Genomic DNA, 240451 nt, shown 5'->3' on the forward strand with positions numbered 1-240451 from the left:
TGGAATCTATTCTGTAGGTACTGGTGGTTCTTCAAACGTGACTACGATACAGTGTTTTTAAGTTAAAAAAAATATATATTTATTTTTCTTTTATTATTTCAAAAATTTTTAATGTTTATTCATTTTTGAGAGACAGACTGCAAGCAGGGGAGGGACAGAGAGAGAGGTACACACAGAATCTGAAACCAGCTCCAGGCTCTGAGCTGTCAGCACGGAGCCCAACATGGGGTTGGAATTCACCAACCATGAGATTGTGACCTGTGCTGAGGTTGGATACTTAACCGACTGAGCCACCCAGGTGCCTCTAAAATTTTTATTTATTTTGGGGGGGAAGGCGCAGAGAGAAAGGGAGAGAGAGAATCCCAAGCAGTTTCCACACTCATTGCAGAGAGGCATACAGGGCTCCATCTCACCACTGTGAGATCATGACCTGAGCCAAAATCAAAAGTCGATGCTTAACAGACTAAGCCACCCAGGTGCCCCTATAAACAGTGTTTTTAAAGGCTGATCTGGCAGTGAAGTCAAGAGCACTGAACTACATGGTCGGTTGTGCAAATTTTGAGAAGGCCTGGTCTGGCCATTTGTGAAGGTAGATTCAACATGGTCTGGAGCTTCAGTGGCTTTTCAAAGCTGCTGCTTACGTTTGAACCTCCCTGACTGGGAGAATTGTATATAGTTTCACCACTCTTGATCTGAGGAAGGAAATGTTTTGAGGTAGTTTGGCTCTGGATCTAGAATCCAACTTCCTGATCAAAGTTGGAATCTTCTGCACATATCCATCAGGTACTTTTGCTTAAACAGATAAACAGCACGTATTATTATCAAGTCAAAAGGAAAATGTCTGCAGCTCATGGGACAAGGAATGGATTTGGGCCACCACCGCAAAACCAAGCCAAAGGGAGACAATGTGCTCGCTTATCTAATTTTAAAAATTTTCCAGTCTTAAATTTAGGCTTAAAATATTTTTATACTCTTTTCACTCTACAAACGTTTATCCATTTTTTCTTAAACGGCAAAACAATTTCTGAATTTCCTTTAGTACTTTCTAATAATTTGGGTAGTGAGAGTCTTATAATAGGGTGGAGAACATTTAGTTCCCTTCACATACTTCTCATACAAATCAATTCACTTATTTTTATTAAGCATCATGATACGCAAAGCACACACACACAAAACTTAACTTTAATAAGTTTAAACTTTAGTCGTTAATCTCCAAGGAAGAGAGCACAATGAATGTAAATGGCAAGCTCCCAAATCCAGAAGCCACTGATGAGCGAATTTGTACTCATTCTGTTGGAAAAACTGAAGGCCTCTGGCTGAAGAAGGGGTGAAAATTAGTGGGATACTAACTTGGGCATGAGAAACCTCTTCTTGGACGGTGTGAATATAGAGAACTCTTTGAAGCTGGAGATGCTAGACTGCCCACACTAGGCGCGAGAACAGTTCTCGGAACCACGGTGCCTGAACCACTCAAGAGCTACAAATCTATTCCGCAACTACCAATTATGCGGTTTGGGGCCAGTGGAGGCTCCAAGGCCCGCCCAGGGTTCCTGTGCCTAACTCAGACTGGACCGGCTCACTTCCTCGCCCGCCCGGGGCCCTTCGCCTGTCAATCCCCTGCCCTTTTCCCCCACCCGACTTCTGCTCCGCCCACTTGAGTGATGTAACTCCTGGCGTTCTTTCCCGCCGCAGATCTCAAACTCTCCACCAGTCGCTTCAGCTCCTCATTGGCCAGCAGAGAGGACAGGGAAGGGAAGGGACCTACCACATTGCTCTCTAAACTACCCACTCTAGTTTTCTGGTCTTCTGATAGGCCGTCAGGAGAGCAAGTAGAGCCTAGGCTTGTCGCGCAGGCGCGCAAAGTCCCTCGCTGGTGGCGGGGCACCTCTCCTCCACCACAAGAATTCATCGCGCTGTTGTGACGTAAGCGGCGCACGGCTTGCCGTCTTCACTTACGATTGGTTGTAGCAGAAGTCCGTCACACAACCACGCCCCATTTCTCTGCCTAACCTCTCAGCTTAACGAGAGAGGAGGGAGGCCACGCCTCACTCCGTTCCTGCCGCTTAGCCCTGCGATTGGCTGAGGGAACTGGCATGTTTTCCCACCCCCTACTCCCTCCCGAACGTCCGAGAGGCTGGTGGGACCCTGCGGAAGTTGTCAATCTCCTCCTTCCCCACCCCCCGCAAGGCCCCTCCTCCGGGCCGCGCGCCCTAGCGCGCGCGCACACGCACACACATTCCCCCCCCGCAACCCCTGCGTGCACCCTCCACCTTCTCAAGTTGTAGCGGTCGCTCGCTGGGGTTCTCCGTGGGCGGCGGAAGGGCGCGTGGGGGAGGGGGCTTGGACAGCTCCGAGCCTTGAGAAGCGAGTGTGTGCGCGCCCAGAGCCGGGGCGGCGGGTCACCGCCCCGGGAGATGAGGGTCCGGCGCTGACAGGGAAGAGCGGGCGCAGCGGAGGCGGCTCGGAGGGGACCCGCGATGGCAGCGCCTCGGGAGGAGGCTCCAGGCAGGGCTGGCTGCGCTGGCAGCGGCCACTGAGGGGCCAGCCGGCCGGCTGGCGAACTGGGCTGAAGAGCAGAGAGGCGCGCTCGGCGTCCGCACCCCCGCGCCCTCGCCTCAGTTGTCCAAACTTCAGGCTCTCTTCCACCCGCCCTCCGCGCCCGAAGTCAACAACTTCTTCACCCCCCTCCGCCCCCGCCCTTGCCTCCGTCAGCCCCGGGAGGTGGCCGCGCGGCGGGGACCAGGAACCCCCGGCACTGAGATGTGGCCGTGAGGCGGCAGCGGCGGGGAGAAGCTCGGCGGCGCCCCGGAGCGGGAGGGCGGCGCGGCCGGGGGGGACGGGGCGGAGGGGCGCGAGCTCTCCGCGCCTCTCCCCCGCCTCCTCCTCCTGCCGCTGCCCGTTCCGTGCTTGCAGCAGCCGGAGCTGCCAAGCGCCAGGGCCGCGGCGATGTCGTCGTCGTCGCCGCCGGCGGGGGCTGCCAACGCCGCCGCCATCTCGGCCTCGGAGAAAGTGGACGGCTTCACCCGGAAATCGGTGCGCAAGGCGCAGAGGCAGAAGCGCTCCCAGGGCTCGTCGCAGTTCCGCAGCCAGGGCAGCCAGGCGGAGCTGCACCCCTTGCCCCAGCTCAAAGGTAACCTCGGAGGGTGCAGCCCCGGGAGGGAGCGCAGGGGCTCGCCCCCGCGCCGTTAGAGCCATTTCCTCCTGGGGTTTCCTTCTGCGCCGGTGGGGCTCGTAGTGTGAGCGGTGTTTCCACTGTTGCCTCCCCCGAACCCCGCTCGATTCAAACAGGTTTGGTGTTCAGAGTCTTGCTTCTTCTCCCTGATTCACCTGAACTCTTCCCTTCCCTAGAGGCTGCCAACCCTCCTCCCCACCTGCGCGCTCGCTCACCTGCCCTTGCGATTGCAACTCTCCTGCGTCTCTCGAGGTAGTTTCTTCACTCTTCCTCCGGGCTTGTCCTTCCCCTCGTGGCTTCAACAGCCTGCCCTGCCTTCCGACCTGTAGTCTCTCGGAGACCCTCCTCCGCTTTTCAGACACTTTCAACTTCTTCTTTACTTTTCCAGTTACCAAGTTTCTGCTCCCACCCTCTCCTCACCTCCCCTTCCCATTGATCTTTCCTAAGAGTCACGCTGACCGGGATCTCTAGGCAATCGTAATGCAAACAGCGGTCAGGAGTTAGCTGGTCTTCAGATGTATTTATAAGAACAAGCCTAAAAATCAGACTAGTGTCTTATTTACTGGGTCGTTAGGTTTAGATGGTATCGTTAACTCAAAGTATAGAAAGACTTAAAATACTTTATTGCCTAAGAAGATACACGCGGTAAATTTGGAGAAGTATAAAAGAGTAAATGTTGCTTTGCAATGGAATGGGAACTTAGTTCGCGAAGCAGGGATTCCAGGGAGGAATCTACAGTAGGTTTGTAGGTTTGTACAGTAGTTCAAATTCGTATCCGTGCCTAATGCTTTACAGGAGAACTTAGCACTTCTTTTGGCTCACTTTTACTACTAGATTTAAAGGATATTTAATAAAGTGTTTCCTGGTGGTCTAGTTTATTGTTTGTGCGTTACTCTTTTAATTTTATAATTTTAATGTCTTCACTTTTTACGAGCTAGAAATTGTCTGGGAATAAGATGATAATGCTCCTAGACATTTAAAACAATTCTTATAAAAAGAAACCTGATACAAATCTAGATAATCTGCTTTGCAAGATCTGGAAGATAAAGATTCATACTAAAATAGATAAATGTTCAGATTTTTCAATCCATTTCATCTCCTTCAAGGATAATCTGGTTCTGCTTTGTCTTCGGACCTATGAATCCAGCCTTAGTTTGGCTGAGAGTCTAAAGAAAACCCCAGATCAAATCACAGTTGACCTACAGTAGATCTGGAACTCCATTCAGACCCTATACTGCCCCGTCTCTAAGGTTCTTCTAAATCAAGAACATTCCACAACCAGAATCAAACTGGCTTTTGAAAGAAGGTTTCATTTATGATATGTGTAGCTTGTGTTGCTGCATTTATCATTTGTTCTTTAGCATGAAAAAATTGTTAAAATTTACACATCATAGTCAATGGTAAACCACAATGGTAGGCATTACCAACATTTTAATTCTTGAGTGATGTCATAGCTATAAAAGAATATCATCTTACCTCTTAGGACATTGTATTGCTGTTCATGGATTTTAAAGTGTAAAAAATAAAGCAGTGATATAAAAATCAAAGCTGTGAAAGTTAAAACATTTTTTATTGTTGATTTTTTTCCATTAAATTGTCAAGTTATTTTTTATAGGTTGAAGGTTTACTGCTAGCATTATTCATACTTAATAAATTTGGTTTTTAGTAAGGTATTGTGGATCCTTAGGGTTATCTTTATTAATATAATACTTCTATGTAATAAAAATAATGGCATATTTAACATAGTAGATCAAGCTAGGAAGTGCAGTTTTAATACACTTTTAATACAGTTTTTAAAAGCTTGGCAAAAATATGCAGAGTCAGTAATCCTCTATGTTATATGTACATAGTTCAACAAGTTGAAGGTGCCATTGAATGTTTTATTTATAGTATTTTGTCACTAGCAGAGAAAAAATAAAATTAGAACTTTAGATAACAACTGTATATTTAACATGAAAATATAGTGTTCTTTAAAAGGAAAGTTAGGTATTCAAGATAAATTTATGCACATTTAATTGTGAAATAAGACCCTTTCTTGGATTACCCACTAATAATAGCTACTTTTACTCCAGATGCCAGAATGCGTGAAAAGTGCTTTTTTAAAAAATTCAGTTGCTTCACATGGTACTTTGGCAGTGTACTTGATACTACAGAGTTGTGTGCTTTTTCTGTAGTAATTTTTTCCATTTGTGGTCTTAACAACAACCAATGGAAAGCCCTTTAGTATGTGTTTGAAAGAGAATTTTTCTTTCTGCTCTGAAATACAATCTTCCTGTGGAGAGATTCAGATATTTGTGGACAACCGAGATCTTTCAAGTGTTTATACTAACCTGCTTATGTTACACTTTGTCCACATGGATCTAAACTGGAAAGGTGCCAGCTATTTTCCTCAAAGCATACTATGGGTAAGGATTAGCAAAATAACCCAACTTTTTCATCCATAAGAAGTTTATTTGTGCAAAATCATTTAGTAAGTAGGTTGCAGGATTTTAAGGGGGAAAATGTTAAGAGAAAACTCTGTTTTGTTATAGGACATGTTTAATAAAAAAGCCTTGTTAAAAGGATTTTTTAAAAAAGAGACACTGGCTCAGTCGGTTAAGCGTCCGACTTCAGCTCCTGTCATGATATCACGGTGGGTTCAAGCCCTGCATCTGGCTCTATGCTGACAGCTCGGAGCCTGGAGCCTGCTTCTGATTCTGTGTCTCCCTCTCTCTCTGCCCCTCCCCTGCTCACACTCTGTCTCACTCTGTCTCTCAAAAATAAATAAATGTAAAAAAAAAAAAATTTTTTTTTTTTAAAGAGAAACTGTTACGTGGGTTTTGAAAATTAAACTGCCTTACTGTATAGCTTAAAAACATTTTTTTTTCAAAACACTTTTGAATTTTCTTATGTTAATTGTGTAAGTTCCCCCTGAGAACTAGGTACTAGAAATAAAAGTAGCATTTCATGAATCAATTTTTTTGTTTTTAAATTTAAGTTCGTATAGGACTTAATTTTTCTACCTTAGACTTTTCCTTTAGTAACCAAGTTAGGAAACTTCTAACCTTGAAAGAATATGTTACTCACAATAGGAAGTTTTTCAGCTTATTTTAACCTGTTTCGTCTCTGGAAGAATTTGTTTACTGGTAAAGTAGTAGTTGCCTGACATTTATATAACCCTTAGCATTTACAAATTGTTTCATACTTTGCTTTATTTCTGTAATTATAAAAACAGTATTGTGTATAATTAGTGAAACAGTCCAAAGATGTATAACTCCTAATCCCTGACATCCCTTGCTTTTTCACACTTACTAAGGAAATGCTGTTGTGTGACAAGCCATAGCTCAGTGTATTTTTACAAACATATTTCATCAGGTCATCTCAGCAGCTCTGTGCAAAACCAGTATTATTCACATTTTATTGACAAGAAAAGTTGAGGCTTATGCAGCTAATTTCAGGCCTGTGATTATTTATCTGGTGTAACAACTGATACCGGTACTCAGGTCAAAGGATTTCAGTATTTATGCTGTTAACCTGTTTCATAAAAATTTGAACTAGTATGATAGAGGTGGGTCATTGGGGCAGTCCAGGGTCAAAGGTAAATTTTTAATCTTTCTGAGTTATTTTCCTTATCTGTAAAATGGGGATAATACCTTCTCTCTCCCCAGGATTGTAGGGAATAAGTGAAATAATGTAATTAAAATGTCTAAAAATAGGCAAAGAATGTTAACTCCCATTGTCTTTGATATTTGAAAATCCAGATTAAAAATATGTTTTATTTTTTTACTTTGTTAAAAAAAATTTTTTTTAGCGTTTATTAATTTTTGAGAGACAGAGCGTGAGCAGGGGAAGGGCAGAGAGAGAGGGAGACACAAATCTGAAGCAGGCTCCAGGCTCTGAGCTGTCAGCACAGAGCCCAATGCGGGGCTCGAACTCACAAACTGCAAGATCATGACCTCTGAGCCTAAGTCAACCGCTTACCCAACTGAGCCACCCAGGCGCCCCTAAAAATATTTTTTAAATGAAAGATTCACATAAATAGTAAACTTTTCTGGGGACTTAAAGTTTGATTTTATTTATAATCAGTTTGCAGATATGATTTATGTGAAGTAAGATGAAGCTATATCATTTTTCAGCATTGGTGTAGAAGTGGAAATAGGGTAGAATTAAACTGTTTAAAATATTAAAAGCGTAGCTACAAGATTTTTACCAGGCAAAGACATTGAATTAATTAACCAGTAGAATTGTATAGATGTGCATTTCTCCTACAGGAAGCAGTAAATAGCAAAGAACAGAATGAAACTGGCTTTGAGATTTAAGTGAAGAACTTCCTAAGTTATCACTCAGATTCTTGGTTGGTATATTCTTAGAAACTGGGTCCCACTGGAGGTATCCAGGCCAGTAACAGTGATGCTGATTTGAAGTGCCTTGCTTACCTTTAGGGAAAGATATTTTTTCCCCTTGAGGTATGTGGTCTTTTAGGGTAACTGGAACAAGAACACTGACATGATCTGAAGTTTTATAACTACCTTAACTTTCTTGTGGGGGAGACATTATTAACTCTTTTTAATGTTTAAAGGTCTTCTCAAAGTTAATATAATTTTCTCTAAACCCAAAACCCCTTTTTATAGTTGGGTTGGCCCTAAAGGAGAGTTGAAATTCATCTGAATGTATCAAGAGAAGTGTTTGTTTGCAAAGGCATATGACATTTTTGTCATTTTAGGACTGTTTTCTGAAAATAATGCTGTATCTTCTGGAAGACTTATTTTTTAATTAAAAAAGTTTTTAAGGATATACTTAGAGAAATTGATAATCTGGTATCCATTGCTGTCTTTCATGTGAAATTATACAGACTTAATTCTCCAATTAAGTCTAATTTAACATCTTCAGAATTCCTATTTAGGGTCAAATTCCTTTTCCCCCCAAATTTATTACCTATTCTGATTCTTAATTGAATTTTGGGTTATTTTATGAAGTGTCTAATTGAATAAAGTGATAATCCAGTAAAATGTATTTAGTTAAAATAATGTGATCATTGGGATAGCGCACTATCCTGTAAATAGTAGACTAGTTGTCTTTCTGCATCATTGATGACTCACAGTTGCTTTGGGCTAGTTGTTTAACCCCTTGGAACTTCAGTTTAATCATTTTTATTTGTAAGAATAACATTTTCCCTTGATAAAATCACGGAGATGAATTAGTCCCTCTTTGGATGACAGAGACAAATTATAAACAATGATACATTTGGGAAATAGATTTTTGTGCTTTATTTTTGAAATTTAACTTTTTAAATTACAAAAAGCTGGTAATGAGACTAGCTTGTTTTTATTTTTATATTTAGCACTCTGGATCTCAACCCTGGCTGTAAACTTACAGAGCTTTAAAAAAATATCAATGCCTAGGCCCACCCTCTAAGAGATTCTAAATTAATTGGCCTAAGGTAGGACCCAGGCATTTGTATTTTTAAAAGCTCCCAGGGTGATTCTAATGTGCAGCCAGGGTTGAGATCACTAATTTAGCTTTATCTGTCTATTGATTTAATTCATTAATTGAGACTTTGTCCTTTTCTCTCTGATACTCATGGCTCATTACCCAGCCTATTTACATTTCCTGCCCTCACTTCACCTCCTGCTATTTACTTTTCACTCTCTTAACTTTGCTGCCCCCTGTGGCTGATCAGCTGCTTTCCTGAAGAGATGTTAGATTCTGGAGTTTTAGGTATGAGATGATTCTATAGGATTTTTCTGTGGTTACCATAATTAAAAATTAACTATTACATTCTATATTAGGTGGTCTGTTTTTCTTTTCTCTGTGATTTTGGAGCTGTGGCTGAATAAAATGAAAGTGAGAAATATCTTAGAGGTTTCCCTAGTTTTAATCCCATCGTTCAGGGTAACATGATGATTCCAACCGCTCTGGCATGTAAAACTGATATTTGCCATACACTAAAAGCATTGTTCTGCTTCTTTAAGATTTAAAACTAAGATTCTAGTGTATATGTTGAATAGTAGGTAGTAAACAAGCGAGCTATTTTTTAACTTGAACTATTTTGGGTTATGTCTTGTATGTATTCAGCAACAAGAAATTTTTTTTTGCACAGTATTTTTACTTCTTGTCCTCTTGATCTAAACTACAGCTTTTTATTGAAGGTAGAACAGCAAGGACCTGGTACCACTTTATTTCATATCCCTATTTTGTCTTTGACCTTTCTGCTATTCAATTTGAGTAAGACTTGTATTTGTTGTTTTGAGTCAGTGTTCAGTTGTTATGGAATGATATTCTGTCTCCAGAATGGTAAAATGCTTTTGAAAGCAGAAGTCGTTTGTGTTTTCATATCCTGTTGTGGTACCAAATACAGTATTGTGTGTATAGTAATTGTAGTTATGTAGTTATAATGAATGTTTTGTCAAAGAAATTACCTGTTGGTTGTCTGTTGACTCTCCTCCCTTAACGCTCCTCCCCCGACCCAGTTATTGACTGCTTCTTTCAGTGTTGTTTGTTCACTGATGTTTGATGCTATCAGTAGATTGGTTCTCTTCTGTTTTGCTTTTTATTTTAATATGTTTGTGTCTAAATCTGGTTCCAAGTTTTTAAGCAAAAAATTCTGGGCTTTTGATACCATGATAGTAAATGTAAGTTTAAAACAAAAGATTGTTTGTTTTTGTATTTTGTGCTTTGCAAATGACTGGTATAAGGGGCATGAAACATTATTGATAGATTTCTTGCTAGGAAAGATGTTATGGAAGGTTTATGTGGAACAGTAGTACTGGGTTGACTCTCAGATGTGAACATGTGTATGCAAACATTGTATAAATTCAAATAATTAGTTTGCAGTAATTTCTAAATTTGAGTTGCAGTCTTTCTAAGGATGTCCTTGAAGGAGATGAAAGGAACAGATTTTAAATATATAATTACTTTTAATGCATTATTGTGTAATGAGGAATGTAAATGCTTTGCTGAAAGAGTTTTACATGACAGAATAGGTTTATGCAAAATAAACTCTACTTGTCTGGGCAGGATATTGACTAATAAGCAGGTTCAAACCTACTTTTTAAGTATATCTTTTGAACTCTTCCCTGAAGGAATTTGTTTATGTGGGCTTTTTGAGTGAGTGCTGGTGAATTTTAGAAATCTTGCAGTTTTGATCAGAAATCCTAAAGAAGTATATTATGATTTTGTGGAGGAGTAATTTGCTGAATATGATAGGCTCACATGATGAAATTCAGAGAACCTGTTTGTAACTTGGACACCGACGGCAAGGGATTTCTTGGGAACACACTCCTCCTACTGGAATGGTGATGCTAATTGCATCTACTATAACCTGACCATGATGTTATATCTAGTTGAGCCTTCTGGTTCTGAATGGCACCTCAGAAGTCATTGTAGTTTAGCCTCCACTGGGAATCAATTTTGCTTTTTTTCAAAATAAATAGCTATCTTGTCATTTCCTTAGAGAAGCTTTCTTTAATGTAGGGAGGAAACATGGGGTTTTTAAGCTCCTAGAGGCTTTCTCGATTTTGTTTAGTTAATGAATACACTGTATGGACATACCTAAAAAGAGGATAAATGTCTGAAACAGGAATTTTTTAATGACTGGACTTACTTTGTAATTCAGGAGTATCAAATCTTAAATATGGCTTCAAAATTTTCTCAACATTTTCTCTTTTAATTAGTTTTGCCTGTTTCACACTCAATTGGTAAAAGAAATCTAGAATTATAGCTATTATCAGAAGTTAAAGATTATTTGAACATATTGTTAATCCTATGCCTTTAAATCAATAAAGTGAAAAAGACGGAACAGTTTTTGTTGTAAACTCTGAATTTTGATTAGCAAAACCGAGTGTTTCAACCAGACTTTTATAATAACACCTGCTGAAGCCATAAGTAAAATAAGATATGATTTCTGTAGGAATATGTATCTGCTTTAAAAGAAAAAAACTTACAGTACCATTCTTTTAATTGGCCAGAGGAAAAAGATCTCGTTTACCTGCTGTTAAAACTAGATACATACTTTACTTTTTTTTTTTTTAAATTAAATGTCTTTAGGAAATTGTAGTTTGGTTGGGAATATAGACATGTAAGCAGGCAGCTTCAACTACTATCATAAGTTTTGAAGTAAGAGTAAGCAGTAAGTGGCTAGGGTAGTGGTATAAGGGGGACCCAGTCCAGTTTTGGTATGTAAGGAGAGAGATCAGGGAAAGTTTCCTAGAGAAAGTGACAGGTACACTGAGACCTAAATGATCTTCTTGTTCAGCCAAGAGAGATGGGGTCCAAGAGTTCCACCTAAAGGCCAATATGTGCAGCCTCAGGGGTGAATGAGCATAGCCTATTTGGGGAACTGCCAGCAGTCTATGTGGCTGTGATGAAGAGTGTTGTAATAGGGAACTGATTAGAGAAGACACTGGAGCAACAGTTAGGGTCTAGATCATAGTCTAAATGCCATGTATTGCATTTACTCCTCTGAAAGAAGCATGAAGAGTAATGGGTGTAAGAGAGATGGGTGTAAGGAACACTAGTGAGGATGCTGGCACAGTAATCCAGACAATAGATGAAGGTGGCCACGTCTAAGGCTAGATTTGGTGAGAGGGAAGAACCAATGATGATACATTTCTAATTTGGGTAGCTAGAGGCACGATAGCAATTTACTGAAAGGGAGAAAGAGGAAGATCAGATTTGGGAGAGGGCAATGGTTTTTTTGTTGGACAGGTTGAAATGCCTGTGGGAAATCAAATTGAAGCTGTCTAGTAGGAAGTTAGATATTTGGTTCCAGAGCTAAATAGACCTATGCTAGAGATAACAATTTGGGAGTCTTTAGATTAAGATTTTTTTTTAAGTTTATTTATTTATTTTGAGAGAGAGACAGCATGAGTGGGGGAGAGGCAGAGAGAGAGGGAGAGAGAGAATCCCAAGCAGGCACTGCACAGTCAGTGCAGAGCCCAGCGCAGGACTCAAAACTCAAGAAACCGTGAGATCATGGACCTGAGGCGAAGCCAAGAGTCTAAGGCTAAGCCACCTAGGTGCCCTGGGAGTCTTTAGGTTAAAGGTGGCATTTGAAATGATTTAAGTAGAAGCAACCACTGAAAATGTGTAGAAAGAGAAGAGGTCAAGGAATACCATTATTTAGATGATGATCAAAGGAAAGGGGGTAATCTCAAGGCAAGAGACATAGCTTAAGTGGAGGCAAAGGAAGACAGGTAAGGGTAGAAACAAGTCATTCAAGTGATGAGAATCTTTAAAAATGGGGGTGGGGAACTAGTAACATTGAAAAGAGCTATTGACAAGTCAAGTAAGAGCTGAAAAGTTTCCATGGGTTTAGTAATCTGAGTAACATTGGTGACTTGAGAGGCGTTTCAGAGGTTGATAAGACTTGAAATTTCTGTAAAGTGAGGAATTAATGGAAATTGTTAAAGTCAAGTCAGTAAGTAGGACTTCTCTTTCAGGAAGCCTGACAGTTAGAAAAAATATATCACTAGCTTTTGGGTGCAGAATGGATATTGTATCAGAACAAGATTTTTATAAGGAGGACTAGTTAGGAGGTTATTTTACTGGGCAAGGGGAGACATGGCGTGGCTTGGGCTAGGGGTGGTAGCAGCTGAAATGGAGAGAAAGAGGTGTATTTAAGATGTATCTTAGATAGATGGGATAATCTAGATGGAAAACCTAGAGCTGTATTTTGAAATTTGACATTTTGAGATATTCTTTTGGAAGTGTGAATCACGGAGTGCTCATTTGGTAATTTCTATGACTTCTAAACATTAATTACAAGATTTTCAAGTTTGCCTTTTAGAAAATGGTTATAGTTTGAAATGTTGGCTACTTGGTCTTCTGGCCAAATAAGGATTATCTACTCACTTTTCAGTGGAATGTCTGTGTACGCCAGATGGTGTATGTGTGAGGGAGATCACAAAATATGTCGGGACAAGTGCATGAGTGAGGTTAGAATTACTTACTGCCTGTTTTCTACCTTTAGACTGTAAGTAAAGTGCTCCAAGACCTGAGATACGTATCTTCTTCCCCAGCAATTAGGTAGTCAGTTCTTGATTTTATTATTTATTGAATGAAATAATGAAGCAAAAACTATTAAATTGACTTAAAGAAAAACACCATTTTGTGTCATGCAGTGATTGACAGTTTTATAATGATTGATAACCAAGTCCCATAGTGTTTACATATAGCACTAAATTTAGCATTTTGTTGATGAAGAAAACAAAACAGGTAGGCTATATTTTTGTGCAAGTCATTTATAGCTCAGTATCTTTTCAGTTGGTTATTGATTCTTCCTCTATAATATTAAACTGAAAATGTGTATTGCCTGCACTAAAGCAAAATTAACACCTTATTTTCTAACAGTGCAAAGGAAAAATAATAGTAATTGAGCCTTGTGAAGACTGATTTCTTTTAGGTCCTGGGCAGGTAGACCAGTAGTGAACATAGTTTTTTCTAAGAATCTTCAAAGCAGAGGATTTTTATTTCTTAAATTCTTCTGATATAGAAATACTTCATTGATATTCTTTGGAGTCTCCCTTTTAGCACCATTCCTCCCTTTTTAAAGTAATGTAAAAATTTTTATTGGAGAACATTTGTTTTATGAATGTGTGCTGAGAAATAAGATGAAGGAACTTTTAATCACTCAGCACTTTTGTCTGAGCTAGATTTATAATATGAAGTTAAGGTTAAAACCTATAATTAGCAGCTTTGAGGAGTTATTTTGAAATATCAAGAACCAATCAGCCTGTCTACTTATTTTTGCCTCTCTTTTGGAAATGCTATGTATATTTCACTCTCCCTTTAAGCTATGTAGACACAGTTTTGAAAACTTGTATTTGCAGCCACATTAACATAATCTTTCTGATCATTATTTCCCAATTTGAGAGAGGAAATAAATTGAGCAAAACCGCTAAGTCTTGGATATAAAAATCAGTTGGGCTAATTCATCTGTCACTTTACTGATTTTATTCTCCTGTAAATGCTCCAGGAAAACAAATTAGACGATGTCATCTCTTTTGTCCACATACGTTTGTCCCAGTGTATGAACAGCCTAAATTTGAATCCAGAGTGGAAATAAAGTAGTAAATGTATCAATGAAATGCTTTTAAGGTGCATTTAGTCGTTTTCTTTCATAGGAAATTTCTGTCATTCATGTAGGAAACTTAAAAATAACCCTGCTTTTACCTAGCTACCAGGTAACCAGGCACTGATTTTGGTATTTCATATATTTTGATATCCTGTTTTTAATTTGGACTACATGGATGACCTTACACATAACATATTTTGATATTTTGAGAACTGCTTTTTTTTTCTTTTTTTCTTTCTTTCTTTTTTTTTAAGTCTGGATAAGTAGCTTCTCCCATGGAATAGGAATGACTATTTTAGGATACAATACTTGCTGTGAGTCATGAGTGAGTTTCAGTTTTCATGGTTTTCTAAAATAAACTCACTTAAGGACTGTGCAGTAAGAAATGTCATATTCTTAACTACTCTGTGTCTTTATGATTTTTATAAAAACTGATAGACTGTTAAATTTAAGTCAAAAAAGGATCTTACAAAGGTAGAAAATAAAAATCCCCAGAGGAAACATCTCTTAAAATTTTGAGAATCATTCTCATATTTTCCCATTAAGTGGTATCACATAATGTATGCTATTCTGTAACCCATTTTTACTTTAATTGGATATTATAAATAGCATACTTCTGAAAGGAAAACAGTAAAATTAATTTTTCATTTTTATTATTATTTTTCAGTAGGCTTAATCCCCAGCATGGAGCTCAGTATGGGGCTTGAACTCACCCACCCTGAGATCAAGACCTGAGCTGAGGTCAGAAATTGGATGCTTCACCTACTGAGCCATCCAGGCGCCTCTAAAATTAATTTAGATTTGTTTCTGAATAAAGTTTTTTATTTCTGGAAATACTAGATCAAATCACTTTAGACCTAGAAAAATTCCTTGTATAAAAAGGAGAGGAAATAATTTCTAAGACCACTGGTATTTAATTTTAGGGAGGTTATACATGGATCTCTTTGAAAACCTGATTAAAGAAATGCATCATCTTCTCAGAAAATATCATATACGATATTGTATGTATAATTTTAGGGTTCTTGGATTCACCACCACCACCACCACCACAACCCTGAAGCCCATCTATGGCCTGGTGGTGGGGTGTTTGTAGACCTTAGGGCCTGTTTTCGAGATTTGAACAGCCTCGTTAAGTCAGTAATCCTTTTCCTTAACACGGGTAGCAGGTGTTTCTTAGGAGTTACAGGGAGGAGTAGCTGCCAGATGGAACCTCATCACAGCCATGAAAACTGAAAATAACTATAGAGGCATTGATCTATGAAGATCTGTTTAATACTTCTCGTCCCCCCAAAATTCCAAATGAAAAACAAAATGCTTCTAAAAACCTGTTTTATTTAATGAATAACAGGTTTTATATTCAAATTGAATTAAGCAAAAACAATGTTTCAAAATTTATCACAGAAAAAAACAACAACCAAAAAACAAATTGAATTAAGCCCATGACACGGATATTCCATTTATAGGCATATTTCAAATTGCAGGTTTCATATTCATATTGCATATTCATATTGCAGGTTTGCAGGTTTGGTTCCACCACAATAAAGTAAATATTACAATAAAGTGAGTGAAATGAATTTTTTTATTTCCCAGCACATATAAAAGTTGTATTAACACTGTACTGTATTCTTTTAAGTGTGCAATTGCATTATGGCTAGAAAGTATGTACCTTAATTTAAAAATACTTTATTGCTAAAAAAAATGCTAATCATCAGCTTTCAGTGAGTCATAATCACTGATTATAACTCACCATAACATAAAATAATGAAAAAGTTTGAAATATTCTAAGAATTACCAAAACGTGACACAGAGATACAAAATGAGCAAATGCGGTTAGAAAAATGGTGCCGATAGACTTGCTCAATGCAGGGTTGCCACAGACCTTCAGTTTGTAAAAACTGCAATATCTGGGAAGCGCAATGAAATGAGGTATATTCACATACTCTCTCAGGAGTCTGCTTTTCAGTATTCAGCTTGCTAAAATTCCAGATTTCTGTATTCTAAGAAATGCCCCATATTGGCTCATCTTCATTTCTTGTTCTTTTCTACTTTATCAGAAGTTGTTTTTGAAGACAAAAGATAACAAAGTTAATTTTTTTGAGATAAAAATCAAACAGTGTATTTTTATCCTTCTATAATGCAATGATTGTGGATATATTCACCTTTGAATAGTAACGAGTAAATCATAGAAATATTTATGTTCTTTAAAGTTTTAGTAGTCCAGTGGTTTTAATAAAGTAATATTTGTATATTAGGATTCATTTTCAAATTGGTAGGGTTCATGTATTCAAATTTGCTAAAAGGTGATGCCTCCATTTTTTTCCGGCCATTTTCAATTTTAGTGAAATCCTAGGTCCTAAACTAAGTCCTATTTGCAATGCTGTGAATCATTTGTTAATAAATGTTTCTATTGTTCCTTTATAATAGTTTGATCCTCTAAAGTTTCAAATAAAAGCTGAATTTAGAGTCTCAGTTATTAATGTTCTAGGAGTATTGCCAAAAAAAGCTACATGTCCTATATTCTGTGCCAGTTTCTTAAATTAGAATCTTGGATTGCATCCTCAGCGTGTCACTGTAGTGGTATTGCTGGGTTGCTATGATACAGTGCTTGTTCTATAATTTGTAGCATGAATCCTATATGAGATCCTACTTTAGATTTCTAAAATGTGAGCAGCACTAATTGGAAATATGATCCATTTTTCCTTTAAGGAAAATTATACCTATAAAACTTCTGTTACAGATTACGATACTTGATACTCAAAACTGTTTGTTCTTAAAGGTAAAATAGATTAACAATCAACAACTTGAAATAATTTGGTTGTCCCTAAGAAATTTAGTTTATTACATTTTTTATGAAAATGGGCAAGAAAAGGAAGGTTTTATGATAATGAATATTGAAATTTCACCATTCTACTTGATATTTGAGGTCTTAAGAGAAATAAATATAAACTATATTTTCTGGTAACATGAATTTGAGACAGTGATCAAATCTACATTACACAGGAAAGCTCCACAAATTATCTTACCCTATGGAATTTATTTTTTTTATTCAGTGAACTGTTCTTAAAACCAACCTATGTAGTTCTGTTGATAAAATATTATTCTTATTTTATGATGTGGTTTTTGTGTTTTCATTTACATGTTCTGTATAAATAAGTATAGATGGCATAAAGACCAAACAACGGTATTCTAGGCATGTGTTGTATATACATTTGGGGTAGAATGAAATTTTTATGATTATTGGTTAGTGGCATTTGATCTTTAAACCACAGCTGATCTTTAAACTTTCACTGTCTTTCAGTAATGTTTTGCATATTTAGCATGAAAATATTTTAGAGATCAGGACTGAACTAAAAATTTTAACAGCTTTATTGAGATATAATTCATATACCGTGCAATTCACACATGGCTTTTAGTATATGTACAGATATTTACAACCATCACTACAGTCAATTTTAGAACATTTTCATAATGTCAGAAAGAAATGCCATAGCATTTAACTATTACTCCTCGCCTCACTCATCCCCTACTCTAAGCAGCTACTGATCTACTTTCTGTCTCTATACTCTTTCTGTCTTCTCTCTACTTGCTGTTCCTGTTCTGGACATTTTATATGAATGGGATCATATATAGTCTTTTGTAAGTCTTTTATATCACTGGCTTCTTTTCACCTAACATAATATTTTCAATCATGTGGTAGCATGTATCAGTATTTCATTCCTCTTATGGCTGAGTAATAATCCATTGTATGGCTTTAGTACCATATTTTATTTGTCCATTCATCAGTTGATGGACATTTGGATTTCCACCTTTTGGTTATTATGAATAATGTTGCTGTAAACATTTGTGTACAAGTTTTTGTGTGAGCATATGTTTTAATTTCTCTTGGGTGTATACCTAGAAGTAGAATTTTTGGGTCACATGTAATTTTGTGTTTAATTGCTTGAGGAACTGCCACACTTGTTTTCCACCATGGTCATGCTATTTTACATTCCTACCCACCAGTTTATGATCTCTGCATACCCTCACCAACACTTATTACTCTGACGTTTTTAATACAGCCATCCTAACAGGTACGGAGTGTGAAATTTTTGTGGTTATGATTTGCATTTCTCTAATGACTAAAGATGTCAAGCATCTTTTAATGTGCTTTTTGGCCATTTGGTGTATCCTCCTTGTAGAAATGACTCTTCAGACCCTTTGCCCATTTTTTAATTGAGTTGTCTTTTTATCAAGTCGTAATGTTCCTTTGTCTTTTCACTTCCTTTTTTAAAATTTTTTTTTCAACGTTTTTTATTTATTTTTGGGACAGAGAGAGACAGAGCATGAACAGGGGAGGGGCAGAGAGAGAGGGAGACACAGAATCGGAAACAGACTCCAGGCTCTGAGCCATCAGCCCAGAGCCTGACGCGGGGCTCGAACTCACGGACCGCGAGATCGTGACCTGGCTGAAGTCGGACACTTAACCGACTGCGCCACCCAGGCGCCCCTGTCTTTGCACTTTCTTAATGGTATCCTTTGAAGTGCAGATGGTTTTAATTTTGATAAAATCCTAAATTATCTTTTTTTCTTGTTCCTCATGCTTTTGGTGTCTTAAAAATCTTTCCCAAATCTGATGTCATTAGGTTTACCTTTATGTTTTCTTCTAAGAATGTTATATGTTAGCCTTTACATTTTTAGGTCTTTGATGTATTTTGAGTTCAAGTTTTGTATGGAATGTGATATAACAGTTCAGATTTATTCTTTTGCATGTAGCTATTCAGACGTCCTAGCACCATTTGTTGAAAATACATTTTCCCCATTAGATAAGGAAACTTGTTGAAAACTTGTTTAACTTGTTCAAAATCAGTTGGCACATGGTTTTATTTTTGGGATTTCAGTTCTATTCCACTGATCTGTATTCTATTGTTTTATCAGTACCACACTGTCTTGATTACTTTTGGTTTGTGTAGTACATTTTGAAATGGAAAAGTCTGAGTCTTCCTACTTTGTTCTTTTTCAAGATTGTTTTGGCTATTCTGGCACACTTGAAATTGAAAGAATTAGGTTACTGATCTGAGATTTTTATTTGTTTTTCTATAGGTATTTACAGGTATAAATTCCCTTCTAAATACTTTTTAGCTACATCCCAGATGTGTTAGTATGTTATGTCTTCATTTTCATTTGTCTCAAAATATTTTCTGATTTTTCCTTTGGTATCTTCTTTGATACATTAGTTATTTAGGAGTGTGTATGGTTTAATTTCTGCATATTTGTGATTTTCCCAATTTGTTTTCTGTTACTGATTTATAATTTCATTCTACCATGGTCGAGGACATACTTTGTCATATTTCTGTTTTTACTTTTTTTGAGGTAGTTTTATAACTTGGCATATGGCTTGTCCTGGAGACTGTTCCATGTGCACTTGAGAGTATGTATTCTGCTGTTGTTGGCTGGAGAATTCTATAGTAAATATAAATTCCTTAGTGTTCTATAGAAGTCTGTTAGATCTGGTTAATTTATAGTGTAAGCCTTGTATTTCCTTGATCTTGTGTCTAGTTGTTCTATCCATTATTAAAAATGAGATATTATGGGGCGCCTGAGTGGCACATTGCGTTAGGCATCTGACTCTTGATTTCAGCTTAGGTCATGATATCATGGTTTCATGAATTCGAGCCCTGTGTAGGACTCTGTACTGACAGTGTGGAGCCTGCTTGGGACTCTCTCTCCCCTCTCTCTCTCTGCCCTTTTCCCACTCGTGCGCACTCTCTAAATAAATGAACATTAAAAAAAAAATTTTTTTTTTTAATGAGATCTTGAAGTCTCTCTTGTTGAATTGTCCATTTCTTTCTTCACTTCTTTTAGTTTTGCTTTATATATTTTGGAACTGTTAGTAAGTGCACATATTTTGTAATTGTTGCATCTTAGTCATGAATTGACCCTTTCATCATAAAATGGATCTCTATCTCTAATACAATTTTTTTTGTTTGTTTTAAAATCTGTTTATCTGATATCAGTATACCACTCTAGCTTTCTTGTGTTTGCATGATATATCACTTTCCATCCTTTTCAGTCTATTTGTGTCTTTGAATCTGTAACTTGTTATGGGGAGAAGAGCATATAATTAGGTCTTTTTTAATTCAGTTTGAAATCACTGCCTTTTGACTGGATTGTTTAATCCATTTGTATTTAATGTTATTTGTTGATATAGTTGGATTTATGTCTGCCATTTTACTTTTTGTTTTCTGTGTCTCGTGCCTTTTTTGTTCTACATTCTTCCTTTACTGTTTTCTTTAGTATTAGGTGAATATTTTTCACAGCAGCATTTGTTTGTTTAATGATTTTTGATCACATCATTTTGAGTTTATTTTTAGTGGATGCCCTTGGGCTTATCATGTATATATTTATTGGAATCAACTTCAGATTTATATTAGCTTATTTCCAGTGAGATATGGAAACATTACTTCTGTATTCGTGTATTTCCTTTTCCTCCTTTTTATGGTGTTGTTATTCAGTTACATTTATTGTTACAAACCCAATAGTGTTTTTTTTTTAATTTTTTTTTCAACGTTTATTTATTTTTGGGACAGAGAGACAGAGCATGAACGGGGGAGGAGCAGAGAGAGAGGGAGACACAGAATCAGAAACAGGCTCCAGGCTCTGAGCCATCAGCCCAGAGCCTGACGCGGGGCTCGAACTCACGGACCGCGAGATCGTGACCTGGCTGAAGTCGGACGCTTAACCGACTGCGCCACCCAGGCGCCCCAACCAGTAGTGTTTTATTGTACTTAATGCTTTATCATCATTCATTCATTAGCCCAGTACATGTTTGCTTCCACCCATCTCCTTTGTGCTGTTATTGGCAAATATGTTATATTTCTATATATGGTAATAACCTAATTATATATTTATAATATATATATTATATATATGTGTATTTATATTACTTTATACATTGGGGTTTTTTTGAATCAGCTAAGAGAAAAAAGAAAATATATGCATTTATACTTCCTTTTATAATTACATAATTTACTGGAGTTCTTTGTGGTTTCTTTGTGGATTGGAATTACTTTCTGTGGTTATTTGCTTTCAGCCTGATGGAATTTCTTTAATGTTTCTTGTAAGGCAGTCTGGGTAGCCTCTGAGTTTTTGTTTATTTGGGAATATCTTTATTTTGCCTTTTTTTTTTTTTTTAAGTTTTCTTTAATGTCTATTTTTGAGAGGGAGAGTGCATGAGCAGGGGAAGGGCAGAGAGAGAGAAAGACACAATTCAAAGCAGTCTCCAGGCTCTGAGATGTCAGCACAGAACCTGATGTGGGGCTCGAACTCATGAACCTATGAGATCATCATGACAATTAACTCAGTGGGCCACCCAGGTGCCCCTGCCTTCATTTTTGAATGATAGCTTTGCTGGATATAGGATTTGGGGGTGACAGGTTATTTTGTTTGTTCTTTTTGAGCAGTTTGAATATGTTACTGTGCTGTTTTCTAGCCTCTACTATTTCTACTGAGAAATTAACCATTAATGTTAGCCCTTGTAAGTGACTAGTTGTTTTTCTTTTGCAGCTTTCAAGATTTTTCTCCTTGTCTTTGACTTTCAGCACTTTTATGGTATATCTGTGAATCTCCCTTGTATTTTTCCTTCTTAGAGTTGTTGAGCTTTCTGGATATGCAGCTTAATGTTATTCAGTAAATTTGGGAAGTTTCAGTCATGATTTCTTCAAATATTTTTTTCTGCTTCTTTCTTTTTTCTCCTTTTATGTGCATGTGGTACACGGTGTCCCACAGATTGAAGTTCTGTTCATTTTTTTAAATGTTTTTAAAATTTATTTTGAGAGAGAAAGAGCATTCATGAGTAGGGGAGGGGCAGAGAGAGGGAGAGACAGACAGAGGAGAGAGAGTCCCAAGCAGGCTCTGTACTGTCAGTGCAGAGCACAATGTGGGGCTCATTCTCACAAACTATAGGATCATGACCTGAGTCGAAATCAAGAGTCAGACACCTAACTGAGCCACCCAGGTGTTCCTGAAGTTCTGTTCATTTTTATTCACCTCTTTTTCTGTATTCAGATTTCATAGTCTGTATCAATTTATCTTCAAACTTCCCTAGTTCTTTCCTCTGCCAATTCACATCAGTTGAGTCCTTCTAGTGAGTTTTTCATTTTGTTATTGTACTTGGCAATGCAGAATCTTCTTGTTTCTCTCTTTTTCTTTTTTTGCAAAGTCTGTTTCTATTGACATCCTTTATTTGATGTGACATTGTCATATCTTCTTTACTTCAGTGATGGTTACCTTCAGTTCTTTGAATATATTTATAATGGCTGCTTTGAAGTCATTTTCTCTTAAATCCAACATTTGGTTGCTCTTATAGGCAGTTTCTATTGCCTTCTCTTTTTTCCCCTTGGTATATGGGACATACTTTCCTGTTTCTTTGTGTATCTTGTAAATTTTTTGTTGTTGTTAACTGAACACTTTAGATAATGTACTTAATATATTATAGCAGTACAATACTGGGTACTTGTCCCACCCCTCAGAGCTTATTGTTGTCACTTACTTGTTTAGTGACTGGGTCTAATATTGTTCCTTAGAGGATGCAGCTTTAGGTATGCCAGTAGTCACCCTGAGATGAAGGTGCTTTTGACAGGGCTCTCTTTATGTTTTCCTAACAACACCCCCAGCTTTAAATTCCAGTGACTTTCAGCTTGTTTAATTGTTCTTAACAATGCTCTGGGGCATAAATTGTTCTAATTTTTTTCTGACTAATCTAGTCAAATTCAGGCTTTTTGGAAGGAATAGTTCCTGAGGTCAGTGTCTGATATTTGTTCTAACACCAGAGTGCTCCTCCAAGCTGTTTCTTTCCCTGGTATTCTGCATACTAGCTGACTAAAGCCTATTTTCTCAGTGAATTTACAAATCTTCCCATTGCCATTCACTATAACCCCCACTGTTTTTGAGAACACCCCTAACCTTGAACTTTTCTAAGCTGTGTTGCAAAAGAAGTCATTTCCTTTGGGAAGAGACATAACAGCTGTTTTATGTCTTGCTCCCCCCCCTCCCCCGCCCCCCAGGCAAATTTTTTGAGTTAGGACTCTGGAGCTGGGGATAGGGACAATGGCATGCTTCTCTCTGAATGACACCCTACTTCAGGAGCTGAGCAGAAGGTGGAGAAGGAGCATTAGCCTAAGATCTTTTTGGCTTGCCTCTTCCAGCATGGAAGCACCTACAGGCTAGGACTGAGATAATGATAGCCCCAGTATTCTCAGTGGTGCTGCACCAGGGGTAGAGCCTCTGTCCGTGAGTGGAAGTTGGGCAAAAGAAGGGAGCCCTTCTTCTCAATTGCACTGGCCCAGAACTTAAACTCAGTAATAGGTAGTTGTGGGCAGGGTGAGAAATGCCAACATCATGCTCCTCACCTAAGGAAAGCTGCCTGACCAAGATCTGGTAGTAAAGGGGTCCTTGTGTTCTTGGCTGCCTCCCTCCAGAGTGGAGTTTCTGCTTAGCTAAGCCGAGAGGAGAGAGGCACTTTGTTCAGATACCACACATTCTTGCCGTTCTTAATAAATTTTCATAAGTATTCTTGGATAGATGTTTCCTCATTTGCTGCTTACCTTAGAGCCATTTCCAGAAGCTTTCAAGGTTTAAAAATTATTTTCATCTGTTTCACTGGAGTACAGGTCTGTGGAGCTTTTACCTTGTCTTGCTAGAAGTTGAACTTCCTGTAGACTAAAATTTTAGCTTCTTTTGTAGTAATAATTAGTACCTTTCTTTTATCTAGGAATTTATAGCTTTCAAATATATAATCATGCCAATACGTTTGAAAACTTAAAGGAATTGGGAAAATCCCTTGAAATAAACAGCTTTCTGAAACTGACACAAGAAGAAACAAAAATCTAAACAAGTCTTATACCTACTTAATTGAATCGTAATTAAGAACTGTGACAAATGGGGTAAATGAGTGATGGTCATTAAGGAGGGCACTGTTGGGATGAGCACTGGGTGTTATATGTATGTGATGAATCACTAGATTCTACTCCTGAAGCCAAGACTACACTGTATGTTATCTAACTTGAGAACTAAAAAAAAGAAAAAAGAAAAAAGAAAAAAGAACCTTGACAAGGACATTACAACAACAACAAAATGCAAAGATGCAAAAATGTTATACAGAATATTTACAAATTGAATTTAGCAACATACAAATAGGATGATACATCATGATCATGTGGGATTCATGCCAGAATCCAGGATAGCTTTTACATTCAACAATGACTTGCTATGTAAGCAAAAGAAACAAGTTGTATCATCACTTCAATGTAAGTAGAATAATAGAAATTCCTTCTCTGTATAGTTCCTTTCTCTCTAGTACTTTAACCTGTAGATTCCAGCCACTTCATTAGCCCTGATTTCCACTTTGTATTTAGCTCAGCAAGCCTGTTTGCTATTTTGAGTCTTCTCCCTATGGTGCAGTCTGGAAAGTGCTAACAGAGAGCTTATGTGATTGTGGGCTCACTCTGTTTCCCTTCTCTTAAGGATCACAGTCCCATATTGCGTGTTTTCCAGCATCTGAAAACAGTTATTTCACATATTTTCTCCAGTTTTTAGTATGTTACAGTGGAAAGTCGAGCCTGCTGGAAGCAGCAGTGTTGCCCACACTTTTTGTTATTTTTGAATCCAATGGGTATGGAGTGATGTATTTCACACGTAAATTCATATGTATGGTTTATACATATTAACATTTTTCTGCTTTCCAGTGTGGTTGAATGTCATTTCATATGTTTATTGATCATTTATGTTTCATGTGCTCTTTTCTATAGATTTGTCTTTTTCTTATTGATTTATAGATGTTCTTTTGTGAATTCTGGATGCCAGTCCAGAGTTGGTTATAAAATTAAATGTTTCACACTTTACCTAGTCACGTTTAGTGTTTTAGTTCTCTAAAAGAATTAATTTTTATAAATGGTGTGAAGGAGGGATCTAATTTTTTTTCCATATGAATAACCAATGGTCCTACCATAATTTATTAAGTTAAAAAATTCATTACTGACATTAAAAAAACCCAACTCTATTATATATTAATCTTCTGTATATGTACCCTAGCATATTCCTAGGTACCTTATTTTTTTCTTTTCCAGTGGTCTTTTTGTCTATTCCTGTCTCAAGTCGTGTAGTTTTAATCACTATATGTAGTAAGGTTAGTCTTCCCTTCTTCATCTTAAATATCAGCTTGGCTATTCTTGGCTCTTCATTTTTCCTGATGAATTTTAAGAGCAACTCTTCAGGTTCCAACAAGACACTCTGTCAATTGAGTGCAGCATCATGTTACAATCCAAAATGCTTTGTCTGTATAGATTGAGGAAGATGTCTTCTCATCCATGAATAATTCTATATCTCTGTTATTTATTTCTTTTATATATTTCATAAAAGTTTTGTAATTGTCTTCATAAAAGTCTTTCTTGTCTTTTGTTAGATCTCTCAAATTACTTGCCCCGGGAACCCAGTCAACATATTGTGAGGAAGGTTAGGCCACATGGAGAGGTCACATGTGGTGTTTCTGGCACTAGCCCCTGCTAGACCTTCATTCAAAAGCCTGAATTAACTATCAACACATATATGAGTGATTTAGCCTTCACAGATTTCTCCCTCTAAGTTTTCTAGTTTTCTAGCTGAGGCCTTAGACTTCATGGAACAGAGATAAGTTGTCCCTGCTATGTTCTGTCTGAATCTCTGACTTAAAAAAACTGTGATAGATAATTATTGTTTCAAGCCACTAAATTTGGAATGATTTGTTACTAAGCAATAGAAAATTAAAACACCAGACATCATTCTGATAATGATCTGGCTTCTCCTGTAGGTTTGCCTAAGGAACACATAACTGGAATATTCTAATATGGTACATGGAGGAATAATTTCCCATCACAAATTAATAAATTGGCATTTATTACTAAGTCATGAACTTGGCTAATTTACATTTGTACTGTGTATGATTTAGTGGTACAGTTTTCCTAAATAAGTTTTACAAACTGACACTAAAGAGTATAGTTAAAACTTTCTCACCACATTTTCTTAAAGATTCTAATTTAATCTTCAAAAAATTTTTACAAAGTTTGCTAATATCAGACGAATTAGTGTAATCAACCAGAGTATATACCCAACTACATAGGCATTATTTTTCTCAAATAGGTTATTCTATGAAACATGAGACCTCTTGTGACTCTGATTCTTTTTAGAAAGAACCAGTCATAGAAGTCACATAGTCTCACTTTTATGGCCTTTAGTTGGAAGTCACGTAGCTTCACTTCTGCAGTACTGAGACTGTTCCCTAGAAGCAAGTGACTAAGTCTAGCCCACATTTCATAGGAGAAATTAACACGTTTTGAAGAGAGGGGTGTTAGATAATTTGTGGACAAAAAAATTTTTTTTTAATTTTTTTCAATGTTTTTATTTATTTTTGAGACAGGGAGAGACAGAGCATGAACAGGGGAGGGTCAGAGAGAGGGAGACACAGAATCCGAAGCAGGCTCCAGGCTCTGAGCTGTCAGCACAGAGCCTGACGCAGGGCTCGAACTCACGGACCGTGAGATCATGACCTGAGCCAAAGTCGGACGCTCAACCGACTGAGCCACCCAGGCGCCCCTGTGGACAAAATTTAAAACTACTACACTTGCTAAGCATGAAATTAGAACAAAGGAAATTTTATAAATAATGGTATTAGGCAAAAATATCTTAGTTCTCTCATAGCAGGGGAGATAGTCGTGTTTGATGGTTCCAGTAGACTTGAAATCCTTTGGCTAAAGTTTTTTCTCATTGGTTAGTGTTTAGGTAAGCACTGACTTTATTTGCTTCTGAAGAGGATGAAGAATGAGAATGGTAGAGTCCATTCCAACCAGTGCACGTAAAACAGGAAACTTCAGGTATCATTATAAATGGAACATGGGATATAAAAGCAGGCATAATGGGAAATGAAGTTGGAAAGGTGGTGCCACTCACTTTCTCCTCCTCTTCTTTCACCCTCAACCGTAGTCATCTTTACATTATTACATTTTTAAGGTTGGTAACATTTTCTGTACCACAGTTAAGATTTTTGTAAATTGTAATTCTTAAAGTTGAAAGTGAGTGAAGGCTTATGTTGTTGACTATATAGGCTTCAGAGCCACATAATGTAATTACATTTCCTTATATAGTTTTTTTTAAGTATTTAGAAACTGGAGTTTCTAATTGTGTCTCTTTTTCTTTCCTTGTACTTTTAACATACTCTTAAGTTTTTCTTCAGTTTTCCATGCAATATGATATCCTGTTGATCTTCCTGTAGGCATAACTCTCATAGGGCTTTATTCCTCCTGTTCTGAATGGCTCAGTTGCTCTCTAGGACTTAATTGCTTTTCTGGATTGTTTTCCCCTATTCCTGGACTCCATTTTTTCTCTTTTTCCTTTATTGCTGCATCATGTCCTCAGGTAATTTCTTAAGAAAGGTTGTGAGGGTGCTAAGTTTTCCAAGTGTTTTTATATCTGAAAATGCCTTTATTGAATCCTTATACTTTATTGATTGTTGGCTAGTTAACACAGTTCTAGATTGGCATTAGAATTTGAATGATATAGCCCCATTATCTTCTTGCATCATCTTGGATATCTGTCTCTGGTTCTTTTGTGAGTTAATTAAAAAAATTTTTTTTAATTTATTTTTGAGAGAGAAAGAGAGACAGTGTAAGCAAGGGAGGGGCTGAGAGAGGGAAACAGAACAGGCTCCAGGCTCCCAGCTGTCAGCAGAGCCCATCGTGGGGCTGGAACTCACAAACCTGGAGATCTTGACCTGAACCAAAGTCAGGTGCTCAACCAACTGACCCACCCAGGCACCCCAACTTTTTTTTTTTTTTTTTTTTTTTAAATTTGAAAGCGTTCAGTCTTTTCTCCTGGGCATTTGAAATTTCAAAGTGATATGCTAAATTAACCCATTGTTTGGCCTCTTTTTTTGTTTATTTAGTTTTCTTTCATGTTTCAAGGCTTTACTTGAATGTCTGGTGATCCTTTATTTTCTATTAAAATTAGTGAATTTTAAAAAATCACTTTAGAAGTTGGATGGAGGTTCACTCACTGCCTGCTTTTGTTTAGAGTAATTGGTCAGGGAACTAACTAGTAAAAGCTAGAATTTTTCTCTGGGACAATTGAGTTGCTTTGCCCACCCTTTTTTCTTTTTTTTTTGGCCTGGAGCATGAATGCTTGACTGACTTTTGGATTGAGATGGTAGACTGTTCAGTACATGCAGATTTATATAATCTCCTATTTTCAGCTCATGTCTTAATCCCATCCTCTATTCCACCAGGTATTTCTAATCCAGAGTTCTGTGGGAACCTTATCTGTAATTCCCTGTTTATTTTAGAATGTGGCTTCCTGCTTTTTGGTTTTGTCAGTTACCACTTCTTCATGTACTTTGAGTTTTCCAGAAATTTGTTGAAGTCTTTTGCCTAAAGGCCCATTCTTTCTCTTTGTTATTGTGGGTTTACACACACACACACACACACACACACACACACACACACACACACACAGCTATATTCTTTTGTGGGTTTTTTTTAGTTGTATTTAAACAATTTTTTAAAATGTTCATTTATTTTTGAGAGAGAGCGAGCAAGTGTGAGCAGGGGAAGGGCAGAGAGAGAGGGAGACACAGAATCCAAAGCAGACTCCAAGCTCTGAGCTGTCAGCCCAGAGCCTGATACGCGGCCAAACTCTTAAGCCCTGAGATCATGACCTGAGCGGAAGTCAGAGGCTAAACCCACTGAGCCACCCAGGTGCCCCAGTCTTATTTTAGAATGAAAGGGAAGAGATAAACAAATTTGCCATCTTTAACTAATATACATTGTGAATCTGTAAGTGGGTAAGGATTTAGAATATAGCTATTAGAGGAACAGTTGATAGATATTTCAAAGACTGTGGTCTTATATGTACTTTTTCTTGCATTCTAGGTGATTTGAATCCTGTTTGCATTACAGATTTATTTTGTGATCTTGGACATGCTTTGTAGTGTGCCCTCTTAGAGTACATGTTGTAAAGCAGTCGTTTTCAAACCTTTTTTGACTGCAAACTATAATAAGAGACACATTTTACAGGGCGCACCTGGGTGGCTCAGTCAGTTAAGTGTCTGACTCTTGGTTTCAGCTCAGGTCATGATCTCATGGTTTGTGGGATTGAGCCCTGTGTCAGACTCCATGCTGGCAACATGGAGCCTGCTTGGGCTTTTCTCTTTCTGCCCCTCTCCCGCTTGTGCTATCTCTGTCTCTCTCAAAATAAATCAACTTTAAAAAAAAACACATTTTACTTTACTACTCAGTACTCATACTGAGACACATTGATATTTTATATATATTTTAAAATTCTAGTCATGACCCACTAAAATGATCTTACTACCCAGCAGTAGATTGCCATTCACACCTTGATAAACAGTTCTCTAGAGCAGTATTTCTTTTTTTTTCCGATTTTTTATTTTAAGTTTATTTATTTACTTATTTTGAGAAAAAGAGAGAGCAGGGGAGGGGCAGAGAAAGAGGGAAAGAGAATCCCAAGGAGGCTCTGAGCTGTCAGCACAGAGCCGAATGCTTAACTGTTGGAGCCACCCAGGTGCCCCTAGAGCAACATTTCTTAAAGTGTGAGTCAGATACATCTTCATGTTGGGTGTTGAAAAAAAACTTAAGCATTTAGAGATAAATAGGGAAACCTGATAGGGCTTTTGTGAGTTTTCAAAGTTGTATTAATAATTCTTCAAAGATTAAATGCCTCCCTTCCCTAGAGTTGTGTTGATTCTCCTTCTGCCTAAGACTTCTACAGTACTGAAAATTTTTTGGTGGGATCAAATTTCAGTCATAACAAAATGAAGAGAGTTAAGATGCATTTGAAAAACTCATCTTCCAGGCAAGTTTAAACCAATTATGTATTTTTCAAGGCAAAAAGCACATCTGTTTTTAAATAATTCTTTGATTCGTGCAGTTTTTCTTATATCTTCCATAATTCTTTTTTTTTTTTTTAATTTTTTTTTAACGTTTTATTTATTTTTGAGACAGAGAGAGACAGAGCATGAACGGGGGAGGGGCAGAGAGAGAGGGAGACACAGAATCGGAAACAGGCTCCAGGCTCCGAGCCATCAGCCCAGAGCCTGACGCGGGGCTCGAACTCATGATCCGCGAGATCGTGACCTGAGCTGAAGTCGGACGCTCAACCGAGCCACCCAGGCACCCCAGATCTTCCATAATTTTCATGCAGAGCTTGTTTTATTGGGGACTTAGTAAAGAGCACTTTTAGGAAATCCTTAGTTCTCTGATATTTTTGAAGAGATAAATGTAGGTCATAATATTTTTTTAGGTCATAATATTTTTAAATTGTAATCAAATTTCTTTGACAATTTAAAGACTTAAAGCATTTAAAACTGTTGAACGCGATACACTATGATAATAATTACTGGTAATAATTGCTAGTCTGAATTGCTCCCAAGTAAATACTTAGGGAGACCAAAATATATGAAAAGATTTATGAATAGGACTGGTTTTTCTCTTCATTTAAATGGCAGTCACCAGGATCTTAAATACTCATCCTTTATTTGTTCCTGATTTATTTACAAATTTTAGAAGAAATTAATAATCCACTTGAAATAGATACATGTCAGGGGCACTTCTCTTGACTTTGGCTCAGGTCATGATCTCACCATTTGTGATATTGAGCCCCCCATTGGGCTCTGCACTGACAGTGTGGAGCCTGCTTGGGATTCTCTCTCCTGTCTCTGTCCCTCCCCTGGTTGTGTGTGCTCGCTGCGCTTTCTCTCTCTCTCTAAATGAAATTAAAGAAAAAAATGGATACATGTTATTATTTCAAGAAGACCTGCTTTAAACTGCTGGAGCAAAAATTTGGGGTCTCTTGTGTAATTAATTTCAAGTTGACTAAGCAAATACTGTGTTGTACTCAGGAAGATGTGTAACAGTTAACAGTGTGTGCATCTACCATTCCAGTTGCTGTATGGCATAGTACTCTAAGGTGTTCTGAATTTTTCCTGTGAACTTGTATGTTTCTGCAGGTGTTTTTATTTTTAAACCACTAAGTGAAATTCTCATAGAAGACATCAGTGAATATTGCAGATAGAGAATCCTAAGGAAAAAAGCTATCACCATTGGAATCGGAATGGACATTATCCACATTGAAAATGGCGAATGGATAATTAACATTAGCACAGTAAAAATAACTAAGTTCGAACAATACATGACATTACTGCCTAAATGTTAAGACATTGCCAAACTGAAATATCATTGAGTATAACAGACTTCATTTGGAAGCATTCTTATAAATGGTGAAGTTAAAGTATAAAGTCACCAATATAGATTTTGTCAGCACTTTTTACATTAGCAAAGAGAATTATTACACGTTCTTTTTCTCACAAGTTGTCATTCATATTTATGAAGTATAGCCAGAATACAGTCTGATCTTTTTTCAACTTATTGAAATATATTTTCTGCTTTTCTTTTTTTTCTTACGAGAAAATTCAGTGTAAATTGTGTTTTGTAGAGACACCTGAGTTGGGACATAATAAACATCAACAAGTACAATATATTTCATAGCTTCTTTTTTTTTTTTTAATTTTTTTTTTTTAACGTTTATTTATTTTTGAGACAGACAGAGCATGAACGGGGAAAGGTCAGAGAGAGGGAGACACAGAATCTGAAACAGGCTCCAGGCCCTGAGCTGTCAGCACAGAGCCCGACGCGGGGCTCGAACTCGCAAACCGCGAGATCATGACCTGAGCCGAAGTCAGCCGCTTAACCAACTGAGCCACCCAAGCGCCCCTATTTCATAGCTTCTTGATGAAAACCATAATCATCTTTTCTTACTAGGATAACCATTATAAAAATGTTTTTAATCTACGTAAAGATGTTGCATGTCATGTACCTAGCAGTTTGTAATCCCTTGAAGACAGGAAGTCATCTCTAACTTTCAGAACTAAGTTAGAAGTTTTTATTATTTAAAAAAATCTTTTTTACATGTTTGTTTATTTTTGAAGGAGAGAGAGAGAGAAACAGAGCATGAGTGGGGGAGGGGCAGAGAGAGAGAGGGAGACACAGAATCTAAAGCAGGCTCCAGACTCCGAGCTGTCAGCACAGAGTCAGATGTGGGGCTCGAACCCACGAACCGTGATATCATGACCTGAGCCGAAGTTGGACCCTTAACCAACTGAGCCACCCAGGTGCCCCAGAACTAAGGACTGTTTTGAAAGTTAAGTTAGGGTTAGGTGGGAAAGGATTTTTCTTTTCTCTAATACCTAAAAAAAATTGAGGACTGGAAATGTCTATTTTAACTCAGAGCCAAAGGAGTTGAAATGTTAACTTTTCTAAATATTTCTAATGTTTGGGAAGATCCAGATGTGACCTATCCCGTCTAAGCATTAGGTAATGCTGAGATAAAATACTGGAGAAGAAAAAATAAATTCAAATAAATCTTTAAGTTAAGAAATGGATTACTGAATGGAGAAGCTATGAAAAACACCAATTTTTCTGTAGAGAAGACTCTTATGAGGTGCCCAGAAAGTGAAACTTCTTTTTGTAACATATTCCTGAATCTACTACTATTTACCAGTCCTAAAAATCATTTGTGTCTTCTAACATGTTAGCCAGAGGCTTCTCCTTTTTTATTCCAACTTTGAAATATATTCACTCAACTTCATGATCATTATCTCGTTTAATCCATTTAAATCACCATCAAGGTAGGTTGTTGATAAAAATGGTCATTACTATAAATTCTTAAGCATAGACATGATGTAGTAATTTATTGATACCACTTTTGATATCCAGCAGAAATTTTGAACTTAATTCTGTAGCCTGTTTTTCAGTGCATAGTCTTTATTCCGCAAATTTAAGAGTTTTTTTCAAGCATCAAATATATGTTTGTTGACTTCTTATATACCCTACACTATGATATAAAAGAAATAAAAAGAAAACTTGTTCAGTGAATGATCCTTGCCTTTATGGAATCTGAAATCTTTTGGTGGGTGATAAAAGAAATACTCATTAAATACAGACTTAAACATAATGCATACTCAACTCTATGATTGAGACTGAGTACTGTAGATGTTCAGAGAAGGGAGGGATCACTGTGTTCTGACCTACTTACTACCTAAGGGAAATTTTGTGGAGAATGTGAGATTTAATTTTATTCTTGGAGGGTGAGTGAAACATAGGGGAGGAAATCTGGTAAGGTATATCAGGTAGGGAAGAGTTTGAGCAGACACATGGCCTTTGAGGAACAAGAAAGGCAGTGATTTCCTGTTGAGTTGGTAGTGGGAGGAAAAGGAGAATTAGTTAGGGCTGGACCACATAGTGAAATGGGATATTGTATGAGTTTTTGTATTAAAAGGAAAAAATAGCTTAAAAATATTTTAAAAACTCTGTCAGAACTGAGTTAGCTTGTAAAGGTACGACACCTATTTCCCTATATTCCCCATCAGTATAATGGGGAATCTTTATGTATAATCTTTATGTATAATTACACATAAAGATCTAATATATGTTATAATAAAGATATAAAGTGGGGCACCTGGGTGGCTCAGTCGGTTGAGCATCCGACTTCAGCTCAGGTCATGATCTCATAGTTCGTGAGTTTGGGCTCCACGTCAGGCTCTGTGCTGGCATCTCAGAGCCTGGAGCCTGCTTCGGATTCTGTGTCTCCCTCTCTCTCTGCCCTCCCCCAGTTGCGCTCTGTCTCTCTCTGCCTCTCAAAAATAAATAAAAATAATTAAAAAAAATTAAAAACAGATAGAAAGTTATACAATGAGGATATAGATATCTTTACAAATAGATAAAGGTATTACTGAGAAACTGAAAAAACGTATGGGGATTTCCTGTACAGTATGAGTTGAGAAGGATTCTTCCAGCTCAAATAATCACCCCTTCTCTAGTGTGTAACACATACCCAATCTAACAAGTTTAGCGTAATTGGGAAGCTTACAAAAAGCAGAGGTATTATTCATCTTCTACTTTTTCAAATTAAGTATATTAAGTAGGTGCATATGAGGTTTTTTTTAAAATTTAATCCCCCTAATTAAGAAACTTAAATAATTGAGCTAATTGAAGGTCCTTGTTTACAGATGTGAAAGTTCAGAATTGAAATGTTGTTGTTTTTTGAATGTTGGAAACAAAAGGATTTAATACATATGTTAGACTCAAATCAATATAATGTGTCCATAGTTTTGTAAATAAGTAGAAAATAAAACAAGAAACATTTACTGAATGCCTATTGTGTGCCAGATACTGTTCTAGATATAAGAGGTGGTGGGGTGTGGGGAGAGGGACAGACAGAGATAGAGATAAAAATAACACTTGTTTCCCTCTTTGGGGGCCTTGCAGTCTAGGAATGTTGTACATGTAAAACATAATTGCCACATAGAACAAAAAATGTTACAGTAGGTAACTTAGGTACAAACCTAAGATACATTTGGGTAAAAGGGGATTAACCAGTTTAGCTTTAGTGTCCTAGAGTTTCTGAGGGGAATAGGTTTCTGCTGAAACTTAATAAATGGGGAGGGTTCCCAGGGTGGGAATGTGGGAAAAGAACATTCCAGGCAAAGGAAATTGTAAAATCTCACAAGTCGAGGGAATATGGTTTAACCAAAGGGTTACATGCTGCAAAGTGTTGAGAGTTGATTGTTGACAACAGGCAGCTGAATTTTGTACACAAGTTTGAGTTTCAATTTGTAATTTTTGGAGAATCATTGAAAAGTATTGAGTGTGATCAGATTGATTTTCTGTTTAGCACAATTTTTAGCTTTTGAGGTAGTTTAGAAGGTAAATCAGGAGTTGTAGTAGTTATGGGACCAGGCAAGAGGAGTAGTTAGGATATCATTGCTGTAATTTAGATGATGGAAGGTGAGGATAATTAAAATGGCAATAAGAATGACCAAAAAAAGGGTAGATTCCAGATATGTTAAACAGAATCAATAACATATAATGGTTGATTATGGGTAGTAAGAGAGGAAGAAAAGTCCATTGTGGATCCTGGTTTCTGGCATGAATGATGAGATTAGATGGGTGAATTTCTCATGATTTTTTTTTTTCTTCACTAGATTCTTGAGAGAAGTTTTTTTATTTTATGTGTGTGAATAGCATCTATAAAATTAATAAGCTTATTAAAGGTAATTTCTGAGTAGGTTATTTCTAAGTTTTTCTTTATTTTTATTTATAGATGCCACTTCCAATGAACAACAAGAGCTTTTCTGTCAGAAGTTGCAGCAGTGTTGTATACTGTTTGATTTCATGGACTCTGTTTCAGACTTGAAGAGCAAAGAAATTAAAAGGGCAACACTGAATGAACTGGTTGAGTATGTTTCAACTAATCGTGGTGTAATTGTTGAATCAGCGTATTCTGATATAGTAAAAATGGTAAGCCTTCTAGACTTAAGTTCCTCAGATTTCTATAAATTCAAGTAAGATCTGAGGTGTAATTTTGAATTACTGAGACTGATTTTTAATAAATATACAATAATCAGTGTACTCAATGTTTTTTAACTAGTCCATTTGAAAGATTATCCATTCATTCCACTGATGCTGTCTTATAATAGTTCAATGGCTGGTGGCTGTCATATTGCATAGTGCAGATCCAGAGCTTAGGAGAAACATGTAGGCTTAAGATTATACAGATTGATAGGTGAGTGTCATAGAGCTGAATTGTCACTAAGGGAGAATGTCTAAAGTGCAGAGAGAGAAGACCAATGAAAAACTATTGGACTCCACATTTCAGCAGGGTAGGTAAAGGAGTCAGGTCTTAAAAAATGTATTTATTTAGACTATTTTAATATATTTATAGATTCAATAGCACTTGAATTTTAATAAAAACTCAGGACCTTTAAAAAGGTAAATAACATAAGTTTATGAAGTCTCTGAAAAATAGATTACTGCCAGCTTTATTAAGGTAAGGTTGTTTAGGATACTAATAATTCAACCTTATTCTCCATCAAACAGTAAAGTTTGTTTAGGATTTGCGATTTTTGTATTTTGGTGCATAGTACCAAAATACAAAAAATGTAGTCGGAGTAATTAGAGAGTCACTGAATACATAATTGAAGCTTAGATGTTACCAGAGTATAGAAGGTTATAACAAGTATAATTTGTAGTTGTCTTCATTTCCTTCCCCTTGGCTAATATATGTTCTGGGGGAAGAACAAATTGTGTAGGAAAGTTTAATTTGGCCCCGTTATACTAGTTGAGTTTTTTTTTCATCGCATTTGCACCAGAAAATTTGGGATGATTTTTTTTTTTTTTTCAAAAATGAAAAGCCTTAAAGAAGTTTTTTTTTGTTTTTTTAATGTTATTTTTATTTTTTTATTTTATTTTAAAAATATAATTTATTGTCAAATTGGCTTACATCCAACACCCAGTGCTCCTTAAAGAAGTTTTAAAAGATTAGCTATACAAGGAACATTAATCAAAATGCAGATTGCTTCCTAGACTCTCAGTAGACTGTAAAAATTAAGTGACAGTTTGAAAACAGAAGTATTAAATACTGATAAACTCATTTTGTTTTGTGTTTTGTGTTTATCATTTAAAATATGTTCAGGGGAAAAAACAGTATTTCCATTTTACTGATTGGTAAATCAGATGGTTTGTATTCAGGAATTTTAAAAATCCTGGAAAAAGGTACTTTATTTTAATCTCTGTAAAGTTACTGACTTGGGTGCCTGCTAGGTCAGTTGGTAGAGCATGCAACTTTTGATCTTGGGGTTGTGAGTTGGAGCCCCATGTTGGGTATAAAGATTACCTAAAGTTATTGACTTGAATATTGAAGGTATTCAAATATTTAGATATCAGAAGTACTCAAATGTTTGAGTCAGTTTATTCTATACTGATAAATTCTGGGATTTAATTTCTTTCTCCAAGAAAGAAAGGTGTGTGTGTTTTTCTTTCTTTCTTTTTTTGTTTTTTGTTTTTTAACTTCTGGGTACTTAATTTCTAGACAAGCATGACGCCAACTCATGCTGTTGGCCCTATAAAGCTCTTATGTATATTTGTTATATATAGTTAATTTTATTGGTGGCACAACAAAGTTAACTTTTTCTTTTACTGCCAATAATAAGTATGATCTCAAAGGCAAATTATGCCCTCTGAATGGGATATATTTCCTTTTCATGTTTTATCTGTGACTTTATGCCATTCTTTGTGAAATTGATATCTGTCAAACTATTCTGCCCTCATGTACTGGCTTTGAGTTCTAGCAGATCAAATTCTAGGTTATTACTTTCTAAGTCTTACGGTTATAGTAATTGACTGGAAGCAGTTATTTGGCTGACCATAGATGCCACTTCATAAGAATAGTTGGAAATTTGCACCACCTATGACCTCTTGTCTCATCCTTTATTCCCCAGATAGTTTATTTCAGGTGACCAACTTCTTAATAGTATGGCCTTAAGTGTTTGCTAAATAAACCATGTGGTTTCTCAGTTGTTCATCATTCTTCAAAGATTAGCACCACAGTCTAACCTTTGCTAAAGAGCAAAGATGTGTTAGTTTACCTTGGTGCTAAGACAGTGTGAATGATGAAATTTTAAATATTGTATTTCATTGAATCTGAAATGAAGAGTCAGCATCCTGATTTTAGAGAGATTAATATGTTTAAAAAAAAAAAAAAAAGGCTCAGGGGCACCTGGGTGGCTAAGTTGGTTAAGTGTACAACTTCAGCTCAGGTCATGATCTCATGGTTTGTGAGTTCGAGCCCCGCATAATGCTCTCTACTGACAGTGCAGCGCCTGCTTGGGATTCTCTGTCGCTCTCTTTCTGCCCCTCCCCAGCTTGTGCTCTCTCTCTCTCTCTCTCTCAAAAATAAATAAACATTAAAAAATAAATAAAAATTAAAAAGGCTCAGAATAGATGAAATACATTAAATCACCAGTGGGATGTTATAAACTATGTCCGTAATAGCACTGAGGGTATTCTGCCCTCCTACCCCTCTTCCTTAGTGTTGTGTGTATGTATAAGAATGGAGATCTTTTATCAAACTCTTTTGGATTGTAAGGTAAGTAAATGGCTGGATTAGAATATAGAGGGAATTGTAGAAAGATGAAAAGGATCAAGTTAGGGATAGGTAGACTTAGGAACTTCATGGTTTTCTCCCCAGAATTCCCTTCCTCCCCCCTTTTTTTTTTTTTTTTTTAATTTTCCGTTTAAGCAAAACTTGGGAAAGAACAACTTGTAATTTAAGGAAGAGGAATCCAGAGGTAATCTGTAATCTTTAGCAGGTTGGCATTTGAAGAAGTCATAGTTATGGGATAGAAAAAAGAGAAACAAATACCTGACTTCTTCATATCTTGATGAGGTTTACAGGTTTTGAACTAGGCTTATAGTCACAACTTTTTTCTTAAAGTTATCTTTAAAATATTTCATTTTACATTGTTTAGTTGTACAACAAAGAGTATAAATCTAAATTCGTTTTCTTTACAGATCAGTGCTAACATCTTCCGTACTCTTCCTCCAAGTGATAATCCAGATTTTGATCCAGAAGAGGATGAACCCACGCTTGAGGCCTCTTGGCCTCACATACAAGTATGAAACATAATTATATATTGACAGTTTTTACATTTATGATATTCTGCTGAAATCATGGTTGTTCTCTTTTAGATCTGAGTGTCTATGGAAAACATTTGACTTTTAGTATGTTTGCTCATCATTTTCTTTTCCCCAAAATATTGTATTTCACTTTTTTTGAGGTAAAATACACTTAACATTTATCATTTAAACCATTTTAAAGTGTACTACTCGTGGCATTAACTACATTCATAATGCTGTGCAGCCATTACCACTGTCTAGTTCTAGAACTTTTTTATCACCCCAAATGGAAGCCCCATTCACATTAGCAGTCACTTCCCATTCCCGTATTCTCACAGTTCCTGACAACTCCTAATCTACCTTCTGTCTTTATGGCATTACCTGTTCTGAATATTTAATATAAATGAAATCGTATCATATATGGCCTTCTGTGTCTGGATTCTTTTATTTAACATAGTATTTTTAAAGTTCATCGGTGTTGTTGCCTATGTCCATACCTCATTCTTTTTAATGACTGAATGATATTTCCTTTTCTGGATATACCATATTTTGTTTATCCATTAATCAATCGATGGGTGTTTTGGCTTATTGTAATGAGAACTGTTATGAACATTCACGTACAAGTTTTTGTTTTAACATGTTTCCCATAAATTTTGATAAGTTGTGTTTTTGTTTTCATTCACCTCAAAATAAATTCTAATTTTCCTGTGATTTCTTCTGTATTACTAAGGAATGTGTTTACTTGTTACATATTTGTGATTGCCACATTTCTTTCTGTTACTGATTTCTAATTATTTCATGGTAGTTGGAGAATATACTTTGAATGTTTTTAATGCTTTTAAGTTTATTGAAGCTTGTATTAGAGCCTCACATACAGTATATTCTGGAGAATGTTTCATGTGTGCTTGAGAAGAATGTATTCTGTTGTTGGGTAGAGCATACTGTAGAAATCTGTTAGGTCTAATTGGTTTATAATGTGATTCAAGTCCTCTTTTTCTTTTTTAATCTTTTATTCTACTCATTATTGAAAGTAAGATACAAAGTTTCTAACTTATTGTTGAATTTTATATTTCTCTCTTTAGTTCTGTCAGGTTTTGCTTCATGTATTTCAGGGCCCTATTATTAGCTGCTTATGTTTATAATTGTTATATCTTTTGTATGTATTGTTCTTATTATAACTCTAGATGGTTTCTTAAATTTATTTTGTCTGTTATTAGTGTAGGCACTCCAGCTCTCTTTTGGTTACTGTTTGCATGATATATCTTCTCCAGTCCTTTTCCTTTTAATCAGTTCCTTTGAATATACATTTTGTCTTGATAAAGTTGGATCATGTTTTTGTAATCAGTTTTGACAGTCTTTGCCTTTTGACTGGAGTGTTTAATCCATTTACAGTTAATATAATTGCAGATAAGGTAGGATTTACATCTGCCATTTTGCTATTTCTATATGTTGTATGCCTTTTTGTTTCTCTACTCTCCATTACTGCCTTTTATATTAAATAGGTATTTGCTAGGGTACCATTTTAATTCCCTTGTTTTTTTAACTGTATTTTTTATTTTCTTAGTAGTTACCCTGAGGATTACAATTAGCATCTTAAAACAGTCTGTTTTGGTTGAATACCACTAATTTCAGTAGTATATAAAATTTTGGTCCAATATACCTCCATTCCCTCCCCCACCTCCTTTGTGGTATTATTTGTGGTATTGTCATACAAGTTAGATCTTTACACATGCCCACCAATACAATTTTGTAATTATTGCTTTATGTGATTGTCTTGTAGAGCAGTAGAATAAATGAGTTATAAATAAAATTCATTTATGCTTTTATGTTATGTATAGTTGACCCTTGAACATCATGAGTTTAAACTGCATGAGTCTGCTTATGTGCAGATTTTTTTGATACCGTACAGTACTGTAAATGTATTATCTCTTCTTTACAATATTAAAAAAAAAAATTTAATTCCAGTATACTTAACCTACAGTGTTATATTAGTTTTTGGTATACAGTATAGTGATTCAACAATTCTGTGCCTTACACAGTGCTCACTGTGATAAGTTTACTCTTAATCCCCTTCACCTGTTTCACCCATCCACCCCATCCACCTCCCCTCTGGCAACCATCAGCTTGTTCTCAATAGTTAAGATCTGTCTTTTGGTTTGTCTCTTATTTTCTTTGTTCTGTTGTTTTGTTTCTTAAATTTCACATGTGAATGAAATTTTATGGTATTTGTCTTTCTCTAATTACTTCATTTAGCATTATACTCTCTAGATCCATTCATGTTGTTGCAAATGGCAAGATTTCATTCTTTTTTATATATTTTGTATATTCCATCGTGTATATATACCACATCTTCTTCATCCATATTCTGTATTCATTTATCAGTGGACACTTGGGCTGCTTCCATAATTTGGCTATTCTAAATAATGCTGCGATAAACATAGGAGTGCCTATATCTTTTCAAATTAGTGTCTTCCTATTCTTTGGGTAAAAATACCCAGTAGTACAATTACCAGATTGTAGGGTAGTTCTATTTTTATTTTTTTGAGGAACTTCCATACTGTTTTCCATAGTGACTGCACCAGTTTGCACTCTCCCTTATGATATTCTTAACATTTTTTCTCCAGCTTACATAAGTTTTAAGAATATGGTATATAATATTTATAACATACAAAATACATGTTAATCAGTTCTGTTACCACTAAGGCTTGCTGTCAGCAGTAGGCTATTAGTAGCTAAATTTAGGGGGAGTCCAGAGTTACATGTGGATTTTTGACTGAGTCGGGGTGGGGAGGGTCAGTGCCCTTAACCCCTGCATTACTCAGGGTTCACCTGTACTTACCTTTACCTGTGCTCTTTATTTCTTCTTGTGGGTATCCTTTCATTTCTTCCTGAGGGGTTCCCTTTAGTATTTCTTGTAGAGCGGGTCTGTTAGTGAATTCTCTCAGTGTTTGTTTATCTGGGAATGTTTTAATTTCCCCTTCATTTTTGAAGGAGAGTTTTGCTGGATATAGAATTCTTGGCTTAACTACCCTTTTCCTTCAACACTTAGATGATGTCATCCCACGGGTCTTCTGGTGTCCCTTGTTTTCTGATGACAAGTCAGTTGTTATTTAGGACTTCATATGTGTGATGTTTTTTTCTTGATGCTTTGAATATTTTCTGTTTTTAATTTCTGTCACTTTTGATTATGATTTGTGTAGATGTGGATCTCTTTGGCTCTATTCTACTTGGAGTTCATTGAGCTCCAGTAAGAGTTTTTGTGTAATTAATATTTTTCATCAAGTTTGAGTTGGTTTTAGCTATTACCTCTTCAGATATTTTTTCTTCCTCTTTCTCCTCTCTGAGACTCCCAATATGTGTGTGTATGTTGGTATGACTGAAGGTGTCCCTCAGATCTCTGAAGCTCTGTTCCTTTTTTGTTCATTCTTTTTTTCTTTCTGCCCCTCAAACTGAATAATCTCTACTGATCTACCTTCACATTCACTTATTCTTATGCAGCTCAAATTGTTTTGGGTTGTTTTTATGGGTCAGCAAGTTCACCAAGTTCACTTTGACATTTCAGAAGTCTCTCTCTGGAGCATGTCTTTCTAGTTGAGACTGAGAAAGGGATAGTCTTCTTGACCTAAATGCCATTGTGTGACAGTTCACTCCTCAGAGTCATTGGAAAATTGGTAGTAAAAACTTCTTATGTAGGCAGGATCAGTTCTTCCATTAAACCTTCCCTGTTTCTGTCTAGCTCTAACTACTTCATTTAAACATCCCCCCCCTCAAATATGTGGCTTTAATATAATGTCATCTAGAGTTCACTCAGTAAAATCACATTGACACTACCTCAGTTGATACTTTAGTACTAGAACTCTTTAGAATAGGATTCAGGGTAGATTATCTTACAATACTTACAAACTGTTAACAAAGATTCCATTATAGCCATAAACTATACTCATATGTGTTTAGTGTTTCTTTTGCACATGTTTTTATATATCTAGTCTTTATGATCATTTATTTTTGTTCCCCCAAATGTCTCATTAAAATATTCTGAGAATATTCAGATGCACTTTCTTACTTTTTAAAATAAGCAAGGCTCTGAGGGAGAAAGTAAAAGTTCAAAGGATTCTTGCCTAATACCTCAGATAATGTTTATATTTTAAAAATAATATTAATGACCTGAAATCTGCAGGCAAACACAGTGATGGGTTTTTCTAGAGAATTTAATGTATGTGTCTACATATGATCAATGGTACTCATTTATAAGACTGTTGATCATGATTAGCTAATTAGAGCAATACAAATGACCACTGAGCACTTACCATGTTTCAGAGATAGTGGCAACTGCTTTATATACCCATCTTATCTAATCCTTTTGGTAACACCATAATATTGTTCATTTTATAGATAAGCTTAGATGAAGCTAGAAGAGATTAAGAATCCTGCCCAAGTTTATAAAAATAGTAAGTGGCAGAATTAGGTTTATAACTCAAGTATTACTCCAAAGTACTTGCTCTTAATTTTTAAAAGCTTTACTGCCTCTCCTAAATATAGTCTATGGCCCTAAAATAAATACATACCAACTTTTAAAGAGGTTTAATTCATACCTTTTTAGCTTCATTATAACACCAGTAAAACAGATCTTCCAAATAATTCAACTGGCCATTCTTTTTCTTTTTTAGCCCTCATAAGTGAGTTTTTAAAAGTGTAATTATACAGGTACAGATATGCCTTGGTTAAAGGTAACAAAAGTTTATATATACAAATTCTAACAAGTAAGAGAATTACTATCATTACAAAGCATGGTAAATCGAAATGATTCTGGTGACAGACCTCTACTTAAATCATAGTTTTGATACTTTTCTACCTATATGACCTTAGTTAGGCTGCTTAACTCTTTTGCCTCCTCCTTTATGAAACTGGGATAAATAAGGATTCTTTAAGGATTGAATGGGATAATGTTTGCACAGAACCTAGCACAGTTTTTTAAACTGTATGTTTTTCTTTTCTCTCCCCTTGTTTTCTTAAAAGATAATTACTTTTGGTATGTGGGAAGAAGTATATTTTTGCTCTTATTGTTGCCTTTATGCTGATAACCTTTATATGATACCCTGGGTTCTTTCTCTTGTAGCTAGTTTATTGCTTTCCTAGAATTAACAATACTGAAATGATTAAGTAGTCTCTTCCCTAACTTCCATTCTTCTCTAGCATATAACATAAAGTAATATTCTTTTACTTTCACAGTAAATACTTGCATAACAATTGAAAGCTTCTACTTTCCATACACTCTTCTCCATCCTCTCCCCCAACTTTATATTTTTATTATTGTATAATACCTATGTGGTTAGAACATGTAACTAATTGTACATTACTATTCTGTCACCTTTATGCCCATTGTTTGTTCTTAGCTCTACAGGTAAAATATTTAATCTTACCATCGATCCTTATGTCAAAGTTCCTCCGATCATTTCTTGATAATTTGGAGCTTGTTGTTTTTTTTGTTTTTTTTTTTTTTTTAAGTAATCTCTACATCCACCATGGGGCTCAAACTCATGACCTCAAGATCAAGAGTCACATGCTCTTCTGACTGAGCCAACCAGGCGCCTCTGGAACTCATTCTTTAGTAGAGGAACTCATGGGAATATTATTCCTTGAGTTTTTGTATGTACAATAGCAGTTTGTAGATTTTCTTTTTAAAGACCAATGTGATTTAAAATCCTTGATTCATCTTCTTTCCCTAGGTACCTTAAATATGTTATTCCATTATCTTCTGATTTTCTTTGCCTTTATAAAGACGTGGTTTTTGGCCTGGATGTCTGTAAAGGATGTTGTCCCTTTAATGGCCAAGTGCTTTACTGGTTACACATAAGTGTTTATTTTTCTAGATAAAGTTTCTCATTTGAATAGTATTCTTTCACCATAAAAGCCCACTTTTATTTCTGAAGTTTCTTCAGTAATGGTTTTTAGTATTTCTTTTGTTGTACTGCTTTTTTTTTTTTTCTTCTCTGGGGATGCCAGCTTTTCATGTGTTGGTTCTTCTTATCTTTCTGTGTCTCTTACTTTCTCTTAAAATATTGGATTTTTAAAATCTCATTTTTTTATTCTGTTGGATTGTTTTTCATCTTTCTTATTACCATTCTCTTTTTCCTTTACTCTAGTTGAAAGGTGGATGGACAGTGAATATTTAGTTTTGCCAGCTTCAGTATTAGAGACAGACAAGAGGAAGGGAATGGATATTATATTAGCCAACCAACAATGCTTGCTATAGGCTAGAACCATTGGAGTGAAGAGTGTCTTAAGTAAAAGGAAAAAGGATATATATTTAATGACAATAGGATGGATAATCAGCAACATTAGCTATTTTCTGTATAGTTCTTAGAAGGTAGAGAGGAATCTTGCTTTTATATATGGGTGCTAGCTTTTCCGATTACATTGCTTATTTTTATTTTGCCAGGACTTATATTTTTTAGTGGTCATTCCATTTTATTTATTTTTATTTTGTTTGTTTATTTATTTATTTTCTAATGTTTGTTTATTTTTGAAAGAGACAGAGACAGAGCACAAGCAGGGGAGGGGCAGAGAGAGAGGGAGACAGTATCTGCAGCAGACTCCAGGCTCCGAGCTGTCAGCACAGAGCCTGATGCGGGGCTCTAACTCACAAACTGCGAGATCATGACCTGAGCCAAAGTCAGATGCTCACCTGACTGAGCCACTCAGGTGCCCCCATTTTATTTTTATTTAAAAAAAAAAGAGAAAAAAATTATATTCTACATGATTTGTGACATTTTAAGCAATAGTCTGCTTCATTTATTTATTTTGTCTAGCACACATATATCTAAATAAAATGGAAGAGGAATCCTAGGATTAGCAAACGTTGATTAAAAATTTTAAGATTTATAAGTCAGATGCCCAACCAACTGAGCCAACTAGGTGCCCCTTTAATCATCTTTTTTTAGGGTGGAATATTAAAGCTTCTCTGATAAATGACATTGTAAAAAGTTGTAGCACTGAGGAAATTTGCTCATTTGAAAGTTTTTTGTTCATAACATACGTTGAATCAACTCACCAGGAATTTTTTGTTTTATACTAGAAGTTTACATTTTATTTATTATTTTTATTTAGTCAGTTTTTGAGAGAGAGGGAGGGAGCGCAGGCAGAGGGGGAGGGAGAAGATCTCAGCAGGCTCCATGCCCAGACATGGGGCTTGGTTTCACACTGTAAGATCATGCATGACCTGAGCCAAAAATCAAGACTCGGATGCTTAACTGACCGAGCCACCCAGGTGCCCCAGAAGTTTACATCTTACATTTAGCTTATCAGATACTTGATTTCATAAATCAATTTGATAGGATGTAAAATAAGCATTATATTTAGTTAATGAGAAGGAATAATCACAAGTAATTTCAACACCTTTCAAGTTTTTATTTCCCCAACCCGTTCATGAATTTCCTAAAAATGTGCTAATTTATCATTTTTGTCTTTCTACTCTTTTTCCATACTGTAATGGAAATACTAATGAGCATTGGAATAATGGAATAAATTAAATAAAGAAGAAAGGAAAAAAAGAACTGTTTCACTATTGGGGAATTGATCATATCTTTTAATTTATAAAATGTATTATATGGCAACTATTCATTAACAGTTATAAATTATTTTTATTTTCTTTCCTAAGTATTTTGTTTTTATTGAGGACCAACAAGATTATAATTTTCTGTGTGCTGACTTCTAGGTAATTAGGGATGCTTCGCTGCTGTACTAGCCTGGAATACAGGCAGATCATGCAGTATTTTAATTTTCTTGTATCAGTTATTTTCTTTAGTGGCACAGATACTTAAGATGTAATTATTGGGGTACTGACTATAACATAGACCTTTTTAGGGATAACCTGTATTTTAGGGACCAGAAGCTCTTCTTTGTGATCTTTATAATTAGAAATTTAAATTAGAAACCTATACATTTTACAGTCTACACCTTCACATCCAAATAGCTCTTGGTCACATTCACTGTTCAGTCACTTAATACAAAATATCTCATTTAGTTCAGTATATGTTGAGTCTTACATGAATTCTTTCATATATTAAATCCACTTTACAACCCATTTAAATTAGTTTCCTCTTAAAAGAGTTTGGAAAACGTTGGGCCATATTCCTTGAAGACAGTCTTTTGTGTATTTACAGTTTGTGAAAGTCTCTTCTCAGTCTTTTGCCTCTCTGGGCCAAACATTTCCAGTCCTCTTAGCTTTGTGTATAGATCTCATTTTCAGATACTTGAATCATCTCTGCTGTTTTTGCTGTGCCTTTTTCTAAAATCTTTTATTGATGAAGATCAGAATTTTATATATTTTAACTAAACCTTAGTAAAGATACGGTCATTATGGAGTAGAATGGTAAGATTACCCTTTTTAGTTAACTGTTTACATTTTTTACTTACTTTTTAGGGTATTTTTTGGATCATAGAAGTAGGAACGTATGTGAAGTTTGCCATTTTACTAGAAAAATTAATGCATTGCTCAAGTGTCTATTGTTCTTTGCAGCACTATTTGTTAGATTCTTGGAGCAAATTATTTTTTCATATATAAGAACATAGAAAAACTCCAGTATTTATACAAAAATATATTGTCTCTGAACAACTGTGATTTTTATTCATTCAGGAAATAGTATGTTCCAGGCATTGCTCTACATATTGGGGGTAATGTATTGAGCCAGTAAGCAAAATCCTTTATAGTCTAGTGGAAAAGATTAAATAATAATACTATGTCAAGGTGTAATAAATAGAAGAAAAAAGTAATGCAGGATAAAGGGTTTAGAAAGAGTGACAGTGGGGACAGTGTACAATTTTATAGAAGCATAGTCTTAATGGCCATCTTGAAGATTGTCAGCTCTGTAGATCACTAGCAATTCTTTTACTTCGGTTTCACATTACTCAACATGTGTTTAGATAACCTTTTGTTATCGGCTCTTTGCTGTTGCTAAGTTGGCTGCATAATAGCAGTTTGCTGCTATCTTAACTGGTCCCTTAATATTCACTGTGTCAGGTAAATGGCGGAGATGAAAACTCTGTAAGAAATGCTAATGTGTATCTGTGATAGGCACAGGTTTCAAATGAATGTGTGATTTAGAGGATTCAGCTGGATGTCATGCAAATCTCCCAAAAGATACATAATTACTCCTAATAGTATTAAGCCTTAAGCCCTATATATCTGATGTAGATCTTAAGAGGTAGAGTATATAGGCTAATGCATGCTGTACTTGACTCCTGTTTAACCTGGTCTCCCCTCACCACAAATCTTAACTTACACTTAACTAGGGATTTTCATAAAGGTTCTGAGTCTCTGATTCCATACCCATCAACCCATACCCTATATCTCGTGCTCAAGACATGTCCTACCTTTCTATAAAAGCCCTTCTTTTTCTTTTTGGCTTATCCAAAGTCAGATCAAATGTAGGGCCCAAGTTGTATTTTCCTCCTGCTGATTTTATTTTTCCTGCTGACTTTATTCCACAGTGCTATTGCCCTTTTCTAAATGTCTGCTCCACTCATAGTCTGTGCCATATAATTGTTGCATATATACCATTTTATATGTTTAATTTTGTCTCACCTCCCTAACAAGTGAATAAGCTTTTTGGGGCTGTACAGTGCCTAATAACATTCCCACTGTATGTAGCTAAAAGGAAAACTTGTTTCCTCTACCCATAACACTTTTGACACCAAATGTGTGGATTTTCTGCACCAAGAAATTCTCCACTTCTCTGTGGATACCAACTGGGTGTCCTATAATTTATTCATTTCTGACACTGACGACCCAGAGTTACCACAGATACCACAGGTTAAGGGCTCAGTCCCATGGGGCCACACCCCATTTCACATGGCAGTCAGAGGAGTCTGGGCCTCTTGTACTTCTGACCAGCTGGCTTCAAGTCTGGGGTTCGTTCCCACAATCCACTCTTCAGGTTTGATAATTTGCCATAACTGCCCACAGAACACAGGAAGCACTTCATTTACTGTTACTGGCTTATTATAAAGGATGCAAGTCAGGAACAGCCAAATGAAAGAGATGCATAGATCACAGTATGGAGAAGGGGCTCCATGGTACTACCCTCCCAGTACCTTGATGTGTTCACCAACCCAGGAGTTCAGGAGTTCTCCAAACCCCTTTGTTGAGGATTTTGATGGTGGTTCCATGAGGTGAACGTGATCCATTAAATCACTGGCCATCAGTGATTGACCTCAGTCTCCAGTCTCTCTCCCCTCCCTGGAGGATGGGGTTTGGGACTGAAAGTTTCAACCCTCTTATCATAGGGTTGGTTGCTGTGATAAGCAGGCTTCATCCTTCTACAGTCATCTCATTAGCCTAAACTCAGGCATGATTGAAAGGGGCTTCTTATAACAAAAGATGCACCTCTTACCCTTATCACTCAGGAAATTCCAAGGGTTTTAGGAGCTCTATGCCAATAACCAGAAGTAGGAACTTACCACAGCAGGCCAGTATTGGACATGAAAATGGGCACTGGACAGTTGTGCCAGTGAACCTGTGTAGCAGTCCATGAGACTGTATTGCTCTTCAGAGGACTCTGATAATTTTTGTAGATTTTTTTTTTGCATGTGTGTACTCCAAAGCAAAATTATCTACATAGTTAGTTGATTAGAAGATTATTTACAAATAAAACTGATACCAATTTGTTTTCTTGTTACCATATCATACTTAACATGAAAATTAAAAGATAATAATTAGACCAGATAAGCATCATTCCTTTTGCACAGCTGGGCAAAAAAGATGCATCAAACACAAATAATATTTGTTCCTAAAACTGTTGTATAATATTATTGAATAAAATAATTGAATAAAATAATAAAAAATTGTTATTGTGTGGTGAGTGATAAAGCCCCAGATCTGGTAATGCTTTTTTGTGTGTGTTGTAAAGTCTGTAAATTTACTATAGCAACCTTTTTTTTTTAATGTTTATTTATTTTTGAGAATGAGAGAGAGAGAGAGAGAGTCTGGGGGAGGGGCAGAGAGAGAGGAGGACAGAAGTTCTGAAGCAGAGAGCCTGATGTGGGGCTCAAACTCACAAACTGTGAGATCATGATCTGAGCCGAAGTTGGATGGTGAACCAACTGAGCCATTCAGGTGCCCCTTTTTTCTCCCTTCTATATGTGGCCCAACTATACCTGTTTATTGAATGACTGTTTTTGCTTTAGGATATAATCTTCCTTTTTTATGTTTAGGATGCTTGATTAATATGTTTTTCAGTAGCTAATAAAGTAAGGCAAATTCCTTACTTTAAATTCCAGGGGCTATACTCCTGTCTTTTATGAGCTGTTAGGTTACAATAAAAGAACTTTAGTGTATTTTCCTCTTCTTGAAAGACAGATGTAGGTATGATGGAAGCAAGTTGAACTAAACCTTACTTTATTTAATTCTGATTTGTGGTAGCAAGTGAACATTTTTTGCTACTTTTAAAATGCTTGGCCCTTTTTTTTTTTTTTAAATTTTTTTTTTCAACGTTTTTTATTTATTTTTGGGACAGAGAGAGACAGAGCATGAACGGGGGAGGGGCAGAGAGAGAGGGAGACACAGAATCGGAAACAGGCTCCAGGCTCTGAGCCATCAGCCCAGAGCCTGACGCGGGGCTCGAACTCACGGACCGCGAGATCGTGACCTGGCTGAAGTCGGACGCTTAACCGACTGCGCCACCCAGGCGCCCCATAAAAATGCTTGGCCCTTTTTAAGTAGAAGTCCTGCTGTGACTTCCTAGTTTATTCACCTTGGTAAACAGACATTCCTTCCTGAACCCTGAATTTACATAATTTGGTTCATTACTTCCCAAGTGTAGATAAGGTATGCTGGTTTTGATTTAATTGTTTGCCCCACTATAGTTTTATAGAAAGACGTAAAGGTTTTCTTTTTATTGTTATTGATACACCAGCCCTTGCAATCTAGTTTATTCTTACCTGTAAGTTTCTGATCTATATTTAAAGAACTCTAGAAATTAAATTGAAGTGGGTTAGGAGTCCACTGGAAAATGAACATGTTCCCAGTGAGTATGGACTACAAAACAGTCTTTCTTAGTTAAATATTTTGTTAGGCAAAATATTTATTTTCTAGTTCCTGTAATTACAGTTTCAGCAAGTGATGTGAAGCAATTAACCCCCAAATTTACCAGCTTAGGAGACCAAATTGTGAACATATATTTAGTTTTTTAAAAAATGTTACCAACTCATCACATTTTCTAATGAGCTCTGAAATCTCCCTCCTAGGTTGGTAGGGGAGGTATGTTTGGTATGAAGTGATTAATAGGGTAAAATTTTATAGGCATCATCTTAGTTTTTATTTGACTTTTTCTCATAGTTGGTGTATGAATTCTTCTTAAGATTTTTGGAGAGCCCTGATTTCCAGCCTAGCATTGCAAAGCGATACATTGACCAGAAATTTGTACAGCAGGTAAGGAATTCTTATGTCTTAAATTTCCTTGGGTTCATCTTAGCAATGATTCATTAATTTGTGATTGAAATAGTCTGTCAAAACTTAAATGGTTTATTTTACTTTAACATCGTTTAATACTCTTGCCAGACAATTAAGGTAAAAGTGAAGGAGCTATGAGAATACGAGAGTATTTTAAACAAGAGTGAGCTTCTAATGACATCAGTGGAATTACATCCAATCCTGAATTCTTACAGTTATTTTATAAAGACCAGAAAAGCAAGCCTTTCTGGACAATCTGAGAAAATTTGGTATGACCATTCAATCAAAGGACAAGAAGCTTTCTTTTAAATTTTTAAGTCTTTGAACTTGAACTTTGGGGTATGTTTTAAGCATTGTAACTTTGAAATGACAGAGGAAAAACAGAAATGGAATCACCATTAGGAGTTTGGGCTTCGGCTCCTTTCCTGTTATCGGTTACAATTACCAATGACCTTTCCTTTTTCCTTCCCCTTCGCACCTTGGGCATTCTAGCCTCCCAGTTCCTAAACCGCAGATAAATGGGATATTTAAGAAGAAAAGGAGATAAAGTGAATGAAACATAATGGGATACCTTCTTTTGTTTTATAAATTAGTTATAAGCTATTATTTTTTGGAAACTACATACTGAAAATTAATTTTTCAGAATGTGTTCATTTTTATTTTAATCTTCAAAGTCTTTTCAACAATGTAAAAGCCTCTCTTTAACTGAGGGGAACTGGCTGGCCCTAGACAGGATTGTGGTGAAGTAGACCAAATCTTTGCAGGTTTATTTTCTCTTTGGAAATACTTATCAGTATGTAAGGTCTCATTAGGAATTTGATGCTCTTCTCTTCTAGAGTTATTTGCACTTTCAAGAAAGGTAGGAGATGAGTCAAAAGGTAGCAATGAACCCAGTGCGGAGGCGAGGACTAAAATCATTACGAGGACCTTTCCTACCCTCTTACCACTGTTGTATAATAAAGATTCTACAAACATGAGTTCCGCATATTTATTTAGAGTTCAGTTTTCATCATTTATAGCGACACCTGACCTCACATAAAGTATTCTGACTAATTGCTGTTAGTGTATTGATCAATGAAGATATATTGTCAGGAATATGTCCTTCAGCCATTCAAGCAACTCTTCATAAATTACAAAGAAATATTGGGTGTGTGCTAACAGTAAAATTTACATTTCATTCACAAGTAAAAATCAGATTAAATAGAACTTTGTGATTTTGGTAATTGCAGATGAATGCATATTTATTTCCTTCGGTAGCTCTTGTGTGCTACAGAAGGAATAGAGTATATTAAGGAACTCTAGTAATACCAGATTAAATTGTGTTTAACATAAAAGCAGGTTGAGGGGGACAGTTGCCTTAGTGCTTCTTCAGTCTAGAGCTTGAGGTATTTCTGCTGCTGGCTTATTCCATGGGTTTGAAGAGAAACAAGAAGAAAACTTCTACTTTATACTCTAAATACCTGAATTATCCGAGAAACCAAAGCCCAGTAATTTGTTCCTAGCAGTTTATATGGCTGTGCTTTCATAGATCACTTCTGTGATGTATTCATATTATTCTTTATGAATAGTATATGAGAGAATCCTTAGCTTTTGTATTTTGAAATTATTTGATTAGGTGGTAATTTTAAGACTTAAAAGTACAGGAAAAAATTAAGTATAAATTTGGACATTCATATTTCAAGAGAAAAAAATACTTGGATAATTCCAAGTTATGTTCAAATCATAGGATTTCAGAAGAAAGAAAGAAGCTAAGAATTACCGAGTGCTTTTTATGTGCCTGGCATTGTCCTTATATGCTTTTATATAAAGCATGTGTGTCTAATTTTACACAGCTAGTAGATGGCACAATCAGGATTCAAACTAGACTCTCTCTGACCATAATGTTCCCTACACTTAGAAGACACAAGATTAGTTTCGGCCTTCTTCATTTTATCAGTGACGAACAAGCTCAGAGGTTATGAATTACCCTTAAAAGCAAAGTTAGAGATAAGTATCACAGCCAGAATAAGAAACAATTTCCTGATGACTAGTTTTATGTACGTTTTATTATATGAATTTATATTTATATTTATAAATAGATTATTTAGATTACAGTATTTCAAAATAGGTTTCTTTAAATAGATTTAACAGTTGGCGAACAGGTATTCTCTAGTTTATATTTTTCTCCTGAGGATCAACTCGTACTAGATTCATTTATTCTTGAATTAAACATGTCAACCTTAACAAGTAAGGGCCCCTTTTATTAATTTGCAAGCTTATCTTCTAAGTAAACCCAACATCAGAAACTTGAATATGAGTGTCTCAAGTGAGTAGGTTAGCCATTTTTAATTAGAATAATTTGAACTGAATTTATTAGGTATATTAACACAAATTCTTATACTCTGGATATTTTTGTTTGGAGCCTCATTCAGGACTTTAATAACCTAGTGAACAAAGAATGCAGACTATAAACAAGACATTTGTTTAAGGGTATGTAAATATGACTAAAGTCATCACAACCCTCAAAAGACATTCACTCTAATAGAAGAGATGCATATGTAAATAATCACATACAATTCAAGACAGAATGGGAAAAGAACTTGGAGGAGTCCAGAGCCTGCCATCTTGACTGTAATTATCAATATCAAAGTACAGAATGTAAAATTCCTTGATGACTTCATATAGGTAATTATATTCTATATAGAGAAATTACTTTAAAATTTTTCCTAAGAAAATCCAATGTTTTATTTAAAATACAGTAATACCATTTTTTGACAGCAGAAATTCAGTTTCTTTGCCATTTTAAAAATGGGAATTTGAGCTTTGACTTTAAATTTTTCAAAGATCTCTTTATTCTGCCTTTGCTTTAGAGTTGTGTAGAGGTATAGGAGGAAAATGGTGAATTAGCCAGTTTGAACTGGTTTAAACTTTTGCAGCCAGTTGCTAAAGTGACTTTAAGTAAAAATCTGTAGTCTCATCTCTATTTCATTATTTCCTGAATGACTTTTACTCTATTAGCATGTATCTGCCAGTACTTTCTCCTACTAATTAAATATTAATTTCTGAGCTGTTGGCATGGTGACTTGATTTTTAGTGTAAAATCACAAAACAATTTTAGTTTGTATAAATCTAGTAAACAGGAAATACTCATTTGCACATGTGTATTTTCAAACTTCATTTATTTAACGACTTGCAGTTTGCAAGCTTAAGATTTTTCTATGTAGTTTTGAATTACTATCAAAAAGCATTAAAAATCTCTCAGATTTCAAAACTCTAAAATTATGAGGCATGGTTAGTAGTCAAGAAGAGGATAGAATTTTTAAATGAGTGGCAAAGCAAAAAAAATACAAAACAAAACTATACACTTTTTGAAGTATTTATATTTTTATGTGTTGTTTTTTGAAATGAAGTGAAAAGAAATACTCCTTAAACTTTTCTTTAGCTTCATTATTTAGCAAGAATAAGATTAACCTGATAAGGTAGAATCATTAAAATTTTTTTAAAAAATTTCATGGGTTATCTTGAAATCAAATTAGAATAAAGTGAAATTTTAGCTCAATTATTTTTAAAAAGTAATTTCTCAGATTTTTTTTAAAGCTCCTGGAGCTTTTTGATAGTGAAGATCCCAGAGAACGTGACTTCCTGAAGACTGTTCTGCACCGAATTTATGGGAAATTTCTTGGATTAAGAGCATTCATCAGAAAACAAATTAACAACATTTTCCTCAGGTAAACTGGTCATATATTCATATATAGCACTTTTCCCCTTCCATGTTTTCTTTTTATTCCAGTTCCTTTAATTTTTATAACTGAACTGTTGATAAGTATTTGAGTCATTTTTAGCCTGTTTTGTGGGTGTCATGATTGCATGTAACTTTTTCGAAACTTGCAACTTTACTTCTCATCTAAGTGGACAATAGTTATGAAGACTGTTTAGAATAGGTAATACCAATGTTCATGTTTAAGGTTTATTGAGGAGAATTTATGTCTAGTTACCTACTTCTTTGAGCCTTTTGTTTAAAAAATTGTGTGTAAATATTTAAATCAATAGCTCTTAAAAGTAGTTTTGATTTTCTGGCAAAACTAAATTTATATGGAGTATATATTTTGACTATAAGTGATAATCTGTTAAGTAATTGCTTCTAATTAGGAGATTTTGCTTTAATGTAACCACATTTCAGGCTTGGTTTATTTGGAAATGTGGCAGAATTAGGCTAGCATTCGTATGATGTAACAATTCGAGATCAGTAATGGCTGCCTCCTTGAGAGACCACATCTTCCTGAGGTCTCTGTCCTCCTAAGTCTACTCTAGTCATGATACTTCCCTGTCCTGTAGTCATTTGAGTTCATGACTTCTGCTTTAACAGCAAGCCTAATCTTGGAAAGCTAGACAGCCTGTGTAGTTTAGGTTTAGAGAAACTATGAATAAAAGTGGCTTGATTCCATATGGGTCCTTACCTCGTAGATTTTCCTGTGGGTGGAGGTTTCCTATTTTGAAAAGTATTTCTTTGAGAAAGCCCATCTTTCTTATACATTTTTAAGTAAAATAAAATCTTCCAGGTGAAATAATATTCTGTTATCTCTGCAGCTAGATTATAGCAAAAGTGTATGTGACTTAATAGGAATTAGGCCTTATTTTATAAGATTGCTTAGAGGTAGCTAGTTTGGGGCAAGATAGCTTACAAAGAATTCCTGAAGCACACTTGTAGGTTTCTTATAGTTGCCCTTAGGATTGATTTCTCTACTTTCCTGCCTCTTAATTTAGTTTTCTAATATTTGAGTTTTCATTACACCTGTCTTTATTTTAAATTCAGGTTTATATATGAAACAGAACATTTCAATGGTGTTGCTGAACTCCTTGAAATATTAGGAAGGTAGGTCATTGTTTTTTAAGAGTTAAATAACTTTGAACGTTTTATGTATTAGAATCTTACTGGGGTTGGAGAAATTATTTTATATTTTAGAGTTTAAATATAGAGCACAAGACATAGCTTCTCAACTGAATTCTTTTTATAGCTTTTTAAGCGGTCAGCATATTAAAGTACTTGCCATGCAAGACATCTGTTTTAGAATAGGCTTCTTCCTGCTTTTGAAGCTGTGGCATGTTTTATGCCTGATCTTGCCAGACTGCCTCAGAAATTATAGGATCTGATTGGGAAGAAATGAAATAAACTATAGTGAATCTTTGATGAAGTTATAAGAATTCTTGCTGAGATATTGATAGGCCCTTCCTAATCCGTCTGTTCTTTTTAGAAGAATCTATAGCCTTTTAGTTTATGTGAACATTTTGCTTTCTGTATTCATCACATAGCAATATTAACTTGAGAAGATTAGGCCCCCTCTATTTATAGTTAGAGAGTGATTATGGAGAAAACTACTTCTTAATTTCAGATCTTTTAGCAAAGTAAGAGAAACTTCAGAATGTACTTCAGAAAATACTTCTGCTTCAGAAAATTTTGAAAGTTCTAACAACATTGTGATACTCTCCTGTGGCTTTAGGTAGGAAAATAAAGGCAATGATGCATAAAGTGATAGGCTTTCTAGAAAATGAAGATAGAAATTACTTCCTGGGACTTTAATTGGCAGTCCCAGTTTTCTTTTTGGCATCATTGAATGACTTAGAAGAACAGAATTCATAAAGTAGTTTGAAGATGACTAAGTCATTCAACACCAGGACTGAAGCAGAGCAGTGTTCCTTAGGTACTTACTCATGGATATAACTTTTGGAAATAAAGTAGTAACTACTTAACCCTTCCCCCTGCCTTTTTTTCCCTCCAGTATTATCAATGGCTTTGCATTGCCACTGAAAGCAGAACATAAACAATTTCTAATGAAGGTTCTTATTCCTATGCATACTGCAAAAGGATTAGCTTTGTTTCATGCTCAGGTAAGTTTCAGACAACTTTCAAATGAAATGAACATTGTTTCAAAGGCTGATATAAAGGCAGAGAAACTGAGAAATATTAAGGCAGCAATTTTAGGTATAATTAAGCAATTTGCTTTGTAAATTAAAGCAAACTTCCATTATAATTTAAACATATTACAATATTTAGCTTTATTAAATAAACTCAATGCACTTTTAATGTAGATATAGGAGAGATAATATCCAGTTTTCTTGTTTTCTAGTCTAGGCCCTGACTTTGGAAGGCAGCTGTGCTCACCACTATACCACCAACGCCTAGGCCTTGGCTTTGAATGAGTCCCACATATCTGCAGAATGTTCCATCTAGCCCTGATAGTGTAGTTGGACAATGATTTTAGTCTCTAGGAGTATGTAAATAATATCCTATCAGCATAGGTATACATGCAGAAACTTGCTGAAAAACTAAAATGTTAGCTGTAGTCCTTACATTCAGAAGTTACTACTGAAAAAAGAACATTTTTTGACCTGTAAGTTACTTTTCAAGCTTAACAAGTGACACAGTTGTGAATATATTCATGGTTACGTATTGGATTAGAGTAAAATTTGTTAAAATGACGTAATCATTTGTGTTAACTAAATATAAAAATCATGCATCACTGTTATTTCTTTCAGTAATATTTATAAACTGTCCCTTGCATTTTAGCTAGCCTACTGTGTCGTACAGTTCCTGGAGAAAGATACCACACTAACAGAACCAGTAAGTGTCCTATTTATTTTTGTCTTTAATCTACATTGTAGCATTTCATTGTGGCTTTTTCTTTATATACCTGTGTAGAGCTATCAAACAGTAGTAATATACTTTAAAGTCATTTAGAAGGAATGTTAGGTTAATCTGCATTCAGAGAACAGGGTTGGGAGGGGAAGTTCTTATGAGCTATAGGATGTCTCTTGAATAGCTTAAATATAGATTAATACTAAAATATAGCAGAGATGTGTGATGATAGGATCTAGTGACTGCATGTGAAATTTTACATACATATTGTCTTTACTGACAACATTTTTAATCTTCATTCACCTTTTAAAATTAAAACGTACTGTGAGGGTCCCAAAACTATTCCCTGGAGTTTTGTTTTGTTTTTAGAACTAGGATTTTCTCTCTTATTAATAATAAACTACATGATAGGGATTGAAAACATGTCCTTGCCTTTGGTGATACAGATGTATTCTTGGAGTAAAGGTTGTTTATGAATCAGCATAGCAATTCAGTCTGAATTCTGTTGACTGTTGCCCACAGATTCAGGAGAGAATAAAAATGTTACTATGAAAATTGAACATTTAAGAAAAACAAAAGGTAAGGAGAAATAGAAACGTATGAAAGCAGAGAAAACAACCTTTTTACATTGATGAGTATTTGACAGAATGTTTTCTAGGTATCCTTAACGTAAATATCTAAGAGTTCTTGAAGAAAAGCAAAGCATTTAAAGGATTTAAATGAGATTTTCTTTATTATGAAGTTACTGAGGCTATCCCTAGGGATGCCTGAAGATTATAAACTTAGTAGTCTTTCTCTGATTGAACTTTGTGTAAATGAACAAAAGATATTTTTCCACTCCTAATACTTTTGAGTTTTTGAACTTTTACACTTGCAAATCTTTCTGGAAACAGCTAAAAAATAGTTTTTTCAAGACTAATCAGGAGAATTAGGAGCCTAGTATTACATGAAACCACATAAACCTCTAAAGTAGATTAAAACATAATATAAATCCATGGTACCTCTCATCAGACTTCAGACAAAATCCGTACCATAGTAAGTCATGGTTCATAGTTGAATTGTAGACAGATATAATTTAAACAAATTAATATGGGATGGATAGAGAAGAAAGGTTATTTGTTTTTAAAGAGTAGATTAGGGAGGATGATGGCCAGAGATCTTTCTTAGGGGAGCTGAGTTAATGGAAATAGGAACAGGATGAAAAGGTAGAAAGGTAAATGTCCAGGTTGACAAAGGAAAATATTTTTCAGTTCATAATGATCTGTACAGGTATATAGATCTTTCCATTTCTCCCATAGTCCATTCCAGCACCAAAATTATGGCCATGTTACTTGGGTTTGAGCCTTCATATTTATTCTCTAGAAACCTGGTATTCATATCTAAGCTTATTGCAAACTATAAGTAAGTCAGAACTTTGGCTAGTTTATTACATTATTTAGGTACCCAGATCTTCAATTGAAATTATTTTCTAAAATGGAAATGACTTTAATGTTTTCTCTTTGTGAAAGTAATGTGTGTTAATTTGGTTCACACAATACAAAATCGTAAAGCACAATGTGGACGAAGTTCCTTAAAATCTTGTCACCTAAAATTTGAGAACCATTTAAGTTGATGAATATATTTTCTAGAAATTTTTTCTATATGTGTGTGTGTGTGTGTGTGTGTGTGTGTGTGTGTGTGTGTGTAGGTTCAGTTGTAGGACAGTGTTGATCAGGTGTTTTTACTTCTCAGTATAATGTGGCTATCTTTCCATATTAATCTGTTTTATTGCTTTCACTGGTAGCATTGAATTCCACTATATGGATTATCATAACATATTTAATCAGTCTTGAATTTATGGACACATGAGTAGTTGAAACATGTTGCTGGGTGAGGGGATGTTTAGGGTGTTAGAATTGTTCTGTGTCCTGTCTGTGGTGTTGGCAACAAAAAATCTATGTGTATATAAAAATCCTGAGAACAAACAGTACACACCTACACACACACACACGAATTTTACTATATAAATTTTTTTTAAGTAAAAATTTTTTTTTTAAAAGCAATCTCTACGGGGCGCCTGGGTGGCGCAGTCAGTTAAGCGTCCGACTTCAGCCAGGTCACGATCTCGCGGTCCGTGAGTTCGAGCCCCGCGTCGGGCTCTGGGCTGATGGCTCAGAGCCTGGAGCCTGTTTCTGATTCTGTGTCTCCCTCTCTCTCTGCCCCTCCCCCGTTCATGCTCTGTCTCTCTCTGTCCCAAAAAAATAAATAAACGTTAAAAAAAAAAAAAAAATTAAAAGCAATCTCTACACCCAATGTGGGGCTTGAACTCATGACCCCAAGATCGAGAACCGCATTCATGCTGTACTGAGTCAACCAGGCACCCCATGTATATAAATGTTTAAAAATCATTAAAATTAAAACCATGTTGCTGAGTCAAAGAGTACTTGGAAATTTTAACATATTCCAAGCTGCCTTCCAAAAAGTCTGAACAATTTAATACAGTCAAGAGTGTGAAGATGCATTTTCCTTCACCATGGCCAATGCTGAATGTTAAGCTTTAAAATATTTGCTAGTCAAAGAGGTAAGAAATCTTACTTTAATAGGTTTTTATTACTACAAGGATTAAGCCATCCTTTTATGTGGTTATTGATCATTTACATTTCTGTGTTCTTTGCCTGCTTTTAATCATTTTCCTGATATATTTTGCAAATAGTTTTTATGCATTTGGAGTTTTTAAATTTGAATATAGTTTTGTGTTTAAAGTTTATTTTGAGAGAACGAAAGAGAGTGCAAGCCGTAGAGGGGCAGAGAGAGGGAGAGACAGAACCCCAAGCAGGCCCCGCAAGCTGTCAGCATGGAGCCCGACATGGGGCTCGAACCCATGAACCATGAGATCATGACATGAGCCGAAATCAAGAGTCAGACACTTAACCAACTGAGCCACCCAGCGGTCCCTGAATATAGTTTTCAATCTTTCCTTAAAGAACTGAAGAAAAATGTTATGTAGTGGAATCTATTCATCATTATGGTTTCTGGCTTTGATGTCGTACTAAGAAAAATCCTTCTACCCTTTAAGATTATAAAAATATTCTCCAGTATCCTATTCTAGTTATTTTATGGATTTCGTCTTTACCTATAAAATGTTTATTCCATCAGTAATAGTTTCCTAGGGCTGCTATGAATTACCACAAACTTGGTAGCTTAAAATAACAAAGTTATTCTCCCAGAGTTCTGAAGGTCAGAAGTCCAAAATCAAGTTGTCAGCAGGGGTACACTCCCTCCAGTTGCTCTAGGGGAGATTCCATTCCTTGCCTCTTCCAGTTTCCCGTGTCTCCAGGCGCTCCTTGGCTTGTGGCATTGCTCCACACTCACACTGCTGCCTCTTCTGTCTGTCCTCTGTGTCTCTTACAAGGACACATCACTGGATTTAGGGCCCATGCAGATAATGATGATCTAACCTTGAGATCCTTAACTAATTTTATTTGTAAAGACCCATTAAGTCACATTCATAGATTCTAGACATTAGGACACAGATTTTTTGAAGGGCCATCATTTAACCTGCTACACCATTTGAAATTGAAATCTGTGTGTGACAAGGGTGAAGAACTGGTCTTCTTTTTTGTTGCTTTTTATTAGTTTTCTGTTGCTATGTAACAAGTTATCACAAAATTTAGTAGCTTAAAAAAATCATTTATTAGCTCATAGTTTCTTTGAGACAAGAATCCAGGCATTACTTACCTGGGTCTTCTGCTTCAGGGTCTCCAACTAGGCTGCAGTCGACGTATTGGCCCTGGCTGGGCTCTCACAGAAAGGATCACATGAGGAAGGATCTGCTTCTGAGTTCATGTGGTTGTTGGCAGAATTCAGTTCCTCAAGTGCTGTTGGACTGAGGGCCTCAAGTTCCTAGCTGGCTCTTGGCTAGAGACTACCCTCAGTGCCTAGTCAGTTCCTGACTAGGAACTGCTCCAACAGAGCAGCTTGCTTGATCAAAGCTTGCAAGATGAGAAGGCTCTAGACCATCTCCTAGTAAGATGGAAGTCACAATCTTCTATAACCTACTCATGGAGGGGATATTCTGTCCCTTTCGCCACATTCTGTTGGTTAGAAGCAAGTCACTAGGCCAGCCCAATTGGAGGGGATGGGATTATCCAAGTATGTGAATTCAGGAAGTAAGGATCATGGAAGATCATTTTAGGAGTCTGGCTACCAACACAGCTACGTTTTTTTCTTTCTAAACGGGAAGACAGCAGTCCAAGTACCACCACTTAATTGGCTAATTCATCTATTTTCCATGGAACTGAAATGCCACCTTTGTCATACATATATACATATATGTACATGACTGTAGATAGTCTTGTTTCCTATCCCTGCCTGCTTCTTTAAATAAACTCTACACCCTACACCCAACATGGAGCTTGAACTCATGACTCCCGAGATCAAGAGTTGCGTGTTCTACTGACTGAGCTAGCTACACGTCCCTATTTCATATCTTTTTGCCCGTTTCTGTGCTGATATCATCTCATTTTAGTTGCTAATATCAGTAATATGGGTTCCATTCCGTTAATTCTCCCCCTCCCACCCAGAAAAGTTCTTGGTTATTTGCTTACACTTACAGATTATAGAATAAATGTTTCTAGTTTCAGAAAGTAATTCAGTTGGTATTTGATTGAAATTACATTAAATATAGGAAAAATGTATGATATTGAATCATCTCATCTATTTGTAGTCTCTCACGATCAGTAAACATTTCTTGCAAATTTTATTCTTTATGTACATTAGTTTTTGTTAGGAAATGCACCTTTTTTTATTATTACTGATACTATGTTTCACAAAGGTATTGATTTTTATATATTTATCTGGCCACATTGAATTTGGCTACTCATTTTAGAAATTTTGTTTTTTAATTTTTTTAATGTTTATGTATTTCTGAGAGAGCGTGCACGTGTTAGCAGGGGAGGGGCAGAGAAAGAGGGGAACACAGAATCCAAAGCAGACTCCAGGCTCTGAGCTGTCAGCACAGAGCCTGACGTGGGGCTTGAACTCACAGAACTGCAAGATCATGACCTGAGCTGAAGTCAGATGCTTAACTAACTGAGCCACTCAGGCGCCCCAGTAATTTTTGTTTTTTAAATTAGGGAGTATATAATTATTATATACTTAGACAAATAAGTATAATTTTGGTATTCCTGTCCAAGAATATTCATTGGATCCTTTTTATCTTATTGGACTGTCTCCTGAACAGTGTTCTTCCTAATTTGAATAAGTGTTTATTACAGGACCAGGCTATTGAATATAACTGTAACTGGATTATAACTATAAAATAACCTAAAAGGCTGTCAGATACATTTCCACGAAAGTACCAGGCCCTGATGGTTTTACCGCCTGTCTCCAAGAAATCACTATATAAGATGATTGCTGATGGTTTCTAATAAATTCTCTTCATTCTAGCTTACTAAACTAAATTCTTATCAGAATATATAGGCAGTCAGACATTTTGAACAACTGTTCAAAATCTTGAGATGATCATATAGTTTTTTTCCTTTTTAACTTAGAACTGTTAATGAGTTGAACTATCCTGGAATTTCTGGAATAAGGCATAATGGGGCAAATATTGTCCTGTTAATGTTCAGTTTAGTACAGATCTTTGCAATTATGTTCACTTAAATTCACGATCCGTTCCATGTATCTTGGTGATCAAGATGGTGCTAGCTATCAAATAAATTGGGAAGCTTCCTGGCTTTCTTGGTGCTTCAAATGGTTTTAAGTAATAGAAATTCTTTGTTCCTTATTTTCTCCCTAAATTAACTTTCCTCACTCATGCCACCAAGTCATTATCATACTTTCCTTTATTTTCTTCCTAGTAAGTAGCACTTAACTATTAAAATTACTTACATGTTTCATGAATAACTTCCATTGGTCTCCCTGCTTTTTGAAAATCCGGGTCACCAGTCACCTGTCTTGTTCATCACTGTCTTCCTAGCATCGAGAACAGTATCTGGTACAGACACACTCAGCAAATACTTATTCATGGAAGTGTAAAGCCGAGCAGAAAGTCTGGGGATACACTTAAATATTGATCTACTTCAGAATGAATGTTATGTAATCACAATTACTAAAAATTTCCTGGGATTGACCAACTTCATGGCTTAATTTGTGCTAAACTTCTTTTTTGCAGGTGATCAGAGGACTGCTGAAATTTTGGCCAAAAACATGCAGTCAGAAAGAAGTAGGTTTTGTTAAACAAAAATAGTACAATCTCACTAAAACTTCTTAATCTTAGGGCTTCAGTATATAAACCACGCAGCTTTGGGCTTGGCTGTATTGTTACTGCTACCTAGCAGGAGCTGGTTTTCTGGGGATTGAAGAGACCTGGTGGGATAGCTGAGCATTATAGTAAATTGCGTATACTATCAAGACCTTTTTTGTCCCTGTGTAATTTGTAGATTAGCCTTCTCATTTGTAGTTTTGTATGTTATCTTCATAAAATTTGTCATATTTATTAAAAGAAAAATTTTTTTAACCTAGGTGATGTTTTTAGGAGAAATTGAAGAAATCTTAGATGTCATTGAACCCACACAGTTCAAAAAAATTGAAGAGCCCCTTTTTAAGCAAATATCCAAGTGTGTCTCCAGTTCTCATTTTCAGGTATGATGTTTTCAGCGAAGCCATTTTTTATACTAGCCTTTCCTTTATCTTTTAGTTTTGACGTTTCTAAATGTTTTTTTTAGGTTGCAGAAAGGGCATTGTACTTCTGGAATAATGAATATATTCTTAGTTTGATTGAGGAGAATATTGATAAAATTCTGCCAATTATGTTTGGCAGTTTATACAAAATCTCCAAAGAACACTGGAATCCGTAAGTGTCTTTTATGTTGATCGTGGTATTCTGATATTTGTGCTTTTTGTCTTTGAATCTCCTAACTCCTACATGAAACCTATACAGATTTGGAACTTATTCTAAGGTTAACATCAGTTTCATTCCATTGTGCACTCGATATACATATAGTTTCACAGAGCTGTAAATACATGTATGTTGTTAATTTCAGTTTAAAATTGCAAACCCCCCTGAAGGTAGGACGACCTGGTGTGACATTCTGCACCAGTGTGTGGTCAAACCCAGTGGGGGAGACCGACCGAACATCCGCCAAGGATGCACAGACCTCGAAGGTCGGTGCTATCCCAGGGAGAAGCGGAGGTGCTTAAGGTGTAGATGTTTAGACTGCATATATTCCAACTTCTGTAACACCCTTATCCTCCTTTGTGGGTTTTTTGTTTTGTTTACAAGTTATGGTAGGTGATTTTTTTCATCTTTTAATACTGTTAGCTTGAGACTGGAGAGCAGCCATGAAGATAACCATAACGCTTTAAGAGTTTAAGCATGATAAGAAAGACGTGAAATTTTGGAATCAGACCATCTCTATCACCCCTGGCTGTGTGACCTTGAGCAAATTCCTAAACCTCTTGCACCTTTGTCTGTCATCTCTAAAATGGATTAAGTGAATCAGCCACTATTTAGAGATGATAGTCATGTTGTATTTCCTATAACCCAGCACTGCTTACTTTCATTTTAGGACCATTGTAGCACTGGTATACAACGTGCTGAAAACCCTAATGGAAATGAATGGCAAGCTTTTTGACGACCTTACTAGCTCCTACAAAGCTGAAAGACAAAGGTATTTGGTATTTTTAATTGCCAAGTTATCCATACACTTTAGGTTGGTTGAAGGTGATTTCAGTTCAGTAAGGTATCTTGCCTAAGTTAAAATTAGTATTTAAGTCCGTCACATTAGAGAATTTCAAACTATATGCTTAAAACTCTTTTAAGTCATTTCCAGATAAAAAACTTCCCCTACTGGTTAGATTATGATTTTAATGTGGATTATAAATCCTCTCTTTATCTCACTCTGAGGCTTAGACTTTATCAGTCTAGCAGCATCTGCATTGTGAAATACACTCTCTGCCAAATTTATAAAATTTGATTTCTTATGTATCTATGAAAATCGTCTTTGTCTGCTTTACTCTGCAGCTGCTCCTTGCACAAGTTTGGTAGTTTTAAGCCGCACATTTTAACGAAGTGGTATCTAAAAGTTGGTGTTTTGGGTTTTTTGTTTTTCAGTCAGAGGGAGCTCACATAGGTCTCTGGCTCAGTACTATTAATATTTTGTTCCTTGCAACAATATATAGGGATGATAGCACATACCAGCATTTACACACCTGCCTTAGTGATCACCTCTTTTCAAGAACTTCATATACAAAATGATCTTGTAAAAATCACTTCTCATTCATTTCAGAAATCAGGTGGGTAGTAACCAGTCAGTATACCTGCACCCACGCATCATTTGAGAATAGCTACCATTTACTTTTAAGAAGTTTATTACCTATTGTTTGTTTGGAAAAGCTGATCTCTTTTGACTGAAAAGTTCCTAATTGGGGTTTTCCTGTGGCAAGTAGAACAAGAATGGCTCCTCTTCAAGGGCATCCTAAAAAACCACGCCTTTCAGGCAGAAATTAAACATTGGGCAGCAGTGGGAAGAAAAAGATGATTTTTATAACAAAAAGATAACTTGTATATTTCATACGCCTAATCGTTATCTGCAAAATGATAATGGCATATAACTGTGGAACTGTAAGTCCATGGGGTGTTTTGTTTTTTTAGAGAAAGAGAATCTTAAAAAGGCTCCATGCTCAGCGCAAAGCCTGATGCTGGGCTTGATCTCACGACCCCGGGATCATGACCTGAGCTGGTATCGAGAGTCCGACGGGACACTCAACCAACTCGGCCACCCAGGCGCCCAGCCTATGGTTTTTTCACATGTTCATATAGTCCTTCAGAACAGTTTGGTCTCAGTTATTCACAGTTGTTTCCCTTAGAACTGAAATCAAATAGTTGAAACATATAAAATATTTTGAGTTTTGTTTTTCCAGAGATGATTCAGACTTTAAAGTTCTCATGACACGTAAGAGGTGACAGAGTAAGAGACTGGTTAGTGGCTAGAGAGGTGATTCTACCTGGAAGTGGCTCCAGCCTGAGAGCCAGCCCTTCTGTCTCTGTAAAAGGGTGACTGTGCCAACCAGGGTGACTGCAAGAGGTTTAGGTGAGAAAGGGAACATAATAAAGCATGAACGACAAAGTGGTCATGGAAGTGAGAACATGGAGCAGAGAGAAAGCAAGGAGTCACTCTGCGTTGGTACAGGAGAGTGACAAGAGTAATCAGGTGTCCAAGTAATTGGAGCTCAGATGCTTTTAGGAGAGGGAGTTAAATGAAATGGGGGTGAACAATGCGTTCTCCAGCAGACTGCCAAACAGCAACTTTCTTCAGGCCCTAAATTAAAGGTTTCTGACTACAAAAATTTTGGTTTCTCTACAGAGAGAAAAAGAAGGAATTGGAACGTGAAGAGTTATGGAAAAAATTAGAGGAGCTAAAGCTAAAGAAAGCTTTGGAAAAGCAGAACAGTGCTTACAACATGCACAGTATTCTCAGCAATACAAGTGACGAATAAAAAAAGCCACCACCTGTTGGATAGGCAGTTTTGTACACTTTTTTGAAATATGTAAAAATTATGAGACAAACCTCTCAGTATAATATAATTAAAAGGCCAACTTTTTTTCTGGCAACTGTAAATGAAAAATATGGACTAAACATAGCCCTGTGCTGTATCATGGCCACAGTATATTGTAACCTTGTCTAATCATGGATTTATTGTGTCACTTCTACAGTTTCACAGAAATGAATGAACTTCATCATCTATGATATGAGTGAGCTAATTATGGGAGTGGTAAGAATTATGACTTGAATTCTTTTTTTGATTGTGTTGCACATAGATACAGTAGTCTGCTCTGTATATTTTTCCCTTTTATAATGTGCTTTTCACATTGCTGCAGACCTTAGTTACATCCTAGGAAAAAGAACTATGATGGGGGGGGGGGGGGGAGTTACCTGCCCTAAGCCTTCCTTCACTAGAGTTGCTGCACTCTGGAATTTGAGCAGAAACTTAAATCTCCAGGCTTTTTAAAGCACAAAATATAAATAAAAGCTGGGAAAGTAAACCAAATTCTTTAGATTGTTCCTCAAGAATATCCCTCTTCATCTGCAACTCCCCACAGTAATGAGCCCAGATTTGTGGAGGCAGCACAGGTAAACGCTGAGCCTGCCTCTCAGTTCATTCCTCCTCTTCCTCCCAAAGGCTGAAGGCAGGGCCTTTCCAGTCCTCAGAACCTGCCCTTCCTTCCAGCCCCTGCTGACCCAGGGAAGGAGGCTTTGAGTCCCCCAGTGTGGTGACACAGAGCACTCACGGTCACTGGCTGGCTTTATTTAAAGGAAACGCACTAGGCTGCCCCTGTAGAGTTCTGAGCAAGCTGACTAGAGAGAGGTCTTGTATGTTTTCACTTGGTCAAGTATTTCTCACCTCTTTTGTTATGAGTACCATTCCAATCTCTTTACTTGCAGTTGTGTGGAAAACTGTTTTGTAACGAAAGATCTTCATTGGGGGATTGAGCAGCATTTAATAAAGTCTATGTTTGTATTTTGCCGATGTGGTCTTTGCTTTTTCCAGCTCTGAGACATCCAGAAGCAGTCTGCTGCCTCTTTATACAATGTCTGCCTAAAATTCTAAGTTCTAGGCTAGCCTTTCATCTTCATGTCCTTCTATGTTCAGAGAACAGGCTCAAATTACCTTAAATGTCGGTTTTAATTAAAAATCTCTAAGTTTATAATAAATGCTACTTCTTTGGGTGAGGAGTGGTTTAGGGAAACGGTGGCAGAGTCAGACATCAGACAGTACAAACTCTCCACTCCTTTGCATTCATGAAGAAGTCTAGCGTTTTGCGTGCTATTCCTAGGTCACTGTACAAGCATCCCTTTTCACTCGCTGTGGCCCCAGGAGAAACTCTTCCTTTGGGTGCATGGCTCACAGTTTATGATCTCCAGTAGCCACCTTCCCCCAGCCATCCAGGTCCAGGGGCTCTGGCCGAATTGGCCACACTAACCCGAGGCCAGCCAGTGTTACGGCTGGGGGCAGCCCTGGAAGACCAGGGTGAGCCTACTACAGGACACAGAGTCAACGGCAAGCCCCTGCCTTTTCCAGAAAGTGAAGGCTAGGTCTAAATGTCTGCGCAGTGGAAGACTTACACGTTTCTTTCACCGAAGAGCAGCCACAGTGGATTCTGACAGGCTGCAGCTGTAGTTAGGAAAGTTTTTTTCTTTGGCAAGCTAAAAATACTTCCTAATTATCTACTTATCCTAAAGCGCATTTAAGAGGTCTCTCAACTTTCCACAATACAGGAAATGCAGTTTTAGTGTGTTTATTTGAGCTAATTTTATTAGATATTGAAGTATTACTAAAGTGGTGTCATCTTTAGAGACAGAACACACACACACGTTTTCCAACGTTGTTAACGTAAGCTTCTCTGCCTGGCTTCGCATTTGCCTCACAAAAAGACTGCACAGAGACGAGATCTAGGCTAGCATGAATGTGCATGCTTCTCTGGCATCGCAAAGTACCAGGGAATATTTCTTGGCACAAGTTTACCTTTAATAATTCCTCTTTAAACTACCTAAAGCCAGGTTACGAAATCCAGTGTTATCAAGTCCTCTTTGGAGCAAAGGGGCATGTAAGTAATTTGAAACTCTGCAGACAATTCTCAAAACCTTAAATCGGCTGATGTGAAAAACATTTCAGTACTCATCTTTGTCAAAAGCTAAGCTGAAGGCTTTGGGGGGGTCACACTGAGTACCCCTTTCTCAGCTGCTTTTATAGGACAGGAAGAGAACCCCACTTACGCGGCTGGCTCTGCCACTCTTCCTGCCATCCATCGCCACACCCCACCCCGACCCTTCCTTGGACGCATTCATGACCTACCTCGGGAGTCCAGATCCCTCCATCTTGGGAGTCCGAGCTCATGCTGCCATTTGGTCACAGAATGAAAGTGTACCGGTGCCTACTGATTTAGCAGGTATTCATACTGGCACACTGACTCCTTTTGCATTAACCTAACTTTTATTTACCTGTTAATAAAATCATCAAGATACATTGAGTAGGCACCTCCTATGTACATATGGCCCAGGGCTTTTGCATGTTAATGACTCTACACTCTTACACCTCCATCAACAAATATTCTAGCCAGACAGGTAGGTGGCTAGTCAGTCCACAAGAAATCTTATTCCTGGTTTCTAGTAGCTTTACAAAAAAGTCCCATTTCTTATTTAACAAATGAGAAAGCGTGCCAAGAGATACGGCAGATGACGTCAGAGACGACAGGGTTCTTGCCTTTGGGTACAGGGTGCAGAGGTTTCAAAGCATAACCTGTACATCTGCAGAGTCAGGATTTGGGGAAAAAAGAAAATCACACTCTTCTGTCCACTTTAGAAAACTAGGGCGGAAGGGGAAGCTAGAGTAAAAAGTAGAGCCTTCATTACCCCATTAGAGCTTAACTGTGCACCAAACCAAGTAAGAAGAAAGGCAACTTCCACAAACCTTCAGAAAAGTTGATACAGATCTAATTCCATCTTCCACAATCCCTCGTCATCTGTTCAGGAATAATTTAAATACTTAAATAAGTTTTAGGTTACCCACTGGATCTGTTCCATCAGGCTTTAAACATCCTCTTTTGGGGCCAGGTTAGAAGCTGCAGGCTGGCAGGCTGTTCCTCCCAGCAAGGCCCGTTTCAAGTGAGCACAGGATTGCCGGCGGCTCGTTTCTCCACGCGGAAGTGACCAGAACTTCCGTTGCTGTGAGCAGTTCTGCGAACACAAGGCCACTTCAGCTTATGTGGTTCGCCGCCTGACCTCTTTTTTTAAGGTACCTCTTTCTGATCTTGATCATCCATTTCACACTCAGCTTGGCAAACTCCGCTGCTTTAAATAACGCCAAGAAGGCCCCACAGAGCAGGGCGATTGTGTTCCAAGGATTGGCGGTGATTATCTGGAAAACAAACGAACACAAGTGTATCAGTTTGCCTCAACTTGGATTCCTAGGTCACACGAGTGTTCCTGTCAAGATCCTCCTGCCTCAGATTATTGGAGCGACAAGAAAAACACTTGGGTTCTAAAACGGCCATGACTCTGTACTTCATTCTGACTAGACCTTTAATGTGCGCAGCTCAAGTCTGAGAAGAAAAATACTAATCCCTTCCTACTATAAAGTGATCCTGAAAAAAATAAACTTTCTCAAAAAAGTTCTGCACAAATCAGATATTCAGTACTGAGGTTTAAATTTCTAGCCTAGGGGCGCCTGGGTGGCGCAGTCGGTTAAGCGTCCGACTTCAGCCAGGTCACGATCTCGCGGTCCGTGAGTTCGAGCCCCGCGTCGGGCTCTGGGCTGATGGCTCAGAGCCTGGAGCCTGTTTCCGATTCTGTGTCTCCCTCTCTCTCTGCCCCTCCCCCGTTCATGCTCTGTCTCTCTCTGTCCCAAAAATAAATAAACGTTGAAAAAAAAAAAAAATTTAAAAAAAAAAAATAAAAATAAAAATAAATTTCTAGCCTAATCCCCAGAAGTGGCTTGGAGACAAATTTCCCCAGAACTACCTACTCCAGAAGGTCAGTTACTCGTTTTCTTCCCGTCTCACACTTACTCGCACTTGCCCTCCACGCAGTCCAGTGACAGTGTCACCCGCCGGACGTCTGCCTTCAGGCCATGCCCTGAGCCCCCCAGCCTGCGACGCTTTCCTCTTACTCGAGTTCACTGATCCTTCACGGCTCCGTGGAGCCCTCTCTGACCACTAAGCCGAGAAACCCTCTGGCAGAAACATTTATCCCACAAAGCCCTTTGGCAGCTACTGTCTGTCTGGAATGAGTCGCTTCACAGCTATCGACTACACTCACTAAATGTTAAACGCTTCTAGGTCAAGGTCACAGCTTGGATTTCTTTCTGAGTCCCCAGCATGGTACCCACAGCACTTTCAAGTCTGTTCAGCAGGGTGACCTTGGACAATCTGAGCTTCAGGGTCCACAGATACAAAACGGTTACACCGGCACCACTGTTCAGGACCATGATGAAGCGGAGTGATGACACGAGAAAAGCAGGCCTCGAGCGTGGGCTTTACTCGTCTCAATGGGCACTTCCTACCGAATGGTGTAAGTGAAAAACGTGTGCTCACACACTTCACGTGTAGAACTGAAGACGTTCACTCTTCCACCCAGATCCGGACTCAGCGAGCCGCACGCGCCCCTGCATAAGTGGCCCTTCCCGTCCCCGGTTCGTGGTGGAGGTGCGTGATCAGGGAGCACTACAGGTCACACAGACCCTCCACCACATGGGCCTAGCCGTGCAAGGCGCTTTCCCTGAGCTCCGACCACATCGGCACGTTCTGGGATTACCTAAACGCCAATCAGTGTCAGATCTGGGACTGCCTCCGGGGGATGGCGTCTCCCCAGAACGTTCCTCTAGCAAAGCTGTCTTATCATCCCTCCTCTTCCGAGACTGCGTCTGGGAATCTGGCATTAATTGAGGCAGTGTTCATTTTTACTTGTAGGTTTCTGCTCTGACAAATAATGATTATTATCCAACAGAGACCTATGAAAAAAGAATGGCTTCCAAAAAAAAAAAAAAAAAAAAAAGAATGGCTTCCAGTAGCAATAATCTAGACATTAGCTTAATGCAACCCAGGTTTTCTACTCGCTCCACTCAATACTACTAAGCAAGTACTCTGTGCTAAGCACTCCGCCAGGCAGCACATAAATAATGGCGGACAAAAGAGGAAGCCCCCACGTTCACGGGGACAACTGTCTAGTGATGATAAGATCAATTAAACACAAATACAGGACATGAATGTCATAAATGAAAAAATGATTTGTGCCATGAGAGAAGAGGAGGACAGCCTGGAAGGATGAGCCAAAATACCTCAGCACAGGGTGTTTGCTCTTGTAACCTTAAGTAATACTCACATCTTGGACTTTCTGGATGAAAGGATCTTTCCATTCAAAGACCACAAAAAACAACTGAGCGCTTTTTTCAGCGGCCGGCCTCTGGTCAATGTAGTTAACCACACTCGTCTAGGTAGAGAGAGGAGAAAGCGTTACAACCTCTGCGCCCCTGCCTCACCTGGGTTGCAGGAAAGGAGAAGGAAGTTAGGGGATCTTGGTCCTTGGTTCTCTTCACATCATCTTCTGGAGGGAGAAAGCCAAAAATCTCATACACAAATCCTGAAACTGGAACCAGGGCCAAGACTTCGGTTTCCAGCTCTCTGGGAAAACAGCATCTGGGATGTACAATGGGTGTCCTGGATTGTCACCAAAATCTGTCCTGAGATATCTGGACTCATGATTAAATCGTATCCAAAGTATCATGTGAAGACCCAATTATAAGTCATAAAAGTCTCGAATTTCAAAATACTTGATCTTAAAAGCTAAGTCTTTCAACCCTTCAGGTCTTACACAGACAAAGCGCAACCTCACAGATCCGCCCGGCTGAGCACTCACTCCCTGTTAAGTATTTAGTAGGCATGTCTGGTAAGATCTGGTTATCGATGACTAGAAGCTGCTAATCTGCGCGGTATAACGGGGAGCGGCCGGTGCCAGAGGCAGAGCCCAGCCCCGGCCACAGGGCGGCTCCACCGCCGAGCTGAGCCTCACGCTTCGCCACTTGCAGAGCAGCAGACAAAATGCCTGCATCACCGAGGTGTGGTCAGGATCAAATGAGATAAGACATGGGTATTTTAAACTTCAAAACACTACATAAAAAACATTTTTCAACTTTGTTCAAAAGGGTTCATGTCACCCACCGAAACACTTCCAACTTAGACAATCACGAACGGCACAAACATGGGAAAATGGACATGTTCACTGGGACTTAGGTCTTTGGGTTCTGAACCGTGGGGCGAGCCGGGCAGACCCAGGCTGCACCTGACTACGGTGAACACATCGAGGCTCCTTTCCTCGGCTGCTGTGGGGCCAGAAGAGGAAGATCTCGGGAGTTCTCGGAGAAAAGCGTGGAGCAAAAATCCAGGACGTGACAGTTACCTTACAAACTGGGAACACTTTAGGGACCCACTGCCGGGGGGCTAGGGGGGTAGGTTCCACCTCCTGAGGCAGGAACAAAGCCTGTCCTCTTGAAGAAAACCGGCCTGAAGCCCCTCCCAAACCCTCCTCCTCTCCAGTCTGAGAGGCCAGGGCACAGGGAAGGGGTGGGCCCGGACGAGCGCATGGCTTCTGCCCAACGACAGCCCCGTGTCGCTGGGAGTAGGTCCTACTCCAACCCAGGCCTTTCCCAGTGCTGCCCCTCGGGGTCCAGCCTGCTGAAACACCTCCAAGGAGGAGCCAAGTTTTCAGAACAGACTCCCTCGCTACCTCTGTAGGCACTCGGCCACTGATACACAGGACGGTGGCCTCAGGGTGTAGGTGTGGGTAAGGGGGCTGCCACCGCGGAGGTGAAAGTTCCAAAGGTAGGGGTGCAGCCTTGCTTTCAGTGATGACTGGCAAACAGCCCTGCCACGGCAACCAAAATGTCCCCTGCCCCCCATCCCCACTGCCAGGCCCATTCCCAAGGTCCTCCCCCATCCGCTGCCGAGACCGTAGCTAGAAACCTCGGGCACATCTCCTGGTTCCAGGCTAGTGGGCTGAAAGCTTTCAATCACACTTCCCATTAGTAACACATTTCTGAGTACATACCCCACATACATGACTTCCTCAGAAGTGACGTAAACATTACTCTTCTTCTAATGTTCAAAACACTCAAAAATGGAAAAAGGATGAGATCAAGAAATTAGTTCAAAAAGCAAGCTAATATTTTCCTCATGCATCTCAATGGACCCTCACGTGCACCACACTTCGGAGGCCACTGTATCTAGTCTGTCTTCCCTGCAAGTCCTCTATCTTCCACGAGACCAGCGGCCTCTGACGGCCAAGAACACGGACTGTGCTGGGCGCGCCACCTGCTCTGTGAAATGCAGGCGTCCCTGCTTGGCCCACGTGTCTGGGGAGGACCGGCTGCAGCCCAGGCAAAGGCCTAGAGCGTGCCCAGCCTGCGGGACATGGCCGCTCCCTGGCACGGGGTCCCTTCTCACCATACGACTTCCCCAAGGTCCTCTCTCCTGCGAAGCTTCTGTCCACCCCGGACTCCAGGGTGGAAGCGGGCAACGGTGCGAAGCACACCCAGCACCACCTACCTCCTGCCGGAACTCCACTGCTTCCCGCCCATCCTCCTCCTTGGTCTTCACCAGGGACATCTTGACCCAGGTGCGGAAGCCGCCGGAGAACTTCCAGCTGGAATAGGCGCTCTCGCAGGCCTGCATGAAGCCCACCCTGTCTGGGCTGGGCGGACAGAGAAGAAGGGGCCAAGTTAGGCCCAACAGCAGGATTCAAAGTCGGCTGGACTCAAACTCCAGCCCCTACTCCAAGCCGGTTTCTCGGCTACCGCCACGAGGACAGGGCCCACTTCCTGCTTCCTTTCCAAGCTCTGCTTCTAGGCTTCCGAACAGAGGGAGAGTTGTCACCCGCCACGAGGCAGCTCCCCCCAACCCCTGCTCCCAAGAGCACTGGCCCTGAGCGGGCAGGTGCGCCCGCCAGCATGACAACTCTGGCCCTCGGTGGCCCTGAGGAGCCCTCGCTGGGCTGCCAGCCTCCCTCCGGGAGGCCCAGTGAGGGGAGGACAGCTCCTCGGCTCCACGCAGGGAGGGCAGAGGGAATGCTGGGGGACAGACGGGGTGGAAGACGCCACAGCAGAGGCTCCAAGCCCCAGATCAGGAAGGATGGAGCAGTGGTACATGAGTAGGGGAGGTGGCCCATGGCCTCATCAGCCCGGGGGAGCCGCCTCTCCTCTGGGGTGGCTACCGCCCCCACTGGGCACTCTGGGTCCCAGTGTGTCCCCCACGCAGACAGGAAGCTTCATCCCCGTGTTAAAAACGTGTGGCAAACACACACCGCGTGTTGGACATGCTGCCCACGACACCGCAGGGGAGACCCGGCAGAGGCAGGGACTGCCCTCAGGGGGCTCACAGGGTCCAAGGCAGCTCCTCTCGCCTTAGCCCCCCGAACGGGCAGGACCAAGCCTCTGCCTCCAAGTCCGAACACTCGCCACACCAGACCCGCTTCCTTAGTGAAGCCAGGTTTCCTGGACAGCTAGGCTCCAGGTCAGTCCCTGGAGTTGGGCCCCCATCACTGCCCCGCTTGCCCACCCCGGCCCGGGATAAGCAAGCGGACAGGAGACCGCGTGCGGCAAGCCCGGCACGGACTGGAAACGCCACCTTTGCAGGAACTCCTGGAAAGACGAGAAGAGGAGGTAATCGATGGCACTGAAGTCCTCGCTACTCTCATTCAGGCGGAACTGGAGGAAGACCAGCTCCCGCTTCTTCACTTCCCGGGGCCCCTGCACGATCAGGGCTGATTTCTGCAGAGAGACAAGGGCCAGAATCAGCCCTGTGGGAGCCCCGCCTGTGGCCCCAGAGACACTGAGGGTGACCAGCAAACTCCTTGCCCAGCGGCCCCCAGCTGACCACAGGCCACCCCTCCTGCCCACGGCTGGCTCCCGCTCAGCCCCACAGCGCGACTCTCGGGCTAGCGCCTGGCCCAGCGCTGGGAGCAACCGTCCTCCGTTCATTTTCCTCACTGGCTGCCTGTGCTACGGACGCCCTCGGAAGGGACGCTAACGTACGTCCAGTATGCGGACAAATGTCTTCTTCCGGTCTGTCGCTTTGCCATTAGCTTTGTTTCTTATGTCACTTGTTAGATGAAGCTTTAAATTTGATACAGTGATATCTGTAAATCTTTTTCTCTATGGCTTCCAGGTTTTGCTTGCGAAGGAAAACCAAAATTACATCCACGTTCTCCTTTTCTTTATAGTGCTTTTTAAACTTTTTTACATTCAGACGTTTTATGTGTGTGGCTTTCAGCTTTGCATCTGGTGTGAAAGAGGGACCTACCTCCCGCTCCCCAGACGAGGGACAGATGCGGAGTTGATCCCTGCGGGTCTACACTGTTCTGCCATGTGACCGGGCAGGTCCCCTCCGCGACGTGCCTCCTACCACCACCCCCAGCGGGTGACTTTCACACACGTGTTCTTCTCCATGTACTTTAAAACTGGACTGTTAAATTCCATGAAAAAAACAACTGGGACTTTTAACTGTGATGACGCTGGATTTACAGATTAATTACCATAAATGATTTACAGATTAATGAATTACAGATAAACATCTGTACAGCAGTAACCTCCATAAATGCTCTCCAGATGTCGAAGAGCGGGCACCATCAGGCACAGGTGCTACAGGCACACTCACTGCACATTAACGAATTGTGCCGCTCAGTCCTTATCCCACTTTGTGTCTATTCGATCCGCGAATGCGAAAGAGGAACGTGTGCATTTAGTCACACTTCAAGGCAATGGAATTTTTTGTTCCTAATAGGTTTTGCCCAAAACATACAAAAGGAATGCTATTTTGCAAAGATCTGTAACTCTTAATTCTTAGTGGAGAATAGTATAGTTTTTTATCTGAATTAAACATCTCTTGTAACCCCTGACACCCGGTACAGCAGTGTGACTGACGTTCACGTGCCCACTCACTTGTTCTGCCTCTTGTTGCATTTTTCCCAGGAAACCTCCGTCCATCTATTTATTTTCAACCTTTCCATGACACGTTGAGTGGCAGCAGAGAATGCACTCTGTTCCCACTACCCGCTTCCTCCTGGAGAACTAGAACCGCTTCCCCAATCCCACATTTTAGCAGCACAGTCACCCTGCTGGAGCCTCATTTCTGGCCTCGGCCGTGGCCATGTGATGAAGTTCCTGGAATGTGCACCAAAGTGACTCACGAGACTCCACACTGTGCCCCGAGACAGGGCACCGCTTGTCCTCCACGTCGCACCCTCCCAGAGCGGAAAACGCATACACGTGCTGGCAAGCCATGGCTGACCACGAGGACCGAGACTGCACCACGGGGATGGTGGAGTGGCAGACAGAAGCCATCGCTGCCCGCCCTGCGAGGCGGCATGGCCCAACATGCCCACCGCCTGCACGCCCGACCGGCTCCAAAGAAACAGACTTCTCTCTGGTCTCAGCCACTGGGTCTGTTTGGGGTGTTTGCTTTTGCACAGCAGTTTAGTCTATTCTCTGCCCAATGCACAAAGTTATTTTCTGGAACTGGAGTGCTGTGGGAACCATCTAAAAGAGACAAGGACTTAACATCTGGACAGTGGGAATATGGCTGGCATTCCTACAAGCTGGAAAGACGGTGGCCCTAATTGTGGCAGAGCAAAGTGTGCAGTAAAAGTTAGCTAAACCAGGGGTGCCTGGGTGGCTCGGTCAGTTAAGCCTCCAACCTTGGCTCAGGTCGTGATCTCACAGCCCTGTGTCCGGCTCTATGCGGACAGCTCAGAGCCTGGACGCTGCTTTGGATTCTGTGTCTCCCTCTCTCTCTGCCCCTCCCCCACTCACACTCTTTCTCTATCAAAAATAAATAAATGTTAAAAAAAAAAAAGTTAGCTAAACCGAGGGCACAAGAGACACTAGAAAACAATGAGAATCTGAAATCTGACAAAGCAGGTCAGATGAGCACCAACCCCCGCCCTCGAGTGTCACTTTCACACAGACTAGCCAGGAGGCAGACAGCCAGCAGCCTACAGGGTTCTGAGACCTCCTACTACAAACAAAGGAGGCGGAGCTGGAGCAGAGTAAAGGACAAGCCCACAAGCCAAACACCAATTCTGCAAGGTGTCAGCCTACACAGCAGGAAGCGGGTGCACCAGAGGGCATATTTTCTAAAGTCCACCCCAGGCATGGCGCCGGAGGATCTCTACCCATGCAAAGTCTCCCAGTGGCCAAGGCCAGGGGCGATCAAGGACACAGATATCTAACCAAGGTGCTCCCTGCGTGCGAGATAGGATGAGCCACACCTCCCCCCTACTCAGGGAATGTCCTTGCTGCCACTTGCCAGGCCCTACTTCCCAGCGTAAGTGCACATGTATGTGGGGGGGGGGGGGCGGGGGCTCCCCTACCCTCCCCTGCGCTCCCCCATCCCTCCTCCTCCTCCGCCACTGTGGGGCCTGAGGGCAAAACTCCTCTGAAAGGAACCACATCTAGAACTGCTGGAGAATACTGACCTTCACCCAGAGCTGGCCGCAATAACTGCCTTCACTGCAGTTTCCATACAAACAACTCTCCCTGGGGCGCCTGACTGGCTCAGTCAGTTAAGCCAGGATTCTTGGTTTCAGCTCAGGTCAGGATCTCACGGTTCCTGAGTTCGAGCCCTGCACTGGACTCTGAGGCTGGACAGTGTGGAGCCTGCTTGCGACTCCCTCTCCCCTTCTCTCCCTGTCCCTACCTCCCCACGTGCACTCTCTCTCAAAATAAATGAATAAACTGAAAATAATTATATATATTAAAAAATAACTTTTGTGCTCTTATTTCATGGGTGTTTATAATACTTAAATTACGTAATTACCGCAGTAAGCACAAGCAGCACACACAGGTTTGGGAATGAAGGCAACGGGCTCCTGGGAAGTGTCCGCTCAGGGGGCACCGACAGGAAGGACACCCACAGACCCGCATGTGCACTGCCCGGCCCTCCGACTGGTATGTTTCCCAGAGCGGCCGGCAAGAAGCGGCCGGGAATCCGCATGGTGTTTCTACGGCACATCCAGCTCTTCCGTAAAATGTTTACAAATTATTCTCCCTTTCCTTTAAATTAGCATCCATTGCCCTGTTCTGGAGTCCATTCTCTTTTATTCCTCTTGGTCCTCTCCTAGGCTGTCGGTTTCCCGTAAATGTCTAGCGAGCCTTCGCTGTCCATTCCCACTCCCGAGAGAAGGACCAGGGTGACTAGCTTAGGGCTGGGGTGTGGCTGTCCTCACCGGCGCCCCTGCCTGGGGCTGACGCTCTGTGGCAGCAGGCAGGCAATGCCAGGCCAGGTACTTGGCGTGTCTCTTGTGTGAAGATTCCTTCCCAGTACTTGTCCCCTCCCCTGCACCGTGGAGGCCCAGTCTCCAGTTCTGCTCCGTTTCTCTCTGCTGCCCCAGTGCCCAAGCAGGGAACCTACCCAGGGCTTGCGTACATAGGAATGGCCCCTGGGCCTCGTACCCGGAAGGAAACGCCGTCCCCAGCAGCTCTGCGCGCCCTGGGAGGGTAGGAGAGCAGCCGCCCGGTCCCATGATGACTGTCCCGTGATGACTGTCCTGACCGCTGCCCTGCCCTTTGGGTGAGCTGACTCGGGAGCTGGGAGCCAGAAGGAAGGCTTTCACCTCTCCTGAAGCCTCTTCTGCGCCCGCTGTAGGGCGTGGCCTTTCTCTGGTTTGTTTGCTCCACCCACCTGACCCAACTTCTATTTTACACCGGCTCAAAACGCCTAGTCCACTGGTGATACCCCTCCTGGGTTTGTGGGACTTTTATGGATACTTTATTTTGTTCCAGTTTTTGCAGGCGAGGGAACCATTTGAGCAGGATCTCAGGAGGAGGCCTGGAACAAAGGTCATCAGAACCACCTCAGTGTGACTCTTCTACCTTAGACCCAGGGGGGCAAGTCAGGCTCCAGGGCAGACCACTCACTCTCTCCTCACCTGGCCATTACTTCTATCCGCAGCTTCGCCTCCCGCCGCTCGCCGCTCCCGGGGGCACCTGACCCTCCACACACACCCAACTACTGTAACAGTGCAGACACAAATGCAACCTGCTATTTCCTCTACCTTGAAAACCCTTCCTTCCTCACTTTGATCTAGAAAGCTTTTACTCAGTCCCATTCAATCCTTTCCGAAACAAGGATATGGGATGCAAAAAGATGTACATAAACGTAAAATTCCTTCCCTGCCTTTGACACCCTGTGCAGGTGCCACTGACCCTCACCTTCCCCCCAACCCTGCTGGGCTGAGCTGTGAGTGATGCCAGTGCTGGGGTCCTTGTTCCCAGACCAGCTTCTTTACATATTTATTTCAAAACATGGATTCCCTAGGAGTGACTGGCCCCACATGGAACCTAGGAATCTTTATTTTCAAAATGCACCCTGGCAGTTGTGTTGGGCAGTCAGGTAATGGGACTCACTTGACTACGTCCCACCGGCTTCGCCCTGCATCCTTCCAGCAAGGAGAGGATCTGATCGCACTGTCAGGAATCCCTGAGGATCAGAGAATGCTGACGCCCTCACAGCCCTGCCTGATGCAGCCAGCCAGCCATGGCCATGACCCGATTTGGGACAGCCTCGTGGTCACTGGGGGCCAAGGGCCTGCACAAGGGGAGTGTGAGTGGCCTCGTGGCAGGAAGAAGACCGGGGGCTGCGGGGTGCGGGGTGGACAGCGTGCGCTGCCCAGGCCTGGCGTGGGGAGACAGGAGTTACCAGGGTCTGGTTGGAGAAAGGGTCTGTGTAGTTGATCCTCTGGGTGGTGCAGTTCATGTCCCCAGGCTGGCCAGGGCTCCTCAGGGGTGGGATGACCTCGTAGTGGTGCTTACAGCTGAGCAACTGGGCCTGACCGGGGTACAGAGCAATACCTAGGGGAGCACGAACAGGAAAATGGGAGTGTCAGAAGTCACGGTCCCCCACCGTATCCCTACAGTCACATCACACACAGTTTTTCACACCCACCAACAACCCAAGTTCAAGACTCTCTGGGTGACGGCAGAGGAGGGAGAAGAAGAGGGTTACGGAGGGTGGAGAGCCACGGCTGCTGCCCTCAGAAAGCCCCTCTCCTGGCCTGGGGCACAGCCTCCCTGGCACCTGCACCGAAACCCACCCTACTTCCCCGCCCTGCTCGGCACACCCCGCGGGGGCTCCGCGGCCGGGCCCGGCAGCGCCTCCATCCGCAGGCGGATTCACTGCAAGACCCTCGGCTCGGCTGCGGGACTCCCCACCTGTCACCGTGCCTCTCACCTCCTGCTCTGGCTGGGGCCTCCAGGTGTGCAACTCACGCCCCAAAGGTCCCTCCCCCGCCCCAACCCCAGCACCTCACCGTGGGGCTCCACTGACGGAGACAAAACAGAGCAGCATGAGAGCAGCATGTGGCACCAGATCCCGGCAGAGCTCAGAGAGACCCAGAGATCAGCAACAGAAAGTACAGCCCACAGATACAGGGACCAAAACAGACACACAAAGAGGGACGAACACGAGACAGGCAAAGATGGGTGAAGAAGCTACAAGCAGCACACTTCCAAGAAGCCCAGGTGGAAGGTACCAGAGACTGGCTGTGCCCTGTGGGCAGGCCATCCAGAGGGGGACTCTGGCATCCTGAGAGCACAGCAGGTGCACACACCAGCGGGGCACAGCCGAGGCCACAGAGCTCATGCCTCCGGTTCACTCCCACGATTCCAGAGCCCAGAGCCAGCCCCGCTTGCCCTGAAGGAGACTACCTTCTATAGCAGAGACGACAGCCTCCTCAGGGCCCAGCCTCCCACCGGAACAGGAACAGCAGTGAGCCCGCTCCCCAGGCAGGGCCCTAACCACTTCCGAATGGCTTTACCTCCCCTGCCCCTCATCACTAGCCTCCGGCTCCAGCCGGGCTATACACATCCTCTCCAGAGGAGCCCTCTGCCTCCCTACACTTACTTTTGCGCCTGCTAATCCCCCTTCCAGAAAAACTCTCTTCTTGTCTATCAGAGCCCAGCTCAAATCCTATCTCCGTGCAAAGCATTCCGTGCCCACCCCAGTTACGCAGTGACCACTCCAGGCTCCGTGCACCCCTCTCCCTGGCACATGACACGCTCCTCTGGGTACTGACAGCAGCTCTCTGGGTGTGTACTCTTCACCTTGACTGTGCTCGGCTCCTCTGTCTACCCGCGGTGCCCAGCCCGGTGTGGGAGTGCAACGGTGGCTCATTTGCAAGCCAATGCCCCAGACCTGGGCCCTGATGCCCCTCCGGGACAGGCTCTACCTGGGGCGTCATAGCGATCCACCTCCTTGTAAGACACCGACATGACAGGGTGCTTGAGTTTCTCGCGGAAGTCTGTGATGGTCTGGTAGACCAGGAAGACAGCCACTGCCATGAGCAGCAGGTAGATGAAGATGAGCAGGACCGAGAAGACGTTCTTCAGGCAGGCCTTGCTGAAGCGGATGCTGCTAGAGGCAGACTCGCTGTCCAGGGCTGAAAAACACCACCACACATGAGACCCGGAGCCCTGGGGCAGGTGAGGTCAGAGGCAGCTGGCAATCTCCAGGCCCTTGACCTGCTTTACCAAGGAGGCAAGGTCACCCACACACCCAACCTCCCCACCTCAGCCTCCTACCCCTAAATCATAACACGTGGCACCTATTGACATTCACTATGCACTTCCTGTGCCAGAAAGAGGACCCCAAGAGGAAGGAGACACAGCTATTCTCTTTAAGAATCTCCCATCTGGAGGGACAAAGTTAAGATTCAACAAGGAAGCTGGCCCCAAACTACTTTTCTGGGCTTATCCCTGACCACCCGGCTCCCACAGGGTCCCCAGCTCCAGCTGTGCTAAATGACTTTCTGTTTGTCCAGCATGCAGACCCCCCCCCCAACACTAAGGCCCCTCACATTTGCCAATCCCTGTGCCTGGCCTGGAGCACTTTTCTTCCACAGCTGATTCCTGACTCATACTTCAGGTCTCAGTTTAGAAAGGCATTTTCTCAAGGAAGCCTTCCCTGACCCATAGCTTTATTTGAGGACCCCTTCCTCAACTCTCCCAAGGAACCCTGTATGTCCTCTATCGTCACTGCAATATCACAGTCTGTCTACACATCTTTTTATCCTCCTCGGCTGTGAGCTCCGGAGAACAGGGCCAGGGCCAGTCGTGTCCATCCATACTGAACCATTAGCCCTTCACTATGTGCCTGGAACACAGCAGCATTCCGCATTTATATGGTGAATGACTTAATGACTGATTAAAGGTATTCTGATTCCTTCCATCCAACACAGCTCTGTCTCTCCTGCCTGCTCTCAGACCATGCCCAGCCTTGATTTTGCTCCACTATGGACTAAGTTATGTGTACCCCACACCCTGACAAATTTACACTGAAGCCCTAATCTCCAGTGTGACTGTACTTGGAAATGGGGAATTTAAGGAGGTAATCAAGGTTAAATGAGGGCATAATAATGGGTCCTAACCCAACAAGACTAGTGTCCTTATAAGACAGGAGGAGACACCAGGGATGTAGACACACAGAGAAAAAGCCACATGAGGGCACAGGGAGAAGGTGGCCATGTGAAAGCCAAGGCAGGGGGCCTCAAGAGAAGCCAAACTTGCCAACTCTTTGATCTTTGATTTCCAGTCTAGAGCTGAGAAAAAAATTTCTGTTGTTTAAGCAACCCCACCTGGGGTACTTTGGTACGGCACCCCCAAGCTGACTGAGACACTCCCATGGTGCTCTGTGCCCTCTCTATCCCTTGTCTGAAACTGTCGCTCCCTGAGGAAAAAGCCCTGTTCCCTCCACAGTGGATCAGCCCAAGGCTGAGGAGGAGTATGAATGCAAGTCTTAAAGGGTATGTGCTTGGCTTCTGGCTCCCAACTGTGACAAAATAGCTTAGTCACATCACCCTTCTATATACAATTACAAAATGTGAACAAAATACTTAAAAATTATGTGAAGGCAAAAGCAGGCAGAAACTAGAAGAGTCGGCCTTTGAAGGAAAGAAACTGCACTTGGTTAGATTTAATAATTTGCATGTTTTGCCCAAGAGCACTCACCAACCTCTATGAGGTATGGTTCAGGGTGGCCGTAGACAGGGTTCAGGGCTGGCAAACACCCAAATCTGCAAATAAAATCTGTTCAAATTCTTGGCTGGAGACATTGGGGGGGGGGGGCAGAGGGTGGCCAAGATAAAAAGCAGCAGCTGCAAAACTAAAAGAACTGAATGGAGATTTCAGCCACTGCTAATTTGGAACTTGAGTGTCCTCACATTAACTACCTGCTGACACAAAAATCCTTCAGGAGGACTGCAGCATTATCTATAACCTCTATAACGCACCATTACAATGTCTAGTATTGAATCAAAAATCACTAGACATGTGAAGAAACAAGAAAATGTGACCCACGCTCAAAGGAAAAAGCAGTCTATAGAAACCAAAGCCAAGATGACCTGATGTTGCAATCGGCAGACAGGAACTTTACAGCACGTGGAGGAGCTAAAGGAAAATATATAGATAAGGAATGGACAAAGGGGAAATAGGAGAGAAACTACGGGGAAACAGAAAAATAGAAACTATAAAGAAGAACCAAATGGAAACTCTAAAGCTGGAAAGAAAAGTAAATGAAATGAAAAATTCAATGCACTTTTTTAATAGCGAAGGAAGGCAAAGTAAGTAAATAAATAAAAAGTCGGTGTAGCTGAAGTTAAATAAAAAGAAATTAACCAATTTGGGGGGGGGAGAAGAAAAAAATAAACAGAACCTACCTACCTAGATAACTGTGGGACAATATCCAATAGTCTAACCATACGTAACTGAAAAGAGACAATAGATCACAAAGAATATTTGAAAAAATAATGGCCCAAACTAGAGAAAAACACATCAATTTGCAGACCCTGGAAGCTCAATAATGCAAAGCAGAATAGTAAGAACCCACTCCTAGGCAAATCATAGTCAAACTGCAAATGCAAAGATAAGAGAAAAAAATCTTGAAAGCAGCCAGAAAAAAAAAAAAACATATCACATACAGGATTTATATCTAATGATAGGTAACTTTTGATCAGAAATAACAGACCCCCAAAAAAATTAATATAAAAAAAGAAAAAATAGACACCAAAAGACACTTCTTTAAAGTGCTGAAATAAAAAAAATTCTATCAATCTTGAATTAAATTCCAGCAAAACTAACTTTCAAAAATGAAGGTGAAATAAAGATATTTTCAAACATAAAGCTAAGAGAATTCATCACCAACAGACCCACACCTCAATGCATGAGGAAGAAATTCTGAAAGTTAAAGGGAAATAACACCAGATGATAATTTTCAAATGTACAGGAAGGAACAAAGATCACTGAAGTGTGAAACCGGTAGGTAAATATAAAAAGCTATTTCTAGATTTTTAAAATGTAAGACTAAAGCAAACAATATCATAAGGTTTATAACTTGCAGGAGAGAATGGGAAAATGAAAACTACATGAGACAAACAGAAAACAGCAGAAAGGTAGAACCAAATCCAACCATATCAATAATTACACTAAATGTGAGCAGACTAGGGGAGAGTCCAAGATGGCAACACAGGAAGACACTCAACTCAAATCCTCCCATGGTCACACCAATTCTACACCTACATAGAAAGCAAATCCTCCTGAAGAACTGGTGCCTGATCAAACAGCTTCTGCACAACAAAAAATAAAGGGACCACATAAAGAATGGCAAAAGAGATGGAAACATAGTGACAACAGGCACCCCACCTCTGACACTGTGGACTGTAGCAGAAAGGGATTGCACTGAGGGACTCCTGTGCAGATTCACCTGCCCTGGCACACAGAAAAAAAAGCTATGGTTTAAAAGGCAATGAGATTAAAGGTGAAGGAAACCCATTCACTAACTCCCGAGTGTCTGACAAATGGTGGGGATTGCTAGAATTCTCTCTGGGGTCAGAAGTGCTGGTGAGCCCCTCCACGTTGGTAGCACAGATGGGAACAGAGGCTAGACGCTCTAGCTGGCCTACTGCCTCAGTGGGCTCTGGGACCCTAGCCCACACCAGCTCTAGCCATATTCCCAAGGTGTTCCCCCACAACCCACCCACCCAAGTGCCAGCTGACCTACCAAGGTGGCCCCAGACGCCCATCCCACCCTCATCTGTACCAGCTTCAGTTTTTCTTGCCAGGGTGCTCCCTGCAGAGAACACCCCGGGACCCCTAGCTGGCACCCACTAATGCTCCAGTCAGCCAGCCAAAGCTGCCAGGCACACACAGTCTATGCAGAGACGTCCCTACACCAGGCAGAGGTGGCTGTTTCACCTACTTCATAAAAACAAACACAGAACGTCAGACAAAATGAGGAGACAAACATGCTCCAAACAAAAGAATGAGACAAAACTTCAGAAAAAGAACTAAACACAACAGAGATAAGCAATCTATCTGATAACAGTCATAAAGATGCTCACCAGACTTGAGAGAAGAGTAGATGAACTCAGAACTTCAACAAAGAGACAGAAAGTATAAAAAAGAACCAGAGTTAAAGAATATAACTGAAATGAAAAATACAGGAGAAGAAATCAACAGTAGATCAGCAGATGCAGAACAGATCAGCAATCTGAAAGACAGGATAATGGAAAGTATCTATTGAACAGCAAAAAGAAAAAAGAATTTTAAAAAATGAGGGTAGATTATGGGGTCTCTGAGACAACATCAAGTGTACTAACATTTGCATTATAGGCGTCCCACAAGAAGAGAGAAAAAGGGGCAGGAAACTTATTTGAAGATATAATAGCTAAAACGTTCTTTAACATAGGGAAAGAAAGAGATATCCAAAGAGCCCCAAAGAAGATGAACCCAAGGAGGTCCACACCAAGACATAATAATTAAAATATCAAAAATTAAAGATAAAGGCAGAATCTTAAAAACAGCAAGAAAAAGGCAAACAGTTACGAACAAGGGAAAGTCCATTAGACTAGCAGCTGATTTTACTGCAGAAACACTGCAGACCAAAAGGGAGTGGCATAACATATTAAAAGTGCCAAAACCTACAACCAAGAATACTCCACCCAGCAAGGTTATTCCGAGAGAGCTTCCCAGACAAACAAAAGTTAGAGGAGTTCATCACTAAACTGGCCATTAAAGGGACTTCTTTAAGCAGAAAAAGAACATTAACTAGAAGAAAATCATGAAAGGAAAAAATTTCATGGGTGAAAGCAAACACAGAGTAAAGGTAAGTAGATCAATCACTTATAAAGCTAGTATAAAGGTTAAAAGCCAAAAGTAGGGGGTGCCTGCGTGGCTTGGTTAAGCCTCTGACCCTTGATCTTGGCTCAGGTCACGATCTCACAGTTTGAGTTCGAGCTCCATGTCCAGCTCTGAGCTGACACCACAGAGCCTGCTTGGGATTCTGTCTGTCTCTCCCTCTCTCTACCCCTCCCCTGCTGGTGCACACAGTCACTCTCTCTCTCTCTCTCTCAAAAAAAAAAAAAAAAAAAAAGGTAGTAAAATCAATCACATTTAAAGCATTCGTGAAGGGATTCACAAAATAGAGAGATGTAAACTATGACATCATATACATAAAAATGGGGGGAGTAAAAATTCAGTGCTTTTAGTATATGTTCAAACCTCAACATAATAGACGCGATGTATGACAAAACTACAACTAACATCATACTCAATGGCAGAAAAACAGAAAGACTTTCCCCTAAGTTAAGGAACAAGACAAGATGTCCTTTTTTGCCATTTTTAGTCAATATGGAACTGGAAGTCCTAGCCACAGCAATCAGACAAGAAATAAAAAGCATCCAAATTGGTAAGGAAGAAGTGAAACTGGTACTATTTGCAAATGACATACTATATATAGAAAACCCTAAAGACTCCACTGAAACAATTAGAACTAACAAATGAATTTGGTAAAGTTGTGGGATACAAAGTTAACATATAGAAATGTGTTGCACTTCTATACACTGATAACAAGGTAGCAGAAAGTGAAATTAAGAAAACAATTCTATTTATGATTGCATCAAAAAGAATAAAGTACCTAGGAATAAATTTAACCAAGAAAGTGAAAGACTTTTACTCTGAAAACTACAAGACACTGTTAAAAGAAACTGAAGATAACACAAGAAAATGAAAAGATACCACACTCATGGATTGGAAGAATTAATCTTGTTAAGACGTCTACACTACCCGAAGCAATCTACAGATCCAATGCAACCCCTTTCAAAATACTAACAGTATTTTTCACAGAGCTAGAACAAGTAATACTAAAATCTGTAAGGAACCAAGAAAGACTGTGAACAGCAAAAGCAATCTTGAGAAAGGAAAAAGCTGGAGGTATCACAATCCCAGATTTCAAGCTATACTATAAAACTATCGTATTCAAAACAGTATGGTGCTGCCACACATAAGTCAACAGAACAGAATAGGTAGTCCAGAAATAAACCCATGCTTACTTATGATCAATTAATCTAAGACAAAGGAGGCAAGAACATACAATGGGGAGAAGACAGTTTCTTCATTTAATAGTGTTGAGAAAACTGGACAGCTACATGCAAAAAAATAACCATACACCATACACCTTACATCATGCACAAAAGTACACTGAACATGGTATAAAGACCTAAATGTAAGACTGGAAACCATAAAACTCCTAAAGGAAAACATACTCTGTAATCTCTTGGACACTGGCTTTAGCAACATTTTTCTGGATCTATCTCCTCATGCAAGGGAAACAAAAGCAAAAACAAACTATTGGGATTACATCAAACTAAAAAGCCTTCGCACAGCAAGGGAAACCATGAACAAAACAAAAAGGCAACCTACTAAATAGGAGGAGACACTTGCAAATGATATATCCAATAAGGGGTTAAAATCCAAAATATATAAAGAACTCCTACAACACCCTCAAAAAATCTTATCAAAAAATGGCAAAGGATGTGCACAGACATTTTTCTAAAGAAGATACCCAGATGGCCAACAGACATAAGACAAGATGCTCAACGTCACTAATCATCAGGGAAATGCCAATCAAACCCACAATGCAATATTCCCTCACCCCCGTCAGAATGGCTGGTACCAAATACACAACGGGGTGCTCAGTCGGTTGAGTGTCTGACTCTTGGTCTCGGCTAAGGGCACGATCTTACCGTTCATGGGTTCAAGCCCCACGCTGGACTCTGCACTGACAGCACAGAGCTTGCTTGGGATTCTGTCTCTCCTCCTCTATTCCCCTCCCCCACTCATGTGCTTGTGCTGTCTCTCTCTCTCTCAAAAATAAGTACATAAACTTAAAAAAACTAACAACACAAGAAATAAGTGTTGGCAAAGATGTGGAGAAAAGGGAACTCTAATGAACTGTTGACAGGAGAGTAAGTTGGTGCAGCCACTGTGGAAAACAGTATGGAGGTTCCTCAAAAAATTAAAAATAGAAATCACATTCCATTACTGGGTATTCACTCAAAGAAAACAAAAACACTCATTCAAAAAGATACATGCACTCCTATGTTTACTGCAGCATTACTTACAGTAGCCAAGATATGGAAGCTACCCAAGTGCTCAGCAATGGATGGATAAAGAAGATGTGGAATATAACTCAACCATAAAAAAAGGAATGAAATCTTGCCATTCACAACCACATGGATGGACCCAGAAGGTATCATGCTAAGTGAAATAAGTCACATGGAAAAAGACAAATACTATGTGATTTCACTTATATTTAGAAACTAAAAAACAAAACAAATAGAAACAGAGAACAAATGAGAGGTTGCCAGAGGGGAGGAGAGTGGAGGTGACGGGCCAAATAGGTGAAAGGAACGAAGAGATGCAAACTTCAAGCTTTTTCGGCGGTGACAACCTCCCCTCAAGAACATGCCCCTCGCAAAGGACCTCCTCAATCCCTTCCTGCAAGAACGGAGGAAGCGTAAGAAGCAATGAAACGTCCAGTGCTGCAAAATCACCACCATCTTTGGCCACGCACAAAACAGTAGTGTTCTGTGTTGGCTGTCCTCTGCCAACCTACAAGGAAGAAAGGCAAAGCTTACAGAGGGTGCTTCTTCAGACGGAAGCAGCACCGAAAGCAATCTGAATCCAAATGAGTGGAAAACCATCCCAATAAACACATTTTAAATTAAAAAAATAGTAATAAGGTAAGGACTTCCAGGTATAAAGTGAGTTATGGGGATGAAAAGTATAGCATAGAGAATACAGTCAGTAGCTCTGTAGTAACTTTGTATGGTAACAAATGGCAATTTATTGTGGTGAGTCCTGCATAGTGTGTAGAACCGTCGGACCACGACATTGTGCACCTGGAACTAATACAGTTATATTAGTCTATAACTAGGTCAACTATACTTCAACTTAAAAAATGTCAATGGACTAAACATTCCAATTAAAAGGCAGATTAGACCTTTCAATCTGGATTCAAAACAAGACCCACAACACACTCCCTACAAAAAATGGACTTCAAATCCAAAGATATAAGAGTATTTGCTCATGATTATTTCACTTTCTTTTTATTTAAAAGCACAAAAGCAGGATCAGCACAGAGCTATCAAAGGGTCTTAGGTGAGAGGAAAATAAGCCATCCATTCTACACTTCTACAAACACACATCAAGCATCAACTCTGTGCGCAAGACTTGGTGCTAGGCGCTTCAGGGAGACCCCGAGAGAGGAGGACTAATGGTCTGTGCTACAAGTGCTACAGGACTCAGAAGCACCAGAGGATGTAAATGGTGAGATTTCCTTTGTTGGGGTGATGTATGGGTGTGAGGAGAAGGACAGAGATGAGCAAAAGGCTTCGTGGAGGAGGTCATCTAGCCTTGTGCCCAAAGCACCGGGAGAATTTTGATGAAGGAATAATTTGGTGTTCATTATTCATTTATTTTCTGAACTGAAAGTCCGGATGTCCAGCCTAGTGGTTAAGAGCATGAGCTTTAAGTCAGAGAGGTTTGGGAGGCCAGCTCTCCTATGGCTACTCTGAGACCCAGGGCAAGTTACTTACTGCTCCTAAGCCTCACTTTCTTCATGTGAAAAGGAAATGATCACTTCAATTTTACTGGATATTTAAAAGAAGGGAGAGAATGTTGCAAAATGCATTACAGACTGCCTGCTTAATGAATTAACGTTACTAGAGAAATGGAACGTACCCTCTACTTTTCAAAACACAAAGCCTTTTGGGGGGGTGGGGGAGAGGAAAAATGGGTGATGGCCACTGAGGAGGGCACTTGTGGGACGAGCACTCGGTGTTGTACGTAAGCCAATTTGACAATTACATTCATAAAAAAAAAAAAAAAGCCTTCAATAAAAACAGCAAAAATGAAGACCATGGCACTACAATCTCTTACAATGATAAACTAGAAAAAAATATGCCAGAAATAACATGGAGGCAAGGCATAAAACAGTATCTTTCACACAGTAGGCATGTGATGTTTGCACGCCTATGAAATGACCGAATGACCCAAATAATAGATGAGTTACGTCTCACAGCGCCAACTAGCTACCTTCCGTCCGTAGGAGAACAGCAGTGCATTTGAGGCCTGTAAAACTGTAAACCAACTGATACATCTTACTATTCATGGCAAGATACTTTACAACGTCTCTACATTACACAGATGTGCGAGTTCCCAGAAGTGTCTATGAGGTTCCTTCAGACAGTGCAGAGCAGGTCATGGGAGGCAATGGACATTCACAGCTACAAAGAGAAGTGAGGAACCAGGAGCCAGGAACCCCCAAGGAAGCCCACCCACGGCTGAGCACGAGCCACACGGAAGGCGGCAGCTCTGCCTCTCCAAGAGGAATTAAAGCAAGTCTCTTTTTCAACTTTTGTCTCTGATCCTACTGCTACTGCTTCTTATTGTTATTAGGGACAGTGTCCATTTCTGCTCCCTGGTGGCTTTGCTGTCTGCCTTCTCCCCGGGTTTCTCTGTGACTCTGCTCCGCTGCCCTGGTCAAGTCCCTCTCCCAGCCTGCATCCTGTATAGGGTGCTCTGTCACACACACCACAGGACACTGCTCTCCTTCACACCCAGCCTGTAGGTGGCTCCCCTTACCTCAGGCGCTGATCCCTGGTCAGTCGCGTGTAGCCGGTCTGCAGAGTCACAGGACCCAAAGCGCAGTAGTCCGTGTACAAGTGGACCTCCCCACAGCTGTTCTGCCTGGAAGGCACCCCCCCCTCCTATGGCCCATGTAAGATCACAGGTTCGCTTCAAGATTTTTTTAAAGTAATCTCTACATGTAACATGGGGCTCGAACTCAAAACCCCAAGATCAAGAGTGACCCGCTCTTCCGACTGAGCCAGCCAGGCACGTCCCCACAGGTTCACTCAAAAACATGGCAGGTAAAAACACATTCCCTGTCACAAGGGGCTCATAATTGCTGTAGCAACAAGGGACCAGGTTTCAACATCTGAATGAAGTTTGGAAAAATCACAAGACAAAACTGAAGGAACTCTGCAGTGACTAATTGGGTACATAACATCTGAACAGAATTGTTAAGAGTTAGCAGGGACCCAAAAGGCCTTCTGGTCCAAAGCCTTATTTGCGCAGTGATCCAGGTCCCAGAGAGCCTAAGACTGGCACAGAATGAGAGCCTTGGGGTCCCGACTCCTGGTCAATGTTCTTTCCCTACGCAACAGTGAACGGTAGTGCTTAAGGATCCAGTCCCTGACAACGACAAAAGATCTGATTGGAAGAATATAACTTCATGACAAGTAGAAGCTTGGGACATTTTTAAGTAAACTGCATATTTCAGCCTGGCTAAACCATGCAATGAAGAGGAAGAGTAATGGGCCTTTGTGGGCAGGTATTCACTCTATCATAAGCCACACATACATGATTGGAAATGTTCTGCCTTCATGAAACCTGTGGTTAGGGAAAGAGAGGAATTTGCATCTTCTTGAAAATTCTAAAAAAGCTGACTTAAGGCACAAAAAGGTCAGATGACAATTGCATCATCTGGATTTGTTTGGCAGAGGTACTTGGACAAATTACTCTCATGGGGTCCCCTCTGTTTCACTCACAGAAGCCAAGCTGAACTTGTTTACCGGCCTTTTCTTGATCCATAAATTGGCATGTGAGTTAAACAAAAACTGTAAAACTAGGGGCGCCTGGGTGGCTCAGTCGGTTGGGCGTCCGATTTCGGCATGGGTCATGATCTCATCGTCTGTGGGTTTGAGCTCCGCGTTGGGCTCTGTGCTGACAGCTCAGAGCCTGGAGCCTGCTTCAGATTCTGTGTCTCCTCTTCTCTCTGCCCCTCCCATGCTCATGCTCATTCTCTGTCTCTCAATAATAAATAAACGTTAAAAAAATTAAAAAAAAAAAAAAACGGTAAAACTATCATCCACACATGCTATAAGTGACACTCCAGTTCTGAAAGAAGACACCAATACATTTTGCCATTAAAAAAACAGGTGCTGGATATTTTGGCAAAATGTCCCGTGTACTCTGCAGTCATAAAAACCAAACACCTGCTTTTTTGTGGCAAGCTGGATGAATGTGTTTTAAAAGTATACATTCTTGGGGCGCCTGGGTGGCGCAGTCGGTTAAGCGTCCGACTTCAGCCAGGTCACGATCTCGCGGTCCGTGAGTTCGAGCCCCGCGTCAGGCTCTGGGCTGATGGCTCGGAGCCTGGAGCCTGTTTCCGATTCTGTGTCTCCCTCTCTCTCTGCCCCTCCCCCGTTCATGCTTTGTCTCTCTCTGTTCCAAAAATAAAAAAAAAAAAAAAAAAAAACATTGAAAAAAAAAAAAGTATACATTCTTTACATGAATGCAAACTCATGATGAATGTGTCCTGTACAGACACATTCTGTAGAAAGACAGAAATAATGCACAAGATTTTCTTAGGAAAGGTAATCTAAGAAAAATCCAAGACAACCAACACTGCTTCAAAAACCCAGACTTGCCCCGGAATAGAAGTCAGCCCATTAAGGGATGTGTGATGAGTAATTCAACTTCTGAAAACACAGTGGGACCTTTATTCACAGGGAGGTGGAACCGGTCGTCTACTCTACCCCTCCAAAACTCTACCTTGCAAACAACAAGGGGCTAAGATGCATCCTGAATGCAAAGAAGGAATGAACTATCCTTTTGGTTTTTTTTCCTTTTTAGTGATGCGATGGGTTTGTTGTTTTCGTGGGGTTTTTGAAATATAATTTACATACCATAAAATTTACCCTTTTAAATAGGTGAATATATTGGTTTTTACTACATTCACTAGGTGTGCAACCATCACCACTATGTAATTACAGGACATTTTCATTACCTAAAAACAAACTCCATACCCATTAGGAGTCACTCCTTCCTCCTAGTCCCTGGCAACCAATAATCGGCTTCCTGTCTTGATGGATTTGCCCGTTCTAGGCAGTTCACATAAATGGAATCCCACAACATAGAAGCTTTTGTGTTGGACTTCTTCCACCTAACATATTTTCAAGATTCATCCATGATGTAGATGCAACAGTTCCTCATTCCCTCTGACAAATAATACCCCGCTGGGTGAATATGTCGTTTATTTATCCACTCATCAATTGATGGACCCTTGAGCGGCTTCCGCTTTCTGGCTATTATGAATCGTGCTGCTATGAACATTCATGTACAAGCTGTTGTGCAGACGTAAGTTTTCATTTCTCTTGGGTATGTACATAGGAATGGGATTGCTGGGTAATATGGTGACTCTCTATATTTGAACTTCTAGGAACTGCCAGACTTTTCCACGGTAGCTGCACCATTTTACGTTCGCCCCAACCATCTGTGGGGGTCCTAATTTCTCTACATCTTCACCAAAACTTGTACATCTTATTGACCACAGCCATTCTTGTAGCTGTGAAGGCGACACAATGATACAAATCTCACTGTGGTTTAGATTTGCCCTTCCCTGATGATCATGATGTTGAGCAGCCTTTCATGTGCTTATCAGTCATCTGCACTACAGAAACATTATTCAGATTCTTACTTGGGTTGCCCTTTTATTATTGGAGTATAAAAGTTCTTTTATATGGTCTAAATACAAGTCCTCAGATCATGATTTGAACAGGTCTCTCATCCTGTGGGCTGTCTGTTCACTTTCTTGGTAGTATCCTTTAATGCACCCAAGTTTTTCATTTTGATGAGATCCAATTGATTTTTTTCTTTGGTTGCTGATCTTTTTCAATTCTATTAATACACAGTTGTTTCCATGGAGAATGCACTGTAATGACTAATCAGCCAAGTGTCTTCCTCAATTTTGTTACAACAGTGATATAGTAAGCTGCTTATTCAGTTAGCGTGTCTGGTCTCATTTCTCCCTTAGAAAAGAATAAGTGGTTGTAATTCCCTTCATAGAAAGGAAACAGATCGAGGCTTTCGGATTATGGACTGTAACTCTTTATCTCAGAGAGTACAACTGGGAATATAATCCTGAATGTCTGGGTGCTTAACTGGAACCTCTGCTGCCCAACAGCCCCCACCTCCAGGCCTCCATGGGGCTCCAGCTCCACCTCCTCTTCTGGTCCCCGAATGCGGCCACCCCTCGAGGCTGTCTCCACAGCTCACTCTACAGGCGGCCCAGGCCTTCTCAAAGCTCGCACTTTAGCTACATCAGTCGTCATCTCGCTCCGCCTCTGGGCCTCTCCGCCCAGACATCACACCTTCGAAGCTTCGTATGTCTGCGGCAGAGAAGCACCTTCTCTTCCGGCCGCTCACCCCAGACTGTACGTCTACATTCTCCCACTCACCCTCTTCAGACCTCAGAGTCTCCTTTGACTCTTCCTTCTCCCGCTCCCCCACGTCGAAGCGGCCCACCCTGCCAGCCTCTGACCCAGCACGGTCCTCCCTCCACTAATCCAGCCCTACGGCATTGCCACACTGCTCCTCCCTGCATGCCCGTTTCACCCCCTTACTGCTCTGCTCCAATCCCATTAAATGCTCCCTGTTCCCTAACGGCTAAACCCTGACACTCAAAGCCCTCCATAATCTGACCCAATCTGTCCTTCCCACCTCATCTCCTACTTCTCTCACCAACCCTCCGCTCCAACTGTACCATGCTAACCGACTGTTTCCGACACGTCCTGTGTTATCCCCACCTCTACACGGTTGCACATCCCGTCCCTCCTCCCTGGCCTGCCCCGTCTCTTTCACCTACCAGTCACCCTTCCTTCAGGTTAATCCCACTCCCTTCACTAACCGGCCCCCCCTTCGTTCATTTCTGAAGCACCTGTCTCTACCATTTCCTTGGCCCTCTATCATTGATCCCAGTTGCTCACATGAGATATCCCCATGTCCCCCCTCCAAACGTATAAATACTGAGCACCCACAGTGGGCCAGACGCTCTGCTAGGCATCAGTTACAATGAAGTGGGAGGGGAGACAAAAGTTCTGGGAGTGCCTCACAGGACTCAGGGGCAGGCCTAAGGGGTTAGTAATGATTAAAGAATTATATTCAACAAATGTGCCCTTTAGACTGTGCTACATTCTATAAAGGAAAATACTGAGGGCTAGGAAAGCACATAACAGGGAGAAAAGGCCCTCAGTAAGTTGTTCAGGGAAGGCTCTGGAGAAGGAGAGAGAAGTTCTTCTTTGGGTATCCTGCCTTCTCTCTCTACATGTCCCAAGTTCCTGGACACAGGCCCTGCCTCATTTGCCCTTTTTTTAGTTTTAGCACATTGCGTAACAGGTGAAGGAGCCCATGAGTGACTCTGGTAGAGGAAGGGGAGGATTCTGGAGCAGAAAAGCACCTCATCTAGAAACTGAGCCAGAGTGGGAACACGCTGGGAGACAGCCCTGGGTTCAAATCCCAGCCCTGCCACTCATAAGCTCTGAGCACATTACTTGGACCTCTCTGTTCCTCATCTAGGAACCAGGACTAACCATCTCCCTCACAAGTGGCCATGAAGGCTACGTGTGAGCATACACAGAAAGCCCTACGCAGACCTGGTGCATGGAAGCACCCAATAAACGGCTGCTGCCATCGTTACCGTTATTTATGTTACTATTACAGGACTGAAAGGCAGGAAGTGAGCTTTGCCAATTGTGTGTCAGGTCACCAAATATGGGCCAACTCCCTACTAAGACTTCTGAGTCTGCATCTTCTATGGTCTACAGCAGAGATGAGCCCAGAAGGGTTTCCCCTGAAAGCACGAAGGCTCTTGCCAGTCTGTGGAACTATCCCAATTTGCTCTGCTTGAGGCCTGGTTTCCTGCTCTGACTGACCTTAGGCTGTAAGGCCCCAGGAATCTGAGGCAAAAGAGAGGCTAAGGCCAAAGGTCATCATGGCCACTTCCTAGTTTGGCTGGCACTTAATCTATGAATGGAAACACAAAAGAAAGCTTCATCTTTCCAAGTCTGGCATCCCTCCTCTCCTTCCGGCCGTCTCCATCTATCCTCTTCAGACGGGGGGCAAGAGGGCAGTACAGGGTGCAGCAGGGAGAAGAGCAGCCCGCCAAACATGTCCAAGTCCTAATTCTCGGAACCTATGAATGTCAAGTTAATAGCAAAGAGAAATTAAGGCAGCAGATGGGATTAAAGCTGCCGTTCACCTGACTGTAAAACAAGGGGATTTTCCTGGGTTATCTAGGTGAGCCCTGCGATTACATGTAAACATGGAAGAGGGGGCAGAAGTCTATGTGACAATGAGAAGATAGGAGAAAGACTCAACAGGCCACCGGTGGCTTCAAAGATGGAAAAAGGGCCACGAGCCAAGAAATGTGAGCACCCCCTAGAAGCTGCAAAAGGCACTGAGATGGATTTTCCCCTAGAGCTTCCAGAAAGGAATTCAGTCCTGCTGAAACCTTAATTTCAGCACAACGAGACCCATTTTGGACTTTTGCCCTCCAGAACTGTAAGATAATAAATCTGTTGTTTTAAGCCACTAAGTTTGTGGTCATTTGTTACAGAAACAATAGGAACCCATATACAGAGCTAATGCAAATAAATATAAATATACTGTTCTCTCCCTGGGGCTTCAGGACTTCAGACGTAGTGCCCAGAATCAGCGTGGGGGCAGCCATGCTACCACCTCTTACACAATAAGCTTTACTAAAAGGATGCTTAAAATACTTTTTAAAAACCACTGGTGCAGTAGAAAGCCTGGAGTCAGACAGAGCTTGATCCTGTTCACCAGCCAAGTGATCCTTCCATATTCTCCTTAACCCCCTGGGGCTCAGGTCCTCATCCATCAAAATCAGGATGCCTACCTCACAGGGTTGTCATGAAAATTAAATGGGGCAACGGGAATGACAGAGCTCGGCCCAGAGGAAGCAGTCAGTAAACAGCTACTCTTCCAGCCTCCGTCCTTCTACAAAGTCTTCCCTATGGGGCGCCTGGGTGGCTCAGTTGGTTGAGCATCAGACTTCAGCTGAGGTCATGATCTCACAACTCTTGAGTTCGAGCCCCACAGTGGGCTCTGACAGCCTGGAGCCTGGAGCCTGGAGCCTGGAGCCTGGGGCCTGGAGCCTGCTTCGGATTCTGTGTCTCCCTGTCTCTCTGCCCCTCCCCGGCTCATTCTCTGTCTCACTCTGTTTCTTGAAAATAATATTTAAAAAAAACTTTTTTTTTTAAATAATTAGGCACAATCACAGAATATCCTATGTCATTCCTCTCCCCTTAAAGGGATCAAGAGGAGCACAATCCCACCTCCCTCAACCCACCCAAGCGGGCAGAGTCAGGTTGGGGTTCCATTCACTCATTCAGCAAATCTGTATCACATGGACAGGTCTGAGGCAGTGAGCAGAACGGACTGGTCTCCACCTTCATGGAGCTTACATGCTAGCAGAAGAGATGTTCATCAAATGCCAAGCAAATACACTGCCCCATCAGGGAGAGCTACGAGGGAGAGATGCGTGGACTGCAAGTGACAGGTTGGAGGGTGGAAGTGATCTAGCCAGGAGGTCAGAGGCTTTGTAGAAAACAAGTGAGCTGAAGAACGATTAAGCATTGACATTAAACATTAATCGGAAGAACGATTAAACATTAACTTGATGACAGAGGGAAGAGAATTCCAAACAGAGATAGAACAACAGAAAGGCCTGATGGTGGAAGGGAGGGAGGCCCAAATAAAAGAAGGCCAGCATGGCTGAGGAGCAGAGAAAATGGGGAAACAAGGAAAGCAGGGGCAGGGGGTGGGGATGACTCTCCAATTCAACTGCATGGGTAATACATTCTATTCGCCAAAACAGGAAGCACTGGAAGAGGGCCACACCAGGAATGGGGAGGTCACGAGGTCAATTTTGGACATGTGGGGTTTAGGGTACCTTTGGGGCATCCAAGCAGAGCCATGACCTGGGCATCTGGGTATACAGGATATGTAAGTCTGGAGTTTATAGGTAACCTCTGCACTAGAGGCGTAAACATGGCAGTCACGTGTGAACAAGAAGTAACTGAAGCAGGGACGGGGCCTGGGTGAGACCGCCCACTAGAGAGAGAGAGAGAGAGAGAGAGAGAGAAAAGGGGCCTCTGACAAACACTTAACACCCAAGAGCTGGACGGTGACTATAAAGGCGGTTGGAAGGAGCACTCCGAGAAGTAAGGAGTTACGTCATCTAAGGGTGCAGAGAGTACCCAGGAGGAAGAAGAGGTCAACGTCAACTAACATAAGACTCCTTAAGATGCCACCTGACTGATGGGACCCTGCCTGCCCAGCTGGGTGACCATACTGGCAAGGCCTGATGTCCAGGAGGTGAGGCCTATTAGATATTCTCCTTGAGGGCCCTGGGAAGTGACCCAGATATTAGAAGCTCAACTACTAACGGCTTCCTAGGAAAAAACAAACAGAAGAGCAGAGACCCATTACCTCCAATGTCCTGGCATCAGGAACTGGCTCAAACCAGAGTACAGAAAAGAGCGGATACTGGCCTGGACACCTCCTCTGTCCCAAGGCTGGTTAAATATGTATAGCTTTAGAACTAGGGCAATACCTGAGACCTGACACTGGGGTGCAGGGCAGAGGGGCTCCTCCTCTCCTGCAGGTAGGTCCCCAGGTGGCCAGGCGCCTGGACTGGGGCCTCCAGCTATAGCAGAGCACCGTTTTCCAGCCCTTCTGCCCCCAGCACTGAACCCACTCACCTGGTAAGATTCCTGGACCTTGTACTCCGTCTGCCTCCTTTTCTTGCTCGTCCGCCCGCTCTGAGTTCTCAACCACCTGATCCAACTCCTCACTCAGCTAAAGGAGGGAGACAAAGAGAGCAAACCAGTCAGCCACATCAGCCTTGCTGAGGAGGACTAGAATGAGAAAGCAGAAGCTTCCTCTCACTTAACTGTCTCTCTCACACACACACAATCACATGACGGAGGGGGTGTTATACCAATTCTACAGATTAGGACACTGAAGCTCGGAAAACTCAGTTAACTTCCCGCATGTTCGTTTCCTAGGGCTGCCGTATCAAAGCACCACAAACTGGGTGGCTTACGAATTAACAGAAGTTTATCCCCGCACAGTTCTGGAAGCTAGAAATCTGAAATCAAGGTGTTGGCAAGGTCGGTTCCTTCTGAGGCTGTGAGGAAGAATCTTTTCCATGGTCTTCCCCTAGTTCTGGTAATGGCCAAGCCTTGGTGTTCCTTGGCCTATCGAGGCCTCTCATCTCCAAGCTCTGCCTCCATCTTCATATAGAGTCTGGGAAGTGCATCTCTGTGCTGTCTCCACAAGGTCAGCTACTTATAAGGACACCATATTGGATTAGGGCCCACCCTACTCCAGTATGACCTCATCTTCACTAATTACATCTGCAATGACCCTATTTCCAAATAAGGACACTCTGAGGTACTAGGGGTTAGCACTCCCCACACATCTTTTTGGAGGGACACAATTCAACCACAACACTTTCCTTGGCCATAGAGCCAGAAGTCAAATCCAAGTTGGTCTAGTTCCAAAACCGATGATCTTAACGGCTTCCCAGAGGAGGAGGAAACGCAGCTAAGAGTATGCTGACAGAAGGAAACAGTGAAGTTGGTGTCAGAGCTCTCCAGGACACTGGCTCAAGTCCACCGACTCAGGCTGCGAATGGCAGGAAAAAAAATGGGGAAGGTGGTCCATCCCAGAAACAGATATTGATCAGCAGCCTGACAACAGGCAGCTTCAACCTCACCTCATCAGTGCTCTCACCTGTCAAATGGGGGAAATGAGCCACCGAGAAGGGCAGGCAGAGGATACAATAACAAACAATTCTTCATAGGACTGAGGAGGAGGGGAAGAGAGATGAAGACCAGAGTTTAAAGGACCTAACACTGAATTGGGAGGGAAGGGAAAGGGATTGCTTTCCTAAATATTTTCTTAGGCTCACAGTGTCAACACTTAAGGTCTCAAACGTTTTAATTAAAAATTAATATCCAAGAAACTTGGGTTAAAACTCTTATGTATCTATTGTTCTTCCATCTCCTCCCCTCTTTTAAAAAATTTTTTCTGATGGGGGGTGAGGGGCAGAGATAGAGAGGGAGAGAGAGAATCACAAACAGACTCCACACTGTCAGTGCACAGCCCAACACGGGGCTCAAACCCGTGAACCGTGAGATCATGACCCAAGCCAAAGTTGGACACCTAACCAACCGAGCCACCCAGGTGCCCCTAATTTTATTAAGTGATCTCTATCCCCAAGGAGGAGCATGAACTCACAAGCCTGATATTGAAAATCGCATGATCTACCAACTAAGCCAGCCATGGACCTTCATCTCCTTTTTCATGCCTCCACTCCTGCCCATTAGAATCAGGTAAAATCTCCAGTGTAAAGTCCTCCAAGCCCACAAGAAAAGAAAACCAACAAGTAGGAGAGGGCTGGGAGGCTGGAGAAGAAACCATGAGATACAGGTAGTGGGGACACATATCAAGAGATCACCAGAGCCCTCGCTGGCCAAAGAGAAAGAAGGATGTTAGTCTGAGAAGGCCCAAAGTTCTTTGATCCAAGCTTCACCCAGGTTCAGCCTAACCCAGATAGCAACACGCTCCCAACCCAGCTCCCTTCTGGACTACCTGCAGCCCCATCCCCAAAGCCAAAATCTCCCTTCAGCAAAGAAACCCAACTCAGAGCCAGTTAGACTCCTAACTCAAAGGTCCACTCCCAGAACGACCCAGGCAAGAGAGCTGGGCCACCCTCCGGGAGGCCTCCTTCCAAAGAAGGCAAGAGACAGGGACTTCAAAACGAGCCACTGAAGAAGGTAAAGGGAAGGGCCCTTCCAGTGTCTTCCATCTTGGGGGTGCCCTCAAATAGAAAGTGACTTTACCTTTGGCCTTGCCAAGTAACTGTCTGCATTTTAATAAACGTTTCAGGAGCCCTACTAGGAAAGGCGATACTGCAGGTTGCATATGGATGGTGAGGGACATGGTCCTACAAATCAGGACCCCAAAGCTCCCTAGAAGCAGGAGCCACCCACGTCCTGTGAACAAGAACTATCATCCACTGAGAGGTCCCTCCCTGCCAAGCACTGACCTAAGCACCTTCCATATACCAACTCATTGAACCCTCACAACCCTGTGAAATAGAACTATCATCACCTTCCTTTGCAGAGGAAGAAACCTGAGGCTCAGAAAGTGACTTGACAAATGGCCAGAAGCAGAGCAGGAGAGGAACATGGGCTCCCCAACTTCAAAACAGTATTTACACACTATGCTCTACTCCCTGTGAATCTGAAAACTTTCAGAGGAAAGACACAGCTCATTCCTCCGGATTCCTTTACAGGCTAGGGCATGGAATCTAGGGGCCACAGAATCCCAACACAGGTTAAAATCCATCTGGCTCCTTTGGATAAAGGAGATTGCGGGGAGAAAGATAGAAATTTGTCCCAAAGTCAGATTCCAGACCAGGTCCTACACTAAAAAAATAGCAAGCCTTAGGCAAATCTCATCTGCCTCCAACTCAGATGGAGGTTCCCCTTCCACCGTAGGGCTAAGCCATCTGCTTTTATATTATTTATATAATCCACACAGTATCATTTACAAAGAGAGGAATGTACATCAATATTGGTCAGTATTGATCAAAACAGCAGGAAGTACATATGAGAAGGACAGGCAGAATGCTAGACTGATCTGGGAAGTCAGTCTCCATGGAACATGAGGGACTTAAGATCCCTCCTTGAATAAGGGAGGGGATTTTGACCAATGGAGACTGAGAAGTTAAAGAAAAAGAAATGGCGTGAGAATGCGCATAGGGACAGGAAAGTGGGGGCACATTTTTAAAGAGTGAATTTCCAGTGTGATCAGAACACAGATAGGTGAGATGAGAAGTCAGGGATGCTGAGCTGTGCAGCGCTTCCGAAGCTTGCTAAGAAATTTGGACTGTTCAGGGTAGATCAAGGGCAGCACCAGGTGTTTGTAAAAGGGAATGTTCTGGGATCAAGGCAGGGCCTCAAAGCAAATCTGCACAGCCTAGGGGACACCAAAGGGAGAGATGGTAACACAGCATCTCACTCAGGTGGTCAGAGCAGACACAGAACACAAACCTGAGGACTGAAGATGTGTAACTGAACTTACAAATGAGGGGACGACCGCGCGGGGTGGGGGAAGGGGGGATGATCACCAGAGATGACCAGAGTGTAAGACCTAAGAGGAGGAGGAGGAGGAGAGCAGTTTACTAGTTCCAGTAAGTCAGGAGGACTCAGAAAGCCTGAGGAAAAGCTGAAACCGCCTGCAGCTCGGACAAACAAGAAAGAGACAAAGAGCTGGAAAAGTGATAGTTAAAGTAGTGGGAGGAGGTGAGAGCGAAAGGAAAACGGAGCGCGGCGAGCAACAGCTAGATAGGCGAAAGCACCTTTTCAAAGTTAGGCGGCCGCCGAACAAGCTGTAATTATCCCTGTCATGTACCACGAAGCCCTGGGCTTGCAGAGGGGCTAATGCTCCCAGCGCATCTGTTCCAGCCGGGAGGAGGGCGCCGTGCCTCCACTAGCAAAGAACAGCCGAGGTCAAGTGCGGCCGGCGCGCTGCTGCCTGGGTCGGACGCCGTTTCAATCATTCACCTGCTGGTTACGGCTCACGGCTCGGGGGCCCCGGCTCCATCCCGCGCCGGCAGCATCCGGAGGAGGCTCTGCGCCCCGCTTCCTTCCTGCTCCGAGGCTCCTCCGCACGCGGGGACCCCTCCCCCGCCGCACTCCTCGGAAAGCTCACTCGACCTGCCCGGACGCCCCCCCTCCGCCGCCCAGACCGCGGGACCCCGCTCCTGCGCCCCGCGGGAAACTTTACTTCCGCCCCCACTGCTTTGTACCTCCTGGTAGGATGTGGAGAGCTCCTGCCGGATCATGGCACTGACCCGAGCTAAGCCACACCTGACACCGCCACAGCGCGGGAGAAGCCGCGGGGCGAGCACCGCGTCCACGGCGCCTGAAGCAGCCGGCTCTGCCAGGCGAAACCGGTTCGGAGGTGCGGCCCCGAGACCAGGCGGGGCGGAACTTGGCGCATGCGCCTCCCCCACCCCACCCCGCCCGCCTCTGGAGACCCCGAAAGGTTGCTGGGAAATGTAGTTCTGGGCGGGGGCCGGGGGGAGGCCCCCTCTCAGCAACCTTGGAGCTGAGAAGCCTGCGCGTTAGTTACCCAGACCAGGCGTTAGACGCACGTGCTCGCTTCCTGTCTCACTTCCTCTGTTTGTGGGAGGAGGAGGGACAGAGAAAAGGAGTAGAAAATGGAATGAGGGGTTATTAAGTCCAACGAGTGAGGGAGCCTAATCTATAACTCCAAGAGGCAGTCTGGTGGTTTATAACCATTAATAAATGTCTGCAGAGCACTTTGTATGTTACAAAGCGCTTTCACTCATATAATGCCATGATCCTGCAAGGAACCCTGTAAGCAGGACATTTTTCTTCCTGTTTTAGGGATGAAGAAACAGGTACCTTGTTTCGGACAGGATTTGGGGACGGGAGTAATGAAGTGAAGATTATTTGATCCAGGATCAGACTACAGAATCCAAGTGCTTTCCATTATTCCTAGGGTAGACACTTGGGAGTCGAGACCTCTCGGTTCTTGTCCTGGCTCTGCCCCTCTCCGACAGGTCTTGTAATACAAACCTCTTCTCTTTGCCTTAGAATGCAACGCCTAAACCCTGCCCTGCTAACAGTGCCTTGATGAGAGCCTAAATAGATCATGTAGCAAAACCCAAAGGTGCTGTTCACCACAGCAGAAGCCTCCTTGTCCTGAGTGTGGTGGAGAATACGGCGTTTGCCCTGTAGCAGGGTGGATCTGAGGACCACATCTTCCCCTCCTCCTACTGCCTGAACTGCTATTCTGTGTGGCCGCCCTGGGCTGATTGGTGGTGAGGCAAATAGAGGTTGCTTATGCCGCCGTGAATGCTGCTCTGTGTCCCGGGCAGCTGCAGATCTGCAACCGCCTGCACGCAGGCCACTCAACGCCTCTTCCCTCTTCAGTGTCAACCACAGTAGCACCAACCACATCAAAGTACCCTGGACCTCCAGAGTGTTAGTAGTGGGAGGAGGCCCTCTCACTTCTTCTGACCACCCTCCCCTATCCTGGGTTCCCTGGTCTTGCATCTTCAAATGGGACGATATATGTAGTACCTTACACATGGTAGGTACTCAACAATGTTCAATTTATGAATGGAACACTTATTCCAGCTATTTCATTTAACAGTTGCTTGCAAATGCAAATAACTACAAACAACTTGTTAAATTCCTAACTGTATTAATGCAAGGGTGGCTGATAGAACAAGTCATACCATCATAGAATTTTAGAGCTGGAAGGAACCAGAAAAATCTAGTCCAGCCCTATCATTCCTCTCTACTCTGTTGCTATGACCAAACTGGGAAATTACAGATTCCCACATTTGAAGGAGATGCTAATATAATATTTAACACGGTTTAACAAATACAGTGCTGGGCACTGGAATACAGAAATAAATGGGGTACTCCAAGATCCTTGCCCTTCTGGCTCCTTCTGCTAGAATGGAGAAGCCATGAACACATAGATAGAATTTTCCAGACTAGTAGTCCCCAAGTCCTCTCCTCCCATTCTCTCATGAGCACACACGGATCAGACTTTCATCGTCTCCACTCCACTGAAATATGCTTGTCAAGGTCACAATTGACCTCAGAGGTGTCAAATAAGATGACCATTTCTTCATCCTCCTCTTTTTTCCTCTTATTTTTTTTTTTCTGGTGAGGTTTTGTTTGTTTGTTTTTGTATAGTTGTAACACAGTGTTACATTATTTTTTAGCTGTTCACCATAGTGATTCAAGAAGTTTATAGGTCATGCCATGCTCACCACAAATGTAGCTACCTTCTGTCACCATACAAGGCTATTACAGTGTCATTGACTATATTCCCTTTGCTGTACCTTATTCCTGTGACTTATTCATTCTGGAACTGTATCTCCCATTCACCTCTCCCCATTTTGTCCATCTCCTCTAGCAACCATCAGTTTGTTCTCTGTATATACAGGTCTGGTTCTGCCATTTGTTTGTTTATTCATTTGTTTTGTCAGCTTCATCCTCAGCCTTAGCTGACCCTCTCCTCCCTATCTACTTTCCTCCCCTGGCTTCCAGCACCCCACCTGTTCCCACTCTGCCTCCCACTTCACTCGCTGCTCCTTCTCAGCTTCCTTTGCTTATTTCTCCTCATCCCCTCAACTCTCCAGGATGGCATTCCCAAGCTAGGTCTCTGATCTCCCTTCAACTCACTCCCCAGGGGGCTAGAGAAGTGGGCTCCTCTCCAGTCTCATGCTCTGAATTACCATCTATATCCTAAGGATTTCTGTTTGAGTTGAACTGTGTCCTTCAAAAAGATACGTCGAAGTCCTAACCCCTGGTACCTCAGAATGGGACCTCATCTGGAAATAGGTTGTTGCAGATGTATTAGTTAAGATGAGGTCATACGAAGTAACGTGATGCCTCATCTATTATGACTTGTGTCCTTGCAAAAAAATGGAAGACGGTGTGAAGATAGACACACAGGGAGGATGCCCTGTTGTGGCAGAAACAGAGATCACAGTGACGTAGCTGCCAGCCAAGGTGGCTTTAATCATTTGCCTGTAAGCAGCAGGTGAAAAAAATTTCACATAAGGCAGAGACTGCCTCTTGGCTGGGTTTCCAGTGGATTTAGTCAAGAGGAGGTACCTCTGGGAGATTGGAGAGGGTCAGGGCAAGGGAGAAGCCAGAGTTTTTCTTTCCCTTGTTCGCTGCTCCTGGCAGCTTCCCTTCCATGGTTCCAGCCCCTGATGCAAAGGCTTCTTGTGTTTCTAGCTTCAGCCAGGTGACCCAGGCCCCCAGACTCTAATACCACCACCTCTTCCCTTCTAAGGGTAAATTGTTGTTAATCTCCTGCTGTTTCTAATCTTCAGATCACCTCAGGGTTTCTTCCCAGCCTCTTCCATCCCCTGTGTAACCAGCTTTCTTATTACAGTCATTCTGTTTCATTTAGAATAATTTGTATTCTCCTTGAAGGTGACTGATTCATTTGGGAAAGAAGAATCTGGGTTCAAGTAGGGAAAGGCAATCAGAGGAATATCTGGAAAAATCCAAGGGCATATGAGCATGCTATGAAATCATACAATTATACACAGCGGTCTCAGGGAGGGGAAGCTGGATTGGATCAGTAGAAGTTACATGGAGTATCTTTTGGCTCAAAGAAGTCACTAACAAATAGAACTGTAGAGAGGGAAAGGGCCCAAGCAGAGAAGCAGCACCCTCTATGCCAGAGATGTTATTAAGGAACATGATGCACCAGGAAGGGGATGATACTCTATTCAAGGGCTTAAAAGGGCCTCTTCTAACCTGGAGATCCTGTGACAGTGTAACAGATACTGAGCGCCGCAACTTACACAGACTTTCACATCCATTCTCATTTTTAGTTTCAACACTATTCTATCAAGGAAGCAGGCTGGTATATTACATGCGTAAATTGAGATTCAGAGGGTTTGTGATGGATCCTGTTCAGGTCGCTCTATACTAGAAGCTCCTGTTGAATAAGTAAATGTATGAAAACTTGGTGCCGTCCCTGAGGGAAGGTGCAGCCTGATGGTCAGGGGAAGACCCTGGGAGGGGGCCTGGGTTTGAATCTTGGCTCAGCCACCCATCTGTGACCTTGGGCAAGGTATTTAAGGTCTCTGCACTTCAGTTTCATCATCTGTAAAATGGGTGACAATTCTTACTTCGTAGAGTGAGGATTAAATGAGTAAACGCTAGTAAAAGTGCTGAGTCAGCGCTTGGCACGCTAAGCCCTTCTTTGGTTTCCTTTGCCAGTTCTCCCACACACAAAATGTTGGTGGGGCCCAAAAACTCAGTCCTTGGTCCTCTCCACCTTCCTATCCACCTGCATGTCCTTGATGATCCAACCCATTCTGTGGCTTTATTTTTTTTTAAGCTCATTTATTTGAGAGAAAGAGAGAGAGAGAGACGGGGGTGGGGAAGGAGAGCGCAAGCAGGGAAGGGCAGCAAGAGAGACAGGAAGAGAGAGAGAGAATCCCAGGCAGGCTCTACCATGTCAGTGCAGAGCCCGACATTGGCCTCCGTCTCATGAGCCGTGAGATCATGACCTGAGCCAAAATCAAGAGTCTGATTTATAACTGACCGAACCACCCAGGCGCCCCTTCTGTGGCTTTAAATACAACCTATATATATGCCAGTGATTCCATGATTTATATCTTTAGCCTGGAGCACTTTCTTAAAATCCAGACTTATGGCCGACTGTCAATTTGCTACTTCTACTTAGATGTCTGTGTGTCCTCAGACTGAACAAGCCTGATCTTGAGTTTCTCTCCCTGCACCCGCTCTTCTCACCATCTCTCCTTATCCCTGAAAGTGGCAGCTGCATCCTTCCAGCTACCAAGGCCAGAACCCGCGGGGTCATCCTTGACTCTGTTCTGTCTCTCAGACCCCTTGTCTCCTCTCATATGTCAGCAAATCCTGTCAGCCTCACCTTCAAACCACATCTGCGACCCACTCACTTCTCACCACCTCCCCCCCCAGCACTCGGGAGCAAGCCACTGTCACCTCTGGCCCGGTCACCGGATTACTGCGGCAGCTTCCTGTTCTCAACACAACAGCAGTCATTCCACTAACATCCTAACTCATCCCTGTGCTCCATTCACTCAGCGTGGAAGCCAACATCCTTTAAAAATAAGCTGGGGGTGCTTGGGTGGCTCAGTCGGTTAAGCATTCCGACTTCGCCTCAGGTCATGATCTTGCAGTTTGTGGGTTTGAGCCCCGCGTCAGGCTCTGTGCTGACAGCTCAGAGACTGGAGCCTGCTTCTGATTCTGTGTCTCCCTCTCTCTCTGTGCCCCTCCTCCACTCGAGCTCTGTCTCTCTGTCTCTCTCAAAGTAAACAAATAAGCTGTAAGGCCCCACAAAACCTGCCCCCCACCTCCATCCCCTTTACTCTTTGACCTCCCAGACCTTATCTCCTTCACCTCTTCCATCCCACTGTTTCTCCAATAAGCAGGCCACTCTCCTTCCTCAACATTTATGCACCTGCCTTTCCCTCTGCAGGGAAGGCCCTCCCCCCTTAGCTACCTCCCTCACTTCCTGTAGATGTTTATACAAATACCACCTTCTCAGTGGGGCCTTCCCTGGTCAGCCTATTTAAAATTGTAGTCCCCAGGGCAACCTGGGTGGCACAGTCAGTTAAGCATCCGACTTTGGCTCAGGTCACCGATCTCGTGGTCCCTGAGTTCAAGCCCCGCATCAGGCTCTGCGCTGACAGTGTGGCACCTGCTTACAATTCTTTCTCTCTCTCTCTCTCTCTCTCTCTGCCCTTCCTCCCTGCTTGTGCTCTCTCAAAATAAATAAACTTAAAAATAAATAAATACAATACAATTGCATCCCCCAATGCTCCCCATTCCTTTGCCCTGCTTTACTTTCCTCCCTAGTATTCACCATCTAATATACAATGTATGTATTTTATTCTTGTCTCTTTTGCCTACAGAATGTAAGTTCCACGTGGGTTGTGGATCTCTCCTGTTCAGCAGTGTTTTCCCAGTGAGCTGGTACGTGGAGGCCCTCAGTAAGGATTTGATGAATAAATTAATGAAGGAATCTTTGCACAAATGTTAGCTATTGTTATTTCAGGGCGGATCTGTGCCATGCCCCACCCTCCCTTTGCAAAAACCCCCTTGCAGACTCGAAATTTAAACACAACTGGGAAGGAAAAGAAATTAGCCAGAAGTAAAAAAAAAGATAGTTATTTTTAAGTAATCTCCACCCCCACAGTCCACACACGAGCTCACAAGCCTGAGATCAAGAGTCACAGGCCCCACCGACTGATCCAGGCGGGCATCCCAGAAGTAAAAGGGAATTCATAGAGTTGGGGTCCCGGTTTATACATACACCTTTCTAGGTGCCGGAATTTGGGGCTGTGTCATCCACGTACCCACTCAAGGAACTACTACTGTAGCTCAGCTTGCAGGCCGGGCTGGGGAGTCAGGAGCCTCGGTTTACACCCGGGGCTCCCCGCCTCCAGCGGCGCGGTCCCGAGGGCGCGGGGCGGGGCAGGGCGGGCGCGCGCGGGGCGGGGCGGGGTTTTGGGGCCGAGGCGCGGGAGCGCGCGGGTCCGGGCCGCCCAGGCCGCCCCAGCCCAGCTCCGCGCGCGCACCATGGCGGGCCCCGCGCCCGGGCGGCGGCTGCGGCTGCGGCCGCTGGCAGCGCTGGCCCTGCTCCTGGCGCTGGCTCCGGGGCTGCCCGCAGCCCGGGCCGGGCAGGCGCCGCGCCCCGCCGAGCGGGGGCCCCCGGTGCGGCTCTTCACGGAGGAGGAGCTGGCCCGCTACGGCGGGGAGGAGGTGAGCGGACGGGAGGCCTCGGGGGAGGCGCGGGCCCCCGAGCCGGGCGCGAGGTCTGCGAGCTTCCTGGCCCCGGGCCGACGGCCGCGCAGCGACACGGGGAGTCCTCCCCCGTCGGGGCGCCCCGCTTAGCCCCTGCGTCGAGCCCGCACACCCCGCCCCGCGCTGCCCCCTCCCTGCCGGCCAACGGCCCCGTTGGGACGTGTTGCGGCCCGTGGTCCGTCCATGAACCTCGGAACTTTTGGGATTTTTGTGTTAGCGTCAGCTGGGGGCAGACACTTATGCCGATTCTTTGGGGCGAGTGGCGAGGGAGAGAGGGAAGTAAAACCTGCTTGCTGGGTTAGGTGGGAACAGGGGCTGGCCCAGGGATGAGCCAGGCTTCCCTACACTGTTTTCCTGCCCCGACTCCTCAAACCCACTTTTAGTGCCTGTGCCCTTGGGGCTGAGCAGAAGCTGGGGGAGAGGACCGAGCGGGAGATCGGAGGTTAGAGACAAAGACCGCCCCCACCCCAACACACCCACTTCAGTCAGTAGTCTGGAGATGTCCAGGAAACTCTTCACAGTCACCCGTCTGTTTGGGCTGCTGGGGCCCAGTGTAATTCCTGCGGAGAGTGGGAATAATACTGCACAGAAGGGCCACAGCGGGGCCGATCTGGCAGTGAGGGGAACAGTTTGGTGGGGAGATCACAGCGTTGATCGGAACCGACCTCCTGCTTTTACGCGTGAGGAAACCGAGGCGTGCCACTAGTTAGTGATAGAACAAGGAAGGAACCCAGTGTTCTCTTGTTAAAACCCTCCAGCCTGGGCTCCCTAACTCTGTTAGCTAGCCTTGGACTAGGTTCGCAAGGGAGTCAGAAACCTGGCCCTCAGGAGGTGATGCTAGTTTGAATATCACTGTAAAGAGATGTTGGTTTCAAGCCTGAGTGGAAGAGAACACAGAGGAATGTGACTAGATGCTAAGGAACGCATCTTTCAGGGCGCCAGGGAACCGGATGATACAGGATCCAGGAACCCGTGCAGAAAAAAAGTGAACAGGCCTGCTCTCCTTAGAAAGGCCTGCTGGCAAGAGTGGCTCTTGGCTGGTGTCTGGAATTTCAGGGTGTTCCACACTTCCCTAACGGTTAAGGGTGGCTCAATCTGGGCTTTTTATACAGTGTATTTATGTGGAACACACTAGGCAGAGAGGGCCTACATGGCTAGCTGCCAGTAAAAACCTTGGGCTCTAAGTGTCTAATGGGTTTCCCTGGGCAGAAACACCACAAGCGTATTGCTGTGTTGTATTGCGGGAGGAAGAGTGCGTTGTGTGTTACCTTTCATGGGGAAGGGAGAACATAAGGAAGTCTGCACATGGATTCCTCTAGACTCTACCTCTGTCCTTTTCTCTTATGATCTGGCTGTGTATCCTTCTATATGGCTTTAATAAATCTGAGCTCTGAGTACAACTTGTGTGCTGAGTTCTGAGTCCTTCTAGTGAATCTTGAAACATGGCGGCAAGCTTGGGGACCCCCAGCACAGAACCCAAGAGAAGAGAGAGTTCACGGTTGAGGGTACTTGAAACAATAGCTCCAGGGGCTGCAGGATGAGGATGGAGAAAAGACCCTTAGTGTTTTATGCTGACATTATTGATTGATAACTAGGGGAAGGAGAGAGGGAAGCTCGGGATGGAAAACGGTTAAAGGAGAGAGTTGTTTTGGGGTCTGTAAGCAGAGAGAGGAAGAGAGGGAGGAGAGGGGCTGTTGAGTGCAGCTGAGTAGAGCCTTGCTGTGCTCTGATCTGCCCTAGATGGTTCTGTTTTATGCCTGTTGTCTGGGGATAATTACTAATAGCACCCTCCCCACCCCCCCCGACCCCCCACTTCACTCTCAGAAGTGTCATTGTTTGTATAATACATTTTACAGTATCCTAGTTCAAGCCTTATACCTTTGAATCATACCTGGCTATGAGTCCCTATTCTACTGTGTGACTTTGGGCAAATTACTAAAGCTCATGGAGTTTCTCTTTTTTTTTTTTTTTTTTCCATCTATAAGATGCTTTTCTCAGTCAGAAGTCCACCAGAAACAGAACCAGTAGCAGATAATATATTTGGTTTATTGTAGGAATTGGTTTATGTTATCATGGTTGCTGGCTAGGCAAGTCTTAAATCCACAAAGCAGGCCTGAAACCCGTGGGCAGTAGCTGATGTCCAGGCCACCAGTAGAATTTCTTCTTCATCAGGGAAACCTCAATTCTGTTCTTGAGGCCCTTCAACTAATACAGGTAGGCCCACCTAGATTATTCAGGATAGTCTCCTTTATGTAACAAAGTCAACTGATTGTAAATGTTAATCACATTTACAGAATATCTTCATAGCAACACCTAGATACTGTAGTTGATCAAAGTTGTCACATAAAATTGACCATCATAATGGCTATAACAAGAGTTCCTACTCTATACAGGTTTGAGGATTAAATGAGACAGTGATATGCAAAGTGCACTGGATAGGCCTGCAGTAATCTTAGCATAGTAAGCCTTAATAAATCTTAGCTGCTATTAGCTTGTTATTAAAGATATAAGCAAGAGGCAGTAAAACAGGTCCCATAATCCTCTTTTGCAATTCAAAAATCAAATAAACTCTGAAAACTAGAAGGTTTTTTTTTTTTTAAGATTTTATTTTGGGGGGGCGCCTGGGTGGTTCAGTTGGTTAATCATCCGACTTCAGCTCAGGTCATGACCTCATGGTTGGTGAGTTCGAGCCCCATGTTGGGCTCTGTGCTGACAGTTCAGAGCCTGGAGCCTGCTTCGGATTCTATGTCTCCCTCTCTCTGTCCCTCTTCCCCCTCTCAAAAATAAATAAACATTAAAAAAAAAAAAAAAAGACTATTTTTACAGGGAGCACCTGGGTGACTCAGTTGGTTAAGCATCTGACTTCGGTCCAGGTCATGATCTCACAGTTTGTGGGTTTGAGCCCCGCATCTAGCTCACTGCCATCAGCACAGAGCCCACTTCAGATCCTCTGTTTCCCTCTCTCTGCCCCTCCCCTACTAGCTCGCTCTCTCTCTCAAAATAAACTTAAAACGAATCTATTTATAGTCCTTATGTATCCTATTTAGTGTGAATATTCATGTTCATGCTTCACTGTGGAAATGTTAATATAGTTGATTATGGGGTGCTGCCTCAGACCTCCATAGGGAAGATGAGGTGACTCTGAGGGTTCTCTTTGGTCCAGAGGGAATGCCATCCTCAGAAGATAATGTTTTCTGCCTTAATTGCTTTGTAGGACCAAGTGCAGAGCGGGTCACCCTGCCTGCCCCCACACCCGCCTGACTTCTGGGCCTGGGACCAGATATTATGTATTTTACTCTTACGTAGAGCTAACTCTATCAGGCACTATCCTAAGCTTTAAAGCATTAACTCATTTAATGATGACCACAACCCCATGAGGTAGGTGCTGTTGTTAGCTCATTTTTCAGATGAGGAAGGAAGCATGGAGACGAAGTAACTTGCCCAGGTTTACACAGCTAGAGAATTATAGTGACGAATCAGGCTCTGCCCACCCTGGCTCGTACAAGGAAAATGAACTACCAAAAGCCTCCCTCTTCGCTGCTCCAGGCAGTGGCCGCTCCGAAGCTATATTGGTTCTAAGAAGAAGATATCAGAGTACAAGTATGACCAGAAATGCAGTTTAGGGGCGCCTAGGTGGGTCTGTCTGTTAAGCATCCCACCCTTGATTTCGGTTCAGGTCATGATCTCCCGGTTCGTGAGTTCGAGCCCCCACGTCGGGCTCTGTGCTGACAGCTCCGAGCCTGGAGCCTGCTTCGAATTCTGTGTCTCCCTCCCTCTGCCCCTGCCCCCTTCATGCTCTGTCTCTCTCTCTCTCTCTCTTTCAAAAATAAGTAAACATAAAAAGAATATACAGACAGTGAAGGCTATGGTATAGAGGTAGGTAAATAAAGAGGTAAAACCACCCTCTCTAATTATACAATAGAGTGATGTCTTGTAGATATTTGGCCCATATTAAGGAATACAATTTTGCATTCTACCTCGGTATACACCACACAACAGAAGTTCCATGAAACAAGGCTTATTACTATGTGTGATTCACTTCAATGTTTTCTATTTTCTGTTCTATTTTAAACTTTTCTTTTTTAAACTTAATTAAAAAAAATCTGTAAATCACTAAATTAACTCCATGACCCACTAATACTTACTAATGTCAATTTCAGTCAGAAAAACATGGCCTTAGACCCTTGGAGCCCTGTTATTTCTGCAGAAGCAAACATCCGCAACAGTTTTCCCTCTTTTCCAAGGAGAGAGTTCCAGAGAGGAACTTCTACTCTGTCCTCGGGCCCTGGTGCAGGGTCTGAGGGTTGAAGGCTCAGGGGCGGCTGGCTGACTGCTGGGCCTGCCTTCCTGCCTGCCTGAGCCCAGGCTCCAGGCCTCTCCCTCCCTGCTATGGAAAAGGCCCTCCCTCCTCTGCCCTGCTGCTTATGCATCTGCTTCTCTGGTAACTCTCATGGCGCTCTACTGGCCCTGCCTGACTGTAGGCAGGGAGGAAGGCCAGGTGGTAAAGCAAGCCCAAGGCCCAGAGGAAAAAGGCCGGGTCTCAGTTATGCAGAGGGAGTTACCCTGATTCCCTTCCACTGAGTACCTCTGACCTATCCCGTGTCTTACCTTTTGGTTCTGAGTCTTGTGGATGGTTGAGTTTCCCAGGCCACTCTCACCCTCTCCTGGTCCCAGGCGAGTAGTAGTTCATGGTCTTCCTGCTGTGTGCCCTCTGGGGGTACAAGCCAGAGAGTGGAATGATTTGGGTTCCAAGGCTCCAGGTTCCAGAAACTGCTCTAATTTCTTTGCGACTCTGGGCAGGTCTCATAATTCCCCAGCCTGGATAGCTGCATCTGTAAAATGACGGTGTTAGATTATCTTCAAGGCCCCTTCCAGTTTTAACTTACATTTCTTCCAGGATCCTTATCTGTGACTTGGGAATTACATTTTTTCCCCCTATCTTTCCTTTAGGAAGATAGAATCTTCTTGCACTTGAGTATCTGATTCCTCTCAGATCTTATAACTTTCAAAATCTAGGGAAGGATAAGGGAAACTAACATTTATTTCCCTAAACTGCTAAGTGCTTCCTATCTCTTGTCTTGGTTAATCATCACAACAGCCCAGCAAGTGGACACTTTTAGTATCTTCCTATTACAGAGGAGAAGACCGAGGCCCAGACAAGTTAAGTAATTTGCCCAAGACAGCACAACGTATAAGTGGGGGCTCAAACCCAGGCCTGTTTGATTTGAAAACTTGTGCTAGGAACACCCCACCGTGGTGACCCCTCCTTTGGTCTCAGAAAAAGGCAGACCTGCTGTTATTTCAGGCCTGCTGTGCGGATAAGAATGATGCATGTCCTTCCAGGCGGACTTGAGGGTGGGGGACCACGGTGTGAAGCTGGCGATAAGTGTGTGTGTCTTTGGTGTCTCTGAGGACATGTCTATTCCAGAGCCTGTGTTTATGCTCCCGAGGCTTCCATTCACCCTCTGTCCTCTCAGCTGCCACCTCCGGGGCCTGAAAACCATGCCTGCTGTCAGGGGACATCAGCTCCACGGGATAGGAACAACCCCCCACCCCCAGCACACTTGACAATTAACTGACAAGGGCGTTCCTCTCCGTGAAATGTCTGTGTAACAGGAAAGCCTCAGAGGCGTTCACCGTGCCTTTCTACCCCTTTGCTAAGACCTCCTCTTAGCACTTACACCTTAATGCATAGTTTTGTGAGGAGATAAATATTTAACTATTGAAGAGGGGCGTCTGGGTGGCTCAGTCGGTTAAGTGTCTGACTCTTGATTTGGGCTCAGGTCATGATCTCATGGTTCGTGAGTTTGAGCTCTGTGTCAGGCTCTGTGCTGATAGTGCAGAGCCTGCTTGGGATTCTCTCTTTCTGTCCCTCTCAAAATAAATAAATAAACTTTTTTTTTTTTAAATTTTTTAAATGTGTATGTTTGAGAGAGAGAGCGCGCGCGCATGAGCGAGCATGAGTGGGGATGGGGCAGAGAGAGAAGGACCAGACTCCAAAGTAGGCTCCAGGCTCTGAGCTCTCAGCACAGAGCCTGACGCAGGGCTCGAACTCACGAACTGTGGGATCATGGCTTGAGCCGAAGTCAGACACTTAACCAACTGAGCTACCCAGGGACCCCAATAAATAAATAAACTATAAACTTTTAAAAAATTTATTTGTTGAAGAAATTGAGGGTGTTAGTGATGAGATACATATTTTTATATTTTATGTATGTGAATGTCATGTTTCTATGACTCTTTGCACACAAAAAAGTAACAAAATAGCAAAGGAAAAGCAACAGAATGGAAAATATGACAAAATGCTATGGGTAAAATTATAACTGTTCATATATATTTTTTAAGTTCGAATAAAACATAACCCCAGTTGAGCCACTGATGTCAAGAAACAAATAATCACAGTGAAAGAAAGGCTGTAAAGAAGAATGCAGGCTGCTGGCTGGTTACACCATGGCATTTAAAATAACCCTTACCAGGGCGCCTGGCTGGCTCAGCTGGTAGAGCGTGCTACTCTTGGTCTCGGGGCTGTGAGTTCGAGCCCCACATTGAGGGTAGGGATTACTTAAAGATAACATTTTAAAAAACCTATAAAATAATTCTTATTAGTTGAGGTGGAACAAGTATCCACTAAGTCAACAGAAGTTCTAGGGAGCATCTGTGGGAGCTAATAGGGACTCTAATAACCAACCATTTACTGAGCTCCTATGCTGGACCTACCATGTGCTCACGTACAGCATTCCTGCAAGGTCAGTGGGTGTTACCTGTATATAACAGTTAGAGAAACGGAGGCCCGTGAAGTTATGTGACAGTGAGATATATTTGCTTGGCCAAGTTGCTTAACTTCTCTCCTCCTGTCTCTGTTGAATGTAGTCATGAAAACACTTGACCTTAAGCTCAACAAGGGCAAGAACCTTAAGACCCAACCCTACAGAAGACCAAGCAGTGTGTTCCTGGAGATCCAGAGATTCCCATACACCCAGCTGCAACGCATCCCTTCACCCCAGCCTGTGGGCCGACTGGTTGGTGTCCCTGTACCCGCAATAGGGCTAAGACCTGGCCCTGCAAGTCCAAGAGCTATGTCAACTGCCCCAGCCCGAGTCCACCTTGATGGAAGTTAGAAAATTCATGCCATCTGTTTTTGAATTATTCTCTTTGGTCGGGGGCGGAGGGGTAAGAATTCAAAGGTAACATTTTGTACCCACGAATATAGCAAAAAATAAAGTATAAGACTCATTGTTAGTACTGTCCGGGAAACAGCATTGCTTATATATTTCTAGCACTGTCAGTGGGCCTTTTGAAGGACACGCTGGTTAAATTTTTAATAAAACTGATTACACTGTTCGTATGCTTTGGTCCAGGATTATTCCTGGACCATGTATTGCACGCCTCAAGGAAATAACTCACCAAATTATAAAGTAGCTTGTAGAAAGATACTCATAATCCCGCCATTTATAGTTTTAAGGAATTGGAAAGAACCCAAATACCCAAAACAGAACAGCTGAACAAACAGGAATGCAGTAGCGCTACCATAAGATAGAGCTGTTAGAGTGACAGCCGTTTGGGGGATTTCAATACATGGGAACGTTTGTACGAAACCGCATTACCTATGAGAGGCAAAATGTAAAATGGATCATTCAGACTGATTCCATTGCCAAAGATGAAAGGAAATTTGGGCTGATGTAAATAATTCATCATTTAACATCCTTTGGATTTTTATCCGTGCAGAGCTGCTTCAGTCCCTGGTTTGCTTGTGTTTGTTTACAGAAAAGTGTTGCCATAGGCTTGTCATGATACTTTGTGTCACCTTCCCAAAGTCTGTGAGGGGATGTGACATCGGGCAGGGGCGGGCAAGCTCCTGATGGCGCCGAACTCGCCGAGGACCGGCTCAGGAGAGGCTGCTTTGTACCTCCACCCACTGCTGTCTGCACAGCCCGGAGTGATGTCACTCACTTGGGCTGGAGGAGCTGGGCTCTTGGGCTCCTCCTCACAGCTTCTCTCCTGCTTTCTAGGAAGATCAGCCCATCTACATGGCAGTGAAAGGAGTGGTGTTTGATGTCACTTCTGGAAAGGGTAAGTGGCTCGGCTTTATGAATCCTTACTTCTGGGGAGCTTGGCAGCCAGAGTGGGCGCTGGGTATGCAAAAGAACGGAAGGAAAGCTGGCCAGGTCCCTTTCCCTCAGACTGAATTAACAGTCTCTGCCAGTGTTGTATTGCCACAGTGTTTTTCTAATAATGTCACACTCCTGCTCAAAGACCTTCTGTGGCTCCCTGCTGCCTGTGCAATCAAATGCAAACCTGGCAACTTACCGTAGTTGAAGCAGCAATAGGCAAAGTGTTGCTTTGCAAGGCATTGGGATCATAGAACACGATCCAACATTTTAATGCCATTTCATGGTTTCTCTAGTGGTTAACTACAGATGGTATCAGGGAGGTAGTTTTGTTGTGGCTCATTGTTTACCAAACAAAAGCTGTTGAACGGAAGCAGACTTGGCTTCCAGCGACATTTAAGAAGACTGGACATTTTTCTTGTTTGCATTTTAAGTATTTTTAAGGGATTATTTCCATTCCGTATTTTTTAAAAAACCACCCCTCAGCCCGGCGTGTGTGACTTACTCCATATTCTGAATCAGTGGAGTCCAAACTGACGGCAGAGGGGCTTCTCGTCTTCACTGCTTCCCCTCTCCTTCGGCCTGGAGCCAGTTTTAGCGTTGGATTGGGTCTCAGAAGCCCCGTACAGTCTCCTGGCTGTTTTGCGTGCACGTCCACAATCACATCCTCTCCCCTTTTCCCCACTACAGAGTTTTATGGACGAGGAGCCCCCTACAATGCCTTGACCGGGAAGGACTCCACCAGAGGGGTGGCCAAGATGTCCCTCGATCCTGCAGACCTCACCCATGACACTGTGAGCCAGGTTATGAGCCTTTGTCAAAATGTCCCATCCCCTTGGCCATGGCCTTTTTTACCCTTGGGAAATAGCCAAGCTTCCTACTTAGCTCGTTGATATTCCAGTCCACTCTCAGTGTAGCCAACTGTTCCCTTGAAGTAAGTGTCTTCCTATGCCACTCCTACTCAGGACTCCCCATCGCCTACAGAGTCAAGTCCGGACTCTTGTGAACTTGTGATCGACTCTGTGATCTTCACAGTGCCTTGGGAGCCCCCTCCCCCTTGCGGTCTGCACCCGCCACCCCCAGTCTCTTCCAGATTCTCTGTGATCTCTGACACCCACTCACCAGGCCGCTCAGGGCATGAACAGGGTGAAAAGCAGAGTGTCCCCCGTGTTCGTATTTCTGTGGAGGAGAAAATAGCATCGGCAAAAGCCATTTCAGGGTCTCAGTAATTCCACCGGAGGGACTGGCATTCGCCCCAGTTGTGCTCAGATGAGTCAAACTCATTAAAGTCAAATGTTAAAGATTGATTACACTCAGGAATCAAGGAGCGGGGAGGGTGTATGAATTTATAATGGGAAGAGTGTGTAGAGAGCAGTGGAAAGGAGGTGGGTACAGAGCATACCCCATCCTGCCTGAGGCTGGGTGTTCGCTGGAGGTTTTGTTTTTTTTTTTTCTTTTTTTGTACTTTATTTTTGAGAGAGACAGAGACAGCACCAGTGTGGGGGGGTGTGTGGAAGGGGCAGAGAGGGGTGGGGGGAGGGGAGAGAGAGAATCCCACGCAGGCTCCACGCTGTCAGCACAGAGCCCAACTCAGGGCTCAAACTCACAAACCGTGAGATGGTGACCTGAGTCGAAACCAAGACTCGGACGCTTAACCGACTGAACCAACGAGGTGCCCCTCACTGGCGTCTGTAATTCCCACGTTAGTCAAATGGCAGGACATGATGAAGCCATGACTCCCGCACCACTCCCGCCTGCACAGGATTGTGCCTTAAAAAGTCAGTTGGCGAGTTGAGATACTTTTCCTCTGGCATCAAGGGTGTGGGAGGAGTAGAGCTGGGTGGTGAGAGTCCAGTTTGAGGCACAACTCACTCGTCTCGCCTCCTCCCCCTCCCCTCGCCCCTGCCTTTCGTGTTGCTTTGGGCCTTTTCCCCCAAGACCGGCCTCACTGCCGAGGAGCTGAAGTCCCTGGACGACGTCTTCACCACGGTGTACAAAGCCAAATACCCCATCGTCGGCTACACGGCCCGGAGGATACTCAACGAGGACGGCAGCCCCAACCTGGACTTCAAGCCCGAAGACCAGCCCCATTTTGACATAAAAGACGAGTTTTGACGCTCCATCTGCGGGAGCGCCTTCTTGATGGGGCGGGGTGGGGGCGGGGCACGGAGAGCCCTTCAGGTGCCAAATCTCCTGCAAGATAGGCTGCCTGAGCCTCTGGTCCCCGGACCTGAATAAAGCCCACGTTGACCCCGGAACGCCAGATGCTTGTTATTGTTCTCGGTCAAGTGTTCTGTCCACGTGCCATCCTGCCCGCACGCCAGCCAGGGTGGGAAGAACGGCCGAAGGGGGCGCCCTCTCGGCGTCCGTGTTGGCTGTCTGGGCAGTGGAGTCACGGGTGACTTATTTCTTCTCTATCTGTATATTTTCCTGTGCTTGCCATGTTTCCTGGCATGACCACGTGTGCTGTAGAATAAGCACAAAAATAAACTTCGTGCTTTCACAAGAACAGTCTTCTTCCCCACACGCCCTCTCCTTGACGCCTCACCTGCACCGCTGGAAGGGGCAGCCTGTGCCGTCCTGTCACGGTCCTGCCATCTGTGTCCCCTGCCTGTGAGGCAGGGGGAATGGCACGAACGGGGAAGACTGGCAGGAGCGGTAGGAACGGTAAAGGGAGACGTTAAAGGTCTGGCTTTGCACCACGACCAGGAGAGAGTGACCGTGTGAGTCTCACGTGGGACCGTGGGGCCTCAGCCCCATCTGCAGCTGGAAGGCGGTGAGGAGGGCGGAGGGCCTTGTGGCCAGAGCCTGGCCTGGAGGGCGTCCCAAGCACGGGGAAGCATACAACATGTTGGACCCACGTCAGATTTCCTAAGGATGTCATCCCTTTTGGGGGGGGGGGACTTTTCCCTTTAAGGGACATTGGCAATGTCGGAAGATATTTTTATAGTTTTGGTTGTCACAACTGTAGGATTCTACGGGTATCTAGCGTCCAGAGATGTTAAACATCCTACAGTGCACAGGAAAGCCCTTGCTCCCCGGAAAAAGAATGATCTGGTCCAAAAGGTCAAATGTGCCAAGGCTGAGAAACCCTGTGTTAGATTCATCCTGGAAATCTTACATTAGAGATTAATTTCTTTGATGTAAAATAAATAGCAACTACTCCCAAGAGAGAATTTTTACACTAAGCTGAAGAATCTCCTAAGGTGACTGTTCAAAATGCTGATTCTGGGTCCCACCACCAGGGTTCATGATTCTGTATTTCTAGAACATGGCCTGGGTGCTGAATTTTTTTTTTTTTTATGTTTGTTTATTTTTGAGAGAGAGACAGAGCACAAGTGGGCGAGGGCAGAGAGAGAGAGACAGAATTGGAAGCAGGCTCCAGGCTCTGAGCTGTCAGCACAGAGCCTGACATGGGGCTCGAACTCATGAACCACGAGATCATGACCTGAGCAGAAGTCAGATACTTAACTGACTGAGCCACCCAGGAGCCACCTGGGCACTGAATTTTTTTTTAAATTAATTTATTTTAAGTTTTTTTTTTAATATGAAATTTATTGTCAAATTGGTTTCCATATAACACCCAGTGCTCATCCCAAAAGGTGGGCACTGAATTTTTAATGAGCCTCCCCAGAAGACTGTGGTACACATGGGCCCAGATGTACTTTGAGAAACATTACCTTTTGCCTCACGTGTCACCTCAGGGAGAACCCAGCCACAGCCTTTCTGAGGACCAGGTTAGACCTTTGCTTTATTCTTTTGTGTGTCCAGACTCAAGATATTCCTGGTGAACTCCTGGGTCTCCCACTCAGAAGCTGGGAGCTTGGTGGCCACCCACCCAAGAATAACGGGCCTGGAACTTATCAGACAGGACTCTTTGGCCCAGAGTTGAGAAAGTCCTTCATGTGGCCAAGCTAGTCTGTACGGGGACATGTGGCCTCCAAACAAATGATGTATGAATGCAGACAAATGGTTACAGGCCCTTGGAAACACCTGAGAGATGACTTCTTTTCCTTACGTGTCACCTACTTCCCACATCATCAGGGGTGGGATTCCATTCCTTACAGCCTTGTCTGCAGGGTGGGCAAAGGCTCCAAATTCAGTTTGCTGGGAACTTTCCAGGACCCCCAGTCCCCTACCTTCTCCCAGCCCCCATTAAAGAGCAGTTTTCCCTTAGGGCCCCAGGCTCCTCTATGCTGGGGCAATTCTGCCCAGTTCACTGCCCTTCACCCCCAGCAAGGGTCTTCTCTGAATCAGAGTGGCTTTCATTTAGAGATTCCAGGACAGAGCACACAGAAACCTGGGCAGCCCCCAGAGGCTCCACGCAGGGTGGCTGCAGCTCAGGGGATGGAAACACAGGCTGGCCTGGGGATCAGCATCATCACGTCTGCTGTCCTGTTTACCCCTGCTGCCACATTGGTTTGTCATGTTTTCTTTGCTTTATTTTTTTTTATTTTTTATTTTTTTTAAGTTTTTATTTATTTTTGAGAGAGAGAGCGAGAGAGAGAGAGAGCGAGCAGGGGAGGTGCAGAGAGGGAGGGGCAGGTAGAGAATCCCAAGCAGGCTCCACACTGTCAGCACAGAGCCCAATGCAGGGCGTGAACTCACAAACCTTGAAATCATGACCTGAGCCGAAACTAAGAGTCGGATGCTTAACCGACTGAGCCACCCAGGTGCCCCTGTTTTCTTTGCTTCCAAGGCTTATGTCCTTACAAGACTCGGTCTAGACACACTTCCTCTGGGGTCCCCTAGAGCTTAGCACTCACCTACGTGGCTATAATTGCATCCGTCTCCCCCATACAGGAGAGCCTTGAGGTGGCCAACCTTCCTGGACTTTGCAGTTTGCATGGAAAGCCCCAGATCCCAGGAAGCTCCTCAGTCCTGAGGAGGAAACCTGAAGGACCAAACTGTACTTAGCCGCTGAGGCCAGACCTTCTCCCAGCTGACTTGAGATAAAGAAGGAAGAAAGGGGCTATGATTCTTGACCCAGGAGAAGAGAAAGCTGAAGGAAAGGCAACGGGAGAGTGGAAAGGGGTTGGGTTCTCAGCCAGTCCCCATACAAGTTCAAGTTCAGCCTCTCAGCGGGGAAGCTTGATGCCTGGTCTACGGCAGGTGCCCTGCATCAGAGCATTGTTGATAGTGACATAATTGGTGAATTCCTTTCCTAAATCCAAGTTCCCTCCCCGCCCCTAGGCGCAGCCCCTCCACAGCCTCTCTTGGGGGAAACGGAGCTCCTCCTGCTGGCTCCTCCCGGCACCCAGAGTGCTGATTCCTTCCCTCCCTCTCTGTGCTCCAGGGTCTGCAGCTGCTTGGGACCTTCCTCCCTGGAAGGTGGCACAAGCCAGCTCCCTTGCATAACAGGGAAGAAGTGGCTTAAAGGCAGGAAACAAAGCCCCGAAGCAAGGAGCCCTGTTCTCCATTTGGAAAATAAGACCACTAAGTATTGAATGTTCCAGAGCGTGAGCACTGGAGCTGACCAGCAACCCAGGTCCTAGAGGTGAGGTCATGCAGAGCACTTCTCGCCCCAGGTCCCAGCCTGACCCTGGACAGAAGGCCTTCTTTACACACCTGCTCAGGGGTCTCCTCACCACATCATTAGTTTCTAGGAGCAAAAAAGCTAAGGGTCTGAATAAAGCAACTTCACCCTCTGCACTGGCTTCCTTCAAAAGGCTGCTTCCCAAAGCCTCAGTCTCCAAAAAGCATGGCCTGCTGGGGCACTGTCAGTTCCTGAGATGCTTCTGCAAGGGGCTGAAGCTGGAAATCCATGCCCAGAGCCTGGTCTCCCCGGGGCAGTAAATGCCCTGACCCCGGCCTCTCCCTAGGGATCTCTATGATTGGGATCACCTACAGGGCCTGGTGCTGAAGGATGGTGGCTTTGAGGACACAAAGGCCTGGTTCACACAGGCCTGAAACTGCACAGGCCCTTCCAGAGAGGTGAGGCAGGCTGTCTCCCAGCGGTGGGGAAACTGACCAGGCAGAGGTTGGCCCTGCAGGCCTCCGTCCAGGACATCATGTGAAAGGAAGTACCGACTGGCGGACTACTGAATACCGGGACGTGTGGCTCACCTTTTACGCTCCAATTCGCAGCCTGTCAGCCCAGCGCACGTGGTGTAATCTCTCAGCGCCAGGTTCGGCATCCTCCCTGGGCTCCTTTGCCAAGCGAGCTGTCTAAGCCATTCTAGGGCATTCCATCTGGCAAGCGCCAGGGGTGAGCGCATCCCCCTCTGAAAAACCTCCACCAATAGGGGCTGGAGTCAGCAGGCCCCTCCCACACGCCACGGCTCATCTGTCCTTGGGTTCCTGAGAGGCTCTCAGGTGGTGCTGAGCCCCAGCTGCACACAGTGGCCAATCAGCTCAACAACACTCCCCAGAGCTGGCCGAGCTTCCTTCCCTGTCCCACTCCCCCTACCCCGGTCCCCTGACCCTGATCCCATGGATCATTTCCCAAATGTGTGCCCCTGCACACAAGCCCCCACCCAGGAGGGGTAGAACCCCGGGTAAGACCCGAGTTGACTTGCTCAGACACCGACACTATTGCCTTATGTCAATCTCAGGTTTACTAGTAACATCTTACACATGAAAGCACTTTACGGAGTCTCGTTCCGTGACTATAGCTGTGTAAATAATTACCCCCAGAGCTTACTGGTGTGAAACGGCTATTCTTTGTGCTCAGAGATTCTGTGGGTCAGTAACTCTGAGAGGGCGCAGTGGGAATGTGTGTCCAACGATGAAGGCTGGCTCGCTCACATTTCCAGCGGGTGGAGCCCTCTGTTGGCAGGGAGCTCCATTCCTCTCCACGCATGACTTCTCGTGGCCCCCATGGCTGGCCTCCGCCACAAAGTCCGCCCCCAGAGTCAAGGGGCACCAGGCCAATTTGGGAAAATACAATCTGCCACAGGTCCTTTGCACACGATCTCACCCAATTCTTACAAAAGAGACTGCATCTTGTCTTTGGGTTTCCAGTGTTTAGCTTAGTGCCTGGCACACGGCAGGTATGCATTGCATTGCATTTGTCTTGTGGAAAGAGACAGGTTTTAGGGTCAGACTGACTTGGGTGTGACTCCTGCTTTCATTGCTTACCACCTCTATAATCCTGGGCAAGTTATTTAGCTTCTCAGAGCCTCTGTTTCCTAACCTTTAAAATGAGAACCAAAATGCCCATTTCACAAGGCTGGGGCTACCCCTGGATGTGTCCTGTTGTGATGCGCTAGGCAGATTCATCATTACCTGGTGGGTGCTCAGGTTTTCTTGATTTCTTCTCCTTCCATTCCATCCCCCCCCCCCCCCCCCAGCACAAGGACCGATGGCTTCTTGGACTTCCAGCAGGTTCATGGACCGACACAAGAAGAAACCTTCAGTCATGCATCTGGGGCCTTGGCAACAGGCCGGGTCGGAAGAAGTCAGGGTGACCAGCTTCAGCAGGCTCTCTGGACACTTGCTGCTCAGCCCAGAACCTTGAGCAGTAACCCAGCTCCCCTGATGGGTTACTGAACTCCCTCCCGCAGTTCAGACTCTTCGGTTTCTCAGATGCCCTGGAGATTCTCCCAAAGTCTCATGGGCAGTGGGGAAACCTGCCCACCTCTCCCCAGAGTACTGCCTGGACTGCAGTCGTGCTTTCAGAAGCCTGATGTCAGGTGCGCCGGGGCACACCCACTGAGGTGCAGCTTGCCTCACCCCTCACCCTACGTGATGGGTGGGGGCCCCCCCTCGCACTCTAGAGCTCAGGTGACTTCAGTTCCAGAAGATGTCTTACTCACAATGTCCCCTGCGCCCTTGTACATGCTGTTCCCTCTGCTTGGAATGCCCTTCCAACGAACTGCCTACTCTGTCAATTCCCTCTTGCCCGTATCGCCTACAAAACCTTCTCTTGGCTTAGATATCACCTCATCAAGGAGGCTTTCCTGGGTCCTTCCCGCCAAGACGGCAGTCTGCTGCTCCATAACCATTTTAATTTGTCTGTCTGTCCACCAGGCCGAGAGGATTTGTCCCATTCTCAGCTATCTCTCCACCGACTAGCACAATGAATGGCCAGCACTTTTGGTGTTTGACGAGTCAATGGCTTGGTTCTCTTGCACATGGGGTACCCCTCTCCTTGGTGGCTGCCCTCCCCCTACACTCAGGGATGTAGTTGGAATTCTGGGCCCCATCCTGGGGTCCCACAGCAGCTCCCACCCTCTGACCGAGGTCTCCAGTTGGAGCCCACTGGGCATCGCCTCCAGGATTAGTCCTGGACTGACCATGCCTGAGCCTTTCCAAAGCCTGGTCATGTGGGCAACGTACAAAAATAGTAAGTGGTTCCCCTGGCAACCACCACAGCAGATGGTAACCAGCACGGACAGTCTTGGAAAGCCTTGAGACCGGGAGGAAAAGAAAGCCCGTTCTGGCTGGCAGCTATTCTGCCCCGAGCCGGGCCACGGGCCCATCTGAGCTGCCTCTCCTCCTCTCTGGGCTTCCTGGGGATCACCTGCTCTGAAGCCCAAAGGGAAAAAATGAGCTAGAGGAGTCGCCCATCTGCCCATACCATGCACCGCTCTCAGTCCCTGCCTTGCCGCCTCCGTCCCCTCCGCAGGGAGCCAGTGAGGACCTCCACTGGCTGCCCTGCCCCAACCAGATGAGGCCTCCGGCACGAGACTCAGTCTTGCTGCCGGAGGCCTCGTATCAGGCGTGTCCGTTGTGCCAAGCTTGTCCCAGGCCTCCCCTGGACTGTCTGGGTCTCTGCCCAAGTCCTCAGCCCCCTGGCTCTGGGCCCTCCCCCACCCTCCAGCCAGGCCCACAGCCTTGTTCTCGCCAGCCCTCCCCCCACTGCTCAGTCTCAGCCCCGCCTGAGCCCCTGCTCTTGTCTGCACCAGCTCCGCTCTAGGACACGCACAGGGCTTGGGGCTCCATGGGCTGAGCTTCTGGAGGCTCCTGGGGTGTGGGAGTCAGGGGGCAGGAGCTGCCTGGGTGGCAGGAGAAGAGACCAGAAAAGCACCGCCAGAGGGTGACGCCAGAGTGAGCTGCAGACTGTCCTCGGGAAGCCGGGTTCTAGTAGAAGGCCCGAGAGGGAAAAACCGGCAGCTGAGAGGGGAAGGTCAGAAGCAGGACCTGGAGTGAGACCCCGAGGCGTCTGGAAGGGGAAGCCCAAGGTGTCCAGGGATGCTTGGTGGGCCTGGCCCTATTTGGGGCCGGCCTGGCCAATCCTGCTGCAGCTGTCTCTTCCCTGTTCGGGAGCCGGACTTCGACTCCCCTCTCTTTCCCCCTCGTCCCCGCGATACTGACTTTGCCGCATCCTCCTGGCCGTGGTCACCTCCCCTCGGGGAAGCGCAGCCCCGTACTCGCCCCTCCTGGCTGCCCCTGCTTCCTGCCTCCTCTGCCCACTCACCCCGCTCCTTAGTGTTGCTGCAGACCTCTTGCCTGCGTCTCCTGCTGTGCCGATAACATCACAAACGCGGCACCTCCCTAGCGAGGCATGGGCCGTGTGTCGCCACTAGGTATCTGCTACTTCATTTGATCCCCTGCGAGGAGGTACGAACATCCTGCAGATGACAGACCGGGTCTCAGCAAGAATAAGTAACTTGCCAGGGAAACCACACCTCTGCTGCTGACTAGGTCCTAGATTCCTGGGATTCCAACCCAGGTCTTCCTTCCATCCTGTGTTCTTCTCACCCTGTCTCCTTCCACCTGGGCATTGGCTCCGCTAGGGGAGGCCCATCCCAGGGCAGGTGGAACTGGGATGCAGCAGGCTGGTCTGGTGGCAGACACTCTGAGGTTCTCTTGAATGAGACTCCTTTGCGCTAAGGATGTGTGATACCCGGTCAGGGTGCTGAGCTCCATGGCATCACCCAGAGGGAGGCGGTGTGATCCAGGCCCACCTGTGGGAGGTCATAGCCCGATGGTGGCAGCCACAGGCTACCTCAGGGACAGGTGAGGCCATGGGACCAGCGATAACCACATGGAGGGCAGCTGAGCCACGGCTGGGGGCCACTTGGGCTTGTCTCTGCATGTTGCTGCCCCTGCTGCCCAGGGCCCTGAGGTAAGGGTTTGACCTCAGCATTGAGCAGCCTCCCAGGAGCCGGACCCCAGAAACACATCTGTTACCCTCCTGCCTGAGCCCTCCCTCCCCCTCTTTCCCATGTAGCCACGACCCTCCCCTTAACCGGCAGCTATAACCCTCCCTCTGGTCCCCACCATCCTGCCAAAGCTCAGGCAGTCTCCTTTCCCCAACCTATTAATTTCCGCAGATTTCACATATCCATTCACCAAAGAACCGTGTGCGTATTTCATGCCTCCTATGTGTCCAGCAGCAGTCCAGGTCTCAGGGGTGGGGTGGGGAGTGGTGGCATGGGGAGAAAAGCCAGGAAAATAAGTGCAGGAAAATAAATGCAAAAGCTATCCCCGCTCTCAAGGCTCCAAGGAGGAGAGCGGTAAGCTGGGTTGCCAAAAGGTTTCCCCGGCACCAGGAGCTGGTGATCCGGGAGGACCCCAGCCACAGGGTCTTGAGAGGGGCATGAAGGCTAGGGCACGAAGGTGCCGAGGGATGTTGGGATCTTCATGGAAGCTTTTGGCCCACCCGTGACCCCCGTGCATGGGACAAGAGTGCCTCCTGGTGGTTGATTCATGGAACGCTCCAGCAGCTGTTGTGTAAAGCCCAGAGGATTAAGCTCCCCTCAAGAACTTCTATTTTTGGTTCCCAATATTTCCATAATGAAACGCTAACGGGAGCAGCCAGAGGCTTCTCAAAGGACCCGGAAGCTGTACTGCCGAACTCCTGCGTTCTGGTATGGGTTCTCCAGGGGTCAGCTCTGCTCTTTGCTCTCGGGTGCAAGTCTCTTCCATGTGGGCTGATTAAAGGGTCCCAGGGCAGCGACCATACGTTCGCTTTGTTGAGCCTGGCCTCAGAGGGAATGCTGTGTGCACATTCAGAGTGACGTGTTGGAAAGAACACTGGATCCAGGATCAGGAGCCTTGGACGCTGGCCCCACGCTCCACGTCAGCCGCTAACCAGTGGTGAGATACTTGTTACAATAATAGCTACATTTTATTCAGTATTTACTGAATTGCAACAGGAGCTTTAGGTACACGACATTGATCCTCACAACAAACCTCCTATGTTGGGATTATTATGAGTTCCATTTTACAGGTGAAGAAATCAAGGCACAGAGAGGTTGAGTAATTTTCCCAAGCTTACAGTGTGTGGCAGTCAGGACTTAGGCTCATGTTTCTGGAGACCCAGTGGGCTACACTGAATTATGGACCTAAAAGAATCGGAAACTAGTGGCAGGGTCCGCAGAGTGGTGCTTTTAGATGTCCCCAGGTGATCGTGACGTGGAGCCATCTTCAGAATCTATAGAATCGTGGCTTACAGCAGCTCTAGCGTTCAATGAGCCCAATGCCATCTACGGTCCAGGAGGTGAAGTTATGACAAGGGAGAAGCCTGGTTTAGGCTCCAATCCCCCTGCGTGGACAGCTGCCCACAAGCACAGCAGACTGATCCTCCTGCCTGCCATGCTCTCAATCTGGAAATGGAGAGCGACCGCCTTCTACAACTTTGTTCTCAGAGTGTTAAGCCTCCATACCCCTCATTCATAGATCCACCACCCATCAGTTCATCACAGCTCATCTAGAACGTTTTATACTTTTAAGTCGGTGCATTTGACAAACCCTTTTTGAGACCTACTATGTGCCAGGCGCTGGGCTAGATCCTGAGACTGCGGTGGTATAGGAAGCCAGCACGGCCCCGCCCTTGTGAGTTGCTACCTAGAGGAGATTGGCAATAAACACACCATGAAAACACAGAATTGCACGCCGACATGTGCTCTGCAGGAAAAGACTACACGCAGTGATGGAGAAAAACAGGGTGGCAGGGGCCCTAATTAGACAGAGAGGGATGGGATGATCTCTCTGAGGAGGTGACAGTTAAACCGAGACAGTTAAACCAGTTTTAGCTTGTACCTTCCATTGGCACTGGGGTTCCACTGTGTTTACTACGTGCTGAGCAATGTAGCACAGACCTTGCTTTTCTCTGAGCTCCTGAGCTCCTCCTCCAGGACGGTGAGGCGGCCCCTGTGATGTCTCCTCCGCCAGATGTCCCTCCGGAGATGAAGAATTTTGAGCTTCCTTTTGACAGAAGATCTCAAACCAGGGGCTGTTTGGCGGTGGGATGGAAACAGGGCGCAGGGGCTGGCAGTTGAGAATCCGAGAAGTCTCTGCCCATCAGAGCCATGAAGTTCCCCGACAGCTCTGATACCCACGGGGCAGGACTCACAATCCAGCTTGCAGGGAGGGAGCTTGTGGTCTGTGTGGATGCACACACACACACACACACACACACACTCACGTGTGCAAGAGGGGAGACTCCAGCTCATGGGTGTGCTGGTCTCACCCCCCTTCTGCTTTGCTGGGGCTGACCCCGGGGTAATCCACTTCCGGCTTTGCCAGCGGCAGCCTGTTGGACTGTGCCAGTAGGAGGCGCTCTAGGGGGCTGGGAAGCCGGAGGGGAGGCCCGCCCCTCCCTGTTTACCTCCTGTTTCTGCCACGGCCCCTCAAGTGTTGCTTCACCCCAGCAGCAACCGAATCCAATTTGCAGTATACCAACACTTGGGAAATTCTGTCGCCCCTCCCCCGCCCTGAGAACGTCACCACCAGCTGGAAGGCGCCCCCACCTCTGACCTCTGGGTCTCAACCCATGCAGGGATCACCCCTGTTTCTGAGTTTCAACAATTCCAAATGCTTCCCGTTGGTGCCGGGCCCTGGGCTGTCGGTGCCTCCAGCAGCTGCCACCTCCGTGACACATTTTTAGCATTCTCTGACATTAGTATCAGGTGGCCCAAACCATTTTCTGATCTCTGGGGGATTTTGCGCCCGGGGTGGGCTCCGGGAAGAGCAAAAACAGTTTTTTGACCCCCTGCAGGCGGTTAGTAACTGATGTCCTCTGAGAAAGAAGTTTGTCCTGGGAGAGGTCAGTCTGTTCTCAGCTCCTCCCCGTGCAGACCTCAGCACCTCCGGGAGAAGGGACAGTGAGGGAAGAGGGGCCAAGCGCCATCTCAGGTCCAGCTGTCTCTGGCACGCCTCACTTCACCCCACCGCTGCTGAACTGCTGCTCCTTATCCCTGGCCTGGCCCAGCCTGCCCACAGAGCGCCCCCTGGGGGTGAGGCCGCGGGCTTCTCTATGGCTCACCGTGTGCCTGTGAAGGTTCTGAAGAAGGGGTGGTCGTTCTGGAACGTTCCTCCTTGAGTGTGGTATGGCCATGCCTCAAGCCCAGGCCAGAGCAGACGCTCCGGAAGATGTGCTGCACGACTAAGGCACAGGGTGGCTGCCCTGTCACCTACCCACAAGGTCACCTGCCCCTGCAGCAGCCCCACAGGACTGGCCAGCCAGCAGCCGTGCCCTGAGAAGGTGGACCACTCAGTTCCGGTGTTGGAAAATTCCAATGGATCATAGCAGCGGAGGGAGCTGAGGGCACTGAGGTGCAACTCTTGAGCTGGGTGGCCAATGCAAGCGGAACTGAGGGGGCAGCTGGGCAGAGGGGAGAGACATGACAGGAGACTCTGGGGCCTTTGGGGGAAGAACAAGGATGTGCTGCCTCAGATTCTCAGAGTTTCTGTTTCCTTTCCCATTCGTGTCTTTCTTGCCAATAAAATCTCTTCCTGAAGTGACTTGACTGAGTCTTTGTATCCTTGCTACCAGAAAAGCCCAGGATATGGAACCTAAGGGGGAGCCTGGCAGCAAGGAAAGGAGAAGGGAAAGGAAGGGGAAGGGGAAGGGAAGGGGCATGGGGAGGGGGAGGGGAAGGGAAGAGGAAGGGAAGGGAAAAAAGGAACCAGCATTTACCGAAGACCTGCTATGTGACAGGCACTGCTCGGAGAGCAGCTCTGGTGGATGGGGGGTGGGCGGGGAGCAGGGGGAGGGTTGGAAGGACAGTCTCAGAAGAAGGGGTGGGTAGTGGAAGGCTAGATGACAGAACCTGCACAAAGCAGGCGGGACAGGTGGCAGGAAGCTGGGCCACCAGGCAGGACCAGCTCTCTATCCTGACATACTTTCCTGCTGTCTAGCTCTTCTGGGTTTTGGTGGTGAGCGCGGAGAGTGAGGGGAAGATACAATTTCTCAACAAAAAGCAAACAAAGAAACACTGTGCAAAACAAAGCCCTGCTGACAGAGACACCGGGCCAGCTGTGCGGGTCCACACGGCTGGCATGTGTCGCAGGCTTTTGAGAGATGTGCAGATGTTCAGATGTACCCGAAGAGTCCACCAGGTTCTAGTTCATGAAGGGTCCCCCCTACCATGGGGTGTTTCTGAAGGGACCGATATCAAAAGCCCTCGTGTCCATCCAGCTCCTTTTTGCACCTCTCAAAATCTTTCACGGCTACCGGCTCAGTTGATGTTCAAACATCTGGGACCCCCATCTCCCCAGCCATGTAAGTCTGGGGTGAAAAAATGGTCACATGAACATGCACTAACAGTCTTTCTTGGGCTTGGTGCCTCCCTCAGCCCCCATGTGGGACCTCCAGGTTTCGCCCTTGGGGTTATCCCAAGGAAGTATCATGCCTGAGCTCAGGAGCTGGGTCCTTCCTACTTCAGCTCCAGTTTTCTGAGGTGACATTTGCAGCAACTGCCTCAGTACCTCCAAAGCTCGAGAAGGTGCAACATCAAGGGGTTGGGGGAAGGATGGGATGGGTGGAATACTGCCCATGCAGGTAGCGGCTCCCATGGGTTGAGCCAGACAGCCACATCCTGCCTCTCTGCCCAGGGCCATATGAGCCCTTCCAATACTGGTGGCCTTGGGTCCCTGGATTTCACAAGGTTCTTAGGCAAGCAGCCTTGCCTGTGGTCTCCCCGGATGCAAACCCTTAGGGGCCAGGTTAGAAGCAGAACTGAGTGACCAACACTGAGTGGTTCCCCAAGTTGTCCTTCCTCCTTTCCCCAGCAATGTGCCCTTCCTCCCCAGGAATGTGCTCACCACTCTGGGCCAAGACCATCTGCCTTTTCTCTTAGAATGAATTCTTTCTCAAAAGACACCAGTGGACTCCTGGAGTTCGAGCTCACAAGACGTATCTGAATTTCAGAGCAAATCCCACCATGCATAGGTTTTATTATCTTCACGTCATGAGTGGGGAAACGGAGGCCCTGAACATTACATGACTTGCTGAGGTCACACAGAGTCTTCAGAGCCCTAATGCCTCATCAGTCCTATGTTCCTTTCCCCACATCACGCTATATATCACCTCCCAGTTGGACAGAAGTTTGTTTCAAGATGGCCACCATGACTGTCTGAACCCAGCAGGTCTAACACGGGTACTTTGAGGTATCATTGCAATGGCTCCCATCCAGACCCTGCATTGGAATCACCTTTGGTGCTTTGAAAAACACAGATTCGGGGCGCCTGGGTGGCTCAGTCTGTTAAGCATCTGACTTCAGCTCAAGTCATGATCTCACAGTTTGTGAGTTTGAACCCCCCATTGGACTCTGTGCTGACAGCTCAAAGCCTGGAGCCTGCTTTAGATTCTGTGTCTCCCTCTCTCTCTCTGCCTCTCTCTCTCTCTCAAAAATAAACATTAAAAAAATATATATATAAAAAGAAAGACACATATGCCAGGAGATCCTGATATGCTAAATTTGGGTGAGCCCAGGCAACTATACGGTCGGTTCTCATTATTCGAGGTAGTTATATTCTATAGAGTCTCTGGCAACAGTGAGTTAGCAAACTCTGAACCTTTGCCCTTGGGGAAAATACAGGGTTAGGTTCTTGTGAGCCTCTGAACACAAACTTTTCATCAACTGAAACAATCGATAACCTTCTGTTTAAAGACTATTTGATACGTATTGCGGATCTATTAATGTTGAACTTGGCCATCAGCGCTGTAACTCAACGCCCGAACGAAGCTTGCCTAACACTGATCTTTTCTCTACAGGGCCCATCTCTCGTGCTCGGCAACACCAGACGGCCTGGCAGCGCTACCCTGGCGAAATCACCAACAAAACCACAAAAATCCAAAAAAGCACGGCACTACTCAGACTGAGAACAGGACACTTGGTTCCAGTGTGGGAGCAGACATGAGAAGGCAGAGCATCGTCTCGTGGCCTCAGCTGGGAATGTCCAGGCAGGCAACTCAGATTTTTACCACTCTGCATGTTGTTCCCAAAGGACCACAAAACAGCCCTGAGTATTGCTTTGGGGGTAACACACTTTAGTAGGTAGATAAACTGGCAAATGAAATCCATGAATGCTGCGGATCCATTGCATGTTCAAGGCTCTGTTTGCCCAGCAACGTGCCGCGTCTTAACGGCAACTGGCAGCGGGAGTTGTAAGGAGGTGGCAGAAGGTCCAGAGGACAGGCTGAGGGGTGAGCGGGCTGCTAGGGAGGGTCTGCTGAGGAGGGCAGCTGCGGTGGCTTCTGGGCGATGACTCTGCCCTTGTCTCTGCACCCGAATCACTAGAAATCCTGGATGTCCTTGCCTCTGCAAGCTGGTGGCTCAGGATTCAGAATGCGGCTTCTCTACCGAAATCCCGTTTGGTAGGCTGGTCCTCAGCCTGGGTCACAGAGGTCCACTCCATGCCTAGTTAGATAAAGTGGTGGCACCATGGGGCACAGGTCCAAGCCCTCACTGCAGCTTTCCACTCCCACCCCAGGGCTCAGGGCTTCAGGCAGTGCTGGGCGGGGGTCCCTCAAGGGTGGTCTCAGGTGGAGACTGAGGACAGGTGAGCTGGGCAGGCAGTGGGGGAGGTCTGTCTTTTGTAAGGTGGGGTGACAGCCGGGGTCTATGTTTTCAGTGAAGGGGCACAGGCATCTGGGGGTGGGGAAATGGAGAGGAGGTCTGTGAGGACAAGCCGGGGAAGGGACATTCATTCTGCAGCCACAAGCCTCCCTGCACTTGCTGCCCACTGGGTCACAGACATCCTCTGAGGTCATGGGCATGGGTCCGAGGGGCCTCCAGCGGCTCAGCAGGCATTTCCAGGTGGGGGGTGTCCAGCCAGGCCTGTGTCAGACCTGAGGCCGAGGCCAAGCCTTGTGCTGCCTTGCTAGCTCTCCCGTCCGGCACAGGAGCCCGGGTGAGTTGGGACACCCTCCTCCCGCCTCGAGCTGACACCTGAACACCCCACCCCTGCCTCAGACACTCTTGTTTGCCCTTTCCCCCACCCCCTCCCAGGTCCAGCTGAAGTGGGGGTGGGTGTGGGCGGAAGAAGTAGCAGGACAAGGGACAGGGCGGCCCCAGGAGATATAAACCATGATAAACACACAACCTTGCTTTATGTGAGGACTGCGGCTTATCTTGTGTGCATACTTCTTCTCCAAGGCACCCGTCACAGCTTTCTTAGGCTCAGGGATACCCCTGGTTTGACCTGATGCCTTGTTTGCCACAAGACGGAAAAGGGTGGAGGCCTGATACAGTCTGTTCCAAAGCAGGTAAACAGAATTCACAGTTCAACCTTCTTCAGGAAGCTCTGAGCCCAGGGCTCAGAGGACGACTTGCGTCCTGGCCAGGGAGCCCTGGGGAGTGGCCTCAGGTGACTAAGGGCCGATGTCTGCCTGCTCTTAGGGGGATGAGCATTTCCTGGCATTGGGGAGGAATGAGGTGTGAGGGTAGAAGGGTCCAGGGCTGAGCTGGGGAAGGGGATTTGAGACCGAGCTTGTACCAGGCCTTAGAATCAGTGCCTGTCTTACCTGCGCCGGGCCTAGGAGCTCAGGGTCCTGCCCACCCTCTAGCTCACTGGGCTGCCAGCTGTGTGTGTGGGAGGGGAGATGACCCTTCTGGGAAGCCCCCGTCCTGGGGTTATTGCAGCTTCCAGAAGGACTGGGGTCGAGGGGATGAGGTTCGTGCTCAGAACCTGTGAGGAACCATGACAGGACAGCAAGCTCCTTGAACCTGTATCTCCAGAATTTTTCTCACTTTTTTTTTTAATGTTTATTTATTTTTGAGAGAGAGAGACAGCGTGAGTAGGGGAGGAACAGAGAGAGAGGGAGATGCAGAGTCCAAAGCAGGCTCCAGGCTCTGAGCTGTTAGCACAGAGCCCGACACAGGGCTCAAACCCATGAACCATGAGATCATGACCTGAGCCAGTCAGACACTTACCCTCTCACTGTCTGTTTTTAAAGGGTTTAATGTTTATAAGCTTGAAAAAAAAAATCCTGGGGTGCCTGGCTGGCTCAGTCAATCATCCGACTCTTGGTTTTGGCTCAGGTCATGATCGGGTTTGTGGGTTCGAGCCCTGCATCAGGCTCTGCACTGACACTGCTTGGGATTCTCTCTCTCTCCCTCTCTCTCTGCCCCTCCCCAGCTTGCATGCTCTCTCTCTTTCAAAATAAATAAATAAACTTAAAAAAAATCCTAATTGATGACTGTCTTACTTCTTTTCGTCCCTAAACGGGTCCGTTCTCTCCCTCTCCCCTTTCCTCCGTTTTTCCTTCCTCATTCAAACATTTATTTAACATTTGCTACAGACCAGGGGCTGGGGACAAGCTGGTTTCTCCCTAAACTGATGCCTTTGCTTGTGGGCCCCCACCGCGCCCTTCACCCACCTCGACGGAAACCACCACCTCACGGGGCAGCCGGGAGGGCGGTAGAATGTGCCCCACTCCACCCAGGTGCCATGCACAGCCTGCCGGGCATCTGGCATTCCTTTTGGCCCCTGCTGGCCCTGGCTGAGGTTTGTGACCTGCCCTGGTAGCAGGGGCCTCTTCCTGGAGGACGTCAGTTTGCCCCTTCTGGGCTCCGCCCCTGCCTTCATTCATAGCCCACTCACCCAGGTGCCTCACTCTGCGCAGCTGCAGGGCTCTGGGCTCCTATATGGGGCTCTCTTTGGGACTGGCTTGCACGCCTGTGTGTGCGTGTGTGTGTGTGTGTGTGCATGTTTGCACCTCCACACTCTCCCCATCAGCCTGGGAACTCCCCAAGGGCAGGAATTATTTTTCTTCTTCCCTCTGGACACTTGGTCTACGGTCCTGACCAACTGTCCTGATGTCCTAAGGGAAGGAACACTAGAGCCCCAGGCAGGATTCCGAGGGGAGAAGAATCAGAAAGCTGTCCCTTGCTGCTTCTTCCCTGTCCCCCCCGCCCCCAACCTCAGCCTGGCATGCGCAGGGCGGTCACCTCAAATGGGCTTTCCGGGACTCTGGCTGGCGGAGAGGGGGTGCTGGGCCAGGACAGGCAAGGCCCCCCACAAGACAGGGAGAGCCCAACCAGGAGTACTCTGGGATGGCTTTTAAATGCGGCTCCATGAGGTGAACCTAGGAGCTTTTGCAGGTGGCCCCAGGGCCTGGGGCATGAGGGGCCTCATGGGGTGGTGGAGGAGGCAGGGCCCCCCGCCCCTCGACCCTTGCATCAGTCAGTGTGGCTCCTCCATTTTTATCCGGCTGCTGTCTGCTTGCATTTGAAGAATGTGCTTCTGCAGCCTCAAAGGTTAGCAAACCTTCAGCCTACCCTAAGCCTACAGCTTTCCCCTGTTCAAATGATCCTCTAGCCCCCAGTCAGGGGTTGTGGCCCTGTGCCTGTAGGACTCCAGCGCCCAGTCCCCCGCACGCTGTTAGTTGGAGAAGGCAGGCCCAGGGCTAGCTCAGGGCTACGAGTGCAGCATGTGTGGATGAGAATCAGATCGGGAGGGTGGGGGAGACAGGGACGGGGTGCTTCTGTGGCCCTAGGACTCAGGGGTGCTGGGATCCCAGATGAGGGAAAAAGCCCCTTGCCTAGGAGTCCAAAGACATGGCTCTGCTTCTGGCTACCATTCACCAGCATGGGGCCCCAAGGGACACTAAGGAATTGACTCAACTTTCTTACCTGTGCAAAGGGAGGTGACACCGTCTGCCTGTACCTATGGGTTATACTGTGGAGCTCAGTGTGCTTTAAAGACTGCCAAGTTTGGGGGCACCTGGGTGGCTCAGTTGGTTGAGTGTCCAACTTTGGCTCAGGTCATGATCTCGTGGTTCGTGAGTTCAAGCCCCACATTGGGCTCTGTGCTGACAGCTCAGAGCCTGGAGTCTTCTTCAAGTTCTGTCTCCTTCTCTCTCTGCTCCTCCCCCACTCATGCATGCTCTGTCTCTCTCTCTCTCAAAAATGAATAAACATTAAAAAATAACTTTAAAAGCCTGTCAAGTTTTGCTGTTCATATGCAAGGTGCTGCCATGGCTATGGGCACTGTCACCAGGGGGCAATGAGGGTCAGGGCTGTCCTGGGGACTCAGAGCAGCTCCTGGGCTGGTGCTTCTGAGCTGAGCTTTACAGGAACGAGAGCGAGTCACCAGCTCCGTCGTGGGCAGGGGATCATTTGGGAGGTCACGGCCAGACCCCCCCATCCTTGGTACTCTGTGGGCTTTTAGAGGTTTTGCTAAAAATGGAGTGGGTGTCCCTAGGCACCCTCAGAGGGCTCCAGAGCCTTTGGGGACAGCAGGGCATTTCTGTTAGGCATAACACTGGGACTTTCAGAGTCAGCCCCAGGACACAAATCTTTATTTCCACCCTTCAACAGCTAACCTAACCTGCCTGCCCCAATCCGCGTGGTACAAGACCCCACCTTCACCCCAGAGAAGCCGGGCAGGGTGTGGCCTGCCATGTCTGGACTGGTGGCTGAGTGGGGTGGGGCGGGGAGGGGGGCCGGAAGAGGGGGAGCTTGGATGGGGAGAAGCTCACATCAGTGGTGGGGTGGAGACCGCCTCCTGAGAGAGGGAAGCAAGCAGGCGGCGCCTCTGGAGTGGCTCACGGCAGGGAGAGTTGACCTGCCAAAGGACGGTGAAGTAACAGGTCTGCAGGTCCCAGGAGGGGAGCCGGCCCACCCAGAGAAAGCCTGTCAGCATTGCAAACAACCCGGGGCCAGGAGGACAGTGAGTCCCAGGCTGCACGTGCACCCAGGGCTGCCCTGACAATGGGCATCTTGGGACCATCTCTGTGTTCCAGAAGTCATTCATGCTCGCAGGGAAGAACAATGCGAGTGAGAAATATACGATGAGAAGGAAGATTCTCCTCCCTCCCCACCACTGGCCTCTGGCCCCTTTGAAGCCAGGCCCAATAAAACAATCCCTAACTTGGGAAGGCCAAGGATGTGAATTTACATGGCCTTACACCTGTGGGTATGTCTGCATTTCCGTGTGACAGCCCCAACTCTCAACCCCCCTGCTCATGGGCAATCTGCTCCTACAGCTAGAGCACACACCAGATTCTGGAAACCGAACCTCTTCCTTGTCCCATCAGGCCAACGGCAGCCACAGCTTCGCTGTCTCTGAATGCCCAGCAGCCCTTGCTGGCCCCTGACCTTGCCGACGCTTCCGTGTAGAGTCTTTTCTTGAACCCCGTCAGCCCCTGTTTTGCATGTGCCTTCTGTTCTGCCAGAACTGCCAGAGACAAGGCCGGATGCTCTGAGCCTCAGTTTCCCCATCCTTATGTTGGGAATGATAATGACATCTGACTTACCTTTGTAACGTTGGAGCTGGTGTTTTAGGACTTGCTTCCCTTTGGGAGGAGCTGGGAAGGTGTACGGCCGAGGGTCACAGGGGAGACAGGCAGGAGGGGTCCTGTCAACGTTTTGCAGGCAGGGACAGAGATTGCTCATGGGGTGCAAAGCTCATATGTATGCCGCCTAGGTCTCTGCTCAGATGACCAGCAGGGTGGGTGCTTGTGTCCTGGGATTAGGATGGATGGGATCACCCTGTGGTCCAGCCAGGCTGGGACAGCTCAGAATACCCACCCTCCAAGAGCCCTGCTCTTGCCGCCCTCTGAACATGATTCCCAGCCCTCCTGTATGCGGGGGGGGGGGGGGGGGGGGTTGGTGGAAGACAGAATAATGACCCCACAGAGATGCCCCTACCCTGATCCCTGGAATCTGTGAATATGGCAAAAGGGACTTGGCAGGTGTGATTAAGTGAAGGATCTTGAGATGGGAGAGCATTCTGGATTTTCTGCATGGGCCCTAAATATAACCACAGGGTCCTTGTACAAGAGATGCAGGAGGGTCAGATAGTAACACTAGTGTCAGAAGCCGAGGTAGGAGTGATAATGTGAGCCTCCGGAAGGAACTCAGACCTGCAGACACCTTGCGTTTAGCCCCGTGAGACTGATTCTGGAGATCTGGCCTCCAAAACCATAAGATGATAAACTGGCATTGTTTTAAGCCACCAAGTGATAGTTTTTAAAAAATATTTATTAATTTTTTGGGGAGAGTGCAAGCGGGGGAGGGGCAGAGAGAGGGGGGCAGAGGATCTGAAGCAAGCCCCGCGCTGACAACAGCGAGCCTGACATGAGGCTCGAACTCTACGAGCTTCGAGATCACGACCTGAGCTGAGGTCGGATGCTCAACCAACTGAGCCACCCAGGTGTCCCTGTGATAGTTTTGTTACAGCAGCAACAGGAAGCTAATACACAGGGTCAGGGCCAGGCCCGGAGGGAGACAATGGTAAATGCTGGGCTCTGATCCGTTCCAGAAGCAGCTGCCCACCAGAGACCTGACTGTAACTTCACAGGGCCTCAGTGTTCTCACTTCGGTCCAGGAGGCACAAGTGCTTCTTTTTCCAGGTGAAATGCTGGTACTAATCACTTTATATCTGAAGGGTCTCAAACTCCAGTGTCATCAGCAGCTGCAGTAATGTGGTAACTTGCTCGAGAGAGTGGGAGGGTATAAGGCAATGGGAAATAGGGGGGCCCGTGGCAAACTGGAGAAAACACGCCTTGCTTAAAGACATCGACTTTAAGTAACAAGGAAAGCAATAAATCCAGCCAAATGAAGTCTATATATAATACATCTTTGTGGCTGGTCGATGGGAGTTTCAGATCCCATATTAACCTGTGGTTCCGGCTGACCCCAAAGAGAGGTGGTCCATGGGGTAAAGAGCAGCAGTGGACGTGATGAGCGCCTCTCAGCCCTAGCTACCGCTTGGCGTTACCCCCATACCCCAACCAAGATCTCTACCACTCGTAGCCTATGTTTTATAAAAGGGGGTTTTGAGACGGAGCCAGGGGAGACCCATCGGACCTGTTGGCCAGCCAGCTCTGCCTCGCTTCCCTCATCCTTCCCAACCTGCACAAATCCCTCAAAGTCTACCCTGGGGACATTGTCCCTTCAGCTCTGGGGCATAACCTCTCTCCTTCCTCTCCAGCAAGGGAGGCCCTTGTGTGGAACAACCAAGAGGTTACCATTGTTGAGTCAAGATTTAACCAATGCAAACCATGGGTGGGCATGCTGCGGACTCAGAAAAGAGGGACGCTGTCTCAAAAGAGGAGGGGAACACAGATGTCACGGGACAGGTCGTGGGCATCGGAGTCAGGCAGACATGGGTGAGTCCCACTTCATCACTTACCAGCTTTGTGACTTTGGGTAACATACCTAGCCTCTCTGAGCCTTGTTTTTCCCATTTTTTTAAAAATAATTTTAAAAATTTTAATGTTTGTTTATTTTTGAGAGAGAGCGAGCGCGGAGAGGGGCAGAGAGAGGAGGACAGAGGATCCAAAGCAGGCTCTGCGCTGACAGCAGCGAGCCTGATGCGGGGCTTGAATTCCCAAACTGTGAGATCATGACCTGAGCCGAAGCTGGATGCTCAACTGACTGAGCCACCCAGGAGCCCCGTCAGTTTTCCCACTTCTAAAATGGGAACAATACTTTACTGTATTGTTGTTGTGCAGATTAAATCAGATAATGTACACGAAAGGCAGTATCTGGCCTAGAAGAGGAGCTCTGCACACAGACTCTGGACAAGGGTGCCTTGGGTTAGAATTCTCTTTAGTGGCTGCGTGGCCTCGAGCAAGCTATTTCGTGTTTCTGTGCAGAATTTCCTCATCTGCAAAATGGGTTCACTGACGTTCTAGAGGGCTGTTGGGAGGATGTGATGGGATACCACATGTCAAGGACCTAGACCAGGCCTGGACTCCATAAAGACTCCATGAGCATGTTAATTATTTATTAGGTCCATCCCGGCATTGGTGAGCTCATGTCTTCTGTGTCTGCTGGGCCCTGGGCTGTGTTTCTGGGATGGGGAATGGAGAAGCCAGAACTGTTCCCTGGTTTTATTCTCCCCACACCTGTCTGCCTAGTTCTTTTCTCTGGTTCCCCTAACCTGGATACTCCACCATCGTCACCTCTGCCCTATTGTCTGTGACCTCCCCAGGAAGGGGAGCAGCCCCTGGGGGCCCCAGACCGCGGGGAGCAGGGCCACTGGGCTCCGTGGTCTGTGGGGGGGAGGCGCCTGGGGCTGCCCTCTGTCTGAGAAACTCCATTCGTCACCACAGAGGACGAGCACTGAGCTGCACCCCCTCTGCTGGCCAGCACACGTGCTAGGCGGTCTGGGATGAATCACTTCCCACGCTGTGTTGTCATCCAGGCTTGAAACAGAGGCCCTGTGTGCAGCTTTTGTGTGTACGGTTTCTTTCCATTCCATGATTCAGAAAATGCCACTCACTCAGCCATGTGATCCCCTAATCTTCTGCCAAGGAACTGAGTGAGTGCAAAGGTTTGCTGGAAAACCCTTGAAGGACGGGGGAGGGCAGCTGCGTTTGCCAGAAAGTGGACTGAGCCAAGAAAACTGCAAGTTGGAATTCATGAAACCATCATCAGGAAAAGAGCACGGGGGGGTGGGGGGTGGGGGGGGTTAGGTATTATGAGACCAGAGACCCGCCCACAACAGCAGCTGTTGGTGTGCAAAGGGCCCTAATGTGGTTGTGCACAGATTTCCACCTGTGCCAGCCCCACAAAGATAATGGGATTATTTTGTCTGATTATGAATGTAAAACTTGTTCGTGCAAAAATTCCAATCAATACGGAAAAGCAAAAAAAGGAAAGGACGTATCCCCCGTGTGCTATGACCAGACGCTGTTTTCATCCACTGAGACACTGTCCATGCGTCTTCAGGCCCAGAACTGCCAGCTTCTTGTCCCTTGAGCTACTGGCCGTAGCCCAGGTCTGATCCTGGCTGCTGCTCCTGTCCTGGGACCCGGTGCCTCCAAACACATGGGGAGGTTTGCCAGATCTGGACCCCAGCATCTGGGTTCTAGGCCCAACTTGGCCATTAGCTTGCGGTGTGCCCTTAGGCAAATCACTCCGAGTCCCGCTTTTCTATTCAGTGAAACATGGGATAATAAGTGGACTGATTTGTTGGGAGGATGAACGGCATGAGTGGGTATGAAGACTGCAAACCCAATAATCTCTTCAAATACAAGGGGGTGCTGGCTTGACGCCCGTTCCCCCGCCGTGGCTTTGTTAACCCCAGGGCGGTGCGGAACCAGCCACCTTCTCCACAAGCTCTTCTCCAGACACCCTCACGATTGGCTCAGAGCAGGGAGGGGGCCCAGGCTGGGGCCCCCGGTCACGGCAGCACCACACCTGAACACCGGCCCGGCACGGGGGCCAGCAGGCACCCAGTTCGGAAGAATTCAAAGCCCCGTCTTGTCACCAGTTTTGAACCAAGATAACTCTCCTCCCTCACCTCCCACACAGGTGGATACTCACTCTCGCCAAGGCTGGGCTAACCCTCAGCGTCATTCCTGCTCAGAAGCACTCTCTGATTTCAGGAACCTTTGTGGATCCCCCAATTTGTGGTATCATTTGTATGTTGTAAATGAGTTTTAGTAAAGCCCTTAGCTTGAAAAGAGGTTGTGTACTTACAGCAGGGACGGTAATGACACTATAAGGATATTAGTTTAGCTATTCAAACGACCACTTTTTTTTTTAATGGTTATTTTTTTTGAAAGAGAGAGAGCGCGAGTGCATACGTGAGTGGGAGAGGGGAAGAGAGGGAGGGACAGGGAGGGAGACGATCCCAAGTAGGCTCCTTGCCATCAGTGCAGAGACTGACGCTGGGCTCAATCCCATGAACAGTGAGATCATGAGCTAAGCCGAAATCGAGTCAGATGCTTGCCCGACTGAGCCACTCAGGCGTCTCAAACTATCTCTTATATTCATCTCACTAACACACCTAAACTTGCACGTTGGGGACCATCACCTTTGCCATGTTATGGCAGAGTTAAAGAAGGCTCAGGGGCACCTGAGTGGCTCAGTCTGTTAAATGTCTGACTCTGGATCTCGGCTCAGGTCACGATCTCACGGTTTGTGAGTTCAGGTCCACATCGGACTCTGTGCTGATGGTGTGGAGCTTGCTTGGGGCGCTCTCTCTCTCTCTCTCTCCCCCTCTCTCTGTGTCCCTCCCTGCTCTCTCTCCCCCAAAATAAGTAAATAAATAATTTTAATTAAAAAAAAAGAAGGCTCAGGGGACACGTCTCTAAGTAGCACCATATTTCCTCGTGACCCCAGACCCCATTTCCTGTGCCTCTGCCTCCCCGGCTTCCCTCTAGCAGAGCCAGCTCTGACTTTGTTCCTACCGGGTCCGTGCAGTCTGGAGGCAGGAAGCCCCAGGCGGACAGCACAGCTCCCGTGGGAGAGCGAGGCCAGGCTGACCACTGTAACCAGTCATTCCTGCACCCTATCAATCAGCTCTGTGCTCACAGACCGTCCCCATGTGGAAGCCGGTGACGGCAGCCCTTCAGTCACCTGGGCGAGCGTCCAACCTTTTCCCACAAAAAACAAGACCTGCCTGTTCCTGTGTCTGGGTACTGACCTCCGGTCCCCTGATCCGAGGCCCTGCTCCCACTGTCTGTCCCCTGGCCCCTCGAGGTTCCCTTAGGCCCCAGGCAGGAGACAGGCAGGGGTTCCACCCGCCCCCCACCCCCCTGTCCAAGTGCCTTCTGTCTGTGGTGAGAAGCCACAGACACACAGCATGGGCCCTGGGCCTTGCCTAACTGGCAGGGCCCTCCCTCCAGCCCATCCTAATTTACTTGGAACAAACAGCCATGCCTCCTGACAGGAAGCAGCAAAGCAAGGACTCGAACCCGGGTCTTCTCATGCTGTGCCACACACTACCTTGTTCAGACTGTGGCGAGGCCTGAGAATCCAGCATCCCTAAAAGCCAGCCTTGGGATGGAGGAAGCGAAGCTGGGAGGCAGGTGGTGGCCATGAGGAGGTGAGGCAGTACAGTGATGCAGGCTTAACCGGGAGGGGCCTGTGTGGCTCTCAGCCCTACGGCCGCGCTGAGGCTGCCAGAGTGTTGTAATGATAAATAAATGTGTCGTAATAATCATAATTGCTCTGACCGTGGCAGGTAGTACATAGTGAGCACTTACTGTATGCTAAGTGTGGGGCTAAAATGCCGTACCTGTAGTACTTCGTTTTCTCCTCACGGTCACCTGCTGACATAGCTGCCATTGTCACCCTCCATTTTATAGATGAGGCGGCTGAAGGTTGCAGTGGTTCCACAACTTGCCCAAAGGCATCGTCTCACAGGTGGAAGATGTGAGATGAGAATCCAGGCTCTCTGATCTCGTGTTCCACTCTCCCTAACTTCTGTAAAATCTGCTCCTTAAAAACAACAAAAACAAAGGTATAATCTACCCTGCCCAGAAGGTGGATCAGGAGTATCAGGTCTGCTGAGGAAAGCTGAATGTGTTACTGATGTGTGAGCATTCATCTGGCTTCAGCACCAGGAGTCCCTGTCGCCCCAGGATCTGGGAGGCCCTCAGGGTCTTGCCAATGGCGTGGGGGCGGCAGGAGGGGCCTCCTGGAAGCAAACCAAGTCTCCTGATCCAGGGCTGGCGAACCGTGGCCAGACCGCCCTCCCCTCCACACATCCCTGCATTTGTTCCTGGCATACGAGGAGGAAGTTCAGTAAATTATGCCAGGACTGGCTGGTGAGAAGCAGGGAAGAATAAATGGCAAATTCATAAAATGGATTTTTAAAGTATGTATTGCTTTTTTAAAGTTTATTTATCCATTTTGAGAGAGAGACAGAGACAGCACAAGCGGGAGAGGGGCAGAAAGAGGTGGGGCTTGAACTCATGAACCTCAAGGTCATGACCTGAGCCAGAGTCAGTTGCTCAACTGACTGAGCCACCCAGGTGTCCCTAAAGTATGTAATTGATGGTAGGATTTCAATGATAAACATCCACCAGAAAAATACGGCTTAGTTTGGCTTCAAACAAGGTATGTTAATTCAAACAATTTAATTTACTGACAGTCCTCACGGTTTACAGGTCACCTGTGTGGCCTCTCTGCTCATTAGTGGAAGAGTAGACAAGCTGACTGAAAGTGACTGTCATGTGACCTTGTGCAAAACATAGGTTGTAATACCACTGTATATAAGTGTTGCAAAAGCAGACGGGGAAACATTTAGACCAGTTGCTCTATAATTTTTCTGCCCGTGATAAGAAACATATTTTATATCACAGCCAAGTGCACACACACACACACACACACACACACCCAGGTGCACCCAACTAAAACAAATATCCCTAAAACAATTTTTAACCATATTACATGAAACGCATCTGGTATTTTTTATTTTATGCCATTTCATTTAAGTCAAATGTGATCTGAGATGCACTAAATTTTTTTTTTTCATGATCCATAATGTGTGGCAACCCACAGTTTAAAAAAACTAGCTGACCATACTGACAGCAAGAAAAAGGAACAGACTGGATACTTTGTCTGTCTTGATTCCCCCTTGGATATAAACTCCCCCAGATCAGAGGCTGTGCCCTCCCACCAGTCCGAGTGGGGACTCTGCATAATGGATCTCTGGAAAACACAGACACTGTGTGGCAAACACTGGGACTCTGAGCAGACAGGGGACTAAATTCCAGGGGAGAAGGCAGGGGTGCCCCTCCAGAGTCAATATTTAAGTGGGATTCACTTAGCCATAGAATGATCTTCAGGGAGGGGGAAATAGGCTGAATGAGGGTGGTGAGCGGGATAGAGGGCAGGTAATGGCAAAGTGCTCCCCAAAGTAGTCTTGGGCATCGCCGTGTGATCGGCACAAAGTAGGGGGGATAGCAAATCGTTCAGAATAGAGACTAGGGAGCCAGCCTTCAAATCCTGGCTGCATCACCTCAGCTGTGTGACTGTGGGTGGGCCATTGCCTCTATGCCTCAATTTCCTCATCTATCAAATGAGGACATAATAATATTTAACCCTTTAGGCTGTGACATATCAAGATGCCAGTTGATGCTAAACAAGAAGTTGGCTAACCTGCCCACACAAATCAGGCTCCACCTCTTGCCAGCGAAGGTCACTTTATATAAAGCATAAAATAGCTCATGTTATGGGGCACCTGGGTGGCTCAGTCATTTGAGCATCTTTTTAAAAAAAAAAATTTAAGTGTATTTATGTATTTTGAGAGAGAGCTTGTACACCAGCAGGGGAGGGGCAGAGAGAAGGAGAGACAGAATCCCAAGCAGGCTCTGTGCCATCAGCACAGAGCCCCACGTGGGGCTCAAACTCACGAACTGTCTGCGCTTAACCGACTGCGCCACCCAGGTGCCCTTGCGTCTCCGACTCTTGATTTTGGCTCAGGTCATGATCTTACGGTTCGTGGGATTGAGCCCCGAGTCGGGGTCGTGCCGACAGCGTGGATCCTGCTTGGGACTCTCTCTCTGCCCCTCCCCTGCTGGAGCACGCACGTGCCTGCGTGCATGTGCTCTTTCAAAATAAATAAATAAACTTAAAAAGAAAAACCAAAACAGCTCGTGTGAAGTGGTGCATAAGGGGTGGCAAGTGTTCCAACCCCAGAGATGCTACACAGCAACAGAGACAGCTGCTCCATGAGAGGTCAAAGGTGGGATTCAAAACACTCCCACCCAAAGTTGGAGGCAGGGAGGTTGGTCTTCGGGCTCAATAGCACTCAATAAATTAATATTAAGACCCATCATTACGTAAATCATACTTCTTTCCGGTTACCTGTTTCCTGTGCCTATCTGCACAATGCGAGGTAACTGCCTCCCAGCCCTCACCACCGCTCTCCGAGGGTGAGGACCATTGAGCCACTTCTCCCAGTTCTGGGAACAAGCTGGAACGAGCACGGGGGTGGAGTTAGTCCGCAGCAAAGGCCTCTGGGTGCACAGTTCTCAACCTCAGGGTGCATCCCGTCTTCCCACATAATCTTTGCACAGCCCAGAGTTAAAGATCCCTTGAGTGTTGTTGTATATTTCTTTTGTCTGGGTTCTCAGGCTCAAAATGTGTGGGCAGGTCGGTGGCTTTCTTCCACTCTGCATAAGTGGGAGGGAGGTGCCTGAGGACTCAGGTGTGGCTTAGTAACTCCAAAATCACACACTGTCCCTGGCACATGTCTGGAATGCACCAGTAAAGGAAAGGACGGATGAGTTTTGTTCTCCCCATCCCCAATTGCTCAGTCAGGGCACTGGCTTCTCTTGCCTGCAGGAACTCCCTCCCACCAGCCCTATCCATATTCATAGTCCACACTTTTGCTAGAAAGATCTTTTTCAAGTGCAAACGTGATCCTGTTACTCTTTCTCCCTGTATTACAGCCCCTGCTTAAGCCCTTGGCAGGCGTCCCACTGCTTACGGTGCATTTCAGAGTCCCTTCACCGCAGAGCCTCAGCTCAGTTCTTCAGCCTCGCCTTTCCCCACCCCTAGGAACCCTATGGCCTCACCAAACACCTTGCCTCCCCTGAATGTGCAACACAGTCTCAAACTTATACGCTTTTGTCCCTGCCATTCCCCGTCCCTTGCCGGTTGTGGCTGTGCCAGCGGGCTAGCCCCATTGTAGAGAATTGCCATGCTCCGTGGAAACACCATGTTCTCTGGGAACCTTTTCCACTCTGCAGTCCCAGGAGCAAATTCTTCAGGCTCCCACAGTTGTCTTACCTTGACTGTTCCTGCCAAGCTGCCCCAAAGGCTCTGCCGGCTTCCAGCTCTGGCCACTAGAGGGCAGTGCAGTGTAGCTGAGCGTCCGGCCTGGCAGCCCCAGGAGGCCGTGAGCAAGGGGCTCACCAGAGGCTGACTCTGCCCTCCCTCTTTCCTTAACACACACCAATGTTTGGGCCTTGCCACACCTCTTGGGATGTTGCACAGCCCCCCTCTCGGGCCTCCTGGCCTCTGCCACTCCCCCTTCACTCTTTTATGCACAGGGCTGCCCCAATTTCCTCCCTTAACTGTTATTTTGATCACCTTTCCCTCTTCTCCACCCCACCCCACCCTTCCTCAAGAACATTCAGTAGCTCCTTGTTGTTTCCATATTAACCCCAAACATCTCATTTTTGGGTTTCTTTTGTTTATGAAAGTGGTGCCGCTTCAATAACAATGAAAAGTTAAAGAAAAATATTTCATAAGTCCATTCCTTGATTTTCTTATGTTTTACTTTCTCTTTTTCTGCGTGTGTGTGTGTGTGTGTGTGTGCACATGTGCACACACATACGTGTATTTGTGGTTGTGGTCAGAGCACTGATACAATCTTAAATTTAACAGTTTTGGCCTGTTTCGAAATTGTAGACAATTTTTCAAGTTACCATTTGTCTTTATAATATGACTCAATATGTCAATATGAAGGAATTTCAGCTTGGGTCTCAAGGCTATGCGGTCCAGTCCTCAGAATTTGTGTGGAATGAACTGGGGGCTCCCAAACCTGGCTGATCACCAAAATCACAAGTGTGTCAATGGGACTTGGGAAATGCCTCAGTTCAGCCTCCCCGGGTGACTCAGATCCCGGAGGACCCGGACAGTGCCTGCGTATCAGTCAGGACTGGACAGGTTCTGCTATGGTAACAAACAACCCTCACCTCTCAGTGACTTGACCTGAGGAAAGTTTCTTGTTTGCTTGCTCATTCCAAATGATCACCTTGGATTGGTTCGGAGCTCTCCTGTAACCCGTCACTCCAGGTTCCAGGCTGACAGAGTGACCACCATCCAGAGCGTGTCTGACCCCTGTGACGGGGGTGGGGAGGGGGAACGCGGTGAATTGCAAACCGGCTTTGCACACCAGCTCCGCCTGGAAGTGCCACTCATCCCTTCTGCTCACATTTCTTTGGCCCGTCGCGTCTACCAAGAACTATGGGGAGCTCAGCCCTGTTTCAGGTACCCGGTGTCCACATTTTTTTGAAAGGCCTACAGTTTGGGGAGGCACGGCACCAGATAGCTCCGGAGGAAGATCCTGGTGACATGCTTTGGCACAGTCATCCCATCTCTGATCGGGTCTCACACTCGCCAGGGCCTCAAGGAAAGGGGGCGGGGAGGGGGAGGGGGAGGCCTGGTGACCGGCTGGTCTTGCTTGTGAGTGCTCTTGTGCAAACAGCCTGGTTAATGAGCGGATGGGAAAGGATACTGGATGATTCAGAGAACCGACTAGAAGCCTGGCAAACCAAGTTCGGGGAAATGGGCAGGGCACACCCAAGGGAGGTCGGGCAGCCCAGTGACAGACACCCAGTGCAGGTGCTGCGGCCAGTGCCATTGGCTGCTGACTCTTGACCTTACCGTCACGGCTACACGTCACCTCCACCCACCTGCTGTCCTTTGAGGGTCAAAGCCCAGAGCATGAACATCCCAGGGGCTAAGCCTGGGTCATACACAATCTAGAGGATTGTCTGGCTCCCCCCCCCCCCACAATACTACACACTGGTGGGCACCCCAACTGGTAAGGGAGCTCTAATGTGGGCAGATGTTTCCCACTGAGATTCACCAATTCCCTCCTCAAAGTGAACTCATCTGGAAGGCATTCAAGAGTTCACCTGATTCTCTAAGGAGCTTCTCCACTGCTTTTACACAGGGGAGTAAAGAGAGAGAGGTGTGCATTTGCTTATCATGTCTGCATTGGTTCCACAGAGTCTCCACCCAGCAGAACCAAGCTGACTGGCTGGGATGCGGTTACTCCTCTGTTCACCCCAGAAGGACGGGGCTGAGGAGCAGGAAGGCGGCTTCTTCACACACCTGCCTTCACAGAACAGACAGAACAGTCTGTCAGCGGGGGTCAAGGTTTCAGTGAAAACAAGGTGTGAAGTAACCTTCATTGGACTTGAAACGGTTGAATAAACGGGCATTGTTGTTTGTCATAAATGTTGGCTGCTGATCAAGTTATTTTGACCCACTTTTAGCAACAGCCTTTCCTCACAGCCTGGGGCCCACACGGACACCTATGATCCAGGCAAGTTGCTGGGGGAGGAGGCCTCGGCCCTTCTTAGAACAGCTCCAGCGATGGGAGGAGGAGAGCAAGATGGGTGTCACAAGCTTTCCCTAAAACAGTGATTTACAAACAGGACCCCCGGGGTCCCGTGTTTGTACAGGCCTGGGTAGAGAGCCACCAGTTAAAATATAGGACACTCAGTTAAATTTGAATATCAGGTAAACAAAAAAATATATATATATTTTAGTATAAGTATATCCCATGCAGTTTGGGGATATACTTACACTCCAATTTTTTTTTTTTTTTTTTTTTTACTCTTCTGAAATTCAAACGTAACTAGATGTCCCGTATTTTTACTTGCTAAACCTGACAACTTTACCTGCATGTGCTGCTTTGCTTTTATTTGCTTTGGGGCTTAGATTTTTTTTTTTTTTTTTTAAATCGAACATGTCACTGCCAAACACATAAAAATTTTGAAAGTCATGGCTAGGTCTTCGTGTTTTTTTTTTTTTTTTTCCACATTGAAAATCTTAGCTACAGCGAATGTTTCATTCATTCTTTCACCCCATGCACATTTTACAGAGCTCCTCTGACCACCCAGGTACTGTTGCAGATGAAGGGGCTAGAATGAGGTAAATGAGGCAGAACCACTGCCCTCCAAGAGGTCTCCTGAGTCTCTGAGGGAGACAGACAGCCAACCACACACCTCACGTGGGCAGAAGTGCAAGGTGCAGGGAGGTGGCTAACACCAGGCAGGTCTCGGCAGAACAGGGAAGCGCCAGGCAGGGCAGTAAAGGGATGCCAGCCAGGCACTGCCGCTGGCCCTCGGGGAGGTTGATGAGCACAGAACTGGGGAAGGCACTGACTCTCTTGGACTCTCCTTTTCCTCTTACAGTTTCATCATGACTTGGTTGAGACTGATTAAATAGTAAAGCATCCACTTTGTGTGTGGTTGACTTATAAAACAATAGGACACTGGCAAGACATTTCCTAGGGGCATCTTTAGGATTGAACACTGGGGTCCAGCCCAAGGTCTGCTGGTTTGGGCTAGAGAGGATATTGTCCAGAAGCCACTTTTTTTTTTTTTTTTTTAATGTTTAGGTTTTGAGAGAGAGAGAATGAGTGGGGAGGGGCAGAGAGAGAGAGGGAGACATAGAATCGGAAGCAGGCTCCAGGCCCTGAGCTGTCAGCACAGAGCCCGATGTGGGGCTCGAACCCATGGACGGTGAGATCATGACCTGAGCCCAAGTCGGATGCTCAGCCAACCCAGGCGCCCCTCCAGAAGGCACCTTTAACCGTGTCCTCGAGACTCTGTCCCGACCCTTAGCAATAACAGTCGTGCGGCTGAGAGAAATTAAGAGATTCTGAAGAAAAAGACATGTTCAAAGGGCAAAAACACTCTTCACCTTATTAACTCCTAAGTAAACACGTCAGCCGGAGTGTCAGGTGAGTAAGCTAGCAGGAACCCAAGTGTGTGAAGGGCGGAGCTGTTCTCTATCGCTCAAGGAAATAGCATGGGTCAAACGAGAGTTCTCTTATTATGAACACTAATCGTCTGCTTTGTGTGTGTTTTTTTTTTTTTTTTTTTTTACCATTAGAGAAAACTATTTCCTTTCCGGAAGAGACTCTTTTCTGGGAACCGGGCCTGGTTTTCAGTGAGTGTCGCAGCCTTTCCACACGTAGCTCGGGACTGGGCACCTGAAGGTGGGTGTCACAGGGGCTGATGGCAGATGGGGGAGAAGCAGCCTTGGAGCCTGGACACTCTTGCTGGGAAGGCATGAGTTCTTCAGCATGTGACTGAGCCAGCATGGGCTCAGCAGCAGCGTGGGCTGTGGAGACGAGGCCCAGAGAGAGTGTGGTGCGAACAACCACGCGTAGCCCGAGCATTCGTGGGCCAACCGCAGGCCTGTGGAAAGAATGTCATTTTCTCCTGCTCCCACAGGGAACTAGAAATAGAACTCTGCCCTTTGTCCCTGAGCAGCTGAGGCAACTGCCCGGCGTGGGTGTCACCGACCACAGGCCCCTTTGTTCCTCTCTCCCATACTCTCCCTCTCCATCCCTTCCTCCCTGACCTTAGCCCACAGCCCGTGGACACTGCAGGCTGCGCCCAGGCCTGCCGTCTGGCATCTGGGCAAAGGTGGTTTCTCCTGCCTGGCACCGACGGCCCGTCTGGAATGTGCCCTGCTCCCGGCTGCTAATGAAAGCGCACGACTGCTTCTTCACCGGCGTTGGCGTTGCCACCACAGCCTTCCTCAGGCGCTGACCCCGACCCGGGGCCATTCAGAAACGTACGGCTTCTTCCCAGCAGCCACCCCAGTGTCACACACAGGCGTCTGGGGTTTTCAAAACTTCACCGCCTGAGACCCACAGTAAGAGACACTGTGCCTTTTACATCGCATCCCCCGCATGTGTGAGGTAGGTTCCAGGTGATCTCCACACACGGGCCCCGTCCGTTCTTCCTGCTTCCAGGCTTTCCCAGGGTTTGGTGAGTGGGAAGGAGGGGGAGGAGTGAAGGTTAGTACTTATTCCCCATGGAGGTCAGCTCAGGCTGGCCGGCAACTCCCTTGGCTGATGGTCACAGCTCCTGCCTGCGCCCTCTCTACATCCCTCTGCCTCCAAGTTCTGGAAGTGCCTTCCTCCTTTAAGCCTCGAGCCTAAGGCTGCTAATGAAGCCCCGGTGCCTAGACCTGGCTCTTCATTACCCCTTCCGATTTCCATACAGCCTGCATACACCTTTGTAAATAGTCCCTCTTATTAAATGTCCTTTAAATGACCCAGTCAGAATGTGCTGTCTTTCTATTGCTGTTTTCATGTAGTGTGTGTGTGTACGTTCATGTAACACACACACGCACAGATGCAAGACTTCTGAACATTCACCTGTACTGTGATTCTACTCTAACTGTTAAAAATGCTCATCCCACCCACTGAACTAATCCCATGACCCACTTCCGGGTTTCCATCCCCCCCCCCCCCCCCCCCCCCCCCGTCTGAAAAGCATTGCTTAGGACCAGCCCGGTGGAGACAGCTCTTCTCTGGCCTCGAGGTAGCCGCTAGAAGAGGTCAGCAGAGAACAGGCCATGGAGGCCATCAGATGACTGCAGAATGGGTGTCATGTGGGACTCCCCTTGGCACAGTCTAGACTCCTCTTTGGGGGACAGTTCCCTTCTGTGGTCATTACATTCCAGGCAGCGGGTTTCCACTTTGCAGGCGAGAAAACCTGAGTTGGTCAGAGGCCTGCGAGATGGCCATGTTTGGGGGTGACTCACTACAACACGAGTGTAAATACCAGTGCTGACTCAGCCACTCACAGTGAGGATACAGCCATCGAGTGGGCTGATGAACCACATTCTCCCATCAGCACCCTTCCTCTGGTGGAAATTCTGTCCGGAAAGCCGGGCTGTCACAAGGGCCTTGGCCGGCTCGGCTCCAGAGCAAGGGGGGGTCTCAGGAGCCTGGAGCACACCTGGGGTGGCCTGAGCACCTGCCTTCTAGGATATCTGCCTCACGGCCTCTCCTTTGTCCTCATACCCTTGGTGACCCACCCCCTCAGGCTGACCCACTGACTTTCTTGTTCTGTTCCCATCTATGTCTGCAATTGAAGCTACTTAAAAACTTTTTTTTTCATGTTTATTTTGAGAGAGAGAGAGAGGGAGACAGAGTGCAAGCAGGGGAGGGGTGGAGAGAGAGGAAGGGACAGAATCCAAAGCAGGCTCCAGGCTCTGAGCTGTCAGCACAGAGCCTGATGTGGGGCTTGAACTCAGTGAGATCATGACCTGAGCTGAAGTCAGATGCTCAACCAACTGAGCCACCCGGGTGCCCCTGAAGCTTCTTACTTTAACTTTTGGTAGCAGTAGGTGGGAGTGGCTGTGTCCCCTGTGGCCTCCCATGGCTGCTCAACAAGGAGCCAGCACGTGTGTTGGGGGGGGGGGGGGGGCAACAGGAATTCTTCATCTGCCAGGTGGTCCAGAGATGTATGGTCGGGGTCTAGACCCCATCCTGTAACGAGCTGATGGCATAGCACCGGTTTCCCCAGTTTGGACAAAAGGAGACTGAGGCTCAGATAGGTCAGGTGACTTGGTTGAGGTCATAGCATAAGCCAGTTGCCGGGTGGCCCTAGAAGCTGTCCATGAATACACATGTATAGTCTGAAAGGACGGAGAATGCTCCCTTCCCCATAAGCTCTCACTCTCTGAAGGCAGGAGTGTGCCCTTTTCAGTAACTTGCCTCCCCACCCTGCTGACCACTTGCAATGCTGAGGGAGGGGTGCCCTGTTATCTGCACTTGCTGACAGACACAGTCCAAGGACCAGCTTCTTGTCACAGGGAAGGCCAGTGGGAGCCTCAGACCACAGGGAAGTGACTCCATGAACACACCAGACCGTGGCCAGTGACTCAGCTGCCTGGCTGATGGACGTCAGTCCCTCACTCTGTGGCCCTTCCCTTTTCTCCCCAGAACAATAACAAATCCTGGCTCTGTGATCTGGTCACCATAGGAACTGGAAAACATTTGATGATGTGGGGCCTCTGGGACAGGTGGGCCGAGTAGGTCCAGATACAAACAACCCTTTCCTGCCCCTTCACCCCCAATCCGGGCATCTCACCTACTTGGAGCAGATCAGGTAAACAGTCAGGGGCAGTTACACCATCATCTGAATTGAATGACCTTGCCTGAACCAGGAAGTCTGGGGGGGTCACAAGTCTTTGTGCCCATGGGATCTGGCCCAAAGTCCTGTCGGGATGAAATGGGACTTCAAGCACCCCTGTCTTCTTTGGAGACTGAGGATCACACAGTGTGCCCCCACCCTGCATGCACAGGCCCTGTCCTGGACTGGACTGTTGGGAACATGAAGAAGGGAGATACCACCCCCATGCTCAGAGAGCTCCTGGTCTGCTGGGCACGGGACACATTCCTGGACGGAGTTTAGGTCCCAAGGGACATCAGGAGTCACGAGGGAACACTGAGGAAGGGGGCTGGGAGGGGGTTTCTGGTACGGGATGGGGTTCCGTGGAATGGACCAAAACTTTCCATTTCCAACAAACCCCGGTTGAGTGTGGGGTGTACTTAGCCACTCGCGCACGACAAGTTACGGAGGACCACTGGGGCCAGGGGACTGGATTCCTGTACAGGCTCAGCCACCTGTACCTTCTCTGCCAGCCGCTTTTCAGATCTCCCATCCTCCCCATCTCTCGTTCAAGACTCACGAGCGCCCTCTGTGAAGGGCGCTCAGCTCGGATGGCTCGACAATGACATCCCACCCTCCCTTAAGATTAAACAGGTTCACACCCAGACTCATCTCCCCCCACTCCCCACCTGACGTTGCCTCTTCCCCAAAGCACCAACATTATTCCGTTAGTCCAGCCATTCTCCTTATCCAGACAGCTGCCAATGTCTGATGAACCTCCTTCCACATGAGTCTCTCACATGGGGCCCTCCCTTTCCTCCCCCACAGCTGCCACGCTGGGCCACCTTGCACGTGGTGACCACCGTAGCCACCTCCTAGATGTTCTCTCGGTTCCATCCATGCTTTCTTCCCCGGTTTTTAAACCTATTCTTCAAGTATCGGTATTCCTGGGGGTCTTGGCCTCTGCCCTCATTTCCAGTATTTTCAACTTTTTGTTGGGCATCACCTCAAGCATTTCAGATTCAAAATGTCTGGGACAGGGCTCGCAACCTGCCCCCACGGACCAACTTATCGTCTTCTATTTCCTCTCTCGGTTCACGGCCCAGCCCAGCCAGAGAACCAGGGAGCCCTGCTGCTGTCCTCCGCTCCTCCCTCTTCACGGCTCCCGCCCCGCTGGTGAGCAAGGCCTACTGACTGCGGCCCAGGAGTGGCTTCTGCTGGCATCGCTCTTCTTGCCTGCCAACTCCCCTGCTGCTGTTGTGGACGCGTGTGCCAACCTCCTGGCTCGTCCCTGCCTTGTGGCTTCATCCCCTCCATCCTCCTCCATGCAGGGGTCAGAATTCACTTTCTAACACATGGCTCTGGTTATGGGACTCCTGCTCAGAAACGCTTGATCTCCTCACTGCATGAGAGTGACATCCAGGCCCCTTCAGGAGGGCAGGTGAAAGCCTCCCAGTCTGGGCCCCAATCTTCCTTTCCAGCCTCATCTCCCAATGTGCACTCACATTCATTCTGTCTCTCTCTCTCTCTCTCTCTCTCTCACACACACACACACATACACACACACACACACACACACGCACACACACTGGTCACACCAACCTGCTGGTCTCTGTTCCTTGCCCTTTAGTAGTGTTGCCTCCTTCTTTGTGGTGACTCCTCCGCCTGAAACCCCTTCTCTTCCCAACCCAGGGAACCTCCTCCCTCCCCAAGGCCCCAAGTCCAGCTCAAATGTCTTCCCAGCCCCACCCCACATGCCAGGTCCAGAGCAGAGTGCATCACTCCCTCCTCTGTGTGCCCACAGGACTCGAGCATTTTCCATACTGAGCAGTTCTTGCTTCTGGCCTCCTCCCCTGGCCTGCGACCAAGGTGCTGGTGCTGTCTTATTCCTCTTGGCTGCTCTGTCCCTTCTAGCTCTAGCCACGTGCTTCGGGGATGCCGCCCAAACCCAGGACCCACCCTCCCAGGCCTTCTTCCTCCTGACCTCTCCCTCCCTGGCTCTTAGCATCTGCCTCAACCTCCCCACCTCTACCCACAGTCTCCCTCACACGCTGGGACCAGCATGGCCCTGTGTCCCTCACGAAGGTCACCTGACCCTTCCGTGGGCAGGACATGGGCTCTGTAGCCTGTGCACCTGAGCTCGTGCTGCTCTCCCACGGGACCTCCTCCTTCCCTCTGCCCCTCCTCTTGCCCAGCTTTTCTGCCTGCGCATCCTTATTCGTTTTCCGAGGGGGTGCAAACCCCACACCCTGCTGGGAGCTGCCTTCAATCCTCTCAGTCAGGATTAATAACCCACACCCCTCCCCCAGTGCTGTTCCATCCTTTCGTCAGGGCTCTTAACCACGTGCTTTCTTCCCCTGACTGTGGGTCCCGGTGTCACTTATTTCCATTTCCCCATGGTGCTTTGCACCTAGTAGCTACCCCCCGCCCCCGACCCGCCAAATATCTGTCAAAGTGTTGGATCCTGCCATTCCCTGTGCAAGGCCCCGCAGTGGCTCCCTGGGGCCCGTGACAGGCTGGGACCGCAGGCACACAGGGGAGCACTGGCCTGTGTGCTCATTCTCTGATGGTGGGGTTCATGAAGCTTCTGCTGCTGCAGTGGGGCACAGAACCCTGGGGTCGGGGGAAGAGTGGTGCCCTCAGCTCTCAAGTCAGCCACCCACAAGGAAACCTCCCAGCCTCCCATGCCTGCTGGGGACCAGCAATTGCTGGAGACTTCCTCAGCTCCTTCCTCGCCAGCCCTGGGATGCTTCCTCCCCTCTCACCATCCCTTCCTTCCATCATCTCCATCATCCCAAATTCCCGGAGTTGGGCATGCAGAGACTTCTTAACTGCCCCTGCCTCCCCCTCCTGACACCCTCCTCCCTCTCTCCAATCCTATCTTCCTGCATTTAACATAGAATCTGGTTCATCCAGCCCCTCCCGTCTGGCACACTCTACAGGCAATTACTCCTGCAATTCCCCTTCCCTGGAACCCCTCCCTTCTTTTCTCCGCTGATCCACATCTGTGGTTCTGGTCTCCCCCTTCTCGCGAATTCTCTGACGCAGAACTGACTCCCTGAGCCACATTACAGTCCTGTTGCAACCAGCAAGCACCACACCATTTAATATTTAATTATTCTCCGCACTTAAAAAAAAAAAAATGCACATTTTCTTTCCCCACCTTGATTATAAACTTCTTAGGGGTGAAGCTATTTTTTTTTTCTTGCTGGGGAAGGCAGGAGAATGTAGGCTTTCTCCAAACTCTCTTAGCTTCTTGTTTGTGCACACAATTTTCATAGAATCGTCTATTAAAGTCATCTATTAGATGTCTGATAAAATCTTCCTTGGACAACCCCGAAAATATATTACAGGTTACAAGGAGGCCTCACACCATAGACTTCCTGGACTGAAAATGTATGGACCGGAAGCCCAACCTCCTCCTTCTGTCTAGCTTGTTGGGAGGGCTCTCTGAAGGTCAGGACCTCCACACCATGGCAAAAACTGCAGCCCTACCACGTGGTAACCGAGGAATGCCATGCATATCATTGGAGCAGCGCTGTGATGCTTTCATGATCTTGACCCTGTGCCCAAGGGCGGGGATCCGCTTGTTCCTCTCCTTGGCCCTACAGAGCAACTTGTCTGGAGATGGGGGGCGAGGGGGGTGTGAATCCGAGGCCCTTATGACGTACCACAGGCAAGCCCGTGAGCACCTGGGGCCCCCGGGCCTCCTGGGAACGTGCGTGGCATGACCTGGGGTCCAGGAAAGGCTCAGGGGTCAATGCCCAGAGCTCATTTTTCTCCTTCTCTTCCTTACTTCCCTCCAGATTCTGCGCCTTCATCCCATACACCTCACTTTACCTCTTTCCTGCCAAGCTCACTGTTCCTTCCACCCACACGTCACTTCCACTGAGCTCCCTATCCAGTCGCCCAGGCACAAACTCTCAATAATCTCTACCTGACCCACCTGGGGACTCCCTTCCCCCTTCCTCTCCCTTTCCTCCCTCTAGAAAACGACTTCCCACAGGGCACCGTGGGCAGTGGCTGTGGCCCCTGGAGTTGGCAAGCACCGGGGTCTTCTGGAGCCCACTTTCCTCGGGCCACAACACGTATGGGACCACTCACCGAGCACTTACATTGTGGGCTCTGGGGAAACAAGGGGGGACGGGCCTCGGGATCTGGTGGTGAGGCAGGGGGTGTGCTAAACAGCTAGGCCAAGTGATGCGCCGTGGTGTGGAGATGTACCGGCTGCCCGGCACAGAGGGGCAGCCAGCGCTGTGGTGGGGAAGGCGGCCCAGGGGAAACAACGTCCGGGGGAAGCCTGCAGAAAGGCTGGTGGTTGGCTACAGGCTTAGGGAAATCCTGTTCTACACAGAAGCCAGATGGAAGGGAACATCTTGGGGGAACTGCCGGCAGGTCCATTCGGCTCAGAAATGAGTGAATGAGAAGGGGAGAGATGTAAACGGGAGACTCGGGCAGCAACCCCAGTCCACAAAAGGAGACTGGACTCTGTCCAGGAGCAACGGGGAGTCGCGGAAGGGCCTCACACAGGGACTGATGATGCTGAGTAGCTTAATGTCGAGATACTCATTTCTATACACATAATGGGGAAAATTCAGAGGGAGGCTTGCTCCTGCCCAAGTTCACATTCAATGAGTATTCTAAAGAGGAGAGGCCTAGAGAACTGCCCCAAATCCACAGTGAGCAGGACCGAGCTGGCCCTGGGATCTGTGTCTGCACTGGGAGAAGCAAGGCCTCGGGCAAAGAGGGCAGTGAGTGGAGAAGCTGAGACTCTTTGGTTCTAACTAACAGAAGTAGCCAACTTGATCTGACTTAAGCTGAAGGAGACACTGGCTGTGAGGATGTAGGTCCAGGGCAGGACAGCAAGAGACCTTTAAGAGGAGTCCTGATTCAGAGGCGGGGTCTTCTCGAGACCTCCCCTCCCATGCCCGCCTGCAGGTGTCTATGTCGTCTCTTCTCTCTGCAGCCCTTCCTTGGTCCCTCTGGCTGCTGGCAGGGCCTGTTTGCCTCACCGACCTGACTTGCAGGTGGTGACTGATAGGCTGGCTCCGGGTTTTAGGTCCAGGTTTTCAGGTGAGAGACTCTGTGAGCCCAGGAGTATCTGGTTGGCTGCTGTGGCCAATGGTGTCACATGTACAAATCCAGGGGCTGGGGCTCATGATGGGTGCCGGGGGTAGTCTCCAGAAGACTGTGTACCCCAAGGCTGTCAAGCTCAGCATGGCATGCTGTCCCCCCCCCCAGCTGGGTATACAGTTCTATAAAACTCTATAAGCTTAGAGGAAGAAAATACGCAGATCTCTATAATCCAAAGGATTTTAATGACAATAGTTAATACCTTTGAGCACTTACTCTACGCTGGTTACTTTGCTAAACGATCACACGTAGTCTCTTAATTCTTGCGGCCCCGTGAGGTAGATGCTATTATTGTTTCCAATTTATAGATAAGACAATGGAAGTACAGAGAATTCCGGCTGAGCCTTCCTGTTCAGTTTGTGAGGCACAACACCTGCCTTAGAGTGCAGACGAAGAGAAAGGCTGCCTTCGTATCCAGGGGTATGCTAGTAAATGTTTAACAGCCGGCAATCTGGGGAAAAGTTCCAATTTGTAGCATTTGCTGACTTCCAAGGTATAAATACTCACATGGCTGATTTCAAGCTACCAACTTCCCAGGGCCAGTTTGAGCCGGTTTCTGTACACACGGACTCTCACCCATTTTGGGTGACGGTCGGGGGGGGGGGGGGGGGGGGGGGGGTGGTCAATGTCCAGGAGTTATGTGGTTTAGAGCAGTGTTCTCCAAGGGTGGTCCCGGGGACCAGCCCATCAGCAACACCTGAAAACTTGAAATGCAAATTCTCTGATCCCACTCCAGGCCGAATGAATGGGAAGCCCTGGGGGTTGGGAGCAGGAGGACTCAAAGACACTCTGTGTCTTCACAGCCTCCCCCCTCCCCACCCTGCCCCCCTGCCCCGGGGCTTCTGATGCATGCTCATTCAAGTCTGTGGACTGCTGGAGCTACGGGGCCCTGGCCCTTTTGCAAACCCAGCTTGTCCAAGTCTTTTTTTTTTTAAATATTTCTTTATGTTTTTATTTATTTTTGAGAGAGAGAGAGAGAGAGAGAAACAGAAACAGAGTACAAGCTGGGGAGGCACAGAGAGAGAGGGAGACACAGAATCAGAAGCAGGCTCCGGGCTCCGAGAGAGAGCCTGACATGGGGGACAGAGCCTGACAGAGCCTGACATGAGGGTCTCGAACGCATGAACTGCAAGATCATACATAACCTGAGCTGAAGTCAGATGCTTAACCGACTGAGCCACCCAGGCGCCCCCAGCTTGTTCAAGTCTTTATTCTGCGGTTGGAAGAATGGGGCTCATTTCCTACTCCTTGGCAGATGGGCAAACTGAGGCCAGAGAGATGAAGTTGTGCTGGAAAGTGGTGGCTGAGTGAAGTGGGTTAAGACATCACCCTGCCACCTTGGTCTGGTGGGGCAGATCTTGGCAGAGTCCCTCAGCCCTGACCCTCCGCAGTTCTGTGAAGCAATGAGTCCTGGACCCCCGGGGCGGGAAGGCTGAGCTCTGATGGCCAGAGCAGAAGGAAGGAGGGGGAATCCAGGGGCCTCTATAGCATTGGTTTTTCTGAAGAGAGAGAGAAATGAGGAAAGAGGCACATAGAAGCCTAAGGCTCAGTAGCACCTGGCCCTGGCCCTGACCCTTTGAGGGGGCTCCAAATCTGCAACAAGTCCTGGGACTGAAGCAGGAGGGGCTAGACCAGCAATCTCCAGCCTCAGGTCCCAGCCAGGAAGACCTGACAAGGTTCCTGAGGCAGAGATGGGCTGGGAGCCCCAGGTCCAAGGCCCAGCAAGACGCGTCCGCTGTCTGGCTGTCTCAACAACTTCCCTCAACCCCACTCCAGATTTACTATTAACCAAAGGCAAACAAATCGAGAGCCAAGTATCCGAAATGATGCAAATACCGTGTCAGCCCCGGGGAGGCCGTGCAACACCTGGGCAGTCAGCGAGGGTGTGATATCACCCGAGGAGAAGTGCTTGGCGCGGGCTGCGGGTCACGTGAGGTCGCCCGTGTGCTCCGGTCACAAGGGGGGAGGGGGTTCCCCACTGAGCTCAGTGTTTCTGATGGAGAACCAACACACAAACAGAAACTGCCCTGTCACGATGAGGTCCGTAAGTCACGTGAGTTTTTCTCCCCAGAGTTTTAGTCACAGAGCAAAGATTCAGGGCAGGCATTACTCAGCAGAACCAGACCCCGCTGGGATGCTGGCCTGCTTTTGCTTTGGCCAGAAAGTCAGAATTCCAGTTATGCTACTTGGAGGAACAAAGTTCTGTATAAAAGGTTCCTCAAAGGCATCTGCTCTAGAATTTCTTTAGCAAAAATCCCGGACCCAACACCAGCCTTCCCCTCCCTACTGGGCCACTATGCCTCTGTGGTGTCTCCTCTGGGCTTGGCCTCGATGTCTCCCCAGGGGGAGGCAGGCTGCTGGAGCCTACACTCCTTCCTTCCAACCCAGAGTGGCCCATGTGGGGATGCTTCAGAAATTGCTGTTAGGCTAAGGGAAGATTTGAGCTTCAAGGAGACAAAGCATCCTGCTCAGCAAATGCTGAGCAAATGCCTGGTTGTAAGCTGAAAGTTGTAGGCAGCAGGGAGGTATGAGGTGTCCGGAAGGAGGGGGGCAATGGTCCACCTCCATTCTCCTGCCCTTAATCTTCTAGGCTCTCACTCTTTGCAAAGCACCTGTTGATCACCTGGAATCCTGACACTGGGTGATGGTGTGGGCAATACATAATAAGCTGGCAGCTAGGTCACTGCCCTCAAGAGGCTTACATTCCATTTAGGAAGATAAAACTATCACAGGCTAGCACAGTAAGAAGCAATAGGGAAGAGCATGTGATATCCCACAAACTCAGAGCACTGAAAAGCATGGATGGTCCCTGTGCTGGACACACTGCATCTGAATTCTAACCCTGCCACTAACTAGCAGCTGGGTGACCTTCGGCAAGTTGCTTAAATTCTCTGAGCCCCAGTCTACACATCTATAAAGTGGAGACAAAATTCCCAACTCCGAGGGCTGTTGTGAAAAAAAAAATATGGTTGCAAAACAGTTGGCAAAATGCGCAGCACACAGTAGGTCCTTGATAAATTTTAACCGTCCCCTTAATTCCATTTTGGGCCAAGATGGGTTATAAAAGATGAATTTGTCCGGTTTCCAAACTTGGGAGATTAGAAGCAATGAAGTGAAAGGAGGCTTAAAAAGGATAGGGAAAACTAACACTTAAAGCCTGACAATGAGGGAATATTTAGAAAAAATATAAAAGCAGATGACTAAACCAAATAGTGCCTGGGGACCATACAGTGTGGAAGCAGTCATCCCCACCCCAGAGCCTCCAGGGCTATCATATCATAGGACAGCAGAGCCAATGATGTTCACAGTCAAACCATGTTCAATAGCCTCTAAGGAAGCCAGGGATGAGCATAATGCGTTTTAAAAACATTTTCATCCAAAATATTTAACATTTTTAAAAAAGTGCTTGATGTGTGCGGGGCTGGTAAATTTTCAGGTGTCCAGAAAAGACACGATTTCCCAGTGGCTGGATGAGCTAGGTTTTCACTCTGCTTTTCATATATTTGTCAGAGATTTTAGAATCATGCTGAGCACGTGATGGGGGCTTAACAGACTCCTGCTGACTGATAAATCCATGAAGTGTTGGAGTACCAGTTGCTCTGTTTTCCATTTTCAACCACTTTAGGCATTAACTGATTGAGGTCAGGGACAGGCTCCATCTTCTCTTTGAATAAGACAATAACCATCTCCAGCCTCTCCTGACACCCCCACCAACCTGTCCCTCCGCCTATATTCCGGATTTTAGTTGACCGCACCATCACCTGCCAGACAACAGCAATAACTCCCTTAATGTAATTGGCAGGTAACTGCAGTCCCAGATGCTGCCTAAAGGGGGCGCGCAGCCACAGGCGCTGCATGGGCATCTTGCGTGCACTCTAACCCCCGAGCTTCCAAGTCTGAGGTGAAACCTGAGGCCCTAGGATTTCCTTGGTTTCGGGACATCCCTGTGGGAGTGGGGGATTCGAGTTCCTTTCCACTTGAGGCACACAGAAGACCTGGAGGGCAGGAAGGTAGCCCCAAGCACAGGGTACCCAGAGCTTCACTGCTGGTCACCTCGCCCAAGGCGAGAATGTTCCCAGGACACTGTGCTGCCTGGCTTGCTCCTCACATGTCCTGCCTCCACCCAGCTCTTGAGGGGGGGCAGACTCTGCTGGCTGCTGTCCAGAGCAGGAGGGACTTGGTCTCCAGCAGAGACCCACTTGCTTCTCTGCCCTGCTGGTCCTCCCAGCCTGGAGTGGGCCTCCTACTCTGTCCCTTGCCTTGCCTCTGGAGTCCCCCACAAAAGGTGCTCTCATCCTAGTTTTCCATTTGATTTCTGGCTTTTATTTCATGTTGATGCTTTTTTTAAAGTGTCAAACAGTTTACAGTTTAAATCTTTCTGGGAATTAGCTGCAATAAGACATCTTTATGTTCAAAAATGGCCACTTGGAGCACTCTAGGAATCTTTATTTCCTATTCCTCCCAAGCCCTGTCCAGGTCCTGGTACGGATACATGCTGTCTGGACCTTTCTTCTTTCCTTCTCTACAGAAGCTCCCTGGGGAGGTGAGCCTGGAGGGGTGAAGGGAGCACGGTAGATTCTGGAGTTTGAATCTGGATGCCATTTGCTAGCTGTGTGACCCTGAGTGAGGTATTGAACAGCTTTAGGTTTCATTTGCCTTATCTCTAAAACGGGTGCTGGAACTACTCCATCATGTGTGAGGGTAACAGGAGAGGCCTCCCTTCCCTCACTTAGTGAACTGCCTGGGTGCATGGTAAGTTCTTATCTGATCCCCCTGGGGTCCATTTCTTCCACGAATCTTCCTTCATGAAAGTCCTGCCCCAAGTGGGGCAGAGACCACGAATTACCCACTCCAACCCTACTCCCCCCTTTTCTGTACCAACAGAATCCCAATTTCTATGTATGGGTAGCAATGTGACAAGCTAAAAAACTACATTTCCCAGACTGCTTTGCAGTTAGGATGTGCATGGATCACAGGATCAATGAGGTGTAAAGGACAGTCATTGGGAGGGGCTTCTGAGAAAGTGCTTTAAAATAGACTTGGGGTCCCTGGGTGGCTCAGTTGGTTAAGCATCCGACTTCAGCTCAGTTCACCATCTCATGGTTCATGAGTTCAAGCCCTGCATCAGGCTCTCTGCTGTCAGCATGGAGCCTGCTTTGGATCCTCTGTCTCCCTATCTCTCTTCCCCTCCCCTGCTTATGCTCTTTCTCTCTCAAAAATAAACATTAAAAAATAAATAGAATAGGCTAACTCAACTGTGCTCTTCTGTCCCTTACTGTTTCCTCTTTTTCTTGCCTGAAATGTGATGTCATGTGATGTGGCCTTGTCACATGACCACACAGCAGCACTGAGGATGGTAGTCATACCCTAAGTATGGCAGAGCAAAAGAGTAGAAGGAGGCTGGGACACTTGAAGGCACGGTCCGCCGGACCTCAGGATTATGTCTCAGTTAGTTAAGATTTCTCCTACACGAAGCTACTGGGTCCCTATGGATATGTGGGGCTGACAGCCTTGCCCTCTTTTCTGAGCTCCAGTCACACACATGGTCACAACCGTATTCTGGGAGATTTGAGTCAAAAGCAAAGTAGCCTAACAATCTAGACTTTTGGGGAACAGAAAGTTTGAGATTCCCGAAGGATGTCTGCACCCACGGCTGATGAGGCCATGCACTCAAGTTCTCCATCACTTGGTACTTAGGCAAGGTTCTTACGCAAGGCAGGTGAATGCGGATGGCAAAGCAAACGCCGTTTGCAGTTCTGTGGGATTTGTTACCTCATCGGCAGCGTGATGGGGAATGCACTCGTAGAGGCCAGCAGACCTCCAGCCCACCTCTGAGGTTTGGGAAAACAGTCCATTTTGTTTATATATGCATGGGTTCTAGACCATGGAGAAGTACTGAGTCTCACCTTGGGCGGTGTTTATTATTTCTTCCCATGTCCACATGCTGTATCCCCAAAGAGCTTGTTTGCAGTTGAATCTAAAGGCGTTTGCTGTGCACTTTCCACATGCAAGTTTCTGTGCGAAGTGCTGGGGGGGAGGGACTCAGAGATGGAAAAGACCCAGGCCTTACCCTCAGGCAGGGAGCTGACAATCTAGCTGGGGGACATAAGCATATATAATTCTCATGAGTGCAGGAGGTGTGGAAGGGCAACCACAGAAGTAGAGGGGGAGGGGGAGGTACAAAGAGGTGGAGTCTGAGGCCCAGAAGGGGAGCTGCATCTGAGCTGGGCTTTGGAAACCGAGTGGCATTTCAACAGGGGGTCATGTTGTGTGTGTGTGGCGGGGGGAGGATCTTGCCCAGGCTGACAAAGCACAGGGACCAGGAGACGGCAAGGTCACTGGCATGGAGTGATTTCAAAATGGTCACAGTCTAGTGAGGCTACAGTGTTGGGAGCCAGCAGCAGTGAACCTTGGGTGCTGGGCGTGGGAGATAAGGCTATGACTGAGTTTGAAAATAAAAATAATGGTGGCCAGCATGCACTGGGCATGTAATATGTGCCAGCCACCCTTTTAAGTACTTTCTGTGAATTAACCCACAATAACCCTATACGGTGAGGACTACTGTTCTTCCCATTTTACAGGTCAGGAAACTAAGCTCTCACCAAGGAAAGGTGGGTTTGCCCAGTGGCAAACCTCTGAGAAGCGCGAAGGATTCAGCCCATTTTGGCTCCAGGGTCCTAATCTTAGTGACTAAGCTATAGTTGGAAGGGTGGGGATGGGGATCTTAAACACCACCCTGAGGGGTGTGGTTCTGCCTGCACAGATCTGTGAAATGCACAGGCGGCCTTCAGAGTTGCACTTGTGATTTTGATGCATCCCTCTGGGGGGGGGGGTGGTTCTGTGAGGAAGGGTTGGTGCACGGGAGAGTCAAGGCAGAGGACCCATTAGGAAGCTGGAGTCGAAGAAACACTTGAGGGGTGGCCTGGGGCAGGGCCGAGGGGACAGCCAGGGATGGTTCTTGTGAAGCACTCAGTGCATCTGATACTGACTGCTGCTGAGAGAACACGAAGAAGACGTTTAAAGAGATGACAAGGGAGGCGGAGGAACCTGGGAGAAGGGCTGTTCAGATATGATCAGACTTGTCCCCAAATATATCCTGCAGATACGTCGCCTGTACATGACATGATGTATGAGCAAGCGTATGCTCTGAGCTATTTTATGTGATCACAAAGGACCAGAGCCAGTGTAAAAGTCCATCAATGGGCCACTGTTTAAATACATTATGATTTATCCATACATCAAAACGCTAAGTTTTTGTACAGTCTGTGGGTAAGCATGGTTTTCACATTTTTTTAATGTTTGGAAAAACACGAAAAATATTATTTTGTAATAGGTGAAAATTACATGAAATCCAAATTTCAGTGTCCATACACAAAATTTTGCTGGGACACAGCCACGTTTCTTCACATATGTATCATCTGTGCCCGCTTCCCCATTACGAGGGCAGTCGAGCAACGTGAAACAGGACGCGGGACCTGTAAAGCCAAACAATTTACTATCTGGTCCTGCACAGAGCAGGTCTGCTGGCCCGATGTAGACTGTCTGGAAAGCTCCGTGAGAAACGAACCACGGCAACTGCCTCTGGGGACAGATGTCCAACAGACAGAGTTGGAAAGGAGACTTCCTACAGTGCAACATTTACACTTTTTGAATTTTGAATCGTATAAATATTTAACTATCTTTAAGCTTAATTTGAAATGTAAGAGAAAAAGAGTGGACCCTGTTTCTCATCCTGAACTGAAGGAAGAGGAATGAGAGAGGGCAGAAATGGCAGCCGATGCCAGCTTCAGTGCCAGGTCTGGGAGAGGTCACAGGCATCCAGCCAGAAGAGGTCGCAAGGTGAGCCTGGGCTTGACCTCAGCCTTGCACTTGCTGAAAGACCCAGGACAGCTCTCCTTCCCTGTGGGGGAGGGGCCCGTGCTGCTCAGGTGCTGAGACGCCCTGCCCCAGAGGGGGCCCAGAACACGGGCCTCTGTCTCTCTGCCTGCTGGGAGAATGGAGGGAAATGGACACATAAACCCAGACTGTGACCTCATCAGCGGTTGAGAAACAAGAAGGAGCACAGACTGGGAACGTGCAGTGGTGAGAAGGACACGAGGGGTCCGAACACTGGGTCTTCCCTAGCCACCAACTGTCTCTGTGACCTGAGGTAAGTCATTCTGCCTTTGGGGCAGAGCTCCATCCCTGTTGCCAGGGGCTTGGACCAGACTGACAGTCATCCAGCTGCCACTTTCCTGCCCTCTGCCCACTAGGTGCACACTATTGGGCATTCCTCAAGACTTCACAGGGGACCTGGATTGAAAATATGACAACAGGGGTGCCTGGTTGGCTCAGTCAGTTGAGCATCTGACTTTGGCTCAGGTCATGATCTTGCAGTTCGTGGGTTCGAGCCCTGTGCTGGGCTTTGTGCTAACAGCTCGGAGTCTGGAGCCTGCTTCAGATGCTGTGTCTCCCTCTCTCTCTCTGCCCCTTCTCCGCTCACACTCTGTCTCTGTCTCTCTCTCAAAATAATAAACATTCAAAATTAAAAAAAAAAAAAAAAAAAGATGACAACAAACCAAACAATAGCCAGTCTCACCCAGATGAGACTCTAGGACATGTCTCTACATGTGGTTCTGTCACTCCATAGCTCCAAGAGCCTCACTACTTCCCCTGATATAAGCCCTTCAGGCTGAAGGGAACACCCTTCAGTCATTGGCCAACCAGTGGGGACATCACAGCCCTGAGTGATGGCCAATCTGGCAGAGCAGTGGCAGGCAGGAAGTGGCTGGAGGGGTCTATGGGCTTGGTGGAGGGCCCCTCTTGAGCAAATCCAGGCAGATGCATTAATAGCCCAAATGCTGGGAATAGCTGTAGCAACCGCATCCCCAGAGAATTTGTCCCTAGGGAAGTCCTGTGTGTGTGTGTGTGGGGGGGGGGGGGGTGGGCATCATCAGTGGAGGTCTCTCCCCCTGAGCAAAGCATGTGGCTGCATTCTCCTGGCCGTCACGGTCAGGAATAGCAAGCCCAGAGGCCGGCCAGCATCCTCAGAGAGCACTGGGTGTCATGCCCATAGTTGTCCTCAGGCCCTCAAGCCTGGAACCTCTGTTCTCTCTCTTCCTGTAAGTCCCTATGCCTCATTTATGACCCAGCTCAAAACTTTCCTTTTGAACACAGGGGCCAACTTGAAGGGGTTCAAGATGACCAAATCTGAGGTAATTTCATCAACAAAATAAATAATAATCAAAATAGATTATAACATAAATTAAAGGCAAAATAAGAAATAATGGGTCTATGCGATATAGACAAGTATTTGAATACATACATAAGGGAGAGGGGACAGCTCTTTCTCACAGCAAAATTCCAATGAATAGATGTCAGAAGACACAATGGAAATAGAAAGCCACCGTTCGGCAAACACTCACAATAATGATTGTTTAAAGCAGGAATCATCAGTGGAAACAAACATTCGTGGGTGAAAATGTGGTGAGAAACAGGATGTTTACATAATCTCAAAGTATGTCCCCACAAGATGCTTGTTAATTGCAAAGTGGAAAATGGTATCTTTACAGCGGAAAAACCTAGCAGACACTGCCTTAGGCAGGTGATCAAAGTCAACATAACAAGAAACCCAACAGATTGGCCTCACGTACATACTGCCCAATACAATGCCCTGAGAAGGGCACAGCATCACTTCTGTGGTGTTCTTGTCAAAACACACGTGCTGAGGAAACACCAGCCAAACCCAAGTTGAGGGACATTCTACAGAATAACTGGCTCGTACTCTTCAAAAGTATGAAGGTCACGAATGAGTAAGATGAAGGAACTGTCCCAGGAGCCTAAGGAAACATGACAACTAAATACTATGTGGGGTCCCTGCACTGGCTCCCAGACCCAATGAAGTACATGAGTGAGGCAGCTGATGAAATCTGAAGGAGGTTTGTGGCTGATGTTGATTTCCGTCTTGAGAACTGAACTGTACGTTTGTAGGATGTCAACACTTGGGGAAAGTAGGTGAAAGATATTCGGGAAATCTTTGTACTATTTTTGCAACATTTTATGTAAGTTTGAAATTATTTTGAAAAAACAAAACAAAAACCTTTCCTCTTTTGTCCAACTTCCCCAGAGTTAATTCCCTTAGCTGTGTGTAGCCAACCACTTGGCACATGGTGTTTCTATCATTTGCTAACATGTCTGTCTCCCTCAGGCTGTGAGTCTTAGCACAGGGACTAGGTCTCCCTAATTTACCTTTTGGCCTCATCTTATAAATCTTATCTGGATGGAAGCTGGCTGTCAGTCTTCCTCTTCAATAAACCCCCTTCCCCACCCCCTTCCTTCTCCCACTGTAAAAAGCACTGCTGTTCTTTCAGTGGCTCAGACTAAAATCCCAGGGGTCATCCTCGATGCCTCTCTTTCCCTCTCATCCCAGGACGGGCAAGTCTTGTTGGGGGGTTCTCCAGTAACTGGGGTTCTCCAGAGTTTATCACCACACAGACCATCCCCCACCCTTCTCCAGCACCCTCGGCTGAGGGCACTCATTTCTCAGCAGAACATGAGCCCCATTTGCTAACCGATCTCCACCTACCTGACCCTCAAGGGCCTTTTCCATGAAGCAGCCAAGGAGATCTTTAGAAGGGGAAAATCGCTTCACATCACTCCCTCCACTGGCTTCCCATTGCTGTTAGTGTGAAATCCAAATTCCCAGCATGTCACATGAGGCCCTACCTGCTTTGGCCTCTGCCTTCCATCTGACCTTACCTTGACCCTCTCTGCCCTCACTCCCCCTGCTCCAGCCACCTGGCCCTGCCATCTCTCCATAGATATGCCAAGTCTGCTTCCATCTCTGGGGTGTGGATCTTCCACAGCTCTCCGCAGGACTGTCTCCTTCTCAATGTTCAGGCTCAGCCCAAATGTCCCATCCTCAGACATCACCAGTGTGTTAGCTCAAGTAATCCTGTTCTTCCCCAGACACTCTTGGTCCCTGTATCGGTTTGTCAGGGCTTGCGTAACAAAGCACCACAGATTGGGTGGCTTAAGAAACAAAGATTTATTTTCTCATAGTCCCTGAGGCTAGGAGCCCAAGATAAAGACGTCAGAGAGGCTGGATCCTTCTGAGGAGAATCTGTTCCAGGCCTCTCTCCCAGCTTCCAGCTGTTTGTGGAAATCTGGTGTTCCTTGTCGATGCATCACCCCGGTCTCTTCATCTTCACGTGGCCTTGTGCCCATGTACCTCTGTCCAGATTTCCCTTTTTTTATATGGACACCAGTCATAATGGGTGGGAGCCCACCATAATCTCATTTTAACTCGATTACCTTAATAAATAAAGCCACATTCTAGGGGACAGCACCAACATATAACTTGTTGGGGAACACAGTTCAACCTAGGGCCGTCCCATCACCCTGTTTTCTTTAGGGCCTTTGTAACCATCCTAATTATCTCATTTATTTGTGGTCATTGTCTGTGTCTCCCCAACTATAACATAATCTGTACCAGGGTAGGGATCTGCCCCAACTCCAGGGCTTGGTCCTTCTCCTGCTGCACAGAGGGACACCAGCCCCTGTTCCTACAGCTCGAATCAGGATACCTCCCTCAGGCTTCCCCAGGTGAGAGGAAAGACCTGCCCTCATTCACTTTCCACAAGCAACCAATGTGCTTGCTCTACATTCATCACTTAGCTCACTGTCCAGCCAGAGATTTGTGGCCTCCAGCCCTGGAGCCAGCCACACATCCCAGAGCCCAGAGGTACCATGCACATAGTAAATACTCAGTAAACACTTGCTGAATGAATAAAGGCCACACAGTTTGGGCGTTGACCCAGGTTTCCCGCCCTCTAGCCAGTGTGGCTCGTGGTTAAGGGCCTGGATGCTGAGGCTAGACTGCTTGGGTCTGCCACCTAAGAGGAGACCTGCGTACATTACTTATCCAGTCTTTGCCTCAGTTTCTCCAACTGTGAAATGGAGATGATTATAAAAGTACCTCCCTAGTAAGGTGTTGTATGAAATGAGATCAAATGTAGTGAACAGTGTCTGGCTAATAAGAAGTGCTCCGTGCTGACCCAGGCCTCATCCTTTAGCCTGGCCTGAGGTCTGGGAAAGTTCCCGATGGCCAAAGGCAGGTGTCTCTGGTCAGCTGGGTGCAGGGGCTCCAGGTTTCCCTTCAGCTTCCATCTTCAGAATCCCCATCTACACAAGGGAGATTTTGACCATAAAAGCCTTGGCCAGGAACTGGGTTTTGGGTGGGCCTTGGAATTTCACTGCTTCTTCTGGCTGACTGAGGAGAGGAAAAAGGAGGATATAACTCCCTGGACTCTTTCTGGACTCCTGACGTGAGGTAGGCAGCTTCCAGTTGACTCAGCAGGCCACTTTCCTCGGAATCAGCCACTGTGATTCAAAACTGTTCATGTTGCAACAGGCTCACAGCCACCCCCGGAAAAGCTGACCCCCCACTCAACTTGCTTCCTGATTTAATAACTATATATAGCCATACTTATAGACCTTTCTATATATGTATGCACTTAGAAACCAACAAAGCTAAAAATACCCCCCCTCCCCACACCTCACTTCTTTGTTTTCTTTGTTCCTCGTTCTTATTTGTGGCTTATGAGACTGGAACTTGCTGTCAGCATGGAGTGGCCTCTATCTAGCCGTGGGTGGCAGGGAGACCAGAGCATACACTCGGGGAGATGGGTGTGAGGGATCCAGTCCCAGCTCTGGAGTCGTGTTCTGTGATTATCTGGGATATCCTTCCCCTCACTAGGCCTCAGTGCCCCTCAAAGTTGATCAGTGTCCCTCATCAAGGAGGCATTGAACTTGATCTAAGGTGTTCTCTTCCTCTTTCATTCACTGGCTAAGTGCAACGGCATTCATGGGAAAAGGTGACACACACACACCAGAACCTCTGATTCCTGTTCTTTCTACATTTACCGAATATTTACGGAGCCCTTACTGTGCATCTGATAAAAATCTCTGCCCTCGGGGAACTTACTATATTCCAGTCAGAGGAGAAAAATAAACAAAATAAACAAAATATAGCCTGTTTGGTGGTAAGTGTCACGGAGGAAAATAAAGTAGAAAGGGGGGACAGAAAATGGAGGGGGGTGCAATTTAAATTGAGGAGGTTAGGGAAGACCTCACTGGCAAGATGGGGTTTGCATAAGGAGGAGGAGTGAAGGTGTGCCCAGGAGGAGGGGGAGCAGGCATGCAGATACCTGGGAGCAGGGGCCGGGGCGGGGGGGGGGGGGGTGGAGTGTGCCAAGCAGAGGAGATGCAAATACCAAGGCCTCAAGGTGTGAGTGCATCTACACCTGGTGTACTGGGGGGCCACTGTGGCTGGCATGGAGGGAGCAGGGAGGGGATGCGGGCCAGGACCTCAGGTGGAAGGGTAACATGGGCCAGTACTATGTCTGGGATGGGGTGTCATTGGAGGGGTTTTTGCTGAGCAGGGACCTCAGCTGACTTTTATCTTCCCAGGATAGCCTGGCTGCTCAGTTAGTTTATAACAGACCACAGGGCCCAAGAGTGGAAGCAGGGAGACCAAAGGGAAGACCACTACAAACCAAAGCAGGGCTGATGGTGGCTCAAAGCAGGGTGGTGGGGCGGAGATGGGAAGGAGCAGATCTGCTGATGGTTTGGGCATGAGTCTGTGAGAAACAGAAGCCAAGAGTGACTCGAAGGTTATTGGCTTGAGCAATGATGGAATTGCCATGAACTCAAATGCACTGGGAGAACGAAAGGTCAGGAACTCAGTGTGGACCCACGCAAAGAGAGACATCCATGAGGCATCCCAGAGGGGACCCTGAGTGGGCAGTTGGATGTATGAGCCTGGAGTCCGGCAGAGAGTCTGGGCTACGGATCCACGGCTGAAAGCAGCCCACAGGTGCACGTGAGTGGTGCATAAAAGCCACAGGCCTGGGTGAGGTTCCTGCGATAGTGTGGGAGGGTCTGTGTGCTGAGCTCTGGGGCACGCCAACATTTAGAGATCAGGAAGAAGGTGAGAAGGAAACAGAAAGAGAACAGAGAAGAATCAGCCAGGGAGGCGTGGCTGACTCCTCTCCTGGCTTCAGTTCTTCATCTGTAAAGGGGGGGCTGTCCAGAATCCTCTCCCACACGGATACCTGTGCTTATAAGGTGCAGAATGGAGGTGTGCCCACATCACAATGCGAAAGCCCTTTCCGGGCCTAGTCTGGGATGCACGTGGGACTCAGGCTCCTGACTGACCTCCCTGGTTTAGAAGCATCTGCAGATGGTCTAATGCTGCTGGGTCACAGGGAGGAGTGGAGTAGGGAGGCGGGCAGTCCTGTCCCAGCAAACTCTGCCTGGGGAGAGAAGAGGGCCAGTGTCAAGGAGTTCTCACCTGGGCTGGGGTGGTGGGAGCTGGCTTTATTTAGACACTCTTTTTTCTTTCTTTTTTTCTTTTTTCTTTTTTTGGTTGGCAGTTTATTTATTTAGTTTTTTTTAATTTAAATTTTTTTTTAATTCCCCTGTGAGCAAAAAGTAGCTTAACTGTTCTCTTGTGATACAGGCCAACAGGGAAAAAAGTGTTTGGGATATTAATCACGCACATGATTTGGAGCATTTTTATAGAAAAGGAGGAGGGTGGTCTCTGACATGTCTTCCTGCTATCCTCTTGGGACCTTGAAGAATAGTTTTTTGTTTTTTTGGTTTTTTTTTTTTTGCTCACTCAGAGGTAATTCCCAAGTCAGGTTCCCCCCACCCAGGGATTTCTAGATCCAACCTTGGGCAGAGCAGAACCAGCCCCGGAACACAGCCCTGGAAGGTGCTGTGAGGCCGGCAGGATTCCAGGCCTCAGACAGTGGGGCCTCAGCCCTGCCAGGGTCCCTCCCTGATATGCTCCCAGCCAGTGCACAAATAGGTCCTCAGTGAGCCCGAGCCCACACCTGAGCCCTGCTAGGGAGCTCTGATTTTCTACTACCAATTAATCACTTTCATTGCACGCTTACTATGTTAGCATTTTATATATATTAACATATTTATCGCCTTTAAAAAATTTTTAATGTTTATTTTATATTTGAGAGAAAGGGAGAGTGTGAGTGGGGGAGGGGCAGAGAGAGAGGGAGACACAGAATCCAGAGCAGGTTGCAGGCTCTGAGCTGTCAGCACTACGGGCTTGAACACACTAACCTCGAGATCACGACCTGAGCCGAAGTCAAACGCTTAACTGAGCCACCCAGGCACCCCTAACATATTTATATATATAGTATATTATGTATATGTGTAAATATACATAAGTGCAACTGAATTCTTTGGATGCCACTTAGGGTGTTCTGATTCGGTTTTGCAGTATGATTGTTCCCTTTTACGAAGGAGAAAACTGAGGCGTAGAGAAATTCATTTGCTGACCTGAAGTCACTTGGGAAGCTGGAGATTTGTACCCAGTATCCTGACTCTGCAACTAATGGGCTACATCTCCTTGCCATAGGGGTCCCTTGTGCCTTTGAGATCAACTCACTTGACAGTTGGGGAAACAGAGGTCTGGAGGGGAGAAGTGCCTTGCTTCAGGTCACAGAGGGCTCTGACAGAGTTGAGAGGTTCTTTCATAGCCTGCCACCACTCATTTAATAGATGTTCCGAGTACACACCACAGACATTCTGGAGAGACAGTGGGGAAGCTCTTCCCAGGGCAGAGCACCCCCAGCCTGGTGCCCCTGATGCTCCATGGCCCTGTGACACTCATCATGGGCTAGTGGAGACAGTGCCCTGTGGCTGGGAACTGCTCTGGGGAGGCGAAAATGAGCCAGCAGGAATCCCACCCTTGAGGGGTATGAAGCCACATCCCTGAACCAATGTGCCACACTGCACATCCCGTGTCCCCTTCTGGGGGTCCTCCCTCTCCCTCTCCACCTGCTGGTATGCCAGGCACCTTTCAAGGCCCAGTTTGGTTCACTTGAGAGGCCGAGAAGCCTCTCTGCAGAATCCAGAACTGCTTCCTCTCCTCAGCACTTGTCTAAAGGCCTTTCTCTGTTGCGGGTACTTGACTATATTTGTGTCTATCCTCCTAGGCAGTCAGAAAGCCCCTCAAGGACCAGGACCCCGTCTTGCCGTGTACATGTCTTGCTGTGTCTTATTCTGCATGCCTGTCCTGGGCACCCAGGCTGATGTGCTATAATTTAACCTGTGGCATTAAGTACAAGCAGAACAGTTTCCAAGTGGGAATGACAAGAATTCAGAAGGGGTGGAAGTTTCTTGATGAAAAAGTTAGTATCCTGCTTTGCAACACAGGGAGAGATGATGCACGTGAAAACAGGAGAGGCATTTAGGAGGAGGAATGAACTCAAAGGCACGGAGACAAATTTCGAAGAAGGGGGAAACAAGGGCCATGTGTGGGAGACGGCAAGTCTTCTGTCTGGCTGGACCCATAAAGGGAAAAAGTGGAAACTGAAGTTGGATCCAGACTGTGGAAGATATGGACTGCCAGGGTAAGGATGGAAGTTCCCTGTGGGCAACAGGAGGCCTGAGGATGTGGACAGGGGTCCCCTCCCCAGATGAGGAGCAGTGGGAGCAGGGGGCATTGCAGGGTGCTTTGCAGTTTCCAAAAGTCATTTTACCTGAATGTTTGGCTCACACAATTCTTACTGTATGTCTTCTGGATAAGATTATCATCCTTATGGAGACACTGGCTTGAAGTCACTTGCTCCAACTCACAATGCTAATAATAAGCACCAGGGCTGGGCTTGAGTCCAAAGCTGAGAGAAGGTGGATTGAATTGGTAATGGCGGTGTGACCGGGGAGGAGCAGTGATGGCAATGGGGGTGGGGCAGACTGAAGGGATGAACTCGGTAGAACTTAACCCCAAATTCAAAGGATGAGGGAGAGAAGGAGGGGACAAAGACAGGGCTGTCACCTAGAGCCTGAGTAGGGGAGAAAGGGAGGGCTGGATTCCCTTTTCCAGCCGTACTGCATTCCCCGAGTCAACCCAAGCCCTGACTCGGAGTACGGAAGAAGTTGGGGTGGGCATACCAGAAACCAGATCACAGAAACTGAAGATATCCCACAGGTCCTGCCAATATAGATCATATCAGATCATACCATATCATATCACATCACATCACATCTTCTATATGATATGTCAGGTGAAATGGCAAAAGAAAGCTCTAGCTTTGACTTTTGGACTCAAAGGTCAGCCGTGTCCCTCCTGTCTCCACACACAGAGGCCCAGCTGGGAGCACACAGGAACATCCCTTCCTGCCAGGGCCCTTGTGGAGACATCAGGAGGAAGTGTGTTTTTTGGCAGAAACTACTCTGAGTTCACGGAGTCCGTTGGCCTTTCTTCCTGAGCTCATAGCTACTACCTTCATTTCCAGCTCTTATCCCTCCCCACGTCCACTGAGTTCTGGTTCATGGATCGTGGGCAGAGGGAGGTGGCCACTCACGGGTCTGGCTCATGACTGCTTCCCATGTGATTCTTTGCTTTTCCTTCCATCTGCCAGTAGGATGTCATTGCCTAGGGTAACGTGGAAACCACAGCCTGGTTTCCTGGATGGCAGGGTCCCTTCCCCCCAGTCAGGATCACCCGCTCTGGACAGTCAACTAGGATTTTATTATGCTAAGACTCTGCAGTGTGGGAGTTTGCATGTTATCTTACCTAACAGAGCATGGAGAAGCTTTTTGAGACCCACGAGATGTTGTAGGATTGTAAAGTATTTTGTCCTGTTTCTATTTTAAAATCCAAGATTTTCTAGCCTGGGAAAGGCCATTTAGAAGGGCCAGCGGGGCCAAGCAGATGCCAGTCTGGGGTGTGTTAGGACCAAGGAAGGGCCCTCTCACAGCAGGGTCCAGTGTCCCCCTGATGTGATGCACGCTGCCTCTATGAAATCAACCATCTCTCTCTTAGCACCTCTGAGCCCCTGAGCCTGGGGACCACTCAGAATAAGCCCTTCCCTCATTGTGCAGATGAGGTCACAGTGAGAAAGAGACCTGCCCAAGGTCACATTCCCCTCCCCTGGTGCTGTGTGCCCACCGGCAACACTCATCATCCGCATGGCGGACAAATTACTGTGGTTATTGTTACAGTGGTGGCTCCAGATCTGGAGGCCTCCATTCCCACACCATTGTGTCATCCTTGCTCACAGTAGCTCTGGGCCTGACCATATGATCTGCTTTGGTCAATGGAACATCAGCAAATGTGATGCAGGAAAAGGCTTGCACAGCATCTGTGCGTGGGGGCTTGCTCTCTCTCTCTTGCTTCTGGGGCTGCCTCCTGTCCCCCACCACTCCTGCTATCAGGAAGTCTGGGCTACTGGAAGACAAGACTATAGGAGCAAAGACAAGTCTTCATGCTGAGTTCCTCTGGACCAGTGGTCTTTGGCCAGAGGGCAATTTTGCATCCCCCCCCCCCCCCGCCCCCGAGAACATTTGCCAACATTTGGAGGTATTTTTAGTTGTCCTAATTGTGTGGGGGGTGCTACTGGAATCTAGTGGGTAGAGACCAAGGATGCTGTTCAACATCATCTTACAATGCACAGGACAGTGCCCACAACAAAGAATTATCCGGTTCCAAATGTCAATAGTGCTATGGTTTAGAAAGCCTGCTGTCAAGCAAACAGCCCTCAGCTGATGTCCCAGCTGGCTGCAGCCCCATTAGTGAGACCAACAGAAGAATGGCCCCACTGATAGCAGCCTAAATCACTAACCCACAGAATTGTGAGCAAAAAGATGGTGGTTGTTTTAAGTCATTAAATTTTCGGGTATATTTTGATACAGTAGCAAAGGTGGGTACAGGACACTCAGTTAATGGTAGTCCCTTGCTGTGGATTTGGACATGGAACACAGAAGTGGCTGGGTCCTCATGCATGGATCCTGTGGATATTTACCCAGTTTGGTGCTGTTTATCACACACACACATCCCTGTCATGGGCCAGCTGCTGTACTAAGTATTCTGTACGTACTAATTTAGTTAATTTTCGTAACAACTCCATGAGATATTGCCTCTAGTGTACAAAAGTGCAACGGAGGCTCAGAGTGATTAACTTGCCCAGGGTCACATGGTTACTAAGTAGAGCCACATTTTGGACATCTGGCCCTGAGTCCATGCCCTTGACCACCACTCCATGCTGTTTCCTGTCAGTGACTCTGTTTCTCCTGTGGCCCAGCTGCCCCCTCCCCTGCTCCTAGACTGCTGCCCATTGGGATGACTGGCCGCTGAGGCTCCCACGTGGCCACAGATGTGTCTCGTGACATGCTACGCCTTGAAACAGGACTGTCCAAGAGGGTGAGTGTGAGCCATGGTTCCTGGGATCAGAATCCAATCTCCAAACCCAGCTCCAATATTTATTTGCGGTGGGATTTTTGAATGCTTTCCTTAACTTCTCTGAGTCTCAGTTTCCTTACTGGTAAAATGGGACCACATCATCAGTATCCAACAATCAGTGATGTGCAGGACACAGGCCTAGACACTGATGGTACCAACTAAACCAGCCAGGTGCTTGAGGTCCCAGGAGATGTTAGCGGAGCCTCAGTTCCAGGCTGAAAGTGGTGGATGCCCAAGTCCATGACTGCGACCTTGGTCTCTCTCACTGGGCAGACCTCCAGGAAATAAAAAGGAACTTTTCTTCAGGAAATAATGAGCATCCCTGGAATTTCAGCATCTCCCGCACACTCTCTGACTGCAGTTCTATGTCTCCCAGCCTTGTACAGTACGGTGGTTACCAGCCCAGCCCCCAGAGCTGGATGCTTGGGTTCATGTTCCGGCTGGCACCTTGGGCAGGTGCTTAACTTCACCGGGCCGCAGTTTCTCATCTGTCCGGTGGGGACGATGACTGACCTGATATCATGAGGTCCTCGTAAGGAGGGAGTGAGTTGACAGTGAAGAGCAGCACATTTGCATGAGTAAGTGTTGCTGAAGTACCGACTTTTTTTTTTTTTCTATCATCCTTCCTTGCCAACCCTCCTGTGTTCCTCCCAAAACGGGTTCTCTGAATTCTAGAAATCCTGGTGGGCAGAGGACTGACACGTTCCCTGCTGTTATGGAATCTCTCGGGCTGAAGGTCATCTGTTTTAGGGGCCATGGAACTTTCTCCTACGGCACTCACTCCCCTTGCAGGGACTCGTCACCTTGTTCTTTATGATTATTATTAATTAAAAGAACAAAGAGAATGGATGAGTGTCGTACAAAACTTGAAATATACAGATAAGCAGGAAGAAATGGAAAGCACTTCAAATCCCATCATTCAGAGAGAACTGTGGTTAACATTTTAGGGTCTCTTTCTCTCTCCAGACTTTTCCCCACTCAATATATTTGTTGAAATAAATCTGTGTATGTAGTGAGGCCAGGGGGTCAGCATACTCAGCCTCAGGCCCTCCTTCGAGGCCCCCGTGGTTGGGTAGGGCACCAGGGCCCTGTTGGTGGCTCTAGCCCAGGATCCAGGCAGGTCAGGGGCAGGACCTCTCTGCCTGATGCCAGTGTGCTCCCCACCCCCAGATGAGCCTGAAGCTGCCTTCTCCCAGCTCTGCACAGAATGCCCCATCTTCCACAGAGGTAATGTTTTGTGTGGGACAATTGTGTCAGAAGGAAGACCCTCACGCAGCCAGCAGGCCCTGGGAATGAATTGGGCCTTTACGTGAAAAGCTGCTCCCTGCACACCCCTAACTCCTGCTAACCTTCTCTGAAAGCTGACCACACCATCGCTAATAACCCAGATACTGAGCGGACGGGGTGGGGGCCTGCAGAAGGTCTGCAGCTTAATAACAGCTGGACAGTGTACTGGCAGACGTCAGGGTGACACTTTTCCAGGCTTTCTATAGACTCCTCCGAAACCTCGGGAGTGGAGTTTGCTTTCGCTCTCTACCATGGAATTTCTCAGAAATCTTAAAAACTATAATGGTCATGGGGCACCTGGGTGGCTTAGCGGGTTGAGCATCTGACTCTTGGTTTCGGCTCAGGTCATGAGCTCACAGTTTGTGGGTTCGAGCCCCGCATCGGGCTCTGTGCTGCCAGTGTAGAGCCTGTTTGGGATTCTCTCTCTCCCCCTCTCTCTGCCCCTCCCCTGCTCATTCTCTCTCTCTCTCAAAATAAATAAACTTAAACTATAATGGCTATCATTTATTGAGCATTTATTCTGTGCTGAGCCCTTCACAGAAATTATGTTGAATCCTCACTTCAGGTTTGCAAGGTAGATAAGGAACCTGAGGCTGAGGAAGGCCAGTGGCCTGACCCAAGTGCTGCCGTCTGTAAGAGTAGAGAGAGATTTAAACTCCGTCATTGAACTCTCAAACCCATGCTCTTGTTTCCATATAAAAATTAATATTTGGGGGACCCTGGGTGGCTCAGTTGGTTAAGCGTCTGACTCTTGATTTCAGCTCAGGTCATGATCCATGCTCGCTCACTCGCTCTCTCTCCCTCTGCCCCTCTTTCCTGTTCACACACACTCTCTCTCTCGAAAAAATAAATAAATAAATAACAATAATGTTTATTTTATTCAAGTGACCTATGCCCATAGTTACAAATCAAACAGGGCTAGGGGCTGCCTGGGTGGCTCAGTCAGTTAAGCATCTGAGCTCATGATCTCATGGTTTGTGAGATCGAGCCCCACATTGGGCTCTATGCTCTCAGTGTGGAGGCTGCTTGGGCGTCTCTCTCTCCCTCTCTGCCCCTCCCCTCCCAATAAATAAATAGATTGATTAAATAAATAAATAAATAAATAAATAAATATCAAACAAGGCTAAAAGACACAGCAGAAACCAGCCCCAATCTTCTCTGCTCCTCTGAGGCAACCACTTTCAACTCAGCAGCAGCTTTTCTTCTGCTCTTAACTCCAGGTTTCAAAATATTCACCTAAATTCTATTTCTTATATATTATTATTATTATTGTTATTATTATTATTATTACCTTTTTAAAGTACGCTCCACACCCGGTGTGGGGCCTGAACTCATGACGCTGAGATTAAGACCAACCAAGCCAGCCAGGTGCTTCTTACGTATTATTTCTGAGAACAAGTAATCCCCCACCTCTTTCCCATTTCTTAGTTTCTTCTACTTAAAGCAATTTCCTCTAATTCCTCTAGTGGATCTATCGGAGGCCCGGCGATCATTTCCCACCACTCACCTAGGTAAATGTGTCAGCCCTTCCCTTCTCCTCGAGGCCCTGGGAGCCTCTCCTCTCCAGAATGGCCCCTCCCTCTCAGCCCCGAGACTCCCCTCTGATTTTCCTTTGCTGAAGCCCCTGTTTCTGTGTGCCATGGATTTCTCTTTCATGATGAGAATGGTTTCTGAGTCCTACATGTCTGAAAAGGTTATTCTTTAATTTTCCCTTCGCATTTGATTGATTTGGCTGAGCATAAGATTCTAGGTTGAAAATCATTTTCCTTCCTAATTTGGAAGGCATCCTTTCATTATTTTGTATCCGGTGCTTCCGGAGAGAAGTCTGATGCCCCTCTCACCCCCCCCCCCCCATTCCTTTGTCTCTTAAGGGTTTTTCTTTTTCTGGGGTTTCCCAGACATTCACTTTATCCTCCGTGTTTGAAAGTTTGATACTGACGGTCTCCGGTGTGGACAGTTTTTTTGTGAATCATGCTGGGCACCTTCTCCTGAGTTTTTAACCTTTCTTATCATATTTTAAATTTCCAAGAACTCTTTCTTCTCTGTTCCTTTTTCATGGAATTCTATTTCTGTCATATTTCCCCGAGGTTACTAATTTATAAGTTCTTTTCACAAAAAAAAAAAAGTCAGGTTCTTCTGCTTGCTATATGCTATTTCCTCAGAGTTCACCCCCTGTTTTGACCTCTTTCATTTCAAATGTCTGGTGACCCTTCATATTTAAGAGAAAGACAGGGTTACAGTCCAGCTGACTTCATAGTAGGGTGACCAGATGGCTCGAAGGTTGTTTTACTGGGACTCCTCATACAACATTTTATGAAGGTCTTTTCCTAGGAGTAGGGGGTAGGGGGTGAGGAAGAAACTCAATCTACCCAGAGAAGAATATTCCAGCTGCCTGCATGGAAGGGAAGTGACACCTAGCTGCTGGGGTTCTGGGAGCAGGCAGGGAATCTGACGGCCCATCATTTATTTATAGTTTTTAATTAATCTCCCGGTTTCCAAGCTCCTACCTCCCTGTCACTTTCCGCGGGGACCAGTGTCCTGGAGTCCAGAGCACCTTCAGTTCAGCTTCTCCGGATAACAACTTCTGGTCTCTCCTGGGGAAAAAAGAGAGTCAGCCGTGGCTTCCTGCGTCCTAGCACTGCGCCTTGCCCCTGTCTTCTGTGGTACCCAGTGCCTTTAAAAACACCCAGACTTCGGAGGTTCTCTGGGGCTCCTTGGCCCACGTGTCATCCTGTGCCTCTCCTGCCTCCATGTGGATTGTCACTTTCTCAGCTCTACTCCATCAGAGACCACTCCACTACCCACCTGCCCATCTAGCAAATGTTTGCAGGTCTTCCCTCCCGGGCGGTCTTCTCATTCTGGCTCAATGGCTTTGTAAGGCCGCTGTTAGTGGGGGAAAGGGTAAGTGAAGTGGGATCTAGGAGGCTGTATCAGTTATCCATTGTTAAATAACAAATCATCCCCAAAACTATTCAAATGACAATAGTTTTGGGGCACCTGTGTGGCTCAGTTGGTTAAGCGTCCGACTCTTGATTTCAGCTCGAGTCATGATCTCACAGTTCATGAATTCGAGCCCTACATCAGACTCTGTGCTGACGGCATGGAGCCTGCTTGGGATCCTCCCTCTTCCACTCTTTTTCTCTCAAAATAAAGAAACACACATAAAAAAAATGATAACAGCTGGGGCGCCGGGGGGGCTCAGTCAGTTAAGTGTCTGACTTTGGCTCAGGTCATGATCTCATGGTTCCTGAGTTCCAGCCCCGCATAGGATTCTGCGCTGACAGCTCAGAGCCTGGAGCCTGCTTTGGAGTTCTGTGTCTCCTTCTCTCTCTGCCCCTCCCCTGCTCACACTCTGTCTCTCTCTCTCTCCCTCTCTGTCTCTCAAAAAAATAAACATTAAAAAAATTTTTTTAATGACAATAGTTATACTGTTTTTCATGATTCTGTGCATTGATTGGGTGGTTCATCTGCTGGTTTCACCTGGGCTCACTTGAGAAGCTGCATTTAGCGAGTTGGTTGGGTTGGAAAACACAAGTTGGCCTTGTTCGTACGTCTGGTGGTTGGTGCTGGCTTTCGGCTGGGGTGCCTCAGTTCTCCTCCACTGGTCCCTCACCTTCTAATAGGCTAGACTAGCTTCCTTGAGGGGTGATCTCAGGGCAATGTTCCAAAAGGCTAAAGGCCTTCATTTCTTTATCTATAAAATGTGGTTTTGTGTATAATAAATGAAGATGTGTAAAATCCATACTTAGCACAATGTGTGACACAAAGCAAGTGTTCAATAGTAAGCGATTTTTCCGGGAAAACATCACATCTCCAATTAACTTAACCACTGAAAATGGAAACTGAGGAATAAGACTAATCTAAGTCTGAGCTCCTTACAGAAATAATCTTACAGGGCTGTCGTGAGGGTCCAAAAAATTCAAACAGATAACGGATCGAGAAGAATGCCTGACACATCGCACATGTTCATTAGTGTTTCGTGTGTGTCTCTGCTTTCTTAGGCAGAGGCACCAAGCATAGCCGGGCTCTGATAAGCAGCCACCAGCAAAGTGAGCTGGTTTGCACCTCATCTGCGTTACGGACATTGCCAGTGTCGGCAGGTGGTCCACGTGTCCTGAGGCCCATGTGAATGCTCCAGGCCACCCTCTGGGTTCCAGTGCATCAAGAAAACCCCTCACACCACACCCAGGAGCAGGCAGAGAAGGGGCAGCCTTGTCTAGCCACTTGCAGTGACTTCTGCTCAAGGAGGTCACCTGCTATTCCCTGACAGATGCTTTCTTGTTCCACGTTGCTGCCCACTAGAGTCAACTTCTAAGGCTAGAGCTTCTCTGCACATGGTGTTGTAGAGTTTTTAAGGGGGAAAAAAAATCCCAGCAGAACTGCAACGCCTCAGCTAATTCTTCCTCTCTCTGAAGTTTAATTCTAGACCATCTTCCTCCTCTGGGATTCAAAGGTCTCAGAGAGAAGAGGGTTCACCCAAACTCTTGACATATTTGCCGCGGACATATTCCTGGGGAGGGTTGTGCAACACCCTTGGAGAGGGGTCAGAGAGCGGCCTGGAGCCTGACTCAAAAACATCCTGGGAAATTCGGTAGCAAGCAGAGATTTCTGGAGCCTGTCACGCCCCCTGTGAGGTGTCTGTAAACCCAGCACAGGCACCACCTTTCCCTAAATGGAGGGCTGTCCCTCCACCCCTGCCTTTACCCCCCCCTCCCCCCCCCCGCATCACTGGTCAGTGCTGACCCTCTAGTGAGGGCCTGGGGAGGTAGCCAGGCCCGGGACAGCTGGGGCCAGGGTCCCCCAGTTAGCTGGTCTCTGCAGAGGGCCCCTTCCCCATGCCTCTCACCACAGGGATTCGGTGACTCACTCTGAAGAAGGCACATAAATTTCTTCCTAATAACACACTTGTCACTGAACCATTCCAACAATTTGGCATGGCAAGAGATCCGGCTCCAGGCAGCAGGGCGGGTAAGTCATATTCTGTTTATAAAGTGTTTCCCGCCGAGGGCTGGAGAGGGGCGAGGACCACCAAGCCCATGTCGCACATTCCCTGCACAGCTGGAATGATTATGTCCATTTTACAGGTGAGGGACGTAGTGACTCAGCCCCTCAGGCCCCGTGGGACAGACTCTGCTCCTCACCCCCAGCAGGCAGCACTGGGGAGGGGCCGTGATGGTCGAGAGCTCGGGTTTGAACCCTGGCTCTGCCACTTCTATCTGAGCCGGGCCACCTTCGACGGGTTCCTCAATCTGCCCAGCCTCCCCTTTGCTCATCTGCGATATGGGCACGAGACATAATTCGTGAGGCTTCTGTAAAGACGCAGTGAGGTACGTAAGGTAGAGAACTTTCAGCGTGGCACCAGCATGCAGCGAGTGTTCTCAAGTGCAGCTGTTGGCATTACGGACTCCAGTCAAGGGTCACGTGCCTCCCTCTGGCTCATGACCACCCCACTGGGCTTCGGGTTGTCCCCTCCTTCGGCACTCCACCCTCTCCTGCTCTATCGTGAGTGAAGACAGGTGGCCACTCCTATATTATATTACTTAATACTCTACTAGGATTTGAGGGAGGTGGTATTATCCACATTGACAGGGGTAGAAACTGAGGCCGGGTGAGTTTGGGTGACTTCCCCGAGACCACCACTAGGGGCGTGACAGAGCCAGGATTTGAGTTCACTCTTCCAACAGAGCAGCTCCCAGGGGAAGCCTGCGATCAAGGACCAGCTGCACATGGGAAGTTCCCAACACAGCCGAGTATTTTTGTTCCTGCATTCTTCCCAGGCAGTTTACTCTCTGGAGTCTGGACAGTTGCCAAGGAGGTGTGAACAAGAAGGCAGAAAGAGGACGTCCTTCGGAGGGTGCAATGAGGCAACAGGCCTGTCATTTACTGAGCCCTTGCTATGTGCCCTCTATGCTGTCAGCTGTATGTGTCCGTTAATTCACATACACTCCAGTGAAGCGGGCCTAGTGCAGCTCCTACCGTAGAGGGGAAAATGAGGCACAGAGTGGTCAGGTCACTTGCCCCAACCTGCACCTGGGTGTCCACCTGTGCCGTTAATCTCTCCACCTGCTGCCTCCCATCAGGGTGGCATAAAGTTGGGCCACGGCACTCAGTTTTGGAAACCACATCCAGGGTGAAGGACCACCACCCACGACCATGGGCAGAAGGGCCAGGTCCTGAGTCCCTTCAGGCCTCTCACTAAGCATCCTCGAGTTTCTGTGTGCTGGGGGGAGAAGGGGGATCAGTGAGGGGCATCTCCGCTGCTTCCATACATGGGCAGGGGACAGACGGGGCTTCAGCCCGGGCAGCATTCTCCACACCTCAAAGCTACTTCTGCGAGTCTGCAATGGAGACAGACTGCATTAAACAGAAAGGCAGGCCCCAGGGGCCCACAGGGTCCTCTGCCTCTCCCCTGACGAACCTTGTCCCACTCCACCTCCCCGAGGGGGGGGGGGGCCCTCTCTCTGAGAGCGGGGGCTCCGCCTCGCCCTGCTCTGCACCTCCATCACCCAGCACCGTGCCTATCCCTCAGCAGGCATTTGTTGACTGGCTGACGGATGAATGGCTGGCTGACAAAAATCACTGCCAGCCCCAGTGATAAACAGAACCAGTGTGGCAGGAATTTGCTGGGTTGTTGAAGGGTGAGGGATCCAGATGGCTCCCCAGACAGCTGTGGTGTGGAGAGCTGAGGCGGGGCGGCACAGGCAGGCTGGACGGAAGGAACCACAGACTCCAATGGCAATGGTTCAAGTGGGTTGAGGGCTGGCCGCCAACCACACAGAGCAACAGGCTGGCCAACTGTGTCCTGGGCCTGTGTCGCACGGTATCAGGGCTGCTCCAGGGCGTCTGCCCTCAGCACTGCCTCCCCTGCCGTCACTGACACGCAGAGCCCTCCACGGGTAGGGGCTGGGAGGCAAGGGAAATCATCTGGACTGGCAGTTACTAGATCAAGTTGGATCCCTGATCACTGTGTCCTCCCCGCCCAGCTAGGCAGGTGACCTTGGGCCTGTCTCTCTGTCTGTGGCTTGTTCCCTCACACCTCACCATCTATACAATGGAGATGTGTCTACCCCACAGGACATGCTGTGAATGAGAGAGCCCAGAACTTGAGTAGTCCTTTCCCCACCCACCCTCATCATAGCAGAAGACCCTAAGTCTGCGGAGAAGCCACATCCCTCAGGCATCTCCTCAAGCGAGGACTTTCCACATCCGCAGCTCAGAGCCCAGGGCTTCTCCAAATTCCTCACCTCCTCCCTGCCCGCCCTCCAGCCCCAGAAGTGGGCTTCCCTGTGGAGCAGTCCCTGACACAGAAAAGGAAACAATTAGCATAATCACTAATTCAATTCTCTCCACTCTCTTCTCTGTGAAAATAATTTGCTCCTCTAATAGCCACCAGGCCAGGGAGCCGGTGAGGCTCAGGGAATTATGGAGTCTCAAGCCAATTAAGTGGAAGCCACTCTCCCCGCTCCAGGGAACCAGGCTCTGGGCTCCTGCTGCTCTGAACATATCACATTAAACTCAAAAGCAGCCTCTGGAAAATGTGAAGAAGGCATGGACGGATGTGAATGACAAAGATGATCCATCAGAGGGTTGGAAAATGAGGCGGATGTGAGATTAAAGGTTAAGGCAATTGAAGTCTTTAGCCCAGAGGGGAAAGAAATGAGAGGCAAGCAGCCTTACCACCCCTTCCTGGGTTGTAGAAAGAATATTCCCCTTGGTTCTTTCCCTCCTCCAGCCTGTGTTCTCTGGTCCTCACTCCCTTTACCACACTCATCTTGGTGTTCTATTTACTTGTCAGTTCACTTTGACCTTTACTGAGCCCCTACTCTGTGCCAGATAGCTTGCCAGATGAGAAGACAGAGTCTCTGCTTTGCAGGTCAGGTGGGAGAAATGGATCCATACTACCTGTGCTGTGGGACCCCAACCACCCGTACTACGGGACGGGGAGTGGGAGGGGGGGCTATAGGGCTGTGGGGTCTGTCTCAGACCTCAGAGGTAGGAAGGACCAAGGCCAGGTGCTATGGGAGCTCAGGGGAGAAGTGGCCACTCCGCCCTGTCCTGGCTTCAGGAATGGCTTCCTGCAGGATATGATGCCCAAATGGAATCTTGAAGGATGAACCAGTGAACCAGGTGAGGCAAAGGGGGGAAGGGTATCATGGGCAGCAGAAGCAGCTGGGCAAAGGCCCAGGACATAAAATGCAGAGTGTATACAGGCAATGACAAACGGTTGGGCTTTACCGAAGCAAAAAGTAGAGACTGATAATGGTCGGACCCATGGCCAGAGTGCCAGCCAGGGCCCAGATCCCAAGGCCCTGAATCCTGTGGGAATGTGGCTTTATCCAGAAGCAGCACTACTCAGAGTGTTTGGAATAGCACAGGGTACGTGCAGTATTGATAGACATCCCTCCAACCCAAATAAAAGGTGCTTCTTTGTCAAATACGTTGCACGATGTTGAGTTAAACCAGTGGCTCTCAACTGAAGGGCCCTTTGCAAAAGGGGACATATGGCAATGTGTGCCGATGGTTTCAGCTGTCTTAATTCAAGGTGGGGGCGCGACTGGCATCTTGTGGGTGGAGGCCTGGGGTGCCGCTCATCATCCTACAGTGCATGGGACAGCCCCTACAAAAACCTCTGCCCCACCCCCACCCAGGGTTTCCACAGCCTGTAAACAGGCCCCGCCGGGTCATCCTCTCTGCACTGTCGTGGTCTGTTGGCTGGCTGGTCTGCCCACTGCACTGTATGGGTCTGAATGTCTGCATAGCCAGTATTTGGGGGAGGGAGGAGGAGAACACCTGGGAGAAGAGGGTGTTTTCGGGTTGGGTGGAGAGGGTGGCTGTGGGTGGAGCCTGGCTCATGGGGGGTACCCCTGGTGGCGGGGTTGGTGGGTGATTCTAGGGGGTCCTTCCATCCCAGCTGCTCTAACTGACAGCTGCTGGGGGTGTGGGAATCAGACGCAGCCCTGAGGAGCTGGCCAGATCAGAGTCAGGGATGTGTTCTGTGCTGGGCACAAGGGGGGCACTCGAATGAGCATGCCCTATGGCCGGGTTTTCCTGCCCTGTTTTATTTTTCTCCCTAGCTCCTTTTAGCCTGTTTTTCAGTTTATTTGCCTGTCTCTTCTCCCCACTCCCTTCCCCACCTCAGAATGTTGGCCGCATATAGCAGGGTGTTTTGTCTTTATTGTTCATTGCTTTATTCCCAGGATCTAGAACAGTGCCTGGCACATAGTATGTGCTCAATTAAAATGTGCAGAAGCAATGAATGTCTGAATGCACCCTCCGCCCCCCCCCCCGCCCCCGCCCCCAGCTATACAGCTCAAAGTGCCTGAGTGCTGACACCCGTCTACCACGTGTGATTCCTCCCCTTCTGCAGCAGCAGGCAACGGGGGAAGTCCCAGGGAGTCTACCTCCTAAACCATGAAGAATCTGCTCATTGTTTATGATTTTAATTCCAAAACTGCTTTGGGGGAAGACGCGGGGGCTTCACACGCACACCCTAGATATTCCCCGAAAAATCTGGAATTATGGACTAACCATTAGCTGAGGGAGGACAGAGCAGGCCAGGATGATGCAAAAGCCCAAGCAAGCTGGCAGCCGAATGAAGTTATAGCCAGTTGACAGGACAATGGCATGAACAAAGGCCTCACTGCCTCCTGGATCAGTTGCCAAGCATTGTGACACAGGGCTAATCGCATCTGAGCGCACCGTGCAGCACAGGAGTGGCCTCGGGGCTGGCAGGGCTCCAATCACTGCCACCTTGCCTGAAGAAGCCCATTCATCACAGTGCGGGGCCAACAGGGTGCACCCTAATTACACACAGGGAGCGAGGACCAAAGTGGGGAGAGCAAGTGCCTACTGGTCCCCTTGGAAACGAATGCAAGAAAATAAAAAGCCATGGGTGGAAGTAGATGTTCGAGTCTAGCCCGGGTTGCCGGGGAATTCCGTGTCCATGGGGGGGCTGTTTACCTCCAAGGCTGTGGCCCAGGGGGCTTTGGTTAAGCTCGGGCTCATGTCCTTGTCTGTGGGCAAAGATTTTAGAAACCTGGGCTCAAATCCCGGCGAGCCCTCCAAACTGGGGTTTCAGGCTGCAGTGGCCAGAGACCTGGTGCTCATTTTGAGCTCTGTGGCCCCAGGCAAGTCCATCCATAAGAGGTGTGGATGCACGGAGAGGATTTATCTGCTCTGCTAACCTAACAGGTTGATTGGGAAAATTAAAACCATGGGGCCAAAGGAAAGGCCTAGGGAATCATAAGGCCTGGAGTTCAGGAAGGCGTGGAGGGATGCAGCCATGTTCCCCACCTGCCCCAGGAGGGGAATGTGCCTAGGAGACAGCAGCCAACCCCTTGAGGGTGACCTTTAGTTACCTGTGGAAACAAACTGGCTTTTTCATGGCACACCCGTCATCTGCAGGGGAGATGCCTTTTCAGAGCTCGGGGTGGTTCTTAGAATTGCATTTAAGGCTCCTTGATGGACAACGTGGTGGAGGCCCGTAGGCACACAGTTCATTTGGGTTATGCTGAATGATTACTTTAGGCAGATAAATTTATAATCAGCTCATAATCACATGGCATTCTCCATTTTGTAAAGTTCATACAAATTTAATCTTTAACACCAGAAGATTGGCATTGTTATGCTTATTTTACAAAGCATAATTTTAAAGGATCAGAGAGGGTGGGTGAATTTCCTAAAGCCACACAGCCAGTTTGTGTCAGAGACAGGCTTTGAGTCCAGGCTTCTGATGGCAGGTTAGTTTGGTGCCCGCCGTATAGACACAACTGTCTTTCCTTCCGGAGTGTCTTCTTCTCCTTCTTTTTTAGGATCTTTCATTTGGGGCCCACTTTTGTTGTTTGCATCGCTTAACCACCTTCCCTGACAAATCTAAGCAGAACACTCTTTCTGAAGGGGACAGTCTGGAACACAGAATTCTCCCTGGGAAAAGCTGAGCCTGGGCAACTTTCTGAGCAGGTGCTATTGCACTGGGGTACTGAGCATGCCAGGGCACCTTACCTCATGTGCACCACACTGCCCTGAGGACTGCAGACACGACTATTCCAACAGCTACAGTCGCTGAGAAGATGGCAACAGTAGGTCTCCCAGGCACGAGATGATGGACACTCTTTCTCCTTAAAATAACTCCAGTGCATCTACTCCCCTGTGGAGAGCTCGTGTCTGGGTTTTGGAAGACTGGGAATAAAACAGACAGAAGAGAACTTTAGTTTATAATAAAAATTACTGTGCTGTCTGGTTTTTAAATGACATTTCACATATTACTAACCATGCTCACATTGTTACCATACGTAATCCTTACAATAGCCCTGTGAGTGGAGTTATAACCCTTGAAGGTATTATAATTCCCATTTTAAAGACTGAGGACACCGAGGCTTAAAGGGGCATAGATTACTTGTTCAAAGTCACAGGGCTGATACATGGTACAGATGGACCAAAGACCTGGTTCTTCTGCCCACAGGTTCAGGGCTTTACACAGATGGCAACATTTTTTTTTACTTTCTATGGGTGAGAAGTTCATTAACAGTAAATTCAAAGGTTGATTAGAGCTAGGCACTTCTAATGGGGATCCCTTTAAATTCCTTGTAATATTATTACTTACCTCTTCTCCAAGAATCATAAAATCAGGCTAATGATACCTAATCAACACCCGTCACAGACCCACGATCCGGTTTCTTAGCAGGTGTTATATGGGGACAGAAGGCCATGGATTAAGAAACTCATCAGTCATTGCTTGAGGTTTGGTGTGTGGGCGCTGCCTGGGATTCTGCCTTTAGAGATTTCAGCCCGGCTAGTGTTACTTCAACAAGTATTCACAGAGCAGCACCAGGTTTCTTGCCTGGATGCCCACAAAACCGAGGATAAATGTGTATCGCAGTCTGTCTTTGAGGAGTTTACAATTTGGTAGGAAGGTGAGATTTCTTATGAAATTTTGAATGGCAAGGTACAAACCAGAATGGAATTAAGCGTGCATCTGTCTGATACGTAGTCTGAGAAGGCTTCATGAGGGAAGTAGGGCTTGAGTGGGTCTCAAGAATAGGTAGGACTTGGAAGGGGAAGAGGAGGAAGGTTTTCCATTCTGGTTGAGGACAAAGTACCAACAGCAGATGGGGTGTGGGGGATGCACGGCTCCTAGCACTCTGGCCACTGTGCACAGGTCACCTGAGTCATGGGAGAGCCAGGTTTCAATCTCTGAGCCTTTGTACCTGCCATTTCCTCTTCTGAAAAGACCCTTTCTTCCTTCTTTCTTGTTCCTGTCTCTTATGCCCCATCTACCTGTTAACACTGGTCAGTGCAACCTCCCTTCTGTTATGAGACCACCTCCAACCCCCTTGCAATGCTTTGCCTTCCTTTTCATGGCCCTGACCATGTGGCATGATAATGTGTTTGTAAGTCTGTGATGCTTGAGAACAAGGATTCCCTTCTCTGATTAATTTTTGCATGGCCATTTATTGAACAAATACAAATGAAAGATGGAAATGCAGATCGAATGAGTGAATCTGCAAGAAGAATCCTGCTACGGGACCATACGGGCTGACACCCAGAACCAGTGGGACCCTGGGCCATTGCATGTATGATGTCTAATAAGTCTGAATTAATGATTCTTCACTGAATGAATGGTTGCTAGATTGACTGAGTTTTATATATACATCATGATGAAAATCCACTATCACTATTCAGATAACCTGGTTGATGTTTTTGTTTTGACCTTATTTCCTTAAAGTCCACGAGGCTAAGACCTGAAGGATTAGTAGGCTTAAATCCAGGGAAGGGTCAAAGCAGGCAGCGCCCCCAGGCAGTGGCCGGAGGGAAGGGAGACTGAGGGCCGAGCTCAGAATTTAGCAACAGCCAGCAGGTGACAGGCAGAGCCTGGAAAGGCAAGAGAGGGGCTGGAGAAGTGAGCAGGAGCCAGACCAGGAAGGGAATTCAACTCATTCCTGAGGACAATGGGGCGCAATTAGACCTTTAAGCAGGGCGTGTTATAGGATTATTAGTTTTTCTTTTTTCTTTTTCTTTTTTAAAAGACAGAGAGAGAAGAGAGAGCGTGTGCACGCCTACAGCAGGGGAGGGGCAGAGAGAGAGAGAAAGAGAGAACCAGAATCCAAAGCAGTCTCCAGGCTCCAGTCTCTGAGCTGTCAGCACAGAGCCTGATGTGGAGCTTGAACCCATGAACTGCAAGATTGTGACCTGAGCCAAAGTCAGCCGCTCAACCGACTGAGACACCCAGGCGCCACCTAGTTTTTGTTTTAAAAAAAGAGGACCCCGACTGAAATGGAGAGAGTGCACCAAGGCAGAGCAAGACTTAGGACCCAGAAGACTGGATTTCAGGATGCTACAGCGACCTGACTGTGAGCTGAGGAGGCTGTACTGGGGGTTGGCTGTGGGGATGGAGAATAGCAGACGGGTTTGTGAGCTGGACAAGCGACAGCCTGGCCTGGCAGGGGGCAAGGGGTGCTGGTGACGCAGGTACAGGATGAGAATGCTCAGGAATGTGGCTCAGGAAGCCAGGTGGATCCCAGCTGAGATGAGGGACTCTGGAGGAAAGGTACAGTTGGGCTGTGAGGGATGAAAGAATGCGTTATTTCCAGAATTTGTCTATACAAAGGCTTTGCTCTGAGTCTAAATTGTACGCTATTGGGGCGCCTGGGTGGCGCAGTCGGTTAAGCGTCCGACTTCAGCCAGGTCACGATCTCGCGGTCCGTGAGTTCGAGCCCCGCGTCAGGCTCTGGGCTGATGGCTCAGAGCCTGGAGCCTGTTTCCGATTCTGTGTCTCCCTCTCTCTCTGCCCCTCCCCCGTTCATGCTCTGTCTCTCTCTGTCGCAAAAATAAATAAACGTTGAAAAAAAAATTAAAAAAATAAATAAATAAATTGTACGCTATAGAGAGACGTACCTATACGGAGATATTGATATATTATGCTTTCTCAATTAACATATACTTTCCTATGTTATTACAGATGCTTCCTAAACATTATTTTTAATGAGGAACAAACTGTGAATAAATATTCAGTTATACAGCAAGCACAGGCCAGCAGCCCAACCAACAGACCTTCCAGGACGGCCTGTTCTCCCCACAGTGAGTGACACACAGGACACAAAGAGAGCCGACAGTTACACCCAGAAGGTCCTGGGAGGCTCTGCACCAGCCAGGGCAAAGTCTCCGTCACAGGCACATAGCCTGCAAAAGGTACAAGGGACCCAGAGAGCAGTCTTGGGCTCAGCAGATGAGGGGGAGATCCAGGACATGAAAGTCTGAAGAAAACATCTGGAGGAAGCTCAGAGGAGAAAATGAGACTGTGTCTTTGAGGGCATTTTGTAATCTCAGAAGCTGAATACAAGTTTAAGGGGCTATCATTCATTATTACTCACATTCAGAATCACCAGTTCAAAACCGACAGAAGCTTTCCTAATGTTCATCTATAAAGCAGCAGGGGTACAAAGGAGACTTTTTGCTACACTTCCCTTTTGCATCTTTTGACTCATTCAACAGTAATTTTAAAAATTACATCTATGCAAACCAATTTTGTCTGTTTATTAACAGTAGTGATGGAGAAACAAGTCAGGTCAGGAGAAACAAGTCAGGATTTTTCGACTTGTCCAGGAAGAAGTCATATAAAGAAAGGTAAGGGCTGCATCTCACAGTGGCTTTATTCATTTGAAAAGCATAATGCCCATTCCGAGAATAACATTAAATAATCACATGCTGAGTTAAGACAAAATGAGCCACAATAGCTTTAGGGGAGAATGGCATGGCATTAATGTACAGGACTTATATTCCAGTTGGGCTAACCCTCCTGGTGCCTCAGTTTGTTGACCTGTAGAATGGGTATAACAAAACCTACCATGAAGAATCATTATGAGACTCAACTAGGATAACTTCTGTGAAGGCAGCTAGAACCAATGACCTGCAACTCTATCCATGTCTGTTCATCGAATCTTAGAAATAAAAATTTTGCCTGATTATTTTTTATTACATAGTAAGTTGTTTCTGGAAATAAGCAGTGTAGGGCTAGGATGGGGTGACCAACCCTAGGTGAGGGTTCAGGTTTGCCCATGACTGTTCCTGTTTTATATCAAAATCCTATAACTCAGAAAATCCCTCAGTCCTGAGCAAACCAGGAGGTTGGCCAACCTAGCAATAATGGTCATCAATGATGCCATCCAGAACCAAGTTATAGGGGCACATGGGTGGCTCAGTCGGTTAAGCATCCGACTTCAGCTCAGATCATGATCTCATGGTTCCTGAGTTCCAGCCCCATGTCAGGCTCTGCGCTGATAGCTCAGAGCCTGGAGCCGCCTTTGGATTCTGTGTCTCCCTCTCTCTCTGCCCTTCCCTTACTCGCACTCTCTCTCTCTCTCTCTCTCTCTCTCTCTCTCAAAAATAAATAAACCTTAAAAAAATTTAAAAAGAAGAACCAAGTTACATTCTTTCTTTCTTGTTTTGTTTTTTTTTTTTTTTAACTTGGCCCTTCTGACTGTTGCTTATTGCCTCATGGTTGCAAGATGGCTATTGCAGTTCCAGTCATCATGTCTGCATTCCAGGTAAGAAGGAAAGGGAATTGGCAAAATGGTCAAAGGCTCCTCTTAGAGAGGTCTGCCTTATTCTGGAAAGAAAGCTTTCCTCGAAGACTTGCACTTATACTTCATCGGCGAGCACTGTTTCACAAGGCCACTTCCATCTGTGAGAGTAGCTGGGAAAACTGAGTACAGTTGACCTTTGAACAATGTGGGGATCAGGGGCACAAAGTCCCTGTGCAGTGGAAAATCCACGTATAACTGTGATACCCTAAAAACCTCACCTCTACTGTTGATGAGAAGGCTTATCATTAACATAAACAGTAAATCAATATGCATTTTTTAAAGTTTATTTATTTATCTTGACAGAGACAGAGATAGTGTGAGTGCAGGAGGGGCAGAGAGACAGGGAGAGAGAGAATCTGGCAGTGCAGAGTCCGATATGGGGCTTGAACTCATGAAACCGAGAGATCACGAGCTGAGCCGAAACCAAGAGTCAGACCCTTAACCGACTGAGCCACCCAGGCACCCCAATCAATATGCATCGTATAGGTTATATTATTACATACTCTATTAATAAAGCAAGCTAGAGAAAAGAAAATGTTACGAAGAAAATCATAAGAGAAAAAACTCTTACGGTACCGTATTGTAAAAATCCGTGCACCGGTGGACTCATGCAGTTCAAACCTATATTGTTCAAGGTTCAACTGTATTAAGTTTCCAATCTCCCCCCAAAAGAGAAGGCGAGGAGAAGAAGTCATAGAACCCTCTGGGTGGGCAATCCATAGTGTCCGCTACAACCCCCTTTATTACACCCAGCCAGTGCTGGGCACCTGCTATGTAGACATTGTGCTCAGATCCGCAAAGGGCGGGAAGACGAACGACGTAGGGCCCTCACGCCAAGTAAGCTCATGGTCTGGCACAGCCTGACATAAGACAAGGGGGGATATGTCAGAAGGCAGCCCTGACAGAGCGGGAAGCGTGTTGGCAAATCTGGCCCAAGGTGCAGGGGGGAATGACAAGGCTGGTGGATTAGCCAGGCAACAATGAACATGATGTATTTTCCAAGTGAGGATAAACCCCAAAGTATGAGGGCAGGACTTGGCAGCAAGAAAGCTCCAAAAAGAAGAACCAGTGGGTGTGAGAAAAAGGAATGTGTGTGTAGGGTAAGCGCCTCTTATCTCTGAAGATGACTTGGCTTTGGAGGCCTCTGGTTATTGCTATGGCTTTAGGGAGCCATTTCGAAAAGTGTGTGCATGGCAGTTCTGGGTGACCTTGGGGCACAACCCACCGGAGCTGTAAGAACTCCTCGTGGAGACAGGTCACCTCAGGTAAACGAGATTCTAAACCCACCCTTGAAGGAAGAGAAAGCCAAACTTATGTATCCTCTGTCTGGGGATCCTGTTGGGTACGCAAGCCGTCACCTTACCTTTGCTTCCTACTCTTCTGGTCTCTGAAGCCAGCCCCCTCCTCACTTCCCAGCCTCTCTGCTTCCCCAGCTCATTTGTTCAATCCACCCCCAGGCCGGCCTGGCCAGCCCCTGACCCAGACAGTGCAGGGGTGGAGGTCCCAGTTGCCAACAAGGGCTGATGCCCGATGCCAGAGACCTGCCTAGGTTTCTAGGCGAGTGGCGGCATGTCTGATCTTGCTTGGGTAGGGTGTTGGCCCAGACCACAGTACGGCTCCTGCTTTCATCTGCTCTCAGGCTGCCGCTGAGCCACTGGAGCAGATCTGTAACTGTCCTTCGCAAGCCCTGCATTATTTCATGGAAGCAGCAGAAAACCCCACAAGGTGGAGAGAGTTATCCCCAGGTAGCCCAGGAGGAAATAAGCCTGGGGAAGTTAGGTAAACTGCCCTAGATTACCAGGCTGTTGAGTGGGAGAGGTGGGATTCAAAGCTGGGTTGGACTTGAAGGCCTCTGCTTTTATCGCTGTTCCTCACCCATTTCTTGATGCACAGCTAAGCTCTCTCTCCCCAGTCCCCCTGTCTGCAAGCTTCTCTTTGCCCAGACCCCTGGCCCTGATGGCATCCTCTCATGGAGGGTCTTGGTTGCCAGAGCCTGTGAGAAAGCTTCATTTATCACGCCACTCAACAAATATTTACTGAGTTTCCCCTATTTGCCAGGCACTGTGCTGGATTGCTATGTTATTTTCTGGCTGCCTGAATTTGCCCACAGCTGGGCCCACTGACTTTGAAGCAACCCAGAGCTTGCTCTGTCCTCGGGGCACCAGGCAGAGCTTATGGCCAGCTCCAACTAGTCCCAGTGGCACAACTGGACCCCGCTCCCATCTCCCCTGTGCGTTGATGGCCCACTCTGGCTTTGCTTCTTGCGTTTCTTGCCAGACCTGTCTGCAGTCTGGGCTTGGCATGGTTACCTCTGAGGCTGTTCCAGTAATGACAACTCAGCTAATCACTGCTGTCCTCAAAGTAAGGTGTTTGGAAGATGGCAAAGGGTTGAAACAGCCATCAGATCCATCTGATTCTTGATAAACAATATGGTGAAAGTGGAGACTACAAGGGAACATATTTTGGAGGGATGAGCTGCCAATAATCACTCTTTCCTCATTGGATGGAGGGTCCTAGAGGGGTGCTCTAGAGGCACAAGAAACTGAGACTTGGAGGGGTAAAAGGGTAAAACCCCAGTTTACTCAATGTTATTGTATTTCTTCTATTCATAAAAGTAACACACAGTCATTGTGGAAAATTGGAAAGCACTAAAAAGTATAAAGAGGGGCACCTGGGTGGCTCAGTCAGTTGGGCGTCCAACTCTTGACTTCAGCTCAGGTCATGATCTCATGGTGGTGGGATCAGGCCCCGAGGTGGGCTCCATGTGAGCAAGGAGCCTGCTTGGGATTCTCTCCCTTTCTTTCTTTCTCTCTCTCTCCCTTCCCCACTTGCACACATGTGCATGTTCTCTCTCTCTCTCTCTCAAAATAAATAAACGTTGTTTTAAAAAGTATAAAGAAAAAAATAAAAACATTCTGTGATACCATTACCCAGAAATGGTAACCACTGTTAACATTTTGTGTGTTTACTTCTAGATTTTTGTCTATGCATATATGTGGGTTTATTCTGTACATACTAACCTGTATTGAACTTTTATCACGTAACATTATATTGATATCCCTCTTGACCAATGAAAATGCTATTTTCAGTGGCTGCAGAGTATTCCATTACATGGCTGTGCTCTAATTTATTTGGGTTGTTACCTCCCCAGCCCCCTGTTGTCCCATATAAGCAATACAGAGATGAACATCTTTGTACCTAAATATTTGTGCATACATCTGACTTCTTCCTTGGGCTGAATTCTGAGGGACACAGTGTGACAAACCATGTTGGCATGGTCCGTCTGTCTGCCCAAAAAGGAAGAATGAGGGTGACAGTAGTCACCACCAGGTTTTCTGAACTCTGAGGATACCCAAAGGGGGAGTTGCTGAAGCAGAGAGCACCCCAAAGCTTCACTTCTCTTACAGGCTTTCTTTGAAGGACCCCTGCTTTATTAGAACTCTCTAGCTCAGCAATCTGCTGAAACCAGCTCAAATAGACAATAGAAATGGAGACAAGAATGTCAGGCAGGAATCCAGCTCGTCCTCAGAGAGGGCCTGGGAAGGAGGACTGCCATGCAGCCTTCCCCCCCCCCCACTCCTCCCCCCATTGTTTCCCATGGGCCACTGGGTCTCCAACTTGAGAGAGCACCAGAATCACCTCCAGGCTTATTAAAGCACCAAGTGCTGGGAAGCCCATCCCCACGTTTCTGACTGAGGACGTCTGGGGCGGGACTGAGCATCTGTGTTTCTAATACATTCCCAGGTGAGGCTGACGCTGCTGGTCCAAGGACAAGGCTTTGAGAGCCAATGCTAGAATACAGCATGGAGGTTGGTGGCAGGGCAGACACCCTCCAAAGGTGCCACCACACCCTGGTGTCTGAGTGAATCCTGCCCTCTCACTGTGACCCTGCCTGGTGGCACCAAAGTAAGGATGTTACCACCTCCTGTCAGAAGAAGACGAAGACGCTCCCTGCCAAGGGAAGTAGGCCCAACAGGGGAATGAGGTCACTAAGGCCTTTTTTCTGGGAAATGCCTCGGTCAGAGCCCAGGCAATTCTTTCACAGCCTAACGTCCTTTCCTCCTGCCTGACAGCTGGATGTGGAGCAGTGGTTAAGGACCATCTCCCTGTCTCAGACCGCTTACTCCACAGGGCTCCTCTGGGCCGGGTACCCATCAAGGAGGGCTTGCTGGGAAAGTCTCAGTGACCCCTTGCAGGATATGGCCACCAGTAAGGAAGAGCCCTTCCCTGGGTCCTGGTCGCTTGAAGCCTCACCACACAGTGACTCCAGGAGGCAGCCAATGGCGGGGAACTTGTCATCTGCTGTGAAGCTATCGAGGAGCCTGGTAAAAACAGCAACATGACTTTGTGAGAGGTCCTGTAAGACTATTAAAGAAGGACTGACATTTACTGCTCTCCTACTTGTACCAGGAACAAAGTGTCTTACGTTGAGTGTCTGACTTGATCTTCCCTACAAACCCATGAGTGTACTATTATCCCCATGGTACTGATGAAGAACTAAGGCACAAAGGCTAGGTTGCTTGTTCAAGCTCACTCAAGCTCTTTTTTGTTCTTAATGTTTATTATTTAGAGAGAGAGAGTGCGCGCACACAAGTGGGTGAAGGGCAGAGAGAGAGGGAGACACAGAATCCGAAGCAGGCTCCAGACTCTGAGTGCAGAGCCCAATGTGAGGCTCGAACTCACAAACCATGAGATCATGCCTTGTGCCGAAGTCGGATGCCAACCGACTGAGCCACCCAGGCGCCCCAAACTCACTCAAGCTCTTAACCACCACTTTATACTGCTCTGGGGAGAAGCCAGAAAACTGAAAAAGGGCAGAGGGAAGGGAATGAACACATACATGTTTCTACTCAATCATCGTATCAACACTCTGTGGAGGGGAGTATTATTCCCATTTTATAGGTAAGGAAACTGAGACTTAGTAAAAGAAGCTCCCCAAGGTCACACAGCTGGTGACTGCTGCTGCAGTCATGGAGCCCAGGCTTGTCAGCCCCCGAAGCCCATCTCCCCCACCACATCTACCATTACCTTCCCAGGAGTGATGAATTGTGACTGGGGAAATGGGCAGGCCTCAGCATAGGTGGCACCACTCAGGTGTGGTTTATTTAATGAGAGCTAGGTGGGAGAGCTATCAGCATGCATGAACAAACACACAGGGGTCATGTGAAAGTGCATGGCCCATCTGTCGATAGAGGAATGGCACATGATGGCATATTCTTTTAACAGAATTCTAACCGGACAATAAAAAATTCCTATCTGAATATTTTGACATGCACAGTGATTACAAAATTAGTACACATTAAATACTCAGGACATGAAACCATTTACTATTACTATTTATGATTCTAATTTAGTGTGTGTATGTGTATGTATGAAGATATAGATATAGATGCAGATATAAATATATATAGGTATATTATATATGTAAGAGCCTGGAAGAAAATACACCATCTAGTTAAGTGGACTTTCCACGACAGTAGGCATAGGAGTTATTTTTCTTTTTTTACTTTTCTTTCTGTATTTCCCAAACACAATAATCTTGTGTCACTTTTACAACCATGAAAAGAAATCCTGTTTGTTTACAAAGATGCAAGAACATAGCTTCTTTCCTGACACCATCAGCAGGGAAATGATGAAATCCCTTATCCTGTCCTGACCCTCTTCCTCTCCTGCCTTCCTGCTTCACAAGTTGGCTTTCCAAGACTTTTCATTCGTGAGTTCTTGGTGTTTAAATACCTGTTGAAAAGTAATTTTTGTGAGGGTGGGAGGGATGGCGTTCAATGGGATCTTCTTCGAGACCTCAGGGAGGACTCTAGATTAGCCACGCCTGGAACACACACACGGAGGCCCTGGCCTGCTCAGAGCTTCCTTACCTAGACAGGCCGATGTGGGCTTTCCCCTGGAATCCTCAGCAGACTTCTGAGCACATAACCTTTAAGGCTCATTTTGTTCTACCTCCTTCTGCCCTTAAATGGTGGCCTATATAGAAAGCAAACCCTCAAACTCAAGTTGAAGGTTCTATGATCTTTAAAAGCTTTTAAAAACCAAGCCAACCTGGGGGCACCCAGGTGGCTCAGTCAGTGAAGCGCCCAACTTTGGTTCAGGTCATGATCTCACAATTTGTGAGTTTGAGCCCTGCATCAGGCTCTCTGCTATCAGCACAGAGCCCACTTCAGATCTGCTGTCCCTCCCCTGCTTACTCTCGCTCTCAAAAATGAATAAACGTTAAAAAAAAAAAATGGCTTAAAAAACCAAACCAACCTGGAACTTGGTTATAAATGATGATAAAATTGACTCTATTTTTCTTTATTTTTATGATTCCAGTGTCATAAATCTCCATTTGTCTTTAGAGGATTTTGACATAGAGGCTAAAGTGTTATAAAAAAACAAACACACACAAATTCTGGAGCTGAGTAAAAAAGAACTCAGATACAATAAATGGCCACCAAAGATTGAAACTAAAAAAAGCAGCTTCAATTTAAAAACTAGTCCTTAAGCTGACTTAAAAAAAGAATTCAAAAATCCCCTCCTCCCCACACCTAGATTTGAAAAGAAACTTTCCTCCTCCCCCCTACACAGTATTTTTAAAGGTCTTGGGTTCCATTTTCAAACTAAGTTCTATATTTTTAAGGGTGACACATACCAAGTAACTAGAAACTGGCCTTGGCTTGGGCACCTCCCAGTTCTCATAAACATACAATCACTACTAGCTCCTTTCAGGACGATGAATCCTATTGATTGGCTCAGATCAGTCTGTGACCCAGCGGTGATATTAGACACTGGCTATAAAACATCTCCTTATGAATTTTTCATTGGCTTGAGTGTCTGGAGAGCTGGGCAGCCCCGCGCCCTCACTCTCCCTCCTTGCCCTCCCTCCTCCTCTCTGTGTCTCAGGGCTGATGATGCCACTCTGCGGGGCCACGTTATTGGATCAGAGCGATTAGCTTTACAGTCTGATTTTCTGAGTCGAATCCAATTTCTTTTTCAGGTACAGCGGGCTTTCGAGTAGTCATGTGCTTTTTGTTTTGCGATGGCATCACAGGATTACTAGCAGATGCAGTAAACTGAAGTCATTTCCCATTAACTGTGTCCCATTCCCCACCATCCTAAGACAACGGGTCACTTTGCACCTGCATTCCCGAGCATTCTTGCGGACAAAGAGTGTTCTAACAGCTCAAGTAAAAGCTGACAAAGAGGCAAACTCCTGAGAAGCGCTGTATCAGGCACTTTCAAAACTACCTTAGCTCATGATCCTCCTAACAACCCTGAGGGAGGAGGAACATTATTCCCCCCTTTTACACTGCTGGAAAGTGAGTGTCTGAGAAATTCAGTGGTCTCTCAGAATTTGTGTTGTAATTTATCAAGCTCACACTAAAGGAGCTGGTAGGGTGAAGCCCCAAGACTCCAGACTCGATCGGGTGGCCAGAGCTAACCCAAGAGTCACCTTCTTTGGAGAGAACAGGGAAAACTTTACTCAGAGTAAACCCGTCCCCTGCTACGCCCCCATGGGTTCTTATATTCTAGATCTGGACTGCAGGAAAAATTCAAGTTCTCATGTTAAGAAATAGAGTTTTGTTCCTATTAACATCTGTATCCAGGTGAAACTGAGTGAAAGTAAACTTCCAGCCCCAATTTGGGGGAGAAAATAAATAACACAAGGTCAGTAGGGTCAGCAGTGGTTGAAGTAGGGGACAGGGTTGAAGGATTAACTGTGAGCATCGATGAGCTTTCTTTCTCATGTGTGGACTTCTCTCTGGCCCTGCTTCCTTAGTAAAACACGAAGACCCTTGGAGAAACCATTAACACGTGGTTGAGCGAGAGCTCTGAGTCCCTGTACCACGGTTGACTATTGCCAAATATTTTGTTGTACACATCAAGGAGGAAAGAAAAAGGTAAAGGAATCAGGAAGTGCCACGTTGTAAAGGAAAGTCAGAACTCCTGCTGGTTTCAGGGTGTGTTAAGGGAATCTAGACTGTACTCAGGAATGGTGGCCAGTCTTAAAGTATATCGTTCATCTCATTCACAGCAGCCCGCACACCCCAGCCATGAGCCTATAGCTGCTAAAGCAATGACGCCAAAAGAAATCTTTCTTTGTATCCATCTTCATGTGCTTCTTACCATAGCACAACTGCACCATGTGTTCTTCATTCTTTGATACAAAGATTAAGTAAGATTAAGAAGAGACACAAACACACACCTCATGGGTCCCTTCTCCAGAGACCAGTTGAGATGAGTATATTGAGATGCCTAAGACTATGTTGTCTTTGCTCCTGGACATTAGGCCCTTTTTCCAATAGCTAACCCGTGATTTTAACACTAAAAGTCCCAAATAACCCCCGAGAAATTCCAAAAGTCAGTTACCGAGGGCAGATTGAAGAGTCATGTTGTAGACTCTTCAAAATTCACTGAACTGGAACCTTTTTTGGGATGATCATGATTTTCTAAACAGCTGCTGTTGGCACATCTATTTCATGGGTATTAAAGACTTGGATGACAGGATTGCCACTCTTCACTGAGAATCTTGTGCCAATTCCACAGTTTCCAAGCCCCCAGGACCTACCTGAAATTTGTAGATCTTGGTAAATTGTTAATCAAAGAAGATGTACAAAGTCTTACATTTAACTCAAGGACAGCCATTCTGGAATATCATTGGTGAAAGGAACTCCCATCGGCCCTCTGACTTACTGCTGAGATCTACAGTCCTCTCCCAGTGGACATCTTCTCTGCTTCCTGTTGTTCTATCCTGAGGAAATATAGTCCTTGGTAGAACACCATAGAGTCACTTCCTTACAACCATGCTCTCCTAAAGCTTTGAAGGCTCTCATTTCTCTGTGTTTTAGACTATCTTTTAGTGGACTAAACAGCTAATAGTCAACCCCTGCCCCCTTCCCCAAGAGAGTTCTCTAGTTAAACCAAGTGGTATTAAGAAGAATAAAGTACAACCAAATTCTTTGAGACTATAACCAAGATGATGGAGGCTAAATGGCAGGAGAGGATCTTGGAGTCACATGAGTCCTTCAAGGGGCAAAGTCCTGGTCTCATGACAATGATGACAGGGCATCTGGGGAGGATGTTTGCATCTGCCTTGCAATTTATGCGTGGAAGAGTGGGTTGATTCTGATGACTAGGGTGAACTCTTCCTTCCTCCTCTTCCAAAAAGGTGAGTGGTAAAGCATTCCCTGGTCTAGATGTAGATCCTCACATGAGTATCATAGATTGTGAGCATTTATTTGTTTTCTATTTGGGTGGAAAATGTTTCTCTTAACTAGTGGTCATGGTGATCATGACACAGAAGTTACGTTTCTGCTTCTAGCTCAGAGAAATGGTGGGAGAGAAACAAACAAACAAAACAACAAACAGAAGAACATCTTTTCATTTAAGCTGTAAGGAGGGGTTGCCTCTTCCATGTTACCAAATAGCTTTCAGGATCACCTTTGTAATCTCATTCACCCCTAAGACCTCCACATCCACCATGGTCAGAAGGGGATTTCACTGGCTTACAGGAAGGCAGTCCTCATGCGTGTGTTTCCCAGGTGTGTCCCAGAGGCTGGAAGCTGCCTTCTCTTCCCCACTCTAATTAAAGTAAACCTTCAAATTCAATTTAGGAACACCCTGCCTGCTGTTCCAGCCCCTCATTATTCCAGCTTTGAAGCCATCAGTCGACTCATCCCACCATTAAGTGGAGACCATGTGCAGCCCCCAGATTCATCCTTTTTTTAAAAAAAAAATTTAAACGTTTTTATTTGTTATTGAGAGACAGAGAGAGAGACAGAGAGTGAGCAGGGGAGGGGCAGAGAGAGAGGGAGACACAGAATCCGAAGCAGGCTCCAGGCTCTGAGCTGTCAGCACAGAGCCCGACGCAGGGCCCAAACTCACAAACCACGAGATCATGACCTAAGCCAAAGTCGGTCGTTCAACCGACTGAGCCACTCAGGTGCACCCCCCCCCCCCCGCCCCAGATTCATCCTTTAACCAGATTCCAGCGCCTAGCACAGAACAGGGGTCCATGATGTCATTGAACCAAGTTAATTACTCCTGGCTCCTCTCATTGTGTGGTTCCTTGCAGGTTCATATGTAGTTTCTCCTCACCTGTTGTCTCTTGCCATCCCTTGTATTTACATGTCTTTATCTTCTTCCACAGAATCCAGTCCATGCTGCTGCTCTAGGAGGTTATCAGCAACTATCTGTTGACTGGCCAATGGCAATGCAATATACAATGGGATGCTGTGTAACAGACAGATCTTAAATTGGACTGGTGTGTAGTCCGAAAATTTGGGGCAAGTTATCCAGTTAATGGTGGAGCACCTACAAAGAAACTAGTCAAACACCTCTATCTTTTCTCTGTCCTCCCTCCTGTTCCCAGAAAATTTGAGAGAGGACTCTGTCCAACTCCCTTCACTGCATAGCTTGTCCACTTAAATTTGATTTCCCATATTCCCTCTGCACAGATGCACACATTCTGAAATTCTCACACTAACATCCAGACGTAATAGTTTTTCTTGAATTCTGTCCTCACTAATCCTCATGAATTTGATGCAGCTGCTAACTACCTTCCTGAAAAATCTCCTTCCTCCTTTGGAGTGACTGGAATACAGTTTGCCTCCCATCTGTCTCCTTCCTTGGCTCCTCTTGTGCCTCACTTAAAACAGTGTGTCCTAAGATGTGTCCTCAACCGGGGTGCCTGGGTGGCTCAGTTGGTTAAGTGTCCAGCTTTGGCTCAGGTCATGATCTCACAGCTGGTGGGTTTGAGCCCCACGTCTGGCTCTGGGCTGACAGCTCAGAGCTTGGAGCCTGCTTCGGATTCTGTGTCTCCCCCTCTCTCTGCCCCTCCTCCACTCGCACTCTGTCTGTCTCTCTCTCTCTCTCAAAAACAAACATTAAAAAAATTAAGGGGCGCCTGGGTGGCTCAACTGGTTGAGCATCTGACTTCGGCTCAGGTCATGACCTCACGGCTCTGAATAATTGTCCACTCCTTCATTTCTCTCAATCCTGTATCTAGTGAGGTAACATTCACTGAGGTGACATATCTAATGAGGTGGCATTAACCGGATGCCTACCGACCCAGACTCTGGGGATGTAGTATAGAAAAAATAAAGAGGGATGAGAGGAGAGGGAGAGGGAGATCTTATCCCAGAGAACTCATTATGAGGGGAGGACAGAAAATTATTCATTCATTCAGTGAATGTTTCTTGAATATCTACGAAAAGCCAGGCACTGTTCTGGTTGCAAAGCCCTTCAATCCCACCTCTGCAGTCTCTCAAGTCTTTTCCAGTTGAGTTGAGGTCTGGTTAGAATTTCCAGATCAGGGGTGCCTGGGTGGTTCATTCGGTTAAGTGTGCTACTTCAGCTCACGTCATAATCTCACGGTTTGTGATTTCAAGCCCTTCATCAGGCTCTGTGCTGACAGCGCGGAGCCCGCTTGGGGATTCTCTCTCTCTCTCTTTCTCTCTCCCCCTCCCTCCCTCCCTCTCTCTCTCAAGATAAATAAATAAACCTAAAAAGGAATTTCCAGATCAATATGTTTTTAAATGGGAAGAATGGGCTTGTCGCCTTTAGTATTTTAATTTTTCCACTATTAATTATCATGTTAGCTGTTGGTTTAAAATAGATATTTTAAAGAAGTATTTGTTTATCCTAAATTGTTATGTCTGACTTTTTCCTTTTCTATTAGAACTTATTTCCCTATCTTCTAAAGCTTACTAACAGACCCTCCACCCTCAGTCTCCTCTGTGTTTCACCTCAGCCCAGAGGCCACTGTCAAAAAAATATTCCTGCAGCAGAGCTCTCAAGTTCACTTCCTTGTTTTGAAATGTTTGAGGGCTCAGCAAATATAATCTAAACTCTTCATTCAGGAATTCAAGACCCCCCATCCTGTGACCTGAGCTCGCTCTAATCTCTCCTTCTGGTCTTACCCGTTCCCTTTAATGTACACCTGTCTTCCATCAGATAGGTCTACTCAGTGTTCACAAACATATCCCATACTTTCTTGTCTTACCCAAAGTTGTGCCCTCCACGTGGAATGCCATCTGGTCCATCTCTATTCTCTCAAATTCTTTTCTTCTTTTTCAAGTTTCAGCTCACTTGCTTTACCATTATAATGCCGTATGCCTTATTCTCCCTAAAAGCTTGCCAAGATGTTGAAGACTGAGTTCTAATCACATTTATGACAAGTCTACCCATCGCCTCACATACAACTCGCAGAGGCTTTCTCATTACAGATGCTTCCTAAGTATTTACTAAATAAATGTTACCACAAACGATTTTCTAATGGTTTCACAATGACTTCTTTCCATCATAATTATAAAGCCTTCAAGAGCAGAGACCATGTTTCCTCCTTTCCCTTTGTTTTCTGCATGCTTCTTGTACAGAACTATACACAGATGACAAGTATAAATGTTAGCAGAATGAACAAGTGAGAAGTTACGCTTTATCACAGAAAAACACAGTATTATGTTAAAATCTGCAGTCCTGTTCTACAGTCTAAGATTAATGCTGTCTTCAGATACTAGGAAAAGAAAAACAAAACCGTGGCTAGTATATTAACATCTGTAACATTCGTTAGCTATTTTCTTCTTTGCGTTTCCTAAAGAACTATTGCTTCTCTGTAAGAAATCTATCACTACTTATGTGCTTATTTTGTAACTCTACTTCCCTGAACTTCACTATTAGTCCTTTAAAAAATTATCTTAAGTTTTCCTGGTAGATAATCATTATTTCTAAAGATAATTTTGCCTCTAAAATATTCTATCCTTTCTTTCTTTTTCTTATCTTATTGCATTAGTTAGAATTTCCAGATCAATATTCTTAAAATGGAAAGGATAGGCCTCTTGCATTTAGTGTTTTCTTTTCTTATGAAAAATGATTTTTTCATTTAAATTAGATATTTGTTTTAAGAAGTATTTGTGTATCCTAAATCACTCTGTCTAACCTTTCCTTTTTATATTAAAATTTTATTTGTGCTCTTATCTGATTCTCTTTTAGACGGAGCTATATAACTTAAGTGAAGAGGGGTTCTGGCAACTGTTCAACGATCTGATCAATTATAGACAGTGAAGCCAGATAACTTAAATCATGAGTCATTTGGCCTATTGCTATTGACAAAATGATCAAGAGAATTAGTGAATATTGATTAGCCTTTGTACCATTTAGACATGAACTTTCTGGGATAAAGTTGACAAAATATGGAAATACAGGTGAATTCTTCCATCCTTTTGTTCATTCATGCAAAGAATGTTTATTAAGTGCTGCTGTGTGCCAGACATTCTAGTGCTGGGCTGTGGGAACAAACAAGACAAAGTCCCTGTTCTCATGGGGCTTTCATTCTAGAGAAGGCAAACAAGAAGTTAGCAAATAAGGGCGCAAGATGTTTTCAGATAGTCGTAAGTGCTATAAAGATAATAAACTAAGGTAAAGTATTAGAGAGTGATTGATAGGACGGGTTACTCCAGTCAACGTGGTCAGAGAAGGCTTCTACAAGAAATGATATTTGAACAGAGACCTAAACGACAAGAAGCAATTATGTGATGATGATGGGGAAACAACTGTGGGTAGAAGAAATGGCAAATGCAAAGGCCCTAGGGTGACAATGGTCTTGGCATTTCGCAAGAACAAAGAGCAGTGGAAGGAGAACAATAGGATATGGGTTTAGTTTGGTGGGAGGACTAGATGATGGTGAAAAACCTAGATTACATGTACTCATGGAAACCAATCTTAAGGATGAGGATACTAATATGTTTGCTAAGATGAAATATTTATACTTAGAGGACTTATAATGCAAATTATAAATATTTCTAGAATCCACTCAAATCTCAAATCGGAAATAGGCCTAAATAAGGCAAACAAGCTTTCTCCTACATCCTCTGCATTCTATCCCACATCAGCACCCTCATTTACTTGTGTTTTATCACCCTGACTGGCAACAAAGATCTCAGGATGACAGCATGCATTCCTGGGAGCAAAATTTTCTTACACAATAGATTGTGAGCCACTATCTTGGCGTTTTAGGCAATTCAGAGAAACATATCGTCCTAACCAGTTAGCCATGGCCTTTACAAAGCCGAAGAATCACATCATCGGGACTCAGCTGCAGCCTTCGTGGTAAGTTAAATAGAACCACATGACTTAGCTCCTTTCTTTGTACTCTTCCTTGGAGAGAAGAACCAGCAAACGAAACACTTTCGATCCCTACTAAAATTATCCAAAAATAAAGTATGTAACAAATGGGTCTGCATGACTCAGGGTGGTCACTCTCCATATGTCTTGATTTAGACTCTGGGGCTATTTTTGATTTGTCATAGTGGCTGGCTGTTGTGGTCTCAGACCAGGCCCAGTACACTGGTCAAAGCAGTGCTTTGTCACAGCACAGAAGCTTGTGGCAAAAAACCTGGCAACTTTCTGTCCCTTTGTGAGAGAAGAACACTGTACCCCAGTTGTGGCTAGATCCTGCTGCAATGGCCTAGGACTAATCAAGCCATTGTTATATTGTCGTTTTAAATTTTCATATGATGATCATGTTTTTGGAAAAAACAGCTCCCCAGTGAGATCCCTGGGGTGGCTTTCATGGTCATGACAACCAGAAAGAAGCAGGGGCAGGTTCCTTACCAGGAGGAACATCACCAGTTGGTCATCACACTGCAGGCAAACCACGTGCTCAGCACAGGGCCTGGAGTAGAGGAACCCCTCAATAAGAGTCACCTGGGTATTTCTGTATTTTATACTTATCTGGCCCCCAAAACGATTTTTTGGAAATCTCTGAAGCAGCTCTCAAAGATTAGTGCAAGAATTGGGCGTGTCTTTGATCACTGGTCTCCAGAAAAATAAGAAATAACTTAAACATTTAGAAAACACACACACACACACACACACACACACACACACACACACGCATATGAGACAGCCTGTCATTTATCACTTCTTGTTAATTGCCTTTACACTGATATTTTTGCTCTTCCTAGTAGGTTTTTCTTAAAGTTCACATGGTATTTCTTTCAGTAAAGAATGATGTTAGTCTACGGTAATAGTTGTTGTTTTAAATGCCCTTACTTGGCAAAATTAGAATGTTGATCTCCCCATTTTTTTTTTTTTTTTTGGAAATTCAATGAGCTCTAAAGCTTAAATCTGGGACTCTAGATGTTTATAGCCTCTCTGGCCTTTCTGGTCCCCACTATAGAATTTGGGATGAATAAATGCACACTCAGTAGCCTCTTTATCAATTTACATCCTTCCTCTATATAATGTCTTGTAATTAAAAGGTGGTGACCTCAGAGGTAGGGAAGGGTATGGTAAAAATTTAGGAAAAACACTGGTTATTAATATTAATATCACTAATACTTATATTAGTATTGCAGAGGGGCGGAAAATAAAGCTAAATAAATAAAACACAAATTTTCAGTGTGATAAGAATGTAAGATCAGGTTTCCCAATCAGCATATACAACCTGTGAATGATTTGTTTTGCAATATGAACACATTTTAAATATTCTTTTCTTCTTTTTTTTTTAATGTTTATTCATTTTTGAGAAAGAGAGAGAGAGAGAGAGAGACACCAAACACAAGCAGGGGAGGGACAGAGAGAGAAAGAGACACAGAATCCAAAGAAGGTTCTAGGCTCTGAGCGTTCAGCACAGAGCCTGATGCGGGGCTCGAACTCACGAACTGTGAGATCATGACCTGAGCCAAAGATGGACACTTAACTGACTGAGCCACCCAGGTGCCCCAATATGAACACATTTTAAATATTAAATGCTTCTGTACCTTCAATGTTTGCTGTTCCTGGTTTGCAAATATAAATGGTGCTCTAGACATTCCTTTCAAGAAATATTCAGTATCACATGGAAAATTTACATTTTCTATAATTAAATCAGTCTAAATCATTGCTTAGATTATGCTTCATGATGCAGCTTATAAATAAGAATGTACAATAACTAATTGGCTTTTTTTACCCTAGCAGAACATCCTGGCTCGAGTACAGGTCTCTGAGATGCAGGTCTTGTGTTCGGCTAAGTCACTGACTTACTGTATCGTGTTAGGAAAATTGCTTAAGCTGACTCTATTCTATTTTCTTATAAATTTGAGACAGTAAAATTTGTAACTGATGACCCATGATCAAGGATGTTGATGAAACAGGCATGACAAGCAATGGCCTTATCTACATGTGTATTTGAAGGTCTTATAACTGCCACGCTATATCCATAATAAATAAAAATTTGGTTTAATAAGTTTGTAATGACATTAATAACAGCTGCCATGTAGCCAGCATGAATTAGGTACCAGGCATTTATGCTAAATGCTTTAGCAACATCGTCTGGTTTACCCTTTTAAGAAGACACTGTTGCTACCAACTCACATTCAGTTCAGGAAATTGGGGCTTTTGGAGATAATTCCCCATGAGTAACAAATACCAGGCAGCGGAGGCCTCTCGGGAGACAGGGAGAGTACTGACTCCCTTAGAATTTCTGTGCATGCTGACTGGGCCACATATGCTAGTGGCTATTTACTTCTCTCCCCAGTACCTAATAAGGTAATATTTTCCTTTTTATTTCTCTAGTTCCTTATATAAAGAATTCTTAATTTCCCTTCGTCTTTTGTCATTTGACTTTCATTTCCTGTTTTGGGTTTTCTGCTTCTAACACCGTGAGCCTCCAGTGCTGCCTGGCCTCATTCCTCTTCTTGGTGCACTTGACCTAAGTTCCAGTTTGGGTGCCTTTTCCTTCGTGTTTCAGTTCCTCACACAGTCTGTGTTAAGCAAGTGAAGTTACCTTTTATGGTTTCCATCTTCTTTTTTTCACTGAAGGTTTTCTGGTTTTCCTACATTCTTTGGCTATGCCTACCGTGTCTTACAGGGGTTTCCTTGGGAGCCCTCTAAACTTCAAAAAGAGTTTTCTGATTTATATGCTGCAATGTTTTAAAATATTTTATTGAGAAGGACTATAAATGCCTATAGGTTTTGTTTTTGTCTGGTTTTGTTTTTATACAGAAAGGATAAACAGTGACAGAAAAAAGGATGGCAGGATTTGAATGCCATTCACTGAGGTGCAGAGAGAGAGAGAGAGAGAGAGAGAGAGAGAGAGAGAGAGAACTTGATGGCCTCCACTTATGGTCTTCTGGTTTGGAAATTCTGGATTATTTGTATAATTTCAATACCTAGAATAATAGAACTCAGAAAGAGAAATTATCAACACAACATCAGATATTTTGTGAGGTAAATTTTGTTTTGTTTTGTTTGTAAATGAGGACAGTATTCTCTCCAGTGTGCTTTCGATTCTTACTATTGGGAGTCCACATTCTGAATGGTTTGGCGACCTGACCATGACAGCACAGTATATGGAAACAAATTGGGAGTAGGAGAGACCTTCGTCTCATCCTGGATTTACTAGTAACTAGATGTGTAACCTTAGGCGAGTTGTCTATCTCCTCTGAGTCTACTTCTTTACTAGTACAAGGAGATGAAAGGATCAGGTGACCTACCACTAAGGTCTTTTCCTACTTTACTATTCTCGGTACAAGGCATTTGTTCCCTTTTCTGTAAAAAGGTAGACAATTACTGAAAGAAGGTTTTCTGGGGTAAGGAAAACCATCAATGACTCCAGCTTTTCCACAGTTAGATCTTGGTAAATAATACTTTCTTCCTTTATTTTTTACATTTGTTTATTTTGAGATGGGGAGGGGTAAGAAGAGAGGGAGGGAGGGAGAGAGAGGAAGGGAGGGAGGGAGGGAGAGAGGGAGAGAGGGAGGGAGGGAGGGAGAGAGGGAGAGAGGGAGGGAGAGGGAGAGAGAGAGAGAGAGAGAGAGAGAGAGAGAGAGAGAGAGAGAGAATCCCAAGCAGGCTCTGCACTGTCAGCACAGAGCCTGACATGGGCCTTGAACTCATGAACCGTGAGATCATGGCCTGAGTTGAAATCAAGAGTCAGACACTTAACCCATTGAGCCACCAGACACCCCTAAATAATACTTTCAAGTTTTCCACATATATGTGTACCACCCATTTTCTAGAGAATGTAAAATCTATTATAATATCCCCTTATGATTGTGATCGTATGTGAAGCAAATACCTTGTTTAGAAATTATCTGAAGTAGAAAGCAATGCATTTTTGGCTTGGGATTGTTTTTGGTTTTTCTCACTAAATAGCAGTTTTACAGCTTAACCTGAAATATGCCAAAAGTCTGCCTGCCTTTGAAAGCACATACAACTCAAAAATAGCTTTTGTGGCCTAACAGATTAAATAGACATAAAGCGAAACATTCAGAAGAAACTAAGGGCCCTAGGAAAATTTCTCTGACTCCAGCATTTAGAAAGCTAGTATTGTTTTCTAGAAGATATAACTGCGGAAGAAGACCTGAGAGCCTGTATTTCTAGAACACGGAGGCTTCTCGGGATTTTAAAATTGGGAAGGGTCTTGATGATCACGTCTTTACCTTCTACTCAGCATAGGCATGCCTCTCAACATTCTTGCCATTTGGTCAACCACCCTCAGCTTTGACATATCCTGTAACACACAGCTTATTACCTCATACTACAGATCACTCCCCTGAAAGACAGCCTTACTCACTGACAAGTTCTTCTGTAAATAACCCTTGAGCTAGGTTTGATGGAAGCCACTCTTAGCTACGAATTGTAGCATACACGTATTCTTTGTTGTCGGCCTGCCTCCTCATACTCGTGGGGTCTAGAGTATAGGCAGGGGACCACATGCCAAATGTCTAAATATGTAAAAGTTATAAATCAAGCTAGCAAACTGTTGAGTAAAGAGAGTCTACACATCTACCTTGACAAAAACACCTTCATAACACCTGTTACGGACTGAATTGTGTCGTCTTCCCTCACATTCATACGTTGAGGCCCTAACCCCCAATGTGAGTATATTTGGAGACAGGACCTTTAAAGAATTAAAGTTAAATGAAGTCAAAAGGGTAGGGCCCTAACGTGAAAGGACTGGTGTTCTTCTAAGAGGAAGAGACACCAGAGATCGCTCTTTCCGCGGGTGCATAGAGGAAAGGCCACACGAGGACACAGGGAGAAGCTAGATGTATGCAAGTCAGGAAGAGAAGACTCACCAGAAAGCAAACAACCTTGTGGCACCTGGATCTTGGACTTCCGGCCTCCAGAACTGTGAGAAGATAAATGTCTGCTGTTTAAGCCACCCAGGCTGTGGCAGGTTGCTATGGCAGCCCAAGCTGATTAATGCAACACCCAAACTGAACAACAGGTGAAAGTTGTGGTTTTTATATGAGCAAAACAGGGAAGACATCAAAATTTCCTTATTATCTGATAAGTCTGGATGTTCTGTTGATGAGCTGTATTGGATGAGTAATAAAATAAAGACATACATAATTCATAAATGCTATATAATTGCTTTCATTTTAGTCAAATCACTTGATATGTTGTTATAGTCAAGATTTTCACATAATTTGCATTCTATTGGACCTGAATTGTGTTAGTCACTGAAGCAGATGTTTAGGGTTATAGGCGGTTCCATGTCAGTGTTGAGCACCAGATTCTAAGACAGAGGTACTCATGTGCTCATTAGTACAGTGTGTGTGTGTGTGTGTGTGTGTGTGTGTGTGTGTGTGTGTGTGTATGTATTTGCAGGGCCCTCTGAAGCCCGGCATCCAGGGCAGAAGCCTCTCTTGCCTGGGACTATGGGTGGGATGCCATTTTATTTAAACCCAAACCTGTAAGCATCACAGAGCACGTTTTTCAGCCAACTCTATATTTGGACGAGTATCTTTGAGTTTTAGAGTTGTCTTAGGACATAAGTACCATGTAGAGTTTCAGACATTTTTCTTCTACTTTGCATTTTATTCAAATGCAAAACACACTTTCTACACCAAAGCAAGGAAGAATAAAGAAGTGAATAAATCTTACACTGTGCAACCACAACTAAATCCTGTGATTACATCGAACCGCACACACAAGTCTTTATCTCACCACACATCATCTATCCCTGAGCTGCATTTGCCAAAAAGCTGGAAGTTAGATTCCAACAGCAGAAGAGAGACAATTAGGATCTCCCCTCTAACCCTCCAAACAAACAAACAAAAACAACCAAATAAAAACAAAACAAAACCCGAAAAATAAGCTTATGCGTTTGTCTGTACTTAGGCCAACTATATTTTCTTCTACTTTAATATCATTTTCTTCACATGAAGAAAACAATAAAAATAAGTTGTACAACTAACATTGATTCTCTTGACTCTTCAAAGTCTCTTATTTCCTTTCTCCTAAAGGGGACGGATATAAGAACTAGGTTCATACTTGCTCTTCATTACAAAAAAAAAAAAAAAAAAAAGTGCAAAAGGATATAAAATGAAAGTAAAAATATCTTTCTTTTACTCTATTTTTAACCCCTAGTAATGTTTACCAGAATTAACCACTGTTAACACTTTCTTGTGGAATTTTGCTGAATTTTTCGAGGCATGTACAGGATCTAACTGTAAAAAAATTAATGAGTGGTGGGGGGGGTGTGCCAAGTGGCTTGGTTGGGCATCTGACTCTTGGTTTTGGCTGAGTTTGTGGGTTTGAGCCCCACGTAGGGCTCTGTGCTGGTGGGGCTAAGCCAGTTTGGGATTCTCTCTCTCCCCAGCCCTCCCTTGCTTACACATGTGTGCTCTCTCTTTCCAAGATAAATAAACAGAGGCGCCTGGGTGGCTCAGTCCATTCAGCATCTGACTTCAGCTCAGGTCATGATCTCACAGTTCGTGGGTTCAAGCCCCACATGGGGCTCTGTGCTGATAGCTCAGAGCCTAGAGCCTGCTTTGGATTCTGTGTCTCCCTCTCTCTGTCCCTTCCCCGTTCATGTTCTGACTCTCTCTGTCTCAAAAGTAAATAAAACATTAAAAATAATTTTTTAAAAAGTAAATAAATAAACATTGAAACAAAACCAAAAACAGCAACAAAACTTAATGGGATTATGCCATAAATGCTCATCTGTATTTTACCTTTTTTTTCAACATTACAATTAATCCTGAAGATATTTCCATTTTATCACACATAAAGAGCTTATCTCCTAAAGCTCTTTAAAAACTAAAAGAGGTAATTATCATTAACACCAGATCTAGGGTATATTAGGCTCTCAAAAAATGTTAGTTTCCTTCCTCTCTTTCATATAGAAAAGAATCACACGAATTGGTGATTTGATCATGGAGGATTCTATCGTGTAAATACAGATGTAGGTGTGGAAAGTCACAGAATTACAGAAATTAGAGCAACGGCTCTTACAGATGACTTGATTTACGTGGTAGACACTGTACCCAAACCAAGTCCTTGCTTTCAGCCAACATAACAGTGATGGAGAATAAGCTCTTTTGTTTGAAAGAGACTGGCTTGTTTTTCTCCTAAACATGCGATGATCCAAGGAAGCCGCCTAAAATGAGGTTAGGCAATCTATCACATGACCCAAAGTCACCCAGCTCAGACTCCCATCTGAAAAGTGGAAATTCTGAAAGACTCATGTTTACATCACAACGATGTAGTGAAGGCACAATACAGCAATGCAAAAAAAAGGCTAAGGCTTAAGTTTTGGCAATTCAAGTACTCTGTTACGTAAAAGTCATTTAAAGCACAGAATCATAGAAGTGGAAGGAATCTTAAAGGTCACTGAACCCCTTCATTTTCCACAAAAAGAAACAAACAGGGGCCCAGCGACCAGACTAGTTCTCCCAGATAGAGAGGCACCAGTAGTAAAATCCAGGTCTCCCAAGTCAGTGCTTGGGTTGGACTACAGGCCCCTCTTCCCATAGAATGTTTATTTCCAGTGGCCTGATATTTGCTCATCCTATGCCAAGTTCTAAAAATGATTTTATGTCTCTCTTTTCCCTCTACTAATTGAAATTGTAAATCTAATGCAAGGGGATCATGTGTCTTTACTTGAGGAAAATGTTTAGCGGACACCTGAACTATGTAAAGACACTTCCTTTATGAAAAGTGTGGGAAAGTTATGACTGTCCCTCAAATCGCTCTGATCCTAGGGTACAAAGATGGAAGAGAAGGTGGGTGTGGAAAGGCAGGCATCTCACTGAAACATTCATATTACACACACACACACACACACACACACACACACACACACACACACACACTAAGGACACCAAGCCCACCAAGCACATAGACAAAAGCAGACCATGCCCATTCGAGGGTATGAAACAGAGACTGCAGGAGAAGGAATAAGAGAGGCTTATTTGACTCATTCCAAAATACTAGTAGGATCTATGCTTTCAACAAAAAATTTAAATGTACATTATTGTTGACTATAGGTACAATATTACACAGCAGATCCCTATAGCTTATTCATCTTGCTTAACAAACCTTATGCTTGTTGGTTAGTAAATCCCCATTTCCCCTTCTCGCCAATCCCTGACAACCACCATTCCACTCTTTGATTCTATGAACTTGACAATTTTATATACATCATATTAGTGGAATCATGCAGTATTTGTATTTCTGTAACTGACTTATTTCACTTAGCATAATGTTCTCAAGATTCATCCATGTTATCACATATTGCAGAATTACCTTCTTTAAGCTGAATAGTATTCCCTTGTATGTATATACATTTTCTTTATCCATTCATCTGTTGATAGACAAGTTTTGGCTCTTTCTGTATCTGAGCTATTGTGAATAGTGTTTCAATGAACATAGGAGTGCTAATATTTCTTCCAGATCCTGATTTCAATTCTTTTGGATACTCAGAAGTGGGATTGCTGGGTCATATGGTACTTCTGGGAATTTTTTGAGGAACCTCCATAGTTTTCCAAAGCAACTGCACCATTTCACATTCCCACCAAAAGTCTGCAAAGGTTCCAATTTCTCCATAGTCTCATCAACACTTGTCTTTTGTTTTGTGATAATAGCCATTCTGAAAGGTGTGAGGTGATACCTCATTGTGAGTTTCATTTGTTGTTCTCTAATGATTAGTGACATTGAGCATTTTTTCACATACTTATTGGCTATTTTTATGTCTTCTTTGGAGAAATGTCTATTCCAGTCCTTAACATATTTTCTTATCAGATTATTAGGTTGTTGTTGGTTTGTTTTTATTATTGAGTTTTATGAGTTCCTCATATATTGTATTAGGATTCCCCAGAGAAACAGTACCAATAGTACATTTACATGTATATTTATACAAGGAGTAACTTATTATAGGAATTGGCGCACATGGTTATAGAGGCTAAGAAGTCCTACAACCTGCCGTCTGCAATCTGGAGAATGAGTGAAGCCGGTGGTATAATTTGGTATGAGTCCAAGTACCTGAGAACCAGGGGGGCTGATGGTAAGGACTAAAGGCTCAAAGGCCAAGAACCATGAGCTCTGATGTGCAAGGGCAGGAGAAAATAGATGTCACAGCTCAAGAAGAGAGAGGATTCACTATTCCTCCACATTTTTACTCTGTTCAGGCCCTCCATGGATTGGATGATGCCTGTCCACTTTGGTGAAGGTGGATCTTCTTCACTCAGTCTACTGATTCAAATACTGAGTTCTTCCAGAAACACCTTCACAAACACACCCAGAAATAATGTCTTGCCAGATATCTGGGCATCTGGCTGACATATAAATCAACCTTTTCATATATTCTGAAGATTAGCCTCTTATCAGATATGTGGTTTGCAAATATTTTCTCCCATTCCATAGGCTGTCTTTTCATTCTGTTGATTGTTTTCTTTGCTGTACAAACACTTTTAATTTCATGTAGTCCCACTTACTTATTTTTGTTTTTGATGTCAGTGCTTTTACTGTCAATCATTGCCAAGGCCAATGTGATGAAACTGTTTCCTTCTTTTTTCTTCTAGGTGTTTTACGGTTTGGGGTTTTATTTTTAAGTAATCCACTTTGAGTGGATTTTTGTGTATGGTGTAAGAAAAGGGTCCAATTTCATTCTTTTGCATATGGATACCCAGTTCTCCCAGCACCAGTTGTTAAAGACACTATCCTTTCCCTGCTGTGTATTCTTGGCACCCTTGTCAAAGACCGATTCTCTGTATATACATGGATTTCTTTCCATGCTGCTGGATTCAGCTTGCCAGTATTTTGTCTATATTCATTAGGAGTCTTGGCATGTAGTTTCCTTTTCTGGTGGTATCTTCATCTGGCTTTGGTATCAGGGTAATGCTGACTTCATAAAGTGAAGTATTCCTTAATCTTCAGGAAGATTTTTGGAAGAGTTTGAGGAATTCTTCTCAATTAATTCTTTAAACATTATAGACTTCATCAGTGAAACCATCTCATCCCGGGCTTTTGTTAGGAGGTTTTAGATTACTGATTCAATCCCCATACTAGTTATAAGTCTGTTCAGACTGTCCACTTCTTCAAACTACATTTTTAAAAAAAATTTATTCATTTATTTTGGGAGAAAGAGAGCATGCACACAAGAGGGGCAGAAAGAGAGGGAGAGAGAGAGAATCCAAAGCAGGCTCCACACTGCCAGCGCAGAGCCCAATGTGGGGCTCGAACCCACGAACTGTGAGATCATGACCTGAGCCAAAACCAAGTTGGACACTTAACCAACTGAGCCACCCAGGTGCCCCCAAACTACATTCTTCATGATGTAGTTTGATAGGCTGTCTGTTTCTATGAATTCATGCATGTGTTCTAGGTTACCCAGTTTTTTGGTATATAATTGTTCATAGTAGTCTCTTATGATCCTTTTTATTTCGATGGCATCAGTTGTAATGTCCTTTCTTTCATTTCTGATTTTGTGTGAGTATTCCTCTTTTTCCTTAATCTGATTCATCAATTTTGTTTATCTTTTCAAACAACCAACTCTTAGTTTCATGGATCTTGTTCTTATCTTCTACTTTCTAAGGTTTGTGCTTCTGCTCAAATCTTTGATATTTCCTTCTTTATGCTAACTTTGGGCTTAGTCTGTTCTTCTTTTTCTAGCTCCCTGAAGTGTGAGGTTAGATTGCTTATTTGATATCTTTCTTCTTTTTTAATTTTGTCACTATCAACTCCCCTTTTAGTGCTTTTGCCGGACCCTGTAAGTTTTGGTATGTTGTGTTTTCATTTTGTTTGTTCTAAGGTATTCCTAATTTCCTTCTTGATTTCTTCCTTGGCCCAGCAGTTATTCAAGACTGTGTTGTTCAATTTGTACATATTCATGAATTTTCTTCCAATTTCCTTCTGCTATTGACTTCCAGTTTCATTCCATTATGGTCAGAAAAGATACTTGATATGATTTTAATCTTCTTCATTTGCTAAGACTTGTTTTGTGACCTAATGTGTGATCTACATTGAAGAAGAATCTGCATGCACATGAGCAGGTGTATGCTGCTTTGGGTGCAATATTCTGTATATGTCTGTTAGGTCCATTTGGTCAGTAGTGTTGTTTAAGTCCTCTGTTTCCTTATTGACTTTCTATCTGGATGGTCTATCCATTATTGAAAGTTGGATATCAAAGAATCCTATTTTACTGTATTGTGATTTATTTCTCCCTTCACTTCTGTCAATGTTTGTTTTATATATTTATGTGCTCTGATATTGGGCACATATATAACTGTTCTTTCTAGTGCTTGATCCTTCAATCATTAATGATGTCCTTCGTCTCACGACATTTTTAAAATTTAAAGTCTATTTTTTCTAACATATGTATAGCTACCCCTTCACTTTTATCATTTACATGGAATATCTTTTTCTTCTCTCTACTTTCAGCCTATGTGTGTCCTTAAATCTGAAGTGAGTTTCTTGTAGACCCAACAGTATACTCTTTTTTTTTTTAAATCCATTCAGCCACTCTATGCCTTTTGACGGGGAATTCAATCCATCTGCATTTAATCATTGATAGGGAAGACTTTATTATTGCCTTTTGTTAGTTGTTTTCTATTACTCTTTTACTTCTTTTGTCTATTTTTCCTCTGTTTTCCTTTGTAGGTGGCAATACATATTGCATTGGTATGCCTTAATTCTTTTTTCTTTTTCTTTTGTGTAACTGCTATAGGAATTGTGTGTGTGTGTGTGTGTGTGTGTGTGTGTGTGTGTGTGTGTGTGTCAACCTTGGAGCGTACATAAACTATTTTATAGTTATAAGTCTATTCCTTTAAGATTTTATTTTTAAGTAATCTCTATACCTAATGTGAGGCTCAAACTTGTGACCTCAAGATCAAGAATTGCATGCTCTTCCAACTGAGCCAGCCAGGTACCCCCGTAACAGTCTGTTTTAAGCTGATAAACTTAAGTTTGGTTATGTATAAAAACTCTATACTTCAACTTCCCCTCAACACTTTATGTTATTATTGTCACAATTTACATGCATTCATATTGTATACCTTTTAACATATTTTTTAGTTATATTTATTTTTAATACTTTTCTCTTTTAGCTTTTATACTAGAATTAAAATTGACTTACCCACTATTACGGTAATACAGTATCCTGTATTTGTCTATGTATTTACCTTTACCACAGTTTCATGTTTTCTTATGCTATTATGTTTTTATTTAGCACCCTTTCATTTCAACATGAAGAATTCTCCTTAGCATGTCTTGTAAGGCAGGTCTAATGGTGATGAACTCTGAGCTTTCATCTGTTTGGGGAAGTCTATTTCTCCATCTTTTATGATGGATAATTTTGCTGAGTACAGTATTCTTGGTTGGATTTTTTTTTTTTCCTTGCAGCACTTTGAATATGTCATTCCACTTCCTTCAGGTCTGCAGGTTGCTGTTGAAAACTTCACTGATAGTCTTATGGGGGGTTCTCTTGTACACACCAAGCTGCTTTTATCTTGTTGCTTTCAAAATTCTTTGTCTTTGACCTTTGACAATTTGATTGTGTCTCAGTGTGGATTTCTTTGTGGTCACCTTAGTTAGTGTGTTGGGGGCTTCTTGGATCTGGATGTTCATTTCCTCCCCCAGTTTGTTCAGACATTATTTCTTTGAATAAGCTTTCTGGTCCTTTCTCCCTCTCTTCCCCTCTGGGACTTTCATTATACATATATTACTCTGTTTGATGATGCCTCATAAATCCCTTAACTTTTCTTCACTCTCTTTCATTCTTTTTCATTTTGCTGTTTTGACTGAATTACTTCCAATGATTTGTTCTCGAGTTCACACACTCTTTCTTCTGCTTGATTTAGTCTGCTGTTAAACCCTTCTAGTGAATTTTTCAGTTCAGCAATTGTGTTCTTCAGCTCCATGATTTCTGTTTGGTACTTTTTAATATTTTCTACATCTTTGTTGAAATTCCCACTTTGTTCATGCACTTTTCTCTTGATCTCAGTAAGCATCTATGACAGTTATTTTGAACTCTCTGTCAGGTAAATCCTGTAATTCCATTTCATTAGGGTCAGTTTCTAGAAATTAATATTGCTTCCTTGTTTGGAACACCTTTGCCTGATTCTTCATTTTCCTTGTCTGTGTTGGTGTCTGTACATTGGACAAAACAGGCACCTGCACCCGTGTGCATGGACTGACCTCATACAAGAGAAGACTCCCACTGTCAGCCCTGCCAAAGGTTTGGGGGACTCTATCAGCTCTTTCTCTCTACAGGGAGAAGTAGGAAGCATGGGTTCCGTCTGCTCACTCTGTGCTAAGCCAGGGGTGGCGACACAGTTGCATCTATCAGTCCAAACCGCAGTCTCCTTTCTCCCTGAGGTGGCTAGACAGCACCAGACCCATCAGGGCTCCAAGACTGACATCTGTTCACTCCATGCTTAGAAGGAAGGAAGATCCATAACATCTATGAGCCCAAGCTGCTGTTCCCATTCTCTCTCAGGTGGCTAGATTCTACCAGCCCATTAGAGTTCTAAGACTTAAAAGATAGAAACCAGTCCTCTGTGAGCCCCCTGGGAAATGCTGGGGTGCTGAATGCACAAACCAATCTCTCCATCTGCAGGAGAAACGGGGAATTAGGGGTTCTCTTCCTGATTATATAGCACTGTGCTGGGAACAGGGACTCTGGGAAAAGGGATCCTGAATCTCCCTACTGGCTTTGCTGAGTCTGATTTCATATTCACTTAGGGTGCAAGAGCCTTTCAATTAGTTTCTGGATTTTACATAATGTGAATTTGTTCATGAATTGTTGCTGAATTGGTGTGTTTGTGAGAGAAGCAGGATCCAGGGCTTCCTATTTTGCCATCTTGCTAACATCACTCCCGAAAATTCTTGTTGTACAGATTTTTCTAAAGTCAAAATGATTTGCCTAAATTTGGAAAAAAATTTTTGACAAACAAAAAAAACCCTCTTTGACATCTGTGGTATTTTCTCACTTACAAAACTGATTTCTAAATTTATGACGGTTTTATTTATACAAATACATCATTCAGTATTTCAGAGATCGTTGTTTATAAATCATATCAAGTTTGAGAAAAGTATTTTTCTCATTTTAAAAAGAGCCAAAAATTAACAACAGTCATAAAAAAATAAAAGAAACAGTTAGGTATGTTTTTGTAGCAATGACAAATGTTGATTTGGGAAGAAATATTATTTCACTGAATCGTTACTACATGGTAATTTACTTCAGGTCAGAATAAAAATGTCACCATGGATTCTACTGAGCTACCACAGCATTTTCTAGTCTTCAATTTCAAGCATTTTAGACTCTCTTAGAGACAACAGAAATTCTACCATAGTAATAACTGACCTGTAAGTGGCAGGAGTGTAGTTTATTATTTTGAAATATAATAAACTTCCCAGAGAAGAGCAGATAATAATACTGCACAAATAGACGTCAGCTTTTAAGGTTTCAAGTTTTAGGATATCAGAGAGATTTAGTCATTTTTGTGTAAATAAACATATTCTGCTAGACACAAAAGAGATTAATAGCAAAAAATGTTTATCTTCCTAAAGGTTAGTTCAAAAGCTATTTTAAAAATATACTTATAATGCTTGTTCAATAACCAGTGAACTATAGGTTAAATAATGGCAAACACTCAATGATTTATAAAAATTATACTTGATTTTCCATGAATAATTATTATTCATGGAAAATATATCAGATGAAAGCATAGGGGCTGAATTTTTCAAAACCGGTGACTGTACAGGTGGCACAGCAAATTCTCATTAGTGGTTAGGGGAATATGTGACACAACTGAAAATTCTAGTTAGTTGTCCAAACTTTATAGATTCTAACTAAATACCATCTTAATTATTAATATAAGCTTGGTTATAGGAAATAAGTGCTTATGAAAGACTGCTTGAGGGACACGGTATCCCGAATGCTACCTGTTGAAGGAACAGGGCAATCAGAAAGTTTTCTGTCTAGACTATATTCAGAGCTAGATTAATGGAAGAGCCAGAAAATCCAGCCTAAAGGTACTAAAACATTATTGGAAATGTAATGCATTAGAGAAAAACTGCATTCATCAAAATTCTCTCAGAAATTAAGTAAGGACCCCTGGGTGGCTCAGTTGGTTAAGCATCTGACCTTGATTTTGGCTCAGGTCATGATCTCAGGGTGCGTGGGTTCGAGCCCCACATCAGGCTGTGTGCTGTGTGGAGCATGTTTGGGATTATCTCTCTCACCCTCTCTGTCACAAAATAATAAAAATAAACTAAAAAAAAAAAAAAGAAATTAAGACAGGAAAGCATACTCTGATGAGCCATTTGGGGTAGGGCACAAGACCCCAAATGAACATGCCACAAAACTGCCTTTTAATGAGGACAAGTGCAGTTAGAAGAACTTGTTTTGGGGATGCCTAGGTGGCTCAGTCAAGGTTAAGCATCTGACTTCGGCTCAAGTCATGATCTCGTAGTTTGTGGGTTTGAGCCCCATGCTGGGCTCTGTGCTGAGAGCTCAGAGCCTGGAGCCTGCTTCAGACTGTGTCTCCCTCTCTCTCTGCTCCTCCTCCACTCAGGCTCTGTCTCTCTCTCAAAAATAAATAAGCATTAAAAAAGTTTTTTAAACAAAGATAACTTGTTTTGCTTCAACGGGGCTAGTGTGGGGAAAGAGCTAAATTGTTTAGGATAACAGACTAACCTACCAACCTCCTTCTAGCCTCCCATGAAGTTTAATGGGATGTCAATTAATCATATCCACGGGGGGCCTAGGTGGCTCAGTCAGTTGACCATCGGACTCTTGATTTCGGCTGTCATGATCCCAGGGTCATGGGATAGGGTCCCACACTGGGCTCTGCACTGAGCACGGAGTGTCTTTAAGACTCTCTCTCTCCCTCACTCTGCCCCTCCCTCTCTCTCTAAAATAAAAATAAATAAATAATAAATAATAACATCCTGACCAATCACAAGCCCTTGGTCTACCTTGGAGAGCACTATTTAGTCCTTACAGAATTGCCTTTACTTACTAATGCTTTGGGGCCATAAGGTACACTGTAAGAAACAGTCACATGAAACACATGTGGGGATACAATTAAGAGAAAAGGATCCTTTTTATAAGATCCACAATAGGTCTTTCAGGAAACAACCACTTTGTTTTTACCGTAAGGACATTAGGCAACTTGCAAGTGGGTATATTTTCCCTTTTGCTTTGGATGCTAGGAGACTTAAGGGCCAGATTTGTTATCCCGTTCTTGAAACTGCACAGGTTCAGAGTATGTGTTCTTCTTCCTCTTACTTCTTAGCTCCTAATTTCTTAACTAATTTTTTCTTTCACCTGTACTCCTTCAATTCTTTATTTCAATCTTCCATATTAGGAATATTTCAGAAAGTTACCTTTATTCCTTTGCGACACTAGTTGGAATCCCTGGTTCCAGCATCTCACGCCTTCCTCTTGGTTTCTTCCCTCATTTTGACAGAGCACCCCCTCAGCTTCCTGAGACAAAGGCAAATCAGAAGGTTTTTTTTTTTTTTTTGAGATCTTGCTTATTTGAAATCGTCCTTATTCTACCCTCACCCTTGACACTTTGAGCACAGAAAAGTCTTTTTTTTTTTTTTTTTTTTCTGTGCTCTTTGGGGATAAAAAAAAGTAGTATTCTGTTTCATAATGTTCATAATGTAGCTGCTCTAATACCATTGCATTGATCAAATTATTTAACAACTTTAGGAAATCAGAGCAAATAACTGAACCACTGTTTTCTGAACATTAACATATAACATATACAAATTAACACCGCATAAGAGGAAACTTTGGGGTTCTCACTGTATTTTTTTCAAAATATTTAGATAGCTATTTTTTCCGTTGCTTATATAACTTCCTTACTCCTTTCTCTTTTTTAGTACAGATGCCACGAACCAAGCTAGCTTATATGGGATAATATTACTAACTCTGTTTTTGGTGCCATGCTCTGTTTGTTCTTTCATTCATCATTATTTCAGTCGGTATCTCTCCCCTTGTCAATTTCCCCATCTTGTTTCCTTTCTCTTCACCATTGCCACTCTTATTTCTTTTCTCTGAGAAAAATCCACCAAATCAAAATGTGTAATTAACGGAAACACAAGTCGGGAGAGTAATTATTCCTCTTGAGCCCACAGGTCAGATCCAACCACCTACATCTTCGTTCTAAAACCGAATTCTCTCCTCTGTCTTAGATAGCAGTGTTCTGGGATTTAAAATACGTTCTTTAAGATTTCAACTCAAAAGAATTGGGCTATGAGCAAGACACTGCCAAGTGCTTTAATCTGAAATCCTCCTGATAGCAGCTCTGATAGGACATGCATTTTACTTTTTTTACTGTGATCTTATGGGTAGGCAAACGGATGCTCATAGAAATTTATTTGCCTGAAGTTTTACAGCTAAATAAATGATAAGGTCGGTATTCAAATGTAGGTCCACATGAAAAGATGCCCAGCATCACTAAGAATCAGGGAAATTCAAATCAAAACCACAATGAGACACCACCTTATGCCTGTCAGAATAGCTAATATCAAAAGGACAAGAAATAACAAGTGTTGGCAAGGATGTGGAGAAAAGGGAACCCTCATGCACTACTGGTGAGAATGTAAATTGTTTCAACCACTATGGAAAACAGTATGAAGATTCCTCAAAAAAATAAAAACAGAAATACCATAAAATTCAGTAATTCTACTAGATATTTACCCAAAGAAAATGAAACTACTAAGTTGAAAAGATATGTGCATCCCTATGTTTATTACAGCATTATTTATAATAGCCAAGTTATGGAAGCAACCTAAATTCTTACTGATAGATGAATGGATAAAGAAGATGTTGTATGTATACATACGCACACACATGTGCACACACACACACAGAAATATTACTCAGGTATAAAAAAGAATGAGATCTTGACAACTGCGATAACATAGACAGAACTAGAGGGTATTATGCTAAATGAAATAAGACAGAGAAAGACAAATACCGTATGATTGCACTTGTATGTGGTATCTAAAAATCAAAATAAATGAACAAGCAAGCAGGCAGAAAAACAAACAAAAAAATCCTAGAAACAGACTCCTACATACAGAGAAAAAAACAGGTGGTTGCCAGAGCGGCGGGTGTTGAGGAGGGGGAAAGCAAAATAAATGAAGGAAATTAAGAGATAAACATTTCCAGTTATAAAATAAGTAAGTCAAGGGGATGAAAAGTACAGCATAGGGAATGCAGTCAATAACGTTGTTATAACGTTATGTGGTGACAGATGGTAACTACAGTTATGGTGGTGAGCATAGGATAGTGTATAGAATTGTTAACTCACTAGTGAGTTGCAGAGATGAAACTAATGTAACATTGGATGTCAACTATACTTCAATTAAAAATAGGATGAAAGAGGGGCACCTGGGTGGCTCAGTCGGTTGAGTGTCCCACTTCGGCTCAGGTCATGATCTCATGGTTCATGGGTTTGAGCCCCGCGTCGGGTTTTGTGTTAACAGCTCAGAGCCTGGAGCCTGCCTCATATTCTGGGTCTCTCTCTCTCTCTCTCTCTCTGATCCTCCCCCACTCATGCTGTCTCTGTCTCTCAAAAATAAATAAACATTAAAAAATTAAAAAGGGGCGCCTGGGTGGCTTAGTCGGTTAAGCATCTGACTTTGGCTCAGGTCATGATCTCACAGTTCGTGGGTTCGAGCCCCCTGTCAGGCTCTCTGCTGACAGCTAGGAGCCTGGACCCTGCTTTGGATTCTGTCTCCCTCTCTCTCTGCCCCTCCCCCGCTCACAATCTCTCTCTCTCTCTCTCTCTCTCTCTCTCTCAAAACTAAGTAAACATAAAAAAATTCTTTAAAAAAATTTAAAAAAAGGATGAAAGAAATTTAGATCCAACTCTAAAACCTAGGTTTTTAACTGACTTTTAAGTTTTAACCTAGCATTACCAATACTCTCAATGTTTATTTGAGAAAATCCAAGTCATTCTCCAATCCCTTCTCTGCTCAGCTTGAAACAACTTAAAAGTTCTTTCATTCAACAATATTAGGCTTCTTCTGTATGGAAGAGATGGTAATAAACAATGAAGTCCTTGCCCTTAACTTACTTATTTCAGAAGGGCAGGAAGAGTATTCTATTTTTAATATTCACTGAAAAGAGGAAAATACAAGCTAGCAAAAGAAAATGCTTTAAGGACTTAGTTATACCAAGATATTTGAGATGGACATACGGCGAAGAAAGGTAAACATACATCATGAAGATGGAAAAAAACAATAAAATCAGAGGCGCCTGGGTGGCTCAGTCTGTTGAGCATCCAACTTCAGCTCAGGTCATGATCTCACAGTTCATGGGTTTGAGCCCTGTATTGGGCTCTGTGCTGACATCTCAGAGCCTAGAGCCTGGAGCCTGCTTCGGATTCTGTGTCTCCCTCTCTCTCTGCCCCTCCGCTGCTCACACTCTGTCTCTCTCTCTCTCAAAAATAAATAAACATTTAAAAAAAATTTTAAATCAATCTTTCACTTCGTTTTAACACTTCTACCCAATAACTTTTGAGTAATATATTAAAAAACTGAGGTTTGTTTCAATTACATTTGCTTTCCCACTAAAGTTATAATCTAGTTTACAACAACAATGGTCCAAGGCTAGCGTATCAGGCATGTTTTTAAATGTCTTATTTCATTAATTTTATTTAAAATTTCATTGTCAGGATAAGAGATTAACTAAAAGGGGCACAAGTGAACTTTCTGGGGTGGTAGAAATGTTCTCTCTTGATTGTGGAAATACTTATATAGCTGTGTGTGTCAGAATTCATAGAATTTTACACCTAAAAGAATGAATTTTACTGCATGTAAATTACCTCAGCAAACCTGATTTTAAAAAAACAAGCATGGGGCGCCTGGGTGGTGCAGTCGGTTAAGCGTCCGACTTCAGCCAGGTCACGATCTCGCGGTCCGTGAGTTCGAGCCCCGCGTCAGGCTCTGGGCTGATGGCTCGGAGCTTGGAGCCTGTTTCCGATGCTGTATCTCCCTCTCTCTCTGCCCCTCCCCCGTTCATGCTCTGTTTCTCTCTGTCCCAAAAATAAAATAAAAAACGTTGAAAAAAAAATTAAAAAAAAAAAAAACAAGCATGAAACCTTAACTACCCAGCTAAAAATAAAACAAAATTTAAAATATAGTTTACAATTTAGGTATAAAACAAATCTTATTTACAGGAGTGAAGCCAATCTAGTAATTTTTTGTATTTATTTATAACACTAATAATCTAATTGGATATTAATCAATATGATAATATCAACATTTAAAATAGGATATAAGAAAAATGTTGTGAGATTTTTTTTAAGGATTTGGATTGTGAAACCTTTATCATAACCATAATGTCACTAAGACAATATATATTTTTAAAATCTCAAAATAATCTAAGTCTGTTAAAAATTTCAATGATTTAAACTTCCAGAATATCACCGTAAATGATGCTTACTGAATATGTTGGAAATTCTACATCTAATAGATTCTTTGTTAAGCACAAAGAATCACCAGCTAGCTTTATTACTTGATAGATTCTACTGTGTCCTAAAACTAATTGTAGCTCAGCTTCTAAAAAAATGCAAAGGCAAAGACAGGATTGTTTTCAACAAACCTGGGTTTAGAAAGACAACAACAACACTATTAAAAACACAGGATGGGGTAATTAAGTGATGTCTCCTCTTTATTAAGGTTTCAATAGATGAAAATGCACCCAAGAAACCATTTACAAAAGACCCAGCCTCATAATTGTTTTACAGACCAAAGTCACTTGCCTATCTTTGGAATGTAGCTTGTAAAAACAGTACCAAATTACAAATCAAACTTCTCAACTTAGATTTTTAGGATCCCTACTTTAATACTCTGTTTTTATTCTATCAGATAATCCAAGTCAGTTTAAATTAAGAGGACTAACGTAATTCCCAGCCCTGCAAACCCTGGAATAAACGTACTGTGTAACAGAAGTTTTTCATTTTGATTCAATACATATAATTGTGGCAGATGTCATTTATCAACCAAAAAATATGCACTTGATTTTTTTCTAATATGGAAGGCAAGTGTCTTTTAATTTGCGGCTGTAATAAAAATGCCCTTTATGTGAGTTGTGCTTGGTAAATTAACTTCTAGAAGAATGAAAAATATCTTCAGTGATAACTTAGTATCTGTAACATCTGTTAACAACTGTCCTCTCCCAATACAATCTCAACATTTTTGGTTTTATTTAAAAAAAAATTTTTTTTTTAACGTTTATTTATTTTTGAGACAGAGAGAGACAGAGCATGAATGGGGGAGGGGCAGAGAGAGAGGGAGACACAGAATCGGAAACAGGCTCCAGGCTCCGAGCCATCGGCCCAGAGCCCGACGCGGGGCTCGAACTCACAGACTGCGAGACCGTGACCCGGGTGAAGTCGGACGCTTAACCGACTGAGCCACCCAGGCGCCCCAACATTTTTGGTTTTAAAAGCTAGACAGCCTCAACCATATCTTTTGACTATCAATAAAATCTGATTTTGTCTATCTCTAGTGTTCTCTAATGTTTTTAACTTTAATAATATGTAACAAAAAAAAAACAAATAAAAATTCAAAGTATTACTTCGCTGGGAATGGCCACGTTCTGGATTTTAAAGGACAACTAATTTGCTAAGAACAAATGCTCTGAGGCTGTTCGTGAAAAAATGAAGAATGAAGTGGTTATTAGGACATCTATGATATCTATAGAAGGTGCCCTAGGATGTAACAGAATAGCGCCAACTAGGTAAAAAAAAAAAAAAAAAAAAAAATTAAGATGACAGTGACAATGATAGCAGGAATGAGTCAAGAGTAAGCAATAGCAAGTTTGGTCAGTAGAGAGAAGGGAAGGTCATGGGCTCACTGGCTTGGTGCCCTTCAAAGAGGACATGAAGGGAACTGAACAAGGAATCAGGTAGGATGTGCTTGTGTGGAGGGAATCAGTTCAAAGTGTTAAGTGAATACAAAATCAGAAAGCTTGGAATATAATTAGAAAGCTGGAATGGCCTTCTTGTATGTTGTATGTGCTATTGGGGAAGGGGATCCTGAGCTTGGTTACTGGCATTTAAACACCTGCCCTAATTAGGTGTGTTCATCACGTGTGAGTGGAATGAACTGTGACAGACATTCCTTCCAGATGAGGAAGGGAAGGCAGGCCCAGGGTTAAAGCTACTTTGTGAATCTTAGAGTAGGAGGAAGACATTGTGACTAACATTAAGAGCATGAGCTTTGGAAATCAAATAGATCTGGATGATGGTTAACAAATTTATTAAATTGGGCCACAGGGTGGTCAGATGTTTGGTCGAACATTATTCTGGGTGCTTCTGCGAGAGTGTTTTTGGATGAGATTAATATTTACATTGGTAGACTAAGTAGTTGCCCTCCATAACATTGGTGGGCCTCATACAGTCAGTTGAAGGCCTGAGAAAAACAAAAAGGCTGACCCTCTCCCCAGTAAGAGGGAATTCTTCCTTCCTGAAGGCGTTGGAACATCAGCTTTTTCCTGCCTTTGACCTGGAATGGAACCATTATCACTGGCTCTGCTGGGTTTCCATCTTGCCAAGTCACCCTGCAGATCTTTGGACTTGCCAACCTTTGTACTCATGTGAGCCAGTTCTTTATAATAAATCTCTGAGATTACACACACACACACACACACACACACACACACACACACACACACACACAGATTAGCTGAAATAATTCCATAAAGCATCGAGCACAGGGCACATAGTGCTCAACAAATGGAAGTTATTTCTATTATTATGATTATGATTACGATTATTATTATAGAAAGCTCTATTTTGAGAAAAAAAATCCAGGTCAAACAGTGCCTAAAAATGGTGAGGAGGGTGGTGTGAAAAGAAGTAGGAATTGTCAAAACTGAATGTAGCCAATAGCAAAGTGTCCCTTGGTCTTTTCTTCTAGCTTTCTTTCTTCCGTTTTCATGAAAGTTACTTTCTGCCTTTCATCACACTTGTGTAACTCCTTGTGTGGGAAAATTTAGCTGAACCACTTTCTAAAACCCTAATTAAAACCTTGTTAAAAATCTTCCACATACACATTACTCTTTCTTGACTTAATTAAACAATGGATATTAAAATGTAGCCCTTCTGGGGAGCCTGGGTGGCTCAGCGGGTTAAGTGGCAGACTTCGGCCCAGATCATGATCTGTCAGGGTAGGCACGAAGTTATCATTGCACAGAAATAAATCTATTTCAATGTAAGACACTCCCATTTAGCAACCAGTCTTAACTATCCACAGAAGAAGAGAGATTCTGAAATTCCTAAATTTTTTTTTTTTAAATGAAGACTAGTCAACTCCCCTGTGACAAGGACCTAACTAATGTCAAGTGTGTGGACTGCATTATGGCCCGAGAGCAGGACAAAGTTCTACAATCCCCAATCTAAAGGTACACCCATCACTTAGATACCAACATAATTTAGGGTTTGTTTTATTTTCTTTGGCTCCTTTCTCATGGGTGATGGGAGTGGTGAGAGTGGGGGGGGGGGTTGAGTTAGGGTGGGCTTAGAAAAGAAGGAAACTGTGTTCCTACAGCAACTATATATGTTTGCAGCTCAATCCCCTCAACTATTAAAAAAAAAAAAAACAAAAAGCAAAAAACAAAACAACTCCCTTCGCAAAATGTGCAATCTCCTTTGGGAAACCCACATTTATTCAATGAAACAAAATACTCCGAAAATACGTTAACAGTGCTCTAGATGCCAAAGATACAAAGGCACCAGCCGTAGACCCAAGAGCTTAGTCTAGTGGGAGAAACAAACACTTAAGCAAACAATCACAATATAGCGAACAATAAGTAACAGATGTAGTAGTTCAAAGAGAGCAGGTACATCTTGGGGGCAGGGAAGACTTTACAGAAATGCGAACAGGCCGCCTACAGGATGCAGGTGGCCTGTTCCAAGGGTAAGTCTTTTTAAAAGCAAAAACTCAATTTCCGGACTGAAAATCTTAATTTCTGAATGTGAGAACTTTTATGTTAAGGTCCCTACACATTACATATACACAGAACAATAGCCTACACAAAGGGAAATTAGCTCAGTTTGAGAACGTGATTCATCATCATTCACACCTGCTCCCCTTAAGTCCCTCCCCAAACAGGCATTACATTGAGGAAAATGTTGTAGCAACTGTACAATATTAGGACAAAGAGTCTTCTACGGCTATATGAACAATACGAAACAGTAAGCCTACTTCTGGATGGATCTGTTAGATCCCACACTGTCCGCCCTTTTTCAGCTGTTTTAAGATGGACACGGAAGGGGAATAAAGCCCTCAACACTTGCAGTTTCCATACGTATATCTGAAAATCTCCACCTTTACACGTTTGGAGTTAGGGGTTTCTGTCATTCATTCAGGTCATCATCAACAAAGTTACCTTGATTCCACAATTTCTAAGACAAGAACATACGAAAAACTCAAGGTAACGGCCTTCGAAAACTTGAAATAATGAATTTTTAACGGCCCACCCGTTAGAAAACGTTCCATTTATCACATGACTTTCTCAGTTGGCCATTATATTTAACACTTCTGTAGTATCTGACACTCCATCTAACAAGGGCAAAAGCTTCATGAACATTGTTTTAGAGGCTGCCTACGGAGACAAACCCTGTGAAACCCGAGGATGCCACACCAACAACGGAATGCAGGTCACTGTGACGTGGCCCACCGCTCTGCAAAGTCAAAATCGCAGTTCACTTTACGCTGACAGAGCATCTTTCCACGACTTTTCCCTCCCCCCCACGAGAACGGGGGGAGTGTCGGTTTCCCAAGGTGTCTGGGGCTACTTTCTTTAAAACGAGGATTTAATGTTTCCTGAAGGTCACCTTGGTACGCCCCTGGCTCATGTCCCCCGGCTCCTCTGGACGGGAGCCTGCGGTTTTGGGGCATCAGCTCTGGCTCCTCATCCGGTTGACCTTCAGGCCCCTGTGGCTGGGCTGACCCTAGGACGGCCACAGCCCCTCACACCACGTAGGGCACAGTCCCTCCCACCGCCACGCCGAATTCGGTAGGGGGTGTCCCGGGAAGCACCCCCCCCCCCCAACAAGCGCTGATGGTGACGCCGGCCATACCCTGGGGGGCCCCCCCGAGTTCGTAAACGCTGAGCGATGGCCCCACGTGGCCACTGAGAACTGGGCCCCGACGGCTCGGGCCCCGCGCCTGTTCGGACCTCAGCCCACACCGCACCCTGGGAGAACTTTCCAGAACCCTGGACTCTCCGGGAAGTCCCGAGTCGCCGAACAGACGGAAACGGGGGCTCGTTCACTGAGCGCCTGCTCGGAGGCTGGGCGAGCGCGGGGCCGGGCTTGCACGCGGGAGACCCTCGGAGCGCTGCGCCGCGGGGGCGCCCGCGCTCCACCCTCCGGCCGCACCCTCGGCTTCCAGGAGGCCCTCCGGCGGGGCGAGCAGGGACGGAGAGAGCCGCCCCCCCAGCCCACCTACTCCCCTCGACCGCTTTTACCTCGCCCGACCCCACCGAAACCGCCGAGCTAAACTTAGAAACCGGCGCGGCGCGCGCTCACGTGCGCTCCGCCGCGGGCGGGGGGCGCGGCCCGGGTGAGTCACGGCCCCGCCCCCACTCGCCGAGGACGCGGTGACGTCAGCCGTTTCCCCGAAGGGTGACGTCAGCGCGCCTCGCGGAGGCCGCGAGGCTCCCGTAGAACGTTCACTGAGTTTCGATGCCTTAAAGGGACCAGGCGTCGGATCGTGAAAGATCTGGGGCGATGACTCCACTCACCCAACCGTGGGGTCAGAGCCCATCTTCTAGCCCTTTGCACTGAGAAGTGTTGGCTGTTGAGATGGTGATGAAAAAAAAGGAGTGCAACTGAGCCTCGTTAAAGCTGCTGGAAGCCCCAGAACCTCCTCCTGGAAGTCCTCCTTGATTAGTCAGAATCTGATCTTGACCCAAAGGTCGGGGAGTTTTCCATGGCCCTCGACTGCCAACCCCTTCACTTACAATCCCTCCTCATAGTCTTCTATGGCTGCTGGCAGAGAAAAGCTGTGGTTTGAGTGTTTATTTAATAATCCATCAGTTGGGCCAGGGTGGCCCATTTATCACTGTTTTCGACTGCGTCCAAACCTTTGTTGGTCACGTGGCCTGTAACATGTTATTTACCTCTGGGTGTGAAATTGGTGGACCGATCTCCAAACCGTCCTCCGACGCTACTGTTGCCGTGGAAGCTTCTGGGACAAGAACCCTGTACAGCACTTGGTCATTCAACACTATCACAGCCTCCCAGGGAGGTTTGCTATGCTGGGGTTTCCCATGTGGCAGGTATTTTCATTATCCTCCTTGGCCCCCTCCTTCAATCCTCATACCTCCTCTCCGAGGTAGGGGCTATTGTCCCCATTCTGACATTGAGGAGGAAGGAAGTGGAGGCAGGGCAAGAGTCAGTATGTTTCACAGCTGAAGAATGGCAAGCTGGAAACCACTCCCAGGTCGCTTGGATCCCCAAGTCCATGTTTTTGGTGATAAAGGTGAGGCGTGAAATGCGTCTTATTTTGTATGTTGAGTCCCCCAGAACCACTTTCCCTTCATAACGCAAGCCCAGCGCCTCTGAATGAGTAACCCGCTGCATGCCAGGAGATCCCCAGAGAAGGCCAGGCCCCAAGGCTAAGGCAGTGAGGAGGCACTCCCGCTCAGGTGCTCATCCTGCCCTTGCAGGACCCTGAGGGCGAGTGCCCCCTTGAGGGTTGCCCCCAAAGCACCTCACTCACCGCACTCTAGTCCCAGCCCTACCAGGCCTACCCTTGACTCTGAGTCCTCTCCTGAAACTAGACAGCCCATCCCGCTTAAAGCGTCCTCACCTGGCACGCCCAGTGCAGAAGAAATACCTCGTTTCTCCTCCCACGATCCCCTCCCTAGAAAGCAACAGAAAATTTCCTACGAGAACGAAACGTTGTGCCCAAAACAAATTAGAGACGGCAGCTTCTCAAAGTTTGGAGCAAAACGATGGTGCCTGTGTCCTGGAGATAGAGGCAAGTGGGTGAGCTGCTGTCACTGTTATCTCCTGACAATCACTGCCGGTCCTTGGTGAGTCCCTACTCACACCCACATCTTCAGAGTTCACGCGCCAGGTCTAGCAGAAGCACCTTCCTCCCTGCTGCTCACTCTCCGAGCTGACCCCTCTTCCCTGGCACCCAGTCTCCAGCCACCACAAAGCTCTTCTCTGTGTGTCCCCTGCTCCTGTCCTCTGTGTCATCCTGCTGGAGTCCCTGTCCACTGCTCTCTTTCTGTTTTGCCAGGTTTTCTGGAGCCTGTGACCAAACACCTTGTGTGTGCTTTCACCGCAGCCTCAGCAGGAGATGGAGGAAACCATGGGCAGCCTTAGCTAGAGGGGGGTAGGGGTTTATGGAGGCAGTGGCTTCTTCCTCTGTGGGGCTGGACACACAGACATGGAAGCTTAGAGCGGCAGGGGACCTTCAGGCCAACCAGTTCAGCCCTTGTTCTAGAACTAAGGGAACTACGGTCCAGGTGAGGTGACCTACTCGGGCTTGCATGGCCTGTCAGGTAGAGGGTCCTAGTCAGCTGACCTGTCTCTACCTACTGCTCTTCCCGTGGCTCACAGCTCTGTTACAAGTCTCCATTGGGACGATGGGTGTTAAGCTGCATGATAAACTGTGACATGTCCCATATGTGATGGAAGGGAATACAAATGAAGTAAATATAGAGATGAAATCGGGGAGAGAATTGGAGAACACAGTTCCTGAGGATCCCTGGCTATTCCCTCCTTCCTTTCCTTGTCTCCCTCATCCAACCTCAAGATAGACGAGGGGGGTTATTCCTCCTCAGACCTAGGCACCATTTCCCAATGGAATGACCTGATGAGTTGGATTGCCATTTTTAAACGTTTAGTAATCAGGTTCTTGTGTTTCATTTCAGGTTTTGATTTTTTATCTCCCAGCCTTCACTTCCCATCATTTTCCTATCCCATAAGCCCCATTAAAATGTCATTAGAAACCATAAATGTAACTGGCCACTAATGTGAAAGGATTGTCATCTCCAGCAAACAGCTCCAGCAAAGAAAGGAGCAGGAATCCTGGGTCTGTTCCCACCCGTGCTGGTGACTCACTGGATGACACACAGTAAAGTTTTCCTTTTGTTGGGGGCAAGATGTGGGACATTACACACGGCTGCTTCCCTGACAGGGTGGAAGGGGTCGGCGAGGAGCCATGCAGCCGGCTCCCAGCATCATGGAAGCTCAGTGGTCCCTGGGTGAATCCAGATCCATGGTAACTGCTTAGCAATGGCCCGCCGGGTCAGCCCAGAACTGTGTCGCACTTGAGCGCCTGCCTGTGATGGAGCCACTAAAATGGCTTGGGATGGATTATGGCACTTAGCCTTCATGACATCATTCTCACTGGTTAGGAATGCACTCTGGTTCTTCCTAACTCCACTTTAATAACTT

At 45.0% G+C, this 240451-nt stretch overlaps 3 protein-coding genes and 1 long non-coding RNA gene across 20 annotated transcripts; 2 read left to right on the forward strand and 2 right to left on the reverse strand.

The window, feature by feature from the left end:
- The first annotated feature begins 2797 nt into the window (after positions 1–2797).
- PPP2R5A (protein phosphatase 2 regulatory subunit B'alpha) lies at positions 2798–68319 on the forward strand. Its single transcript, XM_025921116.2, has 13 exons — positions 2798–3130; positions 35403–35599; positions 38651–38752; positions 51090–51182; positions 54780–54910; positions 55996–56055; positions 56960–57068; positions 57748–57801; positions 63971–64021; positions 64321–64440; positions 64524–64651; positions 65367–65468; positions 67164–68319. Exons 1-13 carry the CDS (start codon positions 2947–2949, stop codon positions 67294–67296), a joined length of 1464 nt encoding a protein of 487 aa, XP_025776901.1. The 5' UTR covers positions 2798–2946; the 3' UTR covers positions 67297–68319.
- A 1454-nt stretch (positions 68320–69773) lies between these two features.
- Positions 69774–115689, reverse strand: PACC1 (proton activated chloride channel 1). Of its 7 annotated transcripts, none has more exons than XM_086694364.1 (8): positions 115587–115689; positions 100302–100398; positions 82572–82781; positions 81044–81195; positions 75974–76116; positions 74897–75041; positions 72678–72785; positions 69774–70716 (listed from the first exon to the last, which is right to left on the reverse strand). In XM_086694364.1, the coding sequence occupies exons 3-8, from the start codon at positions 82681–82683 to the stop codon at positions 70555–70557; spliced, it is 822 nt and encodes a 273-aa protein (XP_086550490.1). In that variant the 5' UTR covers positions 82684–82781; positions 100302–100398; positions 115587–115689; the 3' UTR covers positions 69774–70554. The 7 variants fall into 7 exon arrangements, with proteins under 7 accessions (XP_086550490.1, XP_086550487.1, XP_086550493.1 ...); XM_086694361.1 differs by lacking the exon at positions 115587–115689 and adding an exon at positions 104423–104603; XM_086694367.1 differs by lacking the exon at positions 115587–115689 and adding an exon at positions 104178–104261.
- NENF (neudesin neurotrophic factor) lies at positions 110692–121595 on the forward strand. 2 transcript variants are annotated; one of them, XM_086694369.1, is made up of 4 exons: positions 110692–110936; positions 118988–119048; positions 119777–119889; positions 121025–121595. In XM_086694369.1, the coding sequence occupies exons 1-4, from the start codon at positions 110754–110756 to the stop codon at positions 121199–121201; spliced, it is 534 nt and encodes a 177-aa protein (XP_086550495.1). In that variant the 5' UTR covers positions 110692–110753; the 3' UTR covers positions 121202–121595. The 2 variants fall into 2 exon arrangements, with proteins under 2 accessions (XP_086550495.1, XP_086550496.1); XM_086694370.1 differs by having other exon boundaries at positions 110694–110936; positions 119777–119880.
- Positions 121596–130078: 8483 nt separating this feature from the next.
- LOC147572606 (uncharacterized) lies at positions 130079–237631 on the reverse strand. Of its 10 annotated transcripts, none has more exons than XR_015246286.1 (8): positions 237505–237631; positions 228393–228492; positions 193222–193398; positions 184728–184814; positions 150597–150741; positions 148759–148867; positions 146183–146385; positions 130079–132784 (listed from the first exon to the last, which is right to left on the reverse strand). It is a non-coding gene; the product is annotated as an uncharacterized LOC147572606 (long non-coding RNA). The 10 variants fall into 10 exon arrangements; XR_015246283.1 differs by having other exon boundaries at positions 146151–146385; XR_015246285.1 differs by lacking the exon at positions 130079–132784 and adding an exon at positions 134139–135621.
- Between the last annotated feature and the right edge of the window lie 2820 nt (positions 237632–240451).

The sequence above is a fragment of the Puma concolor genome, chromosome E4, assembly GCF_028749965.1.
Source record: "Puma concolor isolate L17-30 chromosome E4, mPumCon1.1.hap2, whole genome shotgun sequence".
Lineage (NCBI taxonomy): Eukaryota > Metazoa > Chordata > Mammalia > Carnivora > Felidae > Puma > Puma concolor.

Excerpts from the sequence above, each read along its gene's own strand:
- PPP2R5A (XM_025921116.2), top strand. The coding sequence starts at position 2,947 with ATGTCGTCGTCGTCGCCGCCGGCGGGGGCTGCCAACGCCGCCGCCATC. Across the intron at positions 57,802-63,970 it reads ATACCACACTAACAGAACCA|GTGATCAGAGGACTGCTGAA; the intron begins GTAAGTGTCCTA and ends TCTTTTTTGCAG. Across the intron at positions 64,441-64,523 it reads TCTCCAGTTCTCATTTTCAG|GTTGCAGAAAGGGCATTGTA; the intron begins GTATGATGTTTT and ends TGTTTTTTTTAG.
- PACC1 (XM_086694361.1), bottom strand. The coding sequence starts at position 104,458 with ATGATCCGGCAGGAGCTCTCCACATCCTACCAGGAG. Across the intron at positions 100,399-104,422 it reads TCTCCACATCCTACCAGGAG|CTGAGTGAGGAGTTGGATCA; the intron begins GTACAAAGCAGT and ends TCCCTCCTTTAG. Across the intron at positions 81,196-82,571 it reads GGATCGCTATGACGCCCCAG|GTATTGCTCTGTACCCCGGT; the intron begins GTAGAGCCTGTC and ends GTGCTCCCCTAG.
- NENF (XM_086694369.1), top strand. The coding sequence starts at position 110,754 with ATGGCGGGCCCCGCGCCCGGGCGGCGGCTGCGGCTGCGGCCGCTGGCA. Across the intron at positions 110,937-118,987 it reads CCCGCTACGGCGGGGAGGAG|GAAGATCAGCCCATCTACAT; the intron begins GTGAGCGGACGG and ends CCTGCTTTCTAG. Across the intron at positions 119,049-119,776 it reads TGATGTCACTTCTGGAAAGG|AGTTTTATGGACGAGGAGCC; the intron begins GTAAGTGGCTCG and ends TCCCCACTACAG.